This window comes from Brienomyrus brachyistius, chromosome 12, assembly GCF_023856365.1.
Source record: "Brienomyrus brachyistius isolate T26 chromosome 12, BBRACH_0.4, whole genome shotgun sequence".
NCBI lineage: Eukaryota > Metazoa > Chordata > Actinopteri > Osteoglossiformes > Mormyridae > Brienomyrus > Brienomyrus brachyistius.
Genome location: NC_064544.1, coordinates 20044706 through 20310371, shown reverse-complemented (window position 1 = coordinate 20310371; position 265666 = coordinate 20044706). Strand labels below are relative to the sequence as shown.

Sequence of the window (265666 nt, the reverse complement as noted above, 5' to 3'; positions counted from 1 at the left end):
CACCTGAGACAAGATGCCAGTGCATCACAGGGTACAATCAAGGCTGGGAGACACCCAGGTTAGGATGCCAGTGCATCACAGGGTACAATCAAGGCTGGGGGATACCCGGGTCAGGATGCCAGTTTATCAAAGGGTACAAATAAGGCCAAGTGACACCAGGGTCAGGATGCCAGTTTACCACAGGGTACAAATAAGGCCAAGTGACACGCGGGTCAGGATGCCAGTGCATCACAGGACACAAAGACACAATACTAGCAATGGGCTGTCAGTGAGCTGCAGGAGAAAATCAGAGTACCCATGTGACACAGGGAGAACAGGAAGGAAATTATAGATTGTTTTTTTTTTGCCCCCAGGAGGGACGCTGATATAATATTCTATGCAAAGTTGCTCTTTTCAATAAAGTCCTCAGCTGTCTAAAGGACAGTGATGTAGGTCCAAGTCCTAGTGAATCAATTCAGCAATTTAACGTGGTGACAGTGTATGAAGTAACGAGCTTCATAAACAGCTTACAGTTAAAATTCCTGAAAAGGCTGATGTGTTTTAAATATAACATGTCCCTTTACTTTTTAAAGATTGTCTATATGGGGCCCCACCAGTCCTGATCGTTGGGTTAAGTTAGGGAGGCTCTAGTTTAAAAACTTTTACATTTGGTTAAAAAAGCTTATCCAGAAATTAACATTAACAACCACAGAATAGAAGCAATCTGTCACTGTGTGATATGTTTTTAAAGGACAATCGTCAATTGGTGAGGCCATTCATTTGACCAAGACAGAAGGAACAAAGAAACTAAGAATAAATGAGTGGTTTGCCATCAAATTATTTTCAAACAATGCAAGCAGAGCATTGTTAGCGGAGATGGTTTGCAGTGCGATAATTATGCTCATGGCATGATTTGCTACCTTAATGAAAGTTATCTGAAATAAGCAAGCTAAAAGCTAATCGAACTAGCAGCTATTTGGCATATATAGTGTGTATATGACTAACTTAGTGTTCATGCACTATACAAGCACTGCATGTATGCAGAGTATGCAGGGGGTGCCACGTGCATGGCGTGCATAAGAGAAAGGGGTTTAATGCTATGCAAGCTATTCAGGTACGATGAAAGGCAAAACCAGGGGCAAAAGACAGGTGAGGGTCAAAACTGGAAGGCAGATGATCGAAAGAACCAAAGCATAAAGCATACAAGTAGTTAGTCAAAAACAGGCAGAAATCAAAAATGAGCAGGCATGGCTATAAGGCAAAAGGGCTTGGCAGAATCGGGAGCAAAATGGCAAATCAAAGGTAAAAAAACACAGGAACAAGAATAAACACTCAAATGCAGGATTAAAAAACTGACAATCTCACAAGGAAGGACTGGGTAGATCAAGGCTAAATAAAGTAGGGATGAAAGACACAACTGAGCAAAATAAAACAATCAAGGTAAACAAGGGAACAGAAACAGGTGGGTATCAAAATGGGGAACAGAAAGAGGCCAGAAGGCATTATGGGAAATGGAGTCCACTATATGCAGACTATGATATGGGGACAGTAGGGCAAAGGGAAGCAACCATATCACAAATAGGTTGCCTCTTAATGAAGCTCCTAGAATCACTATAATGGCTTCCCCTACCGAAACTGTAATTGGACTTGGAATTGTGTTTTAATTGACAGTCCATAACAAACATCATGTTTACATAAAGGCACTCATAAGTATACATGGTACCAAAACACTCAGAGATTAATGGTGTGCCTTGAAATTCTGTCATGTAAATTGAGGCAATGTGTATGAGACACTCAGGTGAAGGCTGGGGCTGTACTATCAGTTAGTAGAGAGTTTGATTCAGAACATAAGGAGGAAGCCAGATTGGCCAGGATGACCCGGATGAGCAGCCAAGGTTTTGCTCAGAACCTTTGGCTGAAGCTTCCATGTGAGACAAATTCAAGCCACACCTTGGTGTCGTCCCAAAGGCAGGCAGAAATAGCAGGATCAGCTGTGATCTAGCGATAAGGACAAAGTTAGAACAAGGTACCCTTGAGGACAGTCATAACGGTGTCGTTTCACAGTGTGATATTCACACAGAATTCTTCAGTCCTTTACAACTTCTTCCTTTACAACTTTGTCCCAGGAAAGGTCACAAGACTGCCCGTGTAGCTTATTTACATTTTATTGTATATTGCTTGTATATTGTGTATTGTCTATAAATTATATCTTATTTGTCAGTATATTGTCTGTATGTTGTCAGTATAGCTTGAGAGATACAACTGGCCACAATCATAAACATACACAATCAATAAATCTGATTCCCATTCTGATTCGGATTGATTGGCTGGACCGGTTGCAAGCAGAGGATTGGTCAGAATAGTCCGACAAATTTTATAAAGGAATATAAAAGTGATGTCTGTCATTTTCAAACATTTATTAGACAGGATGCATGCCCCTCTAGAACAGCACATTGACGGGGGAAAAAACTAACAATGTACAGAAAGCAAATATTTTTTCTGAAGTAAGACAAACATATTTCTTTGACTTGAAATGTCAGGGCATTTGTGACATCTTGTGGCATGTAGTTGAACTGCCCTGAGGGATTATAGCAGCTGTCTAATGTCCTCTTTCGTTACCTCGGTTTGGGGATAGTCTGCCTTGAGGGCCCCTGTCCATTTTTAAAAAGAGGGTAGAAAAGGTTTCCTCAATGTCATGTAGGCTTAACAAATATAAACCACAAGGACTCCAGTCTTACTTTTCTATTCAGTACTTGCCAGGATACGCACACAAATCTCACAGATGAGACCAGCATCTCACAGGTCTCTCACATGTTGTTCAACTAGCTTTTTCACAATAATGAATAGATAATAATGAATTAGGCTCAGCTAAAGGTGTCCTTTATTTGGTGCTCTCGTTATGGTGCTTAGCACCTCCATACTAAGGCTTCCAGACGGTATTCACTTTTTCGCAATTTCATTCTTCTATTCTTAAATAAGGAAAGCCTTCAAAGCAGAATCACTGCCCATCAAACCCAATTACTGGACGGCGCATAACAAGCAACTTCCTTCATTTTCAATAGCATTGCACATTTTCAGCTTAGAGTATTATTGGTAGGTCTAGTAAATTAAGAAAAAAATTGATTTCAGAACTTTGTGAAATTACATAAATTGATACTTCCATGCAATATAAAAGGTGATTTATTTCAGTAAAATATCCGAGACACTGTAAACCTGTGAACCTGTGTCTAAAGTGTAAATACTATGCAACACAGAGTTACTGTGTAGCAATTTCGTACATGCTGGTGAATACGGCTCTCTACCCAGACAGCAAGCCTAGACATTATTCATTTTGTAGTGTTCCTTGCATTTGCTGTTACCATATTGCATTTACTTGTATGTCATCCGTCTTGGAGTTGTATTGGGAATGATATTTGGATCCTGGTTGCCTGGATAAAAGAAGAAGGTACAATGTATATGTTGATTGCAATGAGACCTATGATCAAACACCCAAGATGGGACATTTAATGTGACTTGGAAGATGGTCAAGTCAAATTTCAGTCACCACCCAACCAACAGCAAACCTCATCAGAGCAAAGGGGAGATCAGTCATTTAAGCACACATGCAGACATCTCCGGTCCACTTGACCACAGATGCTTGGTGCAACACAAAGTTTGGAGCTAAGTATTGAGTGCAGGATACGCTTTAGCTAGATTGGCATCCGTCTGATTTTCATATCATTTATCTAGTGCAAGGTGAGCCTGAATCTCAGGGTACATGCTGGACACATGGCAGGACACACCCGGCAAATAGGATGGAGATACTTTACAAATCCCCATTGGGCAATTCCCTTTCTGCCTTCCCCATCTTGCTCTCCATGAGACTCACCTACAGGTGTGAGCAAGCTTGGGGGGGGTCACAGCTCAGGGTCAGCCAATGTGCAGCACCCCTGGAGCTGGGGGTTAAGGGCCTTGATTGAGGACCTAATGGCGGCATCATTATCCTGGTCTTGGGATTCAAACCCACTGAGCCACACACCACATTCCCGACTGAAATGCCAGTGCATCGCAGTACACACACACACACACACACACACACACACACACATACACTCGTACACTGTGGGCTATTCAGTTTGCATAACTATATGCCTTTTGACTGCAGGAGGAATTTGGTACCCAGAGGAAACCCACGCAACAATGTGAGAACATGCAAACTCGGCACACAGAGAACAAGGTCAGGATTTAAACTCGCAGCTTTGAAAGTGTGAGTCTCCCTTCTGCCCACAGACCCACCATGAAGTACTGAATGCTAATCACCATCTAAGTACTGCTATTATTGGTAATAAAAACATTCTCAGTTAACTGCTGCCTAAAATTCAGCATTTCAATATGTGATTTCATCAGGATTTTAACATTGCTTGTCGTGTCAGTAGAAATAACAATACTTTTAATAACACTTGTTGATCTTGTTGATCAGCATTTTGTTTTTACTCCCGTGGAATGTGTTTGTCAGTGCTAAACATCTTATAATTGAAATCCTATGTCATGTCGTATTTCGCCAGTGTAGGAACCCAGGGGAGTAACTGACATTCCGCCCCCTGACAAAATGTCTCCTTGTTGTCGCCCTGCTCACGTTATATAATTTTACATATTCATGGGCCGCCCCCCTGTAGGAACCTGCTTTGTTAGCTAAAGATGGGTGTTGGTTGCTTTCTTAGTGTGGAACTCCTCAGGTTCAGATTGATTTTCTTTTTCTTTCTAGGGCCTTCCCCTGTCACTATTGACATTATCGCCTCAGAATTTTTGCATTAGTCAGCAGTACTTTTAATAAATGCTGATGCTAAACTGTCACAATACTTTGTCTTGTAGTGCTGGAAGAATGACCTTCAGCTCAACATCAGCAAGACAAAGGAGCCGGTAGTTGATCATCTGGCGTAACTGGGAGCCCCTGAGACCAGTCACCGTCCAGGGGGAGGAAGTCAAAGTGGTGCAGGGCTACCAGTACCTGGAGGGTACACTTGGGCAGCAAACCAGACAGGGGCTCCGTAAAAGAAAAGCCAGAGCAGACCCCCTGATGAAGCTTCAGCCTTTTGACGTGTGTTTTCCCAGTCCGTAGTGGCCAATGTACTTCTGTACGCTGTGGTCTGCTGGGGTCTGCCGCACGATCGAGCTTATCTGGATGATCAGCTTTGTCACAGGTTGACCCCCCCGGCCCCGTCAGAGGCCGGCGTTGCAGAGAAGAGGGTTTTCCCCACCTGGCCTACGGTGTGCTCCATCGGAGCACCTTCCAGCTCATTCCACCAAGCGGTGCTAAGATGCACTGCTCGGAATGCGTCCTGCCTCACCCGCAGGCATGGCACATGTCAGCACAGCATTTCATTTATAAAAAGCCTTTGGCTGAATGAATTACACATACATCAATCATTAGCTTTATATGCCGCACAGTATTTACACTGCATTTTCTTTGCACTTTTTTTTTGGTGCTATGCTTGTCTGTGCGGTTTACGTGCCCCACCGGTTAATGTAAAACTTCCCCTAGGGATCAAAGGAAATCCTCTCTCTATTGTCTTTTCCTGAATCCATTGTCTCGCTGCTCTGCTTTGCCTCGACAAAATGTTAAATAGCAGCCCAGTCTGACAGATCATTTTTTTCAGTCTGAATCATACTGCCTTCGTAACGCTACTCTCAATGTGAGTCAGCCAGACTAATTAAGCATGCGCTGACCTCTCGCATTGTCTTCTGTGTCTGGGCGCAGCCAGGATTTTTAATGTCAGCACAATCATTCTTCTCTAATGACCGAACACAACTAACACAACACAATGAAAGGGCGATTCCTGTATTAAGTTTCTCAATTGGCTTTTTTTTTTGCATTTTATGTTTGCAAGTGGTCATAAATCATTTGTTCTCCTTGAATGTCTTAAAAGCATCTTAATGTTTTATTGACAGTGTTACCCATAGCACAAGGATAATCCTGCACATTGGACTTTGGAAAAAAAACATTATACAAGATGAATTCAGCCTGTAAGCAGGCCTCCCTGAATCCCTTTCCTACATGTCGGCTTTGCTGCTCTTACATTTCCACTTTACAGCTCCGGTAGAAAGGAATAGCTGTTTGGCACTGACTGGAAGCATTACCTCAGGGCTTGAAATATGAGCAAGCTGACCATTAGCCAGCCTGCGCTCGCATCACATGATTATGATTACCCTGTAAGTACATCTTCAGAATGCTGACATTTGGCTCATGTCTGCAGAATATATTCGAAACAAGACACCTGATACACCACCAAACAGGTTTTTGCACACAAAGAGATTTTCTATATTTGCATGTTATTCACTTAATATTTATCAAAAATACATTCAATACTCTTTGATAACAAATATATTTACAGTATGTTTGAGTACCATTTGAGTACCTTTATTAGTAAAACAATGTCATCCCTATGATTCATCAAATTAACCTGTTATAACAGCAGAGAAAATTCAAGGCATTCTTTGTACAAGGGACATTAAATACTGCTCTGTTTCATGGGATGACACAGTTAACTATTGCATTTAAAGTTAAAGGACAGCCTAGAATTTGACTACGCCATCGCAACATAACCAGTTAATGGGATATCAGACATGCACTGTTACATACTCTATCCATGTTATAAAGGAATCTCGTTTTATTTCACTTACATTTTCATTTATAGTTGTTCACTTTCCAATGCTTAAAAAGATTTTAAAAATCAGTTGTTTATGAAATAAACAGAAAAGTGGTAAAAACCTGTGCTGTGCAAACATTTTTGGTAGCGTATGTTCAGTTTATGTGATTTTGAGACAATTCTACAGATTTTTTGTTACCGTTTACACAGATGAGCCAGAACATTATGACCAGCCTCACATGAAGCAAATAACATTGACTCATAAAAATGGTACTTGTCAAAGTCTGGGATATATTTGTCGGTAAGCTAACATTTGGTCGTCGCCAACATGTTGAATGCAGAAAAAACGTACAGGGGTAAAGATCTGAATGGCTATGAAAAGGGGCAGTGAGTACTGTACCTACCAAGAGTGGTCCATGTCAACATTATTCCTTTCACGTGAAGTTGGTCATAATTTTTGGGTTTACTGGTGTATGAGAGGAATCGCTCCAGCACAATTCTTGCAGCGCTCCTGGTTCCCGGAGTTCTGAACTGGTTTTCCCTCTTTCCCAGTGTGTTTCCCCGTTACAGCTCACCTAATCTGTCCTGGTGTGTTCCACCCATTTAGCGTCTCCTCTTTGCCTGGCGCTCGGTGCTCTTTGCTAAGCCTCTTTGTTCTTGCCATTGAGAATACTGGGCTTGCCTCACCTATGGGCTTCCCCTGCGATTCACCTGAGTTTGCTTTGCGTTCTCTGCTGGGGACTGTGCCAGCTGGCTTCTATATGCTTGTTTGCATGATTAAACCTCAACATTTACACTTGCTTGCTGCCTCCAGGGATCCCTGCTTGCAGCACACATGTATGTGATAACAACGGAAAAAGTGGTGGAGAGGTGGGGGAAAGGTGGTGTTAAAAAAGAGGGGGGCTGACGGAGTATGCAGCAAAGAAGATTTAGATTTTATTTACAATAGGTAACAGTTGTAGTGGGTTAGGTTCACGGAATAGCCAGCACATGTGACTAGGCCTGGTGTACATCATATGGGTTTCTAGTGTTATTCACATGTTATTCCTAACCGAAATAATAAGAAAGTGAATTAGCCCTGCACACTTTTCCAAAGCTGACACTGATATGTGGTGCTTCAGCAGCTTAAGAAGTATGCTTACTCTCGTCTCAAAAAGGTGCCATTTTTATCTGACATCCTTAGGTTTTCAGCCCACACAATACCACTAATGATTAGATAGCACAATATCATTTTTTCTGATCTGATATTAAAATTCTAAGTGTCTGTCAACACCAATACCAATCGATATTTTTTACCCTGTATCAAATACTAAGCATTAAATGACATATTTGCATCAATACACTCAATTATCATGGCATTTGCAGTAGTGCTGTGGTGGCATTAACTCTGCTGACAGGAAAACTTAATGGTCGTGTTGCTCAAGCTGTGCTGCTACGCTACAGGATGAAATCCAGAGCAACACGATTTACACAAGCCTGCTTCTTTCATTTATTCAGCTACTTTCACAAAAATGAGCAGAACTATTTCTTTAAGTGCGAATTGTGCAATCTGTTGCCAAATGAATTATAATAATGAAATAAATCATAAAAATATCACTGTATATCACCATTTATGGTGTATAAGCACACCCAAATCTCCAGTATACAATGGAGGACAGATAAAACTTTTAAGTGGTAATTAACCAAACTTTAGAAAGAATGCAAGTCTGAAGACCTATTTTGCATTAATTTTACTGTGTTCAGACTTACGAAAAATCAGCATTAGCCTTACACACATCGTACTCTGTAGTTCAGCTTTTTTCTTCCTTCAGCGTAAAGTACAGTAACTGCATCCCACACAGCCGACAGCTGTGACACAAACGCATTGCTGAACGATTCACCATGTGAGCCTCCCTTCTGTTTACAGTATGTCCCGCTAAGGCTACAAGCGTTTTCCAGATTTTTCAGGCTAGATTTATCTCTGATGGAAAATCGGATCCGATTGGCACTCAACCACCCCCGATATATACAGACAGCATTTTTTATAGTTGGATGCTGTTGATGAAACTGTCCCTCAACAATTTACTACCAGTAGGAATCTTTAGGCTGATTTAGTATTTAGTTTAAATTTGCAGCTTATTTAGGTGGAGTGTTGGCACTACAGACGATTCCCGCCCCCCCATCCTCCCAACCCCACCTGGGTGGCCTGTATCATGTCACTCCAAGGCTGAGACAGAATTCCAGGAGGAATATTTCCGAGAAGTACTGTTCATAAAGATAAGCAGGCTGAGAATCGCTTGAAGTTTCTTGAAGTCTTCTGTGCAAATTCTCTCTGTGCCTCGGCTTTTCCCCAGAGTCTGCGGTGCTAACTGCTAGTGGTACAGCAGACATTAGACAAAGACACTTCTGCATGTATGCATCTTACACAAATCCACACATCTCCTTGATCTCTGCCCACCACTCTGTCTTTTCTAGCAAACATTTCCCTCAAGCAGGAAACTAATCTAGGACAAGTATTCCCTATTGATTTTTTCCCTTGATCTAATCGCTTCCTTTTCCTTTCTCTTTTTTCATTTTTTCCCCTCTTCTGTCACTTCTAAAGCCTAATTTGTTCTAATAATACAAAATGGCAAAGACCTCAGCAAGGATATAGCAGCATCAGTAATTTACCATGACAGGCAAAGCAGATTAGTACACAACAGAACAGATATTCATGTTAAGCAGTGGTATCTATCAATCAAAAGAGAATTCAGTTAGCATAATTATTAGTAAAACTGCTGCAAATGATCTTCTCTGAATGAAAGAATGTAAAACCCCCCTTTTTCATTTTTTGATTATAAAAAATGATTAAGCACTTTTGAAATAACTTGTTTATAATAACATTGAATGCTAAATGAATCTGATTTGATGGAATTCAAGCAACAAGAAAGACTACTCTCGATTAAATGATTACTGCTGCCACTGGTCTTTTGTAATTAGTAGCAGAAAATTCATTGGAGATTAAGTGTAGATATGATGCTAGATTTGATGTTTCTGAATTGCACAAAAATTGTTGCTGACCCTTCCTGGGATAAGGTGTCTTGAAAAGAAAGTGATCAAAAACTGGTGATTGATGTTCAGACAATAAAAATGAATGTATGGCATTTTGCAGATCCCCCCAAAGGAACTTTAAATCTTTGCCTATTTCTGCAGCTATTGCTTGAAGCCTCCAGTATTCAAATGAAAAGTGTCCTTAAAGCACACTATCAGTTGCCAAACATTTAAAGTTTGGTAGAGATGTAAGAAACACCCAGTAATCTTCACCAGCTGGTTTTCCTCTGGGCTCCTCAAGGAAGGAGTAACTTTCCAAGCAGAATTAACTTCAACACAAAATACAACACAATTAGTCACACCAGGAAAGCAACTCACAACCACAGACTGCGAGTGTCAGTCTCTGTTTATGGCAACAATCTTTCACCAATGAAACCAAAAACAGGTACAGTAGGTAGATGTCAGTCGTTTCAAACAAAGGCTTTAGCAGAGCAAAACTGTCACAAGAAGAACAATCAAAGAAGGTTGGTCTCATCCGGCTGGTTACTGAGAGATTCCGCCTTAGGTAATGACAATGCAATTTGTCTCAGCAACTCAAATTACTAGTAATGCCAAAGATCTCTGCTGCCACCCCATTTACTTACTGCTGCTTTCTATTCATGATAAATAACATTTCATATACAGGGGTCTGCAAACAGGGGGCAGCCACAGAAAATGATGTTTAAATGATCTTCATGTGGGTGTGCAGCTATGATACTTTGTTTGCCAAACAGAAAAATTTCAGTTTTTCTCTGAAAATTATCGTAGCATTTGCAGCAGCCGTCCAACACACCCATGGTATTTTTTTGACTGGACCACTACTTCACCCTGATTGGTTAATCCCATACCCCAAAGAGTTATTTAATAATTCAAGCTGGTGGAGAAATGTAACAAATATGTGGAATTTCTGAGGTGCCCCTGAGGAGAGGTTTGGGAACCAAAACGTCATTTATCTAGCCGACCAACAAGGCGTCAGTAACTATTTTGAGAACAGACAAAATTCTTGTTTAGTTGTTATTATGTTAGTATTGTGCACATGTTATAATGTTAAATTGTGTTTTTTGAGCAAATAAACAATTACTACCAAGACAAATGGCCTTAAACTTTTCCCTTGACTGCCTAAGACTTTAGCACATTACTGAATCTTGTATACAGCTTTGTATACTGTACATAACCTTTTGTATATACATGTATATCTGTATGCCTGGACATACCTATATATGCCCATATATGGCAGACCCTACATACCCTTCTGTTTTCTGTTATTCATGTGACACTAATGTTAATATGAAACAGCTGGATGAATCTTTCAATCAAGCAAACAAACCAGTCAAAGCACAAGAGGAAGCGAACGATTTAGTGAAGCACAGGAGCCTCTCAGTTTTAATGCAGTTTGTAAAACCTGAAGTAGCTGACAGTGTCCCCTCTGACAGGGATTATCTGGTCATCTTATACCTCCAGTTCTTCAAAGGTCTTCTGGCAAGACAAAGGAGCTTCTTTTCTTTCCCAAGGCGTTCAGCAAACTGATGAAATGACAAAATCCAGCCAACCATGCCTGGCAACGTCTGTACATGTTTGAATGACTGGGGTCATGGCGGCCTCCCTTTTGTGAGATTTAGTCTCATTGCCATCTGGTATCACCACATGTCCTAGAAATGCCAGGAACTTTCATGAAAGTATAGAAGAGTGAAAATAGCTTGTGTTCGAAGTGCCTCTTCTCAGAACTGGGGTACACCACAATATTGTCAATGCTGACAAATCAGTATTTACCTTTAAATGTCACTCAGCGCTCCTTCTAGGAGGTGTCGTGAAGTTCCCTCCAAAGTTCTGTCACGCTGTCCTGCGGGGGGATCTTTACATATTCAATAAAGCAGATGTGGCTGTAGACTGTAGCTAAAGAGAATCTGAACTTTGGAGCATTAAAAAATAATATGACATTTACATTTCAATACTTCTTGGTACCAAAAATTATTAAATGATCCAAAAAAGTAGTGGGATGAGAATAAGGGAGAAAACATCACTGATAAAGTAAATGTCTGTCAAGGCATTTAAAGGTGAGGAAAATATTCATTTGAACTGTAAACTTGGCAATACGTCTGTGTTCATGATCCAATATCTGTATTCTCACAGGTAGATGGTGCAGTAGCTGGAGATACATGGTGATGTCATTCTAGCTGAATGGTAGAACCTGCTTAGCTCACAAATTGCAATCAGGATCCCCACAAGGTGACATGACATCATTGACGCAACATGCAAATGAGTGAAAGAAAACCAATGGTGCAAATGTGAAAACCGATTTGTTTTTTATTGCCGCCCCCGGCGAGATGCTGCCCGGTACAGCTGCCAGTGTCGCCCCTCCTTAAATTCACAGGGGCTTGGGGAGGTAAAGAAACAGGCAGATAGCAGAACATTGCAGAGATATAAGTATCAATTACAGCCTTTATGATTCTCATTCTATTGTTTAAATGAAGTGCGATTCTGTAAGTGTATTTGTAATAATTCTATAAGTATAGCAGTGCCTTGAATACCTTTTGGATTTGGCTTCAATCTTGAAGTTGGGAAGTACTAACATTTATTTTTACAGGAGTTTCATAAACCTATAAGCCTCCAAAGTAGGATCCTTGGTGTATGACTATAGCTCCCAGCCTGGGCTTCTGCAAGACGAGTTCTACTGCAGGAACCAGAGCTCATTCCCTGCTGGGCTGTATTAGCTATTTCCTGCAATGAGGTCTAGGAATCACAATCTGGCTTGTATTTGACCAGGTAATCAGGGGCGTCAGGTGGAATATCACTAGTCTTGGTGGCTGTATTTCAGCGGACATTTCCATCTAGTTTCAGAGAAAACTTGTTCTGTTTGCGTGATAAACAGAAAACAGATTTCCACTAACAACCGCGAAATGTATCACTTTCCTCCCCTGTCCTTATTACTAAGCTCGGTCATTTTCATATGCACATAAACAAAGGGGTCGGGCATAACATCAGATTGTGGACTTCATGAAACATTAAGGGAAGTGATGATTTACAGTATTTGCCATTCACACAAGTACAAGTAGGCCTAGAGTCATTACTCCGTTAACGATGTCCCAGGTAATGGCATTGCACTTTGATGACAGAGCAGGACTGAGATTCAATAGATGAAGTCGAATACCATCTAAACGCCATAAAACTTATTTTAATTTAAAACTAATAATTTTAATATTTAATACATATTTAATAAATTTGAATTTCTATCACATTAAACATATGAAAATGTAAATAGAAATTTTGTAGTGAATTACAGCACAGTACTGTATTAAATTTATATAAATCATTTTAAAGGTCCCAGTGCCCCTGAATAGGAAATGGATGGATTTTGAAGGCAATACTGGGAGCTGGGAGGGAGCAAAAACATGGACTGCTGCGAGGCCCCGAGGACTGGACTGGGAAGCACTGCTCTCTTCTGATGGCATAGAGTCTTAAACAGAGGTGGACATTTCAGGTCCAGAAAGTAAAAATCTAAACCAGGATTTTGTTTCAACCAACCAGTTGAGTATAAAGAGTCTCAGTCACAGAGATGAAAAACTTCAGCTCCATGATGCAGTTGGTAAGTACATTGCATTACAGTATTATTATATTTCTAGCATTGCAACATTGATATTGTTATTAATGTGTTATTATTACTATATAATACTGTAAATATTAATTTATGTGACGTATGTATGCTAATATATCTCAGTCATTTGAGGTTAGCTAAGCTTACGTCAGGTCAGGTGCATACGTCAACTTGCTTAACAGCAAAATCGACTGACGGCGCTCTGCTCGGACCCATATGCCGATGATAAGCGGGAAACGATTGTGCATGGGAACTTTCACATATGGCCCCCTGCTCTGCTTAGAGACGTACACACATGTAGAGGTGAATGCAAAGTGTGGGGTCTGCGCACAGGGTCAGCCATTAAAATATATATCATATATACATGCACACGGGCGGCATGGTGGTGCAGTGCTTAGCACTGTTGCCTCACACCTCTGTGACCCAGGTTCAAGCCTCCGCCTGGATTACATGTGTATGGAGTTTGCATGTTCTCCCCATGTCGTAGTGGGGTTTACTCCGGGTACTCCGGTTTCCCCCCACAGTCCAAAGACATGCTGAGGTTAATTGGACTTGCTAAATTGCCCGTAGGTATGCATGTGTGAGTAAAAGGTGTGTGAGTGTGCTCTGAGATGGGCCGGCCCCCCATCCTGGGTTATTCCCTGCCTCGTGCCCATCGCTTCCAGGATAGGCTACGGACCCCCCGCGACCCAGTAGGATAAGAGGTTTGGAAAATGGATGTAATGGAGTAATGCCTGCTCTCGGCCTGGGCAGCGACAGGGTGGCCGGTTCCTCTCAGCCAGTAATGGCTGCTCTTGCCCCGGGCAGCTACAGGGTGGCCAGTTCCTCTCAGCCAGTAATGGCTGCTCTTGCCCCGGGTAGCTACAGGGTGGCCAGTTCCTCTCAGCCAGTAATGGATGCTCTCGCCCCGGGCAGCGACAGGGTGGCCGGTTCCTCTCAGCCAGTAATGCCTGCTCTTGCCCCGGGTAGCTACAGGGTGGCCAGTTCCTCTCAGCCAGTAATGGATGCTCTTGCCCCGGGCAGCGACAGGGTGGCTGGTTCCTCTCAGCCAGTAATGCCTGCTCTCGCCCCAGGCAGCTACAGGGTGGCCAGTTCCTCTCAGCCAGTAATGCCTGCTCTCACCCCGGGCAGCTACAGGGTGGCCGGTTCCTCTCAGCCAGTAATGCCTGCTCTCGCCCCGGGCAGCTACAGGGTGGCCGGTTCCTCTCAGCCAGTAATGCCTGCTCTCGCCCTGGGCAGCTACCGGGTGGCCGGTTCCTCTCAGCCAGTAATGCCTGCTCTCGGCCTGGGCAGCGACAGGGTGGCCAGTTCCTCTCAGCCAGTAATGGCTGCTCTTGCCCCGGGTAGCTACAGGGTGGCCAGTTCCTCTCAGCCAGTAATGGCTGCTCTTGCCCCGGGCAGCTACAGGGTGGCCAGTTCCTCTCAGCCAGTAATGGCTGCTCTTGCCCCGGGTAGCTACAGGGTGGCCAGTTCCTCTCAGCCAGTAATGGATGCTCTCGCCCCGGGCAGCGACAGGGTGGCCAGTTCCTCTCAGCCAGTAATGGATGCTCTTGCCCCGGGCAGCTACAGGGTGGCCAGTTCCTCTCAGCCAGTAATGGATGCTCTTGCCCCGGGCAGCTACAGGGTGGCCAGTTCCTCTCAGCCAGTAATGGATGCTCTTGCCCCGGGCAGCTACAGGGTGGCCAGTTCCTCTCAGCCAGTAATGCCTGCTCTTGCCCCGGGTAGCTACAGGGTGGCCAGTTCCTCTCAGCCAGTAATGGATGCTCTTGCCCCGGGCAGCTACAGGGTGGCCGGTTCCTCTCAGCCAGTAATGCCTGCTCTCGCCCCGGGCAGCGACAGGATGGCCGGTTCCTCTCAGCCAGTAATGCCTGCTCTCGCCCCAGGCAGCGACAGGATGGCCGGTTCCTCTCAGCCAGTAATGCCTGCTCTCGCCCTGGGCAGCTACCGGGTGGACACCAGTGAATGAGGTCAAATGAAGCTCGCGGCCCATTTGCTGAAAGAAGCAGGTATTTGACAGGGCAAATGCATCTTGGGCCTTTTAAACCCCTGCTGATAAAAACAGCTAAAAACCAGCTTACACTGGTTTTAGCTGGTCTAAGATGGTCCTTAGATGGTCATGTCCCATGTATGGTATGACCAGCTAAACTAACTACAATGACCGTCATAAGCTATAGTATGACCAGCAAAACTATCAAAAATCAGGTGAAAACTTACCTTAAACTAGTCAACCATCATAAGCTGGTTCTTCCAGCAGGGGTGGGATTGTACACAGTTCAGAGTGCTGCTTGATTCTGCCCAGACGCCGCCTGAAATGCGGGTCTCCGGAAGGTGTGATAACAGCCACCCGACCCTCTGTGCTGAAACTGCCTCGTGATGAATTCCTCAGAGCCTGCGGTGCTACCAAAGCGCTGAGAACAAGGCCGATAGCGTGCTAAATGATTTATGTCGCTCTCTACAAATACCTCACACGATACAAGCTATTCGCTGGATGCGTATTTAATGAAATAAATCACATGCGAATCCTAAGCGGATGGATGGCTGTGAAGCTGGACTTCTTATGATACAGTACCTACATGAACGGCATACTGCAGTAAGGCAGAGAACGACAGCCATGGGCAGTGATCCTTTCTTTGTTGTATTAGTTAAATGTTGCCCTGACACTGCGTGTTCAGCGGGGGAGACTGAAGTGCTGCAGAAGAAACAATTCAGATACATCTCCCCGATGTGTCTAATCCTGTGAGGGATGAGAGCAGTGAGAAGGTGGCACAGATACCTGAAGCACAATCAGCCATTAATACAGCCTCTGCATTACAGACTGTTCGACGGGAGGCCGCCCTCTGCAGGAACACGTGGCCAAGGCAGGTCAACAAATGCTAGAATTTACCCATGTAGTTAAGGAAGGAATGAAGTGACGCATTGAAAGGAGCCCTTTGCTGTGTTTGTCATGGCTGTTCCGCAGGATCCACGCGGTTCCGCACTCTGCTGTCAGCTTCCATTCACACCACCATCCATTACCAAGACTACAGAGCCCGTCATTCATCCAGCCTCCAGCTGTTGGTCCTGGTAAGAATCCCTGAGGGCCCTGCAGCCTATCTGCAGCTGGGGCTACAGCTTCCATGGGAAGCCAGTCCCTCACACATACACAGGCTACCGGCAACTTAGGGACACCAATTCATCTAAATGCATGATTTTGGACTGTGGGAGGAAACCACAGTACTCAGAGCAGACGCATGTGACATGAGAAGAGTGTGCGGGTGTCACTTACAGAGCAGGGCTGGCCTGCAGGCCTCCAATCTGAATACCAACTTAATATTAACTAAAGGATATTTTTTTCCTAGGTCTGAACAACTGCAGCCCTAACTAGGTTGTCCCCTGCCTTTGCCCTGCGATTCCTGAGATCTGGTGCTGGGAAAGTGTTTATGGATGGATGGTTGGATAAACCGTTTGATGCTGCACATCCTATCTTTCTTTCCTCACTGTCCAACTTGTCTTTTGCAGGTCAGCAAGTCTGGGTGTCTCTTAAGGCAAGGGCGTAGTTTTGGCTCTGTACAGGAGGGACATAACTCTACCAATACTGCGGGAAAACTGTGTGTGTTAGCGGGGTGGGGGATTCGGGGCTTGGGCTGATTATGCATATCAATAATGAAACCAAGCCTACAGCGATGTGTTAAGGGCTGAAATGTTGAATCCTGAGTCGCAGTCACAGCCTGGGCCCTGCTGGGATACGCCTGCCTTCAGCAGCCCCGTTAAAATTATAAGTGGCTAACACAATAAAATACAGAGCCTTGATGAAACATTAAACTGCCCAGTTTTCCCTGCCTGCTCTTGAATTTACATTCATGTCGATCTGCCGCTCAAGCTGCCTCCCCCACTGCAACACGTTGAGACTGATGGGCCCGACCCGAGCCCGTTCTTCCTCTACAGAAAGCGCGCCGCTAATCAGAACACTGAGGAGTAATCAGATGCTGCTGGCGGTGGGGCTAACGATCGAAAGCTGACTGACATCACACACATATCTAATTACATTCTGTCCTGGCGTCTGTGACCGGTATACCAATCCGCCATGCCTGCTATCCACCAAACCCCCTGCCAGAACCAGCAGAACCCCCCCACCCACTAAAGCAATCAAGCTGGAATGATTTGTATCCTAGATGATGAGACAGGAGGCAGAATTGTGACAGGAGCTGTTCATAACAATGATCCGCTTCTGAGATGGCTGTTGGTTCAGTTTATACCTCTCGTGAAGGGAAACACAGTCAGGGTGGGTCAGGTGACCTGGTAGGGGGGGGGTCTGTGTGTCACCGGTTTCCTTGTGGAAAACAGTGCAAGAATCTGCATGTGCATCATTGCATTAATCTTCCCCAGGAGGACATGCAAACTCCAGACATGCAGAAACAGGTCTGGGGTCAAATCGACAACGTCTCGTTACAACACGTCCTTCGCCACCACCTTGACTTTAAATGCAGTACCAGACCACATGCACATCAGCAGCAATGTAATATTAATACCTGCATACTGTAGCTATGCTCTAGCTGCAGCGTAATGGTTCAGCCCAGCAGCACAATAAATCAGCATCAGGTAGAATTTTTGTTTGCTTTGTTTGTTTTTTGTTCTGTTTGTTTGTTTTTCGTTTTATTTTTCCATTTTGTTTGTTTTTTGTTTTATTTACCTTCATCAGGAAAGTAAAAACATCCATCAGTGCAGCTGTTGGCAGTTGAGTAATGAATGTAAGAATAAAATAACAAACTACAAAAATAAAAAAACAAGTAAAATATCAAAACTCTTGTACAACTTAAAGAACTCAGCTCACCAGCAAAAGACAAACCCAAGCCAGGCCCAGATCTACTGGGCTCTATCAGCAGCTGCCCGTATCCTGGCTCCATCTGCTCTCCACGGAGGAGCTTCACCTCCCAGTTATACTCATAGCCCCTCCCCCAAAGACAGTTGGGGCAAATTAAAATAAATCAACAATTCATATGCCATACCTATTGGCGACATATTCCACTCAATACTCCACTAAAATAGAAGCATTTATAAAATCCTAAAAAAGGTCTTTTGTTTGTTAACCAGCAACCCCCCTATGTGGCAGATTCAACTTGGTACATCCCATGCGCCATAAAGCCAGCCTGAAAATCCCCATTACTGTTTGACAGTCCAAAGCAAGACTCAACATGAAGGTAAACCTATGGTTGCAATTAACCCAACATTTAACAATAAATGAACATTCAAAATATAGCCATTCTGTCATTTATCTGCCTCAGTAAAGTTCTACGACTATTTATGCAGCATCCTTTCCCATCTCCCTTTAACATGTCTAAGTAGACACCAACAGCTCTACCAGCATCAAGGGAAAAGGTGCACATGGTGTCTGTGAGGCTCTACGAAATACCCTTCACCCTGCTGCCGACGATTTAAGTTAAAATGGAACGGAAGATATGTATGGCCCCTGCATACCCACTGTAGAGGGAATAGGCCATCCTAGTGACAAGCAAGGCAATTACTCACACAGAGGAGCATCACCGTAGAGGTGGACACTCTGGATCATTTCCCTCTCCTTGTCATAGTAATGGTTCTGGCGTTTGGGTCAGACTGCAACATGGACCACTGGACATGAGATCTGACGCACGCAGCACACGGCACCTAGCTGATCCTTTTAATCAAAACCAGTATAAGCAGAAGGATTCATAGACAGGGGGCTGCATAGGAGCTGCATTGTCCACTGGGCCACGCTCACTTGCCATTTGGCAAGCTGAACATGTAATGAGGAGAATGTCAGTGTGCATCAGCATTCTCTACATTCCCCTGTCTGCGGTCCTCACAAGGCTACACAGTGCCACCTCCTGGAAGATTCAGAGCAGAGCCTTGCGCATGCGCACCTTCGCTCACTGAGCGAGTGCATCAGCACTTCGGCACTCCCTACTTTCTGTTTCCCCCAGAGGAAATCCACAGGAAATCTCATCTCGCGTGTCCATTGCAGCAGTCAGCTCTTCCCCATGGTCTTTAATGGTGGTGGTGGGTGTGGGTATGATATAGAATATTATGAGGTGGAGAAGTGGTGTTTTTTTTTTTTTTTACACATTCCGTTGTCTGTAGAGAACAACTGTTTCGCTTGACCCCGGATACGCCGTTGCTTGCCCCAGTTCCAAATCTCTGAGGGAACCTTGACTCTACTCACAAACATACACCCATTAATTCCTGCTGATGGGTGGGAGGAGTCCAAAACGCCTAGAAACCACTCATATGAGCTCTTACCCCCACCCCCACCTTGAGCATAGCAAGCCCAGAGTTAGGGGAAGGAGGGAGGGGGAGTGAGGGAGCTCTAATTAGTCACGTCAAGAGGGCAAACAGGTGTCACTGACAATACTACCATCATTTAATGTAACTATGGAAACCATGTGTATGTGTCAGGCCTTCTTCCTGGCTTGGTAAGATTCCTTTGTAGAGTATACTGTGTGAATCACGGGAAATGAATAAGCATGTAAAAAAAAAAAAAGACGTCATTTTGTTTCATTCTTTGAAAGAAATCACATGTGAGCAATTAGCAGTCTGACGAGTTTCCTTCATAATTAAATGAGCCACTCCAAGTGTTTTAGGAAACCAAAACCAGAATAACAAGTAAAGAAAACTACAGCAATCTGTGCCAACTGACAAGGAAAGGCAATACAAGTGTGTAATATCGCAATAGTGATTTGATCACAACGGACACGGCTTTGGAACCTATTCCTTACTCTCCACTGCTTTATGAAACAAGTAGCCAGTTTACATGGTGAGGTTTTGACGCGTAACTGAGGTCCAGCGCAGTGGCTCTGAGTCAAATCCACCTTCACTCATACTTAGCTGTGTATTTTGTGAAGGGAACCATCACGATGTCATGCCCATCGTCCCAGTTTCTCCTTGTGTGCCTCAGTGAGCTCAGTGTCTGTGTCTGTGACCAGAAGGTTGCTGGTTGACCAAGACCCTTAACCTCCAGCTTCAGGGCTGCTGCATCTTCTTTCCTGCACTGTGACCCCCAAGCTCACTCGCACCTGTATATGAGTCACTTGGAGAGCAAAATGGAGTAGCAGGAAATATAATCTCCCCACTGGGATTAATAAAGTAGCACTATTCCATATGCCCAGTAGAGATAGGATATGAAAAGCTGACTTACCCCTCCCCCAGCCATGCAAACATTTCCTGTCCCTGATGCCCTACAGTATACACAGGCCTGACAGACAGCCCCCTGAAGAACAGCAGTCGGACAGAAACAGGCTTCAACAATCGCATCCAGATGTTGGAACTAGAAAGACTCTGCAGGCATCATCAATCAAATGCAGAGCGCAGACAGTAAGAAAAACATCATATGACATGTGCTAGGCTACTCCATCTTAAAGAGGAAAGACAATGCAAATTAAAATTGAAATCCAGGTTTGTAAGCCTAGATTGATTCTTGTTTATTGTTGGTATTTTGCCTACTGACTACTTAATTAATTTCGCTAAATAATCATTATGTGTTCTGATCGTACACAGTGTCAGGAAACAAGTCAGAAGCAAGTTTCAGGTGCTTACCAGCAAAAATAGGTTCTTGAAGAGAAAAAGCAGCAGCGGCAGAATTATTACATTTATGGTTGTGCTGAGAAAAAGCATTTATTGATTTATTGATAAGAGTCTACTCTAGAAAGCAGAGCCAGCCAACAGTCTTTGCACACATCCATCTTTAAAAGGCTTATCTTGTGCAGGGTCACCGAAAGCCTGGAGACAGATTTCAGGATCTCTGCTGAGGGAATTTACAAACGCGATCACCACTACTGTTTACATTCCCCTGCCTGGGAATGTAGAAGCAGCATGTGATGTTATCCACTCTGTAATCACGGGTTTATAAACAAAATAACCTGGTGCCTTCATCATTATCACAGGAGGTTTTAACCATGTCTCCTTCTCCTCCACACTTCCCACCTTCTACCAGTTTGTCAAATGCAATTCAAGAGTAAACAGGAATCTAGACTTGCTGTACGCCAATGTGAAAGACGCTAACAATTTGCCCTTTATGCACCACAGGTTGAGAACACTGATGGCTTAACAGACTGGGTCTCTCAGTACATCATGTTCTGGTTAGCCAAATCCATCTCCACTAGAGATGTCCGCTGCTACCTTAACAACAAACCCTGTGTTACCATCAACCTGATGGCCCTACTCACTGAAAATAAAAGGAACCAAGTAGAACTCAAGCGGGTAGAAAGAGATCTGAAACACAGACTCAAGGAGAGTAAGGACACCTACAGGGGGAAACTACAGGAGAGACTGGAGAAGAACAAGGCCAGGGACGTATGGAAGGGGACGAGGAGATCACCGGCTTCCAGAGGAAAGGGAGGGGTACAGCTGAGGGGGGTCTACAACAAGCTAATGGCTTAAACCAGTTTTTCAACAGGTTTGACACTAGCTCCCCCTCCCCCAATGCCCCCCCCCCACTGCTCCTCCAACCCAAAATGGCAGAACACTCTCACATCCCCCACAGCCTGCCACCGGATCCTGCAACAGACACCACTTTGCTCCACTGCAGTCACCCCCACCCCCCACTCCCATTTTAACACACTCTATAGACTTTACTTCACCCCCCACCCCTGTTCTGACACCCACAACAGACTCTACTTCAGGCTCTGCCACATCCCCCCGCCCGCCAGACTGGACTCTCAGCCAGCCAGGGGGGAAAACAGCTGGAAAGGCTGCTGGACCAGATGGCATCAGCCCTCATGTGGTGCCAGGTTCCAGAGCCCAGGAAGGGACATCCTGTACCACCAAACGACTACAGGCCCATAGCACTACCCTCTTACATAATGAAGGTCATGGAGAGGCTGGTCCTGTTATACCTCAGACCACTACTGCGCTCATCACAAGAGCCTCTGCAGTTTGCATACTAGCCCCATGTGGGTGTGGAGGATACAATAACATATCTGTTGCAGAAGTCATACTCCTTCCTGGACAGACCCATCACCACAGTTAACATCATGTTCTTTGACGTCACCAGCGCCTTCAATACCATCCAGCCCAGACTGCTCCTGGCGAAGCTGCAGGACATGCAGGTGGAGGCTCCTTTGGTCACATGGATCGGCGGCTCTCTGACAGGCAGGCAACAGTCTGTGATTCTTCAGGGCTGTGTGTCTGACCTTCTGATAAGTTACATCGCCCCCCCCCCCCCCCAGGGCACTGTGCTATCTCCCTTCAATTTTCACATCCTATACTGCAGACTGTAAGTACTGCACTGAGTCATGTCATCTGTAGGAATTTTCAGTGACAAGGGCAAGGTTGGGTGTGTGGAGAGTGGACAGGAGGAGAAATACAGGTACCTGGCTGACCATAATTAAGGACAATAAGCTGGAATGGTCCACCATCATTAGGATGCTACTGATGTTTTATCTGTCTGTTGTTGCGAGCACCATCTTCTCTGCTATGGTGTGCAGGGGAGCATCAAAGCAAAGGAAGCCAGCAGACTGAACACTGGGGAGGCCGAGTCTGCTGTTGGCCCCAAGCTTGTCTATCTATATATCTATGATGCCAGTCCATGGCAGGGTACACACACATACACACACACATGCACTAGCTATGGGCAATTCAGAGATGCCAATTTTCCTAAATGTTTTACCATTACAGGAAGAAACTTGAGTTCAGAAATTGGTTTGGCATTGATTCAGCTTCAGCCCAGAAGTACCACTGACACATGTACTTGTAGCTGACAAACTCACAGATTCAAAAGAATCTTGATAAACTTAAATCTTGTGTTTTATTTTGCTCGATATGAAATGACAGGGACAGTTACGTGATGAGAGATCCCTAGCATGCGCTCTTTACTTGCATCTCGTGAGCTGGATCCTGTTGGGATTTTGGGCAAACAGACAAAAAAATACATGGACATTGTCCTTTGAATGACTCCGCAATGCTTCTACGTGGTTTTATAAATCTTTGCTGGAGTTTCTTTTTCTTAAAATTCTGATCAGTGTTTGAGTGATACTGAATGGGTTAACTGTGCTTCAAATATGCTGATGTACTGCCACAGAATAAGTCAGACATCAGTAATCCCCTGCTCCTATTCCACAAGCCAAACCTCAATAATCTCAACAGCCCTTAGCATGTGGAAACAAACATGAGTACTTTACGTGTTACTAATAATAACCCACACTTATTGTTAGGTTAGTGAAATATTAACAAGGGTTTCACTTTTATTTAACTCAAGAGGAGACACATGCTTGACTGCACAGTTAAAAAGAGTATGATAATCACAGTAGACTTTACATTGTCAGATCTTTCCTTGCCTGTCAAATGCCTACAGGTTGTAATCTGTCCAGTGCTTTAGTTTGTACCATTCGCTTTTAATATTATCATACAGTGTTTTGGAGAACGGCAGCCCTAGTCACGGAAAAGTAGACGGCTAAGTCTTACACATATGGGATAGTCTGAAACTACTGATATTGAGACAACTCGTAAGGGTTAAAAACTTAAAGGGAAGAAAACCAGCTGAGTGATGTTGAGGTGGGGGAAGGTGGCTGTTGACACGTTTGTTGAACTTTTCTCAGAAATGAGAACTTTGCTCAGATACTGGTAAAGATTACCACCGCTTGAAGAGACTGTCAATAGCAGTAGAGGATTCTACATAAAGCTAAGAGGCACGTCTCAGAATGTGGAAGTCAAATGAAGACGCAGCTTGGAGGCCGGCCAGCAGCACTCGGCAGAGAATTCAAGACGCCTTTCTCTACTGCTCCGGTGATATGGCCGAGTTCCGGAAACTCATGGATGGTATGTGAGATAGTCGTTTTATATAAGCCCATAAAACCCAGAAAAGCCTGTAAAAAGGTACTTAGGACAGATTACATGAAACAAAAACAGGAAAAGTGGTTCCAAGTACATTTTAAATAGAATTTATTATTTTCACAAGATGATAGCAGTTAAGATTGCATAACAGTGCATGTCTCAGACTGCAGTATCTATCTATCTATCTATCTATCTATCTATCTATCTATCTATCTATCTATCTATCTATCTATCTATCTATCTATCTTAATAAAAATAAGAATAATAACAAAAAGATAATTGTGTTTTTCTAGTGACTGTAGGGAAATATAAAAAAAACGCCACTGACAACATTAACAACCAGTAAACTTGTATGAACATGACCATACAAGATAATTCAGAGTATACCTGCTCTCACAGTCTATTATTTTCCAGTCCTTTTCAGTCCTTTATTGTGATCAGCTTAGTCAATCCAAAACTCACCAAGGCCACATTTCCTGCTACTCTATGTCTGAAATGAATTTTGTCACATATGAGGTTTGCAAGTGTCAGTGATGAAAGACGGCAGAGGGTGTGAGACAGTTCCGACCAAATGTTGCTTCATGAGGCGTCTTTCTGGTGACTTTTGATTGCAGGAGGAGGTTTACAAGGTTCTAAAAGTGAGGCGAATGGAACATCACAAACAGTCAGTCTCGCTTTTGCGAAACAGAACAGCAAAATGTGGTCCAGGGCAGAGCTGCAATGCAATGAAATGTGGTTTTAAAGGCTGTTTTAAAAAATCTCGTGCAGTGGGCCAGCGGGCAGCTTAGCAGTTAAGAATGTTTCCTTCTAGCCCTGAGGCTCAGTTGCCTTGCAGGTGTCTTCTGAAGCAGCCTTGTAAATGGTATTTCAATAAAGTAACAACCTTTGTTATAAATGGATACTGTCACGCCCGGCTCGTGTGCCACGACCCCTGATTATCCACGTGTGCTTCCCCAATCAGGCCCAGCTGTTCCCTGTTATTTCGCCCTGTCTTGTCTACATCAGTCCACGTCTTGCCCTGTCCGATGTCCGTCATTGATGTTACTAACGTTGTGGTGCCCTGCCTGTAGCCGTCTTCCCTTTAATAAATTCACAGTTTTTCCTGTATTCTGCCTGTCTGCCTCGTCCTTCCCTGCCTCCTGCCCGCCAGCCTGCCCAGTCTTTACCCGCAAAACCATACAGATATAATGTAGTTTCTTGCACCTATAGACAAACATATCAGCTCCTGGCGTACACTGGTGAAAATGACACTCTTTGCTAAATGACATCCAATACAGAAAAAAATGTATTTATTAAAACTCCACAGCTCTTCATTGTGCCTGGGTCAGGATTGATCTACCTGATTGTCAGCAACCAAACGATATTACAACATTTTACAGTGATTCTTGCTGACAGATGTGTTTATCACCAAAAAAGGAAACACTGTTAATTTGGCATGTCAGTTTCTACATAAGGATAAATGTGCTCCTTCACCTCGACGTTCCTCAGAAAAGCCCTTTGCGATGCAGTTGGTGGAATGGAGTTTCCGCGGCATGGCGCAGGTCATCATGGTGGACAACCCCCTGAGTGGAGTTCTGGTTCTGGCCGCCCTGCTCATGGAGAGCCCCTGGCAGGCTGTGCTGGGGATTCTGGGCTTGCTGACATCCACCTTCACTGCCATCATCATCGGGCTGGACAGGTGCCAGGCGTCGTGCTGTGCTGACTTCTGCGCAGTAGCTAAACCCAAATCCCCGCCATAGCTGGCAGAGAGCGGCATGCTGACGCCCACAGCCCAGCCGCAGTAGCTCTCTGAATAGAGATTTCATTTTACCATATATGCCATGTTTCTGGAAACGCAAGGAGTGATATGACGGCTCAGTGGGTTTTCTACCTCCAGCCATGGGTGTTTAATTACTTCACATATACAAAATAAAAGGCATCTACACCTTTGTTGCACACAATTTAGTGGCCTCACTCGATTCATTTCAGCTCCCTTCATACAGCTGAAATTTATTTGAGTCTCATTTAATTTCATGTCATATAATTTGACAGGAAATTCATTCCATAACACATCACGGTAACACTTTACTTAAAGCAGTCATGCAAATCTGTTACGTTGAAGGAATCATCTGAGTTCCTTTATTTCTAATGGGAAAATTCGCTTTGACATATGAGTGCTTCGGATTACGAACACGTTTCCAGAATGAATTGCTCGCAATTCGATGTTTTACTGTATTTCACTCAGATTTTTAATATAATAGGCTTTATGGCAGTCTGTTTGCAAGTGCGCACTGTAAGTCAGAAGTTCCTATCCCAGAGACGGCCTATTGTCCCGTCCAGCCCGCCCTGCCTATCTGCTCCCTGCGTTTCCCTTGAGTGTGACTCTAAACTGGACAAGAGGGTCTAGCTGCAGACTCCTGTAGAGCAATCTGTATTTCCGGTGGAGCTCCACTCTACAGGCGTCTGCAGCTGGACTCTTCTCAAACTAGCTGTGCCTGCAGCTCGTTAGTCTTACATCTCGTTTCTGCCCTCCTGTTAACCGGCTATATCTGCCTTGCGTTTGATGTCTTGTTAGTCAAATAAATTAGCCCCAGTCTTGCGCATTACTGTTGGAACACAGCCTGCATTTGGGTCGTACGTTCTGACGACGTAACACCTGTAATATCAGTATATATTTTTAATGAGACTGATGGTAAGAGAGTCCAATTCAGTAGCCTGACGACATACAGTGACATGACTGCACATACACATGCAGGAAGCATGGGGGTGTTGAGTCAAACACTGGCACAGGCTTGCTTTGGCACCTACTAACGCAGGGGATCAGTAGCCATATGCTCAGGCCCACAAGCTACTGGGTATTTTTAACAATAGTAAAGATAGTAAGACTGTATGAATTTGTTTTTACTCAAACGGGCCAATCATGTAAAACTGAAAAAGTGCCTGATAAATATACCTGTAACTGGCATGTTAGAAAAATACGTTTTATACTTACTTATGCTACAGAACAAAAGAAGAAGCATGTGAGTTTTGCATGTTGTGTGACAAATCGGCATCCGGTCCAGGGTATCTTCCTGCACTGTGCCCTGAATTTCCTCTACAGGCACCAGACCTACTGCCACTCAGAATTGACTGTATGCTTGTTATATATTATCTGCTTCACTTGTATGTCGCCATGGACAAAAGCATCTACCAATTAAATGTAAATGCAGCTGAGAGTGAATGAATGAATGAACGGACTTTTTTTTAATTAATATCAGCTGAATAGTCTTGAAATTATTTCAACAGAGTAATAATTCTGGCATCCCCTCTCTGGGTGTCCATGTACTCTTGTGTCAGTACTGAGGTGACCAGGGGTCTCCATGGCTACAATGGGATGTTGGTGACACTCGTCATGGGAGTCTTCAGCTCCAGCGGGGACTGGCACTGGTGGCTGCTGGTGCCGGGGTGCCTGGCCGCAGCTACATGGTGAGTTACTCTAAGCGTACCTGCAGACAGACGGTGAACATTAATAACAAAAAGGTTTTCACATGAAAGTTGTTGCATGCATACATTGTTGATAAATGTATGTCTGGTTTTGTTATGTTTTCTTGATATTTGTCTTTGTTAAGATGAAGCTGTGCACCCTGGGTTACCCTCTGTGTGCAGAGGTGGAAACTTTAGGATCTGAATGTACAAATCCAGACCAAGACTTTGTTTCCACCAACCGGTTGAATATAGAGTCACATTCACAGAGTACTCAGCTGGTTGGCTGTAACAAAATCTTGGTCTGGATTTGTAGTTTCTGAACCTGAACATTCCACCCCTCTGTGTGTGTCCTGCCTCCAGCACATTCCTCCACAGTGGGCTTAGGCCCCTATTTGACCCCTGGGACCTGCCCGTCAGTGTGTTCCCCTTCAACACCGTCATCCTGCTCTACCTCTCCTGTACCGGCAGCACCAACCCCTATTTCCCTCACCACCCCGCCGACAGACCGGTGGCACCAGAGCATAGCAACAACACGCATCTCCAGGGTCTGCAGGTCAGAGAAGGGCAGAGGGCCAGAGGGGCTTCTGGGAAAGGGAGGGAGAGGTAGAAGTAAAGGTATATGCCAGCATGAAAGACAGAGGATGAAAGTGCCAGAGAAATGTGAACAGTGGCAAGAAGTGGCTTTGAGGACATGAGGGAGCCTTGAAAGGTCCAGGTTGAAAACGCTTCTGGTCCAGACTCAAGTGCAAAGAATGAAAAGCATTCAGGATGAGAGTTATTACCAAAGTTTATTGTAGAAGAACCTCACAAAATGTAAGATGGAACATTGTAAACATAAGGACTGGTACTGTATATTACTTTACCAAAACGGATTTCTGACCTTTGTTGTTTAAGGTATATAACTGCTCAAAGGTCAGGGGAAAGGAGACACCAGTCTTGAATGGGACACCCCCAAGTGAAAATAAGGATTACTTAATTGATTGATGACATCATCCTCAGTGTCCCACAGAAATGCATCAGTGACGCCCATGTCCCCCGCGACCCAGTAGGATAAGCGGTTTGGAAAATGGATGGATGGATGGATGTCGCCCATGTCGCTTGGCCGTGACACAGGACTAGGAGGGGGAGGTGCAAGGACTAGAAACAAGCTCAGTTAGCTGATAAGATGTCAGTTATTATGGAAATAATACCCAGGAAATTAGAATCTGGCGTGCAGGTGTGAATTAAATGGAGGAAACAATGCAGTCTCTCAAGGGCCAAATGCCAGCCGCCCCCACGAAGAAGAATCAGACTCAGGTCTCAGGCTGTTGGGGAACCTTCAGTCCCCCTGCTTGCATCCTTTATTATTTAATGGCCTCAGTCAGCATCCATTAGTGGGATATTCCTCTTCAGAAGCATGATGTGTGAATTGAGACAAAGAAACAACCTCCCCCATGCCAGGGTAGCTGCAGACTGCTCTCCCTCTGCTTTTCCTCACAAGGAGCTTCACCCATTCTCCTCTGTACCTGCATTACCCAATCAGATTGGCTTTGCCAAAGGTCACTGCTACAGTCACTCGCCATCTTTAGCTTATGATTCCATGTCTTTTCGTTACTACCATCATCACGCATCCCTCTCTATCGTTTGTATCTACTAAATGTGCCTCTGTTTCTCCTACTGTTATGCCGATCAAGGACGGGGAGCAAGGATCCAGACGTGCGTGCAGCCCAAGCCTTTAATGGGTGTCTGAGAACTGAGGTACAAGTAGGGCTAAGCAAACAGGAAGGTCGGTGATGGAGAGCAAGGGTTTGAAGCCAGGAGGTCTGTCCAACGAAGAGGCACACAACACGAGAACAAAGGGACTGGGGCACGAGAGGAGCCGGACTCGGCGGGGAAGGCGGTTCAGGTGCGGGAATGGGTCTGGGGAGAGGAAAGGAATAGGGAGCGGTAAGTACACAAGGCAGACGAGAAAGGGAGGAAGCAAAGGGAACACGGAGGACACGTAATCGCTCAGTAAGGCACATGGGAATGGCTCAGTACTTCGCGTGGTTTCTCTGGTGAGCCGTGCTTAAAACCGTCCCGTCATTAGTCTCATGCGAAACGCCCGGTCAGACCCGCCCATGGGTGGGGATTAGGCGGAGCCGTCGGCGGGCACCGTCGGTCGGGGTGTGACACCTACCTTCCTCATAATTTCAGTGTTTTATTAGATGATTGTATTTACAGTACTGTGCAAAAATATTGTGCAGTCAAAGGAAATGTTGTTTAAATGCTCTTCATGCTGGTGTAAAATGATGCTTTTATGCCTGTCAAAGTGTGTTAGCTTAGCCGTTTCCATACCTCTGCTAAAATCAAGTCATGTGAGCTAGGATTGTTCTGTTATTAATCCTGCTTAGAGCAGTTACATTTGAGAAATATTATGGGCTGTCACAGAGAAGATTTCATTTATCCTGGTTCAGTAGAAGCTGCTTCTGGGCATACTGATGGAGCATGTAGAAAATTGTGGTTACAAAATTGAAATAGGCGGGAGAAAATTGATAATAGAGGTGTTTAATATTTAATCGTGATCGAAGGGAACCTCACACAATAATCGACACCAACGTTCCGGCTAAGTCAGTCACAGCCCTCTCTTGCCCCCCAGTTCATTTCAGGCAGTCGCCCAAGGGAAATTTCCTCCTTTCCTTGAGACTTAGCTGAAATTATTATGGTTGCCAGGAATGATCAGGGGGCCCCAACCATTCCCCATGCATCCTACCAGATGGCCCTTATCATCACCTGTTACTACGGGTTGCTAGGGAAGCGGACCTCATATATTTGGCCGTATCTGTCACGATCAGGGAATACAGGTGGCGGCGATCGTGCCGGAAACAGGCAAGGGAAGCCAGGTACGGGGAATAATTAAGGAAACGAGGGTTAGGGAGCATCGGACAGGGATCGACAATGAATCCACAATGACGGACCAGGCAAACAGGTAAGACCAGAACTTAAATAAGACAAGACCAATCAAAATAAGCGAACCCAGATGGAGACGATCAGGGAATCACACGTGGGTAATCAGGGGCGTGGCACACACGAGGAGCGGACGAGCCGGGTATCACAGTATCAGATATTTCACACATGTTTTTCCACAAGATCATCTTGTCTTACAGATGGGTCAATTCTTGCAGTCAGGTTAATGCGCACAGAATTATAATTGTTGGTTACAATATTCTGTTTACTTTGCAAAATACCTACCTGTTGATTACAATGTAATTTTATAGCAGGGGTCACCAATCATCTTAAAGCAAAGAGCCCTTTTATCCTAAATGTCTGACTCATATTTTACAAAAAGTCACAATGGGTAGAGAAGGGGGTTTGTGTCAGGAATACAGAGTAAGGAGGACACTTGCCTAGATTCAGGACAGGGAAGCAGCTTAATTTGAACCAGGGCTACTCTCGATAGTCGCTGTGAGGTGGACACTAAGGGCTTGCCAAAATGGGCGATGTGCCTCAGTGATCGGGGGCTCGGTACTCGGTGGTGGGTGGGCAGGCAAAAGTCGAGCGATGTATGTCGGAGTTGGAGGGGGGCAGACTGGTCTCGGAATTTGGGGAAAATCACTTGAACTCGGGACACCGGAGTGCAAGATCCGACAAACTAAAATAGACTCCGGTGATTAGATCAGCTTGGAATCAGCTGAGAGACACGGGAGCACAAGAACTGGGAGAACTGGAAACACCCAGTGGAGAGGCACATAACCCATGCAGAGTCCATGTTTCAGGAAGGTAAGCCTGGGTGGAGTTTCCCCAGAGGCGTGATCTTTCTGACATCACTCGGGGGATCCCCAGCGCTGGTCCGTGACAGTTTGAGATACGGATTTTTAATGCGATATGGGTATATATGCATTTAAAACAAAAACAAAACTTCAAGTACCCAAAATAAAGAAAAGCATGAGAATGCGTAACAGCACAAAGGTAACTAATATTACAGAGTGAGTATCTGCCATGGCTTGGTTTGGGGAGTTTGCATGTTCTCCCTGTGTCCTAGTGGGGTTTCCTCCAGGAACTCTGGTTTCCCCCCACAGTCAAATAACAATTGGGATCATAATTGGGATTAACAAATTACCCCATAGGTGTGAATGGAATGTGAGTGTGTCCCACAATGGTTGGTGCCCCATCCTGGGTAGTTCTCTGTTTTGGGCCTGAAGCCTCCAGGTTAGACTCCAGACCCCCGTGACCCTGAATAGGATTTTTCAGAGGATTTTGTGATTAATAGCGCAGATGTGTTTGAGTGTTAAACGTGTTGAGCATGAAGGTGGCGGAAGCCGGTGCTGCCAGAGTGACAGTGCTTTTCTCTGTGTACCTTCCTCAGCTCCTGCAGGGGGTGGTGAGGGGGGTGGGCCAGATTTATGCCTGTGAGAAGCTCTGGTCCTCGCTGCTCATCCTTCTGGCTGTGTTCATCTGCTCCCCCCTGCTCTGCATCCATGCTTTGCTGGGCTCTGGGGCAGGACTGCTGGCAGGTGAGCGGACTGGGACTTAATAGGGGGTCAGCCTGGGTTTGGCGTGCATGGCTTATGGGTGACAGTGGGGGGGGCTTTTTGTGGTAATGGGGAAAACAGAATATAATAATAATAATTAGTGTTATTATTATTATGGCACATTTCGTACATGGAATGCAGCTCAAAGTACTTCACATATGGGATTAAAACAAAACCAATGAATAGTGGAACTTTATTAATTCACATGGGGAAATTCTCCTTGCCGTTTGCCCCATCTTGCTCTCCATGAAGTTTGGGGGTCACAGCGAAGGGCAGCCACCTTGCGGCGCCCAGGGAGCTCAGGGTCAAGGGCCCACGGATGTGCAGAGGCCAGACCACAGGCACAGAGGCTTAGAAGATAAAGAAACTATTTATCCTGTGGCCACCAGGTACAGATGACATGTATGGAGATGGAGGCTTCTTGTCCTGAGGGATCTCAGTTGGGTGCAAGGAACACGTGATACAGAAGGTCTCTCAGATCTGATTAAGAGTCAGGTTCTTCAGCTTACATACTGGTGCAATGCACTACACAGATCTCTTCCATCATTACAGGGCGTTACCAGTAAACTAAAACTATTTAAGTACAGAAAAAATTGCAGGAATGAGCTGCCTCAGGGTTCAAACAAAAGAGCCCATACCAAAAGCATTCCTCAGCACTTCCTGCCAGTCACATTAACGCACATGCAAGTGGAAGGGTATAGCCTATAGCTCAACCAATACACTTTTAGCATGTAATATTTATGCAGTTCAATGGGACCTTTTAATCTTAGCTACTATCTTTCTGTAGTTTTTGCTTGACAACATCAGGACAGGAGTGAACGAGTCATGCGTGGGAGGAGGGCAGAGCGATGGGTGTTACAGTACCGCTGTACGTCGGGCAGCTCTCAGATCAGGTCCGAGTGGTGAAAGTGTGGAAGAGGAAAGGGGACAGCTTACTGAAGTGCGAGGGGGCACTGCGAGGTAGGGGCTGATGTGGGGAATTATACTGTAGAAAAGTGATATGAGAAAGAGCCAGTGAGAAGCTCACCAGGGCTTTTAACACAAGCCAGCTGGGGTTCGGGATTGGAAGCCCCCCCTCCCCATCTGCTGATTATGGGGGTAGACGTTGGGGCGGCACGACGGACTCACACCTCCAGAGACCAGGGTTCGAGTCTCCGCCCCCTGGCTCCATGCGTGTGGAGTTTGCATGTTCTCCCCAGTCGTGGAGTTTCCTCTGCCTTTTCTGGTTTCCTCCCAAAGTCCAAAAACATGCCCATGTTAACTGGAGTTGCCACATATTCTGTAGGTACTGGATGCCGTGTGACGTCTTGTCCAGGGTTCCTCCCGACCTTGTGCCCATTGATTATGGGTTAGGCTTTGGACTGCTGCGACCCTGCATAGGTCAAGCGGGTACAGAAGATGGATGGATGACGTCAAGCCTTTTCATTACCTCAGAAAGGGAGCCATAAACTGAAAGCAAAGCATAAAGTGAAGTCAGATTGACAGGACGATTTGAAAGGGCTACATGAATTTCTATGGTGCTATATGCTTGCTAGGATGAGCAGACCTGTGGCCTTCCTGAACAAAATGGGATTTTAACTACCAGAGCAATAACCTGCACTCAGGGGCAGATGCCAGAGAGAACAAGCTCAGAGGATGCCAGGCCCACTGATGACTCACTGCCACAAGGTCATTCACCCTGGATCTTACAGGCCGGTTGCCTGGTGGCATGGGGTTGGATAGCCCCCACCGGCACATTCAAACAGAAGGCCAAGGCACAACTATGTAAGGAGAATGTTTGCCACAGGGTGTTCAAGGAGAGAGATAAGAGAATTATCATCTCATAAAACCGCTAGATATTTGAGGTTTAGAGTAATAAATAAGGAACACTGAGGCTACGGGAAGGTGACTAATTATAGACACACTTTTGGAGACTTGGACGCAGTACATACACACAGTCAGCTTATTCCGGGCCCCAGTTTGGCCACTAAACCAAGTAATGTTGCTGCTTGTCAGTATCATACAGATTCAGCTCTAATGAGTAATAATAAGTCACCGATCACTGACAGTCTCCAGTGTGACCTTTCTGGACTTTCTGGGCCGGTTGGCGTGGCCACTCAGGTTGACACTCCTGGATATGATTCAACCGTGGATGTGAGTAGCCCAGGCATCAACACTGAAACAAGAGGAAGTTGTCCTGCCTTAGTCTACAGTGGTGCTCTTGCCCTAACACGTCAGCTGACAACTGATGACGGTGACGACCCTGAGTCTTGTGTCTTGGGACTTGGAGAATACAAGAATTTTTAGGAATTTTACAAGGGATTTTGAGCAGACATGTTGGGGCGTGGTTCTGTAGCTATAACAATAGCCTTTATGAAGACAACCTTCATGAAAAGATCCATTAGAGTTGCAATGTTGATGTAGGTCATTGTCATTGCAGCACAAAAATGTACACAACCATTTGGAGAGTAATAAGAGGGTACCACTTTACAACAAGGCTCCCCTTTGCCACTTGCAAATGGTAGTAACTCATTAATAAAAAGAAAACAGTTACAACTTGTGTAAAATGATCTATTAATAATTTACAAAGTGTTACAACTTATTATCCAGATTATAAATACATGTAACTTTTTGACACACTTTTTAAAAAAGTTAAATAAAATTAAATCAGATAATACATAAAATAGTGTGGATCCAACATAAAACATAAGTAACTGGTAACACAAAAGGCTTTTTTCCTGCAGATATTAAGTTCCAAATAAGATGGAGTCTCGTCATTATGATAGAAGCGTTTCCATCCGTGCTGGGAGCTGATGAAATCACTGCACTAGTTACATGAAAGCTTGGGTGACTCAGACCATTTACATGAAAAATGACAATTGGTTCAGTGAGTCACAGTGGTTTTGACTAGTTCACATTCTGACCAGGGCAGAAAAAGCTCTCTATTGTTCATCGACTGGGACCACTGCATCACAGACATAACCATGTTGTAGGGGGATATGCTGCACAATACCACTAGGGACTTTGGTATTCAGTGAAATCAATGTACAAGGTGAGTAGTGATGCACTCAGGTTGCCAGGTGTGTTTAAAGGCCTGATCGTTTTAACAAGTCCCCGGAGCTCCAGTCGCCATGACCACACCATGTTTGAGACTGACCCGGGTTCTAGGTTACATGCAGTATAAATTGTTCAGACTTTGGCTCCCAAGTTTTGATGAGGTGATTCTTACAGCAATGGATGTCATACTAGTAAGACCTGGTGAAGCAGCATGAAAACATTTTTTTTGTTTTAATCCACTCCAAGACAAACAAGACTTAACACTTCTGCGGGCCCTTGAGCAGGGCCGTTAACCCCCAGCTCCCTGGGTGCCGCTATGGGTGGCTGCCCTTCACAGCCAGCTTACTCTCACCTACAGAGAGCAGGTTGGGGGAGGCGTAAAGAGAATTTCCCCACAGGGATCAATTATTATTATATTTAATGCAAGATATAAGATTGAAATACATATAAACAGGTTGGTCACCCACCTGACTTAGGGGTCACACAAGATCAGTTTATTGATGCCCTTAATTATTTTAGTGTTCTTAAGGCTTCCTGTATACCCCACAGGTTACATTTTACATACTCGCCGCAGCTTAAAATGCACTACTGCACATTTCCTGCATGTCAGAAACCTGAATGTGAAGAGCGTGCTTGGAGTTTTCTTTATTGTCCATCATCTTAATACCTTGTAAGAGGAGGTTAAGGATAGTATGGGCAATGCAACTGTTCCTCAGATGTTTGTTTTACTTTTTCTATGCTGATTTGGTAAGGAAAGTATTGCACAGATAACGCTAGAAATCTTTGTTGGGCACCATTCACCCCCGGGTGGATGTTTGTACTACCAAAAGAAAGCGGCATTCTCCTCAATTTTCACACTCCTTTAAAAAAGTATTTTAGCTGAGCCTGCTTATGCCAAACCACGGTACCCCATTCAGTACTTGCAGTTTTTTTAGTAGGACATGCACACCCATGTCCGGGCAAGAAAGCGCATGTTATGAAGCAAAACAGAACAACTAGTGAAAGGAGGCCATGAGATCAGATCCAAGGCATTCGCTGTGTGTCCTTTACTGTGGCTTTAGGGCCTTGCCAGGTGACCCAGCGAGCGCATTCTGGCTGAGAGCTAGAGACGCCGCCTCGCTGTAAGCCGTGAGGCTGTTTGAGGGCGGATGAACAGCCTCCGTTTTCACTACAGCAACCGGAAGTTCTTTTTCCCAACCACACCCCAGGGCTCTCAGTAGCAGTTCGCTGCACTTGGCTGTACGCCGGTCTTTCTGGCTTCAATGGGGCTCTGGGCTGCATGGCTGTTGGGGGGCTGTTCTTCACCTTCAATTGGAAGATCCACCTTCTGTCCATCACCAGCGGTGAGTGGGAGAACCCAGTCCTGTCGCATCTGTGCCCACGTCTCTCTGCTCCTTAAGCTGCCAAGGCAAGCTGCCTCACACCAGTTAAAGGCACTGATGTCAAAATATATTTGCAAATATATTTACAGCACCATCACTAAAAACATCTTAAGGTATTGGACATATGCAGAAAATCAGAAAATCCGCAACACAAAATAGTCATATTATTTGCACAATTTCTTTGTTCAATGCCATAAAAGACATAGAAAAACTGAAGTGAAAATGACAAAGACGTTATTTGCAAAATGGTTCTGCGAAATGAACTGAAAGCTCATTGTCATTTTGACTGGACAGAACTTAATTCACATTTTCCTGTAACACCCAGCTTTATCTGTACTCTCCTGTACTTTATCTCTACAGTAACGTGTCAGAATGAAATTGCAGAAAATAAAATCAGATAGTGTCACAGATTGTCTGTAGGTGGTACAAACAACAACAGCAAAGTGCAAGGAAGGCTGGCAAAGCAAGCAGTTGTATGTGAAGAGGGTGACCTTTCATATCACTCATTTCTCAGCTTTTCTCTCTTCATATGGAGATATTGCCCTGAGCAACCTTCTGGGAACCGTAAGTAAAGCACCAGGAATCTGAAATGAAGGTTTAATCTATGATTTTGTATATTAGAAATAATACCTTCCATTTCTATAGAACTGGCTACACTTGATTATCCAGATAGGGTTGTAGAACAGCAGAATAACACACCTTCTACTTCCCTTTTTAACTTGTTCTCCAACTCGCCCCAACACTTTTTGTAACAGGTGGGCCTCCCAGCTTGCAGTTGGGCGGCCACGCTCACAGTCTCACTAATGCTGCTGCTGACGGCCCACAATCTGTCCTCATACCGGATTCCCATTGGTCGCGTCATGTTTCCAGAGAAACACCAGCAGGCACAAGTCCACCAGGCTGGAGGAGACATGCATAGCACTGATGTGTAGTGGGCTATTCATGCTCAAACACGTACAATAATGGATATAGGGAACTTGATGACTGCATGGCAGTAGATTCCAGTTCTGGATATTAAAGCACCTCCAGAGGAACTATACACAGTTTTTGGTCGCGAAATACTGCCGAATCTCGTAGTACCACAACCCAGTTCCCTGCTACCCAAGGGTGCTATTAACACTAGTGTTTTAAAATTATAGACTGTCCCTGAATGGAGTTCCATTCTGAGAATGAGACTGGGAGAAGCATGTAAGGCTGGGATAGTCCCGTTGCCGTACAGTATTTTCCCACAGTAAATGTCGTGCGGTGTGGTTAACGTGCACAAGGTAGAGTAGGGCTGCTAGACGTACAGCACCGGAAATGTATTTTTACACACATTTCCTTAGTTCTTTTTCTCGAACTTCGGACATATATGTGAATTGTAAGCCGCATAGATTGTAAGTCAGGGACGATCAGCAGTGCACAGTTGACTATAACCTGGAACACAATATAGCATCATGTTAATTAATTCATATACAATTTCCACGGTCCTACTTGAAGAGCAGTGCTACATGAGTCTAGTGCATATGCGGACACGTGAAATTTAGACACTATTTAATTTGAGCTAAATTTCTTTTAATGACTTTCCATGTTGTGGGCAATGGAACCCGTGCCCCTTAAAACAGGGGTGATTCTGTTACAATCATATGTTATTTTGAAATGTACTAAATATGTAATGTATAAAATGGATGACATTCTATAAGATCACATGATTACATAAGCTGTGGAAAACATAGTACTCTGAAAAATTGTGGCTGTGTGTTTGTTACGGCAAAAATGTAATACATATATTATAAAGTGCAAAAACTGCAGCTGCACAGCCGTCTCCCTGTTACTTGTATTCCCACCCCCTCAAGAAATATTTCACCATGAGGAATTCCGGAGTAGGACCCTCCACCCCCCATTGCGAGGTTTGACTCCAAAGCCCACCTGTGTGGTTGGCCATCTACGTGACACATAACATCCCAGGTGTGATTCAACTGGAATTCTTGCTCATGCTTCCCAGCAAAGGGGCACTGACCTCCGACCTTCAGCTTGAGAGCTAACATGTCTCCAGGGGGCATTTCCACTGAGCCTGCTGGATTTACACGGAGGTCTGACCATCAGATGTTTGCTAACAAACACTGCCCCCAAACCTGGCTCAAGGGCTGGATCACAGCACCCCCCTTCAGATCATGGTATTTTAGATTTTCTTGATATCTTGCAGGGGCATTTATTATTATTATTATTATTATTATTATTAGTCTAGCTTCTGCCTACAAACCAGCCAGATAACTTGTCGGATTTAAGGTAGTCTGGGCTACTGTAAATGTAAGTAAGTTTACGAAAATACGGTTCATTTAAACTGGGGCGCCAAGCAAAAAATCCTGCTTTGTGATACAGGCCACTGGGGCCTTTAATGAACATTATCTTCCTTCACTTTCATTAGGCCGGACAATCCGACAATCTATCTGGCTAATAAATTGATTCGTGATAGAGGCCCCTGATCATCAAGTGACCCAAACAGAAGCTCGAGTTATAAAGCTCTGTGGATGGCCAAAGTACGAAAAACCCTGTGCCATGCTAAGGTAATTTCCTAACTGTGGAGTGCGTGACATCTTGGCCTTGTTTGTATACGCAAAGCCGTATTACGCCCCACCGTGTATTTGCGCAGCTGCATCTTCAATGGCGGCAGTATACTGCTAAAGATTATTGGGTTTATCATGCTTTGCAGCATACATCGAGGTCGTATCGCCGGTTTTAATGTTTTTTTTTGCTGTTTAAAAACGGCAATTCGCACCAACTCCATGCTCTGCAGCAGTACCACGACAATAACAAAGATAAGAACGACACTTTCAAAGTATAAAAATACAACTTAAAAGCACATTTTAACTACCTGGAACAAGAATTACAAGTATTTTATGTCGTGCATTACTGAGTCATTATTTGTTTTCCAGCCGTCTGTCAGTTGAATATATAAAATAAACGCATGTGACAAATACATTAAAATTGCCAGTGGTTATGTTAACCGCAGATCCTATTTCCCAGAAATAGGGAAGCATCCATGTTTGCGGAAAGATGCCGCGGCGATTTCGGTCATCGCGACCGTGGCCGTTACGCCCATTTGCTGGTTTGCATCCATCCCATCGCAGCCCCTTACAATATTCGGAATGAGTGGTGGTAAAAGGCCTAGGATTTAAAGAAGGATCGTAAAACGGAACCTTAAGTCCGCATTTCAAGCTATCGGACATGCAGCAGGAGATGGGTGAGTTCATTCATTCATAGTTTCTTCACTTTTAAAGCGAATCGTTTCATGAATGACGGCTCCCACGCCGGGTTTCGCCGGATTCCTTGTACAGTCTTAACTAAACTGCGGTCTTCTAAACTTGTCTCAGCAGGCATTCAGTCTGTATTTCGGTGAAATTGCGCATGAAATTACAATGGAGGACGATCGCTGCCATAGCAGATTTACTACGATCCCACGTGTACTTATTTGCTTACTGGTTAATCGATCGTCTAATGTCAGTGTTAATAAAAGAAAGCCGGGCTCGAGAGTTTGTCCCGTTTTGAGTGGTATAGGTCATTATAATGGGGGCAGTAAAGTTGTATCAGTTTAGCGGTGTCGATTGGTTCCTTGGTGCTCTAACCTGATCATAATTATGTCTTATGCACTTTGCGGAATAGTTTAAACTTTAAGAATTCGTGTTTTGAGGGGTAAACTCGCATAGGGTACTATGTTAGTTTGAAAATAAAGACTTGTCCCAGACAGCACACATGTGTTGAAATGACATTGACTCCGTATCAGACAAAAAGGTTGAAACAACGTTGATCTTCAGTCTTTCACTTTATATCAACATTGAATCAAAGTTTTTCCACCATCAGTTTTTCAATATTGAAAATCTGATACAAAATCAGTTCAGTTTCAACGTTGATAATTTAACACTGACGCATTTGACTATCATTCAACGTTGAAAGAATGACACGGTGCTATATGGGGTCTATATCCTGCTTAATCGTCCTTGTTTATAACGTTTCTAATAAGACACTTGGAGTCTTTCTTTCTTTCTTTCTTTCTTTCTTTACATTACATTACATTACCCCGCGCAAAAATGCATGAAAGTATACTATATGTACAGTGCTGGTTTGGAGCACGCTGTCACTACAATACACGGCTTTTAGTCGCACATTAAGTTGGTGACTGGCACACCAAGGGGCCGTGGTGTCAGACAGAAAGTCGCTGGGCACCTGCACGGTCTGCCTGTAAACTAACTCGGGGGAAGAGGACTGCAGGTTCTGCGTGAGAACAGTCCGCCAGCCTGACAGAACCCAGGGAAGCCAGTCCACCCAGCTGCCATCCTGGAGGCTACCCACAAGTTTTATGCTGTAAACTGTGGCTAATATTTTGATGACAATGATTGAAAATGTAAAAGGCGGCACTTCTTCGGTCTGGCATATATCAGTTTCAACTGTACAAAGTTACAATTATTTTATGTAGGAGATTGATTGCAAGTAGGGGTGGGTGATATGACCTGAAATCATTATTATTATTATTATTATTATTATTAAGTGAATATTATATCATGGTATTATATCATAGTTTTTGGAGGAGTAGCATGTCCTGTCACTTTATGTAAATACAGATATATTGATAATACGGGAGACTATCAACTGCATTTATTTTGCAAAACACCTGGGGAGTTTGATATTAACTTTTTTTGCCTGTTTTTTAAGTGATGGAACAGGTTGCTTGTGTTGGAGGATTTAAAATGAACCAGTTCCAAATAATTGGGGCAGTGGTGACCTCATGGTTAGGGAAGTGCACTTGTAATTAAAAGATTGCTGGTTTGAATCCCTGACCAGCAAAGCACCACTGAGGTAGCCTGAGCAAGGTACCGCCCCCAAGTACTGCTCCCCGGGCGCTGAATTAGCTGTGTCACGATGTCACATGTGGGTTAAACGCAGAGGACACATTTCTTTGTTTTGTGCTGTGGGTGTGTCAACCATGATCACTGATCACCAAATTAAACAAATAACCGAGGTGCCTCCTTTTTGGAGACTCCTCTCCTGTCGATGCCTCGTACTGTTCTGACATTACACTCATCCTTCTATATTTCCCAACTTCCTGTACCCATCTTAAGTGACTTTCCCATGCCCATCTTAAGTGACTTTCCCATGCCCATCTTAAGTGACATTCCCATGCCCATCTTAAGTGACATTCCCATGCCCAGCTTAAGTGACTTTCCCATGCCCAGCTTAAGTGACATTCCCATGCCCAGCTTAAGTGACTTTCCCATGCCCATCTTAAGTGACTTTCCCATGCCCAGCTTAAGTGACATTCCCATGCCCAGCTTAAGTGACTTTCCCATGCCCATCTTAAGTGACTTTCCCATGCCCAGCTTAAATGACTTTCCCATGCCCAGCTTAAGTGACATTCCCATGCCCATCTTAAGTGACTTTCCCATGCCCAGCTTAAGTGACTTTCCCATGCCCATCTTAAGTGACTTTCCCATGCCCATCTTAAGTGACTTTCCCATGCCCAGCTTAAGTGACTTTCCCATGCCCATCTTAAGTGACTTTCCCATGCCCAGCTTAAGTGACTTTCCCATGCCCAGCTTAAGTGACTTTCCCATGCCCATCTTAAGTGACTTTCCCATGCCCATCTTAAGTGACTTTCCCATGCCCAGCTTAAGTGACATTCCCATGCCCAGCTTAAGTGACTTTCCCATGCCCAGCTTAAGTGACTTTCCCATGCCCAGCTTAAGTGACATTCCCATGCCCAGCTTAAGTGACTTTCCCATGCCCATCTTAAGTGACTTTCCCATGCCCAGCTTAAATGACTTTCCCATGCCCATCTTAAGTGACTTTCCCATGCCCAGCTTAAGTGACTTTCCCATGCCCAGCTTAAGTGACATTCCCATGCCCAGCTTAAGTGACATTCCCATGCCCAGCTTAAGTGACTTTCCCATGCCCAGCTTAAGTGACATTCCCATGCCCAGCTTAAGTGACTTTCCCATGCCCAGCTTAAGTGACTTTCCCATGCCCAGCTTAAGTGACTTTCCCATGCCCAGCTTAAGTGACATTCCCATGCCCAGCTTAAGTGACATTCCCATGCCCAGCTTAAGTGACTTTCCCATGCCCAGCTTAAGTGACTTTCCCATGCCCAGCTTAAGTGACTTTCCCATGCCTAGCTAAGGTGAATACTTTTGGCACGACATCACCACAAATTAATTGGGCAGTTACACCATACACTTCGCATGAACGCCGCATATATATGCTGATATAGGGAATATGTTTTACTTTTTAATTTGCTACTATATATATGTAAACAGGCTATTTTTGTTTAATGCGCATAATCACACAAAATATGTTTATTTTGAATTTGTTAATTTGCTATCACGACAAGGCGACGGAGTGTATTTGACTGAAAATTCACACGACACGGACAAACTGGTTACATGGACTATATAAGGAGAAGTACTCAGATTACAGCTGAAGCTTTGAAGAAAATACGATGCTTTATTTTTTTGTAAATAGAGGTAAGGGGTGCACACTGATTACAGCGTGTTGCCACACCCACCACACAACAAACCACCTCAGGGATGAGAACCTGAGTGCAGCTGTGCAGTGGGTGATACCTCAGCACCACATTATCCAAATAGAACAATGTGAATCCTGCCACCAACCCCCAAGTCGTTCCCTGTAAGTTGGAGGACTTCTTTATGCATTCCTTCCTTGGCATTCACGGGATTCAACCCAGCAACCTTCCAATTGCTGCCACAGATCCCTAACCTCAGAGCCAACACCCTGCCTGACCAGCATTGCTGACTTATAAATAGTCTGTTGAGTAATTAGACTGACATTTCGTGATGTTGACAGTATGGTGCAATCCATGTTATGGCACACAATCATAGCAGTAATGACTATTGGATGACCTTGGGTGACCCCAGAACTGAGAACCCTTCTGAATGAGAAGAAGAGGGTTCTTAGATCTGCAGACAAAGAGGAACTGAGGAGAGTGCAGAGGGATCTGAAGAGGGAAAACAGGAAGGGAAAGGATACCTACAGGAGGAACCTGGAGGGGCATCTTCAGGGGAACAACGAGAGAGGGTCTGAAAAAAAATCAGGACATGGTAATGTCAGTGGAGGGAGGGGGGCGAACAAGCTGAATCTGTTTTTTAACAGAGTTGATGCTGCCCCCACTAAGTCATCAGGATTCACCCACCAGAGCGCAGTCATCCAACACCTTCCCCTCCCCCCCCTCCCCAGTGAGTCCCCCACTGTCACCAGGAAAACCCTCCTCAGGCTACCTCACCCCCCTCCACCCAGCACCAGGGGAATCAACACAACCATCCCCCCACCTAAATCTTCAGAAGTCATCGCTCAGCCCCTCCCCCTTCAGCCTCTCCATAACGGCAGATCAGATGAGGAATGAGCTGAGGAAGATGAAGGTGCAGAAGGGTAGATAGTATCAGTTCCTGACTTCTCAGCGACTGTGCTGGTCAACTCTGTGGGGTCATTCTGCACATTTTCAACCTCAGTCTCAGTCTGGAGAGAGTCCCCACCATGTGGAAGATTTCACATGTGGTTCCTGTCTCCAAGACTGCGTACCCCAGGGAGCCCAGTCACTTCAGGCCAGTAGCCTTGACGTCCCATCTGATGAAGTACCTGGAGAGGATTGTACTCAATCACGTTCGACACCTTGTGAAAAGTGAGCTTGACCCTCTCGATTTGCGTATGGGCCAGGTGTCGGCGTGGAGGACGCGATCATGTTCTTTGACATCTCCATTGCTTTCAACACACTACAGCCATCACTGCTAAGGGAGAAGCTGAAGGGATCTGGTATGGATGCCATCTGGCTGCAGTGATCACCGACTACCTCACTAACAGGCAGGCAACAGGGTCAGCTGAGTATGTGGTTGGTGATCGCAAACCCCACCTCCATGCTGAGTGGAGAATAGGGTGGGAGGAATTCTATCAGTATCCTTTAGTGGGTCACAAACTATAACCTGTACGTGTGAGTGTGTGAGTGTGTGTGTATGTGTAATGCTCACAAAGTCTTGGAACACTTGTTTAATTCTGTAAAAACGTTGCGTTTTTATTCGTTTCATAAAAGTACATTAACAAGCGATGCTTAACATATCTGCACATAACTTCTGTTTATTCTTCCTGTTAAGTGACATTTTGAATGACTCGTTCAGCTCTGTTGCTATTTTGCTCTTAATTGCAGTTGTAATCATTGGCTCCCAAAGCGATATTAAAACACAAATGTTTGGTGTTTTATTTTATCGGAAAGATGTCACTAATTAAAAAGCACCCAATCAGACTGCTTGTGAAAGCACTTTTTAACTCAGAACAGCTCTTTTAGAACTATAATTTAGGTTTCAGTTTATTATGACTTCAAATGAATCTGCAACTTACAGCCGTTCTGCAGCGGCTGCTGGAATGGCTGCACTGGGAGGGACTGGTGTAGAGGCGGTGTGCGTGTGTTGAAGCGGTTGATTCGAATTGTTTGGAAGTATATTTCAGTGTTTGTGTGCCAGTATGGTTTATGTGGGTGGCTGTTTTGCTACTTTGTCATTTTTTCGGTCAGCGTAAGTGCTTGTCTGTCTTTAATAAACAGCGCGAGTGTTATCGACAGCGATTGAGTTGCGGCTACAGCATTTCTGTCTGTGTAACTTCGCAAGAAACACCCGCGGGGGGGGCATTTTCCACTCCGGCAGTAACCTACTTTGAGAGGGGTTTTTTGTGTTTTTTCGGCCTCCCAAGAGCAACTTTGCTTTATTTTAGTTATTCGTTGTTCAGTAGGAAGTTATTCTCGGGTAAGTAATTGTTAATTTGGTTATTTTAGTTTAATTAATTTTTTTTTATCTCTGACCCTATCAGGTAGTTTAAAAAGTTCCGTTTCAATGCAAGTGTTAACTTAGTGTTTTATTTTACTCGGCACTTTATTGTATTAACTAAACGTTAATTTAATCAACTTTAATATGCTATATAAATATACTGGGCTGGGAGCAAAGGACGGGGTCATAGTGAGTTAGGTAATTATGGGGCAGCTCAGTGTTGTGTTTGCAAGATGTTTGTTCTTCTGGATGTTTGCGTCCAGTCGGACTTCATACGTCACAAGCAGGGGGGAGAATAAAGAACAGGTAGGTTGAGAGAGCTGGGTGAATGTAGGTCATAGACGTAGAAAAGGGCGTATACAGTTTACAGAGGCAGCATCACCTGACATGGCTGTGTCTAACCGCTTTCAGGTGCTTCCAGCTTTAGAGCCGGAAGAGACTGGAGAGGGAGGAGGGTCCTTGGGCACTGAGGAGCCGCCTCCCCCCAGGAGGGGGAAGGTTGTGATAGTAGGGGATTATATTATTAGAGGTGTAGACAGTTATGTGTGCATGCGTGATAGAGGGTCCCGTATGGTGTCTTGTCTGCCTGGTGCCCAGGTAGGGGACCTTCCGGATTGTGTGGACAGGCTTTTGGCCCCAGCCGGGGCAGATCCAGTGGTTGTGGTGCATGTTGGCACCAACGACATAGGAAAGGGCAGGAGGGCTGTTCTGCAGGATAAATTTATAGAAGTCATGGATAAGCTTAGAAGCAGAACATCCACGGTGGTATTGTCTGGAATAATTCCCGTGCCATGTCCAAGCCATGGGACCTGATCAAACCACATGGGTTGCATCTGAACCAGAGGGGAACCAGTGTATTGGGGAGGCGTATGTGTAAAGTAGTTGAGGAATGTTTAAACTTGCAGGGCTTCATTTGCATAAGAACATAAGAAATTTACAAATGTGAGGAGGCCATTCGGCCCATCAAGCTTGTTTGGGGGGAACTCAACTAGTAGCTCAGAGTCGTTAAAATCTTATCTAGCTCTGATTTAAAGGAACCCAGGGTTTTAGCTTGCGCTACACTAGCAGGAAGACTATTCCATACTCTAACTACACGCTGTGTAAAGAAGTGCTTCCTCAAATTCATTTTATGTCCTCCCGCTAATTTCCACTTATGGCCACGAGTTCTAGTATGTAAACTAATATTGAAGTAGCCATTTGGCTGAACAGCATCCAGACTGGCTACTTCAAGTTACTCATGTTCTCTACTGTGAACACCCATGTAAAATAATCATTAAGCTCATTTACTATATCAATTTCATTTTCAATTATAAGGCCCTTACTATCCTGCATTATTTTTTTAACTCAACCTGTAGACTTAGATACTCCTGCTTTATTTTGAAATCATTAGTTAATTTCCATTCGTGGAACAGAGCCCTTTTCCTCCTGACTTTATCCTTAATTTCCTCAGTAAACCACCTTGGTTGTAGTTTCCTAGATTTAGATTTGCTGGAAACAGGTATAAAGTCCTCTTGCACTTTCCATGCCTCTTCAACAGTTTTGCTGTTTAACTCCATCCAGTTTACATTTTCTAGTTTCAGTCTCATACCATTAAAGTTAGCCTTCCTAACATTGTATACTTTTGTTTTGGACTTTGCTCTTCGGACACTAAAATTAACCTCGAATTTAATCGTGCTATGATCACTACCATCCAGTGGTTCTAAAACCTCAAATTTTCAAATCCTATCCTGGTTATTAGAGAAAACAAGATCAAGAAGGGCTTCTCCCCTGGTAGGGGTGTCAACAAACTGAGTAAAGAAACAATCCTGTACTAATTCCACCATCTCAAGTTCATTTACAGAAGAGCAGAGTCTGTGTCCCACTGAATCCCAGGTATATTAAAATCACCCATAACCACCACATCATTTTTGTTACTCATGATCCTGATATCGTCCTATAACATCCTCTGCAGCTACATTAGATGCTCTACAACAAACCCCGACAATTAGGCCATTTTAGATTTTGGCATCTACTTTTATCCATACAGCTTCTGTACTTTTATTTTTATCAGTGAGCTCCCTTGATTGCAAGTTTTCTTTTACATATACTGCAACACCACCTCCCTTCTTGCCTATTCAGTCTCTACAGAACAACGTGTAACCATCCATATTATATTCTTCTCTATCATTGTCGCTCATCCATGTTTCAGTTATTCCTATAATTTCGTAAGTGGCTGATGATATTAAAGCCTCTAAATCATGAATTTTGTTTCTAATACTCCTAGCTTTTAAATACAGACCGCAAAGGGTAGGCCTTTTACAGTGCGCACTTTTAATGTTAATTGGGACTTTTCGTTTTCCCCGCTCCTAAATTCTTAACTAACCTCCCTGCCCCCCCCCCCCCCAGTCCCTAGTTTAAAGGACAACAGCTTCAAGCACAGTTTAACAGTGGTGGAAGCCAGCCACTTTCTCACTGTGAAGAAAAGACTGCGAGCTGAGCGGTTTCACAGCTCAAGTGGCAGTAAGAAAGCCGTTGCCAAAATGTTATAACAGGAAATAGAGGCGCGCCTGTCCATGAGCCATCAGCAGTGGACTACCGAAGAAGGCAGAAGGTCTTATGGGCCGATGAATCAAAATTGAAATCTGTGGTTCATCACACAGGGTGTCTGTACATTGCTGAGTAGGCGAAAGCATGGTTCCACGGTGTGTGACATCAACTGTCAGGCATGGTGGAGGAAGTTCATTGGTCTGGGGCTCTGCTGGAGGCAAATTGGGGACTTACTAGAGTGACTGGCATTCTGAACCAAAATGGCGGCCACAGCATTTTACTGTGCCATGCAATACCCTCTGGTCTGCATCTAGTTGGTCAAGGATTCATCCTATAGCAACACATCTATGCAACAGAATTTGTAAGAACTTCTTCATAAATATTTTATTTCCATTGTAGAATGAATGCTGTGCATGTGTCTGGCTGTTAAACAAGCAAAACGTGGTTACCTTGAGTCTAAAATTTTTATAAAAATGTACAGTACTGTGCAAAAGTCTTAGGCAGTCCAAAGAAATGTTTAAAACTGTTTATCTGGGTAGCAAGTGTACTTTGGCTTAGAACAAAAAACACAATTTAACATTAGAACATGTGCAAATTAAGAGTAACACAATACAAACTAGTAATAATTTCTTCTGTTTTCTAAAAAGTTACTGATATCTAGTTGGATGGCTAGATGAACACCGCTTCAGTTCCCAAACTTCTCCCCAGGGGCACCTCAGCCATTCCATGATTTTGTTAAATTTCACCAACAGCTCAATTAAATAATTAAATATATTGCTTTAAAAAGTCAGTGAGAGATTGACTAGCTGTATGAGGTGTGCTAGTGGCCAAGTCAAAAAATACATGGCTGCACTGGACGGTCGCTGCAAATACTAGGATGATTTTAGCAGAGGTTCTGAAATGGCGAAGCTGACACACTTTGACAGGCATCATATCATAGTTTTACACCAACACGAGGATAATCTAAGCATCATTTTCTTTGCCTGCCTAGGACTTTTGCACAGTACTGTATAAGGTTAATATCTTGACTTTTTGCTTTCTATTGTTTGTTTTATTGCATACATTTACATAAAACTGTAAAAACTGAGGTGGTGTAAAACTAGTAGTGTGTGTATGTGTGTTCATGTGTGTGTAGACACACATACTATATGGACAAAAGTATTGGGACACACCTCTCAATCATTGAACTCAGGTGCTTCATTCAGACCCAATACCACGGGTGTTTAAAAATCAAACACCCAGCCATACATTCAAGTTTACAAATATTTGTGAAAGAGTGGGACATTCTGAGAGTTCAGTTCATGTGCTGTACTGTCATGGGATGAAACATTTGCAATAAGTCAGTTTGTGAAATTTCTTCCATGCTAGATATTTCACAGTCAACTGTAAGTGGTATTTTTGCAAAGTGGAAGTATTTAGGACCAACAAAAACTCAGCCACAAAGTAGCAGTACTATGTAAAGTAACAGATCCCAAAACACTGTTGACTCAAGAATTGTAGAATTCCTCTGGCATTAACCCCAGTACAAAAACTGTGCACTGCGAGCTTCAAGGAATGGGCTTCCATGGCCGAGCAGCTGCATGCGAGCCTCACATTACCAAGCGCCATGCCAAGTGTCCGATGGAGTGATGTAAAGCACAACAACACTGGTCTCTGTTCCAGTGAAAACATGTTCTGTGGAGTGACGATTCACGCTTCTCTGTCTGGCAGTCTGATGGACGAGTCTGGGTTTGGCAAACACAGGAGCATGTTACCTGCCAGACATTGTGCCAGCTGTTCAATTTGATGGAGGAAGTATAATGGTATAGGATTGTTTTTCACGAGTTGGGTTAGGCTCCCATTATGAAACCCCTAATGCTTCAGCATACCAAGATAATTCTATTCTTCCAACTTTGTGGGAACAGTTTGGGGAAGGACCTTTTCTGTTCCAGCATGACTGTGCCCCAGTACAAGGTCCATAAAGACATGGTTGGGTGAGTTTGGTGACTGGCCTGCACAGCACCCTGACCTCAACCCCACTGAACACATGTGGGATCAATTAGAACGGAGATTGTGCCAGGCCTTCATGTCCAAGATCAGTGCCTGACCTCACAGATGCTCTTCTGGTTGAATGAGCAAAACTTCCCATAGATACACTCCAAAATCTTGTGGAAAGCTTCTCCAGAAGAGTGGCAGCTGTTATAGCTGCAAAAGAGGGACCAACTCCATATTGATGCCTATGGATTTAGAATTGAATGTCATAAAAGTTCCTGTAGGTGTATATATGCAATGGACCATCAAACTTCGAATAGTTTGATGCTTGAAGAACTTTGAAAATCTGAGGAAAAAGCAGTTTGAAACTCAAACAAAAATTCGGAAGTTAAACAAAATCTGATCTCCTGCTTGCTCATATGCATGTTCGCTCAGTCATTTCTCCTGCGACTGTGGTTCAGTGAGCATCTCACAAATTCAGTTTTTTAAAACGTTTACATTTTTTTTGTTATTTATATATAATCTTTAATAATACCCATTCATAAGGGCACCAAAGAAAGTTACCAGTGGTAAAAAGCCTAAGAGGGAGGTTATAATTTCTATGGTAGAAATGAATCAGAAACTTGCCACTAAGTGGAAAAATAGTACAGATGCATATTCAGTTACTGAAATTAAATAGGCACTTCAAGTGTTTAATACTGCAATGGGCTGGCCCCCCATCCTGGGTTGTTCCCTGCCTTGTGCCTATTGCTTCTGGGATAGGCTCTGGGCCCCCTGTGACCCAGTAGGATAAATGGACTGTATTCTACTCCTACAAGTACTCAAAGCACTTTACATTTTATGCCTCACATTCACATACCGGTGGCAGAGGCTGCCATGCAAGGTACCAACCTGCTCGCCAGGAGTAGTTCGGAGTTCAGTGTCTTGCTCAAGGACACTTTGATGGGGTCAGGAGGAACCAAGACTCGAACCTGCAACCCTCCAGTTGCCGAACGATAGCACTACCTCCTGTGCCACCATCTTCTCCCGAGGATATGTGGTTTGAAAAATGGATGAATGGATGGAAGTGTTTAATATTGGACAAATTTTGGGGGTTTGGATTAATTCAATTTACATTATTTCTTATGGGGAAATTTAACTACAAATTCAAACAACGTTGAAAGTCGAACCATCTCCTGGAACAGATTGTGTTCAAAGTTCAAGGGTCCTCTGTAGTGTAGTAACACATACATACAGGCAGCCCCTGGGTTAAGAACATCCAACTTATGGACAACTCATTCTTATGAACGGACTCCCATAAAGCCTACTATATAAAACATTCCTGTGAAACAGGATAGTTCGTAATAATGAACACACACACCACTTAATTTGTGATGCTCGTACAGAGGTGAAAAGTTCAGGTTCAGAAATGACAAATCTAAACCAAAATTTTGTTTCAAACAACCAGTTGAGTACTCTGTGACTGTCAGTCTTTATGTTCAACTGGCTGGTTGAAACAAAATCTTGGTCTGGATTTGTACTTTCTGAACATCTCAACTTTCCACCTCTGCACGGTGCGAAAACAAACTGCTTGAACGGTTTGTTGACTCGGGGTCCAGTACCTTACATACAGTATAGTGACTTTTATTATTCCTGTAAATGAATAATAACGTGTTGTTTTATTTTTCCTACTTAGCTACAAATTCTACATAAACACAGACTTGGGGAATGGCTCTCATTTGTAACCTGTGGACTGCCAAATATATAATATGTACGTGTGTGTGTGTGTAATATATATTTTTGTATGTATACACACTGTAAAAATGCATACGTTTTTTGTTAGTTTGTACAGCGTGTATCTGTATAAAGTATATTTAATAAATACTGTAAAACGCAAGTGGAATACAATAATGTGAAACACTGCAGTAAGTATACAGTATTACGGTGCAGTACACATTGTTGGATTGTATACATACCTGTTGTCTCCACAATTGTGACCCTTACTTCTTAGCCTCTTCCTCTGATTTACCTCCCTGCCCTTCCACCATGCAGCCTCACTCCTCTTCCTACCAGCTGTTCACCCTGTTCATTACCTTGTTCTCCCATTGTCATAAATCGTAACTCTCTGTCAATACTTGCTAGCCAGCTGAGGATTCATGAGACGCATCTCTCAGCTATTTTAGAGAACCGGTTGATTACTGGTTGATCTAACATTTCAAAAATTCCCTCCATTAGTGAAAGTCAAGATTCATCTGAGGGCAATTCATCAACTCAGGACACACTTATATACTGTATAAAAAGTCTAATAAAATGTATGGGAAATATGTTTGACAGATTATGACAAATGGTTTAACCATTTTCCATGCAATGATCTAATGCCTAGATGCTTTGGGTGGTATGACTATTCAACAGAGAACCAGCATAATACATTTTGATCCACATGACATAAGCAGTTGGTAATGTTGGAAACAGCATATAATTGCACATAATCATTTGCATGAATGCGTCAAAGCCTTTGCAATTTGTGAAATTCCAAATAATGGGACATTGTTTTATGAGGTGCACCAGTGACTCGACGATGATGATGTGGGACAAGTAGTTTTAAGAATTTCAATTCTGATCTGAGGAAAAACGTACCGAAGCGACCAGGAAACTACAAAGACGGGCTGACGTCACCAATTTGCGCTGCAGCCGCTGCCGGAAGTTTTTTCCGAAAGTACTTCCCGAAACCCCTTGTGACGAAACCAGTTGGTATCTCGTTCCTAAATTTAAGGAGCGAGCACAGCTACTCCTTACTTTCAGCGTCGCACTTTATTTGTATTTTTGCTAGCTATTCTGTCACAGAGACAGAAACCGCCATAAATTATGATTAAAAACATCGCCCCGGTACAGTTTTGTTCCAACAACATAATTGTATTTGCAATGGTACAAAAATGTTTCTCATAATCAATTTCTTTATCTTAAAAGGTACATTTACGTAGAGATAGGGTCTTGACTAAAATTCTTGAGAGTACAGCCCTAATTAGTGACAATTAAATTGATCATTTTTTTCTGACAATTCACTTAAGTTCTTTTTAAGACAATAACAACAATAATATTGATAGCAATAATAATAGTTATGATAATAATTGGTCAGTGTTGCAATATAAATTATAGTGTAGGCTAGGCAGCTTTTATATAGGGCATTTTAAATACACATAAAGTAAAATCAAGTAACAGGAATAATGCATATGACAACTAAATGAAAATGAGTCATTGTTTAATTGTTTGCGCAGACGGTAAATAAATAGATCAACAGAAACACGGAAACGCCTGTATACGCGGAAAGATGCCGCGGCGATTTCGGTCATCGCGACCGTGGCCGCTACGCCCATTTGCTGGTTTGCATCCATCCCATCACAGCCCCTTACAATATTCGGAATGAGTGGTGGTAAAAGGCCTGGGATTTAAAGAAGGATCGTAAAACGGAACCTTAAGTCCGCATTTCAAGCGATCGGACATGCAGCAGGAGATGGGTGAGTTCATTCATTCATAGTTTCTTCACTTTTAAAGCGAATCGTTTCATGAATGACGGCTCCCACGTCGGGTTTCGCCGGATTCCTTGTACAGTCTTAACTAAACTGCGGTCTTCTAAACTTGTCTCAGCAGGCATTCAGTCTGTATTTCGGTGAAATTGCGCATGAAATTACAATGGTGGACACAGATTTACTACGATCCCACGTGTTCTTATTTGCTTACTGGTTAATCGATCGTCTAATGTAGTGTTAATAAAAGAAAGCCGGGCTCGAGCGTTTGTCCCGTTTTGAGTGGTATAGGTCATTATAATGGGGGCAGTAAAGTTGTATCAGTTTAGCGGTTTCGATTGGTTTATTGGAGCTCTAACCTGATCATAATTAGCTTATGTCGTACGAATTTAGTTGTTTTGTTTTAACTAAAAGAATTCGTGGTTTATGTCGATAATTCGCGTATGGTACTATTTCAGTTATGAAATTGATGCGTTTCTAATAAGACTCGGAATGAATCCTATAGCAATGTATCGATGTACGAGTTTTATGTGATTTATATTAAATTATTTTTATTTTAAGCCACCAACCTCGAATGCCTTTCTGAGAGATTCGTACCGCTTAGTTAGTACTTCGTTTTCTCTTACTCTCTAGGTGTCCCCCTAAACTCTTCCTGACTAAAGCACTAAGTAAACTCGTTCGTCAATTTAACGAGTGAACACACCCAAGCATAATGTTCAGCGTCGTACTATATTTTGATAGATATTCTGTCGCCCTAACTGATAAAAAATACACTGACGATTTTTTTGGTAATAATCTAGGGAAGGCAATTTCATTTATATAGCACAATTTCAAAAGCAGAGGTCATTCTAAGTGCTGTATATAAAATGTCACAAAATAACAGTAACAAAGTGGGGAAAAAACTATACAAGTAAAAGACAATAAGAATAAAATAAATAGCGTCAACATTGGTTAATGAATGTGTAGTCAAAAGCACATTGGAATCGAAATGTATTAGGGTTGGTTTTAAACATTTGATCCAAACCTCATGTTATGTAAACTGGGCCAAGACCACTGACTGACTTATTTTTTTTACTTGGTGGCTTAATGGTTAGGCACTTGTAATTTAAAGATTGCTGGTTCAAATCTTTGACCAGCAAGGTACCACTGAGGTACCCTGATCAAGGTACCATCCCCAAGCACTGCTCCCAGGGCGCTGAATTAGCTGCCCCCTGCTATATCACATTGTCATATATGGGTTAAATGCAGAGGACACATTTCGTTGTCGTGTGCTGTGGTGTGTCAGCAATGACCACTGATCACCTAATTCTAAATTTATAATGTTGGCATATCTTTGTGTAAAAGGCCTCATTGTAGCTTTTACACCCGTATACAATTTGATTACATAACATGGTTGTGCAGCATTCAGAAATGAGTAGAGAATGACCCTCAAATTCTAATTAAATAAATGAAAACAGTGTGCAGAATTGTAATTCAAATTTTAAGGAAGGAGAATTAAAAAGGGAATTGAATTCACGAAAATTTTATATCCAAGGTGGAGGTGCATGCTATGCAGCCTTTAAGAATACAGCTTAATATTTCGATATGAAATACACGTGAACATGCTAACGTACACTGTACCACCCTTATAAAAATGTCATGCTATTAACAATGGGAGAATAAGTGTGACCTATGGAATGAATAGTTTAACTGTCATTTTGTGTACCATCGTAAACATCATACAATAACCCTGTCACAACCCTATCCGTCTGACATCCCATGGATACTCACAAAAAGGCTACTGTAAACTCCTCAAAAATGGTAAGACAAATGAACGGTTAAATGTGCCAAAACAATAACTATCTGCCCATGAAAAAGGACGTAGGGGGCCACCATAAACCAAATGTATGTTGTTAGAACAGACTAGAACTTGTACACAATTTTCTCTTAGAAATCATGCAGATAAAATGAAGTACTTTTTACTACCTTATACATACCCAAGGACAGTATATACATATGCTGTCTAGAAAGTAAATTTATTATGTAATTTGTTTTTCTAGACTAAATTACATTATTGTGTTGTGTGATTACATTGAATTTCTTTGAATTGAAATGACTTAAATTCTTCTTCCTATCAAGTTCAAATTCCAATTCAACATCCTGTGGGGTATGGCTAATTCAATTCAAATTCCAGTTATTGAATTTGGAACAATTCATTTATTCTGAATATTTCACAACGTGTGTACATGATGAGCTAACCAATCAAGCTCGCTGTGTGTCAAGTCATCCTTTGATGTGGGAAGGTGAATCATCCCTTACTATGGCCAGTGACAATGGCAGCTTTTCTGAGGATTGTCCAAGAGGCCAAGTTGCTGATCTAAATGTTTTGCGGTGTTGCGTCCTGGTCTAGGGTCAGGGCATAAACAGCGATAAGAGCAAGAAACAAGCATACTGATGAAAACTTCCCGAACCCAAAAGAAACATAAAACAAATGACCAATCACTAATGTAACCCTTTTTAACAAAAAACCAGAGACAGAATGTCGCACACGTAAAAACAACAAACGGCAGTCACTCCCTACAACCCTTACACATATATTCTATATGCAAAGTATTTACACAGGGCAACCAAATCTAATCCATAATCCAAAGAGTAATCAGACAATAGGTCAAAATATAAAAGACAAATACAAGAGTACAATAGCCAAATCCAAACCGAAATCCAAAACAGATCGTAACGGGCAGTCAAATGCAATAATCACAAGCCAAGAAAAAAAAAAATAGCAAAAGCTAGAGCAGAAGCTGTCCGGTGGGTTTTGTGGGGCTTCTTCTATAGTCCATGAGTGGAGAGGTGGGAAAAAGGAATGAGGCGACGGAAACCAGTTAATCCAGATTTGGCACTGCGTTCATGGAGAGAAATGGAAACAGTGGAACCGGAACGGCAGACTTACTGAACGGGATTTGAAGGGAAAGCTGGACAGAACACACCCACAAGCACGCGGACGTAACACTGGGTGAACATGAATATCTTGGACCATCTCAGTAATACATCATTTATAGAGAAATACAGGCTGGCTTGAGGTGAAATCTTGAGGCTCTTGGTCTGGTTCAGGATGAATTAAGAAGCAGACCACACTGAAATTCTGCCCTCAGTCCCACTGTGTAGCTCAGTGTTTCACAACCCAATCCTCAGGGACCCAGAACAGTCCACGTTTTTGCTCCCTCTCAGCTCCCAGCTAATCAGGAACATCGAAAACCTGGTACAGATGTGCTATGAGCTGAGAGGAAGCAAAAACATGGACTGTCTAGGGTCCCCGAGGACTGGGTTAGGAAACACTGGTGTAGCTTCTGACAGCTCTCTCTTTCTATGCAACTGGTGGATTCCTGCAGACTGTCGATAATGCACATAGCCTCAGCATAATTGTCGTGTCCAGTTCTATGCATGCATTGATCACATTTCTGTTCTCATGCATGCAACTATATACAGTTTCCATCAGGAGGGAATAACTTCCCACTGCAGGAACTTTTTTTCAGGAGCCAGGAACTTGTGTTGCTTTCCCACCGCAGGAACTTTGCCATGGGAATTCCTGGGAGGTAGTTCCTGGACCTTTCTTAGTCCCCTTCCGAGGTGCTTTTTGTTCAGCCAGCTACAGGACCAGGGGTGGGGTTTACAGGCAGTCCTCAGGTTATGAACAAGATTAATTCCCTAAGTCTGCCTTGTAGTTGAATATGTAGGTAAATCAGAACAGTAATTATACAGTACAAATAATAATAACGACAAGACATTATGCGGGGCGGCATGGTGGTGCAGTGGTTAGCACTGTTGCCTTACACCTCTGGGACCCGGGTTCAAGTCTCCGCCTGGGTCACGTGTGCAGAGTTTGCATGTTCTCCCCATGTCGTCGTGGGGTTTCCTCCGGGTACTCCGGTTTCCCCCCACAGTCCAAAAACATGCTGAGGCTGATTGGAGTTGCTAAATTGCCCGTAGGTGTGCATGTGTGAATGAATGGTGTGTGAGTGTGCCCTGCGATGGGCTGGTCACCCGTCCTGGGTTGGTCCCTGCCTCGTGCCCATTGCTTCCAGAATAGGCTCCGGATCCCCCGTGACCCAGTAGGATATTAATGCATGTGATTTTGCTCTAAAAATGATCTGAAATGATGTGAAATTTGCTGAAGAATTGCATTTGTATTACAGTCAAATCTTCTGCTTTAAATACGAAGACCCACCTCTTCCTGAAACATCTCATCTAACCTCATCCCCTTCCACTGACCCAGCTTTCTGTCCTTGTTGACTGTTCCTTGGTCCAGTAATTTGACTTGACACTGCTGAATATCTTGTTGAATTTTGCACTTCCAGAAGGTGTGGTAAGCAGGAAGCAGGCCTTCATAACGCCCATATTCAAAAAAGGGGATAGAAGTAATTTGTCTAACTATAGGCCAATCAGTCTAACTTGTATAACTGGTAAAGTTATGGAGGCTATAATCAAAGAGAAAATGGTAGATTACCTGGACTCCAATAACATTTTGCGGGATAGCCAGCATGGATTTAGGAGAGGTAGATCCTGTTTAACAAATCTGTTGGAGTTTTTTAAGGAAGCTACTCAGGAAGTTGATGATGAGAAGGCCTATGATGTCATCTACTTAGATTTCCAAAAGGCTTTTGATGTTGTCCCCCACAAGAGGCTCCTACTTAAACTCAAAGCGACAGGTATTTTAGGTACCGTAGCGACCTGGATTGATAACTGGTTAACAGATAGGAAACAGCGAATAGTTATAAGAGGCACAATGTCACAGTGGGCCTGCGTTCATAGTGGGGTACCGCAGGGTTCGATTTTAGGACCACTATTGTTCCTAATTTACATAAATGATATGGATACCAATATATACAGTAAACTGGTGAAATTTGCAGATGACACCAAGGTGGGTGGTGTAGCAGATACTGAATTAGCGGCTCAGCAGCTACAGCGGGATCTTGATTTAATTAGTGACTGGGCCGATACCTGGCAGATGAAATTTAACGTCGATAAATGTAAGGTACTCCATGTAGGGAGCAGAAATATAAAGTACAGGTATTTCATGGGTGTCACTGAAATAAAGGTAGATGATCATGAGAAAGACCTTGGTGTGTATGTTGATGCTTCCATGTCCCATTCTCGACAGTGTGGGGAAGCAATAAAAAAGGCCAATAGGATGTTGGGGTATATCTCCAGGTGTGTGGAGTTTAAGTCAAGGGAGGTAATGCTAAGATTATACAATTCCTTGGTGAGACCTCACCTAGAATAGTGTGTGCAGGTTTGGTCACCATATCTTAAAAAGGACATTGTGGCCTTAGAAATTGGTGCAGCGTAGGGCCACAAAAATGATTTCTGGTCTTAGAGGAATGTCATACGAGGAACGGTTACTTGAGCTAAATCTGTTCAGTCTCAAGCAAAGGAGACTGAGGGGGGACATGATCCAGGTATATAAGATTCTAACAGGTTTGGATGCTGTTCAACCAAATAGTTACTTCAGCATTAGTTTAAATACACGAACTCGTGGCCATAGGTGGAAATTAGCGGGAGAACATTTCAAGCTGGATTTAAGGAAGCACTTCTTTACGCAGCGTGTAGTCAGAGTATGGAATAGCCTTCCTGATAGTGTAGTGCAAGCTGAATCCTTGGGTTCCTTTAAATCAGAGCTAGATAAGATTTTAACGACTCTGAGCTATTAGTTTAGTTCTCCCCAAGCGAGCTTGATGGGCCGAATGGCCTCCTCTCGTTTGTATAGTTCTTATGTTCTTAATATTTAGACTTTCTACTAGACTCTTTTAGTCTCACTTGTTTGGCTTTCTTCAAGATTAAGTTAGAGGGGCAGCATGTAGCTTAGTGGGCTAAGCCTGTGTGCTTGTAATCCCAAGGGTGCCGGTTCAAACCCAGCCTTAGCACGTCTGCGGGTCCCTGGGCAAGGCCCTTAACCCCCTTTTTGTCCCCAGCCTTACCTTCTCTCTCTTTTTTTTTCCTGCAGCGGCACAGCTGAACAAGACTCTATCCCTACCTCGAAGGCTTCTGTACACAGTGTTCTTCCTGTCAACCTCAACTCTGCTGCTCATCCTCTTTTACAGCGACGGGCTCGCCAGTGAGTGGCAGTCCAGCCTTCACCAGGCCTTCTTGCTCTCCCGGCATGTTAAGGCCTACCCTTTGCTGCATGGGCCCCGAATTTGCCCATCCCAGAGACCCATCACCCTTTTGCTCGCACTGAAGTCACACATTTCCAACTTTGAGCAGCGACAGGCTATCCGAAACACTTGGGGGAAAGATCGCTTTCAGTCCGAGCAGGTTGTAAGACGGGTGTTCCTGCTTAGCATCCCGGACAAGGGGATGGGGCCGTACGCCGCGACCCTGAACTCCATGGTGATGGAAGAGAACAATCTATACAGGGACATCCTCCAGTGGGACTTCCAGGAGTCCTTCTACAATGTGACCCTGAAGGAGCTCCTCTTCTGGCACTGGTTCCAGGACCACTGCCGGGGCTCCACCCATTATGTGCTCAAAGGGGACGACGACGTGTTTGTTGACGTGGAGCGTGTGCTGCACTTCCTGCGGGGACCTGCGACCCACGCAGAGCCTCTGTATATGGGTCGCCTCTTTGTTAACACATTCCCTGTACGCTCGCGGTGGAACAAATACTACGTTCCGTGGTCACTGTACTCTGGGGTCTATCCTCCATACATGGGGGGAGGTGGCTACCTGATGTCCAATGAAACCATCCGCCTGCTGCTGCAAGCCTCCTCTGAAGTGCTGCTCTTTCCCATTGATGATGTCTATGTGGGCATGTGTGCCCAGGTAGCTAATATCAGTGCCAGGCATCACCAGGGCTTCATGCCCATTGAATTCGACCCTTCACAGCACCCCTGCATCTACTGGGGGGTTCTGGTGCTACACAGACTAGAGCCGAAACAACAGTACTTGCTGTGGAATTTTTATAAGAGTCAAGGACACAAGTGTAATAACTCTACACTACAACTAGGCCTGTAGGAGGGACATGTGCCTTCTTCCATCTATTCACAGATGGAATATTTTGCAAAAGCTTCTGCATAACTGAGCCAAAGACATTCATTATAGGTACTGTATTCTGAATCCTTCCAGTTTCACGTTTGCAACATTGCTGTGGCATGTTTACTTGTATGGAATCGTAGCATAGCTGGCTATCCTGTGAGACACAGAACCTTGGCATCTCTTCAGCCGAAGCTCATCTGTTCCCCGCACCCATCATGCCAGTCAGGTCTGTGTAGTCAGTCAGTTCTATGTGGTCAGCTTAGACAGACAGGTTCTGAAGGATTCCTCTTGCACTTTGCGAATGAGGCCGGGCGTGACCAAATAAGCAAATACTTGTAAATTTATCAGTGTGACGTGTAAACTTCACCTTGGGCCCAAAACTGATATGCCAGCTGGTTTGGATAAAGCTATTCACAATGCAAGAGTTTCTATTTAGTATTTTTTTATATGGATTCTGTGTGAATTTAAAAAAATGTTTTAATTAAAGCTTTTTCCAAGTTGTTTTTACAAAGTGGCCTGTTTGCCAAGAGCCAGTGACAGGTATTTACTCTGAGTGACTACAAAGAGGTTTACTAGCACCTGTGTTCCCAGGGTTGCCCTTAAATGTGGGAGCAGTAATTCCGGTCAGGAATATTAAAAATGTAATCAAAAGGGTCCCTGTAAAGTTGCCGGCATCCCCAGAGTATTTTGATGCCATCAGTCTGCCAGCCATTTGAAAAGGTTGAGCTTCTGATCACAGGAACATCAGATACATCGTAATCGGATGCCCCCATGCTCTACATGTACTATGACAAAACGACACAGGATATAATCAGGGAAAGAACATCTTTAATGGCAATCCTACAAAGTTTTAATCATCCAGTAAGAAAAAAATGCATACAGACCGTCCGCCAACACAATCACTGTTCTATCTGTTTTTTTAGTTGCTGCGAATGAGATGGGCACGAGCAACTAAAATAAGACACACCAGACTCCAGGAATGAACACAAAAAAATGCATCAGTCACTAGTGCGACAATAAAACATAAGAAGGTTCAAATCGGCTAGCTGACCGAATAAAACATGAACCAGAACGCCAGATGCTTATTAGCAAACAAAGATCCAGCAGCATGCTAAAATAACTATTTTATCAGTTAGTAAACAGCCTTTTTTTCATGGGAGGTGATCAAAAAATGTAGTGACACAAGTGATAATGCTAAACTAAAACTATATTTATTGTTCGGTATGATAAAACAAAGGCTTATCTGTTTGGCAGTCTCAGCTCCCAGTAATGTGAGTACTGAGTACACAATGCCATGGTCTTAACACAAAGCCTAACAGCACGTCTTACGCAGTGCGTAACTTAATCTGGCCAGGCCTTAACTGAAATACAATTTGTTTTTGTTTGAGTCGAGTCCCCTGGGGCTGCACTGTGCCAGGCCAGTCTTGCTCACAAAAGCTTGTGTATGTGCACTTTCTGTCACTTACGTCCTGTGTCTATACTGCTGTGGAATAGGGTCAGGTCAAAAGGAGACAGGTACTCAGAGGACAATGCATATAAAAAGCGAGGCGATGTATAGTGTGTGTTAGTGATGCGAAAAAAAAAGTGTTTCCACAGAGAGGAAAATCCCAACAGCTGACAGGTGCACTACAGCAGCCGTCCAAGGACCAGGCCTTCCCGGGGTCTGGCCTCACCCCGCAGGATTTCCAGGAAGCCCAATTTAGTCAGAAATTCCAGGCGTGTGTGGTCCGTAGGAAGCACCTCGCAGAACACTCCCTGGGAGCCTACAACAAACAGATGGAAACACAGCCGGTCACACGGGCGCACCTGACAGACGACACTCTCCTCCCACGAAGACCCCTTATGGACAAGTGGAGAGTGGGCCATCACGTAGGATACGCACATTACGGTCGCAGGTCACATGATCAACCTAGGTGTGACTAACCATAACCTGGACAGCTCTAGGCAGTTATAACCTGCTTCACTGATATGAGGAAAGACTCTGTTAACTTACAAATATCTATGTATGATCGTAATACTGGAGATGGGCTACGTGTGATAGTGTACGATAACGTTCTATGTGGCATGATAAGCAGTGCCAACAACAGGTACATTTACTTTTTACTCTTCAACAAATACACTATATCAGAATTTCTCAAACCAGACCTCAGGGCCTAACCAGACGGCCCACATTTCTGCTACCACCCAACTCTTAAGGAACTGGGAGGGAGCAAAAACGTGGACCGTGTGGGGACCCCTGAGGACTGGTTTTAGAAAAGCTGCACTGTATGCCCAAAAATTCCACATACAGATTAGCGTCTGCTGTCTTTTATAAAGTACCTAATGCTTAGCTGTGTTCTGAAACAATATCACATGAAAATAATTCATTTTAAATTCCGGTGTTGAGAAATAATAATATAAAGGAGTAATAAATTACAAAGCAGAATTTGTAATTCCATCAAATGAAGGAATTTCTCAAGACTTTTTCAAGGGCTGTTTATACGTATTAGGTGCATCTAAAGATGTTCTCCACGAGAGCTACAAATTAATATTATATGTGATGTAAAATCTACTACCTTAATTACCCTAGTAAGGTGAATACCAACTATCCTGGTTTATAAAGACCATGACCTCTTGGATACAGGGTTGTTGTTTGGAATTCCAAAAGAAACAGTTTATATTTTAGTGGAGGACTATAAGTACAAGTTCCTTTTAGTGAAAATATCTTGAGGGGAGAATAATGTAAGGCAAATCAATTAACAAGCAAATCAGGAGAACCTGCTGTGACAGGAAATACCATATCGGAATTCTTTTGCTTCTAAAAATAAATACAATAATTACAGACGCCAAGACATCTATCTGTAGAAACCACAGATCTTTCTTGGTGGATACAATGGACAATTCTGGGTTTGTACATATATAATTATTTGTGAACAAAGGTTCCTTAGAGATTCGAAAAGGAAAACAAAAGGCAGAACAGGAAAGTGACGGAGAGAGATCAAACTGAGCACTATCTACGCTTCTCTCCGCGCAGTCATAATGGGTTTATGTGTGTACGCCAAGAGGACAGGAAGGCACAGGAACACAGCGGACCGGTTCCTCCAGTTTTTATGCATGCAAGTTGGCAAGTAACAGGTGCAGAATATGGTCTATTTCCGCAAGCCGCTCGCACACACTGGGTCCACAAAAACAGAGAGACTCCTTAGGGCCTTTTCTGTTTGTTTGTTTGTTTTTGTCTGCACTGAATGTGAATGAGCTAAACATAACATGATGTCAATGAGGTATCGAGAAAGAACTGACCGTTAGCCTTGAGGGCACTGAACAGGGTGGTCAGCAGACTCCGGGTCACGCTGCAGTCTACCAACTCGGGGAGGGCATCCAGACGCAGCTGAGATGGGAAGTGGTACAGCAAGGAGTCGGGGTAACCAGACTGCTCATCCTGGTACAGCTGGAGCACCTCCTGCTGCAGGAAAGGGGAACTGCTGTTACATGGAACAAGAGATGCATCATGTTTTCTGAGCGCTTCGATTATGTGCTATGATACAGGCTGGAAACTGCAGCGATTACAGCAAAGCTGTGAGATGTACATCTTCACCTCGTGGTGATATCATGGCATCTCTGCATCTGTGAGTACATTCAGCAGTAGTAGGTGCCTTCTGTTCCAAATTCTTATCATTTCCTTCCTTTTTCCCCCCCATTAGTTCAGCTTTTATATATTTCGATATTGCTTGAGTTGATATTAATGCAGGAAAATCACGTTTATAATACTGTGCTATAATACTGTAATGTAATAGTATATCATGGCCCAGAGCACCATTTAAGAAGATATTGTAGAGTGCAAACTGCAAAGGGCCTTTAACGAAATACAGACATTGCACGTTATATCTGTACTATCTGAGCTATTATAAGCCTTCTTACGCACATCGTAATAATCAACAAATTCTGAGTTTTGACCTGCGATGCAGCGACCCCGTGTGTACGGGAGGGGTACTTGTCCCTCATGGCAGGCAGCCATGTGGCCTGACATCGTTTGGCGAAGGAGCGCACATCCAGGATGCCCAGGGCACAGCCACAAACTCCAAGCTCGTCCTCCAGCACGAAGCTGTACTCTGGACAGAGGGCCAGGAATGCCCCCAAAAACCTGAAGAGACCCACACACACACTCAGTACTGTTAGGAGAATACAGGAGAATGAAAAGCTGATTCTTACCCACCCCAGTGCTCACTGCTACCCCACTACATCTACATATTGGCTCACAAACATGTAGTGTTCGTGTCACATTGAGAAACGTATAGTCATCCGTCCACTGGCGCCTTATTGAGTAACGTCAGATTGCATTTACATTCCATAAGAGCCTGAATGATATTTATGGAGAGATGTAGTGGACATTAGCAGGCGTATTTTGCCATGTGTCGCATGCGGCAAGAAATACAACAAACTGACTGTGCTACCACTAATAGTGGTTTAGTTCAACGTCTACAATATTGTACCATGTTATACAATATATTTGATCTCTTCCTTAAAACAATTCAGATACGTTCAGACTGACTTGAGTCCTCACTTCCCGATAGAAACCCAGACGTAAGTCAATAGATACCTATATATATATATTTCAGGTTAACCTTTAGTCTGTGTAGGGCAAGGTTCCCCAATTCTATTCCTGGAGTCCCAGAATCCAATTTGATCAAATCAAATCAAAGTTTATTTATAAAGCACTTTTAAACAACAAATGTTGACCAAAGTGCTGTACAGATTCACCTCATTAAAAACAATAAAAATAACATCAAATAAGAAACATAAAATGAAGAACAATGAACTCAGAGCATTTTATACCAACTTATCCTAAATTAAATACCATCGAGAAAAGATGTGTCTTAAGAGAAGATTTAAAAGCTTCCAGAATCGAGGCAGATCTAAAATGCCAAGGTAGGCTATTCCAAAGCCTAAGGGCAGCCACCCCAAAGTCTAAGGGCAGCCACCCCAAAGTCTAAGGGCAGCCACCCCAAAGTCTAAGGGCAGCCACCCCAAAGTCTAAGGCCAGCCACCCCAAAGCCTAAGGGCAGCCACCCCAAAGCCTAAGGGCAGCCACACCAAAGTGTAAGGGCAGCCACCCCAAAGCCTAAGGCCAGCCACCCCAAAGCCTAAGGCCAGCCACCCCAAAGCCTAAGGGCAGCCACCCCAAAGCCTAAGGGCAGCCACACCAAAGTGTAAGGGCAGCCACCCCAAAGTCTAGGGGCAGCCAGGTTTAAAAAACTACTGCTTATCCAAGATGACTAAAGCTAACTGTAATTCTCAAACAGGCAGGAAATTTACTTATAGCAGCACAATTAATATTCTTTTCACACTGTCAATGTAACATTTTCCTAGGGTTTTATGTGTTTGTGGTTTGTGGGTGTATCCACAGTCCCCTTGGACCACTTCTGATTGGCCAGGATGACTGGCACGCGAGGAAGCACGGCACTTCTGATTGGTGAAAATGACTGCCACACAAGGAGGACAGCATGAATTGGTAAAACTATTCTTACGACAATTTTGAACCCTGGGTGAGAGATGCTGTATAATGCATATTCTAAATCACAACCTTTGCGATTTGTTAATCGCGTTGTTTAAAATCGTGATTTCGATTTGAAATCGATAAATCGTCCAGTCCTACCATCCATTCATCCATCTTCTGTAACTGCTTGTCCTATTCAAGGTCACAGGGGTCCAGAGCCTTCAGGTGCAAGGCAGGGAACAATCGAGGATGGGGAGCCAACCCATCACAGGGCACACTCACACACCACTCACTCACACTCACACACCACTCACTCACACACCACTCACTCACACTCACACACCACTCACTCACACTCACACACCACTCACTCACACATGCACACCTGTGCTTCCCCCTGTTCAAACACACCTACTAAACCTGGCAATTAGTTGATTTTGATGTTTGAGGAGGGAAATCTGCAAACTTTGTTCTGGCCCTGCAGGGCCAGAATTGGGGAACCTTGGTGTAGGACATGCTCACAATAAAGCTCAGCTCTGACTAAAAACAAGGGACGGTGGGGGGGTTACCGGTCTCCCATGAGGTCAGGATGGGTTAAGGCAGCATCGGGGATTCCCAGGGTCTTCATGTGAAGCTGACGCACCATGCGGTACAGCTCCACCTGTTGGATTAACAGCAGGGGCATGAGCGGGTCGGCACCTTGGAACAGTGGCCAGCGTCCGGGTGCCTGCACATGCTCACCTTGTCTTTGAGCTGGAAGGGGCGGATGTTGTACAGCCTGGAGGTGGGGAAGAGGGGAGGAGGGTGGCTAAAAAGCTCACTGTTGGTCCCGACTGGGAGGAGCATCTACAAGACGCAAGCAGAGACCCATCTACAGCATATCATCAGCCAACTAAAAGGACACAGGCAGAAAATCATTAACTTGTGTACCGATGCACCATTCATGCCGTGAAACCCCATTCACACAAACAATTCACTCTCTTTTGAGCAAAGCCAGTCTGACAAGATTAATGAGTCCTGTCTGATCCTCACAGAGAGGCTCCTGTTACCCAACTCTCTGTACGGTTCTTGGGACTAAAGATTAAGGGTTTGGCAGCTGCTTCATACAAACTGTATTTGTGGAATTGGTTCAACTGTGGGTGCAGTTCCTTGGTCCCTCCCCAGCTTCTGATGTGAGACGGCACAGCACCGGAGATCTTCCTACCTGCACCTCTCCTGCCAGCCCCCCTTTAAACACCCAGGGCTCCGACTCCACCCCCAGCAGGTCTGCACCCATGGTCGTACCACACCCTGAAAGGAACCGCAGAGCATCTGTCTAATGGCCGAGTCCAAGGGAAGGGTCTCTACTGAACAACAGCCAGTCAGCTGTCACTCACAGTGAAAACAGTTCCTCCAGGATCCTGCAGGACAGCCGTCATTCAGCACCCGTCCATCTAAGAAGAGAAGATCTGCAGCTTTAGCTCGCTGTCATGGCCGACGTCACGCCCAAGAGACCGTTTTCCACATTCCAGCATGCTGCCATGGAGACTGAGAGAATGTAAATCTCAGCAATGCTGCACAGCAATGCTGATCATTCCTCCGTCTGCATGAAGTCACATACAGTTTCTTTCACGTAGGTCTCCTAGCTCTGGGGCTTGAAGCCTACTGTGTCTACAGCGGTTTCCCAGCGAAGTTCCTTAAAACCAACTCATCATGCAAATAGTCAACTGTGAAACATTTTCAAACAGAGGAGACCTACAGATTCGGAACTGGGATAACTGCAGTCTACTTCGGTTGAACCTCAACATCACACAAGGATGAATACCAACAGTCATTAAGAAGCCAGGTGAAAAGCAGGAAGAGGAGCTCTTTCTCTAAACCTGCATGTTACCTACTGCAGACCCTGCCCCCGAGTCTCCCAGACACCATGCTTCCCCAGGTTCCCCTCACCCAGCCAGCTAACGAAGGCCTTGGCTACCAAGGTGGTGTTGCGCAGGTCCCACACGTAGGGGTACAGGTCGTAAAGGAAGGCCCGGTTGACGCTGTTGACCACGCTGCTATGCAGCCGCGCAATGTCTTCGCACGCCGCCTGGAACTGTTCGGCGCGCTGGCGCCACTCCTCAACCTGGCCGGGGAGCCATACGTGCATGAGGGAGACAGACAGAAGTGCATGGGGGACTTGGGGGGGTCATTCTGATATCACCATGATCAGGGATGCACAGGCACAGCTTCAGGATTTGAATTTCTGACCTTCTGCGACTGGCCCTTCTTGCCATTGGTGCTGACGCAGTGGCTGTTGGCCTTCAGCCAGGCGAGGTCCTGTAGGAGGCGCTGTGCTGGGGCGCCGTGCTCGTGGGGAAGGTAGTACAGTCCCATCAGCAGTCGAACCTCCGACTCAGTCAGGGGGGTCTTGCTGCCACATGAGACCTTGCCCTGGGTCTTCACCTGAATGCCATTCCCTGGGCCATTCCTGGAGGGGGGGCGCTCTTTGACCTTTTCTCCCCCTTCTTGGCTTTCATCTTTTTTGCCTTTGCCTTCACGCCGGTCTTCCTCGGCACTGGGAGGTTTGGTTTTTCTATCAGCAATCAGATCCCCCTCCTCGCCATACAAGGCCATGCCGGTGTCCTGCCCCCCGCGATCCGGTGTCGTACCCAGGGCGGGTTTCGTGGGAGCTTCTGAAGGGGAGCCTTGCCCTTGAGTAGCATGCGACAAGGATTTCAGTTGGCTCCCCCGAGTGGCGGAATGATTGTCAGCGCTCCCTGCGGTTTTTGACTTTGATTTGGCCACTGATGGCTTCAGCTCCACTGGCCTGTCCTGACGACCTTCACAAAGATACCGCAGGAGAATTTTAAGGCATCTATCAACCAATACATCTGTCAGCTACAAACAAAGTACATTCACAAAAACTAAAGGAAAACATGGCTTCTAAGACAGTTAACTAACCACTAAACCAGGGGTCTCCAACTCCGGTCCCGGAGAGCTACTATCCAGTAGGTTTTCTATCCTACCTGGCTTCTGATGAGCCACACCTGCTCTCAGGTAAATATCAGGAACAGGTGTGACTCATCAGAAGTCAAGTGGGACAGAAAACCTACTGGATAGTAGCTCTCCAGGACCGGAGTTGGAGACCCCTGCACTAAACAATCCATAACTGTGACACTCCATCCATTTTCTAATAATGTACCCTGCAGTAGGAAATGCAGCCTATCCCAGCCAGCACAGAGTGAAGATCTAGGTCAACGATGCAACTGAGCCACTGTGTCAACTGGCATCTAGCATCTAAATTTAAATCCAACTGCATGATGATCTACTTGGTTAAATGCAAAGATGACTCGGGTTAAAACACAGATGATAATATCCAAACCTTTTCCAAATTCTGGTGAAAATGCCCCGTTCTACCCCACGCCCTCCACCCTTCGCCCATCCCCTCCCCATACCTGGGTGTAATGTTTGGTTCAGCTCCACCATCCAGTCCTTCAGGGCAGCTGAGAGCGCCTCATCTGGGCAGTACTGTCCCTCAGCATCTGTCAGGGCACAGTACTGAAGCCACTGTAGGCTTATACACAGCAACAATGTCGCGGCCCCACCCACAAAGAATAACTCGGAGTCACCAAACAAGCAAATTCACACATTAAACATGCATAATAAGCCATGAAGGCATGTGAAGGTGAAGTCACGCATGTATGTTTTGCACACGGTGTGTGGTTCCGTCTCTGTGGCCCTGCCCCCCACCCTGCCCCCCACCCTGCCCCCCACCCTTCCCCACCCTTCCCTCACCCTTTTGGTGCCCGGCCCGGTGCCACGCCCCCAGGCTGTGCAGAGGGATGTAGTTGGCCTCAAACTCGCAGTTCGGATTGAGCAGCAGTCCCCTCAGGTGCTTCCGTAGCCCAGGGGCTCGGCCCTTGAAGGGGCCCAGGAAGACCCGCCTTGAGTCGTAGTCATTGGCGTGGAGGTTGTCCCAAACCAGAGGGGGACGCTGTAGCACCATTTGGACTTCTTCCAGGGAGTCTGCGCTGAGCTCACGGGATATCACCTTGTTCCCTGCACGACAGACACTGACAAAAGGTCACTGGGAAGCACCTCTGCGCCTTGACCGCTAGACCCTGGGATTGGAAACTGGCAAACATCATGTTCTGATAGCGACATGGAGCTCATGTGCTACAGACACCAGCAGGGGGCGTGTGACAATCTCTGTCTGTTTACTTTGCGCTCCGCCCAAAAGGGAAACTTGCCTAAATAATGACAGACTAAATAAAAGTTGTAATAATAATAATAATAATAATAATAATAAAATTACATTTATATAGTGCCTTTCACAAACCCCAGGTAGCTTTACAAACAGTTTTTTGCATTTTCACATTACTTTGTCTCAAAGTGCTTTACAGCATCCCTGCCCAAAGCCCCCAGTGAGCCAGAGGCTTTTTTACAAGGTAAAAAAAGTTTTTTTTCCAGTGATTGTATGCATCTACATTTCATCTGAATAAGTAATTTTGGGTAAATATACGCTGGAATTACATCTCGGAAATAAATCCTGTCCTGGACGTGTGATCAGAAAGCCTGGGCTAACGTAACCTGTGTAGTGTGTGGTTACGCTGCTGTTTGGACGTCGCTTCAGCTCCGATTACAGACATGTCAGGAGAGAATTTCTTGCCAGAAAGGTCATGATGTAGACTGTCAGTGATCGGTGACTTATTATTACTTATTAGAGCTGAATCCGTATGATACTGACAAGCAGCGACAGGAACCATAATTCCCATTACTTGGTTTACAGTGGCCAAACTGGGGCCTGGAATGAGCCCCCTAGCCTGGAGTCCCCTCGCCATGAGCCCCGCCCATCCTCAGAAGTGGGCCGGCAGGAGGGCGCCGGACCCTATTCGCTCTGCGGCTCACCAGTCCAGATGACAGATATCCCAGGCAGTAGGTCTTCCCCCACTGTCAGCAGGTAGGGGGACTTGGCCACATTCGGTGAGCAGAGAGACCCACAGTATTCTGGAAATCACACATCAACGATCTTTTATCTCACAGTATCAGTGTGTCTGCCTAATGACACAAACTGTTAAACAGTGGCCAATCATTGAGTAATAGTTTACAGTTAACTTGTCTTTCATTTGCCACAATAAATGCTCCATTTAAGCACTGGCATCTCATCCAGGTAGCTCCTGCCCTCTGCTTCCTGGAACAGCCTCCAATCCCCGAGACCTTGTACTGAATAACACAGTTCAGGTCCAGAAAGCAAAAATCCAGACTAAAGGTTTTGTTTCAACCAATCAGCTGGGCATAAAGAGTCACAGTCACAGTGTAATCAACTGGTTGAGTGAAACAAAACCTTGGTCTGCATTTATGCTTTCTGGACCTGAACTTTCCACCTCCCTGAATGAGGAGATACAGAAATGGATGAACTGTCCTACTGAAATTAATTCACAAGATCTTCACATATCTCTCTCTATCTTTCTCTCGGGATGCCAGCATGAAACAGGCGGGACCAAAAGTTGAGATTTAAGTTTCCTTTCTGTGTTGGACCTGCTGTCTTGTGCTTTGCCCCCTGCCCTGCATGTCATGTCTCCCTGCTCGGTTGATGCTCTCCTGCACCTTAAACACTGTTTTTCACCTTTTGGCACCCACAATTCATAGAAATCGGAGAGTCAGTTAAGGGAAAGGTGGAGGGACTGTCTTTTTAAATGTGTTAAAGGAAGGTTGTTTTAAAAACTGATTGAAAGACCAGGAATTGGATGACAAGTCCAGTAACATGCAGTCAGGCTAAATGGCGTCTCCAAATTGTCCAAAGTCTCCATGAGTCCTGTCCTGGGTGGTCCTGCTGTATGCGATAAGCTCCAGAACCCACTGTTGCCACTGCGTTGACAGTGAAATGTGTTGTTACTATGTGATGAGTTCATAAACATATACACTAAAGAAGGTAGCATCAAAAGGTTAGAAAAAAAGGATGCAGAATCTGATCGATGTAAATGTGACATTGGATATTTATTATTTGCGGAAGACCCTCACCTGTGGGACAAAAAAGGAAGACAGATGGTTCCCCTAGGAAACGGAAGATCTCATTGGTCACGGTAACCTGGGCATGGGCGAATGAGGAGAAGGTCTCACTGTCCGCCTGGCAAAGGGAATGGTCGATATCGTCGAAGAGAATGGCAAAGGCCTGGCATCCCAAGTCTGCCACCTAGTGAAAATCAGAGAGAACAGGCTGGGAGGGACATCGCTGAAGTCTGAACACAAAGCCATGAAGAAAAGACAAAGTGTGAGTGGGCAGCAGGCTGTCACAGGTTCAGTGTTTGTGGGTGGGGTTAACGCTACCTGTTTGAGTTTTCGCTTGAGCAGGCCGATATCACAGGAGCTTGAGAAGACGATGTCCTGTCCAGGCGAAAGAGCATAAACGAATCGCAGGCCCCGTGACTCTGACTCTGACACCAGAGTCTTCAACTGAGCTGCAAAAAATGAGGGGCAGAATGGAATGAGGCATGTCAAGTATGAATAGCGATGGAGGAAAGCAGCGGGGGCTGAAGGAGAAATGGCCAGTAGGTCAGCTACACGAGGTACCTTCCTCCTCCTGAGAGTACACCTCCCTCCAGAGCAGCCGGTGTTTCAGGTCGTCTTTGGGGCCATAAAGGTAGGTGTTCAAGCCCCACTTCTCCATCCTATCAAGGAAGTCGAAGGTCACATGGTCAGCTGCTGAAATTATGGGCCACCGTGAAGTCAGTCCTTAACCTCACTTAGGCCAGACGTAGAGAATCCCGATCCGGGAGTGCCTGTACCCACCAGGTTTTCCAGCCTACCTGGTCTCTGATGAACCACACCTTATCTCAGCCAGATAAAAACTCATCAGGTATGATAGAAAACGTGCTGGAATCTGGCAATCCAAGATCAGGGCCTGACCTACAGATCACATATTTCATCTAATCAGATGTAAAAACAATTGTACAACTAATGCAGTTAAACTGTCTCTCATTATTTATTTAAATTTAATTGTAGTTTTATATAGAAAATAGTCATTCATCTTTGTCGTATTTATAATGATAATGCTACTCTCACTGCAGAGGCACGTGGGAGAGCGAGATCAATCACTGACATGGTAGGACTTCCTGCGACTGATGGTGGCCAGATCGATGTTGCCGTGGCGGGGATGTGTGGGTGGAGCATCCGGTGCAGGGCTTGTTTTTCATGCAGGGAATGTACCTAGACTGCATTGCTGCATGTCACACCAACCAAAAGGCACTGACCCAGAACGGATGGTGCCGAGGAACGAGGATGGGGTGTTCAAAAACCTCCTGAGCTAATTCCTGTCATTAGCAAATGGATTTGTCTTAAGTATAAACAATTAACGACACTGTGCCGAATTATACTGCCGTATGCAGAATACAGCAGGTCACTCAAAGGCCACAAGCCACCACATCAAATCAGAGCCAAAAGACCGTGTGTGGTAATGATGTAGAAGAACCTCACCAGATCACTGACGAGGGCAGCCAAAATCTTACTGCTGTAGCAACAATAAGTCACAAAGTGTTTCGGAGATGAATGGGAATTCTGCAAAGCTCAGCGATTAGGATTCGGTCATAAACGTTTCCCAGAAAAATGACAAATAGCAACATTAAACATAGCAGCCTCAGCAAAGTATTAGAGGGATCTGTGCAAATCATGCCAACTTCTCCTCGACTACTAAAACAAATATATGAAACACATGCTTGTGTACCGGTTAGCTACAGAAGAATGTGACTGTGAGTGTGACGTGTGGAATGGGCTGCAATAGCACACTCAATATTATATTTGGTGGCCTTAATAAAACATGAGACATGACCCGGGAAAGACCACCCTCAGCAACCTCTGCATTAGAAGATGGCCTGGGGCCCTGGGCCCGGCTCTAGAGGCCCCTGGCCTGTTTGGATTGCAAAAGAATGGTTCCAATTTTGAAGGCCCGGGCTTCATCTTGGGTAAGCCTGTATATTACAGACCCAACTGCTTGGCCCATCTCAGTGGTCCTACTCTGTGAGCTTCTGCTTGCTGTTCCCCCAACCCCCCCTCCCAGACCCCTGCCTAACTGTTTCTGGGGGTGGCAACAGTTTGCTCTCATCTCCCTTCCTGCACAGATGGCAGCAGAGCTGCCTCATGTGGTCACACACCCACTCACACACCTCTCACCTGCTCCCCCAGCCCCTCTGTACTTGAGATCGGGATGCAAAAACACACCATGCAAAGCAAACCTTAAAGCATGCAGTCATGGACAGAAGTGAGAATGCGTCGGTTTGCCTTTCTCCTAACAGACAGTACAATAGTTTTTTTATTAATCTCCAATATAAACCCAAGTGCGTTTTTTGTTCCACGGGTCATTGAAGCCATGAGTGGTGCTCAGTGCTGAAGAGGGCCATCCTAACCTTACCCTAATCTGAATGGCGCCCAGTGTTGAAGAGGACCATCCTAACCTTACCCTAATCTGAGTGGCACCCCGTGCTGAAGAGGGCCATCCTAACCTAACCCTAATCTGAGTGGTGCTCAGTGCTGAAGAGGGCCATCCTAACCTTACCCTAATCTGAATGAGGCCCAGTGTTGAAGAGGACCATCCTAACCTTACCCTAATCTGAGTGGCGCCCAGTGTTGAAGAGGACCATCCTAACTTTACCCTAATCTGAGTGGCACCCAGTGCTGAAGAGGGCCATCCTAACCTTACCCTAATCTGTGGGGCGCCCAGTGCTGAAGAGGGCCATCCTAACCTAACCCTAATCTGAATGGCGCCCAGTGCTGAAGAGGGCCATCCTAACCTTACCCTAATCTGAGTGGCACCCAGTGCTGAAGAGGGCCATCCTAACTTTACCCTAATCTGAGTGGCGCCCAGTGCTGAAGATGGCCATCCTAACTTTACCCTAATCTGAGTGGCACCCAGTGCTGAAGAGGGCCATCCTAACCTAATCCTAATCTGAGTGGCACCCAGTGCTGAAGAGGGCCATCCTAACCTTACCCTAATCTGTGGGGCGCCCAGTGCTGAAGAGGGCCATCCTAACCTAACCCTAATCTGAGTGGCACCCAGTGCTGAAGAGGGCCATCCTAACCTAACCCTAATCTGAGTGGCGCCCAGTGCTGAAGATGGCCATCCTAACTTTACCCTAATCTGAGTGGCACCCAGTGCTGAAGAGGGCCATCCTAACCTAACCCTAATCTGAATGGCGCCCAGTGCTGAAGAGGGCCATCCTAACCTAACCCTAATCTGAATGGCGCCCAGTGCTGAAGAGGGCCATCCTAACCTTACCCTAATCTGAATGGCGCCCAGTGCTGAAGATGGCCATCCTAACTTTACCCTAATCTGAGTGGCACCCAGTGCTGAAGAGGGCCATCCTAACCTTACCATAATCTGAGTGGCACCCAGTGCTGAAGAGGGCCATCCTAACCTAACCCTAATCTGAATGGCGCCCAGTGCTGAAGAGGGCCATCCTAACCTTACCCTAATCTGTGGGGCGCCCAGTGCTGAAGAGGGCCATCCTAACCTTACCCTAATCTGAGTGGCACCCAGTGCTGAAGAGGGCCATCCTAACCTTACCCTAATCTGAGTGGCACCCAGTGCTGAAGAGGGCCATCCTAACCTTACCGAAACACCAGTGTGCTGGATGAACACGCCCATTCGGCATCCCTCTAAACGTGCCGGACTCTGCAGCAGCCCCCATACCGGGCTCCACGTCGCACCGGGCCCCCACACCGCACCGGCTCGCAGCCCCCGCGTCTCAGGTGCCTGCTTTGCTCAGCTCCGCTTGGGCACTTTATTTATAGATGTGCCAGGCACTTTCACACAGCGCTGGATATTTTAAGCTCCTGCTTTTATTATCTTGGTAGTTCCAGTTTCCACTGTCATTCACTTAGAATTTTAGTTTAGTTTTTGCCTTATACAGTAAGTCATCTCCTCCGCTGCATTCCTACGCCAACATTTAGCGCAGTAATGAAGTCCTAGGAGAATGCCTTGGCTTACAACAGGCCGCACATCGATAATTTAAGAGCTGACTGACTCTGGAAGCTCTGCCAGTTCCTCCTCCCCTGTACACACCCCGTTTTTACCCTGGCACTCCGCTCTCTACTCCCCGAACAATCCAGAAATGACAGGAGGCAAGGCTGTACACAGAGCCATCAGATTCAGAGGATCCCCCCTAGGGGGTGGTATGTTTCATTTTAGAAGATATGTGACAGGGCTAAAGCAAAAATTAAAAAAAAAAAAAAACATTAACCACCCCTCCCAAGGTGTCTCTGAAACCCTGAGTGCGTGGCGACACCCGGTGGCAGGTTCAGGTATTGCAGAAACTATCAGACTTCAGGGTTTTTTTTTTTTTTTTTTTTTGCTTTTTTTGAAACAGGATAATAAACAATGCATAGTTGAGACTGTTTGCAAAGTACATCTGTTGCTGTTTCCTTACATTAAATATGAATGCAGATACAGGAACATAAATCTGATATAAATATTTAAGGTTGACATTCCTCTGCGGAAGAGCCTTTCTGTACTGGTTGTTATGGAAACAGGCTGTCGTACTCTTGCTGATTGAATGGCCCGGGTGATTATGGCACAATTCTGGTTACGGTGGGAAAAAAATAGCTCATATCTGCGGACTTTCCAGCTGCTCTGAGCATTTCAGTAATTTGTCCAGTAAATCTGTGCTATTCGGTGAAGGGGAGCTGTGACCCACCAGACAATCCCGGGAACCTCAGGTGTCTTCTCCAATGAGCCATGCATCTTACCACTCCTCGATGTTCCAGAACGTAAATAACTCGGGCACTAAGGAACAACCCATGACAAGACCTGTTCAAATCAAAGCCGTATCTGATGCATTGTGGATAAACTCACCACTGAAAAAGCACCTTCCTCTGCTCCATGGACCACGGCCGGCCATAAAAGCCTGGGGGGGGTGAAGAAAACCGGGAAACACCACCAGTTATTTGCAAAAGGCTAAATACACTGCAGATTTCTTATAAGCACATTCACAAATGCTTTGGGTACGAAGTGGATCTTTAGCTAGCGGGATGTAAGTCTGATGCTGAGAAGCAGACTGGTATTTCCCTGGGTGAAATCACGTGGCGTCGGATGACAGCGCACCTATGGGCACGCTCCAGTTAAAAGGGGAGTGTGGGCCAAATGCTGCCAACAGACAGGTGGCGAGAGTGTGTGTGGGAGTCAGCACAAAACAATGGATTGGGCTGGAGCACAGTGACTCTTACATGGGGCCTCCAGCCACACAATAACCCAGAATGGGGAAATACCAGGCCATCTGGTATCCTGCAACCTGAATTATATCACTAAAACACCTACTGCCATAAATGTGTAAAAACTGTGCGTACAACTCTAAAGTGCTGTAAAGAGAGTAATGTACTGCTGTCATAGCTGTTTGTACGCCCTGTGTATAAGGATGCTTCTGCAAGCTTCCGGATCCTGAAGTCGAAATGATTCCCCCCGGGGGCAGGTGAGTATGATAAACGAGACTAGACAGGCTCGTCTCCGATCTTCTGCCTGTTCTCCAAATATTACATTTAAAAATAACGATAAGCCACTGATGCCAAACTGCCGCCTCTTTAAACGTTAACTTTTATTTTTTAATGTCGCAACATTTAGTAAAAATATCAAAGCTGGTTTTCCCCCCAGCGTTAATGTTAATTTTCATTAGTAGCTCTAACCAGACATTCAGTTCCGGAGTGGATGATGTATTCCGACATGACGCCTTGATTTCTGTCGCGTGTTTCTGTATTTTGACTTATTTCGCTTACCGTACTGCAGCCAAAACTTCACTCACTAGCCAGACTGCTAGAGGTAAGGAGTATAACAAGCAATCCGCAAATAACTTTATATATATTAATGCATTTTCACGGGGACATTACGAATGAATATGCAAGAATATTACTAGTAGTGGTAAGCCATTTTGATGCATGATCACATAAAAAAAACTTTTTAATCACATTTATGTAACAATATGTCGGTAAATGAACATACTGCATTTTTAAAATTGCAACCATAAATACGTACGTTAGCTAATAAACTAACATTCAGATATCTGACAGGGCGCCCCCACATCTCTGATTCGGATTTAATCCCTGGATCACTGGATGAAAATGTATGCAGCCATCTATTGTCTGTTTATTCAATTCATAAACCAAAAACAAGCACTATATTGCTTGATGCATTCGATAATAAAGCATAACATCACCCCACCTTCCACAACCCCACAAAGGAACTCGCGTTTCTCCTCCATTGCCGATGCTATTGCTTCTCCAGTCCGACTTGATCTGGTCGAACAGGCAACACACGCTGGTGGCCGTCTGCTCTTCAAAAGCTGGATAGGGGGACCATGCTTCACACGCACCTGAACGCCGACGCGCGGACCATCCTCACGCCGCAAGGCGCAGTCGGAGGACAGTCGCCTCCCTTCCGCTCTCCTTAATTAACTACGGCTGAATTTTTTATTTTATTTTTATTTTTTGCTGGCAAGTCAGATGTTGCAGATCGGAGACGTTCGACCGTGGCACACGAATTACTATTAAGGAAAACGCAGGAGCAGCACATATAACACCGAGCGATCTCTTCGGGGCAAGCCCACCTTTCTCAGCCGCTCGGAACCTACGCGATTGCCTCGGGTCTCTGCGGCTCCTGGCGGTGACAGTCAGAATTGCAACTCAGTGATTAATCATGGCGAAGATAAGAAATGTGCGTTTGATCCGCTCGATTTTTTTACTGTTATTCAGTAGGGAATACAGAAGCATGATCTGTTACACATTTTAATGCACAATCTGCCGACGGGTCCAGAGGTCGGAATACAATGATGACACACTGAGGGATCTTTATTCTCAGAATTATTATCATGGACTGTGTCGTTTATTTTGATCCTCGCATTAATGCTCCTTTCAGGATCCCTGGTTAGATCATACCGGTCATGTCTGCCAGGGACGTACTGGAAATAATAGCCTCCCAGTAGAATATTGTTGTTGGGTTGTCATGGCAACACGGGCCAGAGAAGATCCGACACGGAAAGGGGGTAAGTCGCATTAGAAAAGCAGTACTCGGTAAGAGAGACCGTAAAATTACATTTGTTTGCTACATTGGGTCAATAAACGATGCTTGTTGGATGCCTTGTCTTTCTGCAACGCAAGACGTAGTTTCTTGTTTTCAAGCTTGGCCATTTGAAAAAGTAGCTACCGTCCAACTTTGTTCTTGGTAAATGGTGAGAGGTTTTGATGATGCTGCTTATTTAGTTAGATTGCAGGGATTAAGTGCATGAGGAATTTGTTAAAGCCTTTTAACGCAGCGTAAGATCAAACGTGACTAATAATTTAATGTTTCGTCATAAACAGCAGCCGCAGGAAAACTTTGAATGCAAGAAGCCAAACTGAGCTGCATAATCTCAGGCTTTGCGCACAATTAATTGTGATTAAATGCAAAATAATAAATATTTAATTATATGGTATGTTTAATAGTTTAAAATAATTACATTATATTTCTGTTTGCGCTTGTTGTGTACAGAACAATGAAATTGTTTCATGTTTCACATCCAGAAGTCAACACCATGACAAATGCTCATTTTCTTAAAAATGCAGTTTTTGCCACAAACATGGTGTTTAAAACTGCATCCTAAATATTTTTTTCCCTCAATCAAAATATTTCCTCACAGTGAAATGCCATGTGTACATACAGGTTGTCGGTCCCTGATTACAACTGGTACATTAATCCGATGCACCATAATATACACGGTTAGTGTACACTAACTGATCACAGAGGCACAGTGCTCTGGAATATCTGTGCCCCTGAGCTTAGATACTAATCATCACTGCAAATCAGGTCATCTATTAAATAAACTGCGTTTGCTTGTTCATCCCCTTACAGAAACCACATTGGCTGTGATCTGGGGCAGCACATCTGTCCATCATGCATTAGTAATGGTGTAACTGAAAGCCTGATTTACGTGACTCTGCAAAAAAATCATTAGTATGTACAGTGCAGCTGGTTTTGTTTCAAACTCATAACAACCAGCTTCTCTAGTTATGAACTATCTAAATCTACAGTCTTTAATGCTTCGACATTCATTTCCAGTGTTATACTATATTTTACTGCTGCTTAGGTTTGGTCTGGTCTATTGTGTTCATTTTCCACTTGACAAAGTGATGATTCAGCATGTCATTTTATTCCTAAATATTAATTTGATGCCACGATGTACTGGCATCCCATCCTGGGCGTCTGGTCACAGGCTCTAGGCTCGTATCTCTGAACCGAACCGTGACCCTGAACCGAAAAAAAGAGGTCAGAAGATGGAGGGATATTCGTTTGACTTTATTCTCAGAGGAAACACTGTATTAAAGAAAAGTCTCACATAATTTAAGGTAATTTTAAGCCAGTGGGTCAAGGTCAAGTTTACTTACAGCACATCTAAAATCAACCAGAGGAAAATAAATAGATAGATATTTAAATATACAGCTCTGGAAAAAAAATTGAGATGCACTATATTTTTAAACAAATCTGCATTTGTAAATCCTGGTTTAATCCTGGTTCTGCTGACAGACGGCTGTGCTGAGCAGCAGGTTACTTCCAGGTTCAGAATTTCTAAGACAGCAGTAACAAGAATAAGGTGAAGCAGGAGACACTGGGAACGACCAGAAACCAGCCAGGTAAAGGGAGGAAGCAACTTTCTAATGCCAGAGATCACTGTCAACTTACCTGGCAGTGCCTCATGAGTCAGAGGGTGACATCAAGTGACCTTCAAAAGGAATGGGAAGCATTAAGTGCAGGTGTGAAGTGCTAGGACAGTGTGTATCAGGCTCCTAGAAGGAGGACTCATTAATGAGGAACAGAGATGAATCCAGCTGCAGTTTGCATGCATATAATATATATATATACACACACACACATATGCACACACATACATATGTAATATGATATAATTAGGGGTGGCATGGTGGTGCAGTGGTTAGCACTGTTACCTCACACCTCTGGGACCCGGGTTCGAGTCTCCGCCTGAGTTTGCATGTTCTCCCCATGTCGTCGTGGGGTTTCCTCCGGGTACTCCGTTTTCCCCCCACAGTCCAAAGACATGCCGAGGCTAATTGGACTTGCTAAATTACCTGTAGGTTTGCATGTATGAGTGATTGCTGTGTGAGTGTGCCCTGTGATGGGCTGGCCCCCCATCCTGGGTTGTTCCCTGCTTCGTGCCCATTGCTTCCAGGATAGGCTCCGGACCCCCCGCGACCCGATAGGATAAGCGGTTTGGAAAATGGATGGATGGATAATTCACAGACGCAAACACAAAAATTGAGAAATGAATGAAACAAAAATCTCTTAATTATTTTCAGAACTGTATTGTACTTGAGCACTTGAGCAGACACTCTGTGTCTGTTTATACACGGTATTTATATACCGTGGATGGGTCAGCTTCAGTCAGGGCTGGGTCTCGTCAGTGAGAAGGTGACTGTGTCAGATCGGTGAAGGCTGCTGCTTCTCCCATACAGTGGCACCCTGATACAATCATTGTTACCCCCCCCCCCCCACACACACACACACACACACACACACACACAAAATAAGTTACTACAAAGTGGCTACGTGTAAAATAAATTAACCATGAAAGAAGACGCCAACGTATATCAGTATGCAATCCCATAATTGTCATATTGACACATGTCTCATATTGATATACTACAACAGCATAATCAAATTCTTGAAATTCAGTTATGGCTTCTGGGATGGTACCACCCCAAGACTTACAGTGTCCCTCTCTGGACACACACTCCCCACAGGGTTGCCGCCTCCCAGAAAGGACCACAGCAATGAGTAAAGGACAGCCGGCCGGGGAGCTTCCCACTGGGGCAGGATCTGCAGGAGGGGTCCTGCAGGCTGGATCAGATCAGGACGGCTTCCAGCAGCGACAGTAAGTCCTGGACTTACCCTCACTAGGCGCCATAAGCATGTTACCCTGGGAAACGCTTTCTGATGTATGAACCATGTTACAGGGGTGGATCTATGGGGGGCGGCTGCTCCTCCCACTGTATGTCTTGCCCATTAAGTTCTCACATGTGGTGACTGACCTGCTTTTATCACCACATGAGAGCTGAATGACTTCAGAGGGCTTTGTGATCCACAGCTATGATATGCTGACTGACACCTGGAACCAGCTGAAGAGGAGAGCAGAGATGCTGTATCCTTTACAAACATGCACACACACACACACACACACACACACACACACACACACACACACACACACACACACACACACACACACACACACACACATGCCCACACAGACAGACGCACAGAACCTTCACTTGGTAGTTGCAGATTAAAGCATGAATTTTACCGAACGGAATCCAGATGGTCAGCTCCAAACCCAAGGTGCTGTTTAGTACCTGTCTCTGCATTAGCATTAGCTGGCAGGGCAGTGTCTTGTGGTATTTTGTGCCTATTAATCTCCACAGAAGCCTTAACGTCCCTGTAAAACAGCAGACGTGAGAACGAGTGGCTGAAAAATGAGACTGAACAAACGACCACGGAGAGTGTGAGTCACAGGCAATTACTGGGGTTATTTTCATCTGCCTCACGGCTGTGTTTGGTAGAGGGTCATGAGGTCGTTTTATGACATGCAAGGTTTAGACCCCACAAAGAGACCTCCTGTTGTACCCTTGAAGTACAAGATCAGGAGCATGAACTGGCAGGGAGAATATGCATTTGTAAAAATTGTCACTTTAGCGAAAAGCATCAACTTAGCAGCTAATGTAAAAGGAGTATCTTTGCGGAGCAGGTCTCATCGCTCACACACTGACCCACAGGAAGAGTATGTGAGCTTCGTGTCCAGAAAGACAGAGATACTTCAGAATGCCATCGAGACCCTAAACGAGCAGAGCCGGCAGGAGGTGGAGAGGCTGAGGAAGCAGAGGGAGGCGGAGCTGCAGAAGCACACAGAGAAGGTCAACGGTGCGGCTGCGAGAGCGCTTTGGGCGGAGTCATGTGGCAGGCTGGGGGGTGTTCCATGAAGCACTGCTAACTTAACTTAGCTAACTTAAGCTCGAAGCCATGATCATCCGATAAGAGTTTAGGTAAGGAGCATTCCATGACTTACGTTAACCCAGCTAACTCAGAAATCCTGCTTTGTGGATTTTTGGCCTTAACACACATTTGGTTCATATTCTGTAAGCTTGTTAGTTAGCATAGTTTTGAAAATATAATTTAAACAGCTCAGTGGTTCTCAGCTGGTACATCCTCAAGATCCTTGGTCATTAAGTCACAAACCCAAAACAGTTGTCGATCAGGGGGGGTTAATCTCTAACACTGTGCTTTTGGTGATACCCACCCGCTGAGGAATACTGATCTAGATCATTAGATCAGTCCTCTTTTCCTTTTTTGACTGTGATTGGTGCTCCTCACTTAGCTCTGTGAATATTTCAGAGTTAAAGAGGAGAATCCTGGAGAAGGAGTCTGAAATATGTCACCTGAAGGCCGAGATTGCAGAGCTCAGCGAGTTTAAGGTAGAGGAAATGCCGCACGCAAGATCCACAGAGCTGGAATCGGTACCAACTCGAATATGCAGCTGCTAGGCACAGAAAGACTTTGGAAAAGGAAACTTCAATTATATAGATGTAGAACAGGTTTAGTTTGGTGTCATAAAATGCCCAAATACGGCAATACATTCCACTGAGCCCCACTGCATCTGTCAGAACCAGCATCAGCAACAGCAGCTTGGCCGCATTTCGGAGCTGCAGGGACAGCTGGAGGCCATGTACTGCAGCCACGCCAAGGAAGTGCGTGTCCAGATGGCCGACTGCCACAGTAAGAAGGCTCAATATGAGAAGCAGGCCAGGCAGGCGGTGGAGGACTTCACCCGCGCCGCCAATAGGGTGGGTACAGCTCCGCGTGCGGGCAGAGCTCTCCTCACACGGCACAATCAGACACACCTACCTGACACTGTTGTATTGGCACTCGCATGCCTGCAGCGGGGTCAAACCCGGGGGAAACTGTAATGGGCCACTGACGTAGCCACGCGTCTCACTGACGGCCTACTGACATGGCGATGCTTCCCACTGACGTAGCCACGTGTCTCACTGACGGCCTACTGACATGGCGATGCTTCCCACTGACGTAGCCACGCGTCTCACTGACGGCCTACTGACATGGCGATGCTTCCCACTGACGTAGCCACGCGTCTCACTGACGGCCTACTGACATAGCGATGCTTCCCACTGACGTAGCCACGCGTCTCACTGACGGCCTACTGACATGGCGATGCTTCCCACTGACGTAGCCACGTGTCTCACTGACGGCCTACTGACATAGCGATGCTTCCCACTGACGTAGCCACGCGTCTCACTGACGGCCTACTGACATAGCGATGCTTCCCAATGACGTAGCCACGCGTCTCACTGACGGCCTACTGACATAGCGATGCTTCCCACTGACGTAGCCACGCGTCTCACTGACGGCCTACTGACATGGCGATGCTTCCCACTGACGTAGCCACGCGTCTCACTGACGGCCTACTGACATGGCGATGCTTCCCACTGACGTAGCCACGCGCCTCACTGACGGCCTACTGACATAGCGATGCTTCTCACTGACGTAGCCACGCGCCTCACTGACGGCCTACTGACATAGCGATGCTTCTCACTGACGTAGCCATGCGTCTCACTGACGGCCTACTGACATAGCGATGCTTCCCAATGACGTAGCCACGCGTCTCACTGACGGCCTACTGACATAGCGATGCTTCCCACTGACGTAGCCACGCGTCTCACTGACGGCCTACTGACATAGCGATGCTTCCCACTGATGTAGCCACGTGTCTCACTGACGGCCTACTGACATAGCGATGCTTCCCAATGACGTAGCCACGCGTCTCACTGACGGCCTACTGACATAGCGATGCTTCCCACTGACGTAGCCACGCGTCTCACTGACGGCCTACTGACATGGCGATGCATCCCACTGACGTAGCCACGCGTCTCACTGACGGCCTACTGACATGGCGATGCTTCCCACTGACGTAGCCACGCGCCTCACTGACGGCCTACTGACATAGCGATGCTTCTCACTGACGTAGCCACGCGTTTCACTGACGGCCTACTGACATAGCGATGCTTCCCACTGACGTAGCCACGCGTCTCACTGACGGCCTACTGACATAGCGATGCTTCCCACTGACATAGCCACGCGTCTCACTGACGGCCTACTGACATAGCGATGCTTCCCACTGACGGCTTACTGACATGGCGATGCTTCCCACTGACGTAGCCACGCGTCTCACTGACGGCCTACTGACATAGCGATGCTTCCCACTGACGTAGCAATGAATCCTACTGATGGCAAAGTGATGTAGCGACACATCCCACTGATGACCCCCTGATGTAGCGAACTGTTAGTGATGGGCACAGCTAACCAAAAAGTTAGCTTCGATAACTGCCAAACCGCTAACTCCAAAGTTTAGTAACACTAAACACAGATCCCTAACCTCAGACCACTCTGCCCCACATAAACCAAACCGAACCAAACTGAAACCAATTCTGAAATCCATAAAAGCATACTGCTTATCCTACTGGGTCGCGGGGGGTCCGGAGCCTATCCCGGATGCAATGGGTGCGAGGCAGGGAAAAACCCACGACGGGGGGTCAGCCCATCGCAGGGCACACTCACACACCATTCACTCACACATGCACACCTACGGGCAATTTAGCAAGTCCAATCAGCCTCAGCATGTTTTTGGACTGTGGGGGGAAACCGGAGTACCCGGAGGAAACCCCACGACGACATGGGGAGAACATGCAAACTCCACACACATGTGACCCAGGCAGAGACTCGAACCCGCATCACAGAGGTGTGAGGCAACAGTGCTAACCACTGCACCACCATGCCGCACTCTAAAAACATACATAGAGACCTCAAATTTAACCTGTTTAAGACTAATGTCCCATCTGTTGGACTAAAATGATTAGCTTGGGATATTTAGTCAATTGTGTTGGATTCTATCGTATCTCCGGAATGAATCCGCATTGAAAATTACTTCCTATATTCCGTTTGCGAGACATAAACGTTTTTGTTGGAGAAGCCCTATTTGACAACTGGCCCATGCTGACATTAGCCCTGTAGGGACTACAAACATGGCGCCATTTACCCAGAACTAGGAAGGTCTCAGCTCTTTATCGGTGAATAGCTCTGTCGATCAGAACCTGGAAAACACAGCCGGGGGCAGGTATCACAAAGCAGGATTTTTTACTCAGCCGGATAACTTAAACTAGGGTACCTTACATCCGACAAGTTATCCAGTTAATCAAGAAATTCAGCTTTGTGATACAGACCCCTTGTTTTCCGCTTAGTTTGGGGTACCCCAGTTTAAATGGACTTTATTTTCAGTCACTTACATTAGCCCAGACTACCTTAAATCTGACAAGTTATCAACCAATCATATCTTGTGTTTACTAGTAGTAAGCACACAGCATGCTAGACATGCAGACATGCTCACAACAGACAGGAACAAATATGTATGATTTAAGGGTTTACAAAGGATTTAGGATTTACAATTAACGGAACTAAATTTAGTAGATGCTAACTTGTCTAACAAAAAAAAGTTTGCTTCGCTAATTAGTGGTTAGCAAAACCCTGCCCACTCATAAGGTCCTACTGACGGCCCACTGGCAAGGTGATGCATCCTACTGACGGCCCACTGGCAAAGTGATGCATCTTACTGACGGCCCACTGGCAAAGTGATGCATCCTACTGACGGCCCACTGGCAAGGTGATGCATGTTACTGACAGCCCACTGGCAAGGTGATGCATGTTACCGACAGCCCACTGGCAAGGTGATGCATCCTACTTACGGCTCACTGACGTAGCAACGTGTCCTGCTGATGGCCACTGATGAACTGAGCCGTCCTGCTGACATAACAGCCCATCCCACTGATGGTTCATTGACATAGTGGCGCGTACTTACATGGAAACAGACCAGCGTCTCAGATTTCTGCTGTTGTGTAACGTGCCAACACACTGACCCCCCCCCCACAGGAGGCAATTCGGTCCATGATGGCCCAAATCCAGCAGGTGTCCCAAGAAAACCAGAGCCTGCAGGGGGAGCTGCAGCAGCTGATTCAGAGGACACACGTGCTCCGCTCTCGCCGGGGTCAGCTGCAGGCGCACAGGCAGCAGCTACTGCTGGAGAAAGAGTGTGGGCGGGTGGTGCGCAGACAGAGGGCACGGCCAGAAGAGGGCAGCGATGTGCCACCTGGTCAATAATGCCGTTCAGTGAGAAAGGCACAGAGGCTGAGGACAGGCCTGCAGGCAGACGGATTCGCACAGTTCAAAAAGGCTGGCAGTACGTGCAAACAGGTACACATTCAGAGAGTCCTCTGTAACCCACGCCCCCCCGTCCTCAAAGCAGTCTAATAAACATCAATGAAAGCTATATGGAGAGGCTTCTTAGCAGGAGTTATAAGGGGCTTCACATGGTCAGAGCTAGGTTCACTGTACAGTGAGGACCCAGTGAATTCATAATGTTCCCATATCATGCGGGTGACACAGCTGGGTCCCTATAGCCCTCATCGCTCTGCAGTCCGGACACATACAGGTCTGTGGGTGGAGATGGCAGCCTCTTCCAAGCGTGTTATATTACTTCACACAACCCACAGCCCGCAGAGTGAAAACGGGCGGGTGTCTGATGGCACAAACACTCCGGTCTGTGTGCAATGTGTGTCTGGGAAGAGATGCGCCTGAAAATAAGACCGTTGCCTGATCCAAACTGGGAAGAAATGGATAAAAAGTTTGCTTTAAAGAAAAACAGCCAAAAATGTAATACAGGAAAGATTCTGTCTTTAAATATATATGCATTTGTAGTACACACTTCAGCCCAGCAGAGGGCAGGGCAATATACACCAGATAACTGTAAGAGGTAGTTTATTAGTCTTTAGAACAAGCATGAAAACACCATTCACACAGTCATCCACATATACACAGTATTTTTACATATTTACATTTTATTATATAAATTATAAAAATAAAACTGATGTAAATTAACTTTAAACTCATTCATACAAATGACATGAAAGGAGAAGGTAACGACGGGGGAAATTTGACGCATTTATTTTCAAAAATAAGCATTTCTTTGTACACATCAGAATAATTTAACGAATGCTTTAAAATGGTCCCCTCTGTAAAATAATAACCAAGGTTCCAGGTCCTGAGGTGCAGAGAGGATCTTGTCCAGTGTCCAGGCTCAGTACGCATAAGATCCTACTGAAGACCTGTCGTCCACGAGCTCCTGATATTCTGACATCCCGCACCTCTGTCAGCAATAATAAATAAAGATAATATAAAAAGAATTGCACAGTAGTGTATCAGAAAGCCCTGTCTGACATCACCCAAAGCAAAGATGCAAAGAACGTCACGATGGCACCTGCATGCATGAAATAATGCATGCCTACCATGTGTGCACGTTTGTAGGGCATGGTGGAAAATCAGGCTGGATCGGGAGGGGACCGTCGGGTGTCTAGCTTCTAAGCCTGCGTGTGCTTCAAATAATGGCCAGCTGGGTCTTCATCTGCGTACCGTTCAGTCGGTGCTACCACTGTGCTGGATAGAGAGAAGGGCGGCTCTGTACCGACACCCCCACCCTGCCTAAATAGACACAAGGGGGCCAATAGTATTCCTATAAGCCAAAACTAATGGCAGTGACATGCATCTACATCCAGCTCAGCACATTCAAGAGACTAGAGTCGCCCACCGAGTTCACTGCTATACGACTTGGACAGACACATAAATACAGTTCATAGGAAAGTGCATCTCTCTTCATATGGTTTCTTATTTAAACAGACTAGTGTTAGTACACCAAACCCAACCTCACCAGAAGGGGTCCGGAGATCATCAACCCTTTGCTTCCCTTGCCTTTTGATGCCACCATGGAATCAAGGAAACACCAGTTACCATCCTCAGCAGAACTGCTCTTTTCCCTTCCTCTGTTTTTATTATGCGAGAATTTTGGACCTGAATTCTGAGTCAGGGTGGAGGGGTACCCCAGAGACAACCTCCAGACCCCCAGCAATGGCTGTGCTTTTAGTGTTTTCCTCCCCACACTCAAGATCAAGTCATTTAACTTTTAAGAGGAGTTTAAAAAAAATGTCTACATTTAAGGTAATTATATGCAGGGCTTTCCCCATAGGACCAGGCCAAACCCATTCATGCTGTGAGCAGAACAGGTGAACCCGCCTGGGCCGTTGGCTCGTTTCGAAGGTGCCTCGGCCATTTGACGTCCTGTAGGCACCGTCCCCTCGCTGCCATTTACCAAAACCACGGGGGGACCTGCTGTTGCTGTTGCCATGGAGCTCCTGGTTACCATTGAGTGCGTGGAACCAGAGGCTCATCAGAGCAGACCTATGTTTCTCAAGTGCCTGGCAACAGTGGGCAACTCAGCCAGTGATCTGAAGAGTTTATCCCGTCTGAATAGAAACCCAGAGTGAGCACACCTGTGTCCCGATGAGAAAAAGGCTACATTCATCTCCTAATTGCAGCGCATGTCCTGATTCAGTGGTTAACATCACCCCTTGGTCCCTCAGCCACCCTGCCCTCCGCCCTCTTTGGTCCCGGGCCTCAGGGAGTGGTTAGGAGGCAAAAATCACACTTCAAGGGGTGACGTACGGTGTGACTTTGGTGTGCCCCAGGTGAGGTGACAGGCCTCAAGCCATCCTGAAGGACTTATGAGAGAACAGGATGCGGAGAGCTGTCGCACCACCCCACTGGCTCTGCACGGGCGGTGGCCTGAGGGGGTCAAAAGAAGTGCCACTATAGCGCCAGACCGAGTCCACACCCTTCTGTACCCTCTTGATGGGCAGACAGCTAAGTCTGTGTGTTATTCTACATGTTAAGAGGCACTCCCGGGTCTATTCGCTGACCCTTGTGATTAATCCACGTGCCACACAACCAGCTCCTTGTCAAATGGAGCTCTCGTCAAATGGAGCTCTCCTCAAATGGAGCCAATGGGGCAGCCTTGGGGATCTTGAGATCTGTGAACTCGTCCATCCCCGACGACATCTCCTCCTCTAGCTGCTCCGCTGTCTCCTCCATCCCGTCCGGCTCCTTGCCGTCTACCTCCACGGCCCGGTTGACCGCCGATTCCTGTAGCTTGTGGCCGCCGCTGTTGCCGTAGACGCTGTGTCCATTGAGCGCCCCGTTCCGCTTCTCCGTGAGGGGCACACCCTCGGACAGCAGGCTGGCACTGCTGGGGGACAGGGGCGTGTCTGAGGACTGCAGGAAGTCCCGCCCATTCTTTTCAGGCATGTGGGCGGTCCTGTGGCCCACGCACATAATGTAAAGCAGACAGCCCAAGAAGGCCCCAGCAAAGAAGCACACGGGGTAACCGGCCACCACGTGGCGCGTGCCTGTCAGGGCCTCAACCACACCCATGCAGGGGGCGTCCATGGCCAGCTGGTACTCAGCTTTGCGGCAGGGAGGCTGCTCTCGGCCGACTTCCTCGCAGAAGCAGGTGTAGATGCCCACACTGTCGCTACTGACCATCACCTCCAGGTGGCGCTGCCATGTGTGGCGGCCATCTGGGTGGACCCAGTAGCAAGACCGAGGTGAGAGCTGCTCACAGGACAGGACGATGTGCATCCCGGTCATCACGTGAAAATCCTTCACTGTGGGACGGCAGCGTGCTGTGGGGGCAAGTCAGAGGTCCCATTATTTACATCAATATGGACAGGGGTACAATGGTGACCTGCTCTACTGACTTAACAGCACTAGTGGTCCAATGAAAAAAACCTTTAAAGATGCCCATAATTAAGGAGAAGAAAATGGGGCAGTCCTAATTTATAACAGGCTTATTTACTTTAACATTTAAAGGTTGAAGGTTAGAGGAAGTCATTAAATGTTACATTAATAAGACACTGACTTTCATGGTTCATGGCTGCTTCGTGTTGGATTTTTATGGTCTGCATGGTTTGGCCTCCTTTCTAGCTGCTTAACAGCTTTTCAGATGGACCTTGTGTGACATTTAAAATCTCGGAGGCCAGACCTGATCCTCACGGGCCACAGAGGATCTGATTAAGTTTCCGTGCGGCTGGCGTTCACCGAGGGGGGGGGGGGGGGGGGGTCGTGAACGGGACCTACCGTCTCCGACGCCGCACTGCCTCAGCAGGTCTTCAGGCTCGGCTCCCATCGGGATCCTAGCGGAGTTTGGGAAACGGACCCACGTTCAGTGACAGTTATTGACCCATAAATGTGGTAAGACCTGCAAAGCCATAATCAGAATGGACATAGCAAGTGACACGGTGTGGCGGTGGGGGGGGGTGACACATACTCTCCCAGTGCCTTGACACAGGCCGGTGCTCCTGCCTTGGTCCTCCACACGCAGCCCAGCCTTCGAACCCGAGCGCACGTCTCGCAGCTGCTGTACTGCTCACAGCCATCTACTGGGAGACTCACCAGGGATTGGGGCGACCCGACCAGGGCCTGGCCCTGAGATCGTGGGAGGGAGAGAACAGGTTAGTTCCGACTGGATCAGGATGCCTCTTGCATTAATTCTTGTCTTTGAAAGGAAAATCAATGTTTTGCACTGGCTCTTCAGCAAAGCCTTTAAGCTCAAGGCCCCATCCGTTTCTGTGTGATTTCGGAAGCCCAGAGGCAGTTCTGCGTACCTTGTATAAGAGGATGTTGTTAACAGGCTCCTGAAAGGGGAATATGGGGCTCTCCAGCAGGAGGCTGGTGTTCAGTCCTTCCACCAGCACCCTGTGTAGCTGCCCACGGTCTGAGGGATGACATACGGACCGGTAAAGGCAGACACTACCAACCACCAAACACTTAATGCTCATGCTCCTTTCGCTCCGTTTATCACTCTCTCCTTTATCACACCTCTCAGCTCCACCGCCCACACACTCCCTCTTCCTTTTTCCATTCCTCCACACCCCCCGCTCCACCCTCTTACCCGTGCCCAGGTGCAGGACCACATCACCACCCTGACTGTCACTGGTGTGGCTGACAGCGATCTTGGTGTAGGTCACTCCCCGCCTAACAAGCAGGGGCGCCGCCATCACGCTGTTCTCCATCAGGGGGTGGTCACGCACATAGGTCAGCACCTTGTCTGGAAGCTTGAGCGAGGATTCGAAGCCGTCTGCCTTCAGCGCCCTGGTGATGCACTGACCATCACAGGCACCAAGATAAGCAGGTTTAAACAGCCTGAACGCCACAATGCTCCCATTCAGATCAATCAAAACTCTAATCCTATCCCCACTCAAAAATCTACAATACAGCACACAACACATCCACTCTAACCACTCAAAACGCAAACCCTCCTCCCACTTGAAGCAGCCTTAACTCTATGCTTCTCCCACTTCACACAATCCACTCCACACTCAACTCCCCATCAGTCTTCATTCTTACAGCAGTCCACCGGGTTTTGACTTCTTGCCACAATGGTTGGAGTCTACTTTGGTATGGCATGGCGTGCCACCATCTGTCTGGTGGTTTGGCGTGGATGGGTTCGCTAAGGATATCAGATCTGCAGGCTACCTGTCCTGGTCTAGGGTTGGGAATGGGCTCTGGGTTGTTCCAGTTCTCGCAGTTCTTCTTTAGCTCTTTGAAGGGCCCGGCCATCACCTTCTTGATATCCTCCAGGCTGTAGGCGCACACAGCAGATAAGGGCTCCCTCTCCCTGGGGGAAGTGAGAGAAGGGGGTCATAGGTCAGCCGTTTCGCTCGATTCACCCTCAACCCCATTGGCTGATGCATCTACTCGGGCGTAAATACCACGGGAAAGGCTCTCTGCACGGAGCCGCTCGTAGATCAGACAGATCGTAAATAGCAGACATGGCATTCAAGGTGACGTGATGGCTGCTTGGATGAAGACTAGAGTGTAGCTGGGTGAAGGCCAAGGCCCTGTTGACACTGGACCTCTGGATATTTGTGGGGCTTAAGGGGCCGTGTTGATTTTCCACTAACCACTGCGAGGTGAAGATGCCGTAGAAATGGGTACTGCTGGGGTCTCCCTCCCGGAGATCTGTGGTGTAGACGTCTGTCAGGATGTTGTAACGTTGGCCGCTGATGCGGTCCTCACACACCAACTGGGCCTTTAGGAAGGTTGTCCATCGCTTCTGGAGGGTCTTCATGCCCCCAACATCTCCCTGGGCAGGTTGAGTGGCGTGGAGAGTCATGGAGGAAGGAGGTGGTAAAAATGAGGTATGAAAGGTATGTATGTAGGGTATGAAACACGAGCCGAGGTGAGTGGCAGGGGACCATTGTTAAAAAAAATGTATAGTGACTTTCAGCTTGCTGAAGATGTGCAATATCCAACAGCAACTACATTAGCACCAACAGACTGAAGAGAGGACACACCTTGCAGACACGAGCTACTCTGGAGACTTTGACCTTGGTGTAGAGGTCATACTCCCTAGCGACCTCTGTGAAGAAGAAGTAGATCTTGTCATCCTCCCCTACAGGATTGTTTGGGTCTTCCTTGATGAACGCAGAACTCACAAACTCCGGGTCTGTGGGGAAAACACGCGCACACACAGTGTTGAGTGAAAAATCACAGCCTGCATGTTTTACTTCTCACAGAAATTCCTGTACCATTCTTAAGTATAAAGCCAGACCATGACAGGTGCCACAAATAGTATGGGATGATTTCCCATAATGCCTGGGCAGAACACGTCCCCCAGGCTCGGTCCGCTGCCCAACTCACCGTTGAGCCAGTTGATTGACTGCTCGGTGCGGATACGCTCCCCTTCATTGCCCGTTGCCCGGGAGATGTCAAAGAGCGTGCCCAGGAAATTGCTGGTGGCGGCCGTGTACAGGACTCCATCTGCAGGGAGGTGAAGCACGTGTGTGAGAGAGCAAGCGAGTGCCTGTATGTATCTGTGTGCATATTTGGGCTGCATGTCTGAATATACAGTATGTATGCGTCTTCATTTGTGCACATGGCATGTATGTCAGTGTGCGATGCAGTGTGCCAGTGTGCGATGCAGTGTGCCAGTGTGCGATGCAGTGTGCCAGTGTGCGATGCAGTGTGCCTCATGCGTGCTTGCCTGCCATGACTGCTGCATAGTGCTGGCTGGGCTCAAATGGACATTTCCCCTTCCCTGTCTCCATCTCCACCTCCCCACTGGGTGTCCTTTTCAGGGAGAAGCTCTTCACATCCTGCAGCAGCCGGTGACACAGACAGACAGAGTCAGACAGATGGACGGACGGCTGGACAGAGCCCACTGCCTCAGAGCACCTCTTTGTGTGTCTCTTCCCAGCCTCGCTGTGCGAACCGCGACACCCCAACCCTGGATCGTATCTGACGGAGTGTGTGTTCTCCATGTGCTTGTAGCCCACATCGTCCACGTGGCACTACATGCGTCCCTCGGAGAGACTGCCAAAGTGGACGAGTGCCTGTCAGCCTTATCGCTCGCTCGCCGCTTTCGTCCATCAGCTTCTGACTGCTACCTCGGCGCAGCTGTGATCACGAGCGTGTGTCTGCGTTCCAGGGCCGCGCTTCTGCCAGGTTCAATGTCAGTATGCAGCTGGCACTTACGATGGTGACGCACTGGGGGTAGTAGGCGTAGGTGCCACAGGCGTAGATACTGCTGCTGTTCAAGAACTCCAGCAGCCTGATGTAGTTGTGGCAGTCACCCTGTAGAGGGCAGCAGAGAGAAGGCAAAGTGTCAGAGAGTCAATCCGATGCAGTCGGCCCAATGAGTGCAAGCAATGAGGCCCAAGGGATGAATCATGAGTCAGAGCCAGGGGCTTCTTCCGGAAACTTCTGTGTACTGGATTGCACTTGGCCGCGGAAATGGGTTTTCACTGCATGCCTGAGAGTGATGTGGGAACAAACACTGCTTTGGCAGAACATGCTGATGGGCATGAACCTGCTTTGCGGAGTCGTCAGATTGTGGAGCGAAAGTACATTAGGAATACGATAGATTACAGAGCCATTATGAGGACTACATAGTGGACACCAGTATTTGAATTGTGTCAGAGGTCTTGGGGGGGAGGGGGGCGGGGTGCGTACCATTCACCGCTTGCCCACCTGAATTTCACACCCCTGGCAGAAAACATGTCAGAGCTATTATGGGAAATACCAGCATAATAAGCTTAGATTAAGATGAAGAGAATTTGGCTACTGCACTTCAAATATACAGAGAGATGAAGTCACAGCAGTTTCTTTAGGAAAGACAGTACTGGCCTTCAGCCAATGTATACCTTGTCTCTCATAAAATGCAACAATAGCTGACGTAGTCCTTCATTTTGCAGAAAACAAGATTCAGCGTTCTCTCTCCTGTCTGCAAAACCCAGATTCAGCCACAGCATGACAGTCATTCAGTGCGCAATGGCTAGTAAAATCACACACACTTCACCTAAGAAAACAACGCAGAAGAGGTAGGTAGGTAAGGGATGCGCGCCGATTACAGCGCATTACCCCACCCACCACACGACGAACCACCTCAGGGATGAGAACCTGAGTACAGCCATGCAGCAGGTGATACCTCAAACCTGTGTTTGTCCAAAATACACAAGCTCATTAAACGAGACAATTTGTGGGATATCAATGTCGAAATGAATCCCCCTCCCAAAATGCTCACATGCACCCCTGTAACCCGCATGAGCGCCATGGAGGCTCAGTCAAACAGCCCCAGCTGGTGCTGACACAGCATCTCAGCATCACAGCCCCTAACACACGTCGGACGGAGTGAAGGTCATCTGCGATTCTGAGGGGTCTCCGTGACGACAGACGGGTAAGCCAATTGAAAGAAAACTGGGCTCTCAGATCATGTCAGGATCCTCAACATGTCACTGGGAACAATCTGCTGTGGTGGACAGGGGGGCATCGACATGAAACACCTGACCCCTACCATGTTGGTGATCTTTACAGCATGTATTGGTACGAATGACCCCCACTGTACACATGGCTGCCATGGAAACTGCACAGCCAATGAGCATCTCGGTGACCTACTAGACCTGTATCTGCCGTCTGACCTCACAGCGGTGCACAGATACACCGATGATGAATGTAAGTGCAGAGACATGGACAGACCCCACCGGAACATGAGTGCTAGGTGTTTGTAGGACATGTCTGTGCCGAGGTCACGGCTCAGGACCCCGCGAGCTTCACCTGTGCCTTTGGGAGAGCGGCCCATCTGTGCGGGGAGCTGGCCCAGTGCCCACTCAAATCCCGGCACTAATCTCAGATGAGGCCCAGATAATCCCACAGAAAATCGGCTTCCAGAGTGACACGTCTGGCATTTAAAAGAGTGACTTTGGGCAAACAGCGAATAAACAAACATGGCTTGGCATACGCAGCCTTAACAGTCTGATTGGTTTTAATCCATCTGCCAGATATCTGACAGGCAAACGGTTACACGTTTTCTAAATAAAATGGAAATTTATTAATCCCGGAAGGGAAATGAAGATACATTTTCTAGGTATTCTGTACACCCGTTAATTAGGACATCTAACATTCTTTGTGTGTGTGTGTGTGTGATATGAAGACTGTACATGTGGGGGTGTGTCTCTGTGCAGAGCCAGCTGTCACCTCCTCTGGCACTCCCCCCCCACCCCATTCCCTGCCCCCCACAGTCCAACACAGCATCTTCTTTGTGCAGTTAATCACAACCTCTCGGCCCCGTGCTGCCCAGACCTGTTCCCAGCCTGTCGATCACCGCTGTGCCCCCAAACCCCCACCCCCAAGCCTACCGGCACAACGGTGCATGCTGGGAAGGACTGTCACGGCTAAGTGGGCTCATTAACCTCAAAACACGGCGGCCTCCCCTCTATGCAAACGATTCCCCTCGGAAACGCTGATGAGTGTATGAAGGAAGAGGCTGATATCGGGGACAAGAAGCCACAACGTCGGCAAACAGTCTGATACCATAAATCGTGCTTTCAAAGTAGAAATCACATTTAAACACACTGAATAGTACCAGGTACAGCTTCAAGGGTAAATGACTTGTGTTTGGAGAAGCCTGTCTGTACAGCGCTGCTGTGACCTCCGATAACTTTCAGGAGTCTCCCTCTCTCCGCTGGCCTCACTCACTAACAAGGCCTTTTCAGCCTTTAGGATGATTTTTGTTCGTCGCGACACTCTCTGTATACTGCAGACACCGCAGTGCATGAGGATCAGCGGTGCCTGGCTGTTCCGGAGCCTCCACGCTTGGCCCCACATTCACAATGACTTAGATCAGGTGTTGTAGCCTCTCATGTTTAGACGAACAATAACTAAGCCTCTTAACCTTGCCTGCATGCCATATACATACACTGCATATATAGTGTTTATCAGCGTGTTGTCACCATGTAAATCCCCAAAGCAGTAGATAAAATTAACTGATGTGGCCTATACTGATTGGACAGTTTTATGGTCACGTGAGTTTATACAGAAGTTACTTGGCTCATCTGCAGCGTGGCACTATACCTGACCCTTTCTGGCCAAAGCCCAAACAACAGGGGTAGGGAGAGAGATGGACGAGCCAGCTGAAGGCTGGGAGGGGATGCGGGAGGGACAGTCACATGGCCGCGGCCACTGCAGAGCTGCTCCTTAGCATTAGCAGTTTGGTCTGCGACAGAGCTGCAGTTTAAATCCAGCTCCCTGATGTCTGGCGCCCTTGACACACAGGCTCACGCACTCACAGCATGAATGCACATTTGCATATCTATTTTCATCAGGACTGCACACAGACGCTTACTTTAAAGCAAGTGATCGTAATGGAAATGGTTCCTAACCACAGCAGAAATAACCCCAAAAAAATGTATAATATAGAAATGCATTTTGTGTGTGTATTTTTTTAATATATATATATATATATATATGCAGCGCGTACATATGCAGCGGAACACTGGCTCACCTTCCTTTGAGTACAACACAGCCCCTTTTTTTGTCTCAGTCCCCTGTAATAGGGGTGTGTGTTTTTAGTTCCCATTTCCCCTTGTTATACGTTATTTAAAATTGTACAAAAATTACAGAAAATGTTAATCACAAAATAAACATCAATAATAATGATAATAAACATCCTGATTCGCAGGGCTGTTCTCAGTTGACATTACCTGAGCATGTGGCCCCATAAGGTTGTGCACCCTTCATCTGATACAGTCCATATTTACTAGCTTGGACTATATTAAAGCATTTGCAGATATATACCTGGAGATTTTTGAGAGTGGCCTAGATTTCCATGACGGTACCTCTGTCTATCCCTGTTTTCTTATCCACACACCGACGGCCCTTTTCTCGGAAACTTAGATCGCCTGTTTGTCGTCGGCTGAGCCCTGCCCCCCCCTCACCTCCGTCTTCCCCTTGGCCACACATGCATCCTGCTTGCTCTTCGGGACGTCCCACACGATCTGCGGAAGGACAAAGAGGCGGGCGTCAGAGTCAGCATCGAGTGCCAAACAGTGAGCGGCGAGATTTAAACATTTTGAAAGAATTGCCCCCACTGAAGGACAGGACTAGCCTCATAGTATCGAGTGACCTTTGCCTGGACATTAAACTCAGCATGCCAGCCGGGGTCAGACCCTCCCCAACCAATGGCCGACCTCGCCACACCCACACGACCTCTGCAAAAGTTCCTGTTTTGCTCTCAGCGTGACCAGGTTTGATATCCAGCTATCAAAGTTTCAACCGCAAGCACTTTTGTTCTGTTTAGGTTACTGCAAAACCAAGAGCGGGCAGCCAACAAGGAAATGGGATTTTCACCCAAGGAGGGGGCAGGGACTGGTCCTTCCTGTCTAACACTTAGTGAAATATTTTCACTAGAACAGAATTCCAAGACACTTGAGCCAATTCTTTAATTGTAAAAGAATAATGTCTAGGAAGCAGTTAGACGTGTAAGATTTCTGTATCATTCTTCTGTGCATTTTCATGCAATTTCATGAGGACATAGAGGGCAAGAATGATGATTGATCTAGCTGGCTTTGTTTCCTGCTTTGCTGTTAAAGTGCTTCATGAGAGATCATGAGTGTATCATTACGGGTGTTATGATAAATAAAAGTGATTTACTGATGCCCCACGCCTGAAATTCATCTGTAGCCCCCTTTATAGGGGGTAGCTAGCAAACTGCCGGCTGCCCTCCATCAAATGTCAGGACACTGTTCGTTTCACTGACAGGACAGGTGGCACAAAAAGGACTGGCAATGGCAGTGAAGAAGCAGCAAAATAAGTTTATAAGCAGAACTGAATGCACAGATTGTCACCCAGAAAGCAAAACGACAAAACAGATAGGGTCTAGAGTTTCACTGCTTCAAATACAGCACTTCAAGCTTTCAGTTTTACTCTTGTTTGGCTCCTGTTTGGCTGCGATGTGGTCTTTGTGCCCTAAGGCATTTTGTAAACACACACAGTCAATGCTGTCTCCAGCATAGCATTGCGATGGGAGTTCTGATGAATCAGACTGTCAGAAAGAACATGACAGCCGTCATATCAGACAAGAAACAAAAATTCAACAGAAAACTGATATATTTCAACAGTATTTTTCAAACTTCATAGGAGTATAAATTAAGAAATAAACTTAGAAATCATGGAAAATATGATTCCAATCAGCTTTGTATATCCAATCAACACCTTACCCTTCAGCCCCATCCAATCAGCCCCCTACCCCTCAGGGCCTATCCAATCAGCACCCTGCCTTCAGCCCCATCCAGTTATCTTCCTCGAGTGTAAAGCCCTCATCACCTGCTTGGCTCTCTTCGTGAGGTCGTTGGTGTCAATGGCCAGAATGGTATCCCGGGCCCCGAGGTAGAGAGTCGCAGTGCTTGGATCCAGTAGGAAGGTGCTAAAGTTGGACAGGTTGTAGAACTGCTGTAGGTTTACATTGCCGTTGGTCCCTGAATGAGAAAGGTGGAGAAAGTCAGTCAGTCTGTGGTGAAAGGAGTTTAAAGGGGCCTATTTTCAAAGGCTTTGAAGTTAATACACATATACACACACTCAGAGCTCTTCCTGTAAGAACCCGGACAGCACATCCTGCAGTACAGGGGTAAGACTGGTCACATGGTTCAGCTTTTTGCTTTTGTCCAGACCTGTAATCTCATTGTTGGGTAAAAATTACTTCAGTACAGCAGGGTTTTGCTTTGTAAATGGACACAGTGCATTACTGGCTACAGAAGTCAGCAGGACCACAATGCTAACGGAAACACTGCCGACTGTAAGCAGGCTATCCGGATAAAAGCAGATTTGAACAAATTCACGAGTCGCTCGCCAGCACTGCACAAAGGAATAGCTTAACCATAAATGGGGCTGAAGACTGAAGTGAAGTTTAAAACTCACACGGATAATTCGCACAAAAAGCAGAAACAAAATACAACACTTGGAAAGATTATTTGACACCTGCAAAGCCAACAAGGATGTTTAAACTCAAAATAAGTCTGACGCTACGCAGGTTTTCGTTTTGTTAACTGTGCAAATATGTGCTTATTGTTTTTTTCCCCCGCAAGTGATGCACTGCCTGGAAATGAGGCTGCGTGGCATGCACATGTCATTAGGAAATGCAGGCACTCAAATGCTGCACTGTGCCGAAAGATAAACTGATGACCAATTAAGCCGGCGGGCCGAGTTTGGAGGCCGACAGGCACGCATGCTGAGCTCAATAGATTGCATGCAGCTACTAATTGGCTTGCTCATGTTCAACATTGGAGATCAGCTAGATGGAGATGTCCAATTAAAAGGGGGGGGTCTGGTATTCAATGAATAAATACTATTAAACAATTCTAAAAGACTCAATATGTCTGCAGTAATAACGACACGTTAGCAGTTGGTGGGATAATGAGCCTGTAGTGCCATTTTAACAGCAACAAATCCAGTGGCATTTGTTGCGATTTGGAGTCTGTCCCACAAAGGGTGTGAACGAGGGCACGACCTCATACAGGAAATCAGCCCATTACAGGATATTTCATGCACTACAGGCAGCTTGCATTAATAACACGCTTGAGGACTTTGGGAAGAAACCTGGAGGAACGTGAAGCTAGAGAGAGACTGAATTCAAACCCACAAGCGTTGAAGTCTGAGGCAACCGCACTAGCTAATGCGCCACTATGCCAGATCATATAATTGACAAGTGCAGAATGTATTGCAGCATTTAAACTACTAACATCCAGTAAGCAAATAAATAATGTAACACAGCGAGATGAGAGAATGCAATGTTATGGTAAGAGAAAAATGCAAAGGTTGCAAGCTCGCCGTGTGTGTTATAGTAAAGCAGCAGCGCCTGGAGATCTAGACTAATACGGGGCATTAATTATCTGCTCGCTCTCATTTATCAAAACAAGGCACTGAACTGCAAATTCATACGAATTGGCTGAGCAAGGGAGCTATGACCCAGATTTCCACTGCATTCCAGTCGAACACAAACAAACAAACAAACAAGTCAACAGATGATACAAAGATGAGTTGTAGTCCTAAATATGGACTTCAGACAGCTGTGGAGGGGTGTGTGTGTGTGTGTGTGTGTGTGTGGGGGTGGGGGGGGGTGATGGAGTGGCTGGCCTGGAGCTAACGTGACAAGGGCACTGGGCGACAGCAGCCCAGCAGCTCGCCGCCGACCGCACCAGGCGCCAGCCGGCTCTCGCCAAAGGCCAATTCCTCACCCACGATGGCACAAGGACGTCTTCACAGAGCAGCTGCTGAGCCGGGCCGGGCCGGGCCGGGCAGCTGCCCGCGGGCCTCTGCGTGTCAGTAGGCACATGAAGGGAAGGACAGACTCAAATAGCGCCAAGCCACTGACCCACTTTTCAACATCACTATTTTACCCTTTCTCCTTACTAAAAGGTTACCAAAGCAACTGGCCTTGCGGGACTTGAACCAACAAGCTTCAGGTCTTAATGTGTCCTTCACTGTCACAGAAGCCGATACCGCTTTAGGTTAATTAGTTAATTAAGGAGGTGACAGGAGGGCGGTGGGAAGAGGGGTGGGGTGTCACCATGGAAACTAGCACAGCCTGGGGGCCATAGATCGTTTTTGGAATCTAAGGCTCTGACCACATTGGGGGGGGTAGAATGTCAAAGCGGGCTTGTCTGCCACCCTGGCCCCTGCTCATCCCACTCGGGACGCCAGGGTGGATGTATGCATCACAGCTGCTTTCTGCTCTCTGGAATGGGGGCTACTGGCCTCCCCACAGCTGCAGGCATTGTTCAGAGCGACCCCCCCACATGCATGCCACTGCCCCACCCACATTCCTGCCCCACTGCCCCCAGACAGCTGACAGACAGACAGACAGACACTGTTCAAGTATTCACTCGTTATTCATTTACATGGCAAATGCTTCCCGCTCCTGATTAGTGGGCAGGTTTAGCCATTAATGTACCAGGAAATGCAAGGAGAGCAGTAATATTAACTGGGTGCAACGGCATAGGAGAAACTTTAATATTGAGGGGACACACGCCTTAATTTAAATATAACTGTGTTTATTGGGGGTATGAATACTGACAAATTAAATATTGGGGGTATATATCTGATTGTAGTTCCTACCCCCTACTTGGGTGAAATGGCGCCAACCTTTCTGGGAACAAAACTCAGATGTGATTGTTGTTCTAAATAGTGATGCAGCCTTTTTTGTCTCCACCCCACCCCCCCCCCCTACATTAACATACAGTAAAGACCAACCCGTAAAAGGGGAATATGGACCAGTCAGACGCTCTCTGGTGCATCGCCTTCTGGCTCTAATTCATGTTTAAGAGGCGGGCTGAGAAGGCATGTAATAAGTGTGTCCATTTCCTGTGCAAAGCCTATTGGGACTAGAAAGGGATGGGGGGCTGGATCGATACTGGCGGGAGTGATCTGGGACGGGCCGACTCCGCCGCCGCAGTCCATTCCGAGTCTAACCCACGCGCTTCCATGGAGAACTTATCCGGCTCAGGTCAGTGATTCCCACACTAGAGGATGTGGCCATTATGCCTACATGAAACCACCTGTGTTCACATGAACCCATAGATACACTGTAAACTGCATTAAAGGGAGGTCTCACAAACCAGGGATGGATGGATGGAAGGAATTTACTGTTGAGGGTTAATGGACCTCGGTTTTAAATACCAGAGGATCCGTGAAGACAAGCCTCCCAGACAAACAGGCAAGTCATGTGGCTCCTTGGCCACCAGCAGAACAGAGCCCAAACCCACGCAAACACACCATTATACAAACACCCTTCTGATAAAAAAGATTGCGAAATGTTCTTCCATTAATCATGCGGTTTTGCCAGACAGACTAAAGTGTTTGAACCATGATGGCCGCCCGCATCATGCGCCGGCTCACTGTAGGAGAGCCTATGCCCTCAGTAGAGGATAGCATCCAGAGGGACTATGGGACCTCTGTCATGTCCTTATTCGCCTGCTGTCTCATTAAATCTCTAAGGTGGCCAAGAAAGGAACAGCGAATGCCGGACCTCTGCAGGGCAGATTAAGTTGCACAATAGCTTAACCAAACTCATGTGCAGAAATTGACAGAGGCACAGGAGAACCACCTATACCTAAAGTGATCTGACACTGAGCAAGAAAGACTAACCCACAAGCCAATGTGAACAGAAGCATCTCCTAACTGGATAAATGCGGAAAACAAAAACGGCAGGGACTGGAAACAGGCGACTCATGTCTAATTAAATAAAAATCCACCTTCTTACAACAGAGATGCTCCTTATGTGATAGGCACTTCCTATTTCAATAAACAGAACCACAAATAGATGCTTTCCTATTATCTCGTGCCATAACAGCAGCTGGCAAGCTAATGGCAAACCAGGGTCAACTGCACTCTTGAGGCCCTCTGCTATCAGGCATGTCCATTAAGGGCAATCGCTGCGCCGATGGGGCGCGCCATGCCTGCAAGGATGACTCACCAATCCCAGGGCCAGCAGGAAAGATGAGGGGCAGCCAAGGCTCATGGGGATAGCAGCACTCTGAGAATGGCAAGGGCACCTTAGCAGCGCGATCTGGCAATAGGTCAGGAGACCAGTATACCAGGGCAGCTGAGCTCGAAACCTGATAGTACTGCCTTTTTTTCCATAAAGTCTGCACCTTGCAGCAGAAAGCATTTGACATGAACCTGTCCACAGCAGCAGGCACTGCCGGCAGGTCTGATGCGTAAATCGGGTCTGCAGCATGCAGGGGGGCGGGGGGTGCTGGAGCTCAGCTGCAGCAAGCGCACCACGGACGTGACGGCAAAGAATGCGATGACGCACAGAGCAACAATAAAAACGACAGCTTGTCTCCGCGATTGACGTCAGGCGCCGTGGATCAGCGGCGGTCCCGTGTGGAAGCTGCAAAAAGCATAACGGACTCTCGGCATGCTAATCTGCAGAGGGAGAGCACAATGTCGCCTGTCTTTATAACATCCCGCTAGCATTCAGAAGAGGTTAATGTTTTGGAAATGGGATACATCATACTTTAAGATGAACTCTTTTACAGGCCTTTCAGTTTTGAAGTGCGAGAATCTAAAGAAAAGTGAAGAATTGACACACAGAACCGGTCCAACACAGGGTGAAAGCCTGACCGGTCCCTACCCCACACTCGCAGGGAGCAGGGCATGCACACAGTGGAGGAAGCCACCTGAACTACATGGCTTTTTGTAGTGCAGGAGGAAGCCCAATCAGGATTCAGAATGTAGAGAGGGCACAGGAATCAGAGTGACAGACCCTGACAGTGTCCGATAACCACTCTGCGCTACATATCGTAGCTGGTTCGACAGGAATGCAGACCAACCAGTTGCACTGTACCATACCTCCTTCTTTCACTTCTGTTTCCCTGGAACTGGAATCTTTGTGCAGATACTAAAACCCAATCACATTGGGTTGACAAACAGATAAAGCCGGTTTACTTTCCAAGGCGCAAACTCCCAGATTGGCGAAATTCCTGCTTGCATCGCATAATGAGATTCCCTGGCCGAGAGACAAGCCTCCTCTCCCTCTGTCCTTCTCCACGTCATGTTTCTCATTTTCTTTTTCCCTGCAGAAGGCACAATGCCTCCTGCGTCAGATTAGCCATTCGATTTCACATTGCAATCCCCCCCCCAAAAAAATAAGACTGTCTGACGCCTGTGCCGTTCTTGGCAAACCCAGAGCGATCACCCGGATGTGGCCGGCGGGGAGGTCCGGGGGAAATGTCCTCGTGTCCAAGCCTGTCCCAGCCCAGCAGGAGAAGGAGCCACTCAAATGTCACACGGCCCCGCAGTTACACCATCTGCACCTCCCAGTCCGCGGGACGCCACCTCAGGGGGAACAGACGGGGGGGGGGGGCTTTACCTTCCACAGAATTTGTTAAATAAATGCTGACAGTAGGAGGCAGACAAAATGGGAAATTTACAGGACAATTACACTCCTCTAATTGTCTCATCACAGAAGTAGCCAAGGCTTATGTTAATAACCACAGCCCCTCCCTGTTTAATCCCCAAAGCCCCCGAAACCGTTTGACCCAGCCGACTGGTCGATCTGGCTACTGAGGTGCAGGCCGGATGAGACGGACCTCTCGCCCCGCTCTGCGCGGAAACACTGGCTTGACGAGACTGGCTCCACGGGGCTCATTAAACATTCATTAAACATTCATCCAGAAGGAATGAATCTTTAATCAGCCCTGGGCAGTGGTTGGAGGGGGGGGCAGGGGGACCTGCCCGGCCCCGAGCGGACAGTCCTACCCTCACAGTTCCTGTTACAGAGGTATCACTGCAAAGTAAACTGGGCAGATCAGAAACAGGAATGACTGCCTAGTTAATAATGCAGCCTGGCCTTCACCCATGGCTCAGTGCAGCCTGGCAGGCCAGTAACAAGCAGCAGACTTCCGCACTGTGTCTGTTGGGGTTTTCCCTTAATGTGCCTCAATATAAGGCATTTCCTTTCAATATTTCTTATCTTATTATTTCGTTTTTTTTGACACTATTTAATATTTAATTTTTTTATTAGATGCTTTAGTTCCTTTCCATGTTTTCCATCTATTTTCTATAACCACTTGTCCTATTCTGGGTCATAGGGGGTCCAGAGTCTATCCTGGAGGCTCTGGGTACAAAGCAGGGAATAAACTAGGATGGGGCGCCAACCCATCACAGGGAACATTCACACAACCAATGACACACACATGCACACCTACAGGCAAACTGGTAACTCCAATTAACCTCAGCATGTTTTTGAACTGTGGGGCAAAACCAGATGTCACGGGGTTTCCTCCAGGAAATCATTGAGAGAACAGCCAAACTCCGCAAACGGGACCCTGGTGGAGACTTAAACCCAGGTCCCAGAGGTGCGAGGTAACAGTGCTAACCACTGCACCATCGTGCCCTTTCCATGGTTTCGTCTTCCAAATTACAATGGATCAGTCCCTCCACAGGATGATTTCCTGCGGTCAGTCGTAGCCATTACCTGAGCAAAGGCAGCAGGGGGCGCAGTGGTTAAGGTGCAGCACTTGCAAAAGAGGAGCTCGGAGCACAAAGTTCACCTACATTATTATGCCCTGCAGCTATAAGTCAAATTTGCTTCATAATCAATTTTAAATGAAGAGTACTCCTTAATAATCATAATGCTATATTAAAAATTCAGATTAATGAATGAATTAAAACTAAAATAGCAAAATATGCCAGCCGCTTGGATAAGCTAGCTAAATAATAACCTCTATAATTGACGTATTACACTAGCGAGATTTGGACAGGAGGGGCCCATATGACTGGCACTGTGCTGAGCTATTAGTGCTGTGGGATGTGTCCGTCATGCTCTTATCACACTCAATTCTCAAAAATAATCTTCCAAGTTTGCAAACTGGTAGCAAGAAGAGCTCAAATTAGAAGAATGTTTCCCACTTATGTCCTCGGCTCAGACCTACAGCTCAGCCTTAGCTTCTCCCTCACACCCAACGTTCACGGTTTGCTTTACTCGCGGCCTCTACGCGATCCGGCGTGGTATCCAGCGGCTGGGCTCACTGATGACTGACAGCGTCGTACTCGCCTACGGATGTGTAGAGGACAATCTCAGCCCAGCGTCTGAGCAAGCAAATGCATCTGAATTAGTCTCCTCCCACAATAGGTAACTGGGGACAGTGACCTTGCCGTAGGACCTGTGGTGACGTTTGTTATCTACGATGGGAGAGTCGGGCAGGATGAAGCGTGACGTTCACTCCCTCCCAGAAAGCCTGTTGATTAGGAGCTGCCCAGCGCCGAGGTGAAGGTGACATCTGACACACTCTGGGTGTAACATCCTGCCCGCTGGCCTGCCGATTCCTGGAAGGTGACCTGCACTAATGCCTTGCAGCATAGATCACCAACTAGGTCACTAACAAACATGGACGTTTCCTTTGGGGACGACTTCTGACAATAAGCTTAATGGCCGTAAAGACGACCTGCTGTCTTACTCCCATAGATCGTATCTAATGTTCTGGGGACAAATTTATGGGTGAAATGGTGCCAGTATTGTACAGCTGACAGAGGTCTAGGCCATGACCTGAGAGACTCCCTGCGTCTGTCTCCTCCAGCCTGGGGGTGGGGCCTTTATCTGTTGCACCCCCCCCCCCCTACAATCAGGCCACTTCCTGTTCCTTCGTGTCCCACCATCTTCATCACTCCTTGACAAAGACACCCCCCTCGCTCCAAACCTCCTTCCAAGCGGATGGGAAGCAGCTGGCTGAGGAAGGAGTCAAGGAGTTGGGGGCTCTCTGGAGCCCCACTGCCCATCACTCTAAGAAGCAGACCCCCCCCCCCCTCCCGCCAATCCCACAGCCAGTGATGAGGGAGTGTGCCTGCATTGTGTCCCTCACAATAGGCTACTCATTAAACAATGGCCCACAAGAGGCATCATGCCAGATCCTCCCCTCCCCCCCAGCAGAAGCCCCCCCACACAGAGGGGGAGGGACACTAACACACTCGCACGCTTGTAAATCCACCCCCGGTCATTCACAACCGGACACACCCTTCCTCAGTCAAACACACACCCTCCCTGGTATATATTAACACACACACACGCTTAGGTTCAAACACATACTGACTCAGACTGATTTGCATGAATCTACAGGCTGTGTCTCGACATCGGATGACCGGGTTACACGAGGGGGTAACTCTGCACACTGACCAAACAGTGATTAAGTCAGAAGCTGCCTAACAAGGCAAAGAACAAAACACGGTCCTTGTGCATCAGCGTCCCGTTTGTCTAATGCATCCCCGCCAGATTTCAGAACACTAGACTAGTCCTATTGGAGTCACCTGTTTGGGCTTGTGCATGTACATCAGATGTATATCGATGTGCCTCGCTGGACACAAAGCAATGCTAAAGCAGCCATTGTTACCTGGCTGCAGCTCATCAGCACCTAAAATGCCCTAATCATTCTCTCTGTGAGCCGCCATCCCGAGTCCCTACTCAGAGGTCCAATCACAATTACTTACAGCAGTGTTTCCCAATCCGGTCCTCCAGCACCCGAAGACGGTCCATGTTTTTGCTCCTGGGAGGGAGCAAAAACGTGACCGTTGGGGGTCCCCCAGGACCAGACTGGGAAACACTACCTTACAGCACTGAGACATCCTGGTAAGTTAAGACATCAAAATCATGCAACCATGACAGCATGTCGGCTTCCTGTGGGCCTCTCCTCATGGGGCCATTGAGGAAGAGCCCAACCTGCCCCTCCCCCCACCCTCACGGGCAGAGTCGGGGGATTAGTGTTAGGCCTCGGAATGGCACAGTTAAGGAGCAGAAGACGAACACAGGGCATGTTGAGACAGCGTCCAACACAGGAGGAGGGGGCGAGCGGTGAGCTGATTGACCCCCCATCATAACCCTGACCCCCTACTGTGGCTTGTCCCCCCCAGCTTGATTTCGGTGCTTTCCTGCTGGCTGGTGATAGTATGCGGCGCTAATCAGACTTACCCTAAATCCAGCCATGGCCAATAGGATTGCGGGGGGGAGGGTTTGGAGAGCTTGGCTTTGTGATTGCATCCACTGGCAAAAATATAAATCAACCAGAGTGTATATTTCCTGTGTGTGGGAGAGGGATTAGCTTGTCTCTATTTGCATATTCATGCATGGGTGTGTGCATGCCTTACTTTTCATTATGCCACTTTCAAAAATACATCACCAATTCTACAAAACGGTTACATAGATGTACAGTACAGGTACATATGCTTTCATAAAACCATTAGAAGAGGCAACTAACTGCACATAAGCAGTGTCTCGTATACGGACACCATTCCTGGTTCAAAGGCTCGCAGTTTAAATTGGATAGCTGGCTTAGTTTTAGCATCTGGGGGATCCTCCTGATCTTATTTCATCATCCTGCTTCCCTGGATCACTCAGCCACTGGCTGCATGGTCACCTCTTATTCTCTCAGGGTCTCGGAACCATCAACTAAATGTATGAAGCAGGTCTTGCATGACGACATGCGACCACAACTGCAGACTGTACAGATTTTAACAGGATCTCTTATTAGATTATCACCCCACCTCTCATAATGGCCTATACTCTAGTTCTCAAAGGATCTGCCATGTAAGACACAAGAGAATTATGAAAAAGTGCTAGGCAATAGTTGAGATAGCTAATCATTTTGATCCTTTAATCACCGTGGTCTAACACAGGACTTGCAGGAATCACACTATAGTAAATCATTTCCAGCAATTCAGTAAGGTGATGCTGCTTCTACCTATACATGAACCTGGGAATTCCTTGGAAGCTCAGCCACGCTGCCTAGCTGACTCCTAAGCAGCACGTGTGTTTGTAAGGTGCCATTTAACCGACTTGTACGATGCTGGACAAAAGTGCCAAATACGTAAATGTTTCCCCCTCATTCCGAATCACATACAGCAAAGAGAGCACACGAAAATGCGGCATCATCCGATCCCCTCAGCAAACCACTGACGTGAGGATTATTCCAGACTTAATGATTAATGGAGAATAAGGGAAACGCTCCTTCGCTCAAGTACTTCAGCACCACCATAGAAAAACGAATCATGTGAAATGGCCCATTTGGACTGAACACCATAGGTCCACTCCCAGGCAGGGCTCAGCCAGAAGACCAGGGGTGATTATTAGCAGAGAACACATACACAGACCCCAGTGCAGCCTGAATAAAAGCCACTTGTGAAGACCTGATGTGGCGGCAATGGTAGAAAAATTAAATAAAAATATAAAAATTGTAGAATGTATTTTACCACAAGATAAATCTGATGATAATCCTCTTTCCACTCTGTGACATCATCCAATCTGATTTCATCACAGGGGAAAAAAAAAAACACCAACCTGAATATACAGGTGACTCTATTGCTAGTCATTGGCCTCTAGGGACTGCTGATGCAATATGAGTCATTTATGTCCCCCCCACTGTCTGCTAAAATATAACCAGACAAAAAGACCTGCCAAGTGCCTGGATCTGAATTCTAAAAGTTGTAAGCTGAAGCCACATGTCTGCGTGTGTTAGTTTGACCCTTTTTATCCATCCATCTTCCAACCACTTATCTCACACAAGATCACGGGAGTCAGAGATGCACACAATGGGCAGGTTACAGTGATCATTTTACCTGCCTGAAAGGTCTTTGGGTGAGGAGAGGAAACCGGAGTATCCATACAAGACAGAGACAACACGGAAACTACCTCCCACACAGAGCAGATGCAACACTGCTACCCAGAGAGCCAGGACGCCACGTCGCTTACAGTCTTGTTGCCTATTCATTTTGACCATGATGATTGGTTCATGAATGTTCCATATAGCCAGTTAATGGAGAATGGACATAGCATAGGGGAGGTACCGGAAGCAACAAGAGCAAAAATAAAATTTGAGGAGCAACGAGGCAATTCAAAAGGTTTTTGTATACGTCTCCTCTCTCTGATAGCGATATAGCTAACAAAATCTTTATGGAGCTGCAAAATACTGCTGTCCTTATTGCTCTACAAACCCGCTCTGAAACCGGCGCACAAAAAGCAACCTGTTGTACACAGACAAGAATCTTGAGCTATATGTTCACCGAAACGCTTATCAGTCTATTGTGACGCAGAGGACAAAGTTCTCTCCTGCTCAGGAAATAGCTTCTCATTTCCAGCTGGCCAGAGTAACGCTTTCAATAAGCAAAGTCAACTCGCAGCTCCCCAGTTAGAACTAGTCTTTGACATCCCTTAGAGACAGAAGATAACACACCCATCAATTATTGATTGCCTGGGCTTTTATTCTATTAGTGTCTGCTATGGTGCTCGTTAATGCATCAGCCCCAGCAGCCCCCACCCTGGTGGTACTGCAGCCACAAACCCTGGGATACTACCCAGCCCTAGGCGTGAAATAAAAATTACCGCTATACCTTACCACTATGTCCACTAAATGGACAAAAGTATAGCAACACACCTCAATCATTGAATTCAGTCGTTTTATTCAGACCCATTGCCATAGGTGTATAAAATGAAGCACCTAGTCACGCAGTCCGGTTTACAAAAATTTATGAAAAATGGGAGCTTCATGGAGTGGGTTTCCATGACCAAGCAGTTGCATGCAAGCTTCATATGACCAAGCGCAATGGCAAACATCGGATGGAGTGGAGTAAAGCACACCAGCACTGGACTGTGGCGAAGTGGAAATGAGTTCTGTGGAGTGACAAATCACACTTTTCTGTCTGGCAGTCTGATGGATGAGTCTGGGTTTGGCAGATGCCAGGAGAATGATCTGCCTGACTGCATCGTGCAAACTGTAAAATTTGGTGAAGGTGGGATAATGGCATGGGGTTGTTTTTCAGGAGTTGGGCTAGACCCCTTATTTCCAGCTTCAGCATACTAAGACACTGTGGAAAATCCTTTACCTCCAACTTTGTGGGAACAGGCCCTTTTCCGTTCCAGCATGACTGTGGCCCAGTGCACAAAGCAAGGTCCATAAAGACATGGAAGAACTTGACCGCAACCCCATCAAACACCTTTTGGATGAACTAGAATGGAGATTGCGAGTCAGGCCTTCACGTCAGACACCAGTGCCTGACCTCACAAATGCTCTTCTGCATGAATGGGCAAAAATTCCCAGACACAGTCAAAAATCTCGTGAAAAGCCTCCCCAGAAGAGTGGCAGCTGTTTTTGCTGCAAAGGGGGGCTCCAACTGCTTATTGATGCCTATGGATTTAGAATGTTTATGTCATAAAAGGGTCCTGGAAAGGAAAAGGAAAGAATTTTTTTTTTGGTAAACCTTAAAAAATGCTGATAGCAACTAAGCATACAGTATATGATCTTTAGGTCTGTATGGTCCCTCCAAATAAATGCATGCAGTACACCTACATACAGCAAATTTCATTGTATTGGGAGCAAAGTGTTCTTAGCAGACGAGATGCAAGTGTTTGCATACAGGAGGTTACTTGACACAGACAAAAGCAAAGGTCTAGCCTGCATCTAGCATGAAACGCTCATCAGTCGTAAGCGGAATACAAACATCTGCAGTGTGCCATCACTCTGTACTGGAAAGACTTGTCATCGGTCGTCTCTCTCAAAATAGCCACGCTCATCTGGGCACAATGTACTCTTGTGAGAGGCAAACTACATTAATATGCTTCCCTGGAAACTGACAGACTTTTCTCATTTAAAGAAACGTTTTTTTAACCATGAAAAAAAATAAATGCAAACAAACATTGGTATCTTTCAGCTGTAATTAGATGGCGGCAGCTGGGTAGAAACCAGCTACACCTGTTTCTTCAGAAGCAGTGTAAGCAATGATGCATTCTCTTTATAAACAGGATGTTGAGAAAAATAAATCTTTGGTTTGCGATCCTGGTCGGTTTCAAGAGTCTTCCGAATAGCTCAGGATTCCAAACAATAAATTTCAGGTGTGACAAGAAATTGCTTGTCAATTTAAGGACAAAAGGAGATACAACAAATGAATGTGCAGTCATGCAGAGCTACCCATGAGAAGCTGGTCTACGGCATTCACACACAGCACCGTGTCTATGAATCACTCTGACTTTAAAGTATTATGCCTGGGATGAGAACTCCCCATCCCACTTGCCTGACAGCCTTGGGAAGACTCGGGGAGGACAATGTATCTTCAGGGCACCAAGCCCCACCCACCCATGCACAGTCCAGGAGGAGCCCCATCTCAGCGAGGCTGCTGGACGGAGCTCAGCGGTGCTCTGGAGCGTCGCCAGCGCCCTGCCTGCCCAGCTCCACATTCCAGTCCCGAGGCTGTCCAACAGCTCCTTTATCCTGGCATGCTCCCCCAGTGGGGAACCTCTGCTACGCAAAGCTTATTGCTGCTATTTATTCATATTTCCCCACAAAGGCCCCACTGTGGTCGCGCTGGTTCGGAGGATCTCTGCTGCGGCCCCGCTTTGAGACTCCGCTCTGAACTTTTGTTTCCATCTCTCAAAAGGACAGAGCGTTCAGCATTCATGCACTTTGCAATGGCAAAGACTCACAGCCGTTGCCCTACAGCTCAACAAGATGGAGTCAAGTATGCTGAGAGAGGAGGAAGAAGGTGTGGGAGACTCAGATGTGACCTCTGAAATGCAGAAATGCATGGATTCATTCAGTTATTTAACAAAGCATGTAGCTCAGGGGATGCATTCATACCCACTAGACTAACTTTCCCTCGGACCCAGGAAGCTCCTATATGAATATCAGGACAAGGGGGCCTTATACTCAAGGTCTGCATAAGCTTATGAAGGAAACAACACTTTGTGGGGGTGTAGGACTGCGTGTGAATGCTAACTAGCCATCTGCGAGATCTTCTAGAAGCAGAGTGACAAAACCTGCCTGAGTGGAGCATCTGCTACCTGTTACAGGCCCCTGACAGCTAGCAGCTGTCCGTCTCTTCCAGGGGGGTCGTGGCCAAAGTCAAAACTACAAGATTTTTTCAAAGTGGATTTCTACATAACTCCGCCATAGATGCACTATCCTGCACTCACGTACCAGCAGAACTTCAAAGTATTGTTTGAATGAGGTTCTAATGTAGGTGCAAGTTCAAATATTTTTCTAGAAGGTAACTATCACTACAAAATAGCAATTCAACAGGGTCCCACATGGGACAAAGCTCAGATTTCATTTTTAATACCTTGTAGCAGCGTTTCCCAAACCAGTCCTGGGGGACCCCCAGATGGTCCACGTTTTTGTTTCCTCACAGCTCCCTGTCAGAGAGTACACATTTTTTCATGGACCAGGCTGGAAAACCTTGCCTGATGCTACCCCTCCCAGCTGCTCCCATGAACACTGAAGACTTCATTGAGTGATATAAAAAAATCCCATGTGGGAATCACATGCTGTACAACCAACCAGTCATAAGCACAGCAAACTATTAATCATATGATAATCTACTTATAAAGGACTCTTAGCAGACGACCTGTCTGTGTGTCCAACAGAGAATCGTGGCTGGTTTCTTCTCCGGGACCCACCGCTCTGTTTCTCATCCTCTCAGTCTACTGGGTTGGAGGTCAAATCATGGCCCTCTCTGTTCTCACGCCATGCCTTTGTTTTGTAAACACATTACAAGTACATCCCCGCACACTGACTCAAAACCCGTGTCATTATCAAAGCATCCTGAATGGGAAGGAGGAAAAAAATTAAAACACAGGGTCCTAATTACAGATTTAGCGGTATCCTCTCTTAGGCTCCCCCCCAAGCCAGACACCCAAAAACGATAATTAAGACCAACTTAGAAAGAAAAACGGTGTAAGCCAGCCCTGGGAATGCCGCTTTACTGCATGTCAAGTGGCTGATCACGGCCTGTTTCACCAAGCACCCTCTTGGGGGGGGGGGGGGGTGAATACCACCATGTCCCCCCACAACAGAGAAATATCACTGTAAAGATCATAATTATGTCATTATGGTAGAGATTTCCTTTCATCCCATGCTCGCTTTGAACATCTCCCCCTGAAGATGTGACAGATCGAGTGCGTGTTCCCGTTTGAACGTCGAAACAAGGGGTTCTTGTCCTGGGAGGCCGCATAAGCTAATGAAGGCAACAGCACGCTTTAACCAGCACGTTTGCAAACAAGAGGCTTCTCATTCACGCACACTGACACTAACTCTTGGTATGAAGAGACAGAACCCAACCCTGAACCCAGAACTAAGCCCAGCCCAAGCTCTGAATGGCACCACAGCCCGAATCACTGTGCTGAAACATTGAGCTCTTTTAGTCTGCAGGCATTTGTCCTCATGATTCCTGCTTTCAACCCAAATAGAACAAATACGGTCTGGTTGCTTTTGGATAAAGAGTAAGCCTTTCAAAACGGTGGTAATTCACAGGAACACATGTCTATCACTGAAAATCGTCATTTTCACGTATTGAAGTGTCAAATGTACCATAGTTTGGCCTTGGACTGCTGAAAACAGGAACTGTTTCTTGTTGAGCAATTGAGACCATCGTTCACATGCTGAAACGACAGTACCAAAAGTTTCCAGGGCTTAAAGAAACCAATGCGACACTACCTGAGCACCATATTCCCAAGGGTCAGAATTGCAGCTCAGGGACGTTCACGTTTGTATGGAAGAGGGCAGGACCTGCTGAAGGGCGGAGTGCCGAATCGCCAAGCAGAGACAGCTGCTCGGCAAAGAAGCCGCGTGTGCGGCATCAGGTGTGTCAACAGCGGCAGGTGACCAGGAACTCATGAGTCAGCCACTTGACAGAAAGAGCGAGTGCCGCCTTTTCTCTCCTCGTCCAAGCGGCTAGACAAACCTGGCAAATGCCTGCAGCAATTTCCCACTCCACTAACACTGAGGGAAACTGAAACAATGAATAAATAAACTATGGCTCAAGCACAAGCCAGCTGGAGGATGGCCAGTACAGACACCTCCACAGTCCAGCGGCTTCAAAAAGAGGAATCCAATGAGCGGAAGAGCTTTCTGCTGCAGAGGACCAATTGGAAGAACAGTACGGCTATTTCAGCCGGCGCCATGCAGAGCTGGGGTGACCCCTTCCAAGAGGGCATCACACCCAAAAAGTAGATAAACCCCTGAAAAGTAAACGAAAACCTCAAGGCGATTCCTTGGTTTGTTTTTAATAGACTTCTCGCTATGTTGATGTTTGAGATCTTTTTCAGTTCTTTTTCACTCTCTGGTTTTTTGTACTTGGAGTACTTTCAGGAAGGAAAACAGAGAGGGAACCACACTGTCCTATGTGTCCATGCGTCGGAGGGATGCTGGACAGGCCGCAGGTGGGATGGTCCATATGCTTGCTGTTTATTCAGTTCGTGGGAGTCTTACACAAAAATGTTCTGAAGGCAGAACAGCAAATGATTGGTTCAAAGAGAGAACCAGATTGTACAAAGAGGTGGGTCCCAAGATATCAGATTGGTTGGTTCTGCCTCTTCTAGTTGCTTGGACCCAACTCCTCTACTATATGATTGGTTCAGAGAGAGAGAGAGAACCAATCATTTTTCATTCTGCCCATAGAATATTTTTGTGCAAGTAAAACTCCAATGAGCATTTATTCAGGCAGAGCTAAGACCACCAATTTCTTCACAGAGCCGGCAAAGAGAATCCAGTGATTCCCTGGCCAGCCTCATTGCTGTGCTCAGGCAAAGAGCACTAATACAGCACCTCCCAGGCAGACATATAGATCAACCATCCTTCCCAGCTTCTCTAATCTCCACCCCCCCCAAAAAAAAAAAAAACAAAAAATTCGGTAGCATTTAACACCAAATGATAGAGCCTACTGTGAAGGAACAGGAACACAAAGCCCTTTGAAGTCTTCACACAAATCCTTCCTTCGAGACAAAGAAGAAATGACAGTGTGATGAAAGATGCCTTTGTTTTAGTAAGTAGTACCAAACAATGCAGAATTACTGAGGGGGGGCCGGCGTGTCAGTCCTACAGGTAATTCAACCGAATGTTTCATGAACATCCACACTAGATACAGGGCTGGGGGTGGGATAAATTGAGTTCAAAGGAATCACGCTCACCTGGTGTTTATAGTGCTGGTGAAAACTGCAACCATAACAAGCTAAACAGGACCACTAGCCTCTGAAAGTCGTCTTTTAAAACAATTAAAGGGGGGGGGGTGCAAAGCAGGAGAAGACCATGTGCCGACCTGCAGGGGGGAGTAGTTTTCTGATATCTCCCATCAGCTCCCTGCTGAGAAAATGCACTGCATCTCTCCTTCATAACACACCCCTCCGGTCTTCAGGGATAGTCGAGCGCTCTGCAGGAATCCCACGCCAAGCCAGACCATCTTTTTAAGGTTATAATCAAAAGATCAGAACCGCAGAACAGTGCGGGCCTCGTCACCAGGGACAGGCTCTGCAGTCACTCAATTTTAGGGGGTTATTTGTGGAAATGAGGCTGGAAAAATAAGCGGTATTTCCAAGTATCAATCGAAGTTCCTGCATGCTGTGATTGTGCAGTACTCATTCAACAAATCCTCAGACCCTGGACATTTAGCTATGTAACTAGGTAACTATTCTTTAGTGGTTCCCAGAGAAGAAATTAAACTAACCATAAATAAACATTACAGTAGCTAGAAGCTAAGACACACCTGCTTCCCACATCCAAATGTTTCTGTGTCAAACAGCAGTGTATACAAATGCAGTGAGCCATGCACTCACTTCTGAGCTATGGGTTAACCTGGATTAACATGTAAGGCTCAGCCTTGCATGACAGCCGGGGGTGGGGAGAGAGATGCGGCACCCCAGGCTTATACACCTGTTACAGCCACTGAGTGGTAAAATGGAGTAAGTGGCAGCATCAGCACTCAACATGGATGCAGCGAAAACATCTAAAATGGGAAAGGACTGTTCTGCGATTCATTGTACAATTCAGTTCAATAAGAAAATCTGAGCTCTCTTTTTACAGACTGCTGAAAACTACAGAAAACAGCTAATGGACTGCTGCAATCCACAGCAACAAACAGGAATTCAGACTCCGAAACGCAGATTTGTCGTTTTCGTTTAATTTTTCGGTAAAATTATACTGCAAGCTACATACTGACTAATCAAAATATTTAGCCTCATTCATGTGTATTCTGTCCAACTAATGATTTTGTCAGCATTTATAAAAACATCCATGAGGATGAGCCTTGTGTTCCACAAAGCGGGTTTTGGTTAAATAGTGTTCGTCAGCCCAGTTTCCTCATAAGGGGCTACTCCACAAAGCAAATTTAGACAGTTAGCCAGATAACTATAGAAGTTCCTGTTAAATACATTGTCACGAAACCAGACTCCTGGCTGTATATCAATGTCCATGGTCCACTGGTCCTTTCGTACATTGTACAGATCCCTGTCGACTCCAGCTGCCTTTAAATTTAAGCAGGTAGTCATTTGTTTTTCAATTTCCCCGACTAAATACAGCCATGTTGCAGCATGTTTTGCCACTCAATCTAAGGGGGCGCATTCTGGCTGTAAAGCGATGTCAGTACATACCCTCCATGACTGGCGAGGCATATTAAGCTGATATGTCCACACACACTGGGAGAGGGGGGTTGCAGGAAAAGGAAAGACATGGTCCTCTAACAGGGGAGGGAACCGGCCTCAGTGATCAACACTCAGCTAAAGTTACTGTATTAGTGATGAATTTGCTGTGATAAATGGTGCGTATAAGTAACAGATGGAGCAATAAATAAAAAAAAAAAAAAAAAGTTCCCCTCAAAACAATGGCAGTATTAGTAACAATAGCCCCAAGGAAAATATTTTTACATGGGCGTGTGCTAAATGTGTCCAGTTAAAAGGTTCTCCAGAGCACTGGTGCCCTTGGGATATTTTGACCCCAGGCTTGGCTGAATGACAGATGTCTCGGCACAGGTCCCTGCGAGTGAGTGTGTCCTTTAAAAGACCCCTATCTTATCTCCAACAAGCTACCTGAGTGTGTTTGCATGAGCATGCATCCATTGAAGGACCCCTATTACATTTTGAACATGGTGCGTGTCGGTGTACCAGGCTGGTAGTTCTGAAACCTCTCCCAATACAAGCCTAAACAAACGTTCACACGCTGGCTCGCTCACACACACACACAGTGATTTTCCGGGCCCAGTCGTATATCATGTGTGACTCAGAGCCCGTTTCCTCCAGGCACTGTGCGGTGCTGACCAGGCTGGGCCAATCGCTCTCACGCTGTGCCTGAACGGAAGAGCCGAGTCCCACTCGGGGAATTAAAAACAAACAGCTCAGCAGCCAAGGCTGCTGCGGGAAACCTGTTAGCGGGAGGCTGTACTTTCAATCCTGTGACAAGGGCCATCTCTGACACTCCATGTGGACAGCGGTACTCGCCCCCTCTGAGAGAGGTCACTGGGTGCCCCCCCCCCAGAATTCCCGTGAGCTCTGAATAGCCGGGCCGTGCTATTCACAATGACCACAAAGGTGTGTGTGAAACCGCACAGCCACCTGGGGGTTGGTCAGTCTGTCGTATTTGCAGCGGAACGCTCCTCAAGAGCCAATCACAGCCCAATGTGCAAACCCATCAGCAGCCAAGCTGGGGGAGAGGGAGGTGCGGCTCCTCCTCTCGGATGCCTCCTCCCACGTTGAGAGAGAGGACACCTGTGACTGGCAAGGGCGGCCGTAGTGAGGAAACGGCCAGCGTTTGTCCCTGGGGCTACAGGCCACCTGATTCCGGGCTTCCGGCCGGCCCTCGAAGGCCCATTCACAGACCCCGCTGGCCCATTCAAAGCACTGGAACTTTTTGCTGACCCCCACGCACCCACGCTGACCCCCCTCACTGTCCTCACTCATTGTGCCATTGTTTGCCTGCCACCGCTGCTGTTCCCACACTGTTTAGGCACATGGAGCTCCGTCGCAGACTCTCACATAGTCGCCACAGCAGCACATGGGATAAAAGTATGTGAAAGACCAAACAAACGTGCATCAGAAGAAGCCTTACAAGCATAACGTGGCCTACAACCCACAAGCATCTGGGTGGATCTTCAGAACTCTCTCCCCACGATATGGAACTGTACGGCATTTCCGCCCCTGCCCCCACCCCACTGCCTGCAGAATTCTCCGGAGGGTCACCACTACCCTCCCAATACCCCTGGTCAAGCTCCTGCCCCTTTGGCCCCTGTGCACCAGCAGGTACAGGTATGCACAAACGAGAGCCATTCATCACAGATTCAAAATCGCTATCCGATGGGAATAACTAGTTTGCGGTTAACATATAACAAGCGTTTCACTCGGCTCAGGGTTTTTTGCAACACGTATTCACACCTGTCACAGCTGATACTCTCATAGCACTTTACGGGGAAACAGCAGTTGGCCTAGGGAACAAAATAAACAACCTTTATGTGCATAAACAACAGAAGAGGAGGGACTGTGGGGGCTGGGACACTACCAGGTATTAAGTATTCCTGAGTTGGCCAGGAGGTCTCTGGCCAGTGCAGGAAGGTCAAGATGCGAGCCCATTTTCTGACTGGATAAGTTTGTGCTCAGTCTGCTTTTGGGGGGGAGCACATACACGAGACCCTGCCATAGAGGGTCCACATTCTTTGAAGCACGTAGGGTGATGCAAGCCACCCGCACCATCATTGATGAGTGACACTCAACAATTGTACCATTTGACATGTTTGCAATGCGTTTCACCTGGCATGATTTAAAAGCAGCAATATATGATTTTATATAACAATGAGCTCATTGTAAGGGAAGAGTTGTTTCACAAGCTTTTAGGCCAAGACCTGTGGGGAACTTTTTCCCGTTGCTTTTGAAAGGCTTTCGGGAAAGGGTGTGTGCTGATGGTTGTTGGGTCAGTTCCCAATGGTTAGGGGGGAAGCGGGCGTGTTGGACGGCCGTACCACTTAATCACATTTCAAAGATTCAGGTGCTCTTCCAAACTGCTCCTCAAATACACAGGAATCTAGAAGATAAACCTTTCTACTAACCCTCCCGAATAAGTTGTCAGCTGGAACCAGCTCCACTTACTCCAGGTTTGGGGAAGTCCATATTTGCAAGCATCTTAGGGAAAGGACACACACGTGCAAATTTCAGCAGATCACATTTACTCAGTGAAATCACTTCAAAATGTCTTATACAACAAAAACACTTGGCAGCAGTTTATACAATCATAAGGAATTACAGATACCCTCATATCTTAGGTACTTTGTGTTTATCCATCATACCTTTATAATGAATTCATAGCTATAACCATTTATAAAAAAGGCATAACATTATAGCCATGTTTACGATGCATTATGAATGCTTTATGAAGCCCTCATTTAATGCACTAGACACCTTCATAATGCACTATAATAGCTTTATATGACCATTATAACGCATTATAGGTATCTAACAAATTGCAATGGCTGCTTTAAGTAAAGTGTTTCCGCTCTTTACGCAAAATCTAAGATTACAAATGAATTCCACATAAAAAAAATTTGTGAACAGTGAGAAATGAACACCCCCAGCCTCAAGAGGCAGGTACCGCGGTTCCCACAGCTTTCAGGAGGTACGCCACAAGACGTATTCAGATACTCACTTTAAAAGTTCTGCATCTTTCAGACCTTAGAGGGCCGGATCACCCAATCCCTGATCTCCACATCCAAAAGGAGGAAATTTACTGATCACAAATACTGCCCTCAGCTTCCTATACGTCAGGTTGGTTTCCCTCCTTCAGGTGATGAAGCTGCCACTGACCGTTTCATTGAGACAAATGCTACACTCCTAACACACCACAGCCATGTGACTGACATTCTGGACAGTACCGACAACAGGAAGCAAAGTTGCGACAGCTATTCGAGAGCAGTCATGGGAACTACATTGGAGTATCGTGCAGGAGAGGATGTACTGTGTGGGTGGAGTGGACCGGCTCTCAACAGCTCACAGCTATTGTTCTGCCCATATGTAACACACACCGTTCTCGCTGTGACATCACAAAAGGCGGGTGGCAAGCTATTTTGGGGAAGAGAAGCAGGAAATTCTGTGACATAACACTATCTTGCATAAATAAATCAACAAACAGCAATCACTGTGTGTTGTATGGTTGTGTAAATTGGTGTGCTGTATAAAACCTGGTATAAAATCACCAGGTATCTTCCACAAAAACCCAGAAGTGAAGTGATTTCAAACAGAATCAACATACCTCATGTGTGACAGTGAAGGGAAATTCCAGACTAGACAAAATAAAGTTTGGAGGTGATCAGGCGGTCAAATGTTGGCCTAAAGCTAAATGAGACAGATCAGCGGTGCCTTGAAATGGTGAACTCACAGGCCTTTCACCAAATATCTAACACATACCATCAAAAGCATAAAATACTAGTGCATCATTTTTGCACATGCAGTTGCACATGCTTTAACAAACTGTCAGAACTGACAATTAAATCTTTCCTTAACTGAAATTGGCTAAGTTTTAGTTCTTGTTTATGCATTCACTTCAATACTGCACTCTCAGCCAGCAAATGCGCGCGCGCGCACGCACACACCACTGCCCCTGAGGGCGCCAGCACCCCTCCCAATACCCGCAATCCCACATGGTTTCCACTACTCTTCCCATACCCGTTTAACCGCTTGATGCCGCTTCCTGAGCCATGCCCGAGCAAACCAGCACACCTGAGAATGAGGCAACCATTGGGGAGGGGGGCAGGGGGGGTGGGGTGGGTTGCTTACCTATATGAAAAACACCTGGGCCACTGGTGAAGAGGGGGAGGAGCCCAGGGGAGCAACACAGCCAGGGACGGCAACAAGCTCAAACGTGGACGTGTAGGGGAGAAAAGCAAAACATGGCTGGTAGCCGCGTTAGCCGAGCCGTCAATGCTTCGGCAGAGGGGGTGATTAATTACACTGAGCTCATTTCTGGCACCCGGTGTGTCACTTGGCTGGCAGAGTGACACTGTGAGGTCTTGTCTTATTCTCCATTGGCCCTGAAAAAGAACCATCTTAATTGGTTCCGTGAAAAGACCCCTCCTCATTGGTTCCTTACATCAGACCTTATTATTGGTTCCATAAAAGAGCCCTCCTAATTGGTCCCTTAAGGAGCCAGTCCTGGGACAGTAACATACCCACATTGCACGAGTGAGCGTTACCAGAGCGACAGTTTAGGTGCAGCATACTCCAGGGAGAACCTCGTTTTCTTGGGTCAGTTGCTGGTGTCAAGGCGTAAGCACAAGCTTTGTGTGCGCGGAAATGTGTGCCGGGACGCGGAAATGTTTCCAGCGCAACAGCAAGGCTGGTGTCATGGCAGCCTAGTGCCAAAGTACAGAGAGCTGCTGGGGGCAGGTCCAAACAGTCTGTGCCAAGCACGTAGGCACACAGGCACACCAGCTGGCACAGGTTTACAGGACTACATGGGTACAAACACGCGTCGCTCACAAGCATGGTATAAATGCACAAACACACAGGGCATGACATCACAGCATACATGATGAGAGCCCCAGCGAATAATTGACTGTGCTCTACTCTCCACTCTGCCTGGATCTCTGATCTGGAGTTGCCCCCTCCGGGATGATTTGTCTACTGTGTCACTGAATAACTATGGGGGGGGGATGAAAAGAATGAATATAAAGGAAGATGAAAACCCACACTTTCCTGCTGAAAATACAGGCCAAGAGTGCTCTACAGCAACATGCAGGGACGCATGAAGTGGGGATAAAACGACCCCCTTTGATGTCTCCCTCTGCCTCTCTGCGCATCTTTCACATGCCCACATCCAGCTGTGACCCAGGCACTGTTCAAACATCAAGTCTCCCTGCTCCCAGCTTCCATTGCTGCTTCTGTAAGGGCAGGGGTCCCAGACATGGGATGCTCAGCACATCTGCAGAGTGGTACTCACTCCCCCATGCTGTAGCCACATATTTCTGTGTTGACGTGAATCTGTCCTCCCATGTCGGGAGGCTAAATGACACCAATGAGGGAGGGAGGTCTGTCCCACTGGTGACCTGCGGAGGCAAAGCCAAAGCTGCTGAACCTGCAATAAATTTGCAAGATCGCCCGAAGACGCCTCCAGAAGAATTCCGCTGAAAACATCCACACTGCAGTTTCGGGCCAGTGACAAAGGCGAAGGTTAATCAGAAAGCAAGGAAACAACTAGCCAGCAGTCTCCCAGGGGCCGGCATCAGCCCAAGGAGGGCAGGCGTCAAAAAATAAATAAAAAAAAAATATCAATCCATAAAGCTGACCACAAAAAAGTACAATAGGTACAATTCAGGCCTGCATGTGTGAAACACCTTACTGACTACAGCCTCTCCCCAGGTTACAATGGGGTTGTTCCAATAAACCTATCATATGGCGAAAATGCATCTTAATTCAGTAATTCATCACAGCGTAGCCTACCTTAAAACATGCTTAGAACACTTACATTAGCCGTCAGCTAGGCAAAATCATTCATCATTCATATTTTATAATGTAGTGTTGAATATCATGGAATTTAACGAATCACGTACCGAAAGTGAAGAACATTTGCCCATCGTAAAGTCAAAATATTGGAAGGTGGGCCATCGTAACATCGTAACATTTTGCCTGCGATCCAAGCTTGTACCCTGAAAAACACCCAGATCCTCAAGTGTGTCATGTTTTGCAGGAGGCAGGGTGCAGTTGAAGATAAAGCCAGCTACTGGCAATGGTGTCACCAAGGTTCCTACTGCCAGTGTAACATCTATTTAAAGTATGTTGTAAGAATGCATCTGTGTACTAGTTACCATGCTAAGATAAAATCACTTAAGAAAAATTCTAACCATCTATCTCCCAACCGATGATCTTAATGAGAGTTACGACGGGGCCTGGAGCCCATCCCAGGCAGCACAGGGCACAAAGCTGGAATACACCTTGGATGGGATGCCAGTCACGCTCATTTTCCCAAAAAAAAAAACTACCAGAGTAGTATGTGCTAGAAAACTTAATTTAATGGATGGCGTTTCCTGCATTTATCCTGTCTAAATAACAATCACCTGTGTCACTTGTACCATTAAGCAGTTAAGCTAGTCTGTCCAGTTTCCCTGAACTGGTGCAAGCATGGTGCATTATGGGAAAACAGCATCATCATTATCAAGATAGAAACAGGCTGACTTAATGCCTCTCCGTAGGTCTGGCCACAAGCCTGGTGATGTCTTCTGCTCTGAGTCACAAGCCAGACACCCTGCCCCCCTCTTAACTGGACAGCACGTGACAGTGGCTCCGTGCACAACCCCAACAGCCAAATAATGGTAAGCTTGGCTGAAGCCCCCAGACTGGAACTCCAGCTAGCTGACCCAGAAACAAGAAGCAACCCAAAGCCTCACATGCAGCAACAACACAGACAGCACAGCGGCCTTCATTTACATTGCGACAAGGAAAAGGCATTCCCCCATGTCCCAGACTTCCTGCGACACGGAAACCTCATCTGCCGTCTTCGTCTGAAGAGACCTAAAGCGAAGCTCTAATCATCTAAGCAGCCAGGGTTCAAAGCTGAGGTCACGGACCACACAGCGTTTACGCTGGCAGCAGAACCCAAACGCTGATCTGTGCTGGCACTGCAGTTTTCTACCACTTGACCTGAATCTAAAATTCAATAACATTACTTCCACTTGAAAAAGAAGGGCACTGACTATTACACAAAGATAAAACTAAAGCTGACTTAATTCAATTAATTCACGCCTGATCACGACTCCCCCATACTCGCTACGACTCATGCCGTTACGCTCAGCTGTCTCACGCTGCTAATCCCCCCCCCCCCCCCCCCCACCAGTTTCGGGGCAACACACCTGGCAAGCCACACCGAGGTAAAAATGGCTCCTGTCTGTCAGATCCCAGCTGATGTGAGGTACCAGGATGCAGGAAGAGGAGATGCAAAGCACCAAGCGTCACCACAGACACAAAACAGCCATGCTCAGCCTTTCTAAATGGCCTACACTTCAGGCTCCCACATGGTGTCTGGTGATGTACAGAGTAGGCTGTACTCAAATTACCAAGTAATCAAAATGAATTACTTCAGTCTGTTTCAAGCTGCAAATAAAGAACCACTGGTACTCATTTTTTATACATTAAATTTTCATGTCAATTAATCAAACTTCTGAAAAACAATAGAAATTGAGCACTTGGAAAAACAAATAGGATCAAATCCAGGATGTTTTATCTCGGCTCAGCAAACTGAGCAAATTCAGTATGCCAACAGTAATAAAGCACTGAAAACAACATGCTGTGTTTGAATCGCCTGACATGAGATTTGTTCGAAACAGGATGAAGAGCTCGCTGGCAGAGAGGTTCGCCCCCCCATGACAGGGGTGCAGACTGACATGGACCTACGCCCCCCAGGGTCCCAGTCCACAAACCCTACCGTCTCTCTGCCAAATCCATTTCTATACAGTGATATGACTGGCCTCTTTCACTGCATATCTGATTATTTTTTACCCCAAGAAAGCTTTTTGTTAACCGGCTCAACATAAGATGCAGAGGCTGAGATCAAAGCGAACCAGCTGCCTCTCGAGGCCAGCCGTGTCGCGGGCCCATTGCTAAGGCAAGCTGTGCCCCCTTTGCTGAGCTCAACACTCCAATTATGATAATGTGCTCCGACGATAATGAATTTACAAGGCCCCGCTATCAAAAAAAAAGAGGCTGAATCATAATCATTTCCACTTTTAAAGGAGACGTCACCAGAAAACCACTGGTCGACATTCCAAAGGGTAGCTAACAATTTCTTATTCTTATGCTGACACTGATATTTCACAATTTGCTACATAAAATATTCCTGTTTTGATAATCAGGATGTAGCTTCGCAGCCTCTAGAAAGATAATCATTCCTGGAAACCAAAACATCCACTGGTATCAAACAACAGTTGCATTTATGAACAAAAATATTTTTCCAGTTACCAAATTAAATCATTTGTGGATTGTCCAGTCACTTCACTCGACCTCATACCACCACCTAACTCCTCAGCCTATTCATCTGTAATATTTTGAACATATTTAACATTCCTCTCGCACACAAAAAGCCACAATATTAAAGGGTTATTATCCCCAGAAAATTATGTAGTTCTGCAGAGAAATTCACAAAGCCGGGTGTAATTTATTCATGCTTCTTAATCTTCCAGTAAAAAATGCTTTTAATTATCACAGGTACATACAGGTTAACAAAAAATTGAAGGGTAACCGTTTCCCTATTTTCTATCTGTCACGGGTTAATATTTAAAAGTCCGTTTGCTTTTTCGCAGGTTTCAGTCAAGCACAGACGATCCTGCGAAACAATGACAAAATTCACCACAGCTGCTCACTCATTCTTCATATCATTTCAGAGAGGCTGGGTAGTGGCTGTTTATGACATCAACGATAAGTTGAACTTATTTTAAAAGATTACTAATTATTTATTTTCTCCCTCACCCTTTGTCTAGCAGTTGCAGTTCACTCATGCTTCGGTAAAATCCTGCGCTATAAACACCAAGCCCGGCAAAATCTGTTTCACAGGGATATTCATTAAATTACCACCTTCAGTCTGCAATTAGACCACCCAAATAAAAGCAGGATGAAAGGCCCAACAAGCATTTTATCGTCTCCATACGAATTCGGTTATGAAACATTTTTTCTATCACTGGCATTTTTCTGCAGCTTAATGGGGGAGGCTGTGGGACGGAGTCGCACTGCGAGGGGGTACAGTCACGCCTTTGTTCTCCCCGGGCCGCTTCCGGAAAGTGCTTTACAGCACCATTCTGTTTCCTCGTCGCCAGGGCGCGCTCACACAAACACACACACACACCAGAAGCCAATGAAACCAACAGACGGACGGGCAGACAGATGGACTAGGCAGGTCAAACCAGGGGAATCACTAAAAAGTGGAGGGAAAAAAATAGCGAGGAAACCTTCCCGGCAATCTTTCTCCACTTTTCGCATCCATATCGTCGAAGCTTGTTAGCCAAGACTGCCAACTTGGGGGCACCATTTGGCTGCCATATCATACCAAGGCACATAGCTTCTCTGTGGGCCCTTACAGACCACATACAAGGTCTTTAATGACAATCGTCCCCACTACTGCGCCCTTTTTGGTTGCGGAGGCAATAAGTCCACTGTTAATATCTAAGCCAAGCTGTGTAAAAACTCCCCAGTCTCACAGTAACACCCAAGTCAGGTCAGCCTCCACAAGCTTAATGAGTACATCACGTATACCCAGCCCGAGCTTAGGCAAGCCTAGTGATCCCAAAGACGCCAAGGCATTTCCCAACCATGGTAAACCAATTACCTATTTTCCAGGAGATGATGTATGCCGCGTTTTCACGGAAACGGCTGGAAAACCTGGTTATAGGCACAAAGACAACGGGTCCATGGTCCCAGAGCGAAAATCCCAGGACCCCAAACAGTGGCTCCATTGAGGCCAGATAAGAGTGATAATCTGGGAGGACCGTGTCCACAACCTTGGTGACAGCCCATTGTTTTGTTTTAGTCAACAGCAGCTCCAGGCCAAAAAGGGGAGAGATATCTACTCGGTTGCCACTCTTAGTCCGTCACTGCAGCAAGTGTAATAAAGTAAATGTTTCTCAGCCCAGAGCTTGGGGCCCTCCAGCCGGTCCAGCTCCCTGCCAGACAGTCCACATTTTTGCTCCCTCCCAGGAAGCAAAAACTTGGACTATCTGGGGGTCCCCATGGACTGTTTTGAGAAACACCTTAAGAAGGTATGCCTGTGAACGGGATGCATCTTGGTGCCATTTGTAGTCTCAAATTTAAAAGTTTTTGCAACCACTGCACGGACCAGGGAAGTTCAATCTCTGTTCTTTGCACACAAATATATTCTACTCTACAGGAAAGGTCACGGTCTACAAAAAGCGAAGATACAGCGACCATACATGCACACAGCTGGACGCCAAATGGAAAACACCAGCCTGATTGTGCACAGGATACCAGAAACAAGTGTATGACATCATGTCACCATGCTGCACCCTGTGTATGTGCACACGTGTGCGTGCATCCATGGACACACTTGTGCGCTCAAAACTATGACTTCCAAGACTCTTCTGTGGAAGCCTCATGACTGACAGAATAACACAACCAAAGTTAGTGCCTACTAACCTAGTAAGCTTAATACCGGTACACTGCAGCTACTATCATCCGTATGACGAACACCAGCAGATGGTAGCTCCTCGGCACACCTGTATGGCACTCTGCTGCAGACCTGCAGATCCAGGTTGCGTTACGTAACTAAAGCTCGGCTGCCAGTGTCAGACTCACACCTTTAATGCCAATTGCTCCTGTTCTGACCACAGCGGTAATTTGATTATCCTCACCTGCCTTTAGGTCAACAAGATCTGCCAGCAATACAGTTTGCCTGTAAATGTTTAATGTGAGATATAAAAAAGTGAAAAACACCAAAGCAAAACAAAGACCTGCTTTCTGCACTGTGTTCCATTATATAAACGTTAAGGCGTAGCAAAGTCCAAATGGCGATTTACAACATACCATATTTGCACTCAAAACACAGGTTCCAAAACAGGTCATTATTCATTAATCCCATACTAAACAGCAGCAAGTCAAAACTGATGTCTGAACTTTAACCCAACAGGCATCCAACATCCATTTTTTTTTAACAAACACTTTGTACCACACTTTGTAACCTATTATACGCTTTCCACTAGTGGTGGAGATACATCTGTGAGTCTCTCTAGGTTATTATACACAAATCAGTGATTTAAGTACGGAAGATTTCAGACACGCGTGGTTTAACAGAAATTCTTCAGGGGGTGTGGACTTAAGTACTTAGTTCAGATTACACTCCACCCCAATTTATTTACTGGAATTGGTCACTGTTTTGCATGGTTTCTCGAGGAGAGCTATGGAAGCTCCATCTAACTCATTGCTTTTCAGAGACTGGCCTCCCCCAAGCCAGCCAAAACCCTACATGGGTAATCATTCTTCCAGGATTGAGCTGGAGCCTGGCATAACCCATGCAAAGTCAAAGAGAAGGGTGTCTCCCCCTTATGAGCCATGCTACTTCATGCCCAAGAATTTAATTACAGTGACATTCTTAAATTATACAATAGGCATGAAAGGCACACAGCTGTAACAAATGCCAAACCTCGGGGCCCTACTGACTCACTCATATGTCATTGCCACTACCTTGGTCCGAAGCCTGGACAGTCTCAAATGTGCAGAGTGATAACAGCTTCCTGATTCAGCCACCGTGTATCAGAACAGAACACCTTACATTACATCAGAATGATTCCATTTCAGTGTTCAGGACGCACAGGAACACAGAGCCAGGAAATGGATGCCGGCTTTCAATTTTAGAACTCTTTATGAGCATTTTGGCTTACATTTGAATGAAAGCATACATTACTGCAGGTCATTTGTGAAGCAAATTGTTGAGCACTGGTTCTCAGTGTCTTTGAGGTCACAAATGTACACTCCACAAAGGTCTGGAAATGGTTCTGATGCACCCAGCCACTGAGCTTCTGCCTTTAATCAAGTTTCTTAGAAGACAGATCAGCCAGAGAAAAACCAGAGGGAATGAAGCAGAGGGTCGGCTTGGCATTAGTCCCACATACTGCCTGAAGATAGAAGTTCAACAAGGAGAATGTCTAAACCAAGTCTGCAGCATGTGCTGCGATGAGGGCACAGGAAACCAGGTCCAGCACCGCCCTAAGCCAATTTTTTCATCTTTTTCCATGGAGAGGTTTATACTATAACAACTACCAAAGAAAAACGGTTTCAGAAATAGTGTTGATGATTAAGACAGACTGTAGAAGCTTATATGCGGCAAGCATAATATCACTGGAGTTAAAGCAACACCGATGCCTCTGCATTGGGTATAATATTCTGAAGCGCCTGCTCCGAGATAAATGTTCATGATCACGGATACTGACATGTAAACATAGCACGGTGACCCCAACAAAACACATCTAACAATGTGATTGCTGGAGCTGCTCAACATGCACAATGAAATAAACAGATGCAGCGGCTTTACTATAGTAAAAGTAGCGCGCGTGATTTCTCATTTAAATTCACGTTCATTCATACGAGTAGCCCCATTTAATTCAGTCGCTGGGACTAGGGACCGGCGAAAGACGTGCTTCATGGAGTTTCGAGACCGAGAAATTGATAGAATTATAATTTATTTGAATATAAAGATATGTGGTTACTTAAGCATAATTAACTCTAAACGTCTATCTGCAGAGTGCCAAAAGCACAAAGAATTTATTGAAGACCGGTCACGTTTAATCCCTTTAACAAATGATTGTTTGTTCACATACAACATGCAATATGCAAGGTCTGACAGAGATGTAAGAAGCGAGAGACAATGCCGACAAAACTAAATGTCAATATCCATTGAAATCAACTTAATGCCTCCCTGCGTTCTTGACAGCTGTCCGACGTCTATAGAACAGGGCTGTCAAACTCAAATTTAAAAATGTCTTTGCGTGAATAATGTTTCTCCAAACCTAATTTCGAACCTGTCATTAGCTATACTTAACATTTTAGATTTAAATGATAATATTTAATCACGGTGCGTGCATTTGGCCTGAAATTCAGTAGAGCTCCAAAAAGAGTATTACAATTACTGTACAAACGGCTTGGTGGAAGGCGAGTCCAGATAGATTTGTTCAAGGAAATTCTGACGGTTGTGGTTTTACTTTTGTTAGGCTTGTTTTTCCACAGGTTCGTGCTTCGCGATCAGCCCGGTACTTCAAAAGCGTCAAGATACCAGCCGTTGCCCCAAAATGACCAAAATGGGTTTAACAATACAGCATGCTCAAACAAATAAGAAGCATGATATTAAATCATCGCCAGGTTTCTTATAATTATATTCACAATGAACGTGATTATAGCTCTTACCGCCTATAGATGCAGTCCAGTAGCAGGGTATAAAGCAAAGCAAATAAACTTCAGCGACCCAGTCCACCGCTGTCTTCATGTTCCGATTGCAAAAGCCACACAATTAAGTCTCTGATTAGAGAAAAGCACCAAACCTCCAATTTTAGCTGCTGCTCATGCTGTTTCTCAAATGAGAGTGCCGTGCATGTTATTGATATGGACACCGGAACAGTCCGCAAGCTGAAAGTAATCTTAAAGCGTTGTAAAATAATATAGAAAATACAAATTGTTTGCCTATTTATTTCAAAATGTTGCCCTGACTTACAAATAGGAAAGATTGCACCGCAGTTGTTTGCTGTGAATAAATACAAGAACGCCGGGTAAAATGCGTCGAGCTTTCTGTTTAAATCTTCACTTCGAAACATTCACGTTTTAGTACTAACCGATAAAAGAATAAAAGAAAACGTATACGGCAAATCCATCAAACCACGTTCAAACAAGCTGTGAATCGACGACTTTGCGTGGAAAAGCACAGAGCGCCGACAACCTGCAGGCTGCTGACTGGCGACGGTAACTCTGAAGCGCGACTCGCCGCGAGACGGTGGGGCTCGAGCCGAGAGGCGTAGCCTTAACAGGTACGGCGTTTGGGCGATCACGTGACCATCTACTATCTGGCGATGCCTTAATTATAACAACATCAGTTACCTTATAGTTTATATTAGTATACTTTTTGCTAATAGTCAACGTGTGTTTTTATTCTGTGATAAATGTATAGTTAAATGGTATTTTTACAATTAAATTCACATTGCTATTATATACTTTGACTAGGGGACCCTGTATAATTAATAGGCTAAAAAGATAATTAATTACACAAGTCTGACCCGTTTTAACTAGCCTTCTTATAAGCACGGCAGGGTATGTGTCGTAATGGATGAAAGGAATAAAAAAACAAAGGAGGGATAAATCCCGAGTAGGCGTCGGTCAGCGGGCGTCTTTTAATAAATGTAGGAAAGGGAGGATTTACATTGGGAGCGACTCGCCTCCCATCTGTCCGCTTAATCTGCGCCATGAATCGGTGACTACCAAATTACACGGGGAAAATGCACAGGGTGACGTTGAAAACAGATTAAGCTTGTGGGGTTAATTAGCACCAAAACATATCTATCAATCCGATTGAGTTATACAATTCCAAGACGGCCCAAATAAGTATCCCAACAAAAGAAATTGACTTCATGCTTTCTCATATTCTCCATATGTTCAGTACAGCGTCTGGTTAACTGCACAGTCGCAACATTAATAAGACGCGTCTGATTGTCCCAAGACTCATTTATAATTATTCATGATCAATTTATTCATATATTCATACTTAACGAATATGTTAAAACTCTAAGTATAGTATATTCTCTTATAGACCTCTTTAAAAGTATAATACCTTTATTGGTGTTTACCAAACTAAAGTTAAAGGACAAAATTGCATTAGGAGAAGCACAATAATAGTTCGGTTTTCTAGGAGTCAGAACAGTATAAAAATAACGTATTAATGTAATCCAAATTAGCATGACAAATTTCATGTCCTATGTATATTAGAGCAAGACGCCCCCTGCAGGACAGGTACACACATTTCACTTGTTATTTAATTTATTTATTATATCCGTAGAAGTATTTGTTATACTACGATTTTGGTATTAAGCTGATTGAAACTGTAGCTGTTAACAAAATAGAAATATTAATTGTAAAAATTAATAATTGAGAATGACATTAATCTTATCCCAAACTTAAAATTAAAGACGTAATCGTGCAAAAGATTTATCTTGCGTAATCACGTCGATACTCACTGTGATTAACAGTATGACGCATTCTGCATTATGGATATTTTTTGTGGACTGCTATCTCTATCTATTTTTCTATAAAAGGTATCCCAAATTCAATGACTGGGAAAGTACAGGTGTTCACAGTTTTACAATAATATAAAACATTTAGGTTCTCTGTGATTTTGGTCATCTGATTGAACCTCGATCCATTTTTGGCAGCATGGAAAACTGGAAAAAATAAAAGAGCAAATAGCTTTGGATCTGAAGTTGGGACGTCACCCTGCCTGTGCTGCGCTGGACAGGAAGCTAGGAGCAATATGATTAGACTGAGTGATCTCAGCTGTCCAAGTCCATCAACAAAGGTCAGCACTCCATCCTAACCGAAGGCCTTTTCCCTCTGCGACAAGCTCCCCCTTCCATGATCTGGAAATCAACCAAAGGGGCAGTCTCATAAGATTAAGAGCATTGCAATCATGAAAAAGCATTGTGGGAAAATTGAGGGTTACTGAGGGACCGCGTGCAGTCTGACAAAGTTATTTCATAATGAGGTTCAGAGAATATTGATTTGTGCTACACCTAAAGCACAGATACTAACCTGCGCTTATATGGCGGATCTGTGCTTGCAAACGCAAACATGGGACTTGATGTACAGCCTCCACCTGCACCTTTCAGATGAGACAGCAGTTGGGGGTGGGGATGCGCTGCCTGGAACTGAATGATGAGCATCTCTCTTTCAAGGAGAGTGGCTCTGTCCCTGGGGGGGAGTAGATGTGTATGAGCCCCTGTATGAGGGGGGTGGGTCAGATACACTGGAGAGGTCTATTATGCCATGGTACAATGTAAACAGACACCTCTCAAAATGACATGCACACTTTTATATTCCGATATTAGTGATTTCCCCCTGGCAGGCATTGTAATCCAATTAACAATCCCAGAAGCCCCCTGGCAAAAAACAGATGAAAACTGAAAGTCTAGGCAGACAAAAAATTAAAAAAGGGGTTTGTTTTATGTCTCAAAATGCCCAGACTATTAAGCATTGGGAAGCATAAATGCACAAACACAAACTCAAGCGTGGTCCACAGTACTGCACCTTCTGCTCGTTCTCCTCCTTGGGAAGCTGTAATGACCTCATCCGGGAGGTCATAAGGCTGAGCACTCTGACACATGAGAAGCTTTTTCTCTGAAACACACAAAAAAGTCATTATGTTTACAGTAAATCGTCATGAGAAAATATTGTCACTTATCTGGTATTTCCGTATTTTAAAAACAAGACAGATGCAGGTCAACAGAACATTGATGTCATTAATTTTGTATTTAATTCTAAACCACTATCCCCCCCCCTCCCACACACCCTCCCATATCTAACCTGCTGGGGTCCTCTCACAGCCTTATATATCCATCATCCCACCCCAGGAACATACGAATAGACCAATAGACTGCTTTGGAAGGGTAGATGTAGGCATGCTCTATATTGAAAAGTCTAAATGTTGCTTGAGTTAGATGCGCCTTCATAGCAAAGGAGAAAAACTCTGCTAAGCAAGGCACTCCTTAAGTTTATTATAATGACATATCTTAATTGGACTGTTACAAACTTTTAACAGTCTAGTTAGGACATGTCATTATAATAAAGACATTTTAACTTTAGCAGTTCCTTGGTTTGGTTTCTCTGTTTTGCTTCATAAACCAATAGACCCCGAAGCGGGTGTGTACGTGAGACTGCTCAATTCTGCTGGATGGATGAATGGATGACTGCAGTTGCCAAAGTACTACAGTAAAAGGTTTTTTGCTGAAATTTTGTATATTCTCCCAAAAACTGACAACCTGGCACACAAGTGATCCAGCCCTGATCCATAACATGTAATTTCAAGTCCTCGTACGTTTACTAATGCATGCAATCTAAAATCTGACCCAAATACGTCTCCTCTTAGATCCTGCCTTCAGCCTATGCAAATTACTTACTAATCCAATTAACCACTTTAATTAAGGTGATAAAGAGGCATGCATAATGCCACCATGTAATGCGCCAAGCCCACTTTTCCACGTTGGTTCTGAGTTTTGCGCTACACTTTAGCAACGAGTGCTGCAATTGGTTTAATGACAGATGGTTTTAACGGGCTGGCTGAAGGTGGGGCTCAGCAATTGCTCTGCACAGTCAAGAGGATCCACCCGGATGAAACCAGCCAATATCGAGCCGTTCAGACGATTGTCTATGAAGTCAGCTTATCCATCCACAGTCCTTCTCATGGCTGCACTCTCTCATGAGTTTTGTCCTATTTATTTAAAAAAAATGGACAAGTTTAGAGAATTCTGTAATAGTATGCCTTCCCTACTGTTTTCACATATTAGTAGTTAATACCTAAGTGGTTAATAGTTTCTCTTCCAGTTCCCTCAAAAGCCATTTAAAAATAAATATTAGTGCATAAACACAGAAGTGATTTATGCAGACAATATATATTTTTATACATGTGATTTCTGCAAGGGTCTAATTTTACCTAAACCAATGTATTGTGATGCCCATAGTCACATTTTCCAGTGCTATATACCTTTCTTATAATGTTAACCAATGAATGTGAGCATTTTGACCTCCTATGACCCCTCCTATAGGCCTGCAGCCAATCAGAGCATGGCACAAGGAGCGCAGCCAGCATTCCCTCTGAAAAGACCTTACGGCTATTTGCATATGCAGAGTGCGATGGATGAAAGGGAGTTCAGGGGGAGGAGGGGAACTCTGTCAGTTTTGGGACACATTCTCTTCTGCCACGACAGATGTTCATTGTCATTTTTTGAAGGGAGAGTTGGGATTCCGAGTTGGACGATCTCTCCCTGTTTGATGAGCACTCCTGAAGATTAAGGATCTGAAGAGATGGAGGCATGAGCCTATCTAGGGCTTAAGTGTATAATTATGTGACATTAAAAATATCATATTTTCAGTGCACTTTTGCCCACAGGAGTAGATAAGAGCAGATGGCTTGAGTTCGAATTGTATTTCCCAAGATAACAGCCCTACACTAAATACGAGGCCTCAGCTGTGTGGAGAACATTCAAGAAACTGAGCAATTCAGATATTTCTGCTGAAACCGTGAGCCTTCAATCAATGAGTCAAATAACAGCAGTTAACTTGCAGCCTATTCAGTGAGGCACAAGCCAGCAGTCACATGGGAACGTATCTCCGGCCTCTTCAGAGATTCATGAGAGTGTCAGCCCAAGCATGTATGTCGGGGCATGCATTTTGCCTCGTGGGCGTTCCCCTGGTCTAACGTGGAATGTGTGGGCAGGGCTGCCACCGGGGTTTTCTGGGTACGGAGGGCGACGCCCAAGCCGATATGGAGTCTTCTCACATCATCACGCAGCTTTGGGTTAATAAGGTCTATTCAAAGAAACTAAGCTAAGCGATCCTCTCGGAAAATCATGCTTTTCAAGTGCACATCTCAGATGCCAAATGTAATTGTAAAAACCATCATGACCATAGGCAGGTGATTTAGTTATTGCAATAAAGGCCAGAGAAACAACAGTTACTGAATGCTACGCCTGCTGGCTAAAAACAGCGCTAGCCCTGCAGCAGCCGGGGCCCCTCCCCACCAGCATTTAATTGAACTAATTATATTTGTATTAGTGCAGCCAAGCCTGATCACGAATGGTTTATTCACAGTTCTAATCCGCTGCTAATTTGAATATTACCAGATGTCTCCCCTTTGCCAGCTCCCCCTTCAAAGTCATCAAAAATAAAAAAATAAAACAAAAAGTCTGACAGAGGATTGTCTGTAAGCTTTGATGTTGGAAGTACGGAAGCTAAATGTATTGATTTATGTGCACCCGAGCCATTGTTGACCTGTCATAAAACAGAGAGCTATTGTATGGTTTATGAGCAGCTGTACAGCTCAGCTCATTCCTCCAACATCGGCACCATGGTAACTACACACATGGTCTACCTTTAGATATTCTATCAGGACTCGACCATGTCTACGTTAATGGAGGTTTGGTATTAGACACACCATCTGCCATCTTGGCTCCAAGCCAGCAGGACACTGTTGAGCCAAGATGGCAAAAACTTTGGGTGGGGATCAGGTGTTTTGTGTACATGATGGATAACTGCCAAGTTGAATTGAAAAATCATGTTGGTACAGACATGCTGAAAGGGGGAGATAGCCAGAAAGTCTGTGGGTGCAATCAGCCATAAAGACTTATAGCACCAGAAAAAGTGTGATATACACAGCTGGTACTGGGAGGGGAGACACTGGCCGGACAGGTCAGTGTAGATGTAGCCAAGGACATTGTTAGTTACACGATGCTGTGTATGTATCTGTGGGCATGGAGGCGGTCAGTAACATCACTAAGAGAGCTATACTGTGGGAGTAGAATAGGATTTGCATTTCTGTAAATCTTGTATCCAAATCAGGCCAAGCTACAACTAGGGATGTGTATGAAAAGGATTTAGAACAATGATTCCCAATCCAGTCCTCGGGGACTCACAGACAGTCCATGTTTTTGCCTGCCAGAGAGTCGATGTTTTTGCTCCCTCCCAGACAGTCCATGTTTTTGCCTGCCAGAGAGTCCATGTTTTTGCTCCCTCCCAGCTCCCTGCCAGACAGTCCATGTTTTTGCTCCCTCCCAGCTCCCAGCCAGGCAGTACACGTTTTTGCTCCCTCTCAGCTCTGGGGGGAGGGAGCAAAAACGTGGACAGTATGCGAGTCCCCAAGGACTGAACTGGAAAACACTGGTTTAGAGGATCTTGGGTAAAAAATAACTTATTTATGAAATTGTATGAAAGAAAATGCCAAAAAAGAGTATTTCAAGTATGTATTTCTCCATCTGTCTGCTTGACTAAGTCTTGGTTTGGGAACGTAGACTTGGAGTCTACACAAATATCATTGGTTTGAACCTAGACTCTGATCTGCTTCCAAGCAAGGAAACTGAGAAGTTACAAAAGACTGGTGAAATCCAACAAGAAATGTGCCTCAGTGAAAAATAAAAATAAGCTCTATATATGTGGGAGGTTGTTAGGTCAGAGCTCGGTAATCAGTGTCTTGCTGTGATGTAGGGAAGTGCCGTGTTCCTGCGTGAGATTGTAGTAATGAGCTACATCTGCTCAGCATACCAAGTGTCCAGATGCAAATACATCACTTGTTTTTGTGTGAAGTTTGTATGTTCTCCATGTGTTTGCATGCGTTTCTACAGGATTCTTCAGTTTCCGCCCATAATCCAAAAACAAGCATCTGGGTGCAAACCGCTCATTATGTGTGCGAGTGTGTGCTCTGCACAGCCCCATGCAGGGTGTTCCCCTGCTCTGTGGCCTATTTTTCCAGGGATAGGTTTGAGGCTTACCGCAACCCTGTTATGGAAGATGAATGGTGGATGGAAGGAAATGATTGTTTCTCAATTGGATCTGACCAAAGAAGGTTAATGTTCTTTAATTTCTGAAAGCCTTCGTGTTACGCTGCTATGCTAAGCCTACTAACACACAAACAGGATGCACTGAATGTTTGTGTCTGAGAAAACAACACAACGAGGTAGGCTAATTTGGGAGATGTGTCATTGGGCAGGGAAAAACACAGAGAGCAAGTCTTGTTAGTTTTTATGAAAATGATCAGGAAGGGGACAATATTAAAGCTTTTCAATTGTCATTAACGTTGTTTTGTTTTTGTATTGCAGATATATGATTTACCAAGTCTCCTAAAAAAATCTGAATAAAAAATATATGTAGTTTAAAATACTGACAAAAAAAACAATGTGGAAAATGTGCAGAAAAAAGGCATTAATAAACATGCCATGTTTTTTCTTACTGTCAGAAGATATGAAATATAAAAATAAAACTATCTTCTTTTATTTAATGTGCATGAAATTATACACACCTCCACAGGTGACACCCGATCTGCAGCTGATATTGAAGCTAAGGGCTTTTTCCCAGTGAGCAGACCAGCTGAGTGTTGCTTCTTCTGGTGCCTGAAAAAATATGCTGCCTTTAATCTCAGTTATTCAAAGCTTGAGCATAATGCTGCAGGCCATCCATGCTGAACGCCTTATGGCATTTACAATACACTTTGCGAGCAGGAAGCAACAAGGCATCTTTTTCTGGGGGGCTGGGACAAAGGGCATTGTTCTACAAAAACAACAGAATAGAGAAAGAAACTGTTCCTCTCTGCAAAAGAATCAGCTGTCCGTCAATGCAAACCATCTCTAGCTAAAAATGCAGTGAAAGGCTGTGACACTGAATCTCAAAAAGCACAGGCAAGCAGTCGGAGGAGAGATGATAACTTCAGTGACTGGTTTGACAAGATAAAGAGAAACAATGATATTCCGGAATGTTTGGGATTCTTGTGTAACTTGTGTGTGTTTTTCCCTGAAATGGCCACATAGACTGCAGAGTCTATGACTCAATGCGGGATCAAGCCAAGCTCCTATCGCCACAGGATGCTTATAGGCTATAAGGGACTCAATGAGTTACTAAGAATGCAGAGAGCGTGGGGAATATTGAGATCAAGAGTGAGACTGTAATTTACACAAAAAATGATGAAAGCTTTCTTTTAACTACCATCATCATTTTGAGGGAATGTATCTTCTAATTTTTGCAAATCATTCACTCCAGGCAGCTTGGCATTCCTGCATATCTGTCACACTTAAGTCTGTCACGTCTTCATGAGTGCATTATGTGACAATGTTTAATTTCTGCCCCGATTAAAAACAAAAGCCTCAGCGATGTTTGGTCATGTGATGCGTCAACTGGCCCCTGAGACGTGTTACGGGAAACCATTACAAAACGTCAGGTGTTCGGCTCTGTTTTAGGTGCCGCGCTAGAGCGTAAAAAAAACACAGCACGTCCGTGACGAATCAGGTACGCAATCAACACCTCGGACAGACTCCAAGAACACTTACCAATCTTAACGCTACATTATGCGAAAATAGAAAGGCGGCGAGATAAGGGACTGTCACATGTGCCTCTCTAATAGGTTTTTCTGGAGAATAAAGGCTGAACCAAAAACCAAGATAGGCTAGGCTCTTCACGCATCAGTGCTGAACCATTAACTGAACTAATTCCATGGGCCCAACAGCATGCTTCTGTCTGCCGTCCACTTCTAATTTATTTTCCAGTGTACCTTTAAGATTTGTATGCTTATTAAAAGGTTATAGGGTAGACTAGCAAACATGGATATTCTGTGGACAAGACATTTTAAATTGTTTTCCCAGCAATTGGAGATATAAAAGTTTATGTGAAAGAAAACTGGCATACAGTGTTTTAATGACTACATCCAAGGTCTTCTTTTGTTAATCATTATTGAATTGAGTGTATTTACGATTGTTTTCTTTTGGTACCAGGTTCTGATATCCGCCCCCCCCCCCCCCCCCAAACACACAAACCAGGTAGAAAACCCTGACATTTCTAACTGGAACCTTCCCATTTACTACACAGAGCCAACTTGAGTGATATATGAGACCCCCCCCCCCATCCCCCCGGGCATGCAGCCAATACCTGTCAGCCTATAAACCTCAAACACACAGACAAATACAAACCTATGAGAGTCCCCGTGACTCCTCGCTGTGGGCTCATTTTTACACGGGACTACAACTCCCAAGGAAAAAAAACAACTCGTTTACATGCGGAGGCAGAATTGCTCAGTCTCATTCATTGTGAAGATGTCAGCAGATGAATAACTTTTAAATAAAAGCTTTTTAAATTGTCAAATAGGCCATAAGGATCTGCATATGCAATGCGCTGAAGGCTGCCCTTTTCTCTACAATGTCGCTAAGGCACAAAGATGCTCTTTGTACTCGACAACATTCCATTTTTGCATAACGCATCTTAGCGTCTCCGAGTCGCATTTCTTGTTCTCACACAATGAGATTTATGACCTGGAGCATTTAATTTTTTTTGTGCCAGGATGGCGACCAATAGAATCACTCCACCAAGGCAGTGGGACTGCTAGCCTGCAGTTTCAGTTTCACATTTTAGAACAAACAAATGCTTAGGCTTATAAAAGTGATGGTCTGCTGTTTTTAAAATATCCCTCCACGCAGTGCCTAGGAGAACTATTACATTCCCTCTGTCTGCAAATGTACCATCAAGATATCTTATGATGTTCTTGAAAAGATCTGAGCTGAATGAATTCTTCCTGTTGGAAAAAAAATGAAATTTCAGAGGAACTCAATAATCAAGGAATTTAAGGACAGACTGACTGTATTGTCTGTACCAATGCAGATATCAGAGAACCTTGTTGTGATTTTTAAACAGTGATGTCACTCTACATTACACACACATACTTATCTGGAAAACAAGACTGAAGAATGTCCCTTTTATAGACATGAATGCTCACAGACCCTCACTTCCAGCTCTGTACTCAGCGCTCTTCACATTGGTGCAATGCTGTTTATCTGTCCCAGGTTTGCACAGCAGGTCACTTCTCACTCAAGGACGCCTTTACCAACCCGATGCAGCACCCCCTACTGGACTGGAAGTTCATAGCACACATATGCAAGGCAGACATGCCATCAGAGATTGATTGCAACTTCTGTGACACATGACAGGCTACTACTGATCAGCAAAGGTAAAGTCAGGACATTGTGTAGTACAGCGACCATAGGAAAGGGAGGCTGCCAGCTCAAATCCCATGAAAGGATAAGCTTTTTAAGCTATAAGAATTTTGTCTCTCCTGAACTGCTTTGTATTGTTGACATGCACAGATGAGCAAATTGGAAGCTCTGTTGTGGATGAAAGCATTATCTAAATGACCTCATACTCCACTGATAAGTTTGTGAGTTAGAGGAGACAGTTGTAATTAAATTTGTTGCAGGAATTTCGGCGACCCCGATAACAGAGCCCTTGAGAAGCCAGCCGTAAAAACCCTTGGCACCATTTTACTGGGCGGCTGAGTGGAGATGGATTCAAAGTGAACTCCTGCTGTCCCACGTAAAGGGAATCACATAAGCAGCCTGCTGGCTCAAAAGCCAGGAAATGGAATGCTGTTCTGCCCATAATCATATGTCAGCTGACTAAACAAATGATGTCATTTACAGAGCACTTACTTGACTATAGCTAATATGATAATAATGACCTCCAACGCTGCGTGCATTGTTCTATTTGGCATGGGCCAATAGGAAGCAGTAGGACTGCAGAAAATCCCGAGGAAACCGCACATTAACACACCATATCTGAAAAACCAAACGTGCAAGAAAATTCCCACATCTAGCTCAATTAAACCCAGAAACCATGCAGCACTTAATGTGCATTAGTGATTTTATGTCTCTCAAACCCTGCTGGAGCTCCAGTGCCGGTCTTGTAGGTCTGGTACCGGTCCGCGCCTAGGAGCCTCATCCCAGTCATTAAGGTCGCAGCAGGTTTGAAAGGGTGTTTTCTCGGCGCATGAATAATGCAACTGTTCTCCGGCCGAATGAGTGCGGTTTTCGGGACCCGGCTGCCGAGACTGACGGGAAGAGCTGGTGCCATCCAGTGCCGTTCTTTCTGAGTGACCATAAGGCCTCGCAGCGTGAAGCAGAAGGGTGAGATCTCACAACGCATGAGAATGCGCAGCACTGCTTGGAAGCCATTCAGGATTCTGAGCACAGAGAAGAAAATGTATATTTTACTGCTCGTCCAAATACTGATTACATTATTTACTTTTAGCCATCTGGTTTTGTGCTGGGTGACCTCCATAACGAAGGCTACCACAGAATTAAAACAGCAAACTTGTTTTATATAATTTGCTGCAGCATTTTTTATTGTGCGACTTTTCAGTGTCTCATTCCCCAAGTGCAGTGCCGGTCTCTTTCTGCTATTTTGTTTTCCACAATATCAGACAGCTACACATTTCCTTACTTCCTGTTCCTGTAGCAAAAGGGAAAGCTGTCAAAAAGGTCACCTGGAAAATGTTTAGCCTCGGGAAATCGAGGTGGAAAGGGGCGGCGCTTTCGTGCCGTGCGGTCACATGACTCGCAGCTGTTCACTCCACAGGCATCTGGCTGAATGGATTTACAAGTGGTATTACAAAAGTAAAAGTGTACGAAGATGATTAATGCAGTGCAAGCAGAGAACTATGCCAAACAATGAATAAACACATTAAACAGTAAATATTTCTTTAATCTCAAGCTTGAGTTTTTTATTTTTTGTTCACTATCTGCATCTTCAGTTGCATGATTCGCCGACTGTGATATGAACCTTCCAGGGTGACTCCTTAACTACTAGAATTTGAGAGTAAATAAGAATCGCTAAGGAGAGTGATTGTGAGGTTTCATGTTATGCATAATAATGATGTCCATATAAAAAATGTTTATTATATTAGTGAGAGGGAAAATGGATTGTTCTTCAGCTATGCAAAGCTAAGCAACAACAACGAAAAATAAATGCTATAAGGGCAGTAAATGCATAATTTAATTAAGTCCTTTCACAACAGTTTGATGACTTAACACCAAGCCGTGGATAAGTGTCACTTGTTGGCAGCCGTTTCCATCATGCAGGCAATAAGAATCCGCCATATGTGTGAAGTCCATGGCCATGGAACGAGCCCATAGCAGCTGCACGTTCCTGCTGGTGCCCATATGGGAACGCCTCTGTAAAATGTACAGTGGGATACATTTTCATCATAACACATCATAACAATCCCCACTACAGGTGTGCCACCCTACAGGTGATACCCAGAATAATGGCAGCCACATATGGGCAAAAATGCAATCGAATGTGCAGGAATTCCCAGCTGTCGGGACAGCAGAAAAATCAGGTGACCTGAACTAAATTTTATTCAAAATCAATGTGGAGGCGTACTGGGCGTGGTGTCAGCTATTATTGATGTCCAGGAATTTCTACGGGCATCAAGGCGATTCCCAAAAACTGCAGTTCATCAGGAGAGAGAAAACACGGCCAATATCCCATAATTTAAGTCTGCACCTTCATGAACTGCTCCAGCTTCTCATTAGGTGGCTGCTACCCTTGTACAGTGTATCAGACACACTCAGCACCTTACACAGGGCTCTGAACTCATCTAGCGGTAACCCTATGCCTGTCTGAGGCCTTCCTGGTGACTCACTTGCCCTGAAGCTGGGAATTAGGAAGCACACCCCCTAACTGCCTGTGAAGGTGTAGCAGCATATACACCTGTGCCGTTGGTGGGACGTTGGCCCGGTTGGGCCTGCTGGTAAATCAAGCAAACAATGTGTTGCCGCACAAGTGCTCAGTTGCTAAAACACATGCTGTACCGAAAACAAGGAAATGCAGGATTGATAGCTTCTTTACATGTACGAAGTCTACGGTATGCATAAAAACATCTCTTTCAGCAGGACCCAGTGAATATGCAGGCGGGGGTCTCTGTCTCCTTGAATGGTCTATGACCGCCATTGTGAACTTAGCGGATGTTTCCGTGACAAAGACGGTGTCTGTTCCTAATGAGTGATAAGGACGTGTATTGAATCTGCTTTCAGCCTGGAAAAAAGGAGGATGAGCAGCAGGCCTCCAAGACTGGACTGAAGTCCAAATCGGAACTGCAAGCCAAAAGACAATTTGTTATGGAGAACTGCAGCCAAGTTCCTGCAAAGTGTATTTCAGATCCACTCGGAAGCCCAGAAGTATGAAGGCTGACATCTTGTTCTTTCGATTTCACATCTTGCAATTATTTTTTATCCACTATCTGCATCTAAAGTTATCGTTTAAGATTCAGTGACTGTGATATGAACCTTCCAGGGTGACTCCTTAGCTACTAGGCTTTGTGCAGATAGTAAATAAGAATCACTATGGGGATAAGTGTGAGGTTTCATGGTATGGATGCATACTTTGTGGGTCACAACAGGCTTATGCCTGAACCGTGTTGCAGGCCCCAAGCTGATGAATGTGGGCCACACCTTGGCTGCCATTTAACTGGCTACATGACCCACTATGAAAAAATAGTTCATGTCTCGGACTCCACGCTCCACGGATCACTTTGCCCACTTTGACAGCTCTCCTCTTCCCGATTCACTGCCCATGTCACTTTGAGATCCCGCTGCCATGCTCCTGTTTTGACAGCAGGAGAATCCCAGCTTCTCCCCAAACCTCCGCCTTAAAGCCTCGGGTAGTTTCTGGATCTTTCAGTTTGGAAATAAACATCTAAGTCACGTTTTTGTAGAGCAGAGCCCTTGCTGCTTGTTTATCCGAAGGCATTTGAGTTATCTACCGTTTATAAGAATGGAGATCTTAGTGAAGCAATTCAGACATATCTTGTTGAAGGGTACTTCTTCAAACACTACCGTTTCCTGTTTAACGTGAGAACACTTGCCTATTTTACGACGTTTGCCCCATTTGAGAATTACTTTTAAACTGAAACCGTAGACCTCAATTTATATCAGAATATAAATATGAATATGTTGTTGAAAATTATTCCTAAATACAGCAATTATAGTGCTTTATAGACATGGATTAAGACACCCCTCATAAATATGAGCCTGATTATCTAGCATGAACTTAACGACCAAAATCATACAAATGAAGACAAATTAATTTCCTGGTCTCATTTCCTCTCTGCAGCTTTCAAATAGATGTTTTTTTTCCCCTTTTAGTTCTTTCATGGCGCAACCATGTTCATATTTCAGACATCAGAAAAATTGGCCTGTTTTTGTCATTCTAGGTATTTCTAGTTTCAGAAATTCTTGCACCTCCATCCCCATGCGCCTGAATCACTCTCATCTATCATTCAAGATCCACCTGCTGGGTATTGTCACAGATCTCCAGATTGTACCACAGTAAGGGCGAGCCTGCTCAGACTGCCCTCCTCTCACCGCTATCGCCAACACAAAGCACCTACAGAGCCATCCCTACGAAATCCGCCAAGATTCCCGGACCTCATATCTTGTGCGTACTTGGCACCATGGCTCTTAAGGAGAGCGCAACCAACCAATTCCTGAGTGAGGCCACTCCCTTCCTGACCACTCCCCACATGAAAACAGGAATACGAATGTGGTGCCACAAATATTTTAATGTCAAAGTGTCCAGAGAAAGCAACACGTGGATCTAGTCACGTGAGGTGAATATCCAGCAAAGGATGCATTGGCTAAAAATACTATTCATCAGCCTGAAAGCTCAAGTCCTCAGAAAACCACCCCCAGCATGTTTTTCTAGGGAGATGAAAGCAAGTTTGTGTGTATTTGATAAAGACAACCTCTGTACTTTCAGCTGCAGACACATTGGAGGGCTCAAGAGAAGCACAGCCTTGTGGATTCAGGCTGTTTAGATTTAGTGGGTGATGGCCCAGCCTTTAATGAAAGAAACTGAACTCCTCATTATCTGTTTTTGCTGCATCAATAGCCTTCTGCATACTGAAACTGCATGGCCGTACTGTTGCATTACCCAAAAGTAACATGATCTAGATAGCTACATGTCAGAAGCCATACAAGCTGGTTGTGGGGGCTGCAGTGATTTTTCCTGTTTTCAAAGGCACTTGCATGTAAGTGTTTGTTTGATCTGTTTATTAAGTAATAAATCTTGCCGGTAATTCAGAAGACACACCTTGCTTTTTGACAGCAGTGCTTATTCCGGGGGGTAAACCATACAACGACAGGTCTGTTTTTCAGATATCAGGCAGTTAGATTAAACCAGTTGTAATCAAAAGCCGCAGTTGTCTCCAAGGAAGACTGTGGCGAGCTGAGAATCGTTGAATGGTTTCTGCTCACGTGTAAAATGATCACATAATCCCTGTCATTGGCATGGTGTCCATCTGTTGAGTGTTTCCTTTAAAGGACAGGCAATGAAACTTAACTGAAATATTTATCTCAGTACGCTTAAAAGTTTTATTAGCACTTTCCAAAACAGGAAATGTGAGTACTTTAATGTGGGTCTGTCTGGTTCCACACGTCTAAAGATAATTCAGTCATTCACAGCAATCATTGACATTACCAATTCTTTTTTTTCACCCTGACTTTTTTTGTGGAGGTAAATTATTTGTACAATACAGCCCCAGACCTTTTTACCAGGCCCATTCCGAAGGCAGATTACCATGGCAACAGGAGATTAGGCACTTGTGAAGCCAGTTAGTTTAGAACCACTCAAGATTACTTTTATTTTTCAGACAAGAGGCAAGTCAATACCCAGGAAAGGAAATGGTTTGGACTAAAGAGCTTGATAAGAAATGAATAAAAGTTATATTAAATTCCCACATTTTAATGACTTTCTGTTCATAATATAACTTCTATCAGATAACCACACTTGCTGAAAGGCTCAAACTCAAGGCCATATTTTCCAAGTAGATTTCTCACCTCTGACTCACTGTCTTTCAGGGATACCTGTATTAAACCATTAACCCAGTGAAGTTATGGGCCCGGACACCCGTTTATATATCCTGATGACCTTAAGACTTCTAGTGCTTTATGTAGCTCTACAGCAGTATAAGCGGGAGGACCCCAGCAAAGTGAGGGAGATAACTGGGCTTAATGCCATGCCACACTGCAATGCCCTTAAACTGGCAGTAACCCTCTTCCTTCTCTGATATAATAACTACTTCTGGAATACAGCCCTGAATGGAAAAGGAAATGGCCCTGTGTCTTTAATTCATCATTATTGTTTTATATATTGGAACAGAATCAGCTATTTAGAGTGTTAGAACAACCTAAGGTGGGGATGGGTTACCTAGGTACTTTGTAAAAATTAGCAGGGGTGGCTAAGTGTCGAGCAGAGTAGGTCAGTAGATCAGTTTTTAGCTCGAGTCTGTATGTTCAAATTCAAAAACCTTCTGGCCACTATCTGTAGGCTTCGACAGCAATTACATGTAATTCCTTGTAATGAACAAAGTTCAAACATGTGCTTAAAAGGCAAAGCGAGTTTAATCTGTCCAAGAGCCCAATGTCTCACACAATTGTAATCTGAGCCGAAAGCCAAAACTTCTCCAAGACCAATACAAGGGAATATTATCTGTCCAAACCTCGTCGAGCACCAAGGTCCCGGGCAGAAGAGAAATGTTGGGAAGATAGTGACCTCATATATAACTGGCTCCAGTCGGACTCCAGCAGGACCTCAGCAGAGTCCCGGGTGATGAGGTAATCATCCAACAAGCTACGTAGCTGCTCTGCTAAAAGACCCTGAATAAATCTAATGCAAGCATAGATTTTATTTAACTATTTAAAGAATCAAATAAGAATCAAACAAGCACAGCACATCAATGCCAGGCATCTGGGTTATCTATTCTAAAGTTATCCTATGAATGCTCCATCTACGTGAATGCTACAAATAAAGTAGCTACACAATCTACAAACACATCTGCAGTAAATCTATAATTTAGATTTTTTTTGTTTAATTAACCAAATAAACAATGTATGTATTCTGAAGTATACCTATACATAACTTGCACTGATATTGCTACAGGAGAAAAATGTGGAAGATATACAGTATGTAACTCGATGAATACATTGTGCTATGTACCTAAACCTACACCTAAAACCAAATTGAGAATAAGCCACTGGGTTCTTGTCAAGTTGACCTGCCCCAGTAATCACACTGCAGAGATCAAATGCAAGGGGTGCTGACAGAGGCCTTCTGGGTAACGGCTGCTGGCATCACTGGGAACCGCGGCAATTGCAGCGCGCCCGCTCACTTATCTCCCAGAACCAGACCAGCACACCCCACATCAATCCCTGTGCTCCGGTAAAAGGATGTGTCAGTGTGTGCCACATCTAATTTCACGACACGGCAACCACCTAAGCTTCTTACAGGCTGGGACGCCAACGCACTGAAATATTCTCTGATTTTCCTACCTCCTGGGAGGCTTGCGAATGAGACTTCCCTGGGTAATGAGTTCCTCTAGACCACCTGGGCACAGAAAGATTCACACAATTTCCACATCAGTTCATTAACCCAGATGTTCAACTTTCATTTTCAAAGACTGTAATTGCCAAACACTGGTGTACAACATAACACTGTAACAAATATAGGGATAACTGACTTGAAACAGAGTCAAATACACAGAAAGTCTGAATTTAAAACAAAGTTTGGTCTGTATATATATCAGCACTTAGTGTATTAGCTGAAACTTTCATGTATCTCTAAGAAAAATATTATTATTATTAATCATTCCCAGTAATGTTTTCTCTCTCTCTCTCACACACACACACACACACACACACACAGGCAGACACACACAGACAGACAAATACACACAGACATACATACATACACACACACACAAACAGACAGACACGCACACACACACACACACCAGACTTTCAATAAGTACTTTGCTTCTTTATGGTTTTGTCACTAAAACAGTTTTTAAAAAACAGCCGAAAGACACCAGGGAATTTTGACTTAAAACATAAATGAGCTTAAAATGCAGATTACCTGTTGACTCCGTTTAAGGATTTTTAAATCTGTGGTATAGCATTTAAAAAAATAATCTTTAAAATGTAGCAAATGTAAGATATATTTTGAACACAGCAGCGGGGAGTCCGCGGCCTGATCGCAGGGTGAAGAAAAGCGGCTGACAGTGACAACGACGGTTATTAACGACATAGCGTCATGTCACCTAAGATATTAAATAGCTATATTAACGTACTACGCTCTGGTCTGCTGTGATAAAATTATTAAATAAATTGTATTTCACAGGTGCACTGTCCTTAGCTGCTGTTTCACTGTAGGTAAGGAAAGACGTTACGTAAACACGCTGGAGAGCTAACGTTAGCCTTCTGATGGTGAAACACTGATCGGTCTTCATGGTCTGTATTTAATAACACTATACATTTTATTAGAGATTGTTTGAAAATGAAGTAAATCGATGGTTAAATAGTGATAAGTCAAGTATGCTTTTGGCGGAGTATTCGTTAATTGTCCTCATTACCGGTGTCACTTCTTTTCCGTCTGTTCTTTAATAGCTGTCTTGTCACGTTTAACTTCTCCGTCTGTAAAGACATTTTAAACGAAATGTGTGCAAATACAAAAGTTCAACGTCAGTTTCATAACCAGTTTTACTAGTCCAAATATAAAAATAATGTTCCATTTATGTGTTTCGGAAGTGCATATTTCCAAGTAGGCCGAGTTTTTATCAAGGGTAGGCAAATAATATTTTCAGTATTTGTATAGTACGTTTTCTTAAAACCTTTTTTGATACAAATAATCCTCAGGAAGGCTCCCAGGCAGGGTGAGCCATTTGTTTGCCATAAAAAACTTGGCTTTATAACTTGCTTTGGGCTTTCTATTAATAACTCAACGCAGAATATGCAAAACGCTAGGGTCTTGGTACATTGTTGGCTATGGTTTTAAGACAAACCCACTGTTGGCCTTCTTATTGATTGTATAAAGTATCTGTGGTATGTTTCACAAAAGAAGCTTAAGAGCATTATCTGGTTGTCCTTTGTGCTAGTTTTGTTTGTGCTATTCATGCAGGGATATAAACATAACTGAAAGATTATTATGTTATTTTTTATTTGTCATTTTTTTCTTTCTCAGTTTCTTCAGGCATTTAAACTTGGGGCTCTAAACAAATAGGAATTTAACCCTCTGGTTAATACCGTGCGTGTTGATCTTACCTAGTTTTCCGGCTAATTCTGAGAACTGGCCCCGTCACAATGAATGCGAGGAACAGGCCTGCGCCCAGCCAGGTCTGCTGCCCGACGTCCTTCTCTCGACAGCCTCCTCGCATTATGATCGTGGATGTGTCCCCTCCTGGGTGGCTGTGCATCAGTACTAGCCTCTGCGAGGCACTGGACAACTTCCTGGCCCTGACGTGTAGCCTGGAGGGACCCTGCCGCTTGCCCCTTCTCAGCCTCTATGCACTTAACAAGGAGCTGGAGTGTCTGCTGCCCTTTGTGGTAAGGACTGGGCCCACCCATCACTCTACCTGCTCCTCTGTTCACCTTTACACAGGAACAAAGGACTGCGGGCTTGGAAGTCAAGGACCTGAATCCTCATTGGGGCACTAAAAATGGGCTAAATTTGAATTCTTAAACAAAAATATATGTACCTTTATAGCACATGGGAAGGAGTTGCTTTCAGTCTGGGGTCTGTAGAGCTGTTGCAGAGAGTATCATGAATTGGCAATGGTCAGTATAAAATAGGAAATATTAAAGAGGGACTCCCCTTCTGCTCAGAGCCATTGAAAATTGAAATGGGACAAGATCCGCTGTCCTTACATACTTGATACTGTCTGGTTCGTGGTAAGGATTCCGTAGCCCTGCTCTGTTTTCATTTGGGGGTTTAGCTGAAGCATAAGCATGTAAGGTCTTCGTGTGACTCTTTGCTCCCTCTCCAGCAGGTGAAGGGAAACCTGAGTCGCCTGCGTTCCTGCGTGGAGGAGCTTCGCGACACGCCCGGGGAAGGCTGCATCCACCCGCCCAGCGGACTCTTCAGTCAGGCTGTGAAAGACAGCCTGCTTCAGTTCAAGCAGTACATACGTCACGTACCTGCAGCCTGCCACGTCGGCAACAGCTGCATCGAGGTCAGCTGCATTTCCCCAGACAACGCATGTCCAACAGAGAATGTCCACTTGTTTCACTTTCATTTGACCCATTCCTATGCCACACCTAAAAAAGAAATCACATAGCATAAATATTAATATGATGAATATGTATGAGTATTCCATCCATCCATCCATCCATCCATTTTCCAAACCACTTATCCTTCTGGGTCATGGGGTGTCCGGAGCCTATCGCGAAAGCTATAGGCATGAGGCAGGGAACAACCCAGGATGGTGGGCCAGCCCATCGCAGGGCACACTCACACACCATTCACTCACACATCCATACCTATGGGCACTTTAGTAACTCCAATTAGCCTCAGCATGTCTTTGGACCATGGGAGGAAACCGGAGTACCTGGAGAAAACCCCACGATGACCTCACGTGCTAACCACTGCACCATCATGCCACCCCCAGTATGACTATTATGAATGGATATTCGTAAAACAGAAATGGAGTTGAAAATTTACCCAAAATAAACTGTAACCAAATAGAACTTATTATTTGACAGACCATGTTGGCAGATAATAAGTTCATGGTGTTACCACGAATTGTTCCAACAGATGCAAAGCATTGCTGACAAATCACTTGCTTTTGCTCAATATTGTCTCTGGAATCCAAAATATTTCCATACGATGGAAGATCGGGCAGTTGATGGGCAGTTCTTGTTTGCTTTTCTCCTCTTCACTTATTTTTATTAGATTTCTCACAAACACGCCACACTGTCTATGAGTGTCTCAAACAAAAAGCACAAAAGCAGTTATGATTAGCTGCAGAAGCAGGAGGGGCAAACTTTAGAATGATTTTTAACATATACTAGACATCTTGAAAAGGAGACTGCAAAGCTTGGCAAGTTTGGTTTGGAGTAAAAATATTTCAGTGACTGTCCTGTGAACCTGGCTGCCTGTTGAAGTCCTTGCAATGTGGAATCTGCACAAGTGCAACATGCGATATTAACATTGCACATCATGCAGGCCGTGCATATAATGATGTCTGATTCCTTTGTGATCTGAATGAAAATTAGAAGTCTTGTAAATAAAAGGGCAAGATATAAAATATTAAACTTGTGCATATGTCCCTCTTCCTGTTTGCCATTTGTAAAGATATAAATTTTTAATTGAAAACACTGAATCCTAGTCCTGTGGAAATACTTTGTAAAGACTGAGACATATGAATAGTTGAGCTTGTAAATATTGAATCAGAATTGACAGGGTACAGACTACTGGACTCAACTATCCAGTAAGGGTTGGTGTATGGCTGTATGCTGGAGCCATAGCTGCTGGCAGAACTGTCTGCTGTTCTTGTACCAAGAACAGACCAGATCCTCCGACTCGCCAATATTTCTGAATTTTAGAGTGTTCATACTGAGCATGAAAAGCTTCAAATGAGCCAGTGATAGGCAGGTTCCTGCCAGGATCTGGGACAAAACAGGGCTTTAAGCGCTGACACTAAACACATTGCCTGCTGGATCTATTTGAAGCTGTGCCGACTCCAGGAAAGTGATACAAATGACCAGGAAGAGAAGTGACATTGAGTACATACAATTCAATTATTCAGATTATCTCTTTTCACTTAATGTAATTAGGTAACATTTGGACGATTGTATGTTTCACATGAAGTCTAGAAGATGTTTTGTAATGGTATAAAGAGATGTTTTATTATTTATTTTCCTTTTAGATATAAAGTCTGTGCCATAATGGGTTTTACTGTGAAGCAGGCCAATCTGTTATTTACTTGGATCACAGTCATAAGCTTCAGATTTTATTACTGCAAGGCTGCATCAAAATATCGATGCTAATGGCTCTTTATGTAGTTAAAAAACTGAAAAATTAAGCTCTGATCTTATGTGGTTTGGAATTGAATCGTTAAAAACTGTAAAATGTTAAATATGTCAACGCTAAACCTGCTGCTAAAATTGCAAATATGTTTTCTGATTTAGATAGCAATAATGTGACAGATGAAGAGAGTTGCAGTGGAGGGACCCGACTGCGGATCGTGGCTTTAGATAGTTGAATTAAAACATATCCGAAGACAGTTAATGATCTTCCCAAGAGTGCAATGCGAATCCAGTTGTTTATTCTTACTGGCTGTGAATTGCCATCATGTGAAAGAAATATCTCACTATTCTTCAGAAGATGCTTCTTCATCTCTCCAGACTTTAGGATTACTGTAGATGATTTTTAATCACATTTTACAGAAACCTGACTTCTTTCTCTTTTTTGTAATTTTTTCATTTGTGCCTGAAGGTGGCGATCTTCACCAGCCAGCCAGGCCAGGCTGTGGTAAAGCAGCTTGAGGCAGGACTGAAGGACACAGACCTGGGGAGCCTTCAGCGCCTGTTGGTGGTCCATATCAGCACACGCCATATCCCGTCTGAGGACAGCAATGACTGGAATTTCATAGCATCCTGCTCCACTGGCCTAGGAGACCTTGAAGGTTGGTTTGCACTCAAGTGCTGGTATAAATTCCCATGAACTAACAACTCACAGCCCATAAACAAAGAGTGCATCTGGAATCTGTGGTTTGGACATTGTTACCAATGAGGTAGCTGACTATTCTTCACATTGCTTAGAACTCAGGCCTGCTCCTGGGTTTTTGATTCAAATAATTAGTTCGAGTGTAATCTTTCTGAACTGTACAAAGCCATGACTCAGTGTGTGCAGTAATGCACACATTTAAATAATACTGCAAGTTTCTGAACGGCTAGGTTTCTGACCTAGATATGCGATAGATTTTACCCAATGGATCTCCCAAAGGGTTAAGGAAGAGATTCTGTCATACATCTGGAGCCTACTCCTTGGTTATATAATTCACGCTAAATAGTCTGACGTATTAAGATGTGCCAAGCTTCCATCAAAATAAACAACAATGACTTAAAATGATGGCGGGTCCAGGGTTTAATGTAGTCTGGTTACATGCTATACTATCGTCAGTGGTAGGCTGGGGTTAGTAAAAAGGCAAGGAACTAAAAAGGTGATCATTTTGAAATGGGCTTTGGATGAATGGCCCTTGGAGAACCCACAGTAAAGCACTATGCACCTTCCAGTAGCGTTAGGGTTTTTTTAAATATATATATATATATATATATCTGGTCTTACAACGCTCTGGTGAACTTATAGTCATATATGTTATATATGTTATATATGACTATATATAAGTTATATATGACTATAAGTTCACCAGAGCGTTGTAAGACCAGATATATATATATAAAAAAACCCTAACGCTACTGGAAGGTGCATAGTGCTTTACTGTGGGTTTTCCAAGGGCCATTCATCCAAAGCCATATATATATGACTATAAGTTCACCAGAGCATTGTAAGACCGGGTTTTTATTGTTATGAATGGGTTTGCTGGGGAATGGTAATTATGGTGTTGGTTGAGTTTAGTCTGGAAATCCCAGTTTATGTAGACGCTGTCCCACTACCACAGCAGATGTTTCAGCAGCCTTTGTTTTAATTAGCGTACCGCAAAAGATTGGAGAAAGCAGAAGTGTAGCTGAAGGTAAACTCATGAATCTTTGCAAATCGAAAAAAATAAAAATAGCATAATCGGGAGAAATAACAGTGGACCATTGATGTGTAAAATGCGTCTCATTAGCATTCATATTAAGTGATGTTAATCATTTCTCATATTTATACATCTGGTTGGTTAAATTTCAGTAGAAAAGGTATATTTTAACAGAAAGACAAAAGATATTTGTGGTCTCTTGTGTTAGGGTTGGGTTTTCATAAAGATTATCATAAACTGTAGTTGAACCTCTGGCTGGACATTGGCTAAACATTCTGTTGTGTACCCAGTGTTACTTATTGCAAATGGAGTATCTTAAATTTGATTGTTTTATATTTTAGAGAGAACTTTGGCTATTATTCTGCTTCTCCACAGCCTACAGTCTTGGGTGGCTGCCCTACGGCATTTTTTTCTAAATGTCTTTGCTCCACCCTTCCTATTGAGGAGTTTTTGTGGACCAAGGTTTCCTTTAAAACGGCCCAAGTAGGCAGACACTTTTATATGGGTTTCTGGGAAGGGCAGTGTAGATAATGATGTGGAGAAAAGCTGACATAACACAGCCTTTCCCTTCAGGCATGAACAAGTCTTCAAACTGATCACATTTAGCCTTGCTGCAGATAAGTTTTTGAAAACGTTTAAAAGGTTATGTAGCTGGGTTCATGCTTTCCGGCCCGGTTTTAATGTCACGTACTAATGGGGTCCTTGAGGGCTGTGGTTCAGCTTTGGAAAAAAGAAATCTAACGCATTTAAAAGACAGCTGTGTTATGCATATAAATTAATCTGTACTGGTGCAGTCAGGAGAATGGAAATGTGGCCATGCTGCACTTTCGGGGAAGTTGATGTCTTGCCATGGTGAGGGCCTCAGGCTGTGATATGTGATAATGTGTAGATGTTCTATGAGGTGGAAGATCACAGAGCTACATTCTTTTCTCATACTGTTACTTGCTGGGCTTGCACAACACGGGTGTTCCGTAAAGGCTTTATTAGTTTCTCTGAACTGCCAACACCCTTTCAGTCTGATAGAGTTTGTCTTCTGAAAATTTTTACCCCTTTACGGTTGTTTGTGAGGCAGAAAATTTAAGAAAGGGGAGTGATGGTGGCAGAGGCCGTTTTTTAATGGCGTATCCAGGGGAACACAAGGGCCACGCAAGTTTTCACAGAGACAAAGGTGTGTTGAGGGACAGATTAGCATGGCTTCAGGAGAGTAAATAAATCTGCTTTCAAAAGTGGGTGGCAGCTGCATCCTCCAAAATTCTGCCTGTGCCTGCCCTGACCCACTGTGCTCCTAGCCCAAGACGCCCTGCTGCTCTATTGCCTGCACAGACAAATGGTTCCATCATCCTTAGTGAACACTTGGAGGTCATAGATCATTTGTCTGCTTTCTTAGAATGGTGAGCTGCTCCACTGAGAGATAAATCAGATAGGCCATGTTAAGATAGCTTTGGTCAGCTTAGCCGCTCCCAAGAACTTCCTTGGCCAATGGAGGGATAGTAGTTCACGTCATATGGTGATGTAAATCATGGAAATTTAGTTTTTCTTCTCTTTGCTTTCTTTGACCTCTCTTTCCATTTGTCATTTAGCTATGGCAAAGAGGAGATGTTTCAAAGTTTGCACCATATTTTTCTTTTATTTGTCTCTGTTGTATTTTCCTAATTGTGTTCAGCTATATTATTTTGGTACATCTATATGCTGGTTGAGTATTTTGTCCTGCACCAAATCAAAACCTATTTCTATGTGCTTTGCATATAAACTTGAAATTTGTGTTTGGTCGATTATTTCTTTGTTGTGACAATGCTTCTTGGCAATAAATCGTACACCACTGGAAAGCCTGTTTATTTCCCTTTTAAATTGTGCCACATTTGTAAGGAAAATAAATTAAGATAATTAAGATAAAACAATTATTGTGCCGCATTTTTTATTTTGCGCTGACGCTTCCATTTTGTCTTGTTACATATGCTCCTATTTATTTGTTTCTCAGTTGAATTATATTTAGAGTTCAAGGAAATCCACTGTTAAAACGACAGGTTTTTTACAGTTTAATAAATGCATGATATTTCCAAAGTCAATGAGTAATCGTGTTAGATAATTGTGATCTCAGTATCAACCAAAATAATTACGATTATGATTTTTGCTATATGCAAGCAGCCTGCAGTGTTCTGTGTTAACTAGAGAGTTGTGCATGCAGGTGTTGCTCTAACCTTTATCAGGAGTCTTACTCCTAGCAGCTACTTTATATTTCGGCTAACATGGGACCTACAATAATCGTTTAGCTCTCCCTTAAGGCAAATCGCCTTAAAAAATTGTAACAAAGGTTGTATATTGCATTAGTTCCCTGGTATTCCGAGATTTAGTTCTCAGAAGTCATCATGCTTCTCTGACAACTGATTAATTATACCAGTTAATTACCTCCTGGAATTTCATACTATTAATTGCTTAGCATGGTGTTGATTACCTTTGATTAAACGAGCCACACCAGTTACCAGTCTGGAGGAGCGACTGAACATTTTTGCCAAAATTGGGCGAGTGATTGAAAATGCGGGAAAGAGGTGCAACAAAGGAACCCAGCTTTGGCAGACTAAAGACATCAGCCAGAGCTAAACCAAGCAAAAAAAGAGTCAGCTTTTCTGTGATTGGTTTCTTCATGATGAAGCATGGGTCACTATTCTTTCTGAGAGAAAAAAAATCTGTTAGAAAGTATAAATTTGTGTTGAGCCTAGTTTTGGTTCTCTGAAGTTCTAATTAATATCTTCCCTTATTATAGGCCCTGATTGATGTCTGTGGCCATTGTGCTCAAATTGTTGGCATAAAAACAAAACTGTGATGTACAAAGCTTTTGGCTAAAGATACCAGCATGGTGTGCTTTTGTACTACTTTAATGAGAACATACCAGTGTTTTGTTGAGGGTGTTTTATGAGGACCTTGGATCCTGCACACAAAAGGTCTGAATTTGTTTTTTTAAGGTACAGTGCAAATCATGGGGCTCACCAGTTCACCAGTTAAACTTTCACAGTAAATGTCAGGCCTCAGACATATACTCTAGACTCCTCAAGTACAGAATATAAAATTGCTCCGTTGCCCGCGTCGTAGAACTTTTGAACATTTTTGAATTCCATATGTCTTTTACTATATTTATATGCAGCCTTCATTCAGTCTGATCAGCCCACAGTGTAGTATCCTGACACCTTTCTGAGGGAATGTTCTAGAGTTTGCCCACAGCCCTGCGCGTGTGCTCAGCATGGACTTCTCAGTTGTCTGTGCCCTTTTTTCATGTTGAGTTGGTGGGAAGTAAACACATTGTCTCACATGAACACGGATGCCTGAGAGTCGAAGACAGCGATAAGTAGGCCTTTGAAGTAGACTATGAAGATCTCTGAAATGCCTATTGATGGGATTTTGAGAAACAGTTCCTCTGTTTCATAGATCTTTGGTAGATTCGGCTCGGTTTTACTCAGTTCACTATTAAGAGCACTCCTGTGAATCCCAATAATATTTATCCATAAAAGGTGGGTTTATAGGGTCAAGGGGGATCTTGGAGCCTATGCCAAGCAGCGTAGGGTAGATGGCACAGTATGCTATTCCAACTTTTATAATCATTTCCTCAGAATGTTAATTATGGAATAATGTGATATGTTAACTTTTTATAAATTAGTGCACAGATGGCATGACATTCTTTAGTCAGTGCAACTTTTTGTACATTTTTTTGTACATCTTATATTATTGCAGAAGTACCACCGAATACGTGTTTTTCACTCATGGATGCAGATATTTTGTCCAGGAGTGTGAAATTGCACGCTGCGGTGGAAAGCTCCCAAAAACAGCCCCATGGGACAGTCTGAATTGCAGTTACTGAAAGCTGAGAAAGTCTGGTTAGAAGAGGCTTTCTAAAAATGTGAAAATAATCATTTGAATAATAATTAACTTTTTCAGTTGCATTGCTGTTCAACTGTAACTACAACTGTAACTTGTAGTCCTACAAGTGTTTGTCTTATTTGTTAGGTATCAGCAGTGTAGCAAATCCACTTTCCAGATGACATTAAAATAATTAGATTGTCACTTGTCACTCTCAGTTCTTAAGATCAAGTGAAAAGCTCTTGTATGAGGTTCTTAAAAGATTACCTGTCCCCACAAATGACATGACAAGCCATTGGTGCATCTGCTCTTCTGCTGATTTTGGTCTGCCCATCACTTTCACTGTTTCATGGTCAGAGGATCTATCTACCAGAGAGCAATAGCTACTGCTCATGGGATATAGATGGCCGACTGAGCTGATCTACAGAAGCCCTAGTGTGTTAATCACTGTTAGTAACACCTCCTTTATGGTGCACTTTGTGACTCGGTTGAATGAGAAAGGCAGGAATAAATGAAATGAATCAGTCTGTGTTGAAAGGTGTGGAGGAGAAGCAGTGATAGGCTGTGTTGCTCTTCCCCATCCAGGGATGCAGCTTCAGTGCCCACACACTTAACATCTACTCCCCTAGTCAACAACTTGCTTTAAAAGGATCCTTTCAGGCAAAAGCGATAATGCATTTGAGTTCGATTCATGTTGAGTTGCCTTGGTGACCAAGAACTGCCCTGTGTGAGGTAACTAATGGTGTGATTGTACTGCTATTGCTTGACTCCTCACTTGTATTGCCTTTGCTGTGCTCAATGCAAATGTCTGACTTGCATCCATGTTGATTTACAAAGGCAACCGAAACACAATCATATTTGATTGCTTTTGAACATGTGCATTTTTACTGAATGCTGACATTGTCCAACCGGTTTTAGTATGATGGTATAAGCAGCTTCTAAAATTATGATTTCCTGAGCAGTTATTGGTATATATGCAACATCATTTACTGTTGTTTTCGCTGTTAATTTACAAAAAAATACACTCTTCTCATTCTATCCATTACTCTGTTCAGGTTGATCAGATCAGGTACTCTGAGGTCCAATATTAATGTAAAATAGCAGGAAAATTTAGGTTTCACATTTGATGGATAGTGAAAAAACTCCAATAGTATCATAGGGCAGAACATCCGGTTGGTTGTCGCAGGCTTCAGGAATTAAAGAATCTGGTGCAACATACCCCTCTAGTGGCAGGTTGGAGAAATGTTGCCCATAGTGACAATAGTTTCCTGGGTCTTGCAAATCTGCACTATATTGTCTTCATCTGTGGTTTATTGCCACGTCTGATTTGTCGAGTTTATTTAAACTGGTCTTGATTATGTCTGTTTTGCATAAATTAGCCATTCCAGTGTAAAGTGAAACACTTGTGTGAAACCTACTGTAGCCAGTTGCAGAGAAGAGGACGATGGTAATATTGGACATTATGAACATTTCCGCCCTTCCCTTACTTGGGGCACTGTCGTGGAGCCCCCTTGGAGTCACTGCGTTGCTGTGTGTAAGATGACTTTCTCATATATGACTCATTTAACAAACCCATCCAGGATTACTCCAGCCTTGTGCCCCATGCTGCCAATAACATGATAATAAGTTGGAAGAGGGTTGGATTGACGTTTAAAACGTTTTAGTCCTTTAATCCACAGCCTCAATAAAAATTCCCCCAGGACACCGGATAAATGGCTGACCCTGCACTTAGACCCCAAGCTTCACTCTCACCTGTACGTGTGTGTGTGTGTCTCAAATGAGAGCAAGATGGGATGTATGAAAAGAATAATTTTGTACCTGTACTCATACTCGTACTAAAGGAAAATACAGCATCATTTCATAGATTTTTCCTGTGAGTCATACATAAGTCTTTAAAAAGTTGCACATATGGTGAGATACTTTTCATTATGCTGAAGCTTTGTGGCTGCTCACCCACTGGCCTTATGAAGTTCTAACTTGGTATTAATCGGGGTCTCCCCGCGTAAATGGTTATCAGTCTGGCAAGGCAGCCCAGTTCCCAGCCTCTCCTTCCTCCCCCTATGCCCTTATGCAGAAATCCCAGTGCTGGCTGCAGAGATAGAGTTGCAGCAGGTGGACAACGACAGCATCTCCCTGGAGAGTGTCTTTAAGACATGGCTACATGACCAAGGGGGCCAACGAGAGCACCTGCATCTGCTGCTCCCGCCGGCTCTGCAGGGCTATGCTTCCCACCCGGGTATTTATTCACCTTTCCCTTTCAGGCCACCTCCCCCGTCCTCCATTCAGACGTGCTTCCTTTTACACATATCTTCTGCTAGACAGACTCATGTCAGTCGTGAATGCCTTTCCATATTCATTCTAATTCATGACTGTCTGGTTTGGTCTGGTCTAGACTTGAGCAGTATCTCAATGCGCATAAACCTTGTGTGTACACTGCCCCCTGCAGTCTGTTTGAAGTGTGACATGCAGGAAAGACTACTGAGTCCCGCTCTACTGCCTGGTGTTCTGGATCTTGGTGCCAAGACGGAGAGCATCCGGGACTTCTCTTTGCCAGTAAAAGAGCCAGCCAGTCACAGCGTGTTCCCACACCAGCTGACCATCATCAAGTAAGTATGATCCCAGTACGAAACTCCACTGGTATTAACAGTGCAAACAGTCCAGAAGTAGGTGCCATGAATGTTCCTTCCAGCTGGGCATGTAGGCTTGGAGCAGCGGAAAAAGCTTAATGCCAGTTGAAATGCAGCCCAGCCTCTAAGGCCGCTTAGCACACCGGGCAGCCGTGATGCTGGGCTGACAGGCTCGTGTGCACAGAGCAGGCCGCTGCCTCTCCTCTATCACAGAGACCCATGCAGTCGCTGTCACAGACAGCCTCGCCATATCCCATTTACATGTTTTGCATATGACAAACTGACAGCGACTCATCCTGCTAAATACCGACTGTGATGTTTCCAAACACAGAGGATGCCTTGGCTCAGCGACTCTGTCCCCCCCCCCCCCCCCCCTGCCCCCCATGCACATACAATGGCCTGGCTTCAGTAAATGCAAATGTGTGGATGGAGTTCTGGAAAATGTATAACCGCAGTATGCACGTGTACCTTCTTGTCACATGTTTTTGTCGAGCATAGAAGTGGCACATGAGAGGCTCGTGTATGCAAAGCTGTTTGAGTAGGTTAGTGAAATAAAATAAACGTGTTTGTGTTTGAGAGCTCTGAAATCAGAAGGGGTGTGTCAGTCGGTGCTCTATGGCCTGCCCCTCATCATCCGCCCCACAAGCTGCTGCCATCTTGATTGGGATGAGATGGAAATGAACCACCACCACTTCCACGCACTCTGCCACACGCTCAGGGTGAGTCCGAGGCCGAGAGCCAGCCAGGGAGAGACGCTCGTGTCTGCAGTTCAAGGCTCTGCTAGTCTGGCCTGCGCTTCGCAGTCTTGATCTACACCTGTGGCCGGATCCAGCCCTTTGAGGTGCCCTTGTCCTGTCTGTGGGCCCGACAGAGTCGCGATTGGGTTCTGCTGGCACGGCATGAGCCGCCTCCTGGCGCCGGTGCTGACGTGACTGCGTTTTCCCACTACATACTCCAGCCGTCCGCTTCCCTCTCACTGCTGCTCAAGCCTGTGGCTGGCCGGGAGCTGCTGCTGCCTTGCCACATGCCTGTGTCCAGCGAGGACTCCCTTGAAGGCCCTCTCACCACCATACAGGTTCTTCTCCGTACCCACAATCCTGTTCACTAATGAGTGCCATTGACCATCGAAAGAGACACAATAGGTTCAGAATGTTTATCTTTTTATATTCCACCCTTCCTAAGTGATTACCAGATGTTCAGTGAGAGCTGTATTACAGCCTGAGGTTACAATAGCATACTGCAAGTGACATTTTTGTAATTTACAATGCTGCTGCTTATCCGAAGTTATTCTAACATGCATAGCAGATGTCTAATTTAATCATATTTCATCAGTGAATACTGTCCCACTTCAAAAAAGGGTTTAAACAAGTAATTTGAAGAAGGTATAACAACACATTATGTAATAACGCTGCATTATAAAATAACCCATCAAAATATAACTATTTTTCATCACAAAATGCGTTGTCACACATCATGTAAAAACACATTATGTGATAATTAAGCAAGAACAAACAAGAATGAATCCAGCTGTACTCCAGTATATCATGGCTGTGATTTGGTTGTAGGAACAAGGCTACAGACTGAGTGCCAAAGACGATCACAACAGTTAAACGAGTAGCATGAAGTTAACAGTAATAAGTTACAACAGATAATACTTTGCTTGATTATTTATTTAAACATTTACGAGCTTCCGCAAAAAATAATACTTCCCACCAGCCAACTGCTGACCTTTGCCAAGCAAAAAAACACTTGCTCTCAACTACTTTGCATCATATAATAATTCACAAAATATATCAATATTTTATTGCTGAACTGGGGGACTTTTACCAAAAGATCCCATTAGCAATTTAGATAGCTGAAACCATTCAGTTGCATGGTTCCAAATGTGTAAGTCGCTAGCATAATAAGCAACTATGCTTTTGAGAAACGTACCCCTGCTCTGCTTTTATTTTAAAAATTTTGCGTTGCAATTTTGCAACTTTTGTTTTTGAATAAATAGAGAACAGGTAAGTTGCATCATTTATGTGAATTATACAAGTGTATTTAGTGCAAAAGTTAATTAGTTTATGTAAAATAGCAAATTTTCAGCAAATACAATCTGCGCTATTTTAAGGTATTTTACAACATGCATTTTGAGAAACATAAGTTAAATAAAATGTTTACTTGCACTACCTCTCATAATGGTAATGAAAAATGCTAAAAAATCAACCCAGTTTCCAACATATTCGTATATATTTATAAAGTTTTTACAGTTCTGGAAAGCTTTGTGACTCGTTATTCTCTGTCGTTCTTTATGTGAACTTTTGCTTGCTATTCTGTCATACAGACACAGAAGTCACCTGAAATGGATCACAAAAACACGCTGATGCTCATTTTTGGACAATGTGATGATGATGATAATGAAAATCATAATGATAATAATAAAAGGTTACTATTTCAATATAAAATTATAATGTAGCCTATAGATATGTAACACAATGTGCTGTTATTACATAAAATGTGCTACGCACATACATTATGTGATGAAAATTTGTCACATTTTCTCGTTATTACATAATGTGGCAGTATTGCATTAAGGGTTGTTACAGAATATACAGTGAGGGAAATAATTATTTGACCCCCTGCTGAATTCTTAAGTTGACCCATTAATAAAGAAATGAGAAGTCTTTCATTTCACTGGTATGTTTATTTAACCAGCAAAAGATAGATTATTAACAAAACAAGCAAGAAAAAATCATTATGTAACAGTTACAAACCAATTTGTCATTTATGTGAAATAAGTATTTGATCCCCCACAAACCAGCAAGAAATTAGGTCAAGTACATGTGCATTAACACAACACAAGTATTAACAGATACCAAGCCATCATTGTCATTTAATGGCATTACTTTGTTAAATAGTCTTCCTGGGTCACTAACCTGTCTACATCTTCAACCTTATCACCATGGGAAATACCAAAGAGACGTCTAAGGACACCAGAGAAAAGATTATTGACCTTCACAAAGGTGGAATCGGCTACATTACCATCAGCAAGCAGTCTGGTGAGAAGGTGACAAGTGTTGGTGGAATTATTCGCAAATGCAAAAAAGACGGAATAACTGTCAATCTCCCTCAGTCTGGGGCCCCAAGGAAGATTTTATCTCATGCAGCATCACTGACCTTAAGAATGGTGAGGGCTAGCCCCAGATATACATGGGAGGAGCTCGGTAATGATCCCAAAGCAGCAGGGACCATAGTCACCAAGAAAACCATCAGTAACACATCCTGCCGTTATGGTTTGAAATCCTGCAGGGCTCGCAAAGTACCCCTGCTCAAGAGGGCCCATGTTCAGGCCCGTCTGAAGTATGCCAGTGAACACCTGAATAATTCCAATGAGGCTTGAAAGAATGTGATGTGGTCAGATGAGACCAAAATCGAGCTGTTTGGCATCAACTCTACTCGCTGTGTTTGGAAGAAAAAGAATGCTGACTATAACCCCAGGAACACCATCCCTACTGTCATACAGGGAGGTGGAAGCATTATGCTTTGGGGGTGTTTTTCTGCCAAGGATACAGGACGGCTGCACCGCATTGAAGGAAAGATGGACGGGGCCATGTACCGTAAAATCTTGGATGAGAACCTCCTCCCTTCAGCCACCCCTTCTCTGGGTGGGTCTTCCAGTAAGACGACGACCCTAAGCATACGGCCAAGGCAACAAAGGAGTGATTGAAGAAGAAGCACATTAAGGTCATGGGGGGCCCTAGCCAGTCTCCCGACTTTAATCCCATAGAAAACCTATGGAGGGAACTCAAACTTCATCTAACCAAGTTACAGCCTAAAAACCTTAAAGATTTGAAGGAGGTCTGCAAAGAGGAGTGAATGAAAATTCCTGATGATCTGCATGCAATCCTGGTGACCAACTACAAGAAATGTCACAGCTGTGCTTGCAAACAATGGTTATTCCACCAAGTACTAAAGCATGTGTTCTAAGGGATCAAATACTTATTTCCCTAGATAAATGACAAATTGGTTTGCAACTGTTCCATGATGATTTTTTCTTGCTTGTTTTGTTAATAATCTATATTTTGCAGTTTAAATAAACATACCAGAGAAATTACAGACTAACTTCTTTATTAATGGATCAACTTAAGAATTCAGGAGGGAGTCAAATAATTATTTCCCTCACTGTACATTAGCATTCGCCATGTCATGTAGCTATATGAGAGGCCTGCTGCAGGGAACATACCCCACACCACGACATTTACCCCTCTAAACTTTACTGACATCTTCATACACTTTTGGGGGAGTATTTCCCCAATTCAATGCCACATACAGCACTGCCAAAATTATCGGCACCCGTGGAATTTTTCCAGAATATGAACCATTTCTCCCAGAAAATAGTTACAATTACAAATGGTTAGGGATATACACTTTTGTTTCCTTTATGTGCATTGGAGCAACACAAACAACAGAGAAAAAAAAGCCAAATTTGACATAATTTCATACAAAACTCAAAAACTGGGCTGGATTATTATTAAAATTATTGGCACCCTCAACTTAATATTTGGTTGCAAGCCCTTTGGAAAAAATAACTGAAATCAGTCGCTCCCTATAGCCATCAACAAGCTTGTTACACCTCTCAACTGGAATTTTCGACCAGTCTTCTTTTGCAAACTGCTCAGGGTCTCAGATCTGAAGGGTGCCTTCTCCCAACAGCAATTTTGCGATCTCTCCATAAGTGTTCAATCAGATTTAGATGCAGACTTATTGCTGGCCACTTCAGAACTGTCTAATGCTTTGTCCTCCACCATTTCTGGGTGCTTTTAGAGGTTTGTTTGGGATCATTGTCCTGCTGGAACACCCATGACCTCTTAGGCAGACCCAGTTTTCTGACACTGGGCCCTACATTGTGCCCCAAAATCTTTTGGTAGTCTTTAGATTTCATGATGCCTTGCACACAGTCAAGGCATCCAGTACCAGAGGCAGCAAAACATCTTAGAACCTCCACCATGGTTGACTGTAGGTACTGTGTTCTTTTCTTTGTAGGCCTCATTCTGTTTTCTGTAAACAGTAGAATGATGAGCTTTACCAAAAAGCTCTACCTTGGTCTCATCTGTCCACAAGATGTTCTCCCAGGAGGATTTTGGCTTCCTCAAGTACATTTTGGCAAACTCCAGTCTGGCTTTTTTATGTTTCTGTGTCAGCAGTGGGGTCCTCCTCAGTCTCCTGCCATAGCGTTTCATTTCATTCAGATGTCGATTGATAGTTGAAACTGACACTTTTGCACCCTTCTGTCTGCAGAACAGCTTGAATTTGTTTAAAAGTTTATTGGGGCTGTTTATCCACCATTTGGACTATCCTTCGTTGCAGTCTTTTATTAATTTTTTTCTTCCGTCCACGTCCATGGAGATTAGCTACAGTGTCGCTTCTTGATTATGTTGCGCACAGTGGACAAAGGATCATGAAGATCTCTGGAGATGGACTTGTAGCCTTGAGACTGTTGATATTTTTACACAAATTTTGTTCTGACGTCCTCAGACAATTCTCTGCTCTTATTCCTGTTCTCCATGCTTAATGTGACACTCACAGATACACAACAGAAAGGTTGAGTCAACTTTTCTCCATTTTAACTGTCTTCAGGTGTGATTCCTATATTGCCAGCACCTGTTTCTTGCCACAGGTGAGTTCAAACAAGCATCATATGCTTGAAATAAAACGATTTACCCACAATTTTTAAAAGATGCCAATAATTTTGTCCGGCCCATTTTTGGAGTTCTGTGTGAAATGATGTCAAATTTGGATTTTTTTCTGTTTTTTGTGTTGTTCCAATGCACATAAAGGAAATATACACGTGTACACCAAAACATTTCTAATTGCACCAATTATCTGGGAGAAATGGTGCATTTTCTGGAAAAATTCCAGGGGTGCCAATAATTTTGGCCATAACTGTATAATGTTTCTCATCTGAACCAACTAAATTAAACTTGCTTTTGTTACTGAAATTAACTTTGGGCCAGTTCACCCAACATGCTTTTCAGCAAAGGGCTATTTTAACTTTCTTATTCTTTTTGCTAATGAGCGGCTTGGTCACTGTGGAGTCGAGAGCTGATTTGGTGAGCAATTCCTGCTGCAGTGTTGAACCAGTCTCATAATGACAGCCTTTCTGTCATCTTGTTCTCTTGCATACTTGTCTTACGTGGGTGACCAGCCTGTTGTTCGAACTTGAATGACTTCCATTCTTTGTACATTTTCACTGTTCAAGAAGTGAAACTCTTGGAATAACTATTTTCTCTTCCAGTGGCTTAGTCATCCAATCAGCCTTCCTCTGAACAGAGTGATGTCACAGGGTTTGTCACCTTGCAAAATGCCTACCAATGTTGACAAATAGTTTGGAGTTCTTGGATATTTCACCTTACAGCCAAAAACCAGGAAATATAACAAATTGTTCTCTAATTTTGATCTCAGACTTTGTTCATATTTCTTGTTTTAAACCTTTTATTTTGTGATGTGTGATAGTTTTCATGATGTAATATGATGTTAGGATAACTGAATTCTGATAAGCTGCGACTTTTTAAATGACAAAAATGTCACGCTTTATCTAATTTTGATCAGTACATTATTTTAGACTGCATTAAAAAAACTCAGTAGAAGAAGTCAAAACAGAACAGAGGAAATGAGATAATAGAAATAGATGCTCGATGGCTGTCGGAGCCACCTGACCTGCTCTGACCTTCAGAAAACGCTGCGTAGGTGGTGCTAGAACTAAAGTTATGGGTGGAACACTGGGCATCACTTCATCCCGTGTTAGGACAGACCAGTCTGTGGCTGAGTCAAAACATGCAATTTGAACCAGTTTGTGGACAGGAAAGAAACAGAGTGGATTAAGATGCATAATCCCTGGTGGTAATTCTTGAAAGTAACTCACATGGCCAGCCCAGCTTTGAACCCAGGTCCTTCAGTACACCAGCACTGATTGCCACCTAGCTCAAGATATACATACTAACAGCAAAATTAATTGTCACCTTACCTTACGTTTCTTGTGTCAAGTAGGTACAGCTCCCCCTTTTCCCCCAGCAGGTTATAAATTGGTGTGTGATGGTTGTCTTCATCTAGCAACCCTGACTATATGGCACATGTCTGTACACACAAATGTGCCATCGCTTGAAAATGATTTGTTGGCTCATGCACCAAAGTGGCTGTTTTATTTTCTTCTTCTGTGTTTTCTGTGGTATTCAGTACATCCCCATTTACCCAGCAAAAAAAACAAACAGTTCCCGACCTTATGATCACACTGACTTGGCAAAACTAAAGTCCAATATTTAAGTCAAAAGCTGGAGTTAAAAGCTGGCTACAAACACTGCTGTCGGGTCTTACTGTGAGGTAGATGTTTCTTTATGATCCTTCCAGGCATATCAGGGAAGAAAAATACTGATTCAGTGTGGGACTCGACCTATGACAATGGAAATGTACAGTACAGTAATTTACACTTAACGTAATGCCAGCCATCCTCTGAATGGAAAATGATTTAAGGATAGATTTATAGAGGCCAGCATCAGACTTTAGCCTATGGAATGGGATTGAATGGTCAGTACCAGTGTCACAGGGCTTTTTCCAAACATTGCACACAGAGTAGGTACAGGAGTTGGACAATGAAACGGAAACACCTGCTTTTACACCACAATAATTTATAAGTATGGTGTTAGGGCCTAATAATATTTTTTTTGCGGCCTAATAATTAATAATAATTATAATTATTAACAATAATAATACAAATACAGCTTCATTTGAATTAAGAACATATAAGAAATATACAAAAGAGTGGAGGCCATTTGGCCCATCAAGCTCGTTAATTGATCATAGTTGTTAAAATCATACATGTTTATACATGTTTCACATTGTCCACAGCCCAAGATATGCACTGATGGCACCATTGAATCTGACGTTTGGCATTGGCACAAGTGACCAAAAATTTGGTTATAGCAGTCTGACCATGAATATTGACCCTGTGGAGCTCCCGATGAATAGTTTTGGTGCGTCCACAGTTACTCCTGTTGGATGTGGTCCATCCTTCATGGTGGTATGCTGACATTACCCTGGATACCGTGGCTCTCGATACACGACAAAGCCTTGCTGGCCTGGTCACAGATGCGCTAGTGAGATTCGCAACAATCTGTCTGCTTTTGATCTCTGATATGTCTTCCATTATGTTGTGTAGATTGCAATATTTTATGTACAGCTATTCTATTGCTCTGCTAACTCAAGCTTCACACTGTGCGCTTACTGACAAAACGTACAATAAGTGAAAATTGGCCACCAGACCGCACATATAGGTGTGAAACCTCAAACACTTTATTGGCCAATGTTTCAGTTTCAGTGTCCAATCCCTGTAGGTTACAAGACAGGATGATCTGTAGCCTCCAAAAAAGCTAATGAAACAAACATTCCAATCACATCATGTTTAAATCTCATTTTCTGCATAACTGTTCTATTTATAGGTATGTCTTAATTCAAAGATTCTTGTTTTTGTTCCTATAATATTATCTTGCTGGTGATATCTCCATGCTGTTAATCTTTCAGAGTTCATTTACTAGCTTGAGTACAATAGGTTATTTGATTTGATGAGCTTAGCAATTCCCTGGATAATGCCGCCATGTCCATTCTAGTTTTTGATCTGATACAGTCAGCATAGTTGTGTTGTGTTGGCTTTAGTTGTGGATTGAATCCAAGTGGCCTAGTTTGATATCTTGGTCCTTCTCAGAACTCTCTAGCACAGCTGGAAGAAGATCCGGTGTTTAATCCTTTGTGTCTGAAGACCAACCTATACCAGCAGTTGAGAGTCCTCCAAATGCGTAAAACGCACCCGTACACTTTGCAGCGCAGGGACCAGCCCTGGCCACCAGAACGGCCGGTCAAACCGGTCCACCTTACAGGGACAGGAGGAAGAGCAGAGAAGGTAAGCCTGAGCAAATGAATGCATGCAGAGAGTCAGAGACATGCAGTGAGGAGGATGTGCAGTGAGCTTGGGCCTGATGAACGGACCTCTTGTAGGACATAAACCGACTGAAAGATCCTTCGTTTTTTTCAAATGCAGTTTTTTTGCCAGTTTTTCTAAACCTGTTAGCATATGCTGAAGTTAGTGTTGTAAACATTAATGCTACTTGGCAGTAACAGACATCAATGGTGATAATATGTGTTTATGATATGGGACCCTGTCCATGTTTTCCACATGTTATTGTGTAGAAGCTGCTAGCTGGGAGTGCAACATGCTGCACACTAGGTGGGGCTGCTCTCGTGAAAAGCAACCTGCAGCTCGACTTATCGTGCAATAGATCTCCTCTTACAGAATATTTCTCTCTGCTTTCATTGAAACGGTGGCTGCTTCTATAAAGCAGATTTTATCAGCCAGCCAGGATTCAAAATGGTGGGATTAAATATGGTACTGAATAGGGTGTCACAGTAACAGTATCGCAGTAAAGCTGCTCATAGTGGAAAAACAGGCAGTCATAATACATTTTCTCATTTGTTTTTTTAATAAGATCCCAATAACCTCTGGGAAAGTTCCCTTGTAAGCATTTTGAGGACTCGTCTCTTTAGATTTAAAAAAAAACTTTTCCTTCCATATCTAGTATTATTATAGTCCCTTAACGTCTTAAACCATTTTTTCTTGTAATGCCATTCAACAGTTAATTGAAAAAACACAGCCATTAACTCATGACTTTTTAATGGTTCTCGTCTGATATGATTCAGAAAAATCACATCTCTGTAGAACAGAAATTTGTTCGAGCAGAGCAGGTGATGCATCAGACTGTGCATTGAAAGTTTCCAAAGGTCAGGCTCTGGAAAGTCAATAACTTGACAGTCAGGACCAATAAAATGTAGAGAATCATACATGTCTCTGAAATTCGCCCTCCAACATCAGGCTGGAGTAAAAGAGTGAGATGTAGGATCCTGAGCAGGTTAAAAGCTTCGAGCGTGGCCAGCCGCCCCCGGGCTACATAGGTCATAACGTGACACGCTTTGGAAACCATATGCGAAGCCTGTGTGTGGAAAAAGGAAGTGTAACTTCTGACACCACAGCAATACTGAAACTGAATTTACATGATACAGACTGAGGTCTGCAATAGCTAACATTTAAATGCTGTGGTACTGCAGTGATGAGTGGTATCTGCTGCCTATATGTTATTGTTAGAACTTTCTTTCAAAAGCGTAAAAAGTAAACATGAGAGCTGCTTGAGCTATAGTTCTGCTCCCATATGAGTCTTGCTTTTCTGACGCTTGATGGCCGAGCCTAGGCCTCCCCTATTGCTCCACAGGAGCTCTCGTTCTCCTCGCAGTGCTCACTGCTCACAGATCCCCGGGCCTCTGTTTCTGTCCAGGGCAAAACTAGGGCGACCGTGGCGCCCCTCCAGTTTGCATCAGCCCCGAAGCCTTTTTAGTTCTGGCTATGAATGGTGGCGGTGCCCTGCACTTCAGCTCCAGCAAACAAGGCGACCTGCCAGCGGCCCTTAGAACACTGTAACCAGCCACACGTCCAGCCCTGTGACGTCAGCCTCCGTTTCTTCCTTACCAGCTGCTCTGGAAGGCCTGTCATACTTCTTGAAATACCACTTTTCAGAAAATATATGCGTATTTTATTTCAGCTGTTTATTGTTTGAATTTTTGTTTGCGCAGCAACATTTTCATATAAGTTCCCAGGTCCCTGACTTAGGGCCTTGTTCTTGGCCAGAATCTGCTCGTCAGTTCATATTTACTATAAATAAAATATGAATTATTCTTTTTTGTTTTTGCATATTTCCTTCTCCTTTGCGGAGACCTCAGACTCACTAATTCTGCCTTGCTATGTTATTCATTTAAATCTTTTATGGGGCAGACAGTTTTAACAAGTTGCCACATTGTATTAAGATCCTTGTTAAAGTCAGTTCTCACAATATATTTAAACATATTGAATCACAGCGAGAACCTGACTACAGAGTTTCCATATTACACAGAGCACTTGAGGGTGTATGAGAAGGGCTGTGAGAGCAGTTTTGCTTTTTGCAGACTCTTTAAAATTCAGTTACAGTCCTGATCTGGCAGAGATCACAGCATGGTTACTAGGAGATGCGTGAGTAGGGTGATCGTCTCCGCCCAGATCCGACAAATAGTCCCGCAGGAATTTACTGCGTAATAATGCAGGACTTAGCTGACAGCCGTCATTCCCCCCCCCCCCCCCAAACCCAATGACTTTGTGCCAGCGACCATTTTTACAAAATTTTATATCTAGGCGCAGCATCGTGACCTGCCATTTGATTTTTTTTTTAATCATCATCATGTATCACGTGAAACACCAGGAGGGAGTGAAGATTGGTGTGTAGGATTCCAGATTAGAAACAGTTCTAAATTTTTAAATACTAGGAATTCAAGACATTTGAATTATGATTCCACGTACCGATTCCTACACGCACATAAACTGTGTAACAGTTATTGCATGAGAACTCTGCTTATAAGTTTAATTTTTTTCACATTTATGAACCGATTCTATTTAGACTTGGGCAGTAAAATGGCAGCAGTGCCATATTTCCTTGAAACCGTATCTTGATTTTTCAAATTAGAGTCGACATACCTTATACCAGAGTGCATTGTCTGAACAGTATCAAAAATTAGGTATCATTTAATAATATTAAATATTTTGGTTTCTTTAACTGAAAAATACTCTGATGGTAAAACTGTTAGTTTGGAAATAAACCTGATGCTAAACCCAAAGGTTAATTTACTTTCATGTACCTCCTGAAATTAAGCTGCTGTATGAATAAAACCAGACTTATTTACCGTTTAATGATTATTAAACCAGATCTGCGTACTGGATCTCCAGTATTGGAGGATTAAACTAAAATTCACAGTATTACCGACACCAGTGGCAAACTGACATCCAAGATTCAGAGTGTGGTTGTTAACCTTATTTATTTGATCTTGAAACACCATGTTTTTCTTTAAGTTAGGGTAATGAACTGTTGTAAAAGTTGCAGCTGACTTCTTTAAAGAAAATAAATGCAGTGTTTTGTTACTGAAACATCTTGATATTTTAGTGTATCGTAATCAGAACCATGAATCGACCAGAACCAGATTCAGTATGTGTGTGTGCACGAGACAGAGGGTGATTAGAGTGGAGAGCTAACGCGAGGCTGTCATCATAGCGACGTGGCTTGGGGGAAGTTCTTCACAGGATGTCGTCTAACTCTGGGGTCTGTAAGTACTGTCACTCGTGCTTGGCCATTTGGTGAAAGTAGCACCATTTTTTTTTCTCCTGAAGCACAATTTTGCTCTGTGACTTTTTCCATTGAAATAAAACATCATATTGTTATTTTTGTGAATTGTATGTTTATTACCAAAAACATTTATCAGTAGTACATTTAAGATGGAGATAACATGAATGTATTGTGTGGCATGTTGATTTAAATGGTGTGCCTACATTCTGTGCTGATGCTCATACAATTTTCAGTAAGGAGCACCAGTGCTACTAGTGGAAAAAGTTAGTCTGGAGCTCTGTTAATGCTCCTTCAACAAGCTCCCTGATAGATTTACCTCTTCCTCTGTCTGGGCGGGACGCACGCTGCCCTAAGGAGAAATCTAGAATGTCAACACAGCACAATGTCTAATAGTCGCAAAATTCAGGACTCAGAATCTGGGAGTCTTCTGTCGACAGATTATGTATCTGGCTATTCTCTCCTGCTTACTGAACAAGCACTATATTCAGAGTATCATCGGGTCTGTTGTAATTAGACCTCTCATCATAATTATCGACGATTATCAAATTTGTGCAAGTGCAGCTCGGGGCTGGTTCATACTTCACATGAAAGTCTGTGTGTCGCGATGCAGAGCTGGACCATCCGGGGTCCTGAATGTTCATACTTTTAGCTCCAACAGGCTATAGGCAAAGCTGCTCTTAAAGGTCATGTTTTTGAAGCGTGGTCATTGCGGCGTGGTTTTACGAATAAATAAGAATTTTACCAAAACAATCCATGCACTATGTACTTGCATTACACAAGGAAAATATGCATTAGTAAAAACATTTCCATAAATTGAAATAAAAAAATAAGAACTATAACCGATAACTATAAATACTGGTTTTGAAAGCAACTGAAATAAAGTAAAAACAAAGATCAAATACTTCCGTTGCCATTTTTAAATACTGTTTAGCTAAAGTAATGATTTGTTTATCTTTGGGCTTCTAGTGCAAAGAACATGAACCATAGAAATAGCCAATGGCTGTTGTAGTAGACAGCAAGTCCTGCAACCTTCCATCTATCCCTAAAAGTAAAATGATTAAAACCTAAAGTAAAATATATAACTAAATAGATTTACATCCTTAAAATAAAAACGAATGAAACCACACCAAAAACTAAATTAGATTTCAAATGAAAATTAAAAAAATAAATAAATAAAAATAAAAACTGAATAAAAAAAAATCAATACAATAACACTAACAGAAAAACACACAGACGTTTATGGTGTAGCAGTACAAATTTTAGTTTGTAGCTATTTGGAAGTGGTTATTCTGTAGTGAGGAATTGTATAAATCCTGGTATTTTTCGACTTTCACAGTCAACCATTCTTCACATCTGCTAGTCATTTTTGTTATTCTGATCATAGAAGGTAGAAAATGGTATTTATAATACTATCTTTGTCTGACTTCTTTCTGACTTCACGGTACAGGAAGTCAAGGTTCATTCTCATCACTGTGCAGAGCCTCCACAAAACTGGGTTGGCAGTATATTGCCTGTAAATAAATGAATGACTCCCCATGCTCCTGTACTAAATGCTGGATATATAATGCATTTTTGTTAACATAACCTGAGAGTCCATTTCATCTATTTTTTTTTGGTTGTGTAGTTTTATTTATGTTTCCTTTATTCAGAATATCTACATTTTTTGACACCTGAAATTCCAATGTCTGAATATTCTTAACGACAAAGTAAATTGCTCTTTTGAAAGGGTGCACAGTGGAACCTCGGTTCTTGAATGTCTCACATCTCGTGCAGTTCGGTTCTCAACCATATTGTTCAGTAAAAAAAATGTCTCGTTTGTTGAACGTATTTTCGGTTCTTGGCCAACCAACCCTTTCTTGGCAAAAAAATTCATCTTCTTATGCATTAGTAAAGGAGAGAATGTGTGCATATGAGTCACTCTACCGCCAATGCAAACATTTGTGACCATTTCCGCCGAATTGTGCTGTGAATATTCTCATGCTTTTGTTGCTCTTAATTTGTTTTAAAATAAGCCACTATGGGTTCTAAGAAGGTTATTGATAGCAGCAAACCAAAAAGGAAAGTTGTGAGAACCACAACAGGGCTTAAAAAGGAAATAATTGGAAAGTATGACAGAGGTCACATGTCTGGTCTTGCTACAGAGTATGGGATGGCTAAATAATTTTTTCACTTATTTCATATATTTTTGGGTTGTAAAATGTTTATTTATGGCTTTAGCATTAGGTATGTATTTATACAAGTTTAAATAGGCAAATCATTGGGGGGGTCTGATACAGATTAATCCAATTTATTATTCTTATAGGAAAAATTGATTCCGTTTTCAACCACATCAGTTCTCGAACAGGCTTCTTGAACGGACTAAGTTCGAGAACCGAGGTTTCACTGTACTTGCATTATTATGCTATTTTATTGTCTTTCTATCACTGGCATAAAATGATCTTAAAATGACAATAATATTGTTTATTGCAATTATTTCTGTGACAATATATAATCCAACAGAAGTAGTTTTCGTAACAGGCCTAACTGTGTCATTTCAGAATTCGCTTTATTGTATTGTCCATTCAAGTCCATTGGCGTTTATGGAGTACAGGGTGATGGTGAACTGGAGGCTCCCGTGGCTATGGGGGCATGCCCATCTATTGTAGAGCGTGCCTTCACACTCTCCCAGCAAGAAACAGCTGAACGAGAGAGGAGGAGAACCGAAAGACTACACACACTGGGGGCAGAACTTCAGCTCAAAACCATGGAGTACATTAGATTGCAAGCTGTTTCTAGATGATCAGCATTAACTCTTCAGTGTGTTACATCATTTTTCACCTCTTCATACAAAGTTACTTGACTACCTACATTTCTGTACAGAATGTATACTCTTTATTTGCTACTGTTTCTTGTTATTTTGTAGTGAATTTATAACCTGAAATACAAAAAAAGTTGAACAATAGAAAATAGGAACTTAAGTAATATTGGTAGATCACCTCAGCTAAACCAACAAGACCTTTTTTGGTTATGGAACTTCAACCTAAAACAGCTGGTTCTGTGGTGGATTGAAACTACAAGAAGTCTATTTTTGGAGTGACCAAAAATGGTATAAAAACTAAGCTTCTGAACAATATGCACTAGGGAATGCCATTAGACATCAGGCAAAGGTAACGAATCACTAGCTTAGTGTGTGTGAGAAACGTATATGTTTAGTGGGAGGTGTTCATAGGTCAGTCAGAAAGGTTATTTGAAAAAGTATTAGCTGGAATGATATTCAGAAGCAGAACAAGAAAAAATAAGCAAAAAAAAAAAGAGTGAACCCGTCGACATTGACAGGGCGCCTTTGCTCGCAAGACACAGACAACCCGTCCTTGCATTTAAATTAGGCATTTCTATAAGGACATTCTCAGTGATGTTAATGTCCTTGTGGGAATTTGTGTTGACAACATAAATGGGTTTAGCAGAGTAAAAGACACAAGCTACTTTGAAAGGCAAATCCCTTATTTTTTTATAAGTATAGTTCATAGTGGGGAACTTGGCCAGAATTGTTATGATTTTAGTTTTATCGTCACAGCTGATTTAGCTACTTTTTTCATTTCATTGCGTAGGCAGGAGACGAATGACACCACGGTAAACAGATTCTAATCCTGGCAGCATGAAGAAGTAGTTTCAAAAAAGCCCCTACGGCGACAGGTCGAGGAACAACTTGTTCCTTGTGAACAAAGCCAGGCATACAGACTCCTTTAAGCAACATCCAACTGGAACTCCAGCAAGGCTATTTCGACTGGTCGTTATTCAAAAAGCAATGAATTCTTTGGTTCTCTCTGGCAAACCTTAATGGTAACTGGATTCAACAGAAAGGGTTCAGACAATGTGCCATTTTTAATGGCCAGTTTAATGGCAGAAAACTCTAAAAGGTAATGACATTTCAAATAACCAGCATGCATGAATACTGTATTCAGGTGAATGATGACAAAAGTATATTTTAATATACTTTTATTATTATTTACAACAGTGCAGCTGTTTCAGAAAAGCATAAGAGATAGTGAATTAGCTTAACTGCATGTAAAATACAAGCTATAGTCAATATTCTGTCTTTTAAAAACAAGCCCAAGTAATTCTGGCTGCTGCTGTCTGATTATCAGAACTCATGTGGCGATCTCAAAACCTAATGCTGTCCCAAACAGGTTGACACCCGAGGCTCATGGTTTTGTGAGAGGCTATCCCTTATATATATATTAAAAAATAATAATAATTAAAAAAAAATAATAATAATAATAAAAATAAGTGCTGAAGATAGCCCAGCATGTTTCAGGAGTGATGATACCAGATTGTTAAGAAATAAGCGCTTTACAGCTCAGTGACAGGTCTGGTGTTAAAACAGCAAGATGATATTAAGGAGCCTTCATTCAATCCGTAACCTTCAACGAGTCCACCAGCAGTGCTGGGCAACAGTACTGTGACAGAAAGGGGACTGCAGGAGTCCCTGGAGCAACAGAGCCACATTCCTGCTGTGGTTACCTCTTCCTGAGGCAGAAAGTGAGACCTGTGCAAAACTTATTCCAGTGAGAGCAAACTATGCCAAACAAGCATCTGCCACTCCCCCTGCCCACTGTCTCTCTTCTTCTCCAAGTGGGAACTGTGTAAAGATCCCGTGGTGATTCCCCACATCTTCCCCCATGCCATCAAAACTGAGTGTCAGGACAAGGCCATCAGCTGCTCTGCCAGGGTCTCTGAGCATGCAATGGACACAGCAAAGAGGCTCCAGGCTCACAGTCACCTGTTCCACCACAGGACGAGGAGGTGGTGATAGAACTCATCTAAGTGCATATCCTGCCAGCAGAAGGCACTATTTAAATTTCCTAGTTCTGCACTCACCTGCGATTCCTAAGTCAGGGGGGCATTACAAAGAGGCAGATAAGGAACGTTGCAGACCTTAAAACGACGGGTGAGATGAATGCATGAACTTAGATGTTCCCAAGGTTGTCATAGATGACATCAGGAGAGCATGACAAGCCGGAGTGCCAAGCACTGGATGGTGACTTGCGTCTGGCGATCTGGCTATAGATATCTGTGTGCTTAGCTCCGTTACCGCTGTTGTTGTTGTTCAGGTTGGCACCTACCTTGCCTTGCGGCAGTGCAGGCGGGTCCTTACGAGGCACTAACGCCTTGTTAGGTTTGGGGGCTGGGAGAGGCTTGGGGCCCTTGGCTCGGAGTTGTTGCTGTTTGCTGTATGCTGGGACAGAGTAATCATCGGTTGTGGAGTTGTAGGGGAACTCATGGCCAAGCAGGGGGTCCTCCAGCCCTCGGTTTCTCCAGGCCTGGGGCTCGAATCGGGCTTCGTCATAAACTGTGGCCCCCTGGGGTGTACCGCGACCTTCCGGTTCGTCGTAGATGTGCTCCATGGGTGCCCCTTCCACCTGCCGAGCTCCGTTTCGCGCCCTCCCATCGAGCACCAAAGCTGCAGTCCGCTGTGTAAGGTCTACCCGGTCGTAGATGTCCGAGTACAATGGCTCTTGCTTGTTGCCCTGGTTGCGTGCACCTTCATCCCCCTGGGGTCGTTGCCGTGGCACCGGCATGGGGGTCTTGATGCTGTCCACAGGGTCAGAGTACAGGTAGTCCACAGAGGAGGGGGGAATGCGTACTGAATCTGCTGGCTCAGAGTACAAACTGCTCTGGTCCTCCTCAGGAGGGGCACTCCTGGTACCACGGGTCAGAGGGGAGCGGGGTGGGGTGCTGGACACTGGGGGAGGGGGTTCTGGAAGCATGCGGCTTTTCAGGTTCTTCCCTTCCGCATCCTTCCTCCCAAAGACACCATCAGCTGACCCAGGCTTACTGCCCCCAGAATCAGCATCTGGGTCGCCGCCGCTATCAGAATTGGGAGAGCGATTCTGCTGGAGCGAGCCACTGTCCAGATCCAGTGATGGACAGCTCTGGTGCCGCTCTTCTGCCTGGGCCTTCTGCTCCCGGATAGCAGCTTCCACAATCGCAAAGATCTCGTTACCCTGCTTCGTCTCGAAGGTGAAGTTCCCAGGACCCGATTCGCAGCGCCGTCCCGCCTCAAATGAGAACATGACCTGGATGGAAGAATATGAGATCTAAATGGGATGCGAAAGGGATACGTTTGACATACCATGATTTTTGCATTTTATTAAACATTCTTTTCTAATTTATTCTCAGCATGAAAGCGCATGACGACACTGAGTGATGTTGGAGATGCACATGTGGGCTGAACTCACATTCAGATGAGGTCGGCAAAGGCATATATGTCAAGGACGGAAAGATTACAGAAAGCAGATATCTACATGTAACGTGTAGGTGACGCACAAAAGCCCAGGGGATAGCCAAAAATAGCTACATCTGTGATATAAACACTTCTGACTTCTTCTGAAAAGAGTTTCAGCTTGATGCGATTCAACAGGCGGAGCAGAACCATGTGGTCACACACATATCACTAGTCAGGTGATTCAATTAAATGACGAGTTTGAATATTTTCCACTCAGAAGCGCTGAAGCCTTGAATGAATATCTGAACTTGATTTTTTGGGGGGTGTAAATTTATTTTTAATCTGTCCTAATGTTCTCAAACCATCCTTTATTAGAAATGCTACATCAAGCTGAGCTTGATTTTGACACTATACCACCACTTCCCAAAAAGTGGGGGAAAAAAAGACCCCAAAACTTTGACCTTAACAAGAGACCCACAACACATGAATAAACCTGCCCCTCCCATCCTGTGGTTCAAAGGCCCAGGGCAACAGAGCAAAACCAGATCAGTCCACCAGAACAGCTTCCACCGCTGCTGTTTTTAAAATTTAGAGGAAGCTGACATGTGCATCGACACCTGCGAACACGTAGGCGCCACTAGGATGTTTAACTGAGTCTCTAGCATCATGTAGACTGTCTTACTCAACTTTTCAGTATCTTTCCATCATCCCCCGCCAGGCCATCTGCTAACTGCATCATGCCCCAGAAACCAGACACTTATCTTAAGAATCCCTCAATTACTAACAAGTTGGTAGAACTGAATAAAATCTACTAGATCAGTATCAGGTCTTATCAGTATTTCTGTGATATTACATTGTATTTTAGCTATTACCATAGATTGACCATCAACCTGTATTTCTAAGAATTAGAATTAGACTAAGCACAACTCGTTCGTAACCCCTGGCAATGACAGGCTCGGTTGAACCCTGACCTTATCTCGGCCATAGCGACGAAGCAGCTTATATGGCCACATCAGCAGCATCTTCTTGGTGTTGGGCTCCTTCAGGATCAGGCTCTCGCTGTCGGCCTTCAGCCAGTACGTGCCCTGGAGGCTACAGCGCTCCGAGGCCTCCGTCCGCTGCACACTCACCCAGTACTCATTCACTGAGGAAAGGGACACACGTAGCAATGGGGTGACTCACACAGTCCACCTTCAAAGCAAGCATGTTGCCGAAGTGCCTGGTAACACCTGACGGTAGGGCAGCTGTTATGGCAAAAATCATAATGATTATTTTGGTCAATATTGAGGTCATGGTTATTTAACAGGGTTACTCACTGACTGGAAATGCCATGCATCCATTGAACTTGAAAAACAAAACGTGCATAACTGAGAGGGGCTGGAAAAGGGGGGGCTCTGGATTTATAACGTGAGAAAACGGGAGCATCACTGAAAGCCAAAAAAGGAGGCACAGTAATCATTTTCTCCCTATTAATTTGTTCTAATAATCGTTGGAAGCCAAAATGGTAATTGAAATTGAAATTCGATCAATTCCCTAACCCTATCTGACACAGGAGCTAGGCAATTGGCATCTGTCCATTTTTATATTTCAACATTATTTTTTATTTACATTTAAGTGACACAGGAGAGGAAAGCTTGGCTACATAGTCATCCAGCATACAGCATCCCTGGGGGAAGTTGGGGTAAAGGGCCTGTTTCAAAGGCATTTGCAGCTATGCGATTCTTCACCATAATCTGGCAGCAGCCGGCATCACTGACAGCAATCGATCTTGAAACAGAAGCCCAAACCTATTCTTTAACCTCGCAGCAATGCACTGTGCACAAACCAGGGCAGCTGCGGGTTAGAGATGCCTAAGGACTTCCTCCGTATACAAGCATATTTCTCTTTCCTTCAATTCACAGCCTCTCTGGCTGGCAGGAAGAGGATGCGAGTGTCTGCAAAAGGAAGTGTCTGCCTTCGCCCAGCAAGCAAACATGCTGAATCACTCCAAACATGTGACTGGGGGGAAGTGATGCCTGTGTCCACGTGGGAACTGTGTGAAACTGGAATGGTACCGGAAGTGACATCAAGAAAGAAAACAAACAAAATAAGCTGTCCTCTTTACAGACCCAAACCCGAATGCTAGGAACTTAATGTAGATTCAGACGCTCTTTGTTCTGAGGCAAAATATAATCCCCTGAATTTAATCAAATGCCTCGTAAACAGGGGTATAATGATACCGTTTGCCCAAGGTTTGCTATGTATCACAGTTTTATTGAACGGTTTATTGGGAAATCCAACTAAACAAAGTGCACGCAATTGTGTGAGACAGTAAGAATGAGAAAGATGAAAAAAGCAATGGATGATGTGGGCTGTTTGTGCACTCGCCTGTGATACACCAGGGGTTGCTATCACAACAAAGTGTAAGATGCAGATCCCTTAAAAACACTACGAAAAATGACGTAGAACAGTGCGTCACCAGTAGCCTAATTAAAGCTTTTTTGACATACATTTTTTGTAACAGAATTGGATCGGCCCCTTACTATGTAATACCATGGTATAAGTACCGGACAGCTCGATAATATGCAGTGTACCGTGACACCCCTACTGAGTAAATAAACAAGTTGCTACCAAGCTAAATATGCAGTTCATTGTTTAAATAACGGTTCATTGTTTAATAAACGGGTGATGTGTTCGTTTTTTTCCCTTAAGTTACCTTACTGTTACCATGGCCTCAGTTCCATGATACATATCGAACCGTGGACAGCCTTACTCTTAATTTAATTCAATTATTTTTGATCAACAGGATGCTGCTTTTCCAGTACCAGAGGTAGTTATTTATTTATTTATTTACTTTTCTGCTTGTCAACCAAGACTGCACTGACATACACTGATCTGTATGTAATCCAGGAGCCTGCAGAAACCTCCTAGAAGAGCTTGCTCATAACAGCATGAGCTGGCAAATGCAAAGGGTCGACTGGAAAATACAGCCAAACATCATTGCAGGAGGCACTATGAGCTGACAGTAAAAAAACACAAGCAAAGGGCAGCTTCTTTTATAAGATTATGGGACCTTGCATCTGGCCCCACAAAGCCAGAAATGCCTCACGCTGCAGTAAGCTGTCTGAAAACAAAACCAGATAGATGGCGATTATACTACGCATCATGACCACCATTTCAAAGCTTCTTCCTTATTGCGGGGTGAGAAATGCAATCCACGCACGGAATGTGCCAACCGGGACCTTTGAATTGTACCATCGGGTGATTAGTTGGGTACGGGCCCGCCAACGCCTGGCCTTATCAGTTCAGCAAATACAATTAGGTTCAGCATATTGGTCTCAAGTTCGCCTCACCCTGTTTACCTTGTATTGTTTTGTTTAGTTCCTTATTAGATTTCTTTTACATAAAGTGACACTGCAGTGAAGTACTTCTGGACATTTTATTGAAGCAGGTAGTAGAGGAAGACCTCAGCGCTACTGAGAATAACAAGCAGTCTCCTTGGACTTCAGCACACGCATTTTCCTCATGAACCCGGCTGCAATAGGGCCTAATCACTAGACTACACCCTGCACCCATTTTCCACAAATAACTTGAGGTTTTTTGTTGCTGTTGTGTTTTAGCAAATGGTCCCCTCTTACCTTCTTCCCTGGAGTAGTAAATCAGGTTGTCTGCCATCTGCAGCTCCTGGCCATTGGAGTCTGTCCCGCTGCCCTTCTACCAAAAGAAACAGAGAGCAGCGTTTGTTGAATTGTAAGCCACTCACCAGTGGGCCAGTGGTCACGACCCAGGGATTTTAAAAGATTTTACGAGCAGCTCAGCTCTGCAGGTGAAGAACCAGAGCCAGCAGATGAACAGCACTGTGAACAGACCTGCACAATATGCAAGTGCTAATATGGACATTGCATATTATACACATGAAGTGGTCACACTACAAGGACCACGATAGTTAGCTGGCTTGAGATTTGGTTTTGCCAAGTATATAATTTGTCATACTGTCATACCATCTCAACATTATACATGGTATTTTGGCAGTATTGTTAAAAGCACCCAAGCTTAGTTGAGAGTTTAAAATAGCTAAAACAGTATCACTAAAGCATTTTTACTCTGTCATCAGAAACAAAACTTAACAAGCTTTGCGATTTTAATGATTGTTCCTTTTCAAGATTATCTAGTGTTAAAAATCAGTGTGAAGTTTTTATGCTGCTGTTCTTGCATGAACTCTGCCTGCTCTCTATGAGCCAATCATGGTCATTTCCTTCCTTGCTGTCAGCGTCAGTCATTGACAGCACGGTGCATTTATGAAAAATGAGGAGGTGAAAGTGAACAAATACAGGGTGCCAATACGCGTCTTCCACAGTATTGAAATATTTCAGATTCCATAGAGACGATATTGAGCAAAAGCAAATTATTTGTCAGTACTTGCAGCAACACTCATCCATCCATCCATGTTCTGAAACCGCTTGTAATATTCAGGGTCGCAGGAGGTCCAGAGCCTATCCCAGAGGCTACAGGTGTAAGGCAGGGAACAACCCAGGATGGGGCGCCAACCCATCACAGAACACACTGACACACCATTCAATCACACTCACACCTATGAGCAATTTGGAAACACTTGCAGCATCACCAGCAGCTAATTTGGTAGATATTATTGGCAGATGAGTTCTATTTGGCTATAGTTTATTATGGCTAATAGTATTTCCCGTTTTTTGCTTTATAAATATTGGAATATTTATCACAAAAACATCACATCGCAGTGTTTGAAATTTTTTACAATCATGCAGCCCTAACTATAAAGTCACCGGCCCCTCACATACAAAAACACAGATGCACACCTCCCACACATGGGGTTGGGGCCCTTACCTGGAAAGCGATCTCACACATCTTTTCCACCCACTCAGCAGTGGTCTGCTTCTCAGCAGCAAAGATGTGAGTCTTGTCATTGGTCTCCACACAGAAAGCGGCCATGTTTTCTTTGGGACAGGCCTCGGTGACGGCTGGCAGGATGCTGATGCACTCAGCCAACCGGATGATCTTCTTGTCCAGCTTCTTGGTATTAGGTTTCTCACTGACATTGCTGCCGTCGAAGAACTCTAGCCGTGCAATTCCATTCTGGCTGGCAGGATACAACACAAACCAGCTCTTTTTCCATTTCTGAAGGACAGACAGAGGGAGAGAGACGTCCGAATGTCACACTTCAAACATAGGACGTGACGCACAACACTGCAAAAGATGACGGCATTAAATACAAATGCTTATTAAACATATTATATCCTGTTGGCTTTTTTTAACGCGGCTGTTTCAGATAAGGGACTGTGTTTCTTCATTGCTCATGATGCAAATCTTGCGAAAATGCTCCATTAGCGCAGTGACTGGCCACTTGCGTAAAAAAAAGGATGTTTCACCCCCACAAATGTACACATGTCTCGATCTTTACGGACCCCGTTTGCCGGCACAGGACGACGAAACTCCCACTGACCAGGGTGACGATGCCAAAGCAACAAGAAATTAACCTTTGCAGCCCCGGTAACCTTTACGGCTCCTTCCTCCATGGGACAAAAGAGGGAAGTGAGAAGTTTCCTCAGTAAACAAGAAGTATGTTGCTGACAGACGAGAGTAAACTTGCAAAGAGACACAGTCCTAGTGTGTGATGGCCACTGGGTGACCGCAGGCGATGACCACGTTGGCCCTGGGATCACACAGCCTGAGGGATGTCCTCAAAACCAAGACCACAACATCCCTAAACACTGACAGTGCTCCAGGCACCTCTACCCTTCCCGCCGTTCATATCACACTGAGCTTTGGACAGTCACATTTCCATGACATTCATTCATGTGCAGATACCCTGAATGCTATACCAGGTACCAGAATCCCTGGCAGAATTATGCGATGATGCCAAACGGAAGATAATGTCAAGTTACAATAATTTTGTAATTACAGTGATTACTCATTATGATAGCAGGTTGTGTCAGAGCAGAAAGGGTGAAACGTGTTCCCCACACCGACATGATATATGTGTGTCTCCTCATTGAAGATATGACATTTTCAAAGAAATATGTAACATCTCTCGTGGGGGGACTGAAAAACTATCTGTAAAGGATGCTAGTGTTTGGTTAAACACAAGGAAAAAAGCCACCAATAAACACCTGTGAACTGGGACATGTGGTGAGGAGATGGTGTGGCTGCACATTTAAGAGGAAGGAACACATTCACCATCAGACCTCACTTCCTGTCGAAATTGCAGGTGCATGTACGCGCCCCCTGGACACCAGTTTCCTCACTCGGTCCATTTGCATGCCCAACCAGGCCATAGTTCCCTCTGGCTCAGGGTGACAGACCCGGAGCCTTGCCTATGAACCCAGGGCTCTGATAATACTGCGATCCATCATGGGGGGGGGGCATACAGGGAGGAAGTAAGCGAGGGAAGTGCCTCTGGCTTCAGCGTGTTTTAGAGAGTCACTGCTTCACCAGTCAGCTGAAGTTAACAGCACATGCTCCGGAGAGCAGGGATCACACCTTTATCTATATTCAGCTCCATGTTAAGAACTAATAATCAAGGAGGCAGTAAGAATTCTGGGACAGCATTTCAAATTTTGGCAAAAATGGGTCCTAACAAGCAGCGACCGTATAAGAAACACAACCTGACCTCTTCCAAATCAAAACCTGAATGTGCGGTTGTTTCTGTTCGATTAGTTGGTTGCTATATAACCCACCATAAAGTCATCAAGCAGTAAAAAGTATTTATGGTATGAAATGATATGTGCAACTGGAAAAAAAGGTTTCTTTTTCTAAATATGAAAGTGACAACTATAGTCCCGGAGACCATAAAGCAGTCACTAGATGCTCTTTATATTCATGGAAACTGTTGCAGTTGTTTAAAGGCAATCAAATACGGGAAAGGAAGGAAGGAAGAGTAGTGTGGCATGCAAGATAGAAAATATGCAAATTAACTGCAAAGCCCAGAAAGAGAGCTGACGTCAGCTTGCTCAGAGCATGCGTCCGGTTGGAGCAGGTCTCTCTGCTCGTGAGCTCCAAGTTCAGCATTCTCCGCTCAAGTTTACATTCTGTTGGATGATGGTACTCGGCATCGTCTGTTTCTTAAGCAGTAATCCTCAACGCCACAACATCCAGACAGAATTTGCCACACCAATGGAAATGCATTTACACATTTTGTTGTTCTGCTAGTCAAATAAGTGAGCAGTCAGCAGCTGAAACAGGCCTTAATACTAGTACTGGAACCAATGGAGAGTTGGGGTAACACCAGATCAGAGTGGTGTCAATCATAGAATGTGGAACAATTTATTCCACGTTCCACAATTAAAAAAAAAAAAAAACTGCAATTTTAGCTGTTTCCTGGATGGCATGAGTATACACTATTCATAACCATAATAATAGGTGCAATTAAGAAAACTTCAGCAAGTGCGTGCCCTCATTTTTCATCGTTAGATACCCCTCCCCCAATTATGTTGTTGGCCCTGGGCCTCTCCCCTACAAATAATTTGGAGACGTCACCGCCTAATACCCCACTATCCCAAGACGCTGGTTCAGAACGCACCATGGTATGCTCAAATGCGCCCCACTGGCAGGCTGCCCGTGGCAGTAAATGACCACATGACCGTGACCTTCTGCCTATAACACACATCACCAGGGAGGGGGGGGCGCTACAATCTGGAAGTTAGTAAGTACATGGAAGTGGGAAGAGTTCAAGCCTGATATCTTCAGCCAATGAAGGCTAGTCTGCATACAGAGTCAGGTCACGGTCAGACAGTTTGTTCCCTTCACTTCTTACCTCCAGCTCCTCCACCACTAGCATGGCCATATATGGGTAGAACAAAGCTAGATATTAGCCCTGGGGATAATGGCCATGCTGACTTATAGTCATTCCTAAACAGAAAGGGCTTGAAGAAAAAACTGCGAACACCTGATTTCTACTGCTGGGCAAAGAGCGAAAGACAGGATTGTGCGCTTCTGAAGACTGTCAGGATGACCAGATCCTACAACACACTGCAGGCATTCAGTCACGGTGCTATGACACAACATTTCAGGGCGCATCTCTGTCAGAACATCCACCTGCTATTCGAAAAACGAATTCTCTGTTACATCCATCATCCTACAGCTTATCCTGAGCCTGGTAACTGTTGGGCCTGCAGCCTGTTCCAGGCAGCACAAGGCACAAGACAAGGACTCACACCGGATGGGACGTCAGTCTGTCACAGGATATGCTGCAGGCACTTTAAAGTCGGTAGTCATCCTACTCGTCTTTGGACCGTGGAGGGTGACACACTAAGAAAAAGAAACTACATGCACACACACACACACACACACACACACACACACACACACACACACACACACACACACACACACACACACACACACACACACACACACAGCAGAGGTGATGTGAGGGAACAGTATTCCCCACTAAGTCCCTGCAGGCCCTTCTGTTATATTCAAAGTAAATTATTCCCGTCTCTTCTCTACACAATATGTTGCACACTTACGGATCTTCCTTAGAACGCTGCGATAAACATTAAACTGTGACCTTTACATAGATGTTCACGTAATGAAAACGCATGATGCCGTTCGGAGTTTTTTTAAGAGTGTGGCTGATACTAAATGCATTTCCCACAGCCATATTTACATAAATGAAAACGCTAGCTCAGTTGCTGGAGGGGGCAGGCGTAGAGCTTCAGTCGTCTTTTAAACAAATGCAGGCCTAGCACATTTCCCTGTTCTTCCCCACACTGACTAAGGCATGATAAGAGTCACGGGGAAGAAGATTTAGACCTTAAACTGCCTGGGCGTGCCCTGTGGGTGGAGTGTAGCGGCAGAGCTAAACCTGTGGGGGGCAGTGATCAAAGCTGCAGTGTGTCGTACTGAGGCGGCAATGGGAGAAACGAGTCTGTCGAAACCCACGGCAAGGGGATCGCCATATACCAGTTTCAGTCCGACTGCTGCCAACGTATCACTAGATGAGTCCGATAAGCCTAACCACTATTAAGAGCAAATGATTACAACTTGCCCACGGCTGGGTTGAATGCTCAAGTGATCAGGCACCACTTATCTCTCTGCTCCCTTTAAGACAGCACTCCGTTATTACGCACATGCAGGGACGGATTATGGGTTGTGTGGGCCCCTGGGCAGCGGCCCCGCTGGCCCGGTCCGTAATCCGTCCCTGCGCACATGCACAAGACTCCGAACAGGAAAGACATAGAGGGCTACACAAGTTTCACCAAGATGGCACCTGCTTCCTATCCAACACTTGTGCTTTCACTGCTTTAGGGGGGTGGGAAAGTGAGGATGCATCTGACACCAGTGAATTGCATGAGAAATGACTAGTCCCTGTCCGAACAGCGGGCCAGAGGACCAGGAGTCAGGGCATCTCAACCACAGTTCAGAGTGCGGCCTATCGGGCCTAACTTTAAACTTAAAATGCATATATTAGAAGAAATTTCTCCCACCCTAAAATGTTGGATTAGCTACAAACTCTAAATTCCAAATGACTTTGAACATTTTGTACTGCTCTTAGTCAAAGCGCATTTTGTTCAGGTCTGCAAAGTGACCGAGGACCTGCTCGTGCACGTCGGAGTTCCCTTGACCGAGGACCTGCGTGTGCACATCGGAGTCCACTTGACCGAGGACCTGCGCGTGCACGTCGGAGTCCACTTGACCAAGGACCTGCGCGTGCACGTCGGAGTCCGGCTGTCCACGAGTAATATTTAAGTGGCTTACGATGTCACTGTCAGATTTCCAGCCTGATGTCTCATGTCAGAAGGCCGCTACATAAACTGTAAGATCTGTTGAAAACAGAATACCATAAATAACTGAGTTAATACTTTTGGATACCCATTATACAGTGGTGGATTTCCGCTCTGCTGACAGTTAACATTTGGTAATTAACCAGCTAACCAACTCCATGTGCCAACAAACCCATGTGTGTACAATTAAGAGGGAGTGGGTTCAGAAACAGTGCTGACTTATTTAGAAGTTGCTGTGGGTAACAGCTTTACCCTCAATGGATATTATCTCAGCAAATACAGAAATACAGATACCTCATATTAAAAAGAACTAAAAAAATATTTAGACAAGGCTCAACTGAGCCATACTCTTGACACCATAATGGTTTATTTGGGCCTGACGATGTCCTCCCAACGTACAAGCAGATTGATAAAATTTCTTTTATACTTTGTAAAGTCCTCTTTTGTCACAGTATGTTCAGCGGATTGTCCCCAGGGTTAGTTACATCACTTCACCCACGTACCTGATGACACACGAGCCCCACCTGGAGCAGAAACCACCCCTCCTGATACTGTTTTTCAGGTAATGCCGGATTGCACTGGGGGGCTGAAAGTCACTTTAGCATCAGTTTGGGTGCTGGGAGGGTATGGCTGGGTGCAGCGACATTCATACAGAATCAACGGGCACGTTCCCCAAGCCGTGCTAAGACCTCATCTCTTAGTGCGGTGGAGCGGCTTCAGGGAGATAAGCGACAGAACCGGCGACCCTGTGCAACAACTGCCAGGATCCAGGTCGGCTCTGACAATAAGAGAGGAGGGTGCAGCAGAAACCACACCCCGCAAAGCCTTGCATTCAAAAGAGTGCATACTGACTGAAACTGGCAGGGCAATGATGACCACCTTGGTTACCTGCTTAACTCATACATGTTCAACCAGTTTCACCCACAGCTGTGACTGACAGGCTGAGGCCTCCTGGTAAAGCTCAGTCGCTCCAATCACTCACGACCACGAAGATCCAGAAAACACAAATACGGTCAGAATGGCCCAACGCGTTCCTGTAATGTGTGTACAGGATCTGAAGATGTTGGATCCTTTCATATCACGTGGTTTCAAAGTAACTGCCCACACAAATGGTAACTCGCCAATATCCCACAGCGGACAGTGCTTAAGACACTATACCACCAGCTGTCCCCACACATCGCATTTTAGACAACCTCGATTAACATGTAGGGCCGGAAAACTTCTACTTCTGTCTTTTCATAAGCTGCTCTGAGGCCTGTAAAGAAGCCTGGAAATACGGACTAGAGGAAACCCAAACGGCTGTAACTTCCAACTAACCGGCTGACACCGAACAGGACTAACTGATGACCATGAGGGCGTAGCTCAGCGTGGGCAGGACCAATAGGGGGAGTCCTGGAAGGTTCTTGTTGACCCACTACGAATGTGTCGCCCACGTAGTATTCCAGGTGCTATGGAAGGAACTGGGTAAAGCCGAGCCTTTGAATTGGGAGGGAAGAACTCAGTGCTAAATCAGCAGTCATTCAATGGCGTGTGTGTCCCTGAGTCGGGGGACGGTGTTAACCTCTCTGGCCTTTATACAGTACTTCTGTGAGGCAAAAGAGTTCCGCAGTGTACACATGCGCATGGTCAGCCACACATGTAAGATCGCATAGTTCAATTCACCCCCGGGTCCTCAGCTCCTCCTACGCACGCACGTCATCCAGGGCATGGGGCTTCACACCATGACATCACTAGCCTGGGAGTTCACAAGTGGGGGCAAAGAGGCTAGCAGCACTTGGCTATGGGGGAGGGGGGACCACAGGAGACAACTAGGCAGTGAGAAGTGGGGAGTTGGTTCGTAGCTCCCCTTGAAGGTTAAACTATGACACTTGCTTCCTCTTTTAGTCCACCGTAGAGGCCAGTGAAAACAGACATTACTAATCAGCTAGTAATTACAGTTACAGAACAATTAAAATAAGTGGAAAAATGTACCCAGGATCACCACACTGTAGAACGTATTACTGGTTGATTCTTCTTTCCTAAGCAAACTGACTTTTATTAAAAATATAAAAATAAATCCTGGCAAACACTGCAAGAGTTGAACTTTACCCATCACAAGTTCATAGCATATAAACCATCCATTGTGCTATTAATAATCTATATTACCAAATACTGATCATCAGATTGGTGAAGTAATTGCAGTGTCATAGCTCTGTGACATACCCAGCAATGCATAAGCAGATTCTGCCCAATCAAAGCAGATATCCAGTTCAGCCTCCCGGGGGAAACACCATCAGAACACGAGAAAGTACAAGAGAATTTATAAAAGACCGCTTTCTAAAGGTATTCCTCCTGACACTGGTGTATAAACAGTGTGAAAGCCCCATGACAAATGACCAGGATTGGCACACACTAGGGTGTGCATCAGGCTTGAATATCGGAGGTGTGTACAAGGTGTGTGTCACCACACTTTCCATCGTGCCCGGTCGTTCTATTTCTGTATCCCTCTGCCTCACTCCATTGCAATTCGCACTGTTGTGAAATGACCAAGAAGCCACACTCCCTACTAAACCAAAAGACAGGGAGTGAGACAGAAAGTCGATACAAAACTGCAGGAATGCAGACCTCCGTGCAGAAATTTAGGGACGTGAAAGGGTTAGAAGCAGAGTTAGGGTTAGCATCAATAATAAAACAAGAAAACCTTCGAAACGTAAAGAGGGAACTGGGTCTGAATGTTTTAAAAACCATTCAAAGTCCAATGTGTAAATCTGAACGGAGATAAGCACAAATTGACAAACACATTCGAGGCGAACTGCCGACAAACTGAATTTAACATCCAGGCACAAAACATCTCTTAAATCAGCTTCCCCACTTATATTTATTTAAGGAGATTTCATAAAGTAAAAATTATTTTTGCGTTCATCTGACTGCCTCAGGCCACAGGGGAAGAGATGCAGTTATTGCAAAATATTCCTAAATCAAAAAAAAAAATAAAAAAAATTTAACAGGAATATATTATCTGTGTCAATTAGGTGTGAGACAGCTTTTTTCTTTAATTTAAGCAATATACAGTTATTTCAGATTAGAGTTGTTTTTGACATTATGACTTCCTCTTTTCCATATTTTTATAAACACTAAAACAATGATTGATCACCCCTAAATCAAGAGAGCCGTGCATCGGATTGCTTAGGATTTGTTTAAAACGGAATGTCTGCGGGTATCTATAAAATAACGCCACATGCCTTAAATAGCAGACAGTTAGCGTCATTTTAAAAACCTCCAGATGCGCACGAATTTCTCTCCTTTTAAAATATAATCGGCAGCGCTGCCCCGGGCGGACTTACCTTGCCAAACTTCTGGTGCTGCACGTAAAGTTGCCCCTCTTTGACGTGTGTGTCCATTCCTGCTCGGATTCCCACTCTCTGGGGTCAAATTCAAAATATCTCGACACCCCGCTCGTCTTCTCAGTTTCTTAACTTCTTTCTTTTCAGACTTCCTATTGCTGCAACTTCCGCTTCATAGATATAAGCAATGCAAGCAGCAGCGCTGGCAATCATTGAGTGCGATAAACCGACCGTACTGAAATATTAACGACATTAGAAAGATGTCTGTAAAAGTTTAAGCACGCTCTGAAGTTGTGCTCGTCGGAAGCCTGATCCTCTCTCCTATTATTGTGGGCGCTCTTCAGTAGCAGACCCCCTCCCCTTCCTCCTTCTCTCTCTCTCTCTCTCTCTCCGTTAACAAAAGTTCAACTACACACAAAATGTGCGTATCACCAATTTGACTTAATGTATTTCTGAAGACGTTTTTTTTTCTTAGAAACTTGCCCCCGTGTTAGCCCTTATTAATAAATATGCATCTCACTTTACCGGAAATGTATATTTATCTTGGTGTAGCTCGGTGGCAAAGATCAAACGTCTATTATGGATAATGTGCCTCAAACCTCACCACGTGGTACAGAGCTTGAAACTTAACGTACAGCTAGGTTTAGCTCTATAGCGTGACACGCGTTGTTGTTCCTTGAACTCATAATAATTTTGTAAAAATGTTCTGTTTCAGCAAAAGGTGGCAGAGCAACGGCGGCACAAAGAGTGATCACACGTACAAAATGTAAAAGGTGCAAAGGTGCTGCGCTGGGCATAAACCCAGTCCCGACGGCCTATGACGTCATTGTGCATCCGTTAGCGCACTTCTGCGGTGTTCCTTCTCTTAACGGCTATTTTTCGTTTTGCTTCTTCCTCTGTCCAAGATCATTTGGCAGATTTCTGTATGCATCTTTTTTTTTCATACAGGATATGAAGCGAATGTCTCATCTATGGAGACTAAAGATAAATCTCTGACAGGAGAACTTGGGTGGATGGGTCACTAAATGGTTTAGGAGCTGGAATATGTTGAGCAAACATATTTATATTTAAGGACAGGAACTATTGCTGTAAGTCTACTCTTCAGCGAGATAGATGCCTTCCTGTTATAGTTGTTCTGTAGGCTGTGTGACAGAGAAACAACACTTGGTAGCAACAAATGCCCAGATGTACTTCATACATATTTATGTAACACAAGTCCAGAAGAGGCAAATATATCTAATAATGCCTCTGCCTGACTCAGGACTCCGCCTGCTATGTGATGTGTCAAATGGCTCTCACACTAGCCAGTTGAAAGGAATTTTATCTAGCCTCAGTCTGCCTCACCCTGTATATTTAATGGCTGTTTACATTACTGCATCATTCTTCCAAGGTATATTGCACAGTTACAAACACTGGCAACATTCTGAGCCTTTTGTAGTTCATTGTGAATTAAGACTGTTTACTTTTGTACTGCTTGGGATTTTACTTTGCCGTATTTTCTGCAAAATCTGTGTGACACCACTGCCCCTGCTACATCTGCACATGCTGTACATGTTTCATGCCATGTACAGACGCTCCTCTTCTTACGGACTTTCAGACATACGAACGAAGAGGACTGTAGGTCCAAATTGTGTTCACTGGGCTCCTGTTTCCTGTCCGCAACATCGTTTTTTTTTTCTGTGTGCCAATTCCGCCTAGTATGACTTCTGGCCGCTACTCCCGCCGCGCAGCAGCGTAGCATTTGCACTCCCAGCATCCTAGTTCTTTGTACTTGCATATACCCTTAAAATGATGTTGAATAATGACTTACGAACATTTCAAGTTACGAATGGCCTTTCGAAGTATATCTCATTCGTAAGTAGAGGAGCGTCTGTATGTGTTCTGGTTCTTATTTCTGGATCTGAGTATCTGGGTCTGGATTCTTCGGCCAGGGATACCAAGTATGATCATCACAGGCACTGGTTTAAGGTCAAGAGTGAATTAAACAATCACAAGGAGGTTAATCCCCCCCCCCCCCCCCCCAGTCAGTGAAACCTACCGAGGGCAACCCACTGATTGACAAAATTGAACAAGAGGGACTTATCAATCAAGTAGCTGGGCCCACCCAGTGAAATTTATTTCTGGCTATTTGCCTGGTAAACTGGATGAATTTGATCCTGTCCAACCAGACTTATGCCACATATGAAATGATGTTTCAAGCATAACTATGTGCACACACTGCCGTGCATTTACAGAACCAAATGGAGCACGATATGAAATGATGAAGCTGAATAGCCTTTTGAGACCCTTCTTTCAAAGTCCTGCAAAGTTTGTAACCATCACTGTAGATAAGTGTTTCCCAACCCAGTCCTCTGGGATCCCAGGACTGTCCATGTTTTTGCTCCATCCCAGCCAATCAGGAACACCGAATACCTGGTACAGGGGCTCTGGGAGCTGAGAGGAAGCAAAAACATGGAAAGTCCGGGGTTCCCTGAGGACTGGGTTGGGAAACACTGCTGTACATAGTGTGAAAGTAAAATCAACCTAGGTTCAGAGTCTGAGTGAACAGCATGTCGGAGCCATCATTTGTGTCCTTGCAGGAAGAAGCCCATGTCTGCCACAGCTGTGCATATCAACTGGCTGCCAGTTGCTCACTCCAGGCCCGCCGTCTGCATACATCGTCCCTTTTCTGTCAGAGTCACTTAGATCATCAGAAAGCTGAGATAAGGAAAAAACTGCAATGGACACAAGATGATCCCAATCAGATGCCATGTCACTAGGGTGTCGCTGTCAATGTGACTGGTAATGAACTCTGAATTTATCCTTGGTCTATACATCCATGAGACAAAGAATTATGACCCCCCCACCCCCCGCCACATGCAATGAGGATGATGTTGACTATTTTGAACCAGGCACCAGACGTGCCAAACTGGTCGATTTCAATCAACAGGTCCATTGCTAAAACATTTTTTGTTGATAACAATGCAACTTCCATAATGTTCTAGGCAGAAGCAGAATATAGCAAAGGCTCTCCTTTCCCTCAGGGACATATACCATTGCGATTTGGTAGCTTGCCAGACTATTTCCTTTGTAAAAGTAGCTCTCATTGTAAAAAAAAAAAAAGTTCTTGTAGTTGACATGTTGAATGAGGAAGAAATGGGCAGAGGGACAAGGACTAAATCATTATGGCCAGACAACCGCATCCAAAATGGCAAAGCCTGTGGAGTGAGTACCTACTGAGATCAGTCAGTGGAGAGAAAAGCCACGATCTGCTGGGTGTGGGGTGGCCAAGATTTATCAATGCAGGATGTGAATGAAGGCCGTCCTGTCTGGTTGGAACCAACAGAAGGGCTACTGTGGCACGAATGGCAGGTCATTTTAATGATGGCTACAGGGGTACATAGGGTTGAGCCCGGCTGCATATGGGCCTGTATAGCCATGGATCAGACTTGTTGGTCTAACACATACTACAGTTCCTTGACACATATTCTGCTGTCCATTTGATGCAAGACAAAATGGGATTCATCAGATCATGCGACCTTTTCCATCACTCCAAGGTCCAGTTCTGATGCTCACATTCCTAATGTTGGTGCTTTCGACAGAAGACGGTTATCGAACGGATATCACGGCGATCTCACTTCTGGCTACGCAGCAGGGTTCGATGCCTTGTGTCTCAACACCTTACTGCTGTGACCATCATTAAAATTATGATTTGGCCCTTTTCAAAGTCACTCAGATCTTTACCTCTGTCCATTTCTTATGCTTTGAACATGTTGACTATGAGTACTGAAAACTAAAAGATTACGCCTAATATATCCCACACTTTGACAGCCACCATTCTTATGAGGTAGTCAATATATACACATACATACATACATACACACACACACACACACACACACACACACACACATATATATATATATATATATATATATATATATATATATATATATATAAAATAAAACGAAAGTAAATGGCGCTTCGGATAGTCAGTGCTGTAGCGCCATCTAGACATGAAACATCATTTTCTGTAAAACTATTCCAGCAAGCTACTTTTTGAGGGATTGGAGTAACATGTTTATTGAGCTGTCACTTTTTAAAAATTTGCACAATATAGTCTATACACGCAAAAAAATACTCTGAGAAAAAGATCAATGTATGAACAGATAATGAACATTGTAGTTCACCGTTCCTGCCATATGTAGACCGTATAGCATGTCACCCCCCCCCCCCCCGCCGCCCCATCAAAAACAAAAAAGAAAACAAAAAAGGCGAATCAGAAGAAAGCAGTTCAATGTGGGATAAGAAACAATGTGACAATGTGGAAGGATGTTGCACTCTGGTGGTAATATCCGACAATTCATTGCATGTATTAGAAGTCTAAAGTATTTAATCTATGAATGTAAAAATTACAAAATGGATAATCTGGGCACTGTGATTCTACAAGCCAATAGCCCTAGTAATTTCTGAAACTATAATGAGGTGAACTTATTAAGTTAAGGTCTCTGCCTAATCTTTAATATAAGCGATGTTTCCGCAGGATGCACGCGCCTCTCATTGTCGCTGATACAAGCGCGTGACTGGTCACGTGATCTGAGGAGGAAGGTAGATTATGGCTTCTGTCTACGGCGGTGTGGAGGGGTGAGTAAAAAAGACAAATATGTTAACTTAAAAATATGTTTATAGTAGCTTGGTGTCAAGAAGAAGTAAAGCTACTTACATCGGTTCGTTAAAAAGGCAGATTTTAATACATGAAGTACGAATTTTGTCCTTTTGTCGTTAGATGTATTGATGTCAACATTTTAAACGTAGTTATCGTTTCTTTCTTAACGGGCATTCGACGACTACATTATTTAGAAGGATTATGAATCGCTAGATATTTAGTTTAATGTGAAAATCTGATTTTTCGCATGCTTCTCTTTGCAGTTTCTACCTTACTTTACGGTTTTATTACTTTATTATCTTCTGCGTGTATCAGATCTTGTTAAGGATCGGCTGTCAGCCAGGGCGTCTATTTCTGTATAACTATACCGGTTATCAAAGGCTAAAGTATTCCCGGAAAGTGACTGTTTTTTTTGTGCTTGCTGGACTGCATTGAATGGATATGGTATCTCTTCTGTCAGAGGTGGGACTGCGTCCAAAGCAGTGCTGGTTTCTGAGGAAGGAGAGATCATTGCAGAAACAGATGGGCCATGTACCAATCATTGGGTAGGAATCCATAAAGTGTCAGGAGTCAGACAACACTGGGAGGCATTCAACTTCTGTATAGCTAGTACAGCAATGGTGCAGAACTCTGTGGAGAGTTATTGCAGTACATTCTGGTGGCATGATACTGTTTGCAGTGTAGATGGTACAATGAAAACTTGCTTCCCTTGCAGCTAATAGGTGTGGACAAATGTTTGGAGGCAATCAACGGCATGATGCAAAAGGCCAAGACGGAGGCGGGACTGGATGTAGACACACCCCTTCGCTCCCTGGTTGGTCAGCCTCAGCCGAATATATTATCACCAAAGCCAATAAGACATTGTGTTCTATGTGTTCCCAGGCAAAATGCAGGCACATCCATCCATTTTTCATAAACACTTGTCCAGCACAGAGTCATATTGAGCCAGCGGTATATCCCAGGAAGTACAGTGCCCTAGGCTAGGGAGCACCATGGACAGGATTCCTGCCTATGTCATGGCATACAAACATGGGAACAACCAGCCAATCAGTGCCGTGGGAGGAAACCTGCATAAACAAAGAGAGGCACATAGAATCGGGTGTGATACTGGGGTGCTATACACAATGACACCACCCACATACCAGCATAGTAACTGCAAATGAAAAAGAATTTATATCGATGCAGAAAAAGTTAAACCACTACTATATGTTTTAAACATGCAGTTTGATTGAGGAAATTTAGCTTTGATTCAATATTGAAAAGCTATAGCAGGTAAAAGCAGAGCTATAGTGGAACTGGTGCACAAGGCCCTCAGTAGGTGTGAGAAGCATTAATGGCTGTGTGCACAGGGTATGTCTCTAAGTGGGGGAGAGCAGCCAGAGGCCATCGAGAAGCTCATCAAGGAGATGGAGAACAGGTTTCCTAAACTGAGCCTCAACTACCACATCTCCAACGACACAATTGGCGCCATGGCAACTGCCAGAGAGCAAGGTAGAGGTGCAGCCAATCTAGAATCTGTCAGCAGAGTCCCAGTGCAATTTACTTAAGTCATATCACCTAAGTTTGGGGTAGAATATATGATTATATATAAGCATAATAATGTCCATGTCAGTTCTTATTTGAATGACACAGAGTTTACAAGCTAGTTTAAAGATTAGATTATATTAGGATTTTGGAGATTTGTCTAGCCCTACCGTTTTCTTGAAATACTAGTGTAATTCTTTTGCCAGTTCTTGTAAGTTGAATAACCATCCTCAAAATCAAGTAGTAGTGCATGAAAAAGCGTGACAAGCAGTTAATGGAATGGAATTTATAGTGTTGTGTTTCACACGTTCTTCACTGCCAACTGCTCTTCCAGCACACCAAGTACGGATGTTCAGATTGTTGGGGAGTAGTGGTCTGACTTGACACACCTACTTATACCCCCTCTCTGTTCCTTCAGGGGGTGTAGTCATTATCTCAGGGACTGGATCCAACTGCAAGCTGGTGAATGCTGACGGGTCACAGGTGGGCTGTGGAGGCTGGGGTCACCTGATGGGTGACGAGGGCTCAGGTACAAATTCAGACTAATTTAGCACCCAATCTCCTCACCCATGAAAGCAAATCGAGCTGCAGCCTCGATTGTGAATGCGGAGAGATTTTAATGGGCAAATAACTGACAAACAGATGTGAAGTAATCCACAGACAACCTCTATAACAATGACATCAGCAACCAATATATATCTGATGATGCAAATGTGATGATTCATGATAGAACCTTCAGTAATAGAAGAGGCCAGAACAGCCATGAAATCGCTTCCAAAAAATGACAGACAAAACGGATAGATGACATTGTAGAAAAAGTGAATCAGAAGACTCAGGAAAGTTAAAGAAGAGTGAACATATGTGGGTGTGGCTAAATGTAAAGAAAACGCATTTCGACTATAGCGGTGGCAGCTAACATTAGCATTGATGGTGAAGACAAATAAGCTTTAGCATCACTGGTAACAATAACAACGCAGGATCTGACAACCTAGACGTACGTCACACACTGGAAATTAGGAGAGCTGTGATGAAGGACCTCTGAAATCTCCAAAAGTTGTACTGCATTTTTAAAACTAAATATCAGAACTGTTCAGAATATGCTGTGACTTTGTGGATGTGAAAGATAGATGATGAAGTGTGACAAGAGCACTGGTACATTCGAACTTTGGTGCTGGCAAAGACTTAAGTAGTAAGTGGAGCACAAGGAAAACAAACATGTGGATTGAGGTCGAGACTTAGCCAAAACTTTCACTTGAAGCACAAATGGTCAGATTAACATTTTGTGCATATGAAAAGACCTAGTATACTGGAAAATTTATAATGGTCCAACACGTTTTCAGTAAGCAGAAGTGAATAGCTGACAAGGTGCATGGACTCAAACTTTGCAACAATGAAGACTCAGACAGACCCTTCTGGAGTTTTCAAATTTTCACCATGTAATGATGATAAATAATAATAATAATAATAGCCAGATTGTTATATGATTATATTTTTAATGTTGCGGTTTAAAATTTTGTTTGCATCAGCATTTTTGATTGATGAAATTTGGCATTCTAGCCAGGTTGTGAAAAAGGCACTATATCTCAAATTTCACCAAAATCAAAAATGCTGATGCACACAAAATTTTAAACTGTGGCATTGGAAACTTGTTGGATTAAAATTCCCCAGCAAATGTATGACATAAAAACTTTGCTTTTCTTCCAAATTATTACTTAGCCTACTGGATTTCTCACCTTGCTGTGAAGATAGTATTTGACGCGATGGATAATTTTGCGACGCCACCTCATGACATCACTAACGTCAAAAATGCCATGCAAAAGTACTTCCAGGTGAGAAGGGTTAGGGGAGCACCATTTCCTCACTTGACAGCTGCGCCAAAATTTACTTTAGACAATATAAGAGCGGTCAGATCATCAGCAGTCAGCCTTCAAAGTGATGTGCCTGAAATATTTTAAGGAATTTTTCTGTTTGCTCCCCCCCGTCTGTCATCCAGGTGACCAACAGAATGGGCATGCTTCCTCACTTCTACAGAACCTTTGAAAAGTCCCATTTCGCTGGGTTTTGCAGAAAACTGGCTGAAGGTCCGCTGATTGACTTAATTTGCTGGTTTTGTCATTTTCACCCTTTGTGTGTGTGAGAGACGTGATTGCTGGGTCAAAGCTGACTGACCTTTCTGTTGTCTGGGTGTGATGCAGTGGCCACAGCTGGAGATGCTCTGTGTCAGTATGTGTTCGCTCAAGCTGGGAAAGCTTTGGCTCAACATATAGTGGCTGTCCTACCCAAAGCTGACCAGGTGAGGCCACCAAAGCCAGTTGTGTTTTTGCACATTTTGTCCGGTATTTCTAAAACATGGGGTGAATCGATGTCTCTGAATAGCTCGGTGTATGAATGCCTGTGTATAAATGTCTGCTTTACTATGGACAGGCATCCTATCCAGGATATCTCCTGTATCGTGCCTTCAGTTGCCTGTGACGGACTCCAGGCTCCCTGTAATCAGGGGATTTCTTGTTTACTCAGATAACTTGTCAAATTTAAGGTAGTCTGGTTTAAATGGACTTTGTTCATTTACATTTAGCTCAGATTGCCTTAAATCCAACAAGTTACCTTGTTAAGCAAGAAATCCTGCTTCGTGATACGGGCCCTAGGATAGATGGGTACATGGATAATGTGTGTTTAAGGAGACCTGTTGAGGCCAAGATGTGGTCTTTTATAACCTTGGCCTGCCTTGCGTTCTCTCCTCCAGTGTCTCTTCTCAGGAGAGCTTGGCTTGCCCATTCTGTGTGTAGGATCTGTTTGGAAGAGCTGGGACCTGCTAAAACCAGGTCAGTGGACATAGTCTCAGCAGCGGCACACCAGTTATATAGGATTCCCAGGAGTCTTTAGGAAGCTCCTATCTTTCCATGGGACAGACTGCTCACCTGCTGTCCCAAAAGAGATGTTAGGGAATTTTCTTTGAACTTTTTGTCCAAAAGAAAATGCCTTCCTGTCACACCACACGCACTTCCATGTTCTCATTGGCAGGCTTCATGGAGGTGCTGGAGAGGGCCGCTGGGGGCCACTTCACTAGGTACAGCCTGCTAACGCTGCACCAGTCTTCGGCTCTAGGGGGCGCCAGCCTGGGTGCCCGCAGCATTGGGGTCACGTTGCCACTCGATTACTCTGCCAATGCAGATGTGTTCTATACGCACTCTTTTGGCAGCAAGTGAATACGTACCCCTGTAAGGTGATTCTCTGTTTTCCAAAAATGTGCTTTATGAAGAGAAACACAAACCAGCAATCAAGCTTGTACTGTACAACCATCTTTTACATGGATGGGATGGGGAATTTTGGAATAAGCCAATCTAGTTTAAACTTGATATAAAAATCACTGTAAATCAGCATTTAATATCAACTGTTATGAAACCTTTTTTGCTTTTTTGATACCAAGGGTTTTTAAAAAGTTCTCTCTTGTACTTTTTAGTGATTATATCCACTTATTCTGAAAAATGCTGAAAGTATAATGAAAGGGATTTTTTATATTGCTTTATTAATAAAGTCAAAGAACAAAAGTTATTGTAATATAAAAAGTCAGTTGTCCTGTTTATTTTACAAAGGGGGGGATGTTCAATAGCAATGACTGGTATTAAATAATGACTTAACAAAATCCCACAGAGCAGAGGATGCATAGCACTGCGGCATCACACCTGCAAGGTTGTTCTCACTGCTGTTTGATTATAGGGTTGTAGTTGATCTAGCTTAGATATGCCACAGGCTTTCTGCTCGAACCCCGGGTATGGAGTCAATTCAGGCTTGTATAATATGATTGACTGTCAATATTCAGAAAGCCAGTAAATCTGCTCAGCGATTTATTGTATTTTTTTTCGACTTTCTGCAAATTTTCTGAAATAAAACCAAAAAATGACTTCTCACTAGGGGGTTCAGGTATGGACTCATATCAAGCTCATCATTTAATACAGTAATTTTCCATGTATAAAAGTAACTATAATAGTACATTTAGTTTTAATTCAGAATGTTAAGGCTACAAAATAACTAAATGTTAACCGTGAACAACAAATTAAAATTATCCTTACATTGGATGGGTGATGAGTTAGTAATATCCATGCTACTTACCTATTCCAGGATGCTTTGCCTCATGAAGGGGGGAGGGGGAGGTCACATACATAGTGGTACCCTCAGGGGCCACTGCAGATGTACAAACTGAAGCCTGGCCCACAGCTTCCACCTGTGGAGTAAACTGTCACAGGCCATGGTGGTTCTCAACCTATGGCATGTGAGCTCCCTCTAGTGGTATATGGAGGAATCTCCTATGACCAGTCATAACAGCACAATAGTTTGAGAACCACTGTCCTAAGGTATTCAAGTATATGCTAAACAACACGAAGCCTTATAAATCTGAATTGAGACATTACTGGAGCCACAGATGTATCTAGATGTGTAATCTTGTTGGCTCTCAATGTTTTGTGTCGCATGCTGATTTTTTTCATATCCCTCCCAGAGTGCTTCCTAACCCATTGCTCCTTTTGTTTGTTAAGGGCACATGTGACATCGCCACATCTAGCTGACATATTCAATGGCATCAGTACTAGGAAAAACACTAAACACTTGATCGTGTGCATTAGACCGACGTTGCCCTCTAGCTTCCCCATGGAGGACATCACTAAGCTTTGAATACTTCAGTCAGATTGTGCTCAGTTTTCACATATTTAACTATTATTGGATACTATTCCTATAGCTGAATGTCACATGCAGTAATGAGATCATTTCTTTCTAAAACTTAACTCTTCCTACTCCTGTCTCTATATGGAAGGTGTCGGGTGGCTTCAGTGGTGCAGAAGATTTTTTAAAAACCAGGCTAATGAGGCTCTGCACGTTCTGTCTTCCATATCTAAGAAGCTGCCGTCATCCATCAGGCAGGGTGCCCGCTATTGACCATAAGATCCAAAGTTGGCCATGGTTCACTCAGAGACTTGCACACACTACATCCCTTCAGCTGGCATGACTGACTCTCCCCTGTCCATCTCACACATTTCATAGTTAGCCAAGAGCAGGGACAATAGACTCTCAAGTGTGACTTACATTAATGGCAGGGTTAAGACCAAAGTAAAAAGATGTAAAATGCAAATACATTAGGGATATGCTTCTCCAACACTAAGGCTGATGTGCGTTGCACACCTTGATGCATTGCCAACGATCCGATATATTAAAGATACATACAACACAACTGCTACTGCAATTCAGTATGATTCACCCCTATTGCGATGCAGTGCAACTCGACACGATTTGATTCCACAAAATGCGACTCGAGATAGTGATACAAAATGATGCTACAGAATTCAATATGGTACAGAAACAAAGTTTAGAGGGGAATTCAATCAATGTAACATTAATAGTAAAAAAATCAGTCACATTTCTAAATAATGGCATACGCCCTCTATTGATAATTCTAACAATCAGATTTTACCCATTCATCCCGAGTTTATCCCAAATTGTATCCAGTGCAGGGAAATTGCACTGTGGACTTTTATGCCAGTGCACTGATGCAAACTGGTGAACCTTACCATCCCTAAAGTACCAGCCTTACACACGGATACAGCTTCTTTGCCCATGTTGCCGAGCATAAGGATGGCTACATGGCAGGAAGTGACATGCTTTATTTCACTGGGTGTTGTGGCTCCCCTGCAGGAGAAACTGGTTAACAGAGTACAGGGACACATGTTAAGACCCCCCCCCCCCCAAATGCCAAGCCTCTGCCCCCCTGCTCCACCTGAAACTCCCCCACCTTGCTTAGGTGGAAAAACCATACTGAAGTGTCAATGCAGTTTTCCACCAAAGATCAAGACACTCCACAAGAGAGTAGTCAGAATACTCTCTCCATGCTCCACGTAAAATTTGACATTCATACATTTCGGCCAAATTAAATGTTCTGTACATCCTCATTTAACATCCTGTCACATGAGCAGATCGTCACATCGAGTTTGTCTCCATTCACTGACTTTCCATCTACCAGGTGTCTGTTTCATTAAACTGGCAGGAGTCTGGTTCAAAGTGGCTCCACTGTCAACTGGCATCATTCCGAGTCTGCACTGTGACATGGTGATTAAATAAAACTGCCTCTTTCATACAGTATATTAGAGAAAAAAAAAGACAAGCTGGTGAAGCAGAAAGAATCAGATCAGCAGTGAACGACAATAAAGGGCAAAGCAGTGAACAAGTGGATTTTATGGCTGAATATGCTACTGAACAGCACCACACATTGGGGGGGGGGGGCGAAATTGTCTAATACCGGAAAATGGGCATTCCTGGTGGGGGGGGGGGGGGAGAGAAATATCATTTAAAGGGGCTCTGTATAAATACACCCCCATCCCAGGATAGCCACATCCTAATAGGCCAGAGGCAGTCATGCTCAGCAAATACTTTCTTAAATCTTAAACCAGACTTGCAGGTTGTATTATGGGCCGTTTATGGTTTCAATGCAGAAGCCACAGTGGTTCACAACTGACATTGCAAAATAGGAAAAACACCTTCAGATATGACTAATGCATTTTGAGAGAGCCCGTCTTACACATTTTTCTTATTGGGCATCAGGGACAGTCTTACTAAATGAAGGACCCTTACAAGCAGCCAATAAAACCCGTTCAGAACATGTGCTGGAGCTGCACTTTGGGAAAAACGCTTCCAGCAACAGGAAAGGGAAACGAGCAGGAAGAGCAGTGTAGACAACGTGCCCGCAATGCGTACAGACCGAAGGGGGGGGGGGTCACCCTAACGTTTAACTGAGGTACCTGGAGTTGGCCTAATAAGTTTAAGGGCTCAGCTGCCAGCTAACGTTCACTGGTGCTCTGAAACCAAAAGACACATACACACAAAACCAAACTGAAATGGAAATCCAAATAGGTATATTGTTTTTATTCATTTTTCCTTTTTTTTAATGAAATTCGTACTTTGTGTCAGGATTTCAACTTAAATCAAAAAATGATTTTGTGTGAATCCCCCACAGGCTTTCCTATTGGTCTAATCAGGTCACAAGGCTGGTCACCTGACCCCCCTGTCATGCCCAGTAGCTCCTCCCACTCCCTCACTCCTGGACACTGCTGCCCAAAAGACACAAATCCAAACAAAAACAAAAAGCATGAAAAATAAACCCAAACAGGGGGGAAAAAATAGCCTCTCCATACAAACTCACATGACCAGTCCTCAGGGTTAAAGAAACAGGATGAAGAACAGCTCAATACTGAGTATGATGTGTAACTTGTGTAATGTCCTGGAGGGATTGTAGCTGAGCCCCTCCCACCCCCCAACACTTAGACTTGGAAAAAAACAAATAAAAAGCTTATAGGAGGAGTTGCCCTTGCTGTATCTCCTTTGCGCCCCTGTTTGAGTGTGTGCAGACGTGACCGAGGGTCACCAGTGTCTCTATAAAAGGCGCCCCCTGGTGCCAGGGGGGACCCTAGTACTTCACTCCTGGCACAAACTCCTTTGCTTCGGGATTCAAGCTGCTCTTGCGCTGGGGAACAGAGGACAAAATGGGAGCAAGTAAGAGAGGCTGTAAAACCAGAGGTTTCATCCCAGCACGTGAAAAGCCTCAACCACATGGCATCAAGCAGCATGCATTTTACGATGTAAGCAAGCAGACAGGCGTATGCAACACTCACCACGATATCCTCGGTGCTGACATCACTGACAGACAGGCCGTTGAGCTGCTGCTGGAGCTGCCCCACTCCAGAGGGGAGGTCCCTTGCTGGAATGAACCAATCCTGATCCTCCTCATCGAGCATCTCCTGGAAACAGCGCTCCAAAAACTCCTGCTCCAGAAGCTCTTCCTCCACCTGGAAGTTAACAGATTGGACAATAAAATTGGCATGAGAACAAAGTTGGGCAGGGGAATTAAACATTGTGAAAGTTATGTCTGGTAGGACAATGTGAAGAGGGATGCCAGTATTGTTATAACACTGCAACTAAACTGACCTCCCAATTTATAAAAAGAAACAAGCCATTCATCAGCTTGCCCTCCTCAACTGTCCTTGTGACATTTGCAGGCCCTTCTATAGAATCCCCCCCCAAACACACACAGTATCTACAACTTTGTGGGGATTCCCCATAGATTTCTATGGGCATAACCCTATCACTCAACCATGAGAACCTTAACCCCTACCCAGCCCTAACCAAAACCATAAGTAACCAAAATGCGTTTTTTTGGATCCAAGACTCAGATTCAGATTTTTGTAAAACTGGGTTTTCTGTTATTGGGAAAAAAATTCCCACAAGGTCAAAATAACACGTCTTTATTATATACATGCCCCCCCCACCACACACCCACACTCCATTCATGTGGTGCAAGGTGACCACATGCACACTGACCTGTCGGTTGTACTCCTCCTCATTCTCCATCCACATGTATTCAGCGAAGGGGTTGGAGTCGCCCTCTCCATGCCCATTGGCGACCGGCTCCTTGCCCTCCTTTCCAGGGCCTCCGCCTCCCGGTGTCTTCGCCACCTCCGGACCGCTCATATCTGCCGGCTCTGGAGAAAGATCACCTTTAGTCAGGAAGATGTTTTCCCCCCAAAGCCAACTACCACCCAGCTCTTCGATTTAACGAAATAAATGCATTACATACATACAACACCCCTCCCACCTTAGTCTGAGACATGGAAGATTTCAGATAAGCCAGAAACAAGGAGAAAGATACAAGACGATACATCTCCATGCCCGATATGGGATTTGTAGAGTTCTAAAACAAAGGCAGATTCATTCAAACACGTTCAACAAGTTCTGCAAACCCTGCCCAAAGCTCCACCACGGTGTGAAAAATTCCACAACTTCAGACTCATCGCTGAACAGTGGTGTAATTTTTCCCCAGACACAGTACACACCAGACTCCTCTTGAAATGTCTGTCCAGTGACATTTGCTTGAGGTACCAGAAACAGCTTTTGCGACTGCCTGGTATATGCTGATGGCAGATTTCTGACGAGCTGGGAAAATTTACCAGGCTCTAAGCTAGCATTTTCCAACGTCGCCAGTTTTTACCAAACATTTACCAGCTCCTATAGGTCACCATACATTCTCCATTGTCAGAACTCAATGACCAGCTGTGCTGAGGTCAATCCAGCAGAATGAGCAGCTTTAACAGTCAAAGCACAACTGCCTCATTTTCATTTTAAATACACATTAAAGAGCAGCGATAAAAAAGAACAAAAGCTGATAATTGCACCTGGTTGAAAATGCACACACCAGTTTAGCCAAATCAAACAGAACAGAAACTTTGAAGACAATAAGCTAGGCCAGGCTGCCTACGATGTCATTCTGCAGTGGAGGCTCCGCAGCCTAACATGCTCACGGCTGTGAGTTTGATTCCACTCTTTGGAGGTTGCATGTTCTCTCTGTTTGCACCGTTTTTCTCTTGCTACTCTACACCAGAAGTAGGCAGCCCTGATCCTGGAGTGTCAGGTTCCAGCAGGATTTCCATCCTACTTGATGAGTTACTATCGGCCTGAGATCAGGTGTGGTCCATCAGAGACCAGGTAGAATGGAAAAACTGCTGGGTACAGGCACTAGTTAGATGCCAACCCCTGTTCTAAACCATGTCTGAAAACCAAAGACCCAACGTATACTTGAACTGATGTGTCTAAATTATCCAGAGAGTGTGACTGCATACTGCTGGTGACGATCCAGTACATCCCCTGGGTGTCTAAGGCTGACTGCGATATGGGAAAAGTACAGAACATTCCAAGCAGAGACTGGGGTGTAGAAAGTGGAGGATAAGACAAGCATCATAGCTAGGTGAGGAATAAATGACATTTGTTACAGGTAACCAGCTTATACAGCTACATTTCTGAAGACATCTGATTCTCTGTGCTACCACACACCTGAACACAACCAGTGTCATTCTGAAGGCTGCTATGCAGGCTGGGCGCCTCTCGTGAGAGCCCTGCAAAGAGGAAGACCTGCATCTGTGGTTTCCTGAGCATACATGCGGAGATACATGCGTTTCTAGTGGTATCTCCAGCCAGAGTGCCATCTCCCAAGGGGACAGGGGAAGCATGTTATACGCCCCATGTACCAAGCTAAGGAAACCACATTTTAACACAAATACCAACTCAAAACACAGTAAATGGGAGATGTGCTCCATTTTCCTCCCACGGAATACCACTCCAACTTCCAGCAGGAGACATCGGACTATCATGTTAAACATAGGTGCTTGGACTAACCAGGCCCATTCTGAACGTTCTGCTTCCTGGCTTCCACAGCGACCCCCACCTGCCCCCCAGATTAAACTGCCAAGATTAAGAGAAGATATACAGAACAAGAGCTAATATAAACAACCTTCATTAGATCAGAAAAGACCTCGATCGCCTAATCTGTCAGAGGACGGTACACTGGTCCATAACATCTCACCAGCTCATCCTATTCAGTTCTTGTCCAACAAAAGGCAGGTAACCCACAGCCTGTGCCAGCAGACGCCCAAGCTGTCAGGGAGAGGCGACAGGCATTATAAATTCTCATTTCAAACCCAGTTTACTTTTATTTGGTTTTCAGTGTGGTTGCATTGGTTCTTTAAAAGATATTTCTATTTAGTATTTATATATTATAGTTCAGGTATTGAAAATGTTTCTAGGCATAGAAGTTGTAGAGCTATTTTATATGCAAGACTATTAGAGACTCCTGATTAGAGTGAAGCTAATGAACCAATTTCCTCATTTCCTTGTTGCAGGTGTTATTGACGGTAATTAAAGATATATTACTGTAACGACAGTAAAATCCTCTCCGATACCCAACATTCAAGAAACCAGCACAAAATATAAAAATTTAGAATTCACAGTAGTAACCCAATTAAACGTTTACAGCAAACTAAAAACAAACCACTTTGCGTTACATGTCACTTCCTGCGTGAGGCCACAGAGCAACATGCTTCAGACGACTGCTTGCGCCACTATTGTTTACCTTGCGATCTCGTGTTCTGACATCCAACTCACTATAATTACTGATGTGCTTCTACGAAGAAATTAAAGTATGTATAAGAAATGCGATACAATTCAGTGTTTTTCAAGAGCAACTGCCCACTATCTGGAAATTTCAACTACCCGGCAGTGTCTCTGTCCCAACGTTGTGAGAAACTACAGTTTCACTGTAAATTATTTGTGAAAATCAAGAAGTATTTTACATTTATTACTTAGTTTGTTTCAGAAGCAATGTTTATAGTTTTTGTCTGGCTGCAGTTTTCCCATTCACAGCTTATTTCAGTTTACAAATATGTTTCCTGGCAGTTTCGGTTTTTGATAACGTTGATAACCCAGCAGAGATAGGAGCTTCCCCAGCAGTCAGTACCTAGCAGATAAACGTAAACTTTTACCACATACCCATCTGCGTGGCCAGGCATCGTTACGACGATTCCGCACCTTTAACCTAAACTTCTGTTCAATCTGGAACCAGCAGCATTCTGGTCAAATGCTTAGCCACTTAACAGAAGTGCTCTAAGAGCAGACTTGATGTGCTGGTTACAGTACTTAGACTGAAGAAACCTATGGGGAGGGGGGGGGTGCTAAAGAGAGACACCGCTGGAAGGTGACTGCCCCCCTAGAATCACCCTGCGGAGAGGTAAGCGGACGGGCAGCAGCGCACGGTGGACACACTCCAACAGGCATGGCCACCATCTCTTCCTCAAATGTCCCTCTTGTTTGCCAGACCAATGTAGACCTACTGGCATGTATGGTATTTGCTCCTCCTGCACCAATGACATTTATTCGGTGTTTCAAACACCCCCCCATTTTAAACACCGACCTGTCTAGCTGTAACACACGGCTGGCTGCCTCTCTCAAACAGAGTCTGAAACATTGTGGGCGATGAAGATCAACACCCCCCCCTTCCCATAAGCAGGGATAAGGCCCAGCATCAAATCCAGCGACCCCATCTATGGTGACAGTTATCCGAAATGACTGGCTACCTCTAGTTGGGGAAAGCCAGACACAGACAAAGAACATGTTAATTAAGCCATGAGCTGGCAGTACCACGCAGAAGTCACGCTAAGGGTTAGCAGTCACCCATCCAAATCTAGCACACACGCAGAGTTCCTAATGACTGATTCCCCTTCAGTCACCTGCTCATACACCTCAAACACCACCGCCTATGGGCCACGCAGGCCCGGTACTGTCTGCATGTACAGCCGGGGCTCGATGAAAGCTCCGTGCAAAGTCTGCCAGATCAGCATTAACCGGGTCTGGCCGGGTCAGGAGCATCGCGCTGGAGGTACATCATAACTCAGGCCCTCCCTCACATCACGCACGCTTACGAGATGCTACACCTTGCATATCAGCACGGAGCACAAGCTTTGATTACAATTCAAAGGCTTCGGGCCGGCATATAACGGACGTCGTAGGAAGGGGAAAATGGAGGCGGGTGCCTCCTGTTTACAAACATCGGAAAAAAACCAACGCTACAAATACGAGATAAGAAAAGGCGTCCGAGGCTGAGAAACCGTGCGGATTCCCGGTCGGTTGAGGCTCACAGGCCGGGCTCTTTAGTTACAGCACAACGGCGACGGGAATTGTTAATCGCGGACTGTTCGCGCGGTGTTGGGAAGAACTGGCGAAACGCCACGTAGAATATTATATGGGGGGGGAGACAATTAGGGTGATTAAGGTGAGCTGCCTTCCACACGGCAGGCGGCGTCCATGCGGCGCTTAAGACGTTCAGCTGCCGCATCAACTTTGGAAACAGACACCGCCGGTTAGACAAGCGAATGGCGCGCGGGGAAAGAATCTAATAGTAACAGTATGTGGCGGCGTGAAGAGGCGCGCGGGTAGCGCGCGGGCCTCCAGAGGGGAGAGAGCGGGCCGCAGACGCGTTCGGGGCTGAGCGCTGACATGTTTGCCTTACAGTCGAACAAAGGCTCTCACGACTGCGGGCGCGAAACGCGGGGATATAACGTGCGTTAACATACGGCGAGGAACCGGTATTAAATACTGAGCTGCTGCTGGGTTATAACACGGTACCTGGCATCGTGTGTTCCGCGGGTTTACGTCCTAGACTCCAGCGAACGAGGTTATTCCCTGCGCATGTGGCGTGGCGATCTGCAGATGCTCTTGGCCGGCTAGCACGCAGCCGAGGACATAGCGAGCAGCGCGGTCATGTGACCTCCGCTAAGACAACCCACCGGGCCCCCTCCTCTACCAGGGTGGTCACGTGACTCCACTTAGCCGCCCCCCGCCTCTATCTAGCAAACGCACATGCGCGGCCCTTCACCTAGCGGGTCCAATACATGGCAAGCACACTCCAACCAAAAAACATACTTACTATAATTAAAAATGTATATTATTATTATTATTACCCGTCTCAATTTAATTTGAAAAAGCGGTAGAAGGATTTTTAGTCAACATATGTTGTATTTTACCGCCAGTCCCACGTGGAAATGTTCGCGTCCAGCAAACAGCCCCTATGCATCATACTCGTTCCAGATTTCTCGACGTCTGGCTAACTAATGTGACAGTCGCACTGACTGCTTGATCAGATGCCGAGCTGAAAACTTAATTTAACCAGCTAAACAGCATGGCATTCTGTTTAGGCTGATGCGCCGTGGAACGTGGATGATACGTTGTATAAACAGATTAAACCAGGTAACAGGCAGCCAGCTATAAAGCAAAATTATTCATCCGAGGTTCTCCTTAATAATTAGTAGCGAAAATTCACAAGAATCCATTTATCCTATCAGTTTAACGTACAACTGGCACGCTATCATTCCATCGTAAACAGTGAAGTATAAGAGATAATGTATTGCACTTACCCAACTAATTAAGCAAAAAAATATTCCAGCCACCAATAAATCCTTTAAACCGTTGTGTAAATAGCCGCTCCTACTGCAAAACGGCTTTTCCTCCGTCTTTGATTACAAAAAATTAAAAAAAAAAAAAACATTAACTGCAACAACCAGGACTACACGCCTTTGTCCGTGTTTCTCGTTTCTATTCGCCGAGCATTGCGCCTATCATAAAGTTTTGTCCAATAGAAAAACGTATTATGGTCACGTGGCCATAATTAAATGACCTCTGCGTAAACCATTGGTCGATTCCCTTATCAGTAATTTTCTGCTGCGTTTTGACATCACTTCTAGGCAAATCCCTTAAGTCTAGGATTGTCATTCGCGGTTTTTAAGATTACTTTTACAGGTTTGCTCTTGAGGCTCATAGATTCTGAATTCATTCATATAATTATGGATCCTACACTCGTGATTAACCAGGAACTCTTATGTGCCATTGTCTTGATACTAGCTGAATCTGAAATTCTTATATTTTGTCAGTGCTTGTGAGTAAAACAAGGGCGTCTTGGCGACTTACCAATGTATGATATGATGTATGGAAATTATGTGCTTGGTGTTGTACTATTTTTGATTGCCTTTTGCGTCACTCATAGGTGCAGATACCTCAAGGCATTTTCACGTCCCGTCCCTCCTTCACCGGCCTGCTGTACGCCGGTTACTGTGGAATTGCCAAGGCAAACATATTATATGCAAGATAATCATAGATGCAAAGGTCGTATAAAAATTTAATAGTAACTGTGCAAAAAATAAAACAATATGTATTTTAAATAAAAATATATGAGATATCACCATTATGAGCTGCTCGGGCAATTTACACTCGGCTATAGAACGCATTCCTGGTACTGGGATAAATGAATGGTCGGAATGGGGTCATTTATTGAGATATTGAGCCTCAATATATAGTGTACTAGTCAAGTATATGAACGTAAAACATTGTTGTTGCTTGAATTCCCTAAAGGTTATTTGATTCTGATTTTTCCTGTTTTTTTCACGATTAATGTACTTTTAGGGCGAATTTTATACATCTGTTTCCAGTTAAAACGGTTTACTTTTGCAGTGAATGATCACAGGGAATTCTCATTTAAATGCATTCCACATTTATGGAACTCACGGAGTATTTTTATTTACAGAAGTAGTCTTTTCTTTTTGTTTAGTTCCTTCATCTGTCGTCTTGCATCCTGCGGCTTTGCCCTTATGCTTCGTCTAATTACAGGGGCAGCCATGCAGCACAGAAACCAAGCATGGACGTCTTGTTAACGGACAACTGTTGTCGTGAATCCGTTTTTTTAGGGGTAAATACAAGCGGTAAAATGAACTGGAAAACGTATGTACTGTAGTGAATTGCTGGTTGGAAGATGGATGAATGCATGATGTCTCCCTCTTGTGGATTTTTTTGTTAATACAGCAGTGTTCTTTATCGCCCACGCTATTGTTTTCAAAAATTTGTTAGTATCCATCCATCCATCCATCCATCCATCCATCCAACCAATCAACCTTTTACCCCTGTCATGGTTACAGGGAGCTACGTAACCAATGAACAGGATGCCAGTCCACAGGGCATGTGATGTACTCATGCACGCTCATTTTGTTAATATATTGTTGTTTAAACATACAACACAAAGTGAACATTTTAAGAGAATAGTGCATACATATTGTTTTGTAATTGCTGTAAGATTGCCTATAGCATGTGCATAGGATTTTATATATTTTTCGGCCTCATAAGAAGTATTTTTATGCAAAACATTTATTACTGTTATTTATTTATGGATATCTTTCTGATTTTTACATAAATGAACAGCAGCCATCTTATTTAACAACAAACCCATCGATCCATTTTCCAAACCGCTTATGCTACTGGGTTGCGGGGGGTCCGGAGCCTATCCTGGAAGCAATGGACACGAGGCAGGGAACAACCCAGGATAGGGGGCCAGCCCATCGCAGGGCACACTCACACAACATTCACTCACACATGCACACCTATGGGCAATTTAGCAACTCCAATTAGCCTCAGCATGTACGTGGAGGAAACCCCACAACGACATGGGGAGAACATGCAAACTCCACACACATGTAACCCAGGTGGAGACTCGAACCCGGGTGCTAACCACTGCACCACCATGCCTCCCCCAACCCACATATCATTCAAAAGAATATGACAGTCATTCATCGGAAAATGAGGTGTCTGTATTCCGGCAGTCCTCCATCCATCGATGTGCCGCTGCCATATTCACATGTTCTTCTTCATTCCTCATGTTCCTACACTGGTGAGCCAGGCCAGAATACACCACCCAAAAGCCATGGTGAAGACGCTGCAGAGCTGTGTCCTACACTCCTCCAAAAACCACGATGAGCACTTCACTGGGCCCTCTGCAGCTCACCTATCCACCACAAGTGAGAGCTGAAGACTCAAACTTGGTTTCCCCCTAAGCCCGTCAGCATTTAAGGTGCAGACATTGAAGTTGTTCAGGCCTACAGGTACCTAGAGGAACATCTGGACAGTAAAATGGGCTGGAACACAAGCACAGATGCCTTGCGCAAGACGTTCCAGAGCTGGCTGTATTTCACGAGAAGGTCCTCTGATTCATATGGGAGGTGGGAGGCTGATACACACTTTCTGAGTCTGTGGCTGCAGCCATCCTCTATGCTGCCGTGTTGGGGCAGCAATATTAAAATGTGAGAGGCCAAAATACTGAACACATTGTTCAGGGGGGCTGGCTCTGTGCTCAGGATTGACCTTGACCCTCTAGAGCAGGTGATGGATGGGAAAATGAGGAAAAAGCTCTTGTCCATCATGAGTAATGCCTGTTTGTTTATTGTGCATCGCACAGTCAGTTTGTAGTGCGTAATTCACCCTGTTATTGATTGTAAATGTCCATTTTGCACTTGTGGTCCTTCGTAACTATACAGCACCGTTGGCACAGTATAGCTGTTTTGCACATTTGTATTTATTCCTTATGCACAGTAAGACTTAGCATGTAGTTTATTACTTTAAAATTATAATGTTTATATTTATTTTCCTGTCTGTTTAAATATACCAATGACTATTTCTGTCCCCTTGAATTTCCTTCCAGGGAAAAATAACGTCAGTCACTCACTCGGCGCCCCCCCCCCCCCCCCCCCCCCACTTGGCAATGGCACGGCAGCCCATTCATCCCAGCCTTTGCTCATGCCTCTGGAAGAGAAACACGACTGTGAATAGGATTTCAAGGTCCCTCGTGGTCCCTGTTCTATTTTATTTTTAAGGTTTTTAATTTAGGTTACCAATTTTATGGTTATTTTACATTCATCAGAATTGCTGGCTGTGCTAGAATTTCGGAAAGGCTGATCAAGGTGACCGATACTATCCCTGACCCCCCCTTTCTGGTTTCAGTGCCCCAGGGCTGTCACGCCGGCTGCTATCACTGAGGGTCATGTTACTTTTGGCAACCGCCATGCCCCGTGTGTGGATCGGTGAAAAACCTGGCACTCTCTGTCAGAGTCCAGTGACTGCATGAAGTGACGATAAGAAAAATCCAGGCAAATAAGTAAACACCCCGAGAACTCGTGTATATTTTGTCCTGCTGACGAACCATTCGCTGATTTGCAACGCCTGCATTTGAGCTATGTTGTGTTTTCATGGTCTAAGGAGAAAAGAAAACAGCCAGGGGGCTCTTTAAACAGGCTCTATTTTCTACACATAACAATGAAAAGCCGTGTTCATTGATGGAGTGATTTAACCCCCTGTGTTTCGCTGCACTCTGGTGGCTTAGCACAGGCTGAGCAGGGAGCTGCTTAAGCTAAGGAGGGGCTCCTTGGCAGCAACTTGGCAGTGACATGAGCAATCATCCTGGTCTGTTCAGGTGTGAGTGAGGGCATGTTAGGACAGCTCCCCTCTGGGGGGGGATTGGTACCGCCCAGACTGGGAGGGGTGTACAGTCTGTACTCTCTTTTCTGGAGTGTTATGTCCGTCAGTCACAAGTGCTGTGGCTTCACTCTTAGAATTTGTTCCCTTCCCGCCCGGTCCTTGAATGCTTGGCCCTTGATGACCCCTGGTGACCTCACTGCCTCCCCCTCCCAAACACACACACACATACACACAGATATGCTGGTGAGGGACAGGCGAGTCTCAACAATGGACTGGGACTGGCTGAGTCTGCGTCCGCCGGGGCACAATGCAGGGGCTTGACGGCTAGCCGGAAGGGGCAAGGGGTCGCTCCCGTTCCGGCTGCACGGTATCGTCCAGTCACCGGGGCGGGGGCCCGGGGCTGCCGGAAAGGCGGGGGCAGGGATACTCATAGGCACGCAAGTGAGCTCACGCTCTCTCATGCCAGAAAAACGCAGGGTGCCTGCTGAAATCTGGGAAGGACCTTGTGTCAGTAGCTTCAGGCTGTTCCATACCTTAATATTAAAAAAGACTAGATGAAGTAAAAACTAAATTTAACTGTAACTGGAAGGTTTCCTTTGTAAAAAAAGAATACAATTCTCCCTTGGTCTTCCTGGGAGATGGGTTCCAGGACCCTCCCGTGGATACTAAAATCCACAGATGCTCAAGTCCCTTATATATATAATTGTGTAGTATTTGCTTATAACCGACAAATGACCTCTTATATACAGGCCATCCATGGGTTACAGTGGTCCGTGTCACGATATTTCGACTTTTCAATGGTATTCCAGTTCCATTCTGTTTTTCACTTTCAGTACATTATTCAATAAATTACATGAGATATTCACTTTATTATAAAATAGGCTTTGTGTTAATGTTCTTGCATGACTGTATGCTAATGTAGGTGTTCTAATTTGCATGTTTAAGCTAGGCAAGGCTATGATGTTGTTAGGTTAGATGTACTGTATTAAGATGCACTTTTGACTTGCGATATTTTCACCTTACGGTAGGTTCATGAGAACGTAACCCCATCGTAATCCAGGGAGCGTCTGTGCTTGAAATCTTCTCTAGATTACTTGTAATATCTAATACAATGTAAATGATGTGAAAACGTATTATTTTTATGTATCGTTTAGGGAATACTGGCAAGGGAAAAAGTATGTATTAATTTACATTAATTTAGCGTGGTTCTTGCCATGGCAAATTTTTGCCTTTGTAACTTTCAGAATTTTTTCAGTTTTTTTCATATTTTCATTGGTTCGTTGGTTGAATCCTCAAATACGGAGGGCCAACTATGATGGCGATCAAGTCGAAAGTCCGAAACAGATCCGTTCTGATCATAAGCATTTGCAGATAAGTTTTGTCCCGGACCTGTGCGGGCGGTCCCTCCTGTGACGTGGCAGGCTGACTTCCGGTTCCCGGTGCGGTGGGCGCTGTAGAGACCATCTGGGCAAACTCTACAGCTGAAGCTTCCCGGCGTTACTCAGGTTACACTGGGTTTGGGCAACGGGATTTTTCAAGGGCTGCTTTTCAGAATTCATTATACAGCACAGTGTTGAACATACAAACGTGAGCCATAAAAATGTTGGTGGTTCACATCCAAGGGCACCAGATACTACTGAGCACCATGAAGTCCGACTCTAATCTGTTAGTCCTGTTTGGCAGGGCCATGTCATGCTGAAGCGATACAGGTACCATGTATAGACATTCCCAAAGAAGATTATAATGCCAGTGGCAATGTGCTGCTTTAAGGTTTGGTTTTAGTGCCATATAGCGTTTTTTATTTCTCAGCCAGTTACGTCTTTTCTGACTGGACAGAACAGCAGCCAAGGAGTCAGAATGGACACCTTCCTATTAAAATAAACATGCAATACATAGATGTCGCCGTAGTGTGTGTGTGTGTGTGTGTGTGTGTGTGTGCCTGCCTGCATGAGCGCACACTCCTGTGTGGATGCGGTGAGGCCTGCTCTGCATGGAGGAGGTTTACATTACACGTACAGAGAGGCAGAGCCCATGTGAGGCCCCCCCTCGCCAGTGGTGCTGTCCCTAATGGGTTCCAGACTCCGTGCCGCAAATTTGATTTGGAAGCACGACAGGCCCACGAGCACGCTGGGGGGATGGGGGGGGGGGTGCTCTGCTGCAAGGTGACGGATTGCAAAGGGAGTGGAGGGGGTTCACTGCATCTTAGTGTGTGTGTGTGTGTGGTAGAGGGTGAGGGGGGCAGGGACTGCTGGGGAATGTGTGTGTTCAATCAGCACTCCCTGGGGGGTTGGGGAGGGTCGGATCCCCTGGGAACCAAATTCCCTAGAAATAATGTAAGCAGAAACCTTCTTGGCCCCTCCCTCTCCCCGACACACACACACACACACTGAAAACTACACACCCCTGACTCAGATGAGTGTGTGAGCGAGTTCACAACCAGACCCATGAATGCGCTTTGTTTGAGTGTGTCAGGGATGGCAACTCCATCAAAGAGCGAAAGAACAAAGATCAACAGGGAGATTTTACATACATGGCATGCATTTCGCATATATTTCCGAATTCCCTCTTACAATTCTGGAAACCTTAGAACTTACTGTAAGGTATAATGTCACTGCATGAATAAAGTACCCTGGTCTCAAAACACAAGATCCACATCGGTATTTGTTAAGCTTGGATGCTGTAGGATAAACCTGAATCCTGTGTGAAATCAGGGGCTGTACACAAACACCTTCCTCTCCTTCTAATTTGGGCCGGAAAGTTGTAAAGCAGCAGCAGGAAACAAGTTAAAGGGACACTCTTGGTAAAAGCAGTGATTTAAAGGGATGTGGAAGAAGGGAGTGAGATGAAAGCAGAAGAGGGGGGAAAAGACGGAGTCGCTGGTGGTTGGAGAGAAGAGGAGAAAAGAGAAGGAAGATAGATGATTGAATTAGCCTTCTCCATAAACTTTTACACACACACACACACACACACACACACACACAATGAACACTATGAAGTCAGTTTTCTTCCGCCCCTCCCTATGCTGTTGTAACTCTGCCCCCAGTCGCCTGTGTGTGTGTGTGTGTGTGTGTGTGTGTGTGTTCTCTCTATCACTCCTTTCCTCCCTGACATTCCAGCCTTTCAGTACGAGCAGTTGCCCGACCGGACACAGAAGGAAGCAGATTTGTCTGGAAAGCTGTCGGCGTTCTTAAGAGAGTTTCTGCGAACTACCCACAGCCCTATTTTTTACACTCTTGCTGCTCTTTTCTGCTCTGTGCCCTGGAGTTCCTGCAGGACGACTCAGCGCTGAGCTTCAAATACTCGTGAAGCATCCTCTGCCTGACTCTGTCACTGAGGCTGAGGGAATTTCGGGAATCTCTGTTACGGAGACAGAAGACGCATTGCCCTCAAAAGCAAGAGGTGAGTTTCTGGCTCTTGTTTATTGTGCGTCACGTTCAGGTGCATCAACCTCAAGTTCCCCGTTGGTCTCTGAGGAGGGGGGGGCACAACAAAGAAGGTCAGGAGCTTCTGGGGTGGGTGTGTAGGCAAGGACTAGGGTCACTGTCAGATGTTTTGCACATTGTATGAAGTTCCATGATGGTTAGGGATTTATATTATATTATTATATGATAATCATTTCCAGATATCACTTTTACTGTACTACCACTCCACTGAGGACAATGGGTATCAAAACATGTTATTTCTGTAGTGGTGAAGGAGAGAAATCTATAGTTACCTGCTAAGCTATTCTTTTTAATCGTGATGTTTTCTGTTTCTGAGCATCAGTATAGAATAATGAATGGCAGCTGAGGTCCTATATTTCTTTGTAGTCTCTTGTGGTTCAGAAAGGATCAAACACACAGCACTATGCTACTCAGTTCAAGTTTCATACTTCTCACTGTTCAGAGCTTTTCCTGAACAAAAACTTTATACTTGTCCAGAGTATTGTTTGGATGTTTTTTTTTTTACCTCAAGGTCCATTGTAAAGCCGTCAGCCCAGGTTCCACCCTGTTTTCATCGTGCCTTTTAGTCTGTGCACGTTTCAGCATTTTGCAGCATTTAACTTCTGTCTTTGTGACACAGACCTGCTCCAAGTTGACCTGCTTTAGCCAAAGCACTTCAGATCCTCCTAAGCACTCACTGTCCCTGAAGACTCTCCTGCTACTGAGCAAAATAAGTCCCTAACCCCTGCAATAGGTTGCCTTTACCTAGTCATAGGTGAACTTACATTATAGTGCTTACGCATGAAAACTAACCTGGTAGTTTGTGTTTCTTACAGTCCATCAAGTTATCTATGAAAAACTGTGTTGGATGGTACTTGTTGATAAATGCACAGTGAACATCATTGGTGGAGAGTGTAAGGGTTAAGGAACACCAGGATAGAGGAGATACCTAATGACCAGCCCATCAGCGAAAAGCTCCACCTGGCTGTACATGGTTATTTTGACTTCTTGCATAGGCCAGCTGAACTCCTTCAGGAGCCCAGTCACAGAGTACTTAACTAATACTAACCAGTTAAGTACTCTGAGACTCTTCATACTCACGATTGGTTGAAACAAAACCTTGGTATGGATTTGTACTTTCTGACCCTGAACTTTCCACCTCTGCCAATGACCCTCAGGTTCATACATTTGAGATATACAAGAACTTTACAGTACAGAGGGAAAGCTCACGTTAGTTAATTGCTTCAAGAGCTCATTTCATGCAAATTAAGTCAGCTGGATTTCAAGCCCTCTGTAGAATCATGGAGGTGGGGATGGGGGTGGTGACCCTCACATCGGGAGATATTTGCTCTCAGTATGTTGACTTCCGTAACACCAGGTGTGTGAATGCCAAGCAGCACTCTGTCAAACTGCACATCTGGAGTCAATTGCACTTTCAGTGGGCAGAAAATGAGCAAGCGCCTTGGTGAGGGTTCGTGTCGGCGCGAGTGTGGGAGTGTGTCGTTAACAACAGAATAAAGTGGTCTGAGTGTGTTCCTCAAGTCCTCACCACAGCTTCTTTCCTTGCCGGGCAATGGGAGCCAGTGTGGGTGGGTGGAGAAGACAGATTCAAAAAAGACCAGCCAGAATGCTGATACGATTGGTGCATTGACCATCTGGGTAGACTTGTGGGCTTCGCTCCTGTTGAAGCCTCTCATTGTGACCAACTCCCTGCAGGACAGGGCTGTCGCACCATTAATCTTGTCTGCTGGCTCTACTGACATAGAGGCAGAACATGGAGGAATACAGAATCTGTGAAAAATCTAGAATAGGCTTTTTGGTTATTGGCTGGGAATGGCGGTTTTTGGCTGGGAACATCGAATGGGTCACCAAATTCTATTTTAGCTTTGGGTTGTGTAGTATCACATGTGTGCCGAAGCATCCAAACAGAAGCACACAAATTCCTGTATTTTGTAACATACTGCTGTTTCATGGTGTGTTTGGCTGTCTGCCAACTAAGCAATTAATATGCATTCTCATGTTACTTGTTTTATTCCGAGCAGTGCCTAGTTTCAGTGTTTGACCACAGAATGACAAAAACATGTTTTGTTTGGTGTGGGGATATGAATGTGAGAAAGAGTATGTCAGTGACAACATATTTTGAGAAGATGCCCCCAGTAAAATGTTAATTTGTGCAATACATAATGTCTCCACATAGTCCTCCAAAGGGCCAACACTTATTATTTTGGATACATTCTCACCTGATTGTGGGATGGATTTAATTATTACGTTCACAAATTAATTTGCAGGAAGTTATACTGCAAGTAGATGGCACTATGTGTACCCCCATTTGGTAACATCAAGGGTACAAGGTCAAGACAGACTGATGGGTAACACTCAGGGTAAAAGGCCAGGACAGAACGACTAGTAACACTCAGGGTACAAGGTTAGGACAGAATGATGAGTAACACTCAGGGTACAAGGTCAGGACAGAACGATGAGTAACACTCAGGGTACAAGGTCAGGACTGAATGATGAGTAACACTCAGGGTAAAAGGTCAAGAAGGGTACAAGGTCAGGACTGAATGATGAGTAACACTCAGGGTAAAAGGTCAAGAAGGGGCAGCAGGTAAGACCAGGTAGAATACAGAAGATTCTAAAAATGTCACTTTCAGCTCACGTTAAGCTGACATTATATTCATAAGTGACCATTGTAAAGTGGTGTTGCTGAAAGATATGTCTCCAGCTGTGTAAGTATGACATGTGAAGATGTGGTAATAACAAAATCACGCAAACATAAACATTTCTTCTTTATGTGTTACTTTAGGCTTTTATTGGCAGAGGGAAGATGTTTGAGTCGTCAAAGCATGCCAAGGAAACACTAACAGCCGCCTGATAAGTGATAGTATCACACAGTGAACAGATCACAAGTTTGGGTTTTGAGCAAATCAACAACCTGAAGTATCCTCTTATGTAGGAAATTATCTAGTCTGTGCTTGCATAGGGTTTGCCACACACGGGGGTAATTGTACTGGGGTATTGTACTCAATGTGAGACACATATGATGTTTGACGAATAGTGGGTGGTGCTTCCTGTTTACTGCAGGGGGACTTGCCATTTGGCATTCAAGGGCGTAGCAGAGCTATCTATCTGACACTACCAAACAGCCACGACTCAGCACACATTCACGTATCAGTAGATGTTGCTTGACTACTTCTGAACTGTGCCAGACTTGCTCTAAGAGTTCTGTCTCTCTTCCAGGCTGCGAATGCCCTGGCATCTAACCATGGCAGCCCTCCTGCAGCCCAGCATGAGTAAACTCCAGAGTCCAGGTAATGATCCAGGTTAGTCCCAGGTAATGCTGAAAGGAAAGACTTTTGTGTTGGTACATTAACAAATAGAACAAAGATGTTCATTACAAAACACATACAGATGTCCTTCTCGGCTAATGACCCACAAGTTCTACATAAACACACTTCTCAACTGTCAGATACTCCAATGTGATATAGGAAGGGACTGCAATACATTTACACTCTGAGAAGCTGTACTCCGTTACAGCATCCCAGTCAAAGTGGCCATCATTCTGAAATCATCATTCTCATATAACATATTTTCAGGAAACATTTAATATGTGAAATATGTGGTCAGTCCAGTGTCAAGCAAGCCACTGGCACAGCAGTTGAATCCACCCAAACTATCTCCATTGCCGCTGTAGGGCTTACATATTTTTACCTCCCTTACTCCCTTGAGAATATCAGTCTCTGCAGATAACATTCCAGCCTTTCCTAATGGCATCACACATTGCAGAATCACCACGGAAACCATGCTGTGCTGCTTAGCATGTCTAGGGCTGGGCTATGCTAGCACAGAGACTACCATCATCTCACAGATAAAAACAAGATGGCCGTCAATGCCGAGTATAGCTGATCCTAAGCTACAATTAATTCAGACGGCAGGCCAATAACTTGCATGTGTCGTTTTCTTTTGAAGTGCTATCGGATATTTCCTTGCCTTGCCTGCATCAGAGAGCATTTTGGCATGGTGGGCCCGCTGGGTTTATTGTGTTTCAGAATTCAGTATGCTGTGTGTACTAGAATAATGTTGATTTTACTGTGAGGGCCAGATGATTTTGATGAATTTCCATATTAAGGTTATTTAATGCTCAACGCTATCAGTTTATCACAATGTTGGATTCAATGCCCAGGCAATAAGACTGAATTCTGCTACATCACACAAGTTAAAACTATAAACTTGGCAAACAGAGCAGAGAGGACCTGACTTTCCTTTCTTCCCCTTCTCCAGTACCCCCTTCGCCTTCCTGCTCACCTTCCCGAAATGACTGCAGCATCGCCCCTCTCACTCCATCTCCCTCCCCGGTAAAGCGACATCTACAATCGGGGGCCTATGGATGGCTGGGATGTGCCCTGTCTGAGAAAGCAGCAGCAGGAAGTGGCACAGGAAGTGGGATGCTCATATGTACTTACAGGCCTGAAATAAGGTTTAATGTTGGGTTTGAAGCTTACTGGTCTTGCATAGGCAGGGTGAAAAATGCATTAGATCTGGCCTTACACCACTAAATAGGGATCACATGCTAATTAGTGCATGGAATAGAGAACACACACATACACAGTGCGATTATCTAACTATATTCAGCCTGAATTCCTTGCCATTGCTGAGAAAGGTCAAATTTCTAATATAAGAGCCTACACAGTGGTGGCACTGCGTTAAAATAGCTTCAAGGTCTTTTTAATTGTCATGCACGCATAATACTAAATAAATAACAAATACATTGAATTGAATTCTATTTTCCAACTCATTTTTTTGCTCTGTGTGGCTTATACACTCAAACAGTATTGAAAAGCATCACCAGTGCAAGATTCTGAAAGTCCTTCCAATGGTTTAGCGTTTGCCTGCACTGCATTAGATGAAGTGTCAGTTTGCACCTTCCTCCTCCAGATAATTCTAACCCTGCCCTGCAGTTTTTCTTCCTCTTGGCAGACAAAACGCCTCCTCCCAGATTATAGAGGTATAACATCATGAGTCGGATATAGACAAACAAGCAGTACAGGGAATTTGATTATTATAAGAAGGTTGCATGTTTGAAATCCACAAGGGGGTACGTCTTTTGTACCTTTGAGCGGCTGCTCAGTCGTTTTCTGTTTATGTCACCCTGGTCAGGGTTAGTTTCTCAGCCAATGAATAACATGTACAGCCTAGATACAGGCGAGGGCTTTTTTTGGCTATCCTCCACCAGGATGTCCCTGCTGTGATAAACACAGTGTCACTTGTTTTTCTTGTCTCAATACTTTCTCTCCTGTGAATTTTCTATGGTCCATCTCGTGTGTCTCTGTGTGGACCTTTTTCTAAGCTATTTCCTGTGTCTTTCTGTATTTTTATATCTGTATAGTACATTTGCCTCTCCAGTGAATTTTTTTATGTGGAATTCATTTCATTTAAATGCTTTCAATATACCCTCTCCGCAGAGCATTCACTGCACTATGTGGCTTTTGTGAGGCTGTGTATGGATCGGATATTTCTGGGCCTGTAATGTTTGTTTTGCATACTGACCATACCTTTCTGCTCTGGTCATATGTCCCCCCAGGGTCCAGCTCTCCGGCCCCGGGCTGCCCGTCCTTTCTCTGTGGTGATAGCCATTGACTTCGGTACCACATCCAGTGGCTATGCCTTCAGCTTCACACAGGACCCCGAGGCGATCCACATGATGAGGTGATATGATCTCCATCATCTCCCACCTGACATTGGAGTGAGACTTACGTGGGCCCCGCCTGACGCATCCCTTTGGCACTGTCTGCAGACGCTGGGAAGGCGGGGATCCGGGAGTGGCCAATCAGAAGAGCCCCACCTGTCTGTTGCTGACTCCAGATCTCAGGTTTCACAGTTTTGGTTTTGCCGCACGGGACAGCTATCATGACCTGGACCCAGAGGAAGCCCAGAACTGGCTCTACTTCGACAAATTCAAAATGAAGATCCATAGTACCAGTGTAAGAATCAAGGCGGAGCTAATGCAGGGGTGTCAAACTCCAGTCCTGGGGGGCCGGAGCCCTGTGTAGCTTAGTTCTTTTCCTGTTCCACCGCAAATGATTCAGCTCAAGAGCTGTTTGGTAATTAGCACAAGGAGTTGAATCAGGTGTGTTACTGTAAATGGGAAAATGTGCAGGCCTCTGGCCCCCCAGCACTGGTATTTGACACCCCTGGCCTAGAGGAAAAATATGGATCAGAGAGTATTGCATGTACTGTTGGTTACTTTGAATGCTTGTGCTGGCCTAATCACCCAAAGAAGTGGGGTGGAGGATTCCGGAATTGGGAGGCGGCCCGAATGATCAGAGGCATCAGCAGAAAATTTTCAGTGGGGTGGACAGTGATTTTTATGGGGTGACACAAACACCAAGACATAGCAACAACAAGAACAATAATTAATAGTAATAATAACAATCATCATCATCTAAATAGCTCTGTTTGCTCTATTCCAAAGTGTTTGAAGTAGAACTATCCATCCATCCATCCATCCATCCATCCATTTTCCAAACCGCTTATCCTACTGGGTCATGGGGGTCCGGAGCTTATCCTGGAAGCAATGGGCATGAGGCAGGGAACAACCCAGGATGGGGGGCCAGCCCATCACAGAGCACTCTCACACACCATTCACTCACACATGCACACCTATGGGCAATTTAGCAACTCCAATTAGCCTCAGCATGTTTTTGGACTGTGGGGGGGAAACCGCAGTACCCAGAGGAAACCCCACGACGACATGGGGAGAACATGCAAACTCCGCACACATGTAACCCGGGTCCCAGTGGTGTGAGGCAACAGTGCTAACCACTGCACCACCATACAGCCCAAGTAAAATTCCAGACCAACATTTTGTTTCAACCAACCAGTGGAGTATAAAGATTCACAGTCAGCCTGTTCATTGAAACAAAATCTTGTTCTGGATATTTACTTTCTGGTCCTAAACTATCCATCTCTGATTAGGTGGGTGAGATCGCTGTAATGAAGATTCCTTTAAAAGTTTGAAAAAGTATTACGTCACTCCACTCAGGCTTCGGCTCGTATTCACCAAAGCCTCCTCAGTGACCCCTCACGTTCTGCCCCTCACTCTTGAAGGATCTGACTATGGAGACAGAGCTGGAGGCAGTGAGTGGCCAGAAGGTCAGAGCCATAGAGGTGTTTGCCCATGCGCTGAGGTTCTTCCGTCAGCATGCTTTGAAGGTATGACCTCTGCCTTCCTGTTTCCATGGAGACACACAGCACTGACACCCTTGTACCTAGACTCCAGAATGACCTACCTGCTCAAGTTAGGTCTCCCTGTTGTCTCTTTTAAAAACATGTGTTTATTTGTTGGCTTTTGGTCCCTTAATAACTCTTAGTTTCTGTTTATTTTCTATTTATTTTGTCTTAAAATCTGTTTATTTTCCTTATTTTATTCTCTGTCATAGCCTGTACAGCACTTTGGTACAGCTTCAGTTGATTTTAAATGTGCTATATAAATAAATTTGACCTTTGACCTGGACCTCACACCTGCTGGCATGACTGAATGTACCAGTTTCAAATGTTAACTTCTGCATTAAAAACAAACCTTTGTTTCCATTATGGAAAAAGTCACGGGACTGGAGAGTCAGAAATGGAATATAGCAGCTGGTTTTTGGCCAAACACAGCATTCCTTTGTTATTCTAATATACACACAAATCACTTCCATACTGCAGAGGCGGGGCCCAGGTGTAAATATTAGGTACAAATTAGGTGGCTCTTCCATAAGACTCTGGTTACAAAGCCCAGCTGTGCTGTTGGGCCTCGAAATCTCATGTTTTCTCTAGCTGGACATTTGTTTTGAAGCACTGCGGAGGAGCAGCTAAACATTCCGATAAATATATGAGTGTGTGCGAGTGAGGGTATGCTGTTTACGTGTGTGGGAGTGCTTGTGCTGGGACAGACGTCAGCGTTTGCTTTGCGGAGTGACCTGCATTTCTGCGTGTGCATGTTTGCGTGCAGGAGATTAAGGACCAGTCGTCGTCGGTGCTGGAGGGAATGCCGGTGCGCTGGGTCATCACCGTGCCGGCTGTGTGGAGACAACCGGCCAAGCAGTTCATGAGGGAGGCCGCCTACCTGGTAAGAGACAGGATCCGAGAACATCTAACATGCGGAATTCCTCATAGTGGCATGGGTGCGGAGTACAGCTCAGTGAGTTAGTGCCTGTATCCGAAAGGTCATGGGCTCAAAGCCTGCAGGCAGCAGAGTAATACTCCCTGTGTGGTATGTATCCATCCATCCATTTTCCAAACAGCTTATCCTACTGGGATGGGAGGGTCCGCAGGCAGGGAACAACCCAGGATGGGGGGCCAGCCCATTGCAGGGTACACTCACACACTATTCACTCACACATGCACACCTATGGGCAATTTAGTAACTCCAACTAGCCTCAGCATGTTTTTGGACTGTGGGGTGGAAACCGGAGTACCCGGAGGAAACCCCACGACGACATGAGAAGAACATGCAAACTTCGCACACATGTGACCCAGGCGGAGACTCGAACCCAGGTCCCAGAGGTGTGAGGCAACAGTGCTAACCACTGCACCAGCATGCCGCCCCTTGTGGTATATATATTTATACATACATGGTGCCTGAGCTCTGAGAGATTCGCTGCATGTTTAATTGGTGCCCCAAGGTTGCTGAAGGGTGCAGTTTGCTCTCTCCATCCCAGTAAGAGGCAGAAGTTTCACACACTGGGGTATCCTTGCATGTGAGGCTGCTAAGCAGATGCTTATGGAAACACACTAGTTTTCAGGGCACCAAGAACTGCTGGAAGGCAGCTCGGGTAGGAGAAGAGCATGACAGTGTGACACAATTAGGTGTATCGGGGTCACATGGCTTCCATCCTTCAAGTCTCCTGTGAGGGTCTGTAATCTTCGAAGGTCTGTGCTTCCTGAAAGTCCATACTCTTTGAGTGTCGATAATCCCTGAGGATCAATAACCGCCAGATTCATTCATTCGGGCTCCTTGGCCAGCATCTATTCCTGACTCAGGTTTGTGATCTCTGCCTGACCTCCCACCATCAGGGGCACTGTTCGTCACCCCTCTCTCTTCCTCATCAGTCTAGACTGCCTTTCCCTCCACCCCCATCCCTACTGCGGGAGTTCCTAGTCCCGGATGAATTTCCTCCTGACAATGTCATCGTGGTGAAACAATGCACGATCCCGGTGCACAAATGCAGGAAACCACTCCTGCCGGACTGAGGAGGGGGGAGGAAAGCAGCCCCGCCCCCGTCCAGCCGACCATGTCCCCATGTCCACGGAGCCCCACCCCCCGCCATTGCAGGAACTCAATCCCCCACTGTTCACCATCCAGCAGTTACCCCTCCTGCTTCCTTCACATCTGCCTCGTGAAATGGCCGCATGATTCTGGATTACTTTGTGGAATGTGATTTGAAAAAGGCCCCCAAAGACCGATGAACAAATATTTGTATTTGCATTGCGGAAGTAACTAGAATGAGCCTCTACAATGACTGATATGAGGCTGTCCTCAACATATTTACTCCTGGATATATGTATATATATTTATGCATATCTGTGTATTCATCTTTTAAACAATGACCGAAGGCAGTTAGGTTAAATGGATTTTCCGTGGTAGCATGGACATAGAAATTGAAGAACGTCAGCTGACTTCGATCTGTGTCTGTATCTATCTCACTCTCTCCAGGCTGGGCTGGTCTCCCCTGAGAACCCAGAGCAGCTCCTTATTGCCCTTGAACCAGAAGCCGCCTCTATTTATTGCCGGAAGCTACGCCTGCATCAGGTGATTGACCTCAGCTCACGGCTAATCACAAACGGCATAGAGGGCGATGGTTCCCGCCCTTTTGACTCCAGCTTCAGGCAGGGTAAGACCACTACCAGTGACAAATGTTTCATCAGTCAGCCAGAAACACTGCATCATAAGGGAAGGGGCTGTGCTTAGGGTGGCTTTGACATGGAGCTTGAGTGCATTATGGCAGCAAACAGAGGAAAGGTCCGTCTGCCAGTGCTGCAGGCTGCGCTGTGCGCGGCCTAATGGCCCATGTGTGACGTTAGTTGAGGAATGGTGCAGCCTGGGGATGCGGGTCCATGCAGCGTATGGCCTGTGCTGCTCTCTCACTGGGCGTTATCTGTGTTTCCCATCAGTAAGCTGAAAGCATGATGCAGCCACACACACACGCACGCACACATGCAGACATGCACACACACATGTATGCACACACACACACACAGATGCACGCATGCACACACACACATGCAGACATACACACACATGCATGCACACACACACACACACACACACACACACATGCACGTATACACCTCTGAGTGTGGGCCCTATAATTGAAACAAGGTGTTGAGACCATGATCTCAGAACCCCCCTCCCCCAACATAAAATCTGCTGTGCATTTTCTCTCTTTTTTGTGCAGATGAGTGACAGTGTGTTAAATTATAGGCAATGCCAGAGTTTAGGGAAGGTGGTGTATGTAGATAAACTGTTGCCGTCCCCCCCCCCCCCAACCCCCCACAGTGCATGATTCCCAGGCCTGCTGTGCATGATTCCCAGGCCTGCTGTGCATGATTCCCAGGCCTGCTGTGCATGATTCCCAGGCCCGGCACACAGTTACAATAACCAGGGCCCCATGATGTGTGGCCCCTTCCCTCAGTGCCCTCTTCTGGCCCCCAGGCTTCCTCAGTTGTTACCCCCCCCCTCACTGTTATGCCCATACTCTTCTCCTTTCTTTTGCTTCTCCCCCACAGCTATATTTAGCCCCCACCCCCAGCTTCACCTTCCAACATGAGTGACATCACAATGAGGGGTCCTTACTGTAAAACAACATACAGAAAATTGCTTCCAGACACCAGCTCACATTGTAATGTTTATATTTCTTTTGCCTGTTCCAGAAAGACCCTCTTGATTGCACTATGTCACAATCAGCTTTGTAACGTGAAACGGCCCCAGTGTGTGTGTGGGGGCCGGAGGGGTTGGGGAGTGGGGGGAGCTGCTGAAGTTAAGGACAGTTTTTTACTATGTTGGCTTTTTCATTTCAAATGGGGAACATAACTTTTGTACAAAGTAAACCATGTGCGATGTCCTATGAAAAAGCCCTGATAAGTAACATCTGTCCATCTTGGTGTCCATCTTGGAGCTGTACTGATGTCGTCAGACTGCAGGGGGATCGAGGGTCATGGATGTTTTAAAACTGCAGCTCACTTTCAATGACGTAACCAGTTTGGAGTTCCGTAGAACCCTCCAAAGAGGTGCCTGTAAACGAGTAGAACATGGGAGTGTGAGTTAACAAATCTGAATGTCTGCTCCCCCAACAATTCATGCTTTCATTATGAAATATGAAACCTCTATGAAACTTTTTTTGTGACTATAGGGGGAAGCTTGTGAGGATAGCCAAGGTGCCCTGGGAGTCACTCAGACATAAACACATCACTGCTCTTTCTGTCTCCACAGCCCGAGAGCAGCTGCGCAAAGCCAGGCACAGCCGGACCTTCCTTGTGGAAAGCGGGACAGGGGAGCTATGGTCAGAAATGCAGGCAGGTGAGGCACCAGAAGGGGGGACACCTTTAGGTGTGAATAGGCACCAGAAGGGAGGACACCTATAGATGTGAATAGGCACCAGAAGGGGGACACCTGTACGTGTAAATAGGCACCAGAAGGGGGGACACCTTTAGGTGTGAATAGGCACCAGAAAGGGGGACACCTGTAGTTGGGAATAGGCACCAGAAAGGGGGACACCTTTACGTGTAAATAGGCACCAGAAGGGGGACACCTGTAGTTGGGAATAGGCAGATGTGAATAGACACCAGAAGGGGGGACACCTATAGATGTGAATAGGCACCAGAAGGGGGGACACCTGTACGTGTAAATAGGCACCAGAGGGGGGACACCTGTAATAGGGAATAGGCACCAGAAGGGGGGACACCTGTATGTGTGAATAGGCACCAGAAGGGGGACACCTGTAGATGTGAATAGACACCAGAAGGGGGGACACCTGTAGATGTGAATAGACACCAGAAGGGGGGACACCTGTAGATGTGAATAGGCACCAGAAGGGGGGACACCTGTACGTGTAAATAGGCACCAGAAGGGGGGACACCTTTAGGTGTGAATAGGCACCAGAAGGGGGACATCTGTAGTTGGGATTGGGCACCAGAAAGGGGGACACCTGTAGTTGGGAATAGGCACCAGAAAGGGGGACACCTGTAGGTGTGAATAGGCACCAGAAGGGGGACACCTGTATGTGTAAATAGGCACCAGAAGGGGGACACCTGTAGTTGGGAATAGGCAAATGTGAATAGACACCAGAAGGGGGGACACCTGTAGATGTGAATAGGCACCAGAAGGGGGACACCTGTACGTGTAAATAGGCACCAGAAGGGGGGACACCTTTAGGTGTGAATAGGCACCAGAAGGGGGACATCTGTAGTTGGGAATGGGCACCAGAAAGGGGGACACCTGTAGTTGGGAATAGGCACCAGAAAGGGGGACACCTGTAGGTGTGAATAGGCACCAGAAGGGGGACACCTGTACGTGTAAATAGGCACCAGAAGGGGGACACCTTTACGTGTAAATAGGCACCAGAAGGGGGACACCTGTAGTTGGGAATAGGCATATGTGAATAGACACCAGAAGGGGGGACACCTGTAGATGTGAATAGGCACCAGAAGGGGGACACCTGTACGTGTAAATAGGCACCAGAAAGAGGGGCACCTGTAGGTGGGAAAAGGCACCAGAATGGGGGACACTGGTAGGTTGGAATAGGCACTATAAGTGGGACACCTGTAGGTGTGAATAGGCACCAGAAGGGCACATACCTGTAGTTGAGCATAGGCACCAGATGGGGGACACCTGTAGGTGGGAAAAGGCACCAGAGGGGGGACACCTGTAGATGTGAATAGGCACCAGAAGGGGGGACACCTGTACGTGTAAATAGGCACCAGAGGGGGGACACCTGTAATAGGGAATAGGCACCAGAAGGGGGGACACCTGTAATTGGGAATAGGCACCAGAAGGGGGACACCTGTATGTGTGAATAGGCACCAGAAGGGGGACACCTGTAGATGTGAATAGACACCAGAAGGGGGGACACCTGTAGATGTGAATAGACACCAGAAGGGGGGACACCTGTAGATGTGAATAGGCACCAGAAGGGGGGACACCTGTACGTGTAAATAGGCACCAGAAGGGGAACACCTGTAATTGGGAATAGGCACCAGAAGGGGGGACACCTGCAATTGGGAATAGGCACCAGAAGGGGGGACACCTGTAGTTGTGAATAGGCACCAGAAGGGGGACACCTGTACGTGTGAATAGACACCAGAAGGGGGACACCTGTAGTTGGGAATAGGCAGATGTGAATAGACACCAGAAGGGGGGACACCTGTAGATGTGAATAGGCACCAGAAGGGGGGACACCTGTACGTGTGAATAGGCACCAGAAGGGGGACACCTGTAGTTGGGAATAGGCAGATGTAAATAGACACCAGAAGGGGGGACACCAGTACATATGAATAAGCACCAGCATCTATCTTGATCATATTAATCTCCGTTATGAACTCTTTTTTTAAATCTCTGAGAAGACTCTACTGTTGAGGGGGGTGTATTATCCTTGTCCTCATTCTTTTTTAAGTTGTTTGGGCTTGAGGTCAGAGATCTGTGTCAGTCTCTGCAATTCAGAGCACTTGTGTGATTCATACTCAAGCCCATTTTCCAGAAATCTTAGAGGTGGCCCGACAGCGAGTAGCATGGTGTGTATTCTACACTACTTACTAAGATACTTAGAACTGTGAAACATCATGTTGGATTAATATGTGAAAAAGATCCAAAAAGCCTGACAACAATCAAGTGAAAAGTCTTGCTCATCCCCAGGGGGCTGGATTGAGTTCTGAGGCCAGCAGCCCTGGCTTTCCCATCACTGTCTAGCTCTGACAGTCTATGTACAGCTGGATCAGGCCTTGGCTTGCTACATTTCCTGTGAGGAACAGGGAGTGTAAGTGATATCTACAATCTCAGCATTCCCACAACTAAAAACTCCCTAAAGGATCTTGTTGCTATGGTGTTCCACACACACTGGTCATGGATAGTACTTATGATGCACACAGGCAATACTGAGTGAGTGGTAGTGAAATTAGGGGACCAGTGGTATGATGACAACAAGCAATTATGAAGCTACAAATACAAATTCAAACACACACAGAGTGTATGAGCACACATACAACAGATATGGAACCTTGCCGGTTCCCTCCTATACAAATCCTGAACCACCTCTCTAACTCCCTTCTCCAAATTTTAACTCTCCTTCCATTTAAACCTCAGGTCTTGAAATGGTCCGTATTATACTTTTCCATTTTCTCTCTTTCCTTTAGTGCGAACGTGAGCTTTATGTGCAAGTCTGCAAAGTCTTAAGGCTCAAAGTGCACAACAAAGGGAGTAACTCTCACCATAGAAACCACTCTCCTCTAATCTGCCTGAAACGGCTCCTTGGAATTCCAGCACTTACTTCCCTGACATGGTGAGGTCACCTCATGACACAATCCTTATTGACTGGCTTCCTACCTGCAAGGATATGTCTGCTGACTGCAAGACAGGGATGAAATGGACCATTTCAGGCAGAGTTACAGGAAGAGTGAATTTTGTTCAATTGTATCTGTTCAAATAGACCCCAAAATTAAATTATGAACAGTGAAAATGAGCATGATGCGACCCCTTTAAATGGACATGAACTTTTGCAGTGACACTGTACTAGTGAAAAGGTGAGTGCCCCCCCAGTTTCCTGCGATGGCATGTTACACCAGTTTGCCAGTTATAGGTAGGCGTTTCAGACTTAATATGTGTGGAATCACATTCTGTTGGCCCACAATAACCAGCCATTGTGTGTGTGAGTTTGATAACTGGTTAAGGGTCAGTTTAGAACAGCTTTCCCTCTGCTCCAGATGTTTCCTGCTGTGAATCTGACCCTGCTGCCTCCTGCTCCATCCGCCTTGCTCCACCCCATCCCCTCATTTCCTCGAGTACACATTAAATCCTTGTCTCTCGGTCCCATTCTTCCTCGATCATTTGTAGATACCCTCGGCCACTCCTCAGGAAGCTTGCTTAGCAAATTCACGGCTGTGTTTTTCATCTGCTAAGTTGTAGGCCACTACTGTGAAATCAAATTGAGGGCCCCCACCCCCAGTGCATCTTCTCTTAGAACCTCAATACAGCAGAACATAAGTGTGAAATTTTATCCCTTCGAAATGGACGCAATGACACTTGGTGACTTAGATGATTCTGTTACATTATGTTTCACTGGTCTCTGTGACTCTGTGTAAACCCTTCAGTTTGATCCAGTTTTTGGGGTAACTACAAGTGGTCTTTACTGGACAGTTGGTTTTGAGGGATAAATTGCCTTGATAGTCAATTTTGTCAACACACTTAACACGGTGCCATATTGGATTAAGTTGAGGACCCAGGCAAGAGGAATGGCAGCCTAATTTTATTGATGGTCTTAGATTTTATTTAAAGCGAAATGAAGCTGCTACAGAAGCATTAAACCAGGGTTTTCCCTGGAGGGCCAGAATCCATCAAAGTTTGCAGATTTCCCTGCTCAGACATCTTAATCAGCTAATTACCAGGTTTAGTAGGTGTGTCTGAGCAGAGAAATCTACAAACTGTGTTGGATTCTGGCCCTCCATGACCAGAAGTGGAGAACCCTGCATTAAAGCATTTAATGTACAGGTAGGTTAGGGTTCACATGGTGTGTCTGTGTATAGCTGTATGTGCACGCAGTGGAAAACTGACTCTTAATGAACCAATGGCAGTTTTGTTAGAGTGAAGCTCTGAAGTTCCCGGTCTGCTCTCCCCAGGCGACAGGTACATCGTGGCAGACTGCGGTGGGGGGACAGTGGACCTGACCGTGCATCAGATAGAACAGCCTCAAGGAACCCTGAAGGAGCTCTACAAGGCGTCAGGTGAGCACAGAGGCTGCCTATAGGTAGGACTGCGCAGGTAGAAGACACTCTCGGCACGCAGTTCAGTTCCAAAGCGAAGCGGATTTTAATGCACCAACAAACACCTTTTTCTGGTTTTTAGATGGTCAGCGTTCTGGGGGAGACTCCCAGTGTTTGCACTTTCTCTCTCTGGCTTTTGGGGCAGCATGTGTCTCAGTGGGCTAAGCCTCTGTGCCTGTGATCGGAAGGTCGCCAGTTCTAGTTCTGGCATCAGCAGGATAGCCATGCCTGAGGGCCCTTAAGAATGACTCTTACTCTGAGCTCCATGGGCACTGCTGCATGTGGCTGCCCTTTGCTGGCAAGCTTGCGCCCACCTATCTATGTGTCTGCGTTATGGAGAGCAAGATGGGGTAAGAGTGGATCAATAAACTCATAATTATTATTCTTTACCTATTCATGTTCGAGTAACATTTGTGAAACTCTGAGACATTCCAAAAGACTGCTACATAACATGACCAGTGTTGGGGAAGCTACTTTTAAACGGTAGCTTTTCGAGCTACAAGCTACTTATAATTAAAGGTAGCTAAGCTACAGCAAAGCTACTGTTTTAATATAGTATTTAGCTAAGTTACAAGCTACAGAGAAAAGTTACAAGCTACGGCAAAGCTATTTCATCCGGTAATACTTAATATCTGTGCTGTAGGATAGATTTTAAAAACGTGAAACATGATATTAAAAGTAATATGAAAATCAATATATTATACCATCTTTAAGTCATATTGTTTGGTGTTTTTTAACTTTTTTTATCACCATTTTCTTTTATTTGGGGGGGGGGGGGGCAAAGGGTGAGCAAGGGTTTCTTAGGGGGGTCCATATAAATATGATAAATGAAGGAAAAAATATTTTTTCTCATACACACTCATAATAAACAGTGAGTTTGTAAATGTTTGTTGAATAAACACAACAGACATTTACAAAATCATAAACACCAATCATAAAGACCAAGCTTAATCTAATCCAGGACCAAACATGAACTCAAACTGGATTAACCCCAGACTAAACCATGACCAAACAAGAAGTAAAATTGCACCAATGACCAAACAAGAGCAGTGCACATGTAAATTTAAAGCTCAGAACACAGATAGGACTAAAATCAAATTCTCAAAAAATAAATAAACAAATAAAACTGCATCTAAATTGTAAAAAGTAAGACTTATGAATACCACCAGAACTGACCCCTGGTGGAAATGCAGGTCATGTAGCTAGCTATTATTTCATATAGCTAGCTATTACTAAATTAAAATAGATTAATTAAATTAATGAATCTAGGCAGCTAATTAAACCCTCACATTACAGTATAGTGAAGTTGATTCAAAGCTTTAATATGACGTGCATATCCTGCTTACATGCAGTAGAAAACTAATGACTGGTTCTCCACATATACACTTACTACACAGACTTCAAGCAAGGGCTAGCTTTGCTAAAATAAAAAAACGACACTATAATTCTGCATGTGCACTAAAACATACATACGTACAAAGACACTGTTTAAAAGACGATGTGGGGTGGCAATTGCCACCACAAAACATATATACCCCTGACTGTGAGCACTGTGAACAGTTACCTGATGGTGATGCTCGCACTATCGGTATTCGGGGCAGAAGCTATCTGTGGTCTCTGAACGGTTGTAAAGTCGTAAGTTGCATGGGTCATTGCAATATTTTTTGACGATGTAGTTTTGCCACACTACATTGTTATTTGTAAAAATAATATAGTTACTGGAAAAACTACAGCGCTATTAATATGCTACTGAAACAAGTAAAGTTAGTAGCGTCGATAACTATAGTTAGTTATTCCCCAACACTGAAAATGACAAACCGTGTTTTTCCACACTGAATCATTCCAGGTGGACCGTACGGAGCCGTTGGTGTAGACATGGCCTTCGAGGCCATGCTGTGCCAGATCTTCGGAGCCGACTTCATCGAGAGCTTCAAGGCCAAGAGGCCAGCTGCCTGGGTGGACCTCACCATCGCCTTCGAGGCCCGCAAGAGGACTGCATCCCCCGGCCGAGCCACCGCCCTCAACATCACTTTGCCCTTCTCCTTCATCGACTTCTACAAGAGACACCGAGGCCACAGTGTGGAGACTGCCCTTCGCAAGAGCAAGTGAGCTTGTGCTCTCTGTTGATGGCTTTTATTGATTTAATTTTTTTGGAGTTATAGTAAAGCCCATAAGATGTGTATGTGTCTTTGTTCCCTCTCTCAGGATAAGTATGAAATATTTGCATGCCTACATCAGAGCTTGCCAAACCTGCTTCTGGAGATCTGCCACCCTGCAGAGTTTGGTGCAGCCCAAAGGACTCACCTGATACAGATCACAATCACTCACTATGAAAGCCAGCTATGTAGAGATGGTACTGAATGGCCTGATAACCTATATCAGGTGTGCTAATCAGGGCTGCACCTAAGCTCTACAGGGTGGTGCATCTCCAGGAGCTGGGCTGGGCAGCCCTAGCCTACACACACTTTATTTATCTCTGGTGAGGAGCAGATCTAAGCGCCTGGGAGTTTTACTTACACAAAAATGTTGTGAGGCCAGAATGAAAAATGATTGGTTGAGAGAGATAACCAATCAGATCTTGGTCAGGTCTCTCTGAACCAATCATTTTTCGTTCTACCCTCAGAACATTTTTGCATAAATAAAACTCCAAGAAGCCGGATATTAGTAAATAGTATGTACATGGCCCTCCTTGCTGCCACCCCACAAAAAAACAACTTCAATTAATGTTCACATTGCTTTAAGAATGTGAAGTGAATTTAAAATACTGTTAGCAGTATTTATTTCTAGATTAGGTGTTGTGCTTGTATTGCAAACACTGTTTTAATGATCTTACCGAACATTTCAGTTTATCATTTCCTTTTTGCGTAATGCCGCCCCCATAAATGCACTTGGTCCCCGATGGCCACTCCAGTAGACATTTCCTGCCGCTTCCCATGTTATCCACAGTGAGCGATATTCAGGGGAAGCAGGTCTGTGTGTGCGTAGTACTTTACTTCTTCCTCCCATTTCTGTTCAGTATGAGCACTGAAAAGTAGTACGTGTGCTTTATTACTCAAGAATCGAGCTTTTTATTAGTCACCTGCATGAATGTCCCGATACACCAGCAGTGAGATGAAATTGCTAGTACTCCAGACTGTGCAGCAAACAAGGTAGAAGGATAACCATTAAATATTGCAAGTTAACAAAATTAGTTTTGAAAATACGGAAACATAACAGTAAAGATAAAAGTTATATGAAAATACTTGAGAAGATTTTTAAAGTGCAGGTTGCAGTTATAGCTTGTTTTAGTTTTTAATTGGTGGTGTTAATGACCCTAATGACCTGGGGGTAGAAGCTTCCCCTCAGCCTCTCAGTCCCAGCTATAAGGCTCCAGGGGCACCTGCCTGAGTGCAGCCACTGGCACAGCGTATGGCAGGGCTGCTGAGTGTCCCTGATAATCCTCAATGCCCTGGACCTGCATCGCTCTATGTAGATGCCCTGCAGGGCAGGCGGTTTTGTGTTGGTGATTTTCTCGGAGCCCTGTGCCCCTCTGAGCTAAAAGCATGGATCCCACAGTAGCGCTGTGGAATTCTTTCTGCAACACAAAGGTTTTGAACTGCCTCTTAAAGTAACTCATTTTTGCTCCCATTCTTAGCAAACCTACCGAGTCCTTATTGTGTTTGTGTCCCTTCTCGTGACCGCACTGAAACGCACGTGTGTGCAGAGCTGGTGTAACTCAGCCTTCTCTTCCAGCATGAACATCGTGAAGTGGTCCTCCCAGGGCATGCTGAGGCTGACTCCGGAGGCCATGAACGAACTGTTCCAGCCCACCATTAACAACATCGTCAGGCACATAGGTCAGGCTCACCTACGCACTTGTTTCGGCGTTTCCCCCCCTTCCATTACCTTCAGTAACCCTCCGTTTACAGTCTTCTTTCCCTTTTCCTCCAGAGGACTCTATTTCAGTTTTTTTTATTTACGTGATACCAAGATACTGTTTTATTATGTCCTGCGTCTGAGGCATTGCTGTTTCCTGGTATAACTTTGGACCTCTATTGGAGTATGTGCCCATCATCCTAATGTCCGGGTATAACTAGGGTTACCACCTACTCTGGGAGCTACTTCAGGTTTTACAAACTATTTTCAAACCGAAAGGCTCCAGAGTTCAGGTCTTCTTGTGCTTTGACTGGTTTGTTTCCTTGGTTGAAGGACTCATCCAGCTGTTAGACATTAATATTAGTGACACATGCATGATTATACAAGACTGAGCAATCAGCACAGGGCAGGAACGCAGTGCTTAAGTGAAATCCGGGTCATTTTCATTGAAATGGTCGTTTTCAAATCCTGTGCTAGCGGAGTGTCCTTCTTTACATTGATTAGGTGGTAACCGTCAGTATTACCCCTTTTTCTCACAGAGGACATGATGAAGAAACCGGAAGTGCAAGGTGTGCGTTTCCTGTTCCTGGTGGGTGGCTTCGCGGAGTCACCCATGCTGCAGCAGGCGGTGCAGGCGGTTCTGGGGCGGAGCTGTCGCATCATCATCCCGCAGGATGTAGGTCTGACGATCCTGAAAGGGGCTGTACTGTTCGGCCTGGACCCCACGGTGGTGCGCGTGCGCCGCTGCCCGGTCACCTACGGCGTGGGGGTGCTGAACCGCTTCGTCCCGGGCCGGCACCCACGGGACAAGCTTCTGGTGAAGGACGGCCGAGAGTGGTGCACGGATGTGCTGGACCGATTTGTGTCCGTGGACCAGTCGGTGGCACTGGGTGAGGTGGTCCGGCGCAGCTACACGCCGGCCCGCTCAGGCCAGCGCAAGATCATCATCAACATCTACTGCAGCACCACCGACGACGTGGTCTACATCACCGACCCGGGGGTGCGCAAATGTGGAGCCATCACTCTGGATCTGCCCGAGGCCACCGGATCCGAGCGGCGGGAGATCAGGGCCACCATGCAGTTTGGCGACACCGAGATCAAGGTGACCGCCATAGATGTGGCCACCAACTGCTCTGTCCGTGCCAATATAGACTTCCTGTCCAACTGACTGCCTGACAAGCAAACGGGGCAAGACTCTTCTACGATTATGGGGGCATCCCCCTTTTCTATCTCTAGCTCCATCTCCTGGACAGCCTCTGCTCCTTCAGCTTCTACATCCACTCAGACACAATATGGAAGGCCAAAGTGTGCTTTCTGAAGTCCTTTGATATTCCCTGGAATATCTGCAGAGAAGTCACTCTTTGATATGATAAATAACTTGGTCATTCCCAGTTGTTGGATGCCTCATTTTTTCATTACCAAATGACAATAGACAGCATACTAAGTACTACCTTTATCTGACTTTAACCATTTCTTACCAAGTGGACTGAGGTGAGGTCTTTGAATCCCTTGAGTAATTACAGCAGCACCACCTACTGGCTGGAAGATTTTACAACCAGCTTGAAAGCCATTTCTATGTTCGTGTCTATCACTGTACAGTCCAGACAGCCCATAAAACATAGACATATATTTTGTATTATCATGCATGTGCAACACATAATCTTAAATATTTATGAACAGCAGAGTAAACTGCAACATTATTTATGGTTTTAATTATGTATTTTTTTTTTATGTACTAAATCTGAAACCCCAGCCACAAGAGTGAGTGAACTGAAACACACCTCGGTCACGTGTCTCACTTCTCGTTTACATGGATGCATCTATGACTGGAATGTGGAGTTCCCCGAGCAGCCCCCAAGCCTCTCCACATCTATGTTACCCTGCCATAGTCTTCATTCTTTCCTTCAAGACCACATCATTCCAGAACTTCCCTAATCTGATTACAAACTCATTAAATTGTAGACTGTATTGTACAAGCATGTAACTCTAATCCCACTTCTTGTATGCATGTTTCTTGCTTTTAAAACCATATAAAAGCTGCAACCTTGAGGTTCCTCCTCCCATCTGTACACCACCAATACGATATTCAAGCGTTTGAGCAGCAATTGTCAAGACTAGCGTTCAAATGAAGGGTTCTGTATATATGAGCTGTACAGGATTTTGGACCTGGACTGGAGCTTGTGTCTAGCTTCCTAATGTCTATTACTAGGGTAACCAAAAGCACCAGCATGTTCTTAGAAATGAGTGCAGCAAGTGGCAAGACAAAGACATTAATGACCTGTATGGCCACCAAACATCAAATCAATGTGAAACCCCAGGAGTTATCAAACCTACTGCGGTATAAAAACTCGAAAACTGTCTTTTTAAATGTGTTTGGAGCAGCTCCTGACACAGATTTGGGCCAAGTTCAACTGAATCATGTTCTTTTCCCTGATTGAGTAGGTGGAGATATTACATTCTAATGGTATTATACTACATACTAATGATGCATGAAGCACTCAAATGTCCAAAGGTATTAAGATTTTACTTCTGAAAAGGGTCTCCTTCTGAGACCAAATTCAAATCCCACTGAACAGACACCAGACATGTTTAACAAATATGTTTAATAGCCCAATAAATAGTTCCACAGAGTGACTTGTATGGTAACGGGCACAGTTTGGCAAGCTGTCCTGCCTACTGGAAATCAGTGCTATTTCAGTAAAGAGGGCAGTATGACTCATAGCTCACTTCAGGCCTAATTATCATAACGCCTCAACCCACACAGCAGAGCTGTTTAACACCCAGCACTGTAACCAGGAAAGAATAAACAGCTAGTTTATTGTTAGCTAGTTAGGTCTCTACTCAGCACTGGGTGTGCGTCTGTTGGTTCCTGGAATGTCGCTGTGGTCAGTGGGCGTGTGGTCTGCCGCGGCCGCGGCCCCGGCCCGCGGGAGGACCGTCCACGGTGGAGCGGGGGTTCTTGATGGTCTGATCTACGGACAGGATGAGACAGGTGGCCTCTGAGGCGGCGGTCAGGGCGTTGATGCGCACTGCCGCTGGCTCCCACACGCATGCATGGAAGTTGTCGGCGATGTCCTCGTTGTTCACATCCACGCCGTACCACATGCCGCCCTGCAGGGGGAGAAAGTGACGCGTAAAGCCATTGGCATTGCAAGAGAACCTGTCCCACTGACAACAAACTGTATGACCCTATACACCAAATAAAGGGATTTAAAATGTATAAATGCATTCTAACACTCTTCTAGATCGAATCACACTAGTTACAGGAAATAGGTTTCATAGGTGACTATATTAAACGACTACAAGCTCAATGTAAGTATGACAGTGGCCATGTTTGTGTTTGCATATTTGTGCGAGTTATTTGCCTACGGCTTGTTAAGGATGTTGTTCTGTTCTGCAGTGTGTGTGGGAGACACACCTGGGCATGCTTGGCTCTCAGCTTGTTAAGGATGTTGGTTGCGTCAAAGCCAGCGTTGTCACACAGCTGCCGGGGGATGACCTCCAGTGCCTTGGCGTAGGAGCTGATCAGCAGCTGCTGCTTGCCCGGGATGGTGCGGGAATAGTCCCTCAGGTAACGAGACAGCTCCATCTCGATGGCCCCGCCTCCCGCCACTATGGAGTCATTCTAGGAGCAGAGGAGATTGTCACACGCCCACAAAAACACAACTAGACAAACTGCAAACTGCACTGGCACCTCACTGCCATGAGGGATTGACCCTTCAGTCCTTATTTTCCAACAGTTTATATAACTGGTTTAATAGTTACATTTATACCAGGGCTATTCAAATTGGTATACTCAAGATCCAAGCAGATACTCCAAGATCCTTCCTTTACCTGTGAGCCAGGTGTGAAGCCTCTGACCAATCAGAATCGGTAATTATTAAACTAACTACAAATGCATGAAAATGCCACTAGAGTCATACAGGAAGAAGCCACCCACTGACCTTGATGGCCCGGCGCACAATCATGATGGCGTCATGCAGGGAGCGGTCCGTCTCCTCCATGAACTGCTCGGCACCGCCTCGCAGGATGATGGTGCACGTCTTGGCCTTAGGGCAGCCCTTGAAGAAGTTGTACCTGCCGGGGGGGGGGGGGGGCACATGGGACGATTAATCATCTGAGTCAATGACCACATGCAAAACGATCACCGTGGCTGTCGAATCATTAGTTGCAGCAACTGTAACATCGGGAGCTCACAGGATCAGCCTTTAATGCCTAATCAGTCTATGGGACCCGATCAGTATGCAGAGGTAGTCAGGTTAGTTTTCATAGCTAAACAGCACAAAGCGAAGCCTTTCATTGGATGGAGTCCAAAGGTACAGAAAGAAATTACCTCTCCCCTCCAATCTGTACTTCCTCAAAGAGACCACACTGCCCCAGTACGTCATTACTCATGGAGCCGACGCTGGTCTGGATGGAGCCTCCGCAGGCCTGGAGGACACATTGCATGCATAGTAGACGGTACACAGATTCAAAGAGAGACATTTGCACAGCATGTTAATGCCATATCAAATAACCAAAATATAAAAAAAAGTGGCTATTGCACAGAAGAAGGGCAGCACCAGGCAGCACTTCCCATAAAATGCCAGTTTTGATACACTAGGGCAGCGGTTCCCAAAGCAGAGGCTGCAAGATGATTTACAGAGGCTGTCAATCAAAATTCACAAACATGAACAAATTCCACTGCAGCTGATTGTGATAAATCTACTGAGACCCTGAATTCTACCAAGAAGGTTCCGATAGATGGAGCTTGGGAAGCTACGCATTAGAGGATCTTAACTGCATGTATCGTGCTCACGTGCTTGATCTTAGGAGATGTGCTAATCACAACAAAAGCTAGCTTGTCGATTATCTCGTAACAATGGCACGTGTCAAGCCTGGGATATATTACACGGAAAGCTAACGTTTAATACTCGTAGCCGACTTTGAATGCGGAAGAAATGGGCAGAGATAAAGATTTGAGTGACTTTGACGAAGCCCAAATCATTACGGCCAGACAATTTCATTAAAAAAAAAAAAACCCTTTCAATCCCCGCTCTATTGCTGCATATTCTGTCTAACAGTGTACTGAGTAACACAGGTCACTGATGCACATGCAGACCCCTGCCCCTTACTCTCAATGCGGACCTTTCTGTCCATTCGCCAAGCGTCAATCACAGCAGTGATGCTTCCCGAAACTAAACCGCCATATTGTGCAAACACCGGCAGTTCATCCGCCTCGCCGCTAATCGAGAAAAGGTTAGTGGGCATCCAGGATGGAGGTGGGGCCTGTGTGCCTGCTCCACAGTCACCCCCAGATCCCACCCCTCACCCCCGTCTGACACGACCCCCAGGCCCCTGGATGCCCGTTTCTCTGTGTGATAAAGTCGACGCTTCAGTGCCTCTGGGCAGTATGAGACAGCGGGCTGCGTTCTTTGTCAGTTAGCCTCCCTTTAGCACGTTCCCAATGTTTTGTTAGCATGACAAAGTTATCGGGCAGAGTGTGATTAGACACGGTGCACGATCACCATAAAATTGACATGTTTCAGTGCAAATACTGACCCAGACCTACCTGCAAGCATGTAAACAGGAAGATCTATGTCACATGACATCTGCTTGCTCTATGTTCTTACCATCATGGTTCTCTTGAGGTCCTCCTCCGGTACTCTTCCAGCACAGAAGAGGTCCCTGTCGGCAAAGTACTGTGTGGCCACATCGCCGATGGGCAGCTTGGACAGCACCACCTTGGCCCCAGATTTGTAGATCTTCTCCAGTTTGTCGTACAGGATGTTCCACTCTGCATCCACAATGGCTTGGTAGTCCTGGAGACGGAAGGGTTATGAGAGAACGGGGCAAGACTGAATGGCGAACAGAAAAAGTCTGAAGCTAATATTACACAAAATAATCACCAAGAATACAAACTAATTTTGCAGGGGGAAAAAAATGGTTTTCCAAATTTTTCCACTAACATGAAAGATCCTGATATGAATGCCAGTGTATTTAAATAACAAATGAAAGGTCAAAACAGCACATCAGAATAACTTTGTTCAAAAACGCACCTCCACACACTTGACCCTCACTTCGGCGTTGTCCTTCTCCGCCTTCAGCTCCAGCTCCACATTCAGCAGGGCGATCTTCGGGTTCTCGTACCTCTTGGGCTGCATCTCGAAGCCGGCGTAGGAGAATGTCTTCTTGAAGGCGACGCCCGCGACCAGCTGCGAGTCCTGATTGGGAAGGAAAGTGGCCGAGTGAGTGGGGCAGGCGCACAGGCGGGAAAAGGGCGACTACGGTTCCTGTATACATGTATATATGAATATGCGAAAGCATAACATATGTTTCATATAACGCCAACATATTAGAAAAAACACTGCGATTTCATACTGAGATCCAGGGAGCTAATTGCTGGCACAGTAAAAAGCACGTCTCCACACGTGAGGTCATCTTACAGCCTAAATGTCCTCTGTAAGGAACAACGGGGCTTAACAGAGTGGCACGCACAGCACGAGAGAGATGTGCATAAAATGTCCCGTACAGGAACACAAATGAATTGGTTTATCTCAGTAGCATATTAAAATGTGATTTCTCACCCCAACCATCTGTACACACAGACATAGCCTTTCACATCCAGAAGCTATATGACCTGACTGTTAAGTAAAACACGCTGATCATGGTTATGGCTGCAACAACTGATTAATAATGTTGACAATAAATGATTTCACTTATTGCTGATGTTATCGATTAGTTGCATATTTGTAATTTAGTGTATAAAATCGGTCACATACATATACATTTTTTAGGTTCAGTTTGCACAATGAAATGAATGCATGCAATCATTGACACAGACAGAACCTACACTCACAAGTACAAGTTTACACAGAAAATATGATGCTAACTGTGGCTGTGAGTTGGTCACGGCTAATGCTAGTTAGTCATATTTGCTGGCTATAACCATAATTGTCAGTCTTGGAATATTTTGGTTTCCCAACAGATGACACCAGCAGCAGAGTAGCTGATACATCCAAGACTGTCGGCTCTGTTATATTTGAAGTTGCATTCATTGCTGGAAACACAACCAACATGCTAATTTGAGATGACGTCGGCCAGGTGTGCGTACGGCTGGAGCGAGGCAGAAACAGCGTTAGGGTGTAATTACACCAGGCAACCTGTACCATGCCCAAGCATGTCTGATCCCCAACGTCCAGGTAGTTTGATGTGAGTGTGATGGCTCCATCCCAGGCTTGAGCACAGAAGTCTTTAAACCATGCCGAAAAGGTGGGCCCGATTATGCTGAACTGGACTCAGTACACAGTACAGATCCAGGTTTTGAAATTCCAATGCTTTGACAAACACTGCCTTTGGTTTACAACTATTTCAAACTGTATGCAGGTTTAATAACAAATAATTTCAAAACAAATTTGGGTATTGAAGTTCCAAGGCAGCATGAACTAAAAAACCGAGCTTTGTACTGTTAACACTGGTGTACTTATGTAAAGATCTAAAGTCGCTGGTGACAGGCTGTCTAACGTAACGCAACAAGAACACGCCATAGGGGCCGGTGGAAAAGCATACGCCCAGAGATGAACTTGCGAACTGGTTCGTTTGTATGTGCGTGTTGCTTTTGTTTGTCGCATGGTGTAAAAAATGCCTAAGAAATTGAAAGTGTGGCTCCACAGAGCTCCAGGCTGCAACCATTCAGTCGCATTTTGCAACCATGTGTGTGTGTGTGTGAGAGGGACCATCGGAACTCGGTCTGATTCAGCTCCTCTGAGGCACTACTGTGGAGGCGTTCACAGCGATACACCTGCTGACTGCTTGCCCACAAGCACCGGCGCTAACAGAGGTTATGCGAAATGCGGAAAAAGTGAGAACTGAATTATTTTTGTACCTCAATAAGACTGAATATCTTTTCGCTTGTGTCTCCATATATTGCCCAAGGTGGCGGTAAAACGTACCAGTGGTTATTACCAGAATAAAGTTACATCATTTTTATTCTGTGGGAAAATGAAAGATCGATCTGCCAGCCTGGTTTACTAATGAAATATAAACATGTCACGTGTCATACAAGTAAAATAATAAGCTGCTTTCCGTTATGATTGCGATAACGAACCCAGTACTCAGCAATAACTAACCAAATGACCTGTTCAAATTAAAGTTTTGTGCTGTAATGTTTAACATACTCTTGTTGTTGAAATTGATTTAAAAACATATTGTATCGAAAAAAAGTATTGTTCAGGAACCGGTATCAAAATCAACTAATCATTCTGGTACTGGTATGGGAAAATTGCGAACGATGCCCTGCCCTAATGCAGGGTTAGTTGTTTAACGTTTTTCTCGCAATAAACGTTAAATTCAACCTTGATTAAGCTTTGATCTTTGTTTCTATGCCACTTTGTAATTTTAGGTTCTCTAAACTGTGTAAAATTTTTACAACTATGACTTAAAAATACCTCTTGCATTTGCACTTTTCTTTTAACCCAGTGCTGTGGTGCAAATAATCCACTAGTTGATGGCCTGATCACATGATTATTAACCCCAATAATGCTGACTGGTACACAAGTAAAACTGAGGACCAGACCTGAGCTGCCTTCTCACCTCTAGAGCGCCCCCTTGCACCTTCTTCACCCCGATCATCTTGAGGGGCAGCAGCTCGTCCAGCATCATGACAGCATCCACCACCATCCTGGAGAAGAAGTCCTTCTGGCCGGCGATGAGCTTGGAGTTCAGAGCTGTGGCGGCACACTTCTCCAGGAGGCTCCTCTGCTCCCTTACAGGTGGGTTCAAAGGTCAGTGATGGCAGTGCAGGTGCAGCACCGCCAAGCTCGCCGTGTTCCCAGATCTGCTAACGTTCACTCTGAGATTACAGCCTATAACTTTAAACAGCTAAAACAAGGTCCCCCCAGATGCTGAGGAAGCACGCCTTACTACTCTCTCGGCGGTGGGTAGTTCAGGTCCAGAAAGTAAAAATCCAGGCCAAGATTTTGTTTCAACCAAAAGGCTGAACATAAAGAGTCACAGTGACAGTGTACCCAGATAGTTGACTGAAACAAAATCTTGGCCTGGATTTTTACTTTCTGGACCTGAACCTGGACCTATAAATTCAACGCCAGACTAATAGCAGCCCATCCCGCAAGACTACTGACCTGAAGACAAAAAAAGTTTATTCTTGTGGAAAAACTGTTGGGATGAATTAGATCCCATTCAAACTTTACATGCTTTGCCACATGTAGCCAATCAGAATCAAAATACAGAGACCTTACAGTGTGTCATCTCTCTAATAGAATACTTACTCCCTGTCGTCCTTTTTCACTGTAATTGCTATTTCTTTGATCCTCTTCACTGCCTATGAATAGAAAATAAGAACAGAGAAATTACACAATGCCGAAATGCCATTTATTAGGCATCACAGACAAAGCTGCAGTCACACAAGACTGTTCCCCAGACTTCCACACCTCAGACACGAATTACAATTCATTCTCAGAAAAGCAGAGATGTCCAACATAAATCTGATGGTGTAGTATTTGTAATAGTCAGACTGAAGGAGAGCCCACAAATGCGACTGTTAAAAACCTCCCCCATCCGATACCTAAACGTCAAAGCTATGAGCAGACTGCTGAGATGGGCAGACAAGCAAATGAAGTCTACAAGACCCGTGCAGAAAGCCGAGTTCTGTCATGCCACCGTGCTTTTTGCAAAGCTGTTATCGGCTTTTGCAGCGCCCTCTGCTGCATTGCGGTAAACTGCAAGTGGCTGGCTAATTCCAACGAAGGCCCCCTCCGGGATGCTGTTCCGAGTCGCCTACCAGGTGGGTGGCCGTGCGGAAGGCGCGGATGATGGTCTGGGGATGCACGTTCTCCTCCACGTACGGCTTCAGCTGCTTCAGGAACTCGGCTGCCAGCAGAGTGACTGAGGTGGTGCCGTCGCCCACCTGCGGGGTGAATGGCATGCCAGAGGTGGTCAGAGAGAGCGGCTCACACGACACTCGCCTCACGCACGGCTGGCTCAGCACCGACCTCGGCATCCTGAGACTTGGCTATGTCCACCAGGGTTTTGGCTGCTGGGTGGATCACATCAAGGAGCTTCAGGATAGTGGCTCCGTCATTGGATATGGTCGCCTTTCCTATTGAAAAAGAAAAAAAATACATCTTATGTCTGGTTTCACTGACAGATCATACAGATTTAACTAAAGCAAAAAGTATCCAACTGAATCAAGTGACAATATTCTCTGCTGAAAACTCTCCTTCTCATTTCTGGGGCTGTTACACCTTCTATCACATGGCTTAAACCCCAACAGCAGAATGTTATCAAACTCCGCCATGCGCGATACAGAGAGCAGAGAACTGTAAACGCGCAACAGTGTAGAGACAAAAATGACAAGCTGTTGTGTAAATAAGATAAATAACACATGGCTATTTAGTTTGTTTAATAAAAGGACAATGTATAGACTTGATCTATAGGAAAGGTAACCTTGAATGACTTCTGTTGTGATCTGGCGCTATATAGAAAACAAAATTAAATAAAATTAACGACCTTCAAAGGGGGGCTGGAGGTGCTGCTGGAGGGAGGGGAACCCCCCTAATATAATGGTAGAGGAAACACTGAACAGTATTTGACAATTAACTACATTCTGTACTGGGGTGAGACTGAGGGGTCAAACCCCATCCATGTCAAACCCAGTTGGTTTAGCTAAGTCAATTTGTGGATTCTAGTTCATTTAAATAAACCCTGCAGGTTTGCTTTGCCACCGGAACGGAACTTTGTGTATGTTGGGAATCCAAGCCACGCCCCCTCACGGCCCAACAGCTCTGCTCTCACCTCTGTTGTCCACCATGAGCTTGTCCATACCACGGGGGCCCAAGGTGGTGCGCACTGCCTCGGCGATAACCTGGCAGGCGTTGATGTTGCTGACAAGCTGAGGGACACCCTGGGAGGTGTCTGTCCCCTCTTTCAGCAGGATGACTGGAGTGGGCTGCAGGGACAAAGGAGACTCTGCATAATGGACTTCTGAGGTGTTAAGTGTTCAGACAACACTAGTGCGCTTGATTAATATATCACCAGCACAGAAACACTCTCACAATGGTGTTTTTGTATACAATCCTATAAACACATCCATATCTGATACAATTTATCGCCATTTACACCTTAATACCAACATTTACAGCGTTGATTTGGTTTTGGAAAACCCGAACTAAACATTTCAAACCAAAAATGCTGTATATTTATTCCTATCTATGTTAATGTTGGTGCGTTAACTAGTCCAATAAATATAATAATGTAATATAATTAATTCATAATTGCTCAGAAGATCAACGAACATAAATTTAAATGTTACTTGCTAGGTCATTTCAATACCATTTCCACAGAATAAATCCAATATTTCACCTATAAAGGCAATCACACCACTGTCGCAGGGTGATGACGTAGAAAATGCCGGCTAACTAGCTAGCCACTTTTGACTACAATAGCGCATCTTTTTCTTTAGAAAAAAAATCAGTATGTTTTCGTCCTCAAATAATTCCATATATGCAAACTAAGACAACACTGTATTACGACAGTAAAATCACAACATACTGCTGAAGAAACCTCTCTTAAAGGATACAGCCACCCAGCAGCACACATTCATTACGAAAAAAATACAACCAAAATGAACATGAACAAATAATAACATTAATTTAGAAAAGACACATTCCTTATCTTAAGGTGAACACGTTAGGCACTCGGCATTTAACATAAATACTCCGATGGCGATGATTTCTATACGATAATACACCGCACAGCTACTCACCATCATTTTGCAGCACTCGTGAGACAGCGGCTCCGGATCGATGTCCCAGAATGCACCGCGCCACTGATCAGCGGACAATGCGTAGCGGACTCTAGTAAAAGGAATGAATCACTGCCGCATCCGTAGCACAATGCAGGCGTTAGCGTGCTTCTCTTGTCCGTGTAAAACCACTCATAAAAATTAAATACAAGTAAATCATCAATGTGTATAATACGGAAGAACAGTATCTCAGTAAAAGCAAAAATAAAATGAAAATCATGCAAAGACAATACAGTCTTCACTTTGCCATTTAGTTTCTAATGAAATGAAATAGCACCATTTGCATTTTATTTTTCCACTCATGTATATGTCAGATGTCCATCCATCCATTTTCCAAACCGCTTATCCTACTGGGTCGCGGGGGGTCCGGAGCCTATCCCGGAAGCAATGGGCACGAGGCAGGGAACAACCCAGGACGGGTGACCAGCCCATCACAGGGCACACTCACACACCATTCACTGACACATGCACACCTACGGGCAATTTAGCAAGTCCAATTAGCCTCAGCATGTTTTCGGACTGGGGAGAAACCGGAGTACCCGGAGGAAACCCCACGACAACATGAGGAGAACATGCAAACTCCACACACAAGTGACGCAGGCGGAGACGCGAACCCGGGTCCCAGAGGTGTGAGGTGTGTCTTTTCATTTTCCAATTTCACTTTTCATTTTCCTACTTTGCTTTTTCATTTTCAAGTTCATATGTCAATCGGAGCGGGCGCTAAGCATATAGTGTAATTATGTTATAGCAGAAACGAATGTAAAAGATTCACCAATATATCTACTCTATTGTTAGAAATAAAATGTTTATTTACGGTTTTTATACAAATATAGAAATATCCATCCATCCATTTTCCAAACCGCTTATCCTATTGGGTCGCGGGGGGTCCGGAGCCTATCCCGGAAGCAATGGGCACGAGGCTGGGAACAACCCAGGATGGGGGGCCAGCCCATCGCAGGGCACACTCACACACCATTCACTCACACATACACACCTATGGGCAATTTTGCAACTCCAATTAGCCTCAGCATGTTTTTGGACTGTGGGGGGAAACCGGAGTACCCGGAGGAAACCCCACGACGACATGGGGAGAACATGCAAACTCCACACACATGTGACCCAGGCGGAGATTCGAACCCAGGTACCAGAGGTGTGAGGCAACAGTGCTAACCACTGCGCCACCATGCCGCCCCAATATAGAAATATATACATTTTAAATAAAAGTTAAAAAAACCAACTTGTTAATTATTACCTTTTACTGTCTATGAGTTCCTTCCGAATTTAACCCAATGTGAAATGTGCAGCGAACAATGGGAATCTGTACAATGCATTATATGGGTATATATGGTGAAAAAAATCTGTCACGTGGTCGTTTCAAATGCAGCTGTTTATTACTTTACTTTATTAGTTAGCTTAGCAATGCATACATATTTGAAATATTTTCCCACTATTCTTCTTTTTCATTCCTCTATCTGCAGCTCTCCAGAACTTCATGAAAAGCAAGCCAAAGCTCAGCCTTTTTCTAAAGTCAAATTTCCTTCCTCGATTTTGCTCTTGACATTTCTTGTTCCTGTAGTTTTCCGGAAATGCGCAGTAGAATGGCAGTGCTTTGCTGCAGCTCATTGGGACCCAGGATCCACTTTCTAAAACAGAAATAAACAGATGAGAACAGGGGGGTGTGTGAAGGTTTTTTAAAATGCTAAGAATTCCAGCATGATTTACTGCCTGTTGAAGACTCACTTTACTCATTACTAGGACTATATGAACACATTCGTGCAGGTCCTCATAGTTCAAAAATGCCCAGATACAGAACATATTTTGCTAAAACAACTAGAAAGTTCCTTTTCTGGGCTTGAACCAACAATCTTCCCATCACAGACACTAAGCCCACTGAGCCACTCACTGCCACATAATTAAGAAGTAAGCTTTAGTTTTTTTCTCACCTTTCAAAGCACTGCATTGTGGGTTATTTCTCTTTGGACCACACACAAACCTTTGGTAATCAAATACTGTCCCATCCGTCCAAATCCAGTTTGATCCCTGGGAAAGAGTGAAGTGGAGGTTATTTAAAGAAACATTTTATTGAAATTGGCCATTAAATATTACTGCTAAATTTATAACATTATGACATAAGGAAGAATTTAGTGCTTTTGGTGGTGATTGCTAAAATTTCAATACATTTAGTTATTTAATCGGTATAAGACAAGGGGCAAAGGCCTGGATCATGTGATGTGGGAAAAGGTCAGGTGACAAGGTGACAGGTCCTGTCCACATGCAGGTTGCTTTATGTGGTATCAAACGCTTTTGTTCTTTTCGTGCTCCTGACCCATTAATCAGCCATTTTGTCCTTCTAGCCCAGATATTGTCATCCTTACATAAAGCCCCAGTTCCCTCCTCCAGCTCCTGTATCATCTGCACCTGTAACTCACCCCAGCTCAAGAGAGTCTCACAATATTCTCACTTACCTGTAGGAATCCACCAGCCAGGCGTAACCGATGTGCCGGCTCGCGATCAAACTGGTCGGCACGTTGTCGGCAGCTTCGCTGTAGACACTCGCCAGCTCCCCATACTTAAAGGACTTCTGACATGTGGTCTAAATTGCAGAGAAGAAAGGACTAATTAGTCAGAGCTTATAAGGTACAGAGTCTAGGACTAAACCTGGGTGTGGTGTTTGGAAAATGGATGTATGTTCAAATAAATAGGACCTATATATTTAAAATATAGCAAAGGGTGCATGTATCAGGTTTAAACATTTTATTATATAGACAAATTAACATAGCAAAAATATTTGCACCTCACTAGTTTATTTGGTCTAAATTGCATGTGAATGTAATAACCCTGGCACAATTTGAGTAATTAAATATTATAGACCTGGCTTAAATAAAGTAAATATATATTGATAATAATTTTAAATAGACCTGAATATTCAAAATTATTGATAAAAAAATTGTACTAAACAATTAATCCCTTTCCCCAATGAACTTAAATTTTTTTATTAAAATTTGTATTTATGTTTCACTGGGATTTTATGAAATGCCTGTTCATAATCAGATGTCGCCACACTGTTCTACAGAAGGACAAAACAAGCACTAACCTGAGCTGTATTGAAATCCAGATGCTTGTTGAAGAATTTCACACAGTAGTTGCCAATTTTGTACAAGTCTGTGTAATTTTTGCGACGACATTGTTCTGGAGCCTGGTGGGTGGTCTTGCACCTCTGGAAGGAAATACGGGGACGGTGATACGGAGAAGGACTAACTGCACATTAAGGGCTGACATTTTCAACGTTTATGCAGCATCAAAATTATGCGACAGAAAAATGTACTGAAAAATAAATGGAAACTGGAAGAATGTCATTGGAAAGAAACTTAGATTTTGCAGGACACCACGTGCATGCCACTGCACAATATTCCTAGCATATCTATGATTTTACGGATAATTTTCTATGTGATACATGCTCTGTGTTTCACCTTGAGCATTGACCACCAGCAGACATGCTGGGTCCTTTAGGAGTTTATCCTTGAAAGACTGCTATCCTACAGGCTTGTACCTGTAGCCATTGGGGCTATGAGTGCCTCAGTGACTGTCTTCGGAAGGCTGCTGGTTCAAGCCCTGATCTAGACAGTACAGTTACATATCCATGGGTTCTTGAGCAAGGGCCTTAACTCCCAGCTCCTGGGGCACCACACATTAGCTGACCCCATACTGTGACCCCTAAGTTATGGAGTATCCCATATGGAGAGTTGTAACGGTGATAGAGGTTAACTGAAAAAGATCTGCATTCTCTATCTGCTTTGCACTCAGCAAGCTGTACCTTCTCATCATAGTCAGCATGACCAAACACTTACAGAGTCGAAGTGTTTGTGGTTTAGCACGTTTAGATGCTTTATCTGTAATTGGAAGGTTATGGGTTCAAACCCCCCAGTCAGCTGACTGACTTCAGCTTTGGTCCCTTCAAGCTTATAAGTCCTATTGCTTCAGGTGCCCTCTGATCCTGCTTCCTCAGTGATGTATGCCACTTGGGATTAAAGTCTTTACCAACTATACATAAACAAATCTCATTTCTCAAGTCTGAAATGAAAGAACTGATACTTCAAAATCCTTCTTCTCCCGTTACATATACTCCCCCCCATCTGCCCCTGCTCATTTTTCACATTTTCAAACTGTTATTCATTTGTTAATGAAATATTTAAATAAACTATCTCCTACCGTAATTTAATGCAAACTATTGCACTGAGATCTAGCCTGGTGTGACAGCACACGCTGTGAGAGAGCGGGGAAGTAGGCACAGGAGTCCAGGGATCCGGGGAAACGCAGGGTTAATTTGGGACAGGCACACTCGGGGACCACGGAGCAACACACAGAACTGATGTCAATGGCCAGACTGGAGAAACATTTAAAGAGACGTACTTGAATACCACAAACTGATTAAACACAACTAGGAACAGCTGATACCAAGAGGACTCCACATGAGGTATATGAGGGGGCGTGGCACACAGGAGGATCAGAACGATCGGGGCATGATACCTGGTCGCTTCAACTTAATATGTTATACTATTCAAAAAGTCTATGGACAACATCAACTTTCCAAACTTCAAGCAGATCACACCCGACTGAGTGCTCACCAGTTACTCCACGGAAACGGCCTACCTACCTGTGACTGCTCTTTTTTAAAGCCCCAGGCCTACCTCCCCATGGGTGATCTTTTTTAAAGCCCCAGGCCTACCTCCCCATGGGTGATCTTTTTTAAAGTCCTAGGCCTACCTCCCTGTGTGTGCTCAAGCCTCTCTGGCCTCTTCGCAAAGCTCTCCTGTAATTTTAAAATGGTCCTGTAGCAATGGAAGTTCATAAGGGCCCAATGGATTATTGTATAAAAAACACATATCAGCTTGTTGCTTATTCCAGAGGTGTTATTAAAAATAGCTTTTCTGTACATTTTTTCATTGATTGTAGGATGAATGGATGGGAGGAGATTTGTTTATTTGTTAAAAAATGAATAACAGCTTGAAAATGTTAAGAATGAGGACCTGCAGGTAGTATTTTATTTTATATTATTTTCTATACATTTTTTATGTTTCATTGGAATTTTTGTGAGGTTATGTCTGGTCAGACTTTGTCTAAAATATTCAGTGCCAAAGAATGGTAAAAGAAGCACAAACCCAAGCTGTATTATAGTCAACATATTACTGTTAATAAAATGTTTAAAAACTAAATTATGACATTTAAACAATTTTCGACTGATTTTTTTGTATTTTGGAGAGATGCAGCTGGGGCCATCAGAGGGCGCCAGTGAGCAGCCAGAAGCAGTCTTCTGGAAACTTACACTCCTGGCTTGACACCTTAAGTACACCTCTGCATTATTAGCGGCGCATTAGCACAGGTATTTGTGCTGGCTGGATTGCTCAGGTTGTGCTTGGTCATCTAAACCATTTTATGGAGCACTTGTGACTACTGTCAGCCTTTGTATTGTATTAATGTTGTTTCCCATTTTTTTCTTCTGTTGGATCTTGGACTCTTGTGGACATCCTAGACTGATGGGCCGGTACCACTTTACAATAAGGCTCCCTTTTGCCACTTGTAAATCCATCCATCCATCCATCCATCCATCCATCCATCCATCCATCCACCCATTTTCTAACTGCCCATTCTGGTCATAGTGACAGGGGTCCTGAAATCCCCTCAGGCAGTGTAGGTCACTAGGCTGGGACACACTCTGCACAGGGTGCTAGTCTATCACAGGACGCCTTCACACATGACATCAAGTAACCTCCTCTAGCAGTAATAACAGCAGAGAACATTTGAGCCATTCTTTCTACGAGGGACTCTAAATTCTGCTCTGCTTTAAGGTATGAAATAGTTAACTAGTGCATTTAAAGATAGAGGACAGCATAGAACAGAGGTGGTCAAAAGACAAAGGGGCCGGTGTGTATGCAGGTTTTTGGGATAACCTTTAGGTCAGCTGTTCAAACCCAGGAGTGAGGACTCTTCAGCCAATCAGTCCCCTGGTTAATACTCTAATTATGGAGTTGCAGTCACCCTTGGTGTTGAATTTGATTATGCCACCATCACACAACCATAAGATGTCTGACATGCATTGTTACAAACTTTTTCATGTTATAAAGGCAACTTGTTTTATTTGATTTATATTTTCATTTATATCCAATGCTTAACAAAAATAAAAATTCTGCAGTTTATAAAATAAATGGAAAAGTGGTAAAAACCTGTGTGTGCAGAAACAGTGTAAACCATAATACATTACATGGGCATGAATGATTGACAGTCACTTGATTGAAATATTTTTTTTTTTATTTTTGAATATGCTTTGAATTTAGCTTAGCAATGCGAGCATAATTTGAATTATAATGCCTTTCCCACTGTGCCTTGCTTTTACAATAATATTGTCTTTCATTCCTGAATTCGGGTCAACACACGTATAGATAAGCAAGCAAAAGCCTAGACTTAGTTTGTTTTCTGTTCTTCTGGTTCCTCTACTGTTCCCGGAACCCGCAGAAGAAGGGCAGCTCTCTGTCACAGCTCACTGGGACCCAGTATCCATTTCCTGAAAATCAGGAGCAAACTGATCAGAACAGGCTTGAGCAATGGCTTTAAAAAAGGCTTACAAACCTGCATGATTTAGTATGGAAAGCTGATTAAGGGAGTCACTGTTTGCCAAGATACAAGCCCTCCCCATCCGCACATGTTCTGCAGGGTCTCATAGGTCACAAATGTACAGAACATATTTAGCAAAAAAAAAATTACTTTGATTTTTTTTGTACCTCTAATAGCAATACACTGCCGGCCACTTCTATCCGGACCACGCGCCATGTTACTGTAATCGAACTGAGTGCCATCCGTCCAAACCCAACTTGCCCCCTAAGAAAGAACGTGATGAAGGTTAGTAAAGGAAATAACAGCTGATTAAACATGGAAATTCACCATCTAGTACATAATATTGTGGTGTGACACCTTTAGTGTCTATAGTCTATTGTGTAAATCAGTATGTGATACGGAGAAGACAAAGATGCAAAGTCTCTGTTCCCTGCTTTTGTTCACAATCCCAAATGAAGAGAATCTCATCAAGGACTTTGTTCTCACTTGCCTGTAGGAATCCGCCAAGCCAGGAATAAGCATAGTATCCATTGTGAGACAAACGGATCACCAGATTGTTGGAATTTGGGCTGTGGACACTCAGAAGCTCACCATGTGTGTTTGTCGCCTGGCATCTCGTCTAAATTGCAGAGAAGAAAGGAGTAATTAGTCAGAAACCGTATGAACAAGGGACTCAAGATTTCAGAGATGAATGTATGCTCATTACTGAGCATCCTGAGAAGTTCTTTGACAAACTAGAACCCAACTAATCACTTTCCCAAAGAATTGTATTAACCTTTATATTACTTCTTCAGTTTTTTCCATATCTTTATTCCATATCATTTCTACTTATTTTTTATGCCTCATTGGGATGTTTATGAACGTATGAGCACGTCTATCCCTGATCAGACTTTGTATCAAACATTCAGGGCTACAGAAGGATAAAAGAAGCACAAACTCGAGCTGTATTGAAGTCCAGATGCTCGTTGAAGAACTTCACGCAGTAGCTGCCAACTTTGTACCAACTCCAGTAGTTTCTGTTCTTACATGGTTGAAACTGGCGGTCTTGGAGGTCTGGAAGGAGAGATGGGGGCAGTGATGCAGAGAAGGACCAGTTGACTGATAAAGAAGTAAAATTTAGATCTTTTATGCTTCTCTACAACCCTACAACCATGAAACAGTACTATGAAATTAAAGAAGAATCTCAATAAATAAAAATATAGCTTGCAGGACACCAGGTGAATAACTGTACTACATTCCTAACATATCTATGATTTTACGGATAATTATCTATGTGATACATGCTCTATGATTCACCTTGAGCATTGACCACCAGCAGACACAGCAGGGTGAGAAAAACCACAAGCTTCATACTTTACAGTGGTGGTTCTCTGTTGGACCTGGAATAAAACAGATAAGCAACCACATTCAATCAGCTGTTTTATCACAAATGAGAGTACGCTCAGAATCACCAACCTTTCTTGTAACAAACATTCTACATATAAATTTTCATAAATGATGGAGATATAAAAGAAGTTTACCACAGTTCCACTGTTTCTGGTGATGGAACATGACCATGACTCCCTTTATAAGAGTAATGCTAGTTCCACCCACTAGTTTGTAGATAACAGCTGGTTTGTAAAACTGAAAAAAAATAAAACTTTATCAGTTTACAAAATGCAGTTTTCGCAAATCTGGGTGGGGTTGATCTATGTTCCTACCCTCATGCATGGTCACAAGCTTTGGGTAGTGACCGAAAGAAGGAGATCATGGATACAAGAAGCGGAAACGAGTGTCCTTCACAGGGTGCCTGGGCTTAGCTTTAGAGATTTGGTGAGGAGCTCAGATATTCGGGTGCTCCTCTACATCTAAAGGAGTCAGTTAGGGGGGTTTGAGCAGTTATCTAGGATGTCTCCTGGACGCCTTGCTGGGAAGGTGTTTTGTGCATGTCCAACCAGGAGGAGATCCTGGGATGGACCCAGGACACAATGGAGAGAGAGGTGGCAATTTCAGGTCCAGAAAGTAAAAATCCAGACCATGATTTACTTTCAACCAACCAGTTGAGCATAAAGAGTCACAATCGCAGAATACTCATCTGGTTGGTTGAAAATAAATCATGGTCTGGATTTTTACTTTCTGGACCTGAAATTGCCACCTCTGCGCCTTGGTATTCCCCCGGTAGGGCTAGAGGAGATGGCTGGTGAGAGGGAGGTCTGGGCATCCCTGCTTAGACTGCTGCCCCCGCGACCCGACCCTGGTTAAGTGGTAGATAATGGATGGATGAAACATTTTGCAAATGACAAAGAATATCATCAGTGTCTGGCATGTTCTGAAGTGCTGGGAGGTGCAAAGAAACCCCAATGACAGCTGTGGAGATGGTCAAACCTCCGAAGGGGCCTTTTATTTAGGGATTACAGCAGTAAGTAGGTCCCTGCTTGGACCTACTGGGAATTCGGATGAGTAACAGGTAAACAATGACAGGTCTGGGGATCACAGCATGTAGGGGCACTTACTGTATATACGCTGAAGACTAAAGACCGACTACAGACAGGTGCAAGACATTACCACAATGGGCTAAGGATAAGCAGAAACAGGTGAGGGTAGTCACCACAATCATCAAGGGCTACATGAGGGACAGGTGTGAATAAGTGGGGATATGGGATGGGCAGCAGGGGAGACCTCTGCTGGCCAAACCGGCACAGGACAGGACTGAGGAAGACAGGATGTGACAGCACCCCCCCCCGAGGCATTCACTCCAGGCACAGGAGGTACTGCCTAGACGGGAAAGAGCACAAAATACGAGGGACCTGGGACAGATTATATTGGGGACTTGGGACAATAGGCCAGGAAACCCAAACCACAACAAGACTAAGGGAATCGGAAACAAGGAGTCTGGGGCAATGACCACAAGGGGAGGAAGCTGGACAGGTGGAATAACAACATGGACAAGACTGAGAGAACTGACAACAGGGAAGGGAGACCAGGACCTGACAACACAGAGAAAGGGAACACTACAATCCCTCATACGGCATGATTTAGAGATACCAGTTAGCCAAACTGTAGGTCTGAACTGTGGGAGGAAACCAGAGAAGCCAGGGGAAACCTACATAACACAGGGAGAGCATGCAGACTGCAGGCGCACAGAACAGGGGTGGGAATCTGACCCTCAGCCCAGGAGGAAGGAGGCAACAGCTATCATGTCGGGAGGGAAGCACGAACCAGACAGAGCCAGATGAAGGGTGAACAGGGCCTTTATTTAGAGGCGAGGCAATAAATTGGAAAACAAGGGACCCATCGACTCTCTCTTTTTTACTGTACTTCCACATAACTTGCATGTTAGCACTGGTGCTGGTGGTCAAGCAATCGCTGTAAGTGCTTCCACAGTAGTGAAGGTGAATCAGACCGAGTTCTGATGGTCCCTCTCACACACACATGCGTAAACATACACATCAATTCTCTGGGTGACTCATGTAATGTACAACAGTGTGGTCAGCCGCTATTTGGGGGGCATATTCGGGCATAAATGAGGGGCACATCTGCAAGTCGCACTGGTGCGCCTAGTTATAATATTTAGTTTCCACAAATGGTTGCAAAATGCGACTAAATGGTTGCAGCCTGGAACTCTGTGGAGCCACACTTTCGATTTCTTAGGCATTTATATAGCGTTACATTAGACAGCCAATCACCAGTGACTTTAGATCTTCACACATGTACACTGCATGCTTGTTAGCTCACAGACACTGAGATTTACTGTTTGGGAAAGAAAATTAATTTTTCAATCCTTGATAGGATTGGATCATTTCAGTCGGTACCACAGAAGTACCCAAGTTCGGTACCCAGCCCTTGGTAGGAATGATTGACAAAGTCAGCTGTGTGGTTGTTTGAAATGCATTTTTTTATTATTTTTGAATATGCTTTGAATTTAGCTTAGCAATGCAAACATAATTTGAATAAAATTGCCTTTCCCACTGTACTTACTGTGCTATTACAATAATATTGTCTTTCATTTCTGATTTCTGGTCAACGTACATATTGATAAGCAAGCAGAAGCCTAGACTTAGTTTGTTTTCTGTTCTTCTGGTTCGTCTACTGGTCCCGGAACCCGCAGAAGAAGGGCAGCTCTCTTGTACAGCTCATTGGGACCCAGGATCCATTTCCTGAAAATTAGAAGCAAACAGATGTGGTCAGGTGTGAGCAATAGCTTCAAAAAAGGCTTGAGAAAGTTTGCATTTTTAACTTTAAATTTGTTTCATCACCTTTAATAGCAATACACTGCAGGCCACTTCTATCCGGACCACGCGCCATATTACTGTAATCGAACTGAGTGCCATCCGTCCAAACCCAGCTTGCCCCCTAAGAAAGAACGTGATGAAGGTTAGTAAAGGAAATAACATGCATGATTCACTTTCCCTTTTTTCATTTTCTCTCATGCATGCTATAAAACCCGTCCTCTACATAAAGTCTCTGTTCCCTGCTTTTGTTCACAATCCCAAATTAAGAGAATCTCATCAAGGACTTTGTTCTCACTTGCCTGTAGGAATCCGCCAAGCCAGGAATAAGAATAGTATCCATTGTGAGACAAACGGATCACCAGATTGTTGGAATTTGGGCTGTGGACACTCAGAAGCTCACCACGTGTGTTTGTCGCCTGGCATCTCTTCTAAATTGCAGAGAAGAAAGGAGTAATTAGTCAGTAACAGTATGAACAAGGGACTCAAGATTTCAGAGATGAATGTATGCTCATTACTGAGCATCCTGAAAAGTTCTTTGACAAACTTGAACCCAACTAATCACTTTCCCAAAGAATTGTATTAACCTTTATATTACTTCTTCAGTTTTTTCCATATCTTTATTCCATATCATTTCTACTTATTTTTTATGCCTCATTGGGATGTTTATGAACGTATAAACACGTCTATCCCTGATCAGACTTTGTATCAAACATTCAGGGCTACAGAAGGATAAAAGAAGCACAAACTCGAGCTGTATTGAAGTCCAGATGCTCGTTGAAGAACTTCACGCAGTAGCTGCCAACTTTGTACCAACTCCAGTAGTTTCTGTTCTTACATGGTTGAAACTGGCGGTCTTGGAGGTCTGGAAGGAGAGATGGGGGCAGTGATGCAGAGAAGGACCAGTTGACTGATAAAGAAGTAAAATTTAGATCTTTTATGCTTCTCTACAACCCTACAACCATGAAACAGTACTATGAAATTAAAGAAGAATCTCAATAAATAAAAATATAGCTTGCAGGACACCTGGTGAATAACTGTACTACATTCCTAACATATCTATGATTTTACGGATAATTATCTATGTGATACATGCTCTGTGATTCACCTTGAGCATTGACCACCAGCAGACACAGCAGGGTGAGAAAAACCACAAGCTTCATACTTTTCAATGGTGGTTCTCTGTTGGACCTGAAATAAAAGACAAACAAGCAACCACATTCAATCAGCTGTTAAGATATGAGTGCATGTTTCAGCATCATCACCCTTTCTTGTGCTATACATCCCGCACACAGATTTTCATAAATGCTCTGTATGAGTAATTGTAAAATACAGTTTACCTCAGTTCCACTCTTTCTGATAATGTTCCATGACACGAGAGCCTTTATAAGTGTAGGTTAGGTCCACCCACTGTTTTGAAGATAATCTTCTGTTTATTGAAGTGGAAAAAAACAAATACTTTAGCAGGTTTCAAATAGCAGTGTTTGCAAATGAAAAGCAATATTGCCACTGTCATCAATATTTTTTACAAAGATGTAATGTTTTTCTTTACATGTAATTATGGGATTTATCATCCAGGGCCAAGCTCTCTGTTTAATTATGTATTTAATATCTCATAATTATTAATAAAGTAGGACTGATTATTTCTTTTGTAGAAATGTAATTGTTATGAATGTTACTCACCACTTTTACTAAATCAACAAAAAAAAACAAAAGGCAGCCAATCATTATAGCTATAGTCTAGTCCCGTTATAAGTAAATACCAACGTTAGTTTCATCCACTATTATACAGATAACAGGTAATGGGTCTAATACTTCAACTGGGTCATGGGGGCCCTCTTGAACTATTAGTTCACAAATGAGAAAGAATGTCATCGATAATTTTACAAAGATATCATGCTTCTGTAGTCACCTTCCCATCCATCCATCCATCCATCCATCCATCCATCCATCCATCCATCCATCCATCCATCCCATTTTAATCCGCTTTTCCTGGTCGGGGACCCAGAGACCTGACTACAGGCCACGAGGCTGAGGCATACCCTGAATGGGATGTCAGTCCATCATAGGGAACATACATGCAGAACAAAGAGTGGCGGTGGGATTTGAACCTACAAAATTCACCTTTTCGGTTTGTTTAAATGGTTTCTGTTTTATTCATCTCCCCTCAAACAACTTGGCTTATTTATTCAATTTAAGCACATTTACCCAGTGTTTTATGCACTGCTTGGAGGAGGAGGCTGTTTGCATTAAATAGCTGGTGTGTCACCCTAAGTAGTCAGTAATTGCATTTTTTTGTAAACACTTGAAAATTAAACAAACACAAAATACGAAACATAAGGTGCAGCTAGCGTTCCACAAAAACTGTCTGGCAGCATTTTAAATTGTCTCTAAATCAAGCCTCTACTGTGACTGCTAATGGGAAGCAGACATGCAGAACTATTTCATGAAAATATTTATATATGGTGATATGCGGGGGCATCTGGGTCACATGTGTGCGGAGTTTGCATGTTCTCCCCATGTCGTCGTGGGGTTTCCTCTGGGTACTCCGGTTTTGCCCCACAGTCCAAAAACATGCTGAGGCTAATTGGACTTGATAAATTGCCCGTAGGTGTGCATGTGTGAGTGGATGGTGTGTGAGTGTGCCCTGCGATGGCCTGGCCCCCCCCATCCTGGGTTGTTCCCCGCCTCGTGCCCATTACTTCCGGGATAGGCTCCGAACCCCCCGCGACCCAGTAGGATAAGCGGTTTGGAAAATGGATGGAGGGATGTTGATATGCAATTTCTGCAGCATGAATGGACAAAAAGCATGAACTGCAAAAATGTTAATCTAGTAGAAGCATGAGAAGAGGTTTTTTTTTTATTTAGACATTTTTTTCATATACTTAGTCACCTATCTTTTATTACCATTGCACAACTTGTACAGATACAGATGCCTCAATAGGCTTGTGATTGGATGGAGTCTGTGAACACTTTAAGATCTTGATGTTGGCTTTCAGAAGAACAGCATCTTCTTGCTTCTCAGACTTCCTCCGACCTTTTGCCCTAACAAGGTCACCACGCCACTTCTACAGCTGATTGTCTAGAAGATTGCGGTATTTTCTGTCTTTGGCCAGTCATCCATTTCCTGCAACAGTCTGTCCAGCTAAGGGTTGTAGGAGGCCCAGAGCTTATGGGCACAAGGCAAGGA

General features: G+C 44.6%; 15 protein-coding genes and 3 long non-coding RNA genes across 51 annotated transcripts in view; 7 read left to right on the top strand and 11 right to left on the bottom strand.

Annotated features, from left to right (window-relative positions):
* The first annotated feature begins 23556 nt into the window (after positions 1-23556).
* si:dkey-183c6.7 (urea transporter 1) lies at positions 23557-38376 on the top strand. Its single transcript, XM_048969868.1, has 8 exons — positions 23557-24009; positions 25513-25702; positions 27340-27468; positions 27829-28021; positions 31793-31940; positions 36203-36337; positions 36891-36940; positions 37132-38376. The coding sequence occupies exons 1-8, from the start codon at positions 23892-23894 to the stop codon at positions 37306-37308; spliced, it is 1140 nt and encodes a 379-aa protein (XP_048825825.1). The 5' UTR covers positions 23557-23891; the 3' UTR covers positions 37309-38376.
* A 1084-nt stretch (positions 38377-39460) lies between these two features.
* LOC125704393 (N-acetyllactosaminide beta-1,3-N-acetylglucosaminyltransferase 4-like) lies at positions 39461-61004 on the top strand. 2 transcript variants are annotated; one of them, XM_048969864.1, is made up of 2 exons: positions 39461-39599; positions 59155-61004. In XM_048969864.1, the coding sequence occupies exons 1-2, from the start codon at positions 39584-39586 to the stop codon at positions 60162-60164; spliced, it is 1026 nt and encodes a 341-aa protein (XP_048825821.1). In that variant the 5' UTR covers positions 39461-39583; the 3' UTR covers positions 60165-61004. The 2 variants fall into 2 exon arrangements, with proteins under 2 accessions (XP_048825821.1, XP_048825820.1); XM_048969863.1 differs by lacking the exon at positions 39461-39599 and adding an exon at positions 52451-53165.
* si:dkey-183c6.8 (protein O-GlcNAcase) lies at positions 60994-78241 on the bottom strand. Its single transcript, XM_048969831.1, has 17 exons — positions 77819-78241; positions 76463-76514; positions 72190-72287; positions 71947-72077; positions 71641-71812; positions 70528-70626; positions 69415-69678; positions 69075-69161; positions 67888-68459; positions 67588-67762; positions 67035-67091; positions 66863-66948; positions 66400-66504; positions 66228-66319; positions 64119-64305; positions 63465-63624; positions 60994-61948 (listed from the first exon to the last, which is right to left on the bottom strand). Exons 1-17 carry the CDS (start codon positions 77856-77858, stop codon positions 61812-61814), a joined length of 2514 nt encoding a protein of 837 aa, XP_048825788.1. The 5' UTR covers positions 77859-78241; the 3' UTR covers positions 60994-61811.
* LOC125704392 (uncharacterized) lies at positions 73705-75796 on the bottom strand. Of its 19 annotated transcripts, none has more exons than XM_048969860.1 (3): positions 74403-75796; positions 74067-74114; positions 73705-74018 (listed from the first exon to the last, which is right to left on the bottom strand). In XM_048969860.1, exons 1-3 carry the CDS (start codon positions 75254-75256, stop codon positions 73928-73930), a joined length of 993 nt encoding a protein of 330 aa, XP_048825817.1. In that variant the 5' UTR covers positions 75257-75796; the 3' UTR covers positions 73705-73927. The 19 variants fall into 19 exon arrangements, with proteins under 19 accessions (XP_048825817.1, XP_048825812.1, XP_048825799.1 ...); XM_048969855.1 differs by having other exon boundaries at positions 73705-74546; positions 74643-74690; positions 74835-75796; XM_048969842.1 differs by having other exon boundaries at positions 74067-75796.
* A 22-nt stretch (positions 78242-78263) lies between the features above and the next one.
* On the top strand, positions 78264-87032 carry ccdc166 (coiled-coil domain containing 166). Of its 2 annotated transcripts, none has more exons than XM_048969866.1 (8): positions 78264-78638; positions 81388-81518; positions 81732-81785; positions 82094-82145; positions 82417-82561; positions 83033-83112; positions 83302-83481; positions 86636-87032. In XM_048969866.1, exons 2-8 carry the CDS (start codon positions 81418-81420, stop codon positions 86861-86863), a joined length of 840 nt encoding a protein of 279 aa, XP_048825823.1. In that variant the 5' UTR covers positions 78264-78638; positions 81388-81417; the 3' UTR covers positions 86864-87032. The 2 variants fall into 2 exon arrangements, with proteins under 2 accessions (XP_048825823.1, XP_048825822.1); XM_048969865.1 differs by having other exon boundaries at positions 82091-82145.
* Positions 87033-87690: 658 nt separating this feature from the next.
* On the bottom strand, positions 87691-131655 carry sema4f (sema domain, immunoglobulin domain (Ig), transmembrane domain (TM) and short cytoplasmic domain, (semaphorin) 4F). Of its 3 annotated transcripts, XR_007381103.1 has the most exons (15): positions 131100-131655; positions 99251-99402; positions 97864-97923; positions 94127-94225; positions 93636-93747; positions 93293-93412; positions 92947-93098; positions 92554-92735; positions 92126-92267; positions 91542-91752; positions 91255-91364; positions 90918-91075; positions 90728-90783; positions 88048-90273; positions 87691-87908 (listed from the first exon to the last, which is right to left on the bottom strand). XR_007381103.1 is itself a non-coding variant. In XM_048969832.1 (14 exons), exons 1-14 carry the CDS (start codon positions 131176-131178, stop codon positions 89567-89569), a joined length of 2340 nt encoding a protein of 779 aa, XP_048825789.1. In that variant the 5' UTR covers positions 131179-131655; the 3' UTR covers positions 87691-89566. The 3 variants fall into 3 exon arrangements, 2 of the variants coding, with proteins under 2 accessions (XP_048825789.1, XP_048825790.1); XM_048969832.1 differs by having other exon boundaries at positions 87691-90273; XM_048969833.1 differs by lacking the exon at positions 131100-131655 and adding an exon at positions 99501-100585 and having other exon boundaries at positions 87691-90273.
* On the bottom strand, positions 102308-104912 carry LOC125704398 (uncharacterized). The gene is made up of 2 exons (XR_007381107.1): positions 104622-104912; positions 102308-104499 (listed from the first exon to the last, which is right to left on the bottom strand). It is a non-coding gene; the product is annotated as an uncharacterized LOC125704398 (long non-coding RNA).
* An 857-nt stretch (positions 131656-132512) lies between the features above and the next one.
* Positions 132513-149501, bottom strand: LOC125704395 (uncharacterized). Of its 4 annotated transcripts, XR_007381105.1 has the most exons (5): positions 149166-149501; positions 148583-148637; positions 133980-134069; positions 133485-133643; positions 132513-133312 (listed from the first exon to the last, which is right to left on the bottom strand). XR_007381105.1 is itself a non-coding variant. In XM_048969867.1 (4 exons), the coding sequence occupies exons 1-4, from the start codon at positions 142530-142532 to the stop codon at positions 133253-133255; spliced, it is 642 nt and encodes a 213-aa protein (XP_048825824.1). In that variant the 5' UTR covers positions 142533-142611; the 3' UTR covers positions 133173-133252. The 4 variants fall into 4 exon arrangements, 1 of the variants encoding a protein (XP_048825824.1); XR_007381104.1 differs by lacking the exons at positions 148583-148637; positions 149166-149501 and adding an exon at positions 138739-140191; XM_048969867.1 differs by lacking the exons at positions 133485-133643; positions 148583-148637; positions 149166-149501 and adding exons at positions 138739-138829; positions 142132-142611 and having other exon boundaries at positions 133173-133312.
* Positions 149006-172122, top strand: LOC125704390 (meiosis 1 associated protein). 7 transcript variants are annotated; one of them, XM_048969834.1, is made up of 11 exons: positions 149006-149322; positions 149430-149461; positions 150354-150631; positions 151072-151257; positions 153522-153711; positions 160709-160870; positions 161081-161240; positions 161839-161980; positions 162133-162336; positions 169999-170193; positions 171617-172119. In XM_048969834.1, the coding sequence occupies exons 3-11, from the start codon at positions 150389-150391 to the stop codon at positions 171674-171676; spliced, it is 1542 nt and encodes a 513-aa protein (XP_048825791.1). In that variant the 5' UTR covers positions 149006-149322; positions 149430-149461; positions 150354-150388; the 3' UTR covers positions 171677-172119. The 7 variants fall into 7 exon arrangements, with proteins under 7 accessions (XP_048825791.1, XP_048825796.1, XP_048825794.1 ...); XM_048969836.1 differs by lacking the exon at positions 149006-149322 and adding an exon at positions 149837-149871 and having other exon boundaries at positions 149326-149461; positions 171617-172120; XM_048969839.1 differs by having other exon boundaries at positions 149006-149461; positions 162220-162336; positions 171617-172122.
* Positions 172123-177327: 5205 nt separating this feature from the next.
* On the bottom strand, positions 177328-193479 carry dok1b (docking protein 1b). Its single transcript, XM_048970779.1, has 5 exons — positions 192751-193479; positions 184530-184820; positions 183308-183383; positions 180662-180834; positions 177328-179541 (listed from the first exon to the last, which is right to left on the bottom strand). The coding sequence occupies exons 1-5, from the start codon at positions 192805-192807 to the stop codon at positions 178432-178434; spliced, it is 1707 nt and encodes a 568-aa protein (XP_048826736.1). The 5' UTR covers positions 192808-193479; the 3' UTR covers positions 177328-178431.
* Positions 193480-197239: 3760 nt separating this feature from the next.
* nagk (N-acetylglucosamine kinase) lies at positions 197240-202827 on the top strand. Its single transcript, XM_048970504.1, has 10 exons — positions 197240-197373; positions 197856-197940; positions 198111-198209; positions 198745-198886; positions 199338-199448; positions 200636-200748; positions 200913-201000; positions 201115-201212; positions 201663-201741; positions 201941-202827. The coding sequence occupies exons 1-10, from the start codon at positions 197345-197347 to the stop codon at positions 202123-202125; spliced, it is 1029 nt and encodes a 342-aa protein (XP_048826461.1). The 5' UTR covers positions 197240-197344; the 3' UTR covers positions 202126-202827.
* A 2977-nt stretch (positions 202828-205804) lies between these two features.
* paip2b (poly(A) binding protein interacting protein 2B) lies at positions 205805-212846 on the bottom strand. 2 transcript variants are annotated; one of them, XM_048970503.1, is made up of 4 exons: positions 212695-212846; positions 207278-207438; positions 206572-206745; positions 205805-206423 (listed from the first exon to the last, which is right to left on the bottom strand). In XM_048970503.1, exons 2-4 carry the CDS (start codon positions 207425-207427, stop codon positions 206367-206369), a joined length of 381 nt encoding a protein of 126 aa, XP_048826460.1. In that variant the 5' UTR covers positions 207428-207438; positions 212695-212846; the 3' UTR covers positions 205805-206366. The 2 variants fall into 2 exon arrangements, with proteins under 2 accessions (XP_048826460.1, XP_048826459.1); XM_048970502.1 differs by lacking the exon at positions 212695-212846 and adding an exon at positions 211907-212065.
* Positions 207553-211897, bottom strand: LOC125704634 (uncharacterized). The gene is made up of 3 exons (XR_007381198.1): positions 210275-211897; positions 209859-209909; positions 207553-209383 (listed from the first exon to the last, which is right to left on the bottom strand). It is a non-coding gene; the product is annotated as an uncharacterized LOC125704634 (long non-coding RNA).
* A 6627-nt stretch (positions 212847-219473) lies between the features above and the next one.
* Positions 219474-241908, top strand: hspa12b (heat shock protein 12B). Of its 2 annotated transcripts, none has more exons than XM_048971268.1 (13): positions 219474-219970; positions 223234-223316; positions 224275-224348; positions 225575-225699; positions 225788-225974; positions 227101-227205; positions 227987-228103; positions 229691-229868; positions 231467-231553; positions 235861-235965; positions 237851-238109; positions 239737-239840; positions 240399-241908. In XM_048971268.1, the coding sequence occupies exons 2-13, from the start codon at positions 223241-223243 to the stop codon at positions 241025-241027; spliced, it is 2046 nt and encodes a 681-aa protein (XP_048827225.1). In that variant the 5' UTR covers positions 219474-219970; positions 223234-223240; the 3' UTR covers positions 241028-241908. The 2 variants fall into 2 exon arrangements, with proteins under 2 accessions (XP_048827225.1, XP_048827226.1); XM_048971269.1 differs by having other exon boundaries at positions 219483-219970; positions 223234-223304.
* Positions 241909-242443: 535 nt separating this feature from the next.
* cct7 (chaperonin containing TCP1, subunit 7 (eta)) lies at positions 242444-251725 on the bottom strand. Its single transcript, XM_048971285.1, has 12 exons — positions 251621-251725; positions 250651-250804; positions 249849-249955; positions 249638-249763; positions 249126-249178; positions 248431-248602; positions 245898-246062; positions 245472-245660; positions 244193-244290; positions 243804-243936; positions 243278-243484; positions 242444-242970 (listed from the first exon to the last, which is right to left on the bottom strand). Exons 1-12 carry the CDS (start codon positions 251624-251626, stop codon positions 242746-242748), a joined length of 1635 nt encoding a protein of 544 aa, XP_048827242.1. The 5' UTR covers positions 251627-251725; the 3' UTR covers positions 242444-242745.
* Positions 251726-252044: 319 nt separating this feature from the next.
* On the top strand, positions 252045-253328 carry LOC125705038 (uncharacterized). Its single transcript, XR_007381331.1, has 2 exons — positions 252045-252293; positions 253138-253328. It is a non-coding gene; the product is annotated as an uncharacterized LOC125705038 (long non-coding RNA).
* A 4624-nt stretch (positions 253329-257952) lies between these two features.
* Positions 257953-259800, bottom strand: LOC125705030 (ladderlectin-like). The gene is made up of 6 exons (XM_048971354.1): positions 259789-259800; positions 259565-259647; positions 259206-259321; positions 258759-258887; positions 258436-258532; positions 257953-258218 (listed from the first exon to the last, which is right to left on the bottom strand). The coding sequence occupies exons 2-6, from the start codon at positions 259617-259619 to the stop codon at positions 258148-258150; spliced, it is 468 nt and encodes a 155-aa protein (XP_048827311.1). The 5' UTR covers positions 259620-259647; positions 259789-259800; the 3' UTR covers positions 257953-258147.
* Positions 259801-262124: 2324 nt separating this feature from the next.
* The window catches only part of LOC125705029 (snaclec alboaggregin-D subunit beta-like), a 14438-nt gene continuing 10896 nt past the window's right edge, over positions 262125-265666 (bottom strand). The window contains exons 2-7 of the mRNA XM_048971353.1: positions 263817-263905; positions 263585-263667; positions 263226-263341; positions 262779-262907; positions 262504-262600; positions 262125-262404 (exon numbers count right to left, since the gene is read on the bottom strand). Of these exons, the coding sequence (XP_048827310.1) occupies positions 262334-262404; positions 262504-262600; positions 262779-262907; positions 263226-263341; positions 263585-263639 (468 nt within the window). The 5' untranslated portion in view covers positions 263640-263667; positions 263817-263905 and the 3' untranslated portion in view covers positions 262125-262333. The remainder of the gene's footprint in view (positions 262405-262503; positions 262601-262778; positions 262908-263225; positions 263342-263584; positions 263668-263816; positions 263906-265666) is intronic.

Excerpts from the sequence above, each read along its gene's own strand:
- si:dkey-183c6.7 (XM_048969868.1), top strand. The coding sequence starts at position 23,892 with ATGTGGAAGTCAAATGAAGACGCAGCTTGGAGGCCGGCCAGCAGCACT. Across the intron at positions 28,022-31,792 it reads CGCATCTCCAGGGTCTGCAG|CTCCTGCAGGGGGTGGTGAG; the intron begins GTCAGAGAAGGG and ends TACCTTCCTCAG. Across the intron at positions 36,338-36,890 it reads CCTTCTGTCCATCACCAGCG|CTTTTCTCTCTTCATATGGA; the intron begins GTGAGTGGGAGA and ends CTCATTTCTCAG.
- LOC125704392 (XM_048969842.1), bottom strand. The coding sequence starts at position 75,256 with ATGGGCGTGTTCATCCAGCACACTGGTGTTTCGGTAAGGTTAGGATGG. Across the intron at positions 74,019-74,066 it reads GCCACTCAGATTAGGGTAAG|GTTAGGATGGCCCTCTTCAG; the intron begins GTTAGGATGGTC and ends GATTAGGGTAAG.
- si:dkey-183c6.8 (XM_048969831.1), bottom strand. The coding sequence starts at position 77,858 with ATGGAGGAGAAACGCGAGTTCCTTTGTGGGGTTGTGGAAG. Across the intron at positions 67,763-67,887 it reads AGAAGGGCCAGTCGCAGAAG|GTTGAGGAGTGGCGCCAGCG; the intron begins GTCAGAAATTCA and ends CTCCCCGGCCAG. Across the intron at positions 67,092-67,587 it reads GGCCTTCGTTAGCTGGCTGG|ATGGACGGGTGCTGAATGAC; the intron begins GTGAGGGGAACC and ends TTCTCTTCTTAG.
- ccdc166 (XM_048969865.1), top strand. The coding sequence starts at position 81,418 with ATGAGTAAAGGACAGCCGGCCGGGGAGCTTCCCACTGGGGCAGGATCT. Across the intron at positions 81,519-81,731 it reads GACGGCTTCCAGCAGCGACA|CTATGATATGCTGACTGACA; the intron begins GTAAGTCCTGGA and ends TGTGATCCACAG. Across the intron at positions 82,562-83,032 it reads GCACACAGAGAAGGTCAACG|AGTTAAAGAGGAGAATCCTG; the intron begins GTGCGGCTGCGA and ends TGAATATTTCAG.
- sema4f (XM_048969832.1), bottom strand. The coding sequence starts at position 131,178 with ATGAAGACAGCGGTGGACTGGGTCGCTGAAGTTTATTTGCTTTGCTTT. Across the intron at positions 97,924-99,250 it reads TCACGAAGAGAGCCAAGCAG|ATCGTGTGGGACGTCCCGAA; the intron begins GTGATGAGGGCT and ends GTCCTTCCGCAG. Across the intron at positions 93,099-93,292 it reads GTCAATCAACTGGCTCAACG|ACCCGGAGTTTGTGAGTTCT; the intron begins GTGAGTTGGGCA and ends TTTTCCCCACAG.
- LOC125704395 (XM_048969867.1), bottom strand. The coding sequence starts at position 142,532 with ATGGAGGTCACCCAGCACAAAACCAGATGGCTAAAAGTAAATAATGTA. Across the intron at positions 138,830-142,131 it reads GGCACTGGAGCTCCAGCAGG|GCACCAGAAGAAGCAACACT; the intron begins GTTTGAGAGACA and ends ATATTTTTTCAG. Across the intron at positions 133,313-133,979 it reads AGGAGGAGAACGAGCAGAAG|ATCATGGAAGGGGGAGCTTG; the intron begins GTGCAGTACTGT and ends GTTGATTTCCAG.
- LOC125704390 (XM_048969837.1), top strand. The coding sequence starts at position 150,389 with ATGAATGCGAGGAACAGGCCTGCGCCCAGCCAGGTCTGCTGCCCGACG. Across the intron at positions 151,258-153,521 it reads TCGGCAACAGCTGCATCGAG|GTGGCGATCTTCACCAGCCA; the intron begins GTCAGCTGCATT and ends TTGTGCCTGAAG. Across the intron at positions 161,241-161,838 it reads CACCAGCTGACCATCATCAA|AGCTCTGAAATCAGAAGGGG; the intron begins GTAAGTATGATC and ends TTTGTGTTTGAG.
- dok1b (XM_048970779.1), bottom strand. The coding sequence starts at position 192,807 with ATGGACACACACGTCAAAGAGGGGCAACTTTACGTGCAGCACCAGAAG. Across the intron at positions 183,384-184,529 it reads TGTGTGAGATCGCTTTCCAG|AAGGGCAGCGGGACAGACTC; the intron begins GTAAGGGCCCCA and ends TTCTTTTGGTAG. Across the intron at positions 179,542-180,661 it reads GTCGCTATGGCCGAGATAAG|GTCATGTTCTCATTTGAGGC; the intron begins GTCAGGGTTCAA and ends TCTTCCATCCAG.
- nagk (XM_048970504.1), top strand. The coding sequence starts at position 197,345 with ATGGCTTCTGTCTACGGCGGTGTGGAGGG. Across the intron at positions 199,449-200,635 it reads GATGGGTGACGAGGGCTCAG|CCTACTGGATTTCTCACCTT; the intron begins GTACAAATTCAG and ends ATTATTACTTAG. Across the intron at positions 200,749-200,912 it reads CCATGCAAAAGTACTTCCAG|GTGACCAACAGAATGGGCAT; the intron begins GTGAGAAGGGTT and ends TCTGTCATCCAG.
- paip2b (XM_048970502.1), bottom strand. Across the intron at positions 206,746-207,277 it reads AGGAGGAGTACAACCGACAG|GTGGAGGAAGAGCTTCTGGA; the intron begins GTCAGTGTGCAT and ends GTTAACTTCCAG. Across the intron at positions 206,424-206,571 it reads TCAGCACCGAGGATATCGTG|CGCAAGAGCAGCTTGAATCC; the intron begins GTGAGTGTTGCA and ends TCTGTTCCCCAG.
- hspa12b (XM_048971268.1), top strand. The coding sequence starts at position 223,241 with ATGCCCTGGCATCTAACCATGGCAGCCCTCCTGCAGCCCAGCATGAGT. Across the intron at positions 238,110-239,736 it reads ACTGCCCTTCGCAAGAGCAA|CATGAACATCGTGAAGTGGT; the intron begins GTGAGCTTGTGC and ends CTTCTCTTCCAG. Across the intron at positions 239,841-240,398 it reads CAACATCGTCAGGCACATAG|AGGACATGATGAAGAAACCG; the intron begins GTCAGGCTCACC and ends TTTTTCTCACAG.
- cct7 (XM_048971285.1), bottom strand. Across the intron at positions 249,179-249,637 it reads TCCGCACGGCCACCCACCTG|GCAGTGAAGAGGATCAAAGA; the intron begins GTAGGCGACTCG and ends TTCTATTCATAG. Across the intron at positions 244,291-245,471 it reads ACCTCAAGAGAACCATGATG|GCCTGCGGAGGCTCCATCCA; the intron begins GTAAGAACATAG and ends TGTGTCCTCCAG.
- LOC125705030 (XM_048971354.1), bottom strand. The coding sequence starts at position 259,619 with ATGAAGCTTGTGGTTTTTCTCACCCTGCTGTGTCTGCTGGTGGTCAAT. Across the intron at positions 259,322-259,564 it reads GCTGGTGGTCAATGCTCAAG|ACCTCCAAGACCGCCAGTTT; the intron begins GTGAATCATAGA and ends CTCTCCTTCCAG. Across the intron at positions 258,888-259,205 it reads TGGACTTCAATACAGCTCGA|ACGAGATGCCAGGCGACAAA; the intron begins GTTTGTGCTTCT and ends TCTGCAATTTAG.